This window comes from Platalea leucorodia (assembly GCF_965183815.1).
Source record: "Platalea leucorodia genome assembly, chromosome: 4".
NCBI classification, from domain to species: Eukaryota; Metazoa; Chordata; class Aves; order Pelecaniformes; family Threskiornithidae; genus Platalea; species Platalea leucorodia.
Window position 1 is genome coordinate 23,263,997 of NC_138826.1, and position 249,875 is coordinate 23,513,871.

General features: G+C 45.0%; 5 protein-coding genes across 8 annotated transcripts; 3 read left to right on the top strand and 2 right to left on the bottom strand.

Annotated features, from left to right (window-relative positions):
- Positions 1–3,337: 3,337 nt before the first annotated feature.
- On the top strand, positions 3,338–56,014 carry TM9SF3 (transmembrane 9 superfamily member 3; the record flags this gene model as incomplete). 2 transcript variants are annotated; one of them, XR_014228059.1, is made up of 16 exons in its annotated part: positions 3,338–3,550; positions 13,190–13,385; positions 21,131–21,253; positions 25,780–25,940; positions 28,728–28,805; positions 29,756–29,887; positions 30,410–30,576; positions 33,184–33,278; positions 35,205–35,335; positions 43,791–43,930; positions 45,526–45,594; positions 45,689–45,835; positions 46,266–46,349; positions 46,459–46,535; positions 51,090–51,640; positions 52,861–56,014. XR_014228059.1 is itself a non-coding variant. In XM_082310727.1 (15 exons), the coding sequence occupies 15 exons, from the start codon at positions 3,338–3,340 to the stop codon at positions 51,155–51,157; spliced, it is 1,881 nt and encodes a 626-aa protein (XP_082166853.1). In that variant the 3' UTR covers positions 51,158–52,850. The 2 variants fall into 2 exon arrangements, 1 of the variants encoding a protein (XP_082166853.1); XM_082310727.1 differs by lacking the exon at positions 52,861–56,014 and having other exon boundaries at positions 51,090–52,850.
- A 7,229-nt stretch (positions 56,015–63,243) lies between these two features.
- TLL2 (tolloid like 2) lies at positions 63,244–160,923 on the top strand (the record flags this gene model as incomplete). The annotated part of the gene is made up of 21 exons (XM_082308375.1): positions 63,244–63,394; positions 97,920–98,030; positions 120,019–120,096; positions 122,664–122,834; positions 124,942–125,059; positions 125,483–125,661; positions 125,953–126,058; positions 131,394–131,518; positions 137,225–137,340; positions 139,328–139,434; positions 142,543–142,655; positions 146,310–146,455; positions 147,423–147,618; positions 151,812–151,937; positions 153,693–153,853; positions 154,625–154,805; positions 156,144–156,269; positions 157,113–157,240; positions 158,043–158,256; positions 159,319–159,569; positions 160,789–160,923. 21 exons carry the CDS (start codon positions 63,244–63,246, stop codon positions 160,921–160,923), a joined length of 3,039 nt encoding a protein of 1,012 aa, XP_082164501.1.
- Positions 160,924–175,973: 15,050 nt separating this feature from the next.
- On the bottom strand, positions 175,974–181,925 carry LOC309588725 (cytochrome P450 2C19-like; the record flags this gene model as incomplete). Its single annotated transcript, XM_082308381.1, has 9 exons — positions 175,974–176,240; positions 176,944–177,085; positions 178,311–178,498; positions 178,922–179,063; positions 179,579–179,755; positions 180,149–180,309; positions 180,593–180,742; positions 181,238–181,400; positions 181,746–181,925. The coding sequence occupies 9 exons, from the start codon at positions 181,923–181,925 to the stop codon at positions 176,059–176,061; spliced, it is 1,485 nt and encodes a 494-aa protein (XP_082164507.1). The 3' UTR covers positions 175,974–176,058.
- Positions 181,926–186,875: 4,950 nt separating this feature from the next.
- On the top strand, positions 186,876–192,553 carry ZP4 (zona pellucida glycoprotein 4; the record flags this gene model as incomplete). The annotated part of the gene is made up of 12 exons (XM_082308760.1): positions 186,876–187,074; positions 187,423–187,544; positions 187,622–187,724; positions 188,291–188,446; positions 188,819–189,006; positions 189,182–189,279; positions 189,614–189,744; positions 189,966–190,155; positions 190,230–190,377; positions 191,758–191,836; positions 192,160–192,276; positions 192,411–192,553. The coding sequence occupies 12 exons, from the start codon at positions 186,876–186,878 to the stop codon at positions 192,551–192,553; spliced, it is 1,674 nt and encodes a 557-aa protein (XP_082164886.1).
- Positions 192,554–196,816: 4,263 nt separating this feature from the next.
- On the bottom strand, positions 196,817–227,958 carry LOC309589289 (uncharacterized protein). 3 transcript variants are annotated; one of them, XM_082309273.1, is made up of 9 exons: positions 227,774–227,958; positions 216,801–217,651; positions 209,635–209,796; positions 206,866–207,052; positions 205,693–205,847; positions 204,391–204,414; positions 202,755–202,873; positions 198,136–198,255; positions 196,817–197,635 (listed from the first exon to the last, which is right to left on the bottom strand). In XM_082309273.1, the coding sequence occupies exons 1-8, from the start codon at positions 227,820–227,822 to the stop codon at positions 198,159–198,161; spliced, it is 1,644 nt and encodes a 547-aa protein (XP_082165399.1). In that variant the 5' UTR covers positions 227,823–227,958; the 3' UTR covers positions 196,817–197,635; positions 198,136–198,158. The 3 variants fall into 3 exon arrangements, with proteins under 3 accessions (XP_082165399.1, XP_082165400.1, XP_082165401.1); XM_082309274.1 differs by lacking the exon at positions 227,774–227,958 and adding an exon at positions 227,515–227,630 and having other exon boundaries at positions 216,801–217,654; XM_082309275.1 differs by lacking the exon at positions 227,774–227,958 and adding an exon at positions 227,515–227,610.
- Positions 227,959–249,875: the final 21,917 nt, after the last annotated feature.

Genomic DNA, 249,875 nt, shown 5'->3' on the forward strand with positions numbered 1-249,875 from the left:
CCCCCCCTTCCAGGCCTTGCAATCCTTTGTGCATATTCAGGCCCCTGGGGGACAAGTATAGGGCTCTGGTTGTCCATGAGTGATGCAGATGAGAATTCTGCAAGATAACATTCAAGGTAGAGAATTAAGCATCATTACCTGGTTTTCAAGCCATTCCCCCTCTTCCAGCCTTGAGAGCCACATAGATAACATCTGTATTAGGTCATCCCTCAGGTACAGGTAGGACATGTAAGCTCCCATTAATCTGTAAGCGAGCAGGTGACAGAGTTGTAGCTCCTTTCTGTTGCAGGGTGGCAGTGCCAATGTGCAGAGCTGCAGGAGTGACAGACAGCAACTGTGACTCAGCCAGCACTGAGTGAAGGTGGAGAAGCCCCTGCTGCTCTCAGGGGTATAGGCATAAGCTAAATATCATCTGCACATTAAACTCATAGGGCGTGACTCCAAGCGCAGTTCATATAGCCTCTCCTTTTGATGATAGAGGGGTGCAGGTGTTGTGCTGCAGGCCTGTAGCTACAAAGGTGACCTTTTTTTATTTTTCTTTTTTAAAGGACCTCAGTGCCTTCTCCAGTGACTCTGACACTACAGGCGCTCACTGAGAGTTTGCTCTTTGTTCACAGTAGCCAGGGGAATGCAGAGGTGGGAGGTGCCTTCCTGTGCTCTGCCTGGAACAGAACAAAGTTCCCAGCACTATTCGGTTGAATTAGAAGCAGGGAAGGAGGTTTTGGTGCTGAAATGAGGAAAATGGTAGCATGGATAGGTGAAGGAAGCAGGGATAAAAGAAATAAACTAAAAGAGGAAGTTCAACAGCTTGATTGTCTTCAGCTGTCACGCATGCTTTGGTTTGCACGTAGCTCCCTGGTTTTGCTTAAAAGTTCCCCATCTCCTTAGTGCTGGCTGCAGCTGTGCTCCAGAGCTTGGAGCTGTGATGTGTTAAGAGGAATTAATCTGCTTCCATATCTGCCAGGCACAACATAAGGTAGGATGTGGGGAAAACTAACAAGGCAGGAAGGGAAGAGCAAAATATGAAAGTGTGTCATGCAGAAGATTTCCTTTTAAAGCTGTTCGACCAAAGCAGCCCAGGGATACGCCTTCCCCAGCTAATTTTTAATTCTGCGCCCCCTGCATGCGATAGCCAAATGTCTTCCATGGAAGGGGTTTATCTGAACAGTATCTGCGTGTTTGCACAATCCTAATAACATGGCTTCAAACTGCATTTTTATTGCTAGTACTGCAGTGAGATGGTTTATATCTGAATTGCTGAGAAGTAGCTCATAAGTAGCCTTTCAGTCCCTCTCCCATTTGCAGCTTAGATCCTTCCTTAGTCTGACCTGACCTATTGTACAAAACCAAATGCTAGTGGGGCTCTGGTTTGGAGGAGAGGTGAGCTGGGACAGGTGGGGCTGAGTAATATTATAAATGCAGTCTGTGCAGGCCCCTTCTGCCCTGCGTAAGGGGGGGAAATTGAGATGCAACTGTAGGCATTCCCTTCTCACTTTCTCTTTGTAACTTCTCCTGGATCAGTTAGAGATCTCACTGATCAGCAACCACAGCAAAACTATCACCCTGTCAAGGAGAAAAGGAACAGCACTAAAATGGCTTCAATGTTACATGCAGGTAAACAACTGAGATGCAGGCATGACTTTCATGTTTCTTGCAGGCCAGCAGAGGTGCATCTTCTTAACTGCCAAAACGTGTGTTCCACATTGGTTTGGTTTCATTTAGTTGCTTTAATCCTCTTATGGCTCAGTGTGTGGAGTCCTTGTATGGGTAGACTCCAGTTGTGCTGGTGAGCATGCGGTGGGTATTGCTTCCACCCAAGACGAGAATTGCACTGAAACTGAACCTCTGAAGAGACCGGAGAAGAAAACTGCGTGCAACCAGATTGTTGGTTACTCAAGAATATATTTGGCGGGGAGAGCGGGAATGAAGCGTGTTTCTGTTGAATGTTAGAGCTCAAGGATGGAACAGATAATAAAATTGCTGGTAAAAAGTAAATGGCCTGGCCACCTATAGGGGCATCAACCAATCCACCAAGTGCAAGTGGCAGCTGGCTGGCCCAAGGAAAGTGTTTGCTCTTTGCACAGTGTGCCTCACAAAACCCACTGCAGCAGATGGCTCTGGCTGGCCCTGTTGTTGACTGAGAGACTTAAGTACTGAATAAACTGAAGATGCTGAAGCCTCCTCTCTCTGTCTCCCAAGGGTAAGCTACTCTGTTTTGGACTGAGATGCAAGAACTAGAAAGAAACATATGGTGGTATCAAAGCTGTCGAGGTTTTTCTTTTTTCTTTTTTTTTTTTTTTTAATATAAACAGGGGGTTTGAATGGGTTTTGACAAGTATCTCTCTCTACAGGGACCTTGCTTCTACTGAAATAGGCAGGAGATTGCAAACGTACTGTCTGGAAAAGGCTTCATATAAATGTAGCTTGCTAAAATATGTTCAGGGAAGGGAGACTGAATGTGTAAGGCCACAAGGGGAAAAGCTTTTAGTGTAGATATGGTGGTGGGAGGTAAACAGGGAAATCTGTTTCTGCATCGTTCCTACAACGCATGGATGGCATGTGACAGCACGGAGCAGCTCCTGCACTCAGCTGATGTCCTTCGCCGTCTTTGTTGGCTTGTGCAATATTTGAGAAGATGCTGTAGCTTTTTTGTTTTTTTAAATATTATGCCTGATAACCTCTGAAAATTGTTTCTGTATTTGTTCAGTTCAAAAATTGTCTGATCGATGAACGCTTAATACCGTGAGCTTTTTGGCTTGGGGGTTTTACTTGGTTTGGGTTTTTTTTCGCTTCGGACTCGCAGCCTGAGCTGGCCCAAGCCCGCGGGCGGGGCTGCAGGCCGCACCCCAGCCGCCACCGGCCCCGGCCCCGGCCCCCGGCTGCGGCTGCCGCAGCTTCGCCGCCTCGGCTCCTGCCCCGCTGCGGCGCTCGGCGCTGCTGCCTTCGCCGCGCCGCCTGCTTGGGCAAGCGGCGGAGAAAAGGGGACCGCTTATTTTTGAGGGCACTTGCGCACAGCCCTGCGTCACGTCGTTCTCAAATGATGCTAGATTATTTCCTTGACCAAAATGATTTTATCAATTAAAAAGTAGCTGAGCCTCAAGGCGCCCGTGCCGAAGGCCGTCGGGTCTTCAACGCCCGCGCTGCGCGGGCAGGGCGGGTCCCGGCTGCCCTCCCGTTGCTTCCGCAGCCCCCGCTCCGCCCGCAGGCACCGGCCCGCCGCCCTCCGCGGGGGCAGCGCCGGGGGCGAGGCCGGGCCCCTCCCGCCCCGCGCGGCGGCCCGGCGCTCGGCTTGGCCCTGCCGGCCGCCGTAGGCGCCGCGCTTCCGGCGTGCGGCCGGATGACGTGGCCGGGCGGAGCGGAAGTGGCGTCGCAGGTCGGCGTTGGCGGCGGGGCGCGGGCCGGCTCCGCGGCGGGGCCTGCTGCGTGCGCGGGGACGCCGAGGCCCGAGATGGCGGCGCCCGGGCTGCAGCTCTGCGCGGCCGCCGCGCTGCTCCTCCTCCTCCTCCTCTGCCTGCCGCTGCGCGCCCGCGCCGACGAGCACGAGCACACGGTGAGGCGGGGCCCGGCCTCCCCTGGGGGCGCCGCGGCGCTCGGGCCGCAGCCCCGGCCTCCCTCCCTCCCTCCCCGCCCGCCGCCCAGGGTCGGCGGCGCCCGCAGCGGCCCGGAGAGCGCGGCCCGGCGGGCGGGGCGGGGCGGGGAGCGACGGGCCGCGGCCTGGGGGGAGCGGGCGCGGCGGGTGGCGGCGGCGGCCCTCGCAGCAAGCGGGTGGCTGCCGCCCCGTGGGGCTTCCTTCTTGGCTTCGTCGCCGCTCGGGTTATTTCGAGCCGAGTTTATGGGGGATCGGGTCCTGTTCTGTGTAATTCGGTGCGAACGGGGCCCCGGGGTGCTCGGGAAAGGGCTACCGGAGTCTTCTGATCCGGTTTGGACATCCCTGCGCTAGCCGCTGGCGTGGCAGGCGTGCGGCCGGGGGCCGTGGCGCTGGGCTGACTGCCGCCGGTCCCACCTGTTCCTGGAGCAGATAAACGCCTCGGCAGGTACGCCTGCTTTGTTTAGAGAGGGCTGCCGTGCTGTTTGACTTGCACTCTGCGGGAGCAGTCCTTTCTTCCGGGAGGATGTTTGCTTCAGGACAACAGTACAAGCCGAGCGCGGTTCGGCAGTGACAGCCCTGTGGGCGCACGCTGCGGAGGGACAGCTCGCTTCTGGGAGAGGGAGCTGTATGGCGGGGCGAGGCTGAGCAGTAAGGGCGGGACGGGGGCTCTCAGACTTGGAGCACTGACGTGGACCCCTAAGGAGAAAGGGTGCCTAAAGTACTGCTGGCTTGAGCGCTCACCCGTTGGTATGAGGATAGTTTTTTCTAAAGTGCTTGCGATATCACCCAAAAAGAATCTCTAGGAAGTAAGTACCACTGCTTCATCAGTTTCTGATTTCGCATCGGAGTGTTGTTTCCCATGGCTTTAGGCGTGGGAGGGTGGAAGTCTGAGCTGAGATGTGATTTTGGAATGAGACTTTGCTGAAAACCATCCCTGTTTCCTCTAAAGTGGAGTGGGTTAGAGTGTGGCTGTAATTAAACATGCTGGCTGTCTGTCAGAACTTTTGTGCTCTTGAGTAGCCTGGCTGGTGAACACTTGCTCAGTGTCTTAACGTAGCTTTCTGTCGGTGTGGTATGATAAGCTTAATAGGTGTTTTTAATAAAACAAATAACGTTGATAGTTTTTGTATAAGCAATAGTTAATTAGTTGCCTAATTCCATGCATTTATGAGACTTGAAAACTGTTTAGGATTGTCTTTATTTTTTAAAAGCTAATGGGATTTATCAGTGCTGCAGTTAATGACAGAAAAGTCAAGCTAATATTGAGTACATTCAAGGAGCAGATATTCTTTGAACTAGCTTAGGTCCCAGTTTTGTTGCTGATCCTGTGTTTTAGGGTTGGGTTTCTGCTGAGGTGAGATGGTTTTCAGCATAGCACTGTGTTTATTTTAAATGATGTTTGACTTGAGGGATTCCTAATTATTCATTTAATATTGGTAGTCTTCTGGGGGAAAAAAGTGTTTCAAAAAGCTGTCATTGAATTTATTGATTTTTGAGCTCTCCCTTCAAAAGTGAATTCTTCTGATGGTTTTTAGGTCTTCTGAATGATTACCTAAACAATTACTAATGGAAATCACAAATTCCTTTTGAAGTCTTGTAATTTTTTCATCTATATTACTCAACTCTTCAAGATTATAACTCTGTCTCTTGGTTTAGTATTCTAGTTCACGTGATGTCCAGTTTAGTAATGTCACATGATAGGTTAGGAATAGTTGATGTGGGATGACAGGTACCTTTTTTTGGAAGGCTGTCTCCTTGCTTAGATATTTTGATACTTTAATATTGTACAGGAGATTGGAGTGGAAGCATTATTAGCAGGAATGAAACATGAACAGGGTTTTGTAGTAGGACACTGATTTTGAGATTAAGAACCTGATGGAAATGTTCCCTAAATACTGCATTTTAATGAATTTCACTTTTGAATATGATTGCAGTTGGAAGATTAATCTTTCTACAGCCAAAGTGCTTTATTACATTTTGGAGGCTTTGGTTGCTGTTGGGGAAGTGGAGGAGAAATAGTAGTATACTGATTCAGGACTTAGTGAAAATTTACATTTTGAAGTTACCAACTTTAAGACTTGAGTCCCATTGGTAGGAATACACACCATTATGTGCTGCCATTTACTTATTAATGCTTTAGTGTCCGACTTCTTGCGCCCAAGCACTTGGTCATATCTGTGTGAGGGTATGTCATTACACCTCGCCACAATTTGCTTTTAACTGCTGATGTGCAGGGCCTTGTCTGTATTGAGCCTGCTGTACATTTAGAAGTACTGACTTAAGTATTTAATGCTCTGTGTTGGCAGGTTAATTTTTTAATTCCTTTACTGCTGCTACAACATACAATAGTATACAATATTTATAAAAGAATACACATGTGTGCTATAATATGTATTTTTGTATTAATATAAATTGGCTGTTCATGTTTTATATGTGTCCTTTATTTTATAACTGTAGGACTGCATAAGCAAATATTATAAAAGGTAATTGTGAGAGGACTCCGCATGAAGCTCTAGGACTGAGTATTAGTGTTTCTGGAGATACTAGGTATGGATAGCTTCATTGGATCAACAGCTAAATCCTTTATCTTAAATTAGTCTTTAAAAATGGTCTCTGCATTTCTTTAGGGGAAGAATAGTATAAATATAATTACAAGTAAAGACTTGGGTATTTAAAATCAATAGTAAGTGAAGGGAAATTGGGATTTGACACAGCATTTAGAATCTTCATTATCAAAAGACAGTGCAGCAGTGTAACTTCAGACCACAACAGAACGATTTATCAGAAACTAACTGAAAATTTGTCTGCTGATTCTTTAACTTATTTCCATGCTTCAGAGTGTGTCTTGTACCTGCTTTTTGCTTGTATTCTGATAATTGCACCATTTTTTGACAGTTGGCCTTTTACTTGTGGAGGTGACAGTATAGATGAGATATTGGTGGCCTCATCATAATATATGCTGATCCTGCAGAAGCAGGGTTGGTGGGCTCCTGCCTGGCCTTTGCTTTCACGTCTTCTGTTGCTAGACTTGTTGGAGTTGATGATAAAATAGACAAACTGTAAAAATATTCTGAAATACCCTGGGTTTTTTTGTTGCGGGGAAATGGACTAGGGAGTAGGTAGCATTTTAATTATAATGTTGCTTCGATTTAATTGTCGGTGCTCCGTAAGCATGGAAATACATGACAAACATTGAAAAAATAAACAAAACCCAGCCTGTACTGCATAGCAAAATTCCTAATTTATAGTGATTGAGAAAAGCATTTTTGTTTGACTTTTAACCTGATGAAGCATGCTAAAGCCCGGAGACTGTAAAGCTTGTTTAAAATTAATACATAAAATTATGGAATTTGTATAGTATCTGTAAATTGTCATTTAGAGAAACACGGTAGAAAACACTTCCGTGCATGTAAAATACCTCTTTGCATACAAAGTTGTGTGCAGAGGAGTAGCCTGATTCCTTTTTGAAGTTCTCGTGGTTCCATTTTGAAGAGGTGAAATAAACGTCACAGAAGCAGGACGTGGTGTACCTGAGCAACCTTGTACATCTAGGAAGTATAACAGTAAAAGGACTGCTTGTGCAATAGTTCAGACTGTGCTGCCGGTGCAGTTGTAGCCACGTTTTGGTGAGGCCTAAAATTCAGAGAGAAATGAAGAGATGTTAACAGAAATAACCTGCTCTATCCGAAGGAGAGCGTGAGGCTGAAATCCAGAGTTTAATAGACTATGGATGTGAGCTGCAAAAATTGCGCATTGTCACAGTGCTTGTTAGATAGAATATCTGCAAGATACTGGGGACTAGAAGCCTGCAATATTACTCGCCAGTTGAGTCTTACTTGCTGCCTATCTTATTTCTTGTCCTGCTTCTGCAGCTTTGCTCTGCCAGTAAGAGATAATCTTGATCCTTTTTTCCCCCTGAAATATGTGCTGGTGTTTAAGGAACTGCATTCTGGAAATCCTTGCTCCAAACTTTTAACTTGAGAAAAGGAGTAACGTTGCATACTTTCTGAAAGAAACAATCTTGATTTGAATATATTTTGCTGAATCATCACATAAGATTTGGTAGTTGTAATCCTCTCTGTGCCTCCATCATTTTTTTGCGAAGTTTTTCATGGTTTACAAATATCAACAACATGCCAGTCTCATATCCTTTTCTACAGCCTTTCATATACTGCCTTAATATGGCCTTAATTGTTTTATAGAATAGTTTGTTTCTGTGGCTACCATGCTAATTTCTACGGTTATGCAAAGAGAACATTAAGTTGCGTTCCACATTACAAGTGCCCTATTGGGTAACAGGAAAGAAAGATGCATATACTGTGCTGAAGATAGTCTCAGTATAGTCTCTGTGCTTGGATAGGTTTTAAACCATACAGATGTATGGAAATTGTCTTCGTGTTAAGCCTCAAAGTGGCACACAGACTCGAGTTTTCAGTAGTTGTATTACCACGGAAAAAGTCCACGCTTGGCCAGGTCAAACTGTGCAAGCTTCGTGCCAGTGTAATGTTCTGCAGGGGACTAGAATGGTAGTGTTGCCTTGTTGCCGGTGTGGATGGGTTTAACGTGATTTTAGCTTACACATGCACAACATCTCTATAGCCCAGTGCTCTGAACAGGCACTGTGACCATATTGTGCTGCTTTGGAACAGATGTCCCCAGCTGTGATGAGGGTTGTAGCTGATACATGGTAGCGCTTGAGGTGCAGATTGCTCCTCCACCACCTGGGTGGCAATTATGGAAAAAAGTTTCTGAAGGTTTACCTCCCATTAATCAGATTTTACCAGCATATGGTAGGTAACTTGCATTGATGCTGAAACTTGTTCAGGCTGCCGCTGTGTTTTCGCACAGTTGAAATAGATCATCATATACTCCATAGAATAACTGAAATTACTGAGCTGATATTAAGCGTAGTGCAGAAAAAGATGCAAAGCCAAGCTTGCTATGCTTACAGAATGAGTACTACATTTTTCATAAATTATACTAAGTAAAAGGTATTTAAAATTGTGGTTTGTAGTCTTCTCTCATATTTGGAAGTAGTGAACTCTCTAAATTCTGGCACCATTGCTAAGTTGCTAAATGGTTGTGCCTGTGAATTTTATTAGGATCTCTGAGCTATATGCAGTATATTGTCCCTTTGTATGAACCAAAACGAGAAGAGCTTGCTGAGGTATGCCAGGGTAGAGATTGCAGCATCTTATTTGTTGACCTTTTCTGCCTTGTCAGTAACTATGTTCGTAATAGGACACTGGTGTCCATCTTTTGGCGTGTGAAAAGCTGCCTTTCCACCATCTAATTCTGTGCAAACAAGTCAGGAAAGGGAAGGAAGAACAAAAAAGAATTTCTGAAATAGCAGTACTTCAGTACAGCAAAATAAGTCCTTCATGTTAGGAAGTCCTTCATGTTTGGCACTTGTTTTCATAAGGGATAAAGATAAAATTGCATTGATGCATAAGTGTAACTCTAGATATTAGATTTATGTCACTCAAATTATCTGGAGTCTACTCTGCAAATCATCAGTTTTACTTCAAATTATCTTACCATTTGACATGTTACTTCATTACTACTTGCCCCTGTTGCAAGCCTCAGTAGTTTAGATACAGCTGTAATAAGAGTATGTTTCTTTTCTAAAAGTCCTATGGCAGTGATGGGTCAAATAGTCACTGAGGACCTTTATCATATGTGGAATGAGAGCAAGAAGTTTTTATTTAGATCTTTTACAATGACAGCTATTCTTGGTGAATTTAACTCGTCACTCATGTGATGTGGATATTCTTGCACATTGTAGCCAACTTCCTCTTTTGTTTGTTCCACACCTGTATTGATAGGAGTTCTTGATACTTTTTTTCATGTTTTCTGGTATCTGGAGGAATCTCAGTGAGTCAGAGTACTTTGATGATTATGTAGCAGAAGATAAGGAACGTATCACACTTACAGTTGGTTATGCAAGTTTTATATTGCTGTATAACAATTTTTGAAAGAGACTGTTGGACTCTTCGCATCCTGTCTTATTCTGTGTTGGTTTTGACTCTGAGTTATTGCTGACTTGCCTGCTAAGGTTAACAGAAGGCAATAGGATTTTGATTTGCTCTGTTGTGTTCAGAAGCTACAGCTGAACAATTGCTCATCAGCCAGTATCAGAACAGTAAAAATAAGAATTCAGGGTTCTTCTTTTTTGTCATTTTTTCTGCTGTGTCTAAGGCTGATCAGTTCCTGATGAAATGAGAATAGTTTCTTGAATATGTTCTTTCTGCCAAGAATGAAAGGTGGTGCTATGGAGCTGAAATTTTCTTCCTGTTTTCTATGGCTGTGCATTCTCCACAGTTTGCAGGAGACTCCACGTACACTGAAAGAGGGTATAAAAGAGCATGACGGTAGTTGAAACTAGTGCAAGACTGACGATGAATGTGTTGACCAAAATCTGACTGGTACTGATACAGCGCACCTGAGTGCTTTGGCTCCCTTGGAACCAGGGCTTTCTTTTGCTCTCTCTCTTGTAGTGTGATGTTTTTGCTGGAAGGTATGTTGTATGTTAGCCTTCTCTGAACCTAGAAATCCTCATACAGAGGTGACAGAAGAGTCCTACAAGATACTCAAGTTCTTTGTCTTGCCTAAATAAGAATTGTTTTCCTGTATGTGTGTTGACACTGTTAGTTGTTATAGATGCTTTGATATTGTGAAGGCAATAATGAAGAAAAAAAAAAAAACAACCACCAACCAAAAAAAAACCCCAAAACCCAAACGACCACAAGCTTTGAACTTTTTGATAGCACTGAATTCTTGCCACCAAATTACCCTACCACTAGGGTAAGATTATAAGGATGAGATATTTTGTGACAGGGAAATGTGTTTAAATGTGAAAGCTCATCTTTATAATTGAGAATGAGCAAAACCCAACAAATGTAGGGAGAAGAAAATCTGAGTTTCTACTAGACATCACCACCACTCTCAAATGCAGGCTGAAGTTGCTTAGGCTGGGTTTCTTACTACAGCCCTCTCAATTTGGGAGGGCACTGGGAGCACCTGATGGATTGCAAATTGCTATAACTAGGGACTTGCTGATTGTGAGTGAGGTGTAGCTTGGGATGGCTGAGGTGCTGTGTTCATTTATGTAGCAGTCCTGAACAGCTTTCTCTTGTGCTGTTCTGGGATGGTTGTGAGAATGGAGGAAGTAATAAATGTAGACTGAATTCTTTGCTTATGTTTGGTTTGGTTCCTCTTCTCTCCAGAGCAGACTGATGGCATCCTGGAGGCAGTGTGGGAGAGCCTTGCAGGCCCTGAAGGAGGTCTAAGCATCATGCGGATAAGAGACAAAGACCAAATTTGTTATTGTAGATGTTGTAATTACAACGTAGTTACATTATTAGATCAGAAAATGTAATAAGATTTTGAATAATATGTTCTTAAGAAGTTGGTTTCTGTCACTTGAACGTGATCTGGTATAGTTCTAAAAATGCAGAGGTCCCAACTCTGTATGCAGCAGGTCAGAAACAAGAAGCTAAGTAAAGCAGTGGTCAATGCTTGCTGTATTCAGGTACTGTCAAATATGAATTCACAGACCTAAGGATGTTGTCATATTCTATTACTGAAAGTTGTACGTAGACATAGCTCGGTTCACATGTGAAGCGGTTGCGTTACAAGGAATAATGCTAAACTGGGCTCTTGACAAGTTAAGACCATTTTGAGAAAGGGCTGAAAATATGTTCTGCAGCTGTTAGAGGAAGAAACAGAAGACGTGCTAGGCATAACAGACTAGAAAGAGACATGGAGCAACTTGTCCTTTGCTACATTGGCGAGAGCTAGAGGCAGTATCATAGTGCAGATTCTCCACCCTCTGCTTCTGCTGCCGAGGGGGCTGGAACTGTGATTTTTCTTTCTTTCTTCCTTCTTTCCCAACTTACTTTGAAGTTGGACAACTGTGCTGCCCTGGTATAACCTTCCTGGTTGCTGGCAGAGAGGAGGAATGTCTACCTTCTCTTGCTGTGTTGTTTGCTCTTTCTTTGCTCTGTCGTTGACATTCTTTACCTGTCAGAATTGTACTGAAGTATGTGCTCTGCAAATGGGCAGGTTTGTGAAATTGATAAGTGTTTGGTCTCTGCTGCAGCTCAGAATGAAATTAGTAAGATATTTAAAGTTTCTTGTTGGAGATCACTTGCATAAGAGTCTGGAATGACCCTCGTGCATCTTTGTAAACAAAAAAGGTGAGGCTTGTAATTGAGATGACATGTTAGTACAAAGGGATTAAATTGTTTTTCAGAGCATGTTTGTTTAAATCCTCGAATTTAACTTTTAAACACCTCATCTGAAGAATTCATTGCGTTCCACGTGTAGCTAATTATTTCTGAGTTAACCTGTCAGTATGACTGGTTATTCAGAATAAATGGAGCTGAAGAACCTTTGTTCATTTGTTAAAAAGGGAGATGCAGAACTGTATTCAGTATTTCAGCTGTGCTCTATGAAATAGTTACAGCTAATGAACACTTGACTTTTTTTTCCTCTCCAATGTGTTCTGTGTTTGCATATTGGTCTTAAAATAGTACTGTATTCTTCTGTACTTTAAAAAAAATCAGAATCTATATGGTGATTGTGCTTGCAGGTGTGTACAATTACAAGTGGGGTTTTTTCCTGCCTTAAAAGTTAGGTCACTGTCCCTCCTAATCTGTTGAAATTGTAGTAGGTGAAGGAGTTGTGTTCGGTGAGAGGCTTTGTAGTAACCAGCAAACCTGATACCTCATCCAGATGCATTCAGATATAATGCAAGTAATAATTTCAAATCACTTAATTCTCCTGAATTTATGCAGTATCTGAATACTGATAGATGAATGGCTTTAAGGACTTTTTTGTTGTTGAAAAGTTACAAGGGCTTGAAAAAAATTACTGGCTCCTAGCCAAGGAATAAGCTTTACTGGCTTACAGTAGCTGTGGAAAGTGAAGGGTGGATGTTCCCACAAAGAATTTCATGGCAGCCACCAGACTCCTTGCTATTCTGTTTTTTTCACTGTGAGAATGTTGGAAATACATCAAAATACAGTTCTTTTGTCTGACTTAATTTTGTCTCTTGGCTACTGTAAGTGTGCCACAGTTTAATTTTAGTGCTTTCTGTGAGGCGTTGAGCTCTTCTGGGAATTTTGAATATAATTTATACCATTACAAAAACGAAAAAGAGTTGCATTTTAGGAAAATACAGTATATCTGTCACCATGGGTAGATTGTCTGATTTATTTGCTGAGATCTTGTTTAACAAGATGTTCGTCTGATATTTCCTTTCTTATTTTTGAGACTTCGGCTTTTCTCCACTTCTGCTCTCTGCATCTTCTGCTTCTCTATTAAATTTGTGTGAATCCCCCTCTTCTGCTACTTCAGTGACAGGCTCTAAGAAACTGTATGATCAACTAAGCCTTTTTTTTTTTGTGGGAAAGCAGGCTGGAAATCTTATCCTAGAATCCCTGCCACCCAAAAGACAAAAATACTTGACTGTCTTTAAATGTAACTGTTGCCTGTGATTGAATAATCCTGCCTTGCTAGTTAATATGAATGAGAGTGTTTCTTGAATATTTTTATTCTGCTGGGCTTCTCATCTAACTCAATAACTTTATCTTTCAGTACCAAGATAAAGAGGAAGTTGTTTTATGGATGAATACAGTAGGACCCTACCACAATCGCCAAGAAACATACAAATACTTCTCTCTTCCTTTCTGCGTGGGATCAAAAAAAAGCATCGGCCATTACCATGAAACCCTAGGAGAAGCACTTCAAGGAGTTGAATTGGAATTTAGTGGTCTTGACATCAAATTTAAAGGTAAGCAATTGAAAGTGCATGTAGTCACTTAAAAAAAACCACAAACCCTTAAAACTTGGGTTTTTTTAATTCAAAGAACTGAAAGTTTGCTGCTGCTAGCAACAGAGTGTATTTCATATTGTTGCTTGAAACACCCTACAAGGTTGTCTACTACTGTCGGCTTTTCAGTTTACAGTAAAGTTTTCATCTGTGTGCCGTTTAAGGAAGATGCTTGCAGGAGATACGTGCTTCTGAAGTAACTGATTACATTTTATAAAGTAAAACTTAAGCTTTCTGTGTATGAATGATTAAAAGTATATTTACTGGAATTAATATTCTGGAATTGTCAATTCAGAAGATATAATTTTTTCCTGTGATGTTGAATACTTGCAGACTCTCTGCAGTTGGACAGGAGTAGCAAGGGCTCAACATCTCAGAGTTCTACCTTAACACAAAGTTAATTATTGTATCCTTCTGGTTACTGTCTAGTTTAAAATACCTTTGACAAATACCTTTATATTATTGGCTCTAACTCATCATATGCCAGTCAGGATAGAGCTGGTCTGGTTTTTTTTCTGTTGTTTCCTGCCCTCTCCCTCTTTCCATACTATTCCAGAGATGACATTTAACTTCTTTTGCAAATATGTTTCTTGGTGTTAGGGGCTGAGTTTTCTATTGCATAATTTCTCTCTGTGTGTTCTTTGGTACCCAGAGTCCTTTCAGGTTGTCTGTATTGAATTTTAACACTTATATATTTAAACCAATTTGAGTTTCTGTGTATATGTATTTTTTTCCCTTGAGGGCTACACTTCATTGCATCACCAGTGCTTAACTGGATGGAGAACTTAAGCATAGTATCTCTTGTCTGAGCATTTGCAATCAGATGGGACTTAAGTTTCTGTAAGTCACAAAAGTTTTATCTGAAACTGGACATCTGCAAAATAAGAGGCTTGATTATGTTTTTGTTATAAGTAGGACAAGTGGAATAAAAGTTTGTTAAAACCATAAATTCTTCATAAATTTTTAAGTTGCATAAGGGATAGCATCTCTGCATTAAAGGAATTTGGAGTTGAATCTTTCCTTTAAGAAGGGAACTGTACCTGCACAAACACTGGAAAACAGTCCTATTACTCATTTGCAAGACTTGCAAATTTTGAAAATTTTATTCAATATGGGGGAAATAGTTTTCCTGTCAAACCTCCATAGCATATGCTCAGGAACACAAAATGGAAAGGACAGAGAAGGCAACTGGCAGCAATTCAATATAGCTGTGAAGTTTAAGTAAAACTTCTATCATCAGAATATGATAAATATTTATTTTTATAGACCGTTATACATGTAATTTTTACTTTAATTTTTCCTCAAATAACATGAGATCGATGAAACTTTCAGTTTATCTTTTGTCTCCTCTCGTGAGCACTTCATAGTCTGTAGTCAGGTGTAGGTTAGCTTTCCACAGTATTTTCTGCCATTTCTGAGGGAAAATCTGCAGAAGCAGAGCATTGGACAAATCCATTCTTCTGTGAATACACTCTCAAATACTTCTGTAAAATACTTTAATAATGGAGAAATTAATGAGTTTCAGTTTTGGTAATTCTTTAACACTTAGAAAAAAGGTACTTAACATATGTTTTCCTAAACAAAAATAAGTACAACATGGGTAACATTGAACCTCCAGCTCCTCAATACATAGAAACTGGTACCATTCCCATTTGGTTGAGAGAAGTCTTAGAATTCAAAACTACAGGGAGCCACAGTCATCCCAGACTAACACAAATTCAGAATGGTGGAAAAGTGCTGTGGGTTTTGTACCTTGTGATTGTTTTCGTTTTGATTATGTCCCTGCCAGATTAGTTTATCTGTTCTCTTCCATAGTTCTTCAGAACAGGTAAACCTGTTTTCCTTAAGTCTTGTTTTGCTTTCAGGTTAGGAGTTCTAAATTCTGATTCACAACTACTTGCGCTGATGTTTTGACATGGAAAGCTTTGGATTTTCTCTAGTATTATTTATTGCAATTTCTTCAGGGTTTTAAGGTCTGATCTTCCGCTCATACTATTTTTTCAGGTGTCTTTTCACACATCTAATTGCTTTACCAGTGCATACTAGGTATATAGTTGCTATATTGGGGTATATTCTTCCAGACAGACTGGGCCTGATATTGTTCAAAAGAAGCTTTGAGTGGATATGGAAGAGTAGAGATTTCAAAAAGAATCAGGTGGTTATGGCTTGTAAGTATAAGTGATTGATGTGATAGTACGTTTCCCAGCAGGTGGGGAACTCCTCTCCATCCATGTCCTTTGTTGCTTTTAAAAAAACTATTAGTATTAACACACTGGCGCTCTGTGTAGGTTGCTAATCTGTATTGGACCTGCAGTGAATTTAATTCCGAACCAAAGTGGCTGCAGGTCAGATGTTTTCTATAAAGCAGATGGTGCATGGTGGCTGGTTGATGACTAAGTATGTGTACGTGATCTGGGAAGCTGTCCATGTGCACTTCTAGTTTTTTCCACTTACAATCTGTGTTCTCTGGATAAAAGATGAAGACAATAATCTCCTTGCTGTTAGCTGGCGTCCAGCAGCTTCTGTATCAGGAGGTGCTTTCGTATTTGTAGCAGTGGATCCATGAAGTGAAATCTGAATGGGAGTCAACTCTATTTTACTATATTTAATCTGCTATTAAAAGTATTAAAATAGCCTATTTTCCAAATTTCAGAGTAGCAAGTATAAATTAATTGTAGCAATAGTTATTAGTACTTATTTAATATAAAATCATGCAAAATTTGTTGGAATTCAAATCCTCTTGATATACAGGTTTTTAAAGTAAAAACCCAGAACAGAGGATTGCTATCTGAGATTCATTTTCACAGGCTTAAAAGCTGTCATAAACCCAGTTCAATTTATATCCAATGCATGTAGGAAAATTTATATTTCATAGACTGGTATAAAGAATTCTTTTCCAATTTGGTTGTTGAAATGTGATGGTAGCTCAGTTTTTTGGTGACTCTTTAGTACTGGGTCTTGTTCTTGGCTGAAGTGGTGTTCACTTTTTTTTTTTTAAATACTTGCAAATGGATTATGTCAGTGAAATGTGAAATTTGAAATTTTTTTTTTGTAACGGATAAATTTTATCTCATTGTTGTGATTGATCCATCCTTCCGCCTCTGCCAGTGGTCCAGAAGTGGCTGCAATGAAATTGAAACACAGTTGTTGGTGATTTGTGGGTTTTTTTTCTTAACAAATAGAAGCTTATGTTTTGGCATCAATAGATTCATATGTTCTTAAGTAAAAGATAAGGCTTCAAGGAGTGTTGAGTATCTAACATGTACAGCTGAAATAATTAAGAGCTGCTCAAGTACCTTTCAATAATCATTTAGATGCTTGAATATGCATCTGAATACCTAACCATAGGGACCTGCTTTTCAAAATGTTGGCGTGACCATCTGAAAGACTTGTATAGATTTTCTTCATGAATATGTGAATCAGATATAAGTTCTGAGTTAGCAGGTAGTCCTGGTTTTCCTCATGTGTGTTTAGAATTATGGCAAGATTAACAATTACAGGTATTTTTCCTCTTTAAATAATTTTGTAAGAGTTTACAAAATTAAATTAGATTTGGATTTTATACTTCCAGGTGTTTATCCTCTGGAGTGAGTAAAGGGAAATTAGAATTGTTCTAATAAATTAGCTTCTGCAATAAAATCAATTCTCTTCTTCTCAACATAGTTGGAGTGGACAGCAGTAGCAGGTAAGTGTGAAACTGCATGTTGTTCATCATGTTCGAAGAATTATTTAGGCTGCAGCTGTCAGTAACTGAAGTACTGTAGACTGTGTGAGTAAAACTGTCCGTCGAAGCAGTGGACCTTGCCTGTATTTTTGAAATAGAATAAGAAAGTTACGTCTCTGCAGAAATGTTTTCTGCTGAGAATGGAGGTTTGCACTTGAATGCTCGTAGTGGTGACTCGTGGGGCAAATCTACAGTGTATTCAAGAATCCATGAAGTAGTGTTTCTTCTTGTATTTAAAAATGTGTCGTGTGAAAGGACACCTGCAACCATACAGGACAGCGGGATTTCCCTTTTTTTACAAATATGGAAAATGTCGTTCTTATATCACAGGTCTCCAATCTGTATAAATATCTTTCTGAAGAAAGTAATGAATTATTAACGTACACTTATAATATGACCTTAGGTTTTCAGTTGAGTTAATTCTCAAGCTAAATCTAGAGTAATAATGCTTTTTAGGTAATATGTCAAGTTCTTTATTCAAGCTTTTGAATTGACATCCTCTACGTTACACCTGAGACTTAGTGAATTATTGAATGTATTGAACATTGGCACCATAACGATTTCAATTAGAAAATTAGTTTTTGACATTGCCCTACAATACCAATTAGAGAAGATGAATTTAAAGGGGGAAATTATTTTTTTACCATACTTGAATTTTGCGCTTATTTAGGAATGTTATTAAATGACCATGCTTCTAAGTGAGAACTGCTTGCCCAAAACTTCCTTCTACAACACCTCTAGAAAATATGACAGCCATTCAGGATGATGTTCAGTGTTGTACTAGGAGATGGTCAGATATAATGAGGTTTTATATGGTTTATATGTTTGATTAAAACCCAGTTGATCTGACTGCTCATAGGAAATTTGAGATCTGGCATAAGCGCACCTGCTTTTGTAATGAGTCTTGCTTTCGTGCTCTTTTAAAATTTGCTTAATGTGCTATTGACATTGCTGAAGCTATATTATATAGCAGATGTTACCTCTTTGACATCCCTGATGTAGACGCAACACAGAACATACCTCTAACTACACACTCCTCTTGGATATACACACAACCATGACTTGGGTAAGAACTATCTAACATACCCAAAACTTCAGGTCTGATAAAGCTGTAACGAAGTAGACTTCAGCTTCCCCAGCCACTGAATACTCTTCTAAGCTACTTTCATTTAATCATTTAACACAGTGGACCTAAGCTTAACCATCTAATCCTGTCCTGTAACTAATCAACAGCTTCACCATTCTCAGTGGCTGGAGAAAGGAGCACTTGTCTTCATTCCTCTTGCCTGCATTCAGTTGTTTTAGGGGGCGGTGAGAACAACTGTACTGTGTAGTATGGCTGAGGGTAAAATCATATACCATATGAAAAGTCACACCTATGTTTTGCAAGAGTTGAATGAGGTTGTTTCTAATGATTCTACTGGGTTTTTGTGTGTGCGCACTGGAGTAACTCGTAAGGTAGTTGATCCAGAGCTGATTGTAGTATCACTGTGATGTCTTTTGGCATTCTGAATACCGGGAGTAAAATCCATAAAAATGGATGAAGACATTTTTTTGGTGGCATGCTGCTACCTGCAGCCTGGTCAGATGTCAGTGCAGTCATTTAATTTCAAATATTTCAAAGTCATCTTTTTTTTTCCTTTTTTTTTTTTTTTTTTTACAGCAGCAAAAGCCACCGTTTACATCCTAGAGTATTAGGTGCAGAATGGCTCATTTCAGTTAGTTTAAAAAAAAAAAAACCAAAAAAAAAGTGGTAAATTCCAGGGGTCTGAAAGCACATAGAGTAACTTGGTATTAGATTACAGTCTAATACCAAATTTGTCTTGGTTAATAACTGCAAACAAAGGCTGCTGTATTCAGGCTGTAAAATAGGAAAGATCTCCAAAAAGAGCACTTGTAGTTCATGTGATTTTTATTTCAGTAGTAGCACTTGCTCCCATCCCCGTGTTGTCCTTCAGTTGTTCTGCTACCGCTGTGTGTGTGAGTGAACCAGTCAGGAGAGAGCCACCTAAAACCAGCCTGGCCCCCATGGCACTTGCCCAGGTCAGGCTTCTGTGCTCTGGCACTAGGTAATGCTTCATTTAACAGCCTCTACCAGTTTTCTCTTTTACCCTTGTTCTAATTTGCATATATGTTCATTTGACCTCTGTGTGTTGAACAATCCTTTGTGAGTTAAAAAATTTGACATTAGAAAGGTATTATCCTTTATTTGAGTATAGTATGAAACTGCTAGAGAGTGACGATAAATTGCCAAGTATTTTGGAAAGAATTAATCCCTACTTAGCAACAAATCCAGAAGACAGGGATTCTGATTTTTTTTTTCCCTTTTAATTAATGTCAAGATGACTCAAAAAATCTGTTAAAGTGAAAAAGTGCCAAGCAGAGGCATTTTTTTGGGGGAACATAGCCCAAAAAGTATAGGATCCAGCTCAGTAGAGGCATAAATGCAAACTGAGGCCTGGATTTGTAAATCTGTGTTTCAGCTGTGGTGCCAACTTTAATGGTTTCCCTCTCCTGAATGTACCAGTATGGGTCCTGAAGATGTAATCCATGGTCTAAAAGTCTTCTTGGGACAGTTGTTGACTTGAATGGTTTTGTTTTTCTCTTTTTTCCCAGCAAAAGGTTTATTGCCTAGGAAGTCAGTCTGAAAAATGTTTTGTTTTTTTTTCAGTGAGAAAATGAAGCTTAGAGTGCTTTCTTTAGGTCTTGTAAGAAACAAAAGCAGAAAATACTAACGTTTTCATAAGAAATAGGAGAAAGAGATGCATCCATTCCAGAATAGCCAGGGGCACTGTTTTCTCCAGGGCTAGAGGAAATCACTGCAACTATGCAGGACTGCTGTTAGCTGGTTTCTTACTGTCTTGCTTCACCAGGCTTTGCTTCAGTTTTGCTTGACCAGACATACGGTGCATATTTTATTTTGACAAATTGTCGTTATCAGAGAAATAATGTTTTGCATTGGAATTATTCTACTTGCTGATGCTTTTTCTGTGCAGGTGATTTGATTTTCTTTTTAAGGCTGATACTGCAGTTAGTGTATAGGAGAAAGTAAGCTGAATTTTGATACAGATTAGAGCTGTACTTGGGGCACAAATTAATTTTATCTACTAGAAATGGGTTCTCAATTCCAGTGATGACAAAAAGAGGAGGGAGGGGGAGCTGGAATTATTTACGTTTGCTTTGTTTCACTATTTGCAGAGTGAAAACATTCACTAAGAAGTGAATGGGGTTTTTGGTCTCTAAATCTGTTGCTGCCTGAATTCTTGTAAATATGAGCCCTTTTGTCTTGTTTCACTTGAAAATATTAAGGAAGGAAATTGGGATGTGAAAGAATGGCTGCTGACTACATTACTTATGAGTTGTAGATGGGGAAAAATAGCTTTCTGGCTTGAAGAGGTGGATTTATTTTATTTCCAAATGCAGCCTTTTGTGCATTCTTTGCGTTATTCCTATTTTTGTTTTCTGTCCTTGTTCTTTACCTTTATCCTGATTGCATTGTTTCTTCCTTTATGGTAGTTTCTTGAAAATTGCTGAGAACTTTAAAAAGTTCTAGTTTTTACAAACAGTATTCCTAGTCAGTGAGCCTGGTTATACTAAAATAGAGAGATAATATCGTATGTAGATTCAGGTATTTGTTAATACTTTCATACCTCTTTTTAAAGAGGTCTCATGAAATATCCAGGTAAAGCTTCCATCAGCAAATGGATCTTCATGTAGTGTGGGTGAAGTAGCAAAAGGATACTTTGAAACCTTTCCTTATACAGTCTGCGGGAAGCTTCTGCACCTGGAAGGGTAGAATTACAAATCCAATCATGTAATTGCTGTAATGGTTCCTTTTTAAACGTCCTTTTTTGTTACCTACTTGAGGATAGCCAGGAAGGGTTAAAGACTCCAGCAATTTCCATCCTTCCATTTGCTTGGTTTGCCTTCACTTTGAGCCATCTCATTAATAAATCATTAACTGTGCTTTAATTTTTTGCAGACGATGTAATGCAGGCTACTTACTGTGAAATTGACTTGGACAAAGGCAGAAGAGATGCATTTGTGTATGCTATCAAAAATCACTATTGGTACCAGATGTATATTGATGACTTGCCGATATGGGGTGAGTGATATTATGCATAAACAACTTGATTACAACTACAGGAGTCCTGTGCTAGTGGGTTTCATGGAGTAATTTAATGACTAAGCTTCATTACAAGAATCTCACAAGTATGTAGAACTTATGTAACCAAATAATACAAATAAGTTGAAGGATTATTGCATTGAAAGAACAGTTGGATGGCTTATACTAGTGAACTACAAAAACAATGAAAAGCTCTTTTGTTTCCCAAGCACTGATGTAATAATACCAAGTTCTTAGGGTTCAGTTCTTTTAAATGTTCAAATAAGTGGTAATTAGATAGGTCAGATATAAGATCCATGTTAATGTGTTCATGAATAACAATTTTTGTAAAACTCTTTCAATGTTTTAGCTTTATTTTGCTGGTTCTTGTGTTTATTAATAATGCAAGAGTTGTTTGATTTACTTTTATGGTAATTAAGTGGATTTTAAACAGTTTTGCATGTGCAGTCTGTGGTTATATGAAGTAGTTTTATTTGTTCTTAAACAGTTCTTAGAATTGCTCTTGCTGAGTGTTATTAATCTGGGCTTAGATGTACTTGTGTCTTGAATCAAAATTTGTGTCTCCTTATTGCCATTGTTTCCTAAGCTCTCTGTTTTTGTCACTCCCTTGTAACCTGTGATCACATACCTAGTAAAGAGTGCTCTGCAGATTGCATTTTGCACTGATAGCAATCAGCCAAACTCCCCAAGCCCTAATCTCCCTGTTGTAGATGTAAACTGAAGGGAAAGGAAAAGCACCACAAAATACTTTGCTAAGGTAAGGTCTTTGTTGCCTGTGTTCTGAGAAAGAGGTAAAAAAAGGCCAAAATAAACAGAACTCCACAACACCTACAAAAGTACATTTCAAGCCACATGACAGAAGTTCATTGATAGATAGTATGCTGAATAATGTTACCCATCATTCATTCATTCTGCCAGAGGCTGGTTTTTTAGCTCTTTCTTATAATTTTAATTGTTTTTAGAAAGTAGCTAGCTGTTGAAACATGAACCCCAGCCAGAAATGTTAGTGTTTTATTTATTTATTATTTATCTGTTAGTCAGGAAGGCTCTTGCATTTTTTCATGTATCTGTTTGTAAGAGATAACATTATAATGCCTGACAGGAGAAGTACTCATATATTCCCTTAATTCTTTTCAGCTGATTTGCTTAGTGTGTGTAACAGCTCTGCGGCAGGGCTTGGAGTAGGCCCTAATTAATCTGTGTGGCCTTTACTATTCTTTTTGCACAATTGCTGGTAGGCTTTTTAAAACCATCCATGAGTGACAGTTGTTGCTACAATATTTTTTTATGCTTTTGGCCTTTCAGCAAAAGATCAAGGAATGATTTTCCTAGACTAGCGGCAGCTGTGTGGGCTTTAGGCTGTCCAAGGATGATGGATGCTAAGCTGACTTCTTTGGAATCCTGTGTGGCTAGTGAGTCTTCGAGACTCTTTTTTAGGACTGATTTTTCTGATCTTATTTGGGATTTTTTTTTCTCAGCTCAAATACTGAAGAACAAATATACTTACTACATCTTCTACACACTGACTAAATTTTGTGCTCTCAGCTGAAAAATCTGTTTTACTATGATTCGAGTGTTTTTAATGTTATTCAGCAGTAGGCTTTGTATGCACAAGAAGTCATTCCTAATGCTACAGCTAACAAACATGCAGAATATAGGTATCGTCTTTGTATGACATTAAGAAGCTGGTTTTGATAGTTGTTTGGAACCAGGACCTCAAGTTGTGAAAATTAATAGATGACTGCAGCATCGTAAGTACTGGTGATATTATGCAAGGATATAATCTGACATCAGGTGTGAAAGGAAGCGGTGCCGAAGATTTTGGTCTATGTCTCCTGAGGGCTAGGTAAAACTAGCAGGACTGCAGATTGGTCAGTCAATATTAGCCTGGCTTTTATTCCAAAAAATTAATTGGTTCTTGATGGGAGGCTGAGAAAGGACTGGGTGCACCTGAACTGATCAGAAGTGTTTATCTGCAGGTCAGAACAAGTCTTTCTGACCTTTGGCTTCCAAGTACAGTTTAGAAAACTGTGAATATAGCTTATCTGCATAAATTCTCGTTTTGATGGGTCTCTGTTCAGCAATAGGAATATTCCAGACTGAGTGCTGCCTAAAACTTAAAGCTCTGAGACTTGCTGCTCACTGAACAGTTTTTATTATAAATATTTCTGTTATGAATATGGCATGAGTGATACTGTACACATGGCTCCTCCAGCTTGTTGGTGTCTTCGACTGTGTTGTATAGACTTGCGTAGTACCACATAATGTGGTGGCAGAGATACTAAGAAAACTAGTATCTTTTGCTTGATTGAGTGTCATTGCATAGTTGTTAATTTCAGTAACTGTAATGAAAAACATTAGGACTACTTAAAATACATGGGAGTGAGAACTTTAGTAATTATGATGGCATCTCTGAAATACTGTGAATACTGAGAAGTTTTTTTTGTTTTATTAAGATAGTGTCCAGAACTGGTTACCTTCAGCTTGCATTAAAAATATCTTGTCCTGAAGTGGCTTTTTTGTTACTATGTGAAGGCTATCATGTTGATCCACTTCATTTGGATTACCTTTCCTGAGAACCCTACTAGCCAGCATGTGTTGTATGTACTGTGTCACCCAATCCACTATTTTTTTCATTGTTGATTTGTGTCTTGTAGCCGGATTAAACCAAAATTTTGTTCCCTAAATGTAAATGGCTAGAGGTGGGGTTTTTTTTGGTGCTAACAAGAGAAAGTAAATATTCTCTGAAGAGTTTAAAAGAAAAGGATTCAGATGGTACTAATGTTTGCTGAGAATTCTAGGCAACTTCTGTTTAATTCTGTTCTTAAAGCAGACCACTCACTTCTCTGGGCTTATCCAGATGGATTTGTGGCACACCTCCTGTCTCCTGGCAAACTTTAGTTAAGTTCATGTTTTATGTTCTTCGTGGTTTTCCACCTTGGCAAGGCTTACTGATGTCAAAGTCATATGCACAACCGTTAATATTTGAAATTCTCCTTAGGAAGTTCTCAAAATATCCAGTAAGGAGTACTCTATTTTCAGTAAAGACTAGGCATAAAATAACTTTTCTTAACTGCTGATAACTAAAGGTAATGACTTCAAACTGCTGTTTGAGGGCTTTGGAAGGTTTACACTTTTTTTTCTGGCCTGAAAAAGGGAGCCAGATATTTTTAAGTGCATTCAGGTAAAATGATTCCATTTTCTATTTTTTCCTGAATTGCTGCCCCACAGTGAGGTGGCTAGGCTTGACTGTCTTTGTTTCAGGACATCTGCCAAAGTATACGGAGCACTGTGTTAGTTCACTCCTTCAGGTAGTGATTGATCAGAATGTCCTTTAAGTAGTTTAGAGGTCTGTATTGTTACGGGTTTGGATACTACCATGGGAACAGATGGTATGCCAGGTGCTAGGCTGTATGGCATAGGCACAAACTGGCACGTTTCATGTGGATGGCATATACAAGGCAATCCTGACGGATGAGCATGAGTAAAAAACATGACAGAAAAATCCCACCTTGACAATTAAAAGCACAGGTAATGCACACGTGCCATTCCTTCATATACCTGCTGCTTCATGATAACCTGTTCCATATCCTTCACCTACTTGTTCTCCCACTCCCCCCCACCTTTGTATATCTTGAGTGCTGCTTTTATTGTGGCTTTCCATCTTGTGTACAATCTTTGATAGGATGGTCTTGACATTAAAGATGACGCTTGTAGCCTGTGGACTTGGTGACTGCTAGACTTGACTTCTTTTTTTTCCCCCCAGCATAGTACATTCTCTGGAATTTTTCTGTAGTAGATTAGATATTTTGCAGTAACTTACTGAAAAGTAAGAACTTAATCATGGCTAATATTGAGTTCAGTTGAGTTCTTATGCTCCGGGAGCATCTCAGCAGCTTTCTATGTTGGAGGTAAAAAAAATCTTCAAGTAAATGATAACTTTCTGAATTTTTCAGTGAAAGTAACAGAGAGAGTAGTCAAAAGCTATCATTCTTGGCAAGCATTGGAAGCTTGTGTGCAAATAAGAGCATAAAGTATGTTTTGGGGAGTCAACTAATGAGGAATGCAGAATGAAAGTAAAATTTTTAAGAGGAAGAAAAAGGAGTGAAGTGATAGATGGGAGAAGGGAAAATAAAGAGGTCTTGGTTAAGTTCTGTTCACAGAAATTAAATCTGTATTCAGCTAGTTGTTTATCTGGTAAGAATTCCAAATAAAACTAGAGGAACTGTTGTTGTGTCTTCTGTTTCTTCTGCAGTGTTTGTAGCTGCATGCTTTTTTCTTTTAATGCCATTACAAACTGCTTCTTGGAGATACCTGTGGATTGAAGGTGTAATCCAGGTATTACGGTTGAAAAGAAAAGCATAAGGTCTGCTGTGTTCTCTTTACTGTAGTTATGTTGCTTTTTTAGCTGGCAAAACTTTTGTAATGCGTATTTTTAAAAAAATAATTACAGAATATTTGAAAAGCATACCTGTAATAGATGCTTACACTTGTTTCCTATGCAGGTATTGTTGGAGAAGCAGATGAAAATGGAGAAGATTATTATCTTTGGACTTACAAAAAACTTGAAATCGGTTACAATGGAAATAGAATTGTAGATGTCAATCTGACTAGTGAAGGAAAGGTGAAATTGGTACCAAACACAAAAATCCAGATGTCATATTCAGTAAGTAATTTGGTGATGCATCTGTAATAAATTCTACATGGTGAAATAGCTCAAAAATAGATACTTGTATACCTACAACTATGTATTGATACATCAGGCTATATTAGAGGAAGATGCATCTTCAGTCCTTCAAATTTTTTTCTTCATTACTGAAAAACCTTGATGGGTTTGTTAAGAATGATGATTTTTGAAACACTTCAAAGAACCTGAAACTTCTATAATCTGCAGAAAAGTGTTTTGGTGGGAAAAGATGTCCCAAAAGGTATGGAGACTAGAAGTATAGAGGACTTCCCAGTAGGTACACATTTTCTTAAGGTTTGGAGCTCTGACATTTGCATTGTAGATTTGAACTGGATTCTGAGCTAGGACCAAAACCCACTGTAAACCTTCATACTTTGCAAGCAGTTAGTATCAAAGCTTATTTTGTTTTTGCAATTCCAGTAGAAATTTGTCTTATTTATATAACCGTATTAGTAAGGTTTTCTCTAAGCTCTCTGCTATTATATTAAATTGCTATGATAAAAGGTAATGAATAAACAGTTTGCTGATCTGAGATAACAATTTATTTCAGTTTCCCTCCTTATTTATTTGATGTTACTTAAATCTGTAATGGTTCACTTCTCATGTTCACCACATTTGTATACTGAAGCTAGTTCTTAATAATACATTGCTTTTCTACAATGTGTTAGCAGTAGGTGTCAGCATAAGATTTTATTTCAGGGGATATTCTTACCACTATTACATTTGTATTGTGCTGAATAACTTCTACAGTTTGAAGTGCAGATAATTGGTTTTTATATGTGCTTTCTAGAATTATGTTTACACTACTCTCCCTATTTCTACTGCAAAATTGGTGATAGAAATACTGAAATTCCACCAGCATTATGAAGTCCTTGCTCTGTGAATTTTGAGGTGGACAGCACTGAGTAGCTGCCAGTAAGGAAAGTAACATTAGATGTTCCCTTAAAATACTTTTAGTGTACAGAACTCAAGACTTACCTATCCAATTCTGTTGGCACCATTGGGCAATTGCTGGCCTGGGGGGTGTGTGGTGGTTAATTCACAGGTTGTCTCCATGGATTTGTTCTTAAGCAGTGCTTCTTAGTGGCAGATGCTCTAATGAGAAGTGTATCTGCTTAAAACATTGTTGAAAACTGTTAATCTTTTGAGCTACTAATCTTGAACAAGGTTGTAATTTGAACTGAAGAACATCAATATCATACCTCAAAGTGAGTAATACTTGAGTCTTGGGTTTTTTAATCTATTTTAGGACTGTGGTGAGTGATAGGGATATTCAATCTACATTTGTATGCTTTCTTCTGTATTGAATAAGAGAACAGCTGTGGAAAGGATAGTTCCTTATGTATTTTAAAAAGATATGCTCAAGGGGGCTGCATTTGTTTCAAGATGACTAAAAATCCTGATATGTCCTAATCTTGGCATGCTTTTGAAAAAAATTTAGTGTAGATTTGTGTTTAATTTCTGAAATTGCATTTAAAAGTTAAAATGAAAAAAATTTTGCAAAAATTCTGAAAAATACTTTGTGCTACCATATTAGCACCATGTAGTTCATTAGTACAATTAAATCTTCCAAATCCAAAGCAGTGCTCTGTGCAGCTAGTGGAGTAACTGATAGCAGTAATATGCTGCTACCCTGTGATAGTATGGCCATAAATGCATACTTTTCTAGCTGGTTTCAGAGTTATTTATTGTCAATTGAAGTGTTAGATTGCAGAATCCTGGGGTCTTACAGATTTTAGATTGCAGCTTTTAAAATTTTAATGTCTGTCCTTTAGGGTCCAGCTTGATCCCTTTTATCCAGTTCCCTTCCAGCCAGCTTGTATCTCAGTTTATGCCTTTTTCTTTCCTATTGGCATCTGCTTTAAAGCTGCTCTTATATCTTCTCATTTCCCTCACTTCTGCTAGACTGCATCTTTTTTCTTGGGCACTGTACTCGGAGAATTTAGGTACAGATGATTTCACTGAACACCAGTCTCAGTACATGGCAGAAAAACGGCTGCCGTTGGGGGAGCAGAAGTAGAGGGCGTTGTCATTGCTCGATGAACACTAGTAATGTTCTCCACAAGCCTCTCTTCATACAACGCAGCACATGGAAATGTTGAGAAAAGGGAGTGTGCTGTCAGCAAAAAAAAAAAAAAAAAAAAAAAAAAAATCTTTGGAAAAATTCCACTACTTTCTAGCACATCATTCTTGAACATATTTAAACATGCTTTCTTTCTGTAAGCTTTGTTCTGAAATCTTGGGCAAATTTTGGATGATTTTTCAAAGGTATTCCCTCATTGTTTTGTGAGTATCTACTGTGGGGGAAGAAAACATCATCATTGAACTATTCATTTGACAAAACTGAAAAATAGGGTCATTTGATGGACTTTGGTTATGGCACCTTCAGTATGAATATCTTTATGAGCTCCTTCTATAATCATGAAAAGGGTTTGTTGTATTTGACAACTAGAAGTTTGCATCTTTGGTTAGTCTCGCAGAGATAGTAAGAGCTGAAGCACTGCAAGACTGATTCTTCCTTGTTCTTAAACATAAGCATAGACAAGATTAGATCCCTGAGGCAAGGTGGCTGATGTTCATTCTATGTCTGACCTGTGGATATCAGCCTTTAAGAACATCAGTCCATTGTTTTTGCCAAAACTTAGATTCATGTTGAAGAAAACATCTGAAGTGGATGACTTTTAAAACGTGTTTGGGGTTTCTGCATGTGAGTATAGCTGAACATATTATAATGAGCTTTTCAAGTGTAAATTTTTCTCTCTTTAGGTGAAATGGAAGAAATCAGATGTGAAGTTTGAAGACCGATTTGACAAGTATCTTGACCCATCTTTCTTTCAGCACAGAGTATGTATTGTTCTAAGACAACCTTAACAAAATATCCCTTCAAAATGGTTGCTTTAGTTCAGAAGATGTCACGGAATTTTTGGATGACGTCTTTGAATTTTTGGATGTCCCAGATGAAACAGGCAGGTCTAGGACTTACAGGTTTTAGGTGATAGTTCTGTTGCTCAAATAGGATGGCTTCAGTTTTTTAGAGTGCTTCAGTAAATGTGCAGGCAAGCTTCAAGCCTGCAGCAAATACAAGGCAGTTCAAGAAAATATATTCACGTGATCGGAAGCAATGAAGTTTCAGGGACACAACTGTACGACTTGTAAGCTGAATAACTGCAATTGTCATATATACATTTTTTACTAAGGTAAGTGCAAAGCAAAAAGCATTAGCCTAAACCAGTTGGCGATATCAGTTGTGATGGTTTAAACCCATGGTTGTAATCTCCTTCAGGCTAGTATACTGAGCTATACTAGTTTCTGAAATTAGAGGTTTTGGATTATGTTTGGAGCTCAGTGAAAACAAGAAGATGTGCTTGTCAGATGCATAATAATGTTGCTGCACATTTTGGTCCTGTGCGAAGTAATGGTTCCTTTGGCTTTTTGACTGTGAGTGTCTCTTTTACTACTTAAACTTCTTCTCTAGGAAGGCAGCAGTACATCGCGTTGCCTTGCCTTTACCAATGGAGCACGCACAGCCAGTTCTTCGAACTTTGCTGGTGCTTAACTAAGCTGTGATAACTTCGTCATGAGCAAGCTTGACTGTTGAAAAGCTTTATGTATGCTGTTTCACAGGCCAGTTTTAGTGGGACTTTCTACAAATGGAGTGTTACTTACAATATGGGTTTATTGTTACTTAGCTAGGGCTGACAAGCTGTCCTGCTAGGCAACCATTTTTCCTTATTGGAACAAATTTGAAACACATTTACAGTTCTAAACCTTAGGGATGTGTTTTCTTTTTGTAGATTCACTGGTTTTCAATTTTCAATTCTTTTATGATGGTGATCTTTCTGGTTGGCCTAGTGTCTATGATATTAATGAGAACTTTGCGAAAAGATTATGCAAGATACAGCAAGGAGGAAGAAATGGATGATATGGTAAGATCTGCATTCATGCTTTTTTAATTTTTTTTTTTTTAAGGCTCATTGTTTTCTCTTTGTACATTCATTGTGCTAGCAGCTCTGAATGGCTTTCTTCACTTGGACAGAAAACTGCCTTGTGTGTGTCTTGAAAGCGTTACTGGTTTTCTTTATAACATGCTCCTAGGTTGCAACCCAGAATTCTGTCTGTAGTCACTGTGTTAATGTTCATATCCGCACTTAGGTTAAACAAGGTCCATTCTGAGTGTGCAATAGAAGCCTGTGTATACTCCTAAGCACTTCAGAGGATTTTAGGGACAGGGAGGGAATCTGGTAGATTTTACTGCATCATCAGGTAGTAGTTTTTGTTGTCTTCATAAGCATCTGAAAAGTAAACTTTTCTCCTAGATTTGATACATTCAGGAGAGAAGACGTACTTGAAGTTGCTTTAATAAATGAAACCTTTAATTTATGCCTAGCTTATGTGTTTGTCATTAATTGTTATGACTAGACTTACAATTTTTTTGTTGTTGTTCCTAGGACAGAGATCTAGGTGATGAGTACGGGTGGAAGCAGGTCCATGGAGATGTTTTTAGACCATCCAGTCATCCTCTAATATTTTCATCGCTTATTGGTTCTGGTTGTCAAATTTTTGCTGTCTCTCTTATAGTCATTGTTGTTGCAATGATAGAAGATTTATACACAGAGTAAGTATAATTGTGCCATGCCTTCTGCATATAAATGCTTAAATATACAAAATAATTACAAAAATGAATGTTCTAACTGGCCTGGAAAAAAGTGTTTGAGACTCTCTAGTCATTAGATCAGATGTAGTATTCAGAAGGGCTCTTTCAAGTTGTAATGAAACTTTGTCCTACCCTTATCATGTGAGTTGATCTCCTTTAGTTTTACTTTTTTAATGCTTGCTTTTACATGATTTATTATGAAACTAGTTTGTTGTTCTGCAGCATCACGGGTAATTCTGTGGGAAATAAATGTTAAAAGGTACATATTTCACTCTTGGTTTCATCTGGAGTGACAAGATATTACTATATTTTTTATCTTGTTTTCCCTGCTGTGTCCTGTAAAGACTGAAGCAGGAGTGTGCTGTGTTGTGAATAGTCCTATTTACTGCTGACAATGCATTAAGCCAGTCCACAAATCTTCTCAGGAATGGAGATTTAATTTCTTAAGTTCTGTCGAACAGATACTGCTCAGCCTGTGTTGCATGTAAAACCTCCAGCAATAGGTGGGCTGTGGTCCTGACTGGAGAGAATTCATTTAAAACAAACAAATAGTACTCTGGTTTCAGTTGAACACACCACTTATGGTTCACCTAGTTCTCTTCCTTTACCTTTCACTGGTTTGAGATTTTCTGGTGTCCTGGATGAACTTAATCTGTTTCTGCAGTGATAGTATTTTGGATACTGGGGAGAATTTTTTTTTTTAAACAAGTGCTTTGTTTTAAGCAATGACTAAAATATCAAATCTCTATTCTGTTTTGCCTTGAATATCACTTGTAACTATTGATTTTAACAAGTTGTAATACTTCTAACGTGCCACTAGAGAGAACTCTTGGTTTTGATTTTAGCTGCCTTTTAAAAAGCCACTCTGTAGTACCAGTACCATGGCATATTTTCATTTTTATATGGTGTTATTCCCCCTGTGTGCCTTATGGTTACATTTCTGGATAGACTTACATACACATTTTTAATTGTACAGCATGTCAGCCCTTTAAGGGAGGGAATTAAACCATTTCAGAATGTTTGTGCACTGTAGGGATGCTGTAAGTTAGTAATGGCAATTGTAAAATGTGTCAGAACGGTAATTTTTAAAAATATATGTGCACTTAGTCTTTTATTGCAATAGGCCTTTATATCACTTTCAAAGTGAATTTAATTCTGGGTCTGTAACAGAACAATTGACCAAATCTGGTGCAGAGAATTCTTATGTTTAGGAAAACAGTGATGTGAGTGAAAAAGGCTGTAAACCAGAATTATGAGAATTATTGCCTGTCAGTATTCTTCAGGTCTGTTAAAACTCTTAAGGATCATGCAGCTGATGCCAACTAAAAGTCTCTCAGTGAAATTTGGTCGTGTCAGCTATTCATTTATTTATACAGGTTTGTGTTTTGAGAAGCTTTTCCATTAGAATATTTGAAACACAAGTGAATAAGCTTGAGAATAGGAAATTTTTGATACAATTTTAGATGAACATCTGCTGGTCATTTTACAGGTAGCCTGGATTTACATGTGTCACTTCAAACTATGCATGGTCTTCTGGGGTTTTGCATGTGTATATGAATTGGCTTAAGTTAGGAGAAGTGTTAGAATTGGTTTCTGTCTAACCAGTAGCTTTCTAAAATGGAATTATTGCTTACTTTTTTTAAGAAGCAAATGTTAGCATAACACTCCTTTAGTGTGTGTGACCAGCAGGTATATTTGCTCAGTTCAGTCCATGCAGTCATGGAAGCTGGTTGTACTAAGGATTACTGCTTTGAGTAGGGCAGGCATCCAGTAATGGTTCATCAAAAGCCAAGATGCCAGTAGTCTAGAATCTCTCAGAACAACTAATTTGAAGACAGTATAGGAACTGGCTGAAAACCTTCTACTGCTTTTCGCTATCGAAGAGTAGCAGAGGGACATGGGGAAACAGCTCTATTCATGAATAACATTTATATCTTGCTATTCTTAGACATGATTTTTTAAAAATATATTTGGAGATGGCTTTTGTGATTTAAAATTATTAGCTTTGCCTGTAAAATTTCAGAAAAATTATGCCAAAATGAGTACTCCAACATTTAATGAGGTGATAATTTAAAAATTACTAAACTCTTCTGACTGGACTACTTCATGCTGATTTGTGGCTTCATTATAGTATTTATAGTTTCTAAATCAGGTCTTCTAATTTTCTGTAAGATGATCACTTTCGATATTACAAGTTAATTTCTGAAGGGTGGCAGAAACATCATTCACAATCTTAGCATATTTTTGTTAATGCTGGCCTTTATATTAAGCAAAGAGTACCTTTTATCTGCAAAAGTTGAATGTTACACTTAGTGTATGTCACGTAAACAGTCCAGTTCTTTATACACAAGGTACACACATCCAATTGAATTAGAATTGTCCAGAAGCTTTGGATACAAACAGTTCTCATTCTTAGGCAGATTTTACAATTTAAGCGGTTTTAAATTTTTACATTACCTAAAAATACAAAATAACCGCTTCTATTAAATGTACATATTTTACTGTAATCTTTTGCTCTAATACTGTTTGTTTTTCTATTTCATTTACCAAAAAAATCACTTCTTGTAGGAGAGGATCAATGCTTAGTACAGCTATATTTGTTTATGCTGCAACATCGCCAGTAAATGGATATTTTGGAGGAAGCCTTTATGCTAGACAAGGAGGTAAATTGTTTTCATGTTTCAGCATTTTCATTACATTGTTAAATGGAGAAGTTGTTATTTTCTGATTTGCACCAATATAGAAGTGTCCTTGTGGAGTTAGGTCATTCAGTTGGAATCCATTAAATTCTTAATAAACAGAAAATGTTTTGAGTATATTTAACTTTCATATTATTTCCTATTCAGTATTGGCTGCATTTTCTAACTAAAGATAGCTGAAGTCTTTGGTTAATTTAAAAGTAATAGGAGCTAAAGAACTGTTAACAGTTGTATCTTATTAATGGATTGTTATACTCTTGTATATAATCGTTTCGCTCATGACATCTAGAGTATAATAGTCTCCCCCTTTTCTGTAACATGCTGTTAAACAGCTCATGTCATCTTTTCCAGATGACTCCTACATAGCCCTCCTCTGTAGGTACCAAGAGGACTATGTTTACTAACACAGAAAGAATGGGTATACAGTACTTACTACACCAGTAATTGTGGATGGGGAAAACTGTTTATAGCATCTTTTAAAGAAGGTTATTCTACTTTTCGGTATGAGCTCTGCTTTATACTTCAGAATTTCAAAATGACTATCTGTAGAGAGCAGAAACCCAATAAAATTGACATAACAGATTTGGACAGGCTATCTTCAAGTGCCTCCCCACTATGCCTCTGAGTTATGACCAAATACCTCCTTGCAGTCCACTAGCATAATCCATTCCCTATGCTGCAATAAAAGAGTAATCAATATCTATTATCTTCTATAGTGCTTTAGGAAAGATAATTCTGGTAAGTTCGCAAAAGAAAATTTGTATCTTTTTAGCACGACATACTTGTTAGTTCTCAGTCTCAAGTGCACCCTACTCTGAGTTTGGATGTTAGATTTTTTTTTTTTTTTTTTTTTTTTTTCATGTGGCTTGTGTATAGACCTAGTGATCTGTAGAAAAACAGATCTAGGTAAATTAGGGTTGCTGTTCTAAAATGTACTGTGCTGTATAGTTGAGCCAGATTTGCATTTTTTTCTACAGATCAAACATGTATCAAACCATGAAATGCTGATTATGTTGGCCCATGGTGAAAATACATATGATGGTCCTGAAAAGCATATGCTAGTTTTCTGACTGTTTTTTATGTAGTGCATATTACAGATGCATCTATGGTGTATTATATTTAAATATAGACAGTATTTAAGAGCACAGAAAGTAAAGGGAATATAGACAGTGAAAATTCTTAAGGTATGACCCAAGAGGGTTTTTTTGAGCTCTAAATGTACTAATAACTGCTAACAAGTGTTGCTGTTCCCTTTATGCCTGGGGTTTAGAAATCGCTCTCCTTCTACCTTTTCTGCTGTTGAAGATGTCTGAGTTCAATTTTGCTGTATATTAAATGTTGTGGCATTTTGCTTTATACCAGGGATAGCCAGTTCCTTAATGCATCCTGAATGTGTGGAGTCAGCTTAGTTGGGTCAAGATAACCCAGAGCAGGTGCTGCCTGAAAGCAGCTGTAGTGCTGAGTTGTCCCAGGAGCAGTGCTGAGCTCTCAGGGTGTGAGCAGGCTCTACACAGGGCCAGCTCTGCTATCTCTGTCTCTACTAATCTACGGCTTACATATACACTTACGTTTCATACCCCGGTTTCTTTGGCCAACTTAGTCAGCATATGCTCTTCTTCAGCTGAAATGTTCTCACGCTGTATCCCTTTTCCTGTCTTTTCACCTGGCCTAATAAATGGATTAATGTGTTGCATCTTGTGAATTGCCAGGAGTCAAATGAAACTTAGTTGACTCTTGGCTCTTTTATTGATGAAGTATGTTGTTACTTAATTCTTTCACCTTTTTGGGGGAGAAGTCGTCAAAAACCTAAATTCTGGAGAGCTTGCTGATAACTTTTTAAACAAAATACGGTGTATATCACCCGTCCCATTGGAATGTCCCTTCTTACAGGAAGGCGATGGATAAAGCAGATGTTCATTGGAGCCTTCCTTATTCCAGCAATGGTGTGTGGAACTGCCTTCTTCATTAACTTCATTGCCATCTATTATCATGCTTCAAGAGCTATACCCTTTGGAACCATGGTGAGTCATTTTAACTGTAGACACAGGAAAACTACCTTTTAGTCTAAATTCAATTGTGAGTCATAGCTTTAGCTTCCTAGTTAGAAATTTATTCTGGGAGGGTTTTAAGGTGCTTCAAGTATAATTTGTTTTAATCACAATAGCAACAGCTGCTGGATGCCGACGACAGTCTTCTCTCTGCTTAAAATGGCACTTCTGTTTTGTATTCAAGCTTAGTGTTATAACAACATGGGAAGTGAGCAGCTTTAATTTTCTTCTAGATGGCCAATGCAAACTGGTGATAAGGTAAAATGCAATACAAAAGGATTCCAAGTGAAAGCTACTTCCAAATCATTGCAGTCAAGCATAAAAAATATCAGCCAACAACATGAGATGAGATGTCCTGAGGAGATCTGGCTTTATGAAAAGGAATAACTGTTTTCACTTTGTGAAGTGGTATTTAGTATCCAGTTATGGTCTTGTGTCTGTGTATTTACCATGTCACTTGAAAAACAATGCTGGTTGGATTACTTGTCTCATTTAATCATGATGACTCTTCTTGTTTCTTGTGGCTTTTGTCAGGATTTTGTTTGTTGTCATGTCCCTTTCAAGTAACCTCAAATAACCCTGTGAATACAATGTAGGAAATAATCACTTGACACTTTGGCAGAATTTCTGTTTAAACTTGCAAGGGGTATTATTTGAGAGCAGAATTTTTTTGAAATATACACCATAAAATTGCTTTTTCTAATTTTATGCAGTAGGACTGGTAACTTAAAAAATATCTTGATACAGGAAGGCTTGTTTTCTTTTCAGTACCTGTAGCAAATCTTGGGATTTAACCTTTTTTTTATAGGTCACTTCTTTGCATATCAGTTTTTGTGATATGTTAAATTGTTGAGTCTATTAAGAGATGCTCGAGTAGCCTTGGATTTCTTCTTAGTTTAAATTGACCACAAAACGAAGCACAGTATCACAAGTTCTGTCTTATAAATTTTATTATTTGGGATATAATCAAATTCAGTATGTGACTGAAAATACTTCTTAAGAACACATTGTTAATGAATGAATGTGGTAGGAATCATAAATGATAATAAAAAGAGAGACAATTCTCAGTTTCAGGCAAAGGCTTTCAATAATTTTCTACTCATGGAGGAGTCATTACTTTACATGTATATTGCTGGTTCTAGTTACCTCTTTGTTAGTAGTATTTTCAATGCATGTCTAAATACCAGCTCTTTACATTGAATTCGTTGTTATAAAACCACTAAATATAATATCAAGCTAAACATATTTATAAACTGTTCACTTAATTGTTCTGGTTTTCTTCTTCAAGAAATTAGACTAAAATTCTATCTTTGGATATGTTTGTATTAGTCGATCAGTGCCCCAAAGGAATATTGTATTGGTTTTTCTTTCCTAAGCTAGCAGCCATATACAAGACTGTCAGAAAAGTTTACAACATTTATCTTTGATATGTGGAAAGAGGCTCTGTTTTACTGCTGAGCAAGCATTTATGATACCACATTTCTCACTTGTATTCCCATTTAGAGGTCAGGAATGCTGAGGGAAGGGAATTCCACCTGTGCTGAAGTTTGTCTTGTAAATCTGTTCAACTGATTTGTATTTTAAGATCATGGAAACATGTACACACAAGAGCAAATGGGCATATAAATCTTCAGGGGTCGCTTATTCAGGATGTTAGGACTCTTTATAGACAGTGATTTTAATGATCTCAAGGTTTTATGAACGTGTTTGAATCATTATGACTGTGGCAATAAAACTTCAGTGGAGTTAGCAGACACTGAGTTGGAGCAGGTTATGAATCGGAAACTTCATCAGAATAAGCAATGCTCTAATGACTTCAAATCAACTAATGAAGCTGGTTTGTAGAAGGAAATGAAAATTATTTGAAATTACCATGTTATACTTCAGGCTGAAGTCCCTGGGAAGCCCTCTGGCTTTATGGATAAGATACCTTTGTGTCTTTCCACCTTTGGTTTCACTGTAGAGAAGCTTCCAGAATTCTCTAGTGCAAACTTGCTGCTGCTTTCTTGGGGAAATAAAACCTCTGCTATCTAAATGTACTAGAACACAGAAATTACTTCCTTTACTGTGGCATGTCTTGAAATCACCTTCCTTGATTTAAATTGCTGGCAAGAATTACCACCTCTTCTTGACTACTGTAAATCTGGAAAAAGCAGAAACCGAGTTGTTGAAAAAAAGTCTCCGAGCTAAAAGGTTGCTAAGACTATGCTTAAATATGACATCCTGTGCTTTGCCCGTTTTGCATTGCCGCTTCACAGTGAACCGGTAGGTAGTCTCCTCTCTGTGACTTAATTCCTCCCTCCAGGCAGATTTTTCTATGGAATGTAGGCAAGGGCAGCTGATAGTGTCAAAACCAAGACATCCAAGCTAACGCACAGTTGCTGCATCTTTGATCTACTTGGTATCTGCTCTTCTGCATTTTGACTTGAACTGCTCAAATTGATTGGGCTCTTCAGGACCTTCATACACCTCACTGTCATTGCAGTCTGTTTTGAACTTCAAAGCTTCGTTCACCTTCTATATCTCATTCCCAATGTCTGGGATCTCCTCGAAGATGTGGCAGGGACTGGGAAGATCCAAAGCTTGTTTCTGAAATCTTTCCGCAGTCTTGGGACTCTGCCTTTAGCCCTTTTGGATATATATGCAAGCCATCTACCTATACTGTGACAAACCTTCTGTAGTGAAATACACCACGAGCCTGAACAAAGGCTTAATCTCTTCCCTGGGATAGCTTTCAGCTGCCCTTCCCTTCAAAATGCAATAAAGCATGTGACAGATTTTATTCAAATATGAGAGCTTTTTAAAACTTAATGGTTTAAAGCTTTCAACTCCCTAAGCATATGAAGGAAATATAAAAGTCTACTTTTTTCTCTCATCTGTTCAACTTTATAGAAATGCAGTGGGTACTGTTCAATTCTTTGTTCTTTTGGGGCCCAAATTTGATTTTTGGGGGTATTTTGTTTATTATATCCTGTTACTGGTGAACATAGAGTTCTTCTGAAGGTGTTATACACCTTGATTTACCTTCTGTTGGTTTTTGTCAGTCTGTTTGGTGTATTTATCAATCATCTTTCTATTTTGTTGTGTTTGAATTATATGCAAAAAATGGAGCATGGAGCAATTGAAAAGAGTTTTAAATAATGGCAAGTGAAGTGACCTCTCCGTATATGTTTATGAGGAGTGTGGTGGTAGTTCTATGCAGAAATACTTAGCAAGTAATGCAGAATTTCTGGAGAGTACACCGTGACTGAATTTGAAGGGACCATCTTAATTCTGCCATTTCATAAGTTGTGACTGCTTACGTTGTTCTGTGTGTGGTACATAATTTAAAGATTTCCATTAAGGCTACTATGACTAATGTAATATTCTGACTGCAGAATCTGTGCAGCTTCTATTAAACTGTTCAAGGTGTACCATTTTTGTTTTGTTTGAGCAATAGGCTCCTGTGTGGCTAACGTTTCCAGTATGCATTTTTAATGATTTAATTAAATAAGGTTACGGACACTGAATTTCTCTTGGGATCGAGATCCTAGTGTTTGCATCTTTTATACCTTGTTTAAACTCAAAAAAGTGTTTCCTCCAACAGATAGCTTAATCCAGGCTCCAGCCATCCCTGACAGCTTTAAGTTGGTGAGAGTATTGGCTGCCACTGAAAAAGGAGGACCTGGTAGCACCAAAGATTTTCGTGCCTTGAGCCAGATTAGGAAATACACCTGGCTAAAAATAGAAAAAATTCTAGTTATACACATTCAGCAGGGTGCTTCCTCAGATTGCTTGAAAGTGACCGTGGAACCCTTGGTCAAAAAACCTCACTTTTGCTGAAGACACAGCTTAATGCTTCTGCCTAATTTTTCAACAGTTCAATTTATTACCCAAAGTAGCACCCTAGATTAACAGCTTAGTTTTAATAAAATTAATAACACTTTATTTTGAAGCTTTCTATTCTTTTCTTGTTCTGTGTAATGTTTGGGTGGATGATGTGCAGAAAACTGTTTCACTGTACAGATTCAGTAACCTTTATACGGGGCGAGAGTCTCATGACTGAGAGTGCAGTTATGGTAGCTGACAGGAAGGATCAAGCTGCTGCTTTGACAGTTAATTTTTATTGCTTTTCTCCCTTGTGCATTAAGCAGTCAAGGCACCACAGCCTGCCAGTAGCTGTTTAATATTAGATATGCTCATAAAAATTTTAATTATCACCTTTGAATGAAGTTTAATCTACAGTTGTCAGAAAATATGAAACACATGGCACTAGAACATAAATTATATCCCTCTTGACAATGTTTCCTTTCAAATAAGGAAAACTGAATCCTGCACATTCAGTCAAGGGCAGTAGAATATTCTTTCCCCATGAAAACAAAACACAAAGGCATTAGAAAGAATGCAGGCTTGGTGAGGCTGATGATCTCTTATATGACACCTAAAATCTGTGAACTAAATTAGACGCTGGTGTATAAATAAGATATTTTGTACAACAAAAATGCAACAGTCAAAATGAAATAGGTATGTTTTAATGTATTGGATTGGTAGAAAAACTCTTGTAATTTATCTTCAGTAATATGGATTATGGAGAGTGTGTGCTTGTTTGCTTGTTGGAAAACTGGGTTTGTAGATGCAGTAGATTTGCCTGTTTGCATAATTTGTGTTTTCTGAAGTGGTAGTGAAAACTGTTCTCTGAATTTGTCTTGGCTGGTGTTACTTCTCTTAAAAGGCTCACTAAGACCTAACTTTATCTCTGCCTGTCATGCAACAGCTATTATTGAGGTTTTGGTTTTTTTAGTATGTTACCAGTGACCTCTGTGGGAGGGCAGAGCATGTGTATGCGTTGATCCTGCCTTCGTTTCCTCTTACCATTTGTGATGGTGAAATGGAGGCCAATAAGCGTCTGAGCTGCTTTCGCCATTGTAGTCTCATTCTCCAAAACCTTTGAGGCAGAAATCTCATAATGTCATCTCTGTTTCAGTTAAGACACTTGTGTACCCTGGTGCCCTGTGATTGCTTCAGTTTGGATTTAAACTCTCCAGGTTTAGACATTGCCCAGCCTGCATCATCTCTCACATCCAGAGAAGACTTACTGCCAAGAATGAAGAAAGTAATTTTCAGCAAGCATAAGCCTGAGCAGGTAGACTACCTTGGAGTCAGACAGTGAGTTGAAAGCAAGAAAGAAGATGCTACTGAGGTCAGCACAGTGTGTGCCGATTTTAACCAGCACCAGTTGTGTTGGTCAGCCTACTAAGACCAGCAGGTTTCTGTCACAGGGGAGGGGTTATCTCAGAAGACAGAACATTCACATCTTTATCAACGTGGACAGCTTATCAGAGGCAGGTGGAAGTGGGAGGCATTCCTGAGCCTGCACTATGGTCCATCCTTGCTTGCGTAGTTGGGCCTCCTTTGCACTGCAAAATTATCTCAGATAATTTTTAGACTCCTGAATGGCTCCAGGAAAAAAGGAAAAAATGCACTTCAATCCAGCTGTTCTCAGAACATTGCATAGCATTAAGACAGGCAGTTCATTGTTTAACAAAACGTTGACTTTACCTAATGCTGCTTACTAGATTTCACTGAAGATGCTAGCTGTTCTGTCTGAAATCAGTTCATTTTTCAGCCAAATGGTTAATAAAATGGAAGATGTTACAACATTATCAATCATGGCTTGACTGATCTGATAATGAAACCACAAGCACTCAAATTTTCTGATGGATGCCAGTTACAAGCATACTGTGGACAGGTTGGCAGTACTTACTGAAGCCATTATTCAAGAAACCTTGGTCTGTCTCAGCTTGTTTTATGCAGATAAACATTTTAGATTCCAGATCTGCTGCTGAGTCAGTCTCCTGGGCAGCACAACAGCCAAGCCCTGCAGGAACAAGTTGGGCCTCCTCCTTGCCCACCTGATTTGAAGCCATTCAGCTCTGCAGTTGGTGTCACTGGAATGAGATGCTACTGACTGCCTTTTTTCATCTAGGAGTTTGCCAGCTAAGCAGTAGTTAGGCCTGGATGTTCCTTGCTTGGTTCCTTTTCTGAGGTTATGTTGTTTCCATGTGGATTCCCTATGGTATATGTGTTTTGCAAGATGGACAGTTACAAGCTACTAAGTTTTGTTCCAGGTGAGCTTGGAACCCAAGCTTGGACAGTTTCTTTCCACAGTAAAGCAGTGGATTCACTTTCTACCATTATCCCCAGGGAAGGGTAATTTCCAAGATCAAGAAATGAAGCTACAGACACCTTGATAACTGCACTGTAAAAGACAGCTGTGGCTGGATGAGCAATACAGATGCCCTTTCACGCTGCCTGTGTCTGAGTTTCCTGCCTCGGCCAGGTTTGAAACCTACCAGCTGGAGCGCCATGGAGGAGCGCGGACAGGGGCCACCTGACACACCTGGAGGTCCTTGTGCAGGCAGGAAGCAGAGCAAGCTCTTCTTGGAAACGGAAATGGTTTCGGTATGGTCAAGTTGGAAATCCGTTGGATCCTATCCAGGCCTTAATTCTTGAACGTCTCTTCTACCCACTGCACTTCAAACAAGCTGGGACTTTTTGGTCAGAGTTTTAGTAAATGTAGGACTCAAGATGTTCTTCTTTGATATTTCTGATACTTTTTGCCATTTTTCTCTGAAAATTCTTATCTGCTCGTTCTTTTAGACTGAGCAGTTTTCAAGTGTAGAACCTGCATCTGTTAAGTGAGTTAGCTGTATACTTCTGTAATTTATTCTTAGGCAACCTCAGTGTCCTACCTAAGACACTATGCTTGATTACCTGTGTTTTTTTCAGTAATGGAAGACAGGTGGGAGATACTAAAGATGTATTACTTGTGTAAAATCTGCTTTATTATTGGCAAGTATAAATACTATTTAGCTTTTCCTTATTTACCGTTGTAGCTTCATATTTTAGTGGCTCATGATGTAATCTTTTTAATAACCTCTCCTCAAAGATATACAAAGCAGTCTAGAGAGTGCTTCTGCTTGTTGACCACCTGTTTGGTGTACCCCTTCTTTGAAGCATGAAGGCTTGCTCCATCCAACCCCAGGCAACGTTTTCCATTCACATCTGGCCTAGGCTAGTAATGGTATGCAAGTCAGTAACAGAGGCATAACCCACTGACTTTTGTCAAATACTGCTTTAAACTCATGTGATTGACTTAATGCTAGGTTTGTATTGAGTTAATGTAGTGCAGCTCCTCATCTCAGGAAGTCTAATGGTTCTTGGCTGCTTGCAGTAGATTTCCATAGATACAACATAGGTGAACAGCCTTTATCTATCCTGGAGTAACTGCTTCTTAAACAAGTCAGTGTGTGGCTCTTAGACCTGGTCCTCTGTCCATTGTTTTGGATTAATCTGCTCCCATGGATGGGATGTCCTGATGGGGTGAAAGAGGAGTATAGCTTCTTTGCTCAGGAGGCACCAGGGTGTACACAGAGCCTCAGGCAACAGTGCTTTTAAAAGGCAGTATTTTCATATGTTTGGGTAGAGAAGGTCACAAGGTCAATACTCGGAACTATGGTTATTGCATTACAGGCAACTGTTCTGGCTTTAATTGTCAATATCAAAAAGTTAACAAACTGTCTAATGCTAATTCATTTTGTACTAAAGAGTTATGAGTAGAGAATGTCTTGCTAACACCTTAAATGTTCCCGTTTTGGAAGATAAAAATATGTTGCCTTCAAGGAATAGCAAAAGTAGAGCTACATACATATACTGGAAAAAAGATGATTCATAATAAAATTTTAGGGAGGCTCTTCCATTGGAAAGAGCTGGAACATTGGCTTGACTTCGCTGTGTTGTGCATAAACCTAATCTCTATATGTAAATAGGGCCGTTGTGCTTCTAAATGATGTATTTGTGCATACCAGTGGTCACTTGTGTCTTTGGCAGTCTGTGTTCTTAATTACCTGGTCGGTGGATAGTGGAGAAAATTGAACCCAAAATTCTGATTGGTAGCGTTCTGACATGGCTTTGCAATTCTTGTTTGGGTTTCTTTTTTGTATTGGATTAAAAATTTTGCACCTAGCAGATGTAGTTTTGTAAGCAACTGCCTAACTGCTAGATGTTAACTCCCAGGGATAGCATACTCTGCAAAAGTTTGAGAAGCTGACAAAATTTTCTGTGATGAAGTACCATGAAGATTTCCATTTAATTTCTTTGCCATGTATTGAGTATAATGATGAGATGAAAACAGTAAAAAAATCTGTAATGTTTCTGTTCTCTCAGTTGATGCAAGAAAATATACTTAATAATGTTTATTAGGAAGTTTCTCAGAAAATAAATACTTCCGTTTGATAAAATAGATGTATATTGACTAATGCTTCATACCTACGAGTATGATTCTACAGCAATAGCTACTAAGGACGAATATATACGGAGTGGGTTGGTTATCTTCTTTTGTCATCTTATACCTGGGTTTTTTAATTATTATTTTACTTTTTGCTTACAGGTGGCAGTGTGCTGTATTTGTTTCTTTGTTATTCTTCCATTGAACCTCGTTGGTACAATTCTTGGCCGAAATCTGTCAGGACAGCCTAATTTTCCATGTCGTGTCAATGCAGTGCCTCGTCCCATACCAGAGAAAAAATGGTAAAGACAAGAATGCGTGTTAACTAGGTGTATTCAATTCAGTAGATATAAAATGACTTTTCAAATGTGATCATTAAAAGGTTTTCTAGAATAACTTTTTTTATTTATATTGAGCTATGTCTAGAAGAACGCCTCTACTGACATTTCCTTGATGTGATTTTTCTGTTGAATAAAAACACCAAGTGCAGTAATGGTTTATAGTTGTAGCAGATTTTACAGTCCTGGATCACTGATTCACATTTGGCTTGAAATGCTCTTCAGTCTCTTATGTAAAATGGATGGTCCCAACCAGGTTCTTGTATGGGTATCTTGAAACATAAACCTTTCTTCTTTAGTTAATGCCTCTTACAGATTTAGGATTGAATGTGCCTTGGAGACAGAACTGTTCTGTTTAATGGTCTCCATGTACAAGCTGAGACATATTTGCAGGGTGATGGTGGGAAGAAGCTTGTAATGCTGTTCCCAATTCTGCACTTTTATTGATTGCACAGAGCCTAAAATACTTCAGGTATACGGTTTGAATTGTGAATAAACCTTTATTTTTGAAGTGAATATAAAGGGGTGGGTGCCTAGTCTCAAAAAGTAGAATTAGGTTTTTTGGAAAATCATGAATGCAGTCACTTTTTCCTATTAATTTAATTCTGAGATGGAAGCAGCAAGCTATGGAAATGGAAATATCCTCAGAGGATTTTTTTAATAGATTTTTCTTGCTTTCCCTGTTCAGAGGAATGGAACAGACAAAGCGAAGGGGGCACTGAAACGTGTACGCCCGCGATATCCAGGAAGTGCAGCACTCTTAGTCTCTTGTTAGTGGCAGGCTGTGCAGCTCAGATGCTAGGATTTGATTTATATTGTGATCTGTATCTTGGGAATCCGATGGATTTTTCTGTATCAGCATGACAGATAAAAAGAAATAAGATACTTCTGTTGAAGATGATGAAATTGCACACTGTCAACTTAGACAAGTCTCCCTATAAATAATAAAAGAAGCTGCAAATTAAATCACTGGTTACTAGCTAGATTCAGCATCATTGCAAGTACTACACTGAGGTCACCTTTAGAAAGTGACAGTATCATCTACAGGTAGCTGAGTATTCATTTTTGACCATAGGCTCATGACTCGGTATAGCATTTAAAATAAACAATGGTTCTTAATTATATAACCATTATCCTGCAACATTTTCTCTGCGCTTTTTGCTGTATTTATAGCTGTCAACAGCATTGAGTTTTCGCTGCCTTCATTCAAGGCTAGCGGATCTTACGGGACTTGACTGCTTAGGCCCTTTTTGGGCAAGAGAGATTCTTTCTGTAGCCTTTTAAGGCTGGTTAGATGCCTAACCTTATGCCTGTAGGTGATAGGCATGAGCCTTATGTTTTGTTTCAGCTTTCCCCAAGAATAACTCCTCCTTCTCTCCATACACATGACATCTTTGGGGGAATCTTCTTTCTAATATGCTGGTATGAGACCGAAATGTTCTTGTTAGCATGCCTTTTAAATAATTCTCTGTGCTGTATGAATTATCTGGTTATATGTCTTCATATGTTTGTAAATGAAAGATTAAAATTGTCCCTAAACTAATCTTAATATCTTTCAGGTTCATGGAACCAGCTGTTATTGTTTGCCTGGGTGGAATCCTCCCTTTTGGATCAATTTTTATTGAAATGTGAGTATGTCAGCTATTTGCCAAATTGATTAAAAAGTATAATAATTTAAGTTCAATTACAATATCATTTGAATATTTTCTTTACTCTCTTCAGGTACTTCATTTTTACTTCATTCTGGGCTTACAAGATCTACTATGTTTATGGCTTTATGATGTTGGTTCTGGTTATCCTCTGCATTGTAACAGTTTGTGTGACTATCGTTTGTACTTATTTCCTGCTAAATGCAGAGGATTACAGGTGGTAAGTATTGCGTTATTTGCATAGTTTACCAGATTGTGAGAGTTTTATAGAAAAGTAATGTTCTTCAGTCTAGATGGGTCTTTTCAAAGTGTCCCGTGTCCAGATTTTAGCTGTAGGGAATAAAAGCAGTTCTTGGATCCTTTCTGTAGAGGAGCTTTCTGTGCGTATGTGCATCTGTGCGTGCATGTATGTATGTATGTATGTATTAAAAAAATAAGGCACACAGGAATATGAAGGATTATCACTTGGTATCAGTGATAGCTGTTGCCATAGAAGCTTTTGTCACTTATAGCAGACAATATGTAGATTTTGTTAAATAAGTCTGTAGAACCAGTACACTTTATTTTCAGGGTAAGGTTTTAGCGCATTGTGCATCTTCTTGGGAAGCCTTTTGGTTAGATATATGATGGACATGCATGTTTACTTTCAGGCAATGGACAAGCTTTCTTTCTGCGGCATCAACTGCGATTTATGTTTACATGTACTCCTTTTACTACTACTTTTTCAAGACAAAGTAAGTGGTAGTTTTCTTGCTTGAATATCAGATTACTGTATTGCCCGATAAGTGTATTGAGAAAAACTGGGGCAAATACCTAGCGTAAATTCCTATCTTTCTTTTTCAGGATGTATGGCTTGTTTCAAACATCATTTTACTTTGGTTATATGGCAGTATTTAGCACAGCTTTGGGAATAATGTGTGGTAAGTTTCAAATATATTGGCAGTTTTCTATCAGAATTTTTCAGACTGTCATGTTTCTGATTTTAGCTCTGTGGTTTTGGTGGTGGAGCGTGTATGTCTGCAAGATCTGCTCAAAAAAGCTTACAATCTTTAAAAAGAATCTTGGAGTTCTCTGCTTATACTTGGTTCCTACCTAATATAGGAGATTTCTGTGGATTGTGTCTCCTGATAGGAAGATAATTTATGTACTGTACAAAGAATTTCACACTCAGTGCAAGCTTGAAAGACTCAATATTTGGCAAGAAATTCTGCAAAATAAATTCAAATTAAGTTGAGTCCATGCTAGCATTTTGTTTTGGAGTTTTTACTATTGCCCCAAGACAAGGAGCTAGGTACACCCGTTGAGGCATCAATGGTATCGCGATACTGATGACGCTACCATCTGTATCTTGTGGCACGTATATATCAGGGTGACCAGAATAGAAAGGACTGACACCTCAGGATAGCATTTGAGAAGTAAGTATTGGAATATTCACAGGTGAGGAGAGTGCAGAGTGCTCCTGCGTGCAGCTGGATTTCATTGCTCTTTAAGATACTGTTTTGACAGTCGTTTAGAAAAAAACAGTTCTCGGCATGGAGGTCATCTGATAAAGTCAAATATACTTATTCACCCGTTAGCTTTACTTTTATCCTTTGCTTTATGACTTTCAGAAAGTGCTACTTAGTTCTTTTGCACTTTCCTATGATGTTATTTGCTTTTTATGTGTGATCCTTTATTTAATACTTTCCTTCTTAGCAGTGAATGAATAGTCCTATAGACTCTAGTGGAAGGATTTCTTTGAGTTAGATATTTAAGACACATGATGTCTTACAGGAACTTACTTTCTGTAAAGTATACATTTCTTGATATCCCTAGAAGGTGGGTAATTTCACAATGCTTTATAAAAAGGGGAGGGAAATCATCTCTTAACTGCCGAGTACCTGTTCCCCTTTTCTCTCATACAATCTAATCTTGCTTCATCAGGTTCTTGGCACATTACAAGACTTCCCCGCTGTTCTGGTAGTCTTGCAGCCATTTTTTTTTTTCCTTTAATAGGCTTATACTTTTCAGCTCTAATCTTTTCTTTTTAAAGTGCTCAAGCTGGTATTGATTAAAATGTCTATGATGCAGAAGCCAAGCTTGCCCACCAGTTTCTGTAATTAAAATGTTTTTTAAAACATGGAAAAGGAAGATTGTCAAATGCTTTCTTGTCGTGGTAGGACACTACTAGATGGAATATTAGAGTAAAATCCAAATTTATTGAAAATCAGAAAAAACTTTCACACATTATCTCTACAGCTCTATTGAGATTTCTTTTTGTCTTTTTAACTGTGTTGGAAGAGGAGCTGTGAGATTCCTTTTTACTGAGAACCCCCATTTTCAGCATGTGGAAGGAAAAAAAAAAAAAAAATCCCCTGTCAAAAAGCATTTGTCTAGGGAACTTGCTGCCATTGAGGTCTAACAAAGACATTTGTGTTAGAGAATTGTGCAGCGTGTGTGCTGCTGACTGTATGTCTCCTGTGAAAAGTGTGTAGAGCTGTGCTTTGGATGCTCATGTGAATAGGCGTGTTCAGTATCACACAGTTGGATATGAGATGAGCTAGTTAGGGTCCAAAGCAGCCACAGGGAAACTCTGAAGGCTTGTATCATCCAACTCTGTTTTTAGTGCCTCTGGCAATGCCTAGTGAACTCAAATCCCACACATCGTGGGATTCTTTGATCCACAAAGTCTGCTGCCCTCTGCAGAGCATCTGAGTTCTGGGAGTGGACAGTAGGGAGCCCATGAGAACTTCCAAACCTTTTGAGCTCCTCGTGCTTCCCTCTTAGTGACAGAAAAGAATAAAACTTATTCTCCAACTCAGTGGATGGCTTAGGAGCTAAGTAGTATAGAAAGGCCTCTTGCACAATACCACACTTCAGCATCCAGATAAATAGTGTAAGTGTGATTGAAGGACCTTCTAAAAAGAATTCTTTGCTTGCAACGTCACAACTGTAGTAAGTGTTAATTGGTTTGAAGTAATAGATGGGAATTAATCTTTTTCTGTTTGTGGTTGCTATTCCTTGCTATTTGGGTTTTTCTCTTTATTTAAAAGCTTGTTGTTCTGCTGAAATATGCTTGCAGTCTGTTTCTACTAAACCTATAGAGGCCATAACCAAGTTAAACACCTTATTAGATGATATTTATAATAAATAAATAAAATAATTCCCTTTACTATGGATTTTTTTATTCAAATCAGCCAACTGTCCTGCATTTGTTTCAGGAGGACATTCTTTATTCATCATTGTCTAGGGTGTCCCCCTCTCCCTCTCCGCCCCATATTTTATTCAATGCCTGTGAAGTAGCCTTGAGGCTTAACCCCTGCCTTGGTATTGGCCATTAGTGGCCTGCATGGATAAGGCTCCTGTGATTCAGAATAGGTTATGATTTGTTTATGGAGTTGAGAGCTTGTGGTCTCATGTGACTGCTGCTCTCTACTCCTGCCTCTCACTTCCATCTCATGCACGCATTTTCTAGATCCCAAATGAAACACGATTAGTGCTTTGTTCTCCCAAATCTTTGTGATATCTGGCATCACATCACTAGAGAAGCCCTCAAAGAACAAGTTCCGGAATGTATCTGAGTTTAGCTACTGAAATGGGCATTGGATCTGTTGCCAGTGTCTGCTTTAACAGGCAAAACATGATGAGTCTTAAAACAGGAGTCCAGTGCTGTTATTTTGTCCATTTACTGCATAAGACAGAAGATGAGTTTCTTGACAGGCTACAGAAAAATCTGCGTGTGCTCCCATATGACTCTAAGCCCACGTCACCTCCTCTGCACAGCCCGTGCGAGGCTCTGTCAGAATGCTGTACTGGTCTCTCCTTGAACTGCCAGGCCTTCTCTGGACTCTGCTGAGTCCTCAGCACACTTAACGCTTGCAAGCAGCAACCTGATCTTGTGTGTGCTGTATTTGTTTTAATCGAACTCTACTTTGTCCAAGTTAGCGATACAAATCCCTCGTTTGCTGGCCAGTGGAATGGTTGTCATGATATTTATTCAGCTTGAAATGCTATGCAGCACAGAAGTTGACTCTAAAAGGTCTTTACTACTCCGATAGCATTGGAACGATCCATCGGGTTTGCCTTGTGCAGATTTCCTGATTAGTTTGAACGTTGGGCTTTTGGGGGTCTAAAAACCAAAATTCTGTGTGGGTTTAATGGCTGACTTCATGAATTATCTGAGCAGTCCCCAGGATTTAAAGAGCTCTCCAGGTTCTGAATAAATCTGTGGTCAGCCGTGTTACCTGCAGGTCTGTACGGCCTTAATTTCTAAAGGCAAAACAACTTTATATTTTTATTGAAAAATGAAGTTTTGGCAGAAATTTTTTAGAGTTGGTTAGGTTTTTGTATTTAACACATCTTATGGAAGTCTGGTGCATCCCAGATCACTGAAAATGTTTCACGCTTTGTTCTGGGCTTTTCTTCATTACTTCAGGGAGTCCGTTCTTCACTGAGCATCCAAGTGTTTGATGTTAGGAGTTCTCTTATCTGTACTGAGTTATAGGCCCTCACTTCTCTATCCTTTTCTTCCCATGTTTTATTATCTGTTATTCTGGCAGTCTGATAGCAGTTCTCTCTAATTCTTGCTTGATTTTTCAACTTCACTTCTAACCCGAGAATTAGCCAAACTGACTTCCACAAGGCTGATTTACTGTCATTTTGCTTGGAAGAAATGAAGGAGAAGCACTGGGGTATTCCCTGTGGCAATCCTAAGACAACAGTATTTACTGAGCCTGGCAAACCTGAGGTTCTGGGTTTGACCAGGTAGGTTGCTGAATCTCTTTCTCAGAAGAGTTCTTGGTCCAGTGCATTTCTTTCACTTTTCTAGGTGTTGTTAGTCCTGCAGTATTTTGGGTTTAGCATAAACTGTTGCCCCTATCAAAAACTCAGTGACCTATTCTTTTATTACTGCTGTGACAATGCATATTCTGCTCATGACTGTTACTAATTTGAAAACCACAGGTTGCAATTTCCTTTAACTACTAACTGCTACTAGTTTAATATCTTTGTACAGACCTCCTTGGAGTTTAAGACTCCTGGGATGGGGATCTATTATTATTTGTGCCTTGTGGGAAGGAAAAAGCCATCTGCCAATAAAACACTCATCCAGAAGGCATGTAACTTATAATAAAAACCCGCCCTCCCATCCACCTTCCCTGCAGAGTGGGTGATTGTATGTTTTTTACCCTCTGTTCAGAAAAAGGGACCCGGTTATTGGCAGCAGTAGGGGGGCTGCTATATTTATCGAGGCCAAGTGAGCGTGGCCTCTTGGTAAGATGCCTTAATGGATTTAGATTGCTAGACTGGGGGAGTTCTTGCCAGACGTTCACTGGGAGCATGGATAATTAGAGTTTGAGAACAAGTATTGCAGGTAAGTAATTTTCTGTGTGCGGAGTGCATGCTTTATGTGACTTTAAGTGTGTGTGGTTTATATTGCTGGCTTATTTTGATGATCAGCTCTCTAACATATTCAACGTTTTTGCTTTATTTTGCAGGAGCTATTGGTTACATGGGAACAAGTGCCTTTGTTCGTAAAATCTACACTAATGTGAAAATTGACTAAGGAAATAAGAAAATTGAACTATGGATCAGTTCCTGTTTTCATGGGGACGAACTTGCACAACAAAAAGCGCGAGAAGAGATTTGGGTTTTAACACTGGGCACTATATGGGTCTCCATTTTGTGGATGGCTTAAAGTAACATCTATTTCATTGATCCTAGGTTCTTACTGACTGCTTTCTCCAACTGTTCACAGCAAATGCTTGGATTATATGCAGTAGGCATTACTACAGTACGTGGCTAATCTTCCCAAAAAACAAAAAACAAAAAACCTAGCTCATTAAAGATGAATAGACTAGCTCTCTTCAGTGAAGAGGACAAACGGTTTATTTAAAGCATTTGTTCCATTCAATAAAAAGAGGGAAACTTGGCTGCTAAAACTACTTGATTAGTAGTCTTCCTGGTACTTAACATTTCTAAATTATGTAAAAATGCCGTTCCAGAAAGATTACTCTTCTGATTTTTACTGCCATTGCCAGGATAGGAGGTATGTTTTATATTTTGACTCCAGGTGCTTTTTGGTTTATTTGCGATATCAACTATGCCCTACACTCATTTGTTTAAGAAATAATTTAAAAATATATAAAAAACCCATATGCATGTAATATATCAGCTATTGTTCTAGTTGGACCAACTTCCCTTTATTTATCTTTAAAGTAATATCCAGCTACATCTTAAATCCATCCAAAGAAAATACAGTCTGAAGACGGGATGTGTTCTCTGCAATGCAATTTACTGTACAGTTAGAAAGCAAAATGTTAAATGAAGAGGATTGTTTTTTAATAAACACTTTGAGGTCTAGATTAAAACAAAACCAACATTTTAACTGAATGTCTAAAGTGATTCTCCTTTTTTCCAAGTTAGTCTTGCGGGGTTTTTTTTGTTGGTTTTTTTTTGTTTGTTTTGGGTTTGAATGAAGATTTTCCTTTAGGCATTATACAAGGGGTAATAAGTGTATATAACATTAAATAATGTAACTTAGGTGTAGATCCCAAATGTATTTGGATGTACAGATTTACTACAGAGTACTTTTCTGATGATTCGGTGTAAAAATGTGTGAATTTGGGTGGCTTTTTACATCTTGCCTGCCATTGCATGAAAAGTTGGGGTTTCTTCACAATGTGTGTATGTCATGCTTTTCTGTTCTATTTCCTTTCTCAAGCTCTTACAGGAATTAAATTTGTAATTTAGAACATTTTAATTTTTGTTAATCCTATCTGGACACTTGTGTAATATCAAAAGCACAGTTGCTTTAGAGTGTTCAGAAAACTAAAATAAACTTTTCAGACAAAAATGTTCTGATTGTGAAAATAGATGAGTTTGCAATTGAAGATGTTTGAATAGGCAATACTGCTGAACGCCAGTTTCTGTATACAATATTAGTGTGGTTTTCAAATATCAAAACCCCATGCTTTGAATTTAGAATTTGCTTACAACTGTATTGTACAATACAGCTCCAAAGTGGATGACCAGCCCAAAAAGATTCTTCTTGGCTGAACTGTTTGTGGAGAAACCTGTTTTGTGATCCAGCTAGTGTACTGAGAAAAGGGGGGTAAGCGTGGACTTGAAATAAATGGGCAAATAAAGGTTAAGTCTTTCTAATATGACTGTTAATTATGCACTGTATTTAGCTAGAAGTATCCTAAATGTGTTTGTGACAGATATGAGAGCCAGTTGGCTTGATTTTTTTATTTTTTTTTTTTTTAGGCATCTACTATATAGGGATGTTTTCATCAGTGTGGCTGTCTGAAATAGAGCACCTGCCATGGAGAAGGCAACTTCCTGAATTAAAAAAATGAGCAAAGTATTTGTATTGATTAGCACTGTATTGTCTCTATATAAAAAGTACTGATAATGCAGTAGCCACAATGAGAAGCAACCGTGCTTTGGCAGGGTTGGGTTGGAGGCTGGGGGAACTGAACTGATGGGTAATAGTGAGAAGCAATGCATCCTGCTGTATATGGCTTCTGAAAAGTATTTGAGCTTTCAGTACTGATGTCCCTGCCCAATTTTAACCAATCTGTCAGAAAATTTTTGCTTCAAGTGAATGGTTGTTGGTGTCTGTAGCTGAACGCTCTGCCATTTAACAGAAGATTTTTTTTTTTCTTTCTCCAAGTACAGGGTGATTTTGAGCTTATAAACTGGATCAACAGTTAGTTTTCCTTTGTTCCAAAACGCAGAGACTTAAAGCAAAGAATGGGTTTTGTACTAGTTCTTGCTAGTGCATACAGCTGTGGGAAGCCCTCTTTTCATCCATGTTCTTCTAAATCTGAAGTGAGAAGCCATTATCTTCACACAATAAATACATTAAGTACTCTGCCGACATACAAGTTTTTTTTAAAGGGAATATTTTGATAATGGGTCTGTTTCTCTATTTAGAGCACTGCTATGTGATTAGTCTATCAGAAATGTCACTAAACCGTTTGTGAATTTCATTTAATCACTTTTTAATGCCACAGAATGGTGGGCTGCCTACTTGCTTTCTCTATCCTCTGGCATTATTAGCTTTTGCATATCCAGATAGGATTGTATAGCTCTTAAAGTGACATTGAAAAGATACTTACTGCACAGGCACTGCTTTTGTTTCTGCAAGCACGTTCCTCTGGAGAAGTACTGTGTTTAAATAATTGACATTTTTATACTTCCACCCTAGCATGTGAGTAAGTTGGGAATTTTCTTTGTTTTCCCCCTTCCTTTTGGTTTCTGAAGGAGTGCAAAATGTGACCAGTTTTCAACAGCTTGTCTTTATGATTGCTGTTTGGGGCAAGGCTATTTATTTGCCCCCCCAAAACTGTGGATATAGCTTGAACCATCTTGCTTAATAGAAATCGAAAGCTCTCTGCTTAGATGATGTAGTCCTTCCTCTTTTATGGAAGAAATAAAGATCTTACAGCCAACACTCCTCTTTCCATGATTGTTTCTTAGGAGTTTCTGGTTCTTGAAGCTTTTTGATAACTCTTCAGTTGGCCACTCAGTGCTTCTCTTCCCACTTCTGGTACAGAGGCCAGAGAATTGGGTAAATAGTTGTGTAGCAATAGCCAGTCTTGATCAAATGCTTTAGATAAATAAAATTGTAAATCTTTTCAATTGAGGCAGAGTGCATATAGAAAGCACCTCTGGTACTCCATGTATGACAAGTGGTGAATGCTGGACTGGAGATAATGGAGACTGCAAATAAACATTACATTATGCTCTTTTTTTGATGTCTGAATGTTTTGAACCAACAGTGTCTATTAATTCCTCTCCAGACTTACATTCCAAAGTGTGTAAAGGGCACACAATTAAATTGTTTTCTGTATGATGGTCTAGGTGTATTTCTTTGACAAGTTTCAGGTTAAAAAACAAAACCCCTAATACTTTTTACACTTTTGGTGCTAAAACTGGGAAAAATTGGTAGCGTATTCTTACCAATATCATTAGTGCAGAAGTAACACAATTGAGACTGTTAACATTTTGCTCTGGCTTCAGCATCAGCAGTATCTAGCCAAATCTGCCCAATGAAGTATATATACACAGCTTCACTGAAGACAGCAAAATTGCATAACTGTGAGTGCATCAGCAATTTCTCCACTGGAATGTGTCTGAAAAGCATAAGCTTAGGAAAAAAACAAGTCTCCGCTCCAGTCTGTGGACAAGGAAACTGAATAGTTGGAGCTTGAGTTGAGGGGTCCTCTTATCTTGAATTAATTCTTAACTGTGCAGCTTGTGGTTCATTTTAAGAGTCGGTTGGACCTTGTAGGTTGGAGAAGGATTCCATTTTTGGATCCCTTGGGTCTTTTCTGGCTAAATGCAGTATGGTAGCACCAGTCTTGCAATGGCTGTTAGCACTGCTGCTGTCTAAAACAAGTATCTTGTACCAGAGTTAGCACTGAAGTCACGAACGCCACTGCTGTTGTTGGACTTCTGTTGGAATAAAGGCACATTTTAAAATTTTGAAGCAGCACATTTATGGTTTGCAGTCTTCAGGAGCATCTTTTCTCAAAAAAAAAAAAAAAAAAAAAGTTTTGATGCCATTTGTTTTCCAAAGGCGGAGGTATAGAAATGAGCCTTGCAAAGGAACATTTGCTTTTTGCTAAATAGCTTCAGGGAGAAAAAGCTAATTTTCTGAGGAGACATCTGCATGCGAGTTCTACAAGTAGTTCCTCACATCTCACAGTTTTGTGCAGGAGGTGCTTTTTCAGTTGGGGGAAGGGGCTGTTACAGTATTTACTTTTATGACTAGTTCTGTGGTTCTGAAATGTTCTTCAATTTTGGGTTATGGCATGTGGAACAAAAAAAAAGAGGGGAGAACCCATGAACCTGGAAGGCTTTGTGCAGTTCCAGTAAATTCAAGCAGTTCTTGGACAGAATCACTTAAAAGGGCAGAAACTCAGTTGGGAAAAGGATAAGAAAAAGTTGGTTTATCGTTGGACTAACCTATTTCAAAGGCAAACCTCTGGAGACAAATTTGCTGTTACAGTATCATTTGCCCCCAGCCCCATATCAATTACAGCCTTTTCATTTTCATCAGCGTATTCTCCATGGTGCAAGGCTTTTGCAATAAACCAAGGATTCATCTATCCTGAGCAAGGGAGATGATGTTAATTGCTACCAGCATTTTTGGCTTGTTGATAGGTTAATTTTCTTACCAGCTCCTAGTAATACAATACAGAACAATATGTCGAATATTTCTGGAGGTTCTACCATGCTGAGGCTTCATTTCTTATGGAAAACAAACCCATGGGAACTTTCCGTACTTTCTACATGGAAGATCTTCTTCAAGACCTTGGGCTTGGAGCATTCCAAAACATAACTATACAAGTTCATACTTGTCCTTCAGCTGGCATTGCATGGCTACAGCATTCCAGAAAATAGATGCATTTTTAGAATTGGGAGTTTATGTGCAATAAACAAAATAATTTTACAGAAACGTTCTTTTTTTTTGGGGGGGGTGGGGTGGTGGTGTTCTATTACAAAATAGTCCTAACTTAGAAATAAACTCTCCTAATATTGTGAGACATGCTTAGCCGTATGATGCAGTAGTTACCTTGATAGATTCCAGTTCACCAGGAGCATAGACTTAAGCCCTGTAAACTTGAAATACTATGCTTGGTCCGGGCCAAAATGTCCAGTCTCTAGTAGTTCTGTCTAACAAGCTGACCAAACTAGAAACACGTGCTACACTTAGGCACCAGGCTGTGAAAATTTTTTCTGAAGGCTGTGCATGGCAAGCTTTTGCTTGGTTTCTGAAAAGTTTTGGGAGCTATAGTAACTAACTTGCTGAGAATCTTCCAAACATGGCTGAGAACATCATGTAATACTGAACTCAAGGAAGCCTTTGTGGCTGCTCGTTCTCATTTCCCAAAGGTTTGCCTCAGAAATTTCAGAGTTGTGTGACGTACTAAAGCACTAGACAAGGCACGGTGGTTTTCTGGGCTACTAGAGGTATAATGATCCCTTTGAGTTCATTATATGCTATTTTTTCATTCTGAATAACTACAGTCTTGGTTTAGCCATATGACTTCATTGGGCTGAGAAAAATGGATTACATTATTAGCTTAGTGTGAGGCTTTTCTTGCTTTGCTACAGAGAAGTAGCTACAAGAATGGGATGGAAATTTTCTTCTCATTTCCCTTCTAATGTCTGACCAGGAGTTGGCAGGTGAATTAGTGAACATTACTTACTCTTTGTTTTAAAGGGATCGGACAGTTTTGCAGAGATGGACACCCATTTACCTGCAAGAATTGGAGACTTTTATAATAAAATGTTGAAGAGATGCTATTAGGTTACTTCAGTTCTGCATTTGGACTCTGCAGAAGCATTTTTAGTAATTTTGAATTGCTTAGCTGAAAGTTGATTTTTTTGTTGAGAGGGGTTTTTTTCTGTTTATCTCACTACCTGAAAGAGATCAAACACCCACCTTTGTCTGAATCTGAAATGTACCACATTTTTGTATGATTATGTATAGCGAAATAAATAACAAAAAAGGAAATCACTAGTCCTGGTTTTAGCGATCTGAAGAGTGACATGTGAGACAAACCTGATATAAAGTATTGCTTGCCTAACGAAGGGAAATATCTGCATGTTCTGTGCCATAGCCAGGTGTGTGATTTGGATGAAGATGTTACTGCAGATAAATCTATGTACAGAAATCCTGTGCAGAAACTGATTGGGAAACTTCTCTAAGGCAATTCTCCATGAAGTAGCATCTCTGCTTTTTTGGCAGATTCATTAAATTTTACCCACTGTTGTGAAACAGCCTAAACTCAGGTAGCAGATCGCTATCAGGCTCCGTAAAGCAGGCCTGCAGGTGAACAGGTAAATGCAACTATCCCGTCTTTGTCTCATAGCAGAGGCTTGGAGAAATGTTTTTATTTTCCCAAGCCATCCCTTTGGGGAAAGAGAACAAAATTATTTAAGACAGATTTTTTCCTACAGCAAAAAATTCTTTGGAAAGACCAGTGGATTCACCTTCAAGAATTTTGAACTCAAGAGATGCTTTTCCAAAGGTGTTCCCATGCCCTCTTCCTTAACCTTGCAGCAGAGATCACCAAAGCCACCGGCTTTGCTCGGTGCTTTCCAAGCACAACTGACTCCTGTATGAACCCTGAAAACGGATTTTAAGTGAAGTAATGAAACATCAGTTTCACATGCCTCAGTTTGGGAACCAGTGGTCAAGCCAAAATTCATACTTCCAGATAAGACAGATTTCTCCCACAGCTTGTCTCTGACTACAGCTCAAAAGTAACTCCAGAAGTAGCTTGTTTTTCCTCACACAGTTTAAGGATTGCAGTAATGATGGGAAAATGGTGCTTTTTGAGATGGGATGACTTAAAATCCTGTCTGCTGCTACTCTGGTGAACAAAAAGGAATTTTCCAACCATCGATAGCTTCCCGAAGTGTCACTGCTTGTGTATAACAGGGCTACGTTGTTAAATGTATGTTGAGTTGTTAACGCGCAGGTGCACGTGCCTGTGACTGCAGTGCGCTATCTGTACAGTGGATTTCAGAACCCCTGGAGCACGTTTAGGCACATAGGTGTCAGCACCTTTAAAGATTTCTTTTGGGTGGGGAATCATTTAGCCTTAGGTGAGATATTTCCTGGGTGGCAATGCAATAAACTTGATAAAAAAGAATGACCCACCCCCAACCTACTGCAGGAGAGACTAAAATGGGTGATGGAAGGAAGAGAGAGCAGGGGTCAATATTCATTTTATCACCTGGATTTCTCAATGACAGCGGTCAAGCTGGTGAAGAAGGGATGTCCTAAGAGAGGTCAGCTCTAGGAGTGATAAGGGGAGTCGAGAGCAACAGACTGGTAGGTAAAACCAGATGGAGAAAATGGGCCAGAGGAGATGGGGAAAGTGAACAGGCTTCATCAGGGTGGGAAGACTGTAAAGGCACTAAGAGAGTAAATGAGCCTTTGATAGAGTGTCATGAAGCAGCAGGAGGGTGACGGCTCTGCAGAGCGCCCAGTGTTGCCTGTAGGAAGCAATGCACGGCACGTCGGGCTAAACCTGCAGCAGGGGTTGGTTCCTACTGAAAAGGAAGCAATGAAAAAAGTCTAAGCAGAACTGAGGAGTACTGGAAATGCAGAGGAAAGAGAATGCTTTGGGCTGAGAGAGTACTCCAGCTCTCCAGGGCTCCATCTGCCCTTGTGGTGACATACATGGAGGAAGAAATACCTTAGCGTGTTTGGGGAGCTAAGACCAGGAAATGAAATCTCTGCTTGTAAACCTGGAGACAGCTGCGGAATCCAGAGCAAGACAGGCTCCAAAGGACTGGTGCCTCAGTCACTTTGTGAGAAGATTTGATGGACCCAAGTGTTGGCAAAAGAGAAGCAGGAGGTCTTGTGGAAAAACTAACAAACCTGTGTGTTTTGTTTTGGCCTCGGGATGTGTTGTGTGCAGGGATATTCCATCAGCGCTAGTAGCTGCCACATAGCTTTGCTCATGGATGCTGTGCAGAAAGAGCTGTGTGCATTCTTGCTCAGCGAGGCTTGAAAAGATACTCGATTTTGTTTGCATGTGTTGGCAGGGGGGGATTCTCCAAAGGACAAGGCTGCCTTTGACAGTGATGGATATAGATTGTTTTCTTTTGAGATAGTTAACTGTTGGTGTCACGAGTTGTGCTGCTGGTGTGAAACTTTGCTGACTGTTTTACCAGCTCTGATGAAAAAGATACTTTCACAGGGCTTTTTATGTGCACTGATGAGGTACCTGCAAATCAAGATGACAGGAACTGATCTTCTAAACACTGAGAAGCAGTCATTACTCTGTGTGCACTTGCTTTGGCTGCTGGTGGCAAAATGCTATAATTGTTACTGAGAGCCATTTCTAGAAGGGTCAAGCAGTTCTCATGTTAGGGAAGGGACTTCCAGAAAGAGTCTGCTGTAGTGGGAGAACTTTTCTGTTTGTGTATGGATAATAGTAACAGACTCCTCTGAACTCCCTTACGGGCCCATTCTAATTGCACAATTAAGGATCCACATTTTATTTTGCTCTTTTCCTCTTCCTCCTTCAAAGCGGTAGGATGTCCTCTTGTATGTCCATCCATGTCTATTAGAGAGCTTCTATACGCAGAAGAGGTTGGGCTCCCCAGCACAGGTTGCCATCCTGGAAGAGGTTAGGAACAGTTTCCATGTGGTCAAAAAACTCTTCTTAGTGGGTGACAGCCCAAATCTCCGTGCTGCTGACAAGGGCAGTGCTTGCTCTGCTGATCTATGATGCTGGTGAGGAAAGCTGTGGACCCACCCTTGCAAGCATTCGAGCCTTTATTTTCCAGCTTCCCATACCCTCAGGAAGTGGTGCTGCCAGGACCTTCTCTACAGATGAGAGAGAAAGGATCACCTAGTGCTCTTACCCTATAGGAATCGTGAATTCTTCTGAAGCACAGAAGGGGATCAGCCTTGCCTTTTAAAATAACCACTAGGCTCTGCTCTTTGTCTGACAAAGACAGTAGCAGCCTAATGCAGAACAAGTAAAAGTTGTTAGTGTTAGTGAATATTTGTCTATGCTCCTTTTAAAAAACCTACGGTGATGGAAATGCCCTTGGTTCTTCATGGCAATCTGCTCTAGGGCTTCCCTGTTTTACTGCTAGAAAGCTTGCCTGAAACCGAAATCTTCCTTGGTGCAGCTGATGCTTATTCTTCCTTTACATACTTGAAGAGGGCTACTGTCTTCCTCTGTCCTCCGTGCAGGTCTCAGCTCAGGTCTTCCAGAGTTGTACCTAAAGCCCCTGGTAATCTTCTGCTAAGATGGTGAGAGCAAGAGCAGCAGCAAGATGCTTCGATGCATATGAGGCCTTGAGTGCTAGACTGGTTTCCAAAATCACCATTCCTTTCTTTGTTTCTGTTCAGGACACTCATCAACGGATGGGTCAGCTGCATTTCAAATCCTCATGAGTTTGATGAGAACATGTACTCATTTAGGGCTCCTGTTCAAAGTGCCCTTATTCTCCAGGCTTGATCTCAACAGGTGGATTTGGTGTTCCAGCCCCAGTTTGGTGACCATCAATGAGGAGTGAAGGGCGGAGAGTTCGGAATGAGCATCCTCAGGGAAAGCAAATGGCCAGGCAGCTGTGGTGTTATCTGGCATTAGCAGTAAGTCCTATCACAACCTTGACTCATCCATTGAAATGTGTTCTTGTTATTCCTGTTTTCGCCTCATTTTGCCAAGATTGGTACAGCAAAAGGGTGTTTCACTCTTCCAGTGAAAATCTGAGACATTTCCCATGCGTGTTTTCTCTGCCTACGCTATGAGTGATGGCCCCTGGAGTAGCTTGGGATTTTCCCTCATGGGTGACCCAGACTCCCCCACCCTGTCCTTCAGGTTTCTCATCTGATCCTCTGGGACCTGCTTGGAAGCACGAACTGGAGAAAATGCAGTGTGTCTTCTGCTCAGCTATTGCCAGAACCACTGATGTTAAAGGCTGAATGCAGGTCTTGGGTGTTAGCATGGATGAGCTGCTGCATTTATTGGGGCCAAGGAAATAAATGGTCAGCTTGCTCCATCTCATATCGCAGTTCAAAAGACAACAAGAGAGATTCCGAGGTGTTGGTGGATACCTGACTGCCATCACCTTGATTACAGCCCCCAGGAAATGCAGATTAGTCAGAAAAACGTTGGTGTTAGAAGTTTTCCTCAGGGTGTTTCTTGTGCAGAGGCTACGATCACGTCCATCATGTGCACAAAAACGTCTCATGCTATAAAGATTTTTAGAGTGCCCTTACTGTAATGCCTTGTACCTTGCTGGTAGTTGTTTACATGACATCTGTTTTTTATCTTTCTTGACCTCTCCCGCTGGGCGGCTATGTGGGCTATGTCTCCTCAGTGCCGTGTGTTACAGAAGACAGGCAGAGAACCTGATGCTTGGGGTGGAAAGTGGGCAGCTCGTGCCAGCCTCTCCTTCCCGCGGGAGGGAGTCCCCCCCACGCTCCCCAGCCAGCTGTTTGTCTTTCTTACCCGATGGGCTTTTCACCAGTTGTAGAAAAATCCAGTGCGTTCGATCAGCGGAGCTTTTGACCATGGTCTTCATGCCAGGGTTTGATGCAGCCTTTTTGGCCTCCGTGAAGGTTTGGAGAGGATGTTAATTTCCTGACTTTATCTTTTATGGGAAGCCAATATTAAGTGAGGGGTAGAGGAGGGAGGCAGGAACGGTTTGCTGTAGCCTGCGTTGCTGCTGAGGAGATGCCTGAATCATGTCGTACTTTTTTATGCTCAGGTATCATTCATTGCTGTAGACTAGAAGAGAAGTGACAAATTTATGGACAGCCGATGGCAAGCCATCATCTGCCTGAGTGAAGGGAGGGTTTGGAGCCAGTGCTGTAATGGGAAACACTGCTCGAAGATCCTGCTGTGGGAGCTTGGAAGTACGCAGTTGAAGGAGCAGAGTTATGGCACAGGGAGATTGTGGTATGCACGTTCACCCCAGGAACCCCCCACTGAGCTTGTACACTTGTCAGCTCTCCTCTGCTCACCGCTATAGCATCTGTACTGTCTTTGCATAATGCTGCATCTGTTGAGTGGCATGAGGATAGGTGAGTAACCCGTTAACTATTGCTGCAGCCTCGGACCATAACGTCTTGTCCAAGCAGCAGCTGTGTATGCAGTGCTGAATTCAGACTGAAGCACCTGGCCCCTGCAAGATGACTCTTAAGACTCTTCAGGATCCAGTGAGGTGGCTGGGCTTTGGGCATCTGCCATTTCCCTGCGGGGTCACTGTAAATAGCAGAGATATCCCACCTGGGCAGATTACCTCCACCACAACCCAGCAGCCCTGAAGAGCGATGCTTTCCAAAGTGTTACCCCATGCTCTGCTGTTAAAGATGTCTGAGATAACGCACAACCTCGGGCAGCTGTGGTCCACCAGCTCAGATACCACGGTGTAGATTTGGATGCAGCTGAGCATCTCGCACATGATCTATCCGCCTTATTTCCCAAGTATATGGATCATCCCAAAGCCCAAATTTCCAGTAAAACAGCCCAGTTGCCCCTGAAAGCTGCTGTAATGCGCTTAAAAAGTGGGTGAGAGGGATAAACGCACACCCTGACATTTTGTCCCATCTTTCTTAGTTTCTCCCATTCTTTAGTTTGGTTGGGGTTTTTTGCCCCATCTTTCTCCACCCATGGTCTTGCAACTCCGCTTACGCAGGGATTTTTAAGGCTGCGATGCGCAGCGTTGTTTCTCCCGGCAGCGGATGAGCTGTTTCTCTTCGGCTGCCCCTGAAGTGATGATTATTTCAAGGGAAAAGAATAATAGGAATAGGAATTATAATATTAATACATTTTATTATTTGTGTTTATTTTATAAGTTGAGGTTTTGCCACCCAAGTGCGGCAACAGAGAGAGGGAACGGGTTTTCCCGCCCACGACGGACCCCGCAGCCCCCCCCCCCGGACCGGGGCGCGGGTCCCCCCGGGACCCCCGGTCCGGGCGGGGCTGCGGGGGTCCGTCGTGGGCGGGGCAGAGGCGCGGGCGCAGACGTGATTGGCTGGCCTTGCCTTGAGTGACGGCGGCGGCGCTCCCCGCCCGCCTCCGGCGGCGGCGGCGGGGCTGCTGTCGCCGTGCAGTGCCCGCAGCCCGGGCAGCCGTGGCCGCCCGCTCCGCCGCTATGGGCCGCGGGGCCGTCCCGCTCCGCCGCTTGCTGCTATCGCTGCTACTTCTGCCTGCCGCGGGGACGGGCGGAGGGGGAGCCGCCTTAACGGTGGGGGAACCGGAGACGGCGGAGGAGCTGATGGAGTACCGCGACCCTTGCAAAGCCGGTAGGGGAGCGGGCGGGCTGCAACTCCGGGAGAAGTTTGCAAGCACGGCGGTGGCGGACAGGTGTCCCTGCGAAGTGCTCCTCGGTACCCCGGTGCCGCCCGGCGGGACCGGCCCCGGGCTCAGCTGCCCGCGGCGGGAACCCCCCGGCCGGGAGCCGCCTCGGCGTCCCGCTGCCCTCCCAAACCCCGGCGGGCACCCGGCGAGCTCCCCCGCTGCTCCCCCTCCCGCCGGACCGGGGGGTTCTGGTTGCCCCCCAGCCTGCGCCCCCGCCGCCCCCGTTACCGGCGGGTCGCAGCCCCGGGTAGGAGGCCACGGCTGGGGTTTTTAAAAAATTATCCCCCGCTCCCCCCATCCCTTCGCCCACCCATCTGTGATCCGCCCCTCCCACGCCAGAGCTCCCCTGCAAAGCCAGGGAAATGCCCAGCGGTGCTTTGCGTTTTGGTGGTGGGTTTTTTGGTCCCGTCCCGTCCCCCGTCCCCCCCCCCCCCCCAGCTTTTTCTATGCATTTTTGCAGCCTGTTGGCAGCTGTTTCAACTTGTCCCGGGGTCTGTCCGGCCCAAAGTTGCGGTGGGTGTCCCGGAGAGGCCGGAGCACGCCGGCCTTCGCGGGCGGCCTCCCTGCCTGCGCCTGTGGGTGCCGGTGCAGGGGCTCCCCGGGGCTCCCCGGCGGGCAGGGAGCCGGTGCCGCCAGCCCGGGCACCAGCCGAGCCTCCCGGTGCATCCAGGTACTTTCTAGTCACCTGTGCGCAAGTTACCGCGTCCTCTCCAGGAAGCCTCCAGCTGCTCCCTCCATCCCTTTTTCAGAGTTTTTCGTTCCCGTGTTAGACTGCACTCAGTTGTTTCTGAGCTTGTTGTAACCCTTTTTAACCATTTGATTTCTTCAAGAGCTTCTGTCATCCCTAATACCTTAATTCGAAGGGAATATGAACCCAGGTTTTCTCTTTGGAAAGTGGGGTGGTACTCTTGATGTGCCTGTTACTCCTTTTGGTTCCAGCTATCAGCGAATGTTGTGGTCTTGTGAATTGCTTCTCTGCCGGGAAATTGGCAATCGATACCTTGTTAGTCTTGTTCCATTTACAGATAACTTTGTGCAAAGTCCTATTTTCTTAATACTGTAGGAGTGGAAAAAAGGAAGGAGTTTCTTTGTGTGTGGTGTTCTTGGTCTTTCTTTTGAGTTGGGGCTTTGCCCCCCGCATGCTCTCCGAGCTGTTCCTCAGTGTCCCTTGGTGATAGCTTCCCTTGTTATCAGCTCTCTCCTGACTGCTTTTAGGGGACTTGTAGCTGTATCTGCTCGCATAGACGAGCTCCGTCAAGGCAACGTCTATCAGAGTCCCTCTGTCTTCTGTAGCAAGTTCTTTAACTGGCCTTGTACACAGGCTGTGTTGTGAGTGGTGGATTTTATTCCAAAATTCAACTCAGTCCTCTTCGCAGAGTATTTTTTGCACAAAACATTCCCTTGATCTGCAAGTAATTTGTGATTTGATATGTGGTTTGGTGGTGTTCTTAAAATTCTTTTTAATCAGTATGGGACTCAGCCCACCCAAACAGGCTTTACTGTATTTGTGTCTACTTCTAAGTGGTAATGAATTAATCTCTCTCTCTTTCCAGTGAAACTAGGTGTTAGTGATACGGCTATGTTTCAGACCTGGAGAGCAGCAGGTACAGTGCTTTGGCCTTCCCGTCTGAAAATATATTATCCTTGCTTTCTCCTCAAAAGTATGGCATCGTCTCCAGTGTGGCTCACTTGCAGTTGGGACTGTTGGGTATTACTGTCAGGTCAAGTACATGGAGGATGAGGAATCTCCTATAGGGACCACACAGAGAACATTTACTTTAATTGACTTACCTACATCAGACAGGGAACTGGTGGCAGAAAAGGGAAAAAAAAAAATTAATTTCCCAACCTGTCGCTTACCTGCCTTTGCTGTAAGACACTTTCTTTCTCCTGCAGTCCCCCATCTTCCAGGCTCTCTACCTCTCACTGCTGCACATACGCAGAGAAGTGCCTGGACCGCAAACGGCAGCCTCCCTTCGTTGTACATCCTCACCTCCTCTCCTGGTGGACAGAAACACCTTATGTGTGTTATTCCTGTCAATTCAATTCAGCCAGGATCAATTGCAGAAATGATCTTTATATTGTGACTCCTCAGGGTTTGCCTCTAATACTTTTCCAATGTCTTCCTTCCAATAGAGAAGAAGGAGTGAACAAGGCCTCTGGAGGTCACACAGTCCTTTTCTGGAGCCCAGGGCCAGGCTCGTGTTTCTGACAGTGCTGGCACACGTCTGTCTGTGGTGGAGGCTGCCAGGCAGCCTAGCCCGGCATTGCTTTGGCTTTCCTGTTGTCTGACCTGAGGCTCCAGTACTGCAGTTTAAGTCTGCTTTTCTCCCCCAGTCTGCGTGGGTGTGGAGGACAGGACGGTGCCTTCTGCTTTGCTGCAGCCTTTTTCACCAGTGAGCACTGTTACCGGCTTTCTCATGTTTCAGTCTTCTTTTCTATGGACCATATGACTCTGACCCTTTCAGTCTGTCCTGACTGACTGCTTTCTGGCTCTCTGATCCAGTTACTCTCCATGTGGGCTGTATCAACCTGAAGTGCAGAGCACTTAGGCTACAAGACGCTCCTCACATGCCATGTACCTATCTCTGTGTGCTGAACGGCTCCAGTTTTTAAAGTCAGCCCCAAAACAGAGCAAGCGAGACTTTTACCATGTGGACCTGTGTTAGACCAGGCCTCTCCTCCTCCCCCTGCCTTGCATTCGCAGCCTTCTTCCTCTTCCAGTGCTAGACCATTAATAGAGCTAAGGAGGTGTTCACTGCTGAAAACGCCATCCCAAAGGGTCAGTCCAGCCAAGGTTAACGACTGAAGAGATCCATTTCTCTAAGTGAGATGAGGTGAAGACACCTCTAATGGAGTTGTCCCTCCAAGATGGGCTATGTCAGGGCTGTTGTCTAATGCCTATATAGGAAGTCTATCGCACTCTCTTCTTGATGTGCTATAGCAGTGGCAAGTCGTCTTAACCTCATTGGGCCTGAGTTTCTCCACTGGTGGGACAGTGTCAATATTTGTCTAAAAGCATGGCTGGCAAGAGGGCAGTGATTGCAGACCTGCTGTGAAAAGCTTGGGTGCCTGGTATGTTTTGCAAGGGAAAGTTTTTGATGGTCTGTGGAAACAGAGCTGGCACTGTGGGGCTTGCAGTGATGTTTCCATTGCTGCTGTAGGCACGGGCTCCTGTGCACAGTCTTGTGGCTACAGATTGTATGCAGGCTCTTAGCCCATTGTGAAGACAAACTGCTGCTCCACTTACGTGTCTTCCAAAGCTGTTAAAACTGTAGTGCTTTACTTCTTTTTTGCTGCAGGCTAATGGCTGTGACCCAGAGGCCGTAATGGATTTAGATCTGGCAGGTTACAAAATGAAAGCTTGCCAATTCCTCATCCTTGCAGCTCGTGCCCTGAGGTTCAGTGCAGACTGTCGATGGTTGATCTGCTAGACTGGGAGTGAAAAGGCTGGCACATGCTCCTCTCTGTTGCATTAGCTAAGGGCGTAATAATCTCCAGCAGCAACGCAGAATGAACAGCACAGGGCAGTAACCTCCTAAATCACTGCAACTACCGAGCTACTGCCATAAACATGCGTCCAGTTACCAGGGCTCAGCTGATGGGCCATCACTCCACTGCTGCTCAGCCTCTTAACTCCAGCCATCCAGGATTTCCTTTTCTTTTCCTAATCTGTGGCTGCTTTCCTGCCTTTTTGATAGGGTAGGAAGAGAGGGCAAAACGCCTTAATGGCTGATAAAGGGGCAGTTGAGGCAGGGCTGCAGCGTTGGTTTGAGTTTCCAGGGGAGGTGACAGTGCTGACTCTGCTGGGTGGGTTTTGCTGAGTGTTGCGGCAGGTCACTGGAGCTTGTCAAAGGGAACAGTGCAAAGGTTCCTGCCCAGATCTGCTCTGTTATAGATGGAAAAATGTTGTAAGCCTGACATGTGCTTCAGATAGATCTGCTGCTCAGAGGGTCTGACTAAAGATACCCAGGCCAGGGTGCAGGTCTGAGTGAGGCTTCCTGACAGACAGACAGCAGGAGGAACTATGGATGCCTGGTAAACAAAACAAGCACATCCTTCTGGGGCTCCTCAGGCAAACTGGAACCAAAGGAATTAAATAGGCTGTAATTTGTTCTGGTAGTTATTTTGGTGCAAGCTTATATGAACTTTAATTTGAGGTGAAGAGCAGAATCTCTGAGGTTCAAAGTGACCTCTGGAGATGGTATACTCCAACTTAAGTCAGCAAGGGGAGGTGGGAGACATAAATAGGAAGGAGAGCTGGGCACTGAATAATTTGTTCCCTGGATATTTACAGGGTTGATGATCCGTTCCCTCCAGCAGCAAGCCTGTGATGAGGCTCTTTTCCACTTGCCAAATCAGCAGGTGAGGAGAAAAAGCTGCAGTTTGGTCTCAGCAGTTTCATCTCAGCGCCTTGGTGCCTGGGTACTTTGGCTCCTAGTGTGGTGCCTCCTGCCCTTCGTGAGCCGGAGGTGCAGTGTTGCTTCCCAAGGCCTGGCATCTCCCTCGGTAGCTCATCTTCCAGATGGGGTCCTCTGAGGGTGTCCTGTGTTGGAGTTCCCTGTTCCTTGGCGCCGTTCTGTCTGCTCTGGCTAGGCCGTTTATTCTCATGTGACATGTCCTGTCTATAGGCTGACCAAGTCCGGACATGGGCCAACCTGCAAATCTTGACTCCCAGGCCAAACAGTCAATGCAGTGTTGCTCTGTGCAGATGTGTGTGTTAGGAGACAGGCAGACCTGCCTGCCTAGCCATGTGCTCCTGGGCCAGATGCCTAAAGTTTCTAGGGCTCCTGCTGCCTGTGCATGCCTCGAGTACCCTTCAGGAGGGTTTGCGTTGCTGAGGAGAACTTGCATATAGGCACAAATGAGCCTTGTGTGCAAGTTCAGCTTCCTTCCATGAGGCTTTGATCAGAGAGATGGCTTTTGCTCTGGGCCGTTGCTTGCAGAGCTCCTGAGCAGGGAGACCTGGCGTGAGGGAGCTGTGAAATGGGTGTGGGGCTCTGGCAGGGAGATGGCACCAGCAAAGTGAGTTAGTCCCAAGGGATTTTGTGGACTGCTGGGAGTGTGAGCTCAGAAGGGGAAGAACTGAGGCAAGGGGTGTGAGGGGGGCCTGTTAGGGAACTTCGCAGTAGTCCCATCTTCCCTGTTTCTTTATCACTAGAAGAGTTGTTAGAGAAGCAGTTTGGCAATGATAGAGCTGATTTCCTGCTGAACCACTGCTCCTTCAAGGGCGGATGCTGTTTGCCCAGTCACAGGGTACCACTGTGCATCCCTGTTCCTGCTCCACCTGCTGATTTGATCCACCAGCTTCTAAATGCTCCACACTAGAGGTCTTACCCTGAGTGCTGTCCTGAAGCTCTGACAGAGATATGTAACTTGTGCTTTGCTGTCATTCGTTCCTTCTCTCCCTCTGTATAGGCACAGTGCCTTTTGTTCTGGAGGCAGTGAATTTCCTTTGGGTTGTGGTGCAAACATCTGAAGTCGTGTGCAGACATTTCTGCAGGAAGCTGAGGAATTTGCTGTTAGGAACCGAAAGCCTTGGGGGGAGTAATCAAATGAGAAAGGGGAGACAGGATCTGTAAAGTCCGGGTCACTTGAATATTGCTTGGGTTTCGAGTGGGATGCAGATGCTCTTTTCTCTGTTGGATGCACAGATCCATCATGTTAGTTGTAGAGGAAGAAGAAAGCTCTCACAAGTCATTCTCCTTACATTTTTTCCCTGGTAGGTTGCAGGAAGGGTTAAATGCTCTAGGAGGAAGTTGACTGAGACTTTTTGGGTGGTCTGGGAAAGAATGAGAGAACAGACTATTCAGTCTTTAATTTACCTGTTTTGGGGAGGTGACAGCAGTTACAGAATGGAAAACAGGTGGGCGAAGACTACTGGAGATATTCTGTCTTTATACACGTTCAGTGATGCAGCCGTTTGCCATTGGGGAGGCTGTATTTTGCAGTGAGGTAGAGCTGTGGCAGAAGCTTCCTCCTCAAAGGGAAGGTTTAAGGTGGCTTTTATTATAATCCTAGCCAAGCACAAGCTAATGGCTGTGGCTTAAAGAAAAAGGAGCACTTGAGATCCAGGTCTGAAGTTCTTCCAGTGTTTAGCTGTCTACTTGGGATCTGATGAAAGCACACTTGATCTTTGACACTTCTTGGGGTGTGTTGGATCTGCTTGTCCTGTGTGAGATGTAGCACTCAGTGCTATACCAATACCTTGGGATTTGGCAATGGACAAGAGAAGGGATGGGCAAACTTAGGATGGGGGGCTTTTATTTCCTTAAAGAAGGCTTGTAGGGTGGGGAAGAGGTGTTTGGAGTTGTTGTGGATACTTCTCTGCAAAGACCTTGTAGAGCTTTTCTTGAACTTTGTAGTCTGGGTGCAGTTCACAGCTGTATGCCCTTGACCATAGCCTGCACAGGTTTGATCAATGAAGACAGTTTGTTCCTCAGGTGTTTTGTGGCATAAGATTAGTAAGTCACAGAGTCCCAGGCAAAGGCATTTAGAAACTGTGCTGCACATCTTCCAGGCTTCAAAAGTCCACAAAGCCGAGGAGGACTTTGGTTTGAGGCACTTTCCACTTGTGTAATTATATTCTACTTTCACAGTCGTGCTTGGCGTTTTAGTTCTCCTCCTGTCCTAATCTCCTGTGTAGTGTGTCTATGCCTTGCTGGACGGCTAACCCAAGAACTAGCTGCATTTTACTGGTAAGCCCCCTCTTTCTCACTGCTAAAACTGTGCTAAAAAGGTTGTGGCTGTGGGGTACCTTGTCTCCTCTCCCAAGCCAGCAGTAACTCATGCTGGTCTCCCAGTGGTTTGTAGGTTCTTCCATCCTCGCTCAGCTGAACAGACACACCGGTGCTATGGTGTGTGTTTACCTGTCGTGTTGCATGTGATGAACCAGTTCTGTGCAACGGGCCATTTGCTGTAATAGGTGGGCCACTGTGCCCATCTCCCCTTGCCCTGGAGAAACCAGAGGGAAATGGTGCAGCCGGCTTCTGTGAATCAGAGCCCAGAGCTGTCTGTGCCAAGGAGATAGTGCTGGGGTAGGGGAGAACACTGACCCGACGAGGAGGTCTGTATGCTCTTTTTGGAGATGGGCAACCTTGGAAGGAAGGGGGCACCTCTGACACTGAATGACCTGGTTGTCCTGGATCACGAGTATTGCAGGTACAAACCTGCAACAAAACTGCTTTCAACTAGTGCTGAAATGTGCTTTCACTGCTCAGAAAGAATGGATGATTGAGTAGAAACTGGCTGTTGTTTTGATTCAGCTATTAGGTCTTCTGCCTTTTTTTCCCCCCTCCTTTGTTGTAGTTGAGCTCCCAGAAATGCTGATCTCCAAGGGCGCGTGTACTTTGATGTTCAGATCCACTCTAGCACTTCCTGAACAGGAAGGTTCCCTGTCAATAGAAACTGCTTAAATGTACAAGGAAGCCCTTGATTAAAGAACTCTCAATGATTGATTGCTCTTTCTTGGCCAGTTTGTGTCAGCCCAGCTTGGAATGGAGAGAAATGTTTAACTGCGTGTTGAGAAGGAAGCCCAGCCACTGGTAAATCACCCTCTGGTTTGACTGATATAAATTGTCAGAGACCTGCAGCTGCTGCCGGTCCATGAATCAGCTCAGCTTTAGACCCGAACGGAAATTCACATCCTCTCAAGTCATTTTGTATTCGTGCAAATGTCAGCACCCAAGGAAAAAGCATCTGTTTAACCTCCCCATCCACAAACCCCAAAACTATTTGCAGAGCAAACTGTATTTATCTCCTCCTGTGGAGAGTTAGTGTTGGAGTATGGTGGAGTCCCTTTGGTTATTAGAAGCTGGTTGATATGGTCCTGGAGGGTGCTGAGAATTACTTTTCTCCAGTCCTCATGTCATAGCTGTGGGTGTTGCCTGTCTCCCACGCCTCGTCAGTGCGACTTTGAACTTAGATAGCATTGCCTGCAAATAGCATTGCCTAATCAGCAGTGTTTTCATTTGCTCTGAACTTTGGCAAAATTAGCTGTTTTCCTTGGTATTTTGCGTGCTGAATTTCAGGTGAGACCTGCCGGGGGTTGCTCATTCATTTCTGTGAGCAGAGTTTGGAGAAAAGGGATTTGTTTACAAACTGCGCCCTGCCTCCCGCTACTACTGGCTGTACCTGACAGAAGGGCCTGGCCCTGCTCCAGGGGCAGGTGTCTGTTGTGGAAGTAGAGGACTGTCCACACTGATGTGTGTGTTGACAGGATGCTGTGTGATGAAGGTATTGGTTCACTAAGGCATTGGTTTTGCTTTGAAATTCCCCAGATATAAAAACACTAAGATGCACTGGGCTTGCAAAGTCAAAACTCCCCCTTGCAGAAATTCCAGCATTAGGTCTACTTTGGAGCTTGTGATGTAGCTCCTTGGGCATGAAGGTAGACTCGAATGATGTGAACTGGAACTCTGCCTCTCTCTGAGAGGCAGCTGGCCTGTGCAACATGTCTACCCTGAGACTGCATCAAATAGGGATAACAAAGGGGACTTTTGGCTTCATTGTCCACGTCTCTGTTGCAGAAGTTGACGGGTGGGTAGCAAATGAGGCAACTGCTGCAGGAGAGGCTTGGATAGCTACGTGGCAGAGGTATTTGAGCTGTACTGGAGTCAAGAGGCCACAGACTGAGAAAAAGCTGTTAGTAAATGATCCTGGCAGGCAGTGGGGGAACCTAGTACAGTGACCTACAAGTTAGGTGGCCTTGAAAAGGTTGGAAGTCATGCAGCTGCATTTCCCTTGCTGAGAATCTTGGGCCAAAGTAAGGCTATTCCTTGGGTGGCCTATTGTCAGTAGCTCAAGCTAGATGTGGACAGGGGAGTGATAAGATAGCACGGGTCTGCACTTCTTTTATGGAGCCTGTCAGTTGAGCTTCAGTCAGAAGAAACTGCAGTTCAAAGTTATATGCACCTGGCTTTGAATGTGTGTGATACTCTAGAGGTCTAGTTCAGGCTTCTGTAGCCACCAGATCTTGTACCCTGCCATTGTCCAGACACTCCTCTGTTGGTTTGTCTGCTGCCTCTGCGTTCCCGACAAGAGTGAGGCGCAGGTCTTTACCTAAAAGTGACTTTTGAGCTCTTGGCCCAGTGGCCAAAACTTCTTTCTCAGTTATTTGCACAGTGTGACTTCTTGTGCAGGCTGTTTTTGTGGTCCTATTGCAGTTACTCAGAGACTTACAGACCAGTTTGTTTTGTCCCTGCTGGCACCACTGACCTGGGAAGGCAGAGATGCTCCGATTCTTGGGGCTGACCCTTCAGGGTGGCTGGGGTGGCCTGTTGGGCTGTTTTTGCAGTGGAGAGAAGCCTGTTATTTGCTGTGCTGTTGATGTTGGAAGTGTATTTTGCTGTGAGCTGCAGCTGGCCCGTGTATCAAGCTGCTGATGTGTTGTGCAGTTGACCACTGCCTGGATTTAATCTCTAACCTTTGATTGTTCTTGAAAGCATGTTCTAGGGATTGCATTCCCACCCACACTGCTCCTGTGACCCCTTCCATTTCCTGGGTGTCTAAGTACAGAACAGAAAAGATTCATTAACCTGGCAAGTAACCTCTTTTTATGGGGGAAGTGATTTTCCGTCACGCTCTGTTAGATCCTATTGATTTCTGGTTTTCCCCTCTTTGGCCTCTTCTGCCATATATTCTCTTCTTTGTCATGCTTCAGTAAGAAGGTGATATGTGATACGCGTTTTTTTTTTTTTTTTTTTTTTTCCTCTCCTGTTTCCTGGGCAGAGAGTGGGATCTCCTAAGGCCATTGCTCGAGTGCCCAAGTCCCTGCCTTTTCTTGGAAAGCTTTGTTGTCAAGGTAAATGGCTGGTTAGTAATGGGATGTTGACATGAGGAGTAAAACTTCCTGGCTGCCCTCTTTTTTGTCTTGACATTGAGAAGAGCATTCTGTGTTCTTTTGCCCTCTTTGCCCATTGTACAGTCCCTCATCTCCTGGCGGAGGTGAGTTTGCCATGGGGTTTGCAATCATGCGTGAAATGGAGACCCTCAAATCATCAAGTGTGCCAGCTCCTGTCCTCCTGGGTGGTGTCAGCAGCTGGATCCCCGTGCTTTGTGGTGCCTGCGTATTTCATAGCTACACCTCTGCTTGGTGTGAAATGGAAGGAGCGGCCAGGTTTGGGCTGTCCCACTGGCTCATCGTTATGGAGGCAGATTGTGGCAAGTGTGAGGGGAAGAGGCATGTCCTTGGAGCTGGGTGAGCGGGCATGAGGGTGTCCCCTGTTTCAGGAGGAACAGGACATTCTGTGCAAAATTCCACACAGGGAATGGGAAAAGTGTTTAAGTGTTTTCTTCCCCACTAGTTCCCTTCCTCCTGTGCACATTTGTGTATTCCTCCCTCTGGACAGTCATCTTTATGCTAATGCAGCTATTGCAAAGAAAATATTACGAAGGTAAATGCTAAATACATGCTCTCTGAGCAGGATACCTCAGTTTTGAGAAGGCTGTTGCAGTTTACTAATGTATTTGATTTTTAGACAGAGCCTTTCTGTGATTCAAGGCAGATATTTCACTAGTTGGAGAAATAGTTTTCCTTCCAAAAGTACACTTTCAGCTTTTGTATTAATTTCTCAACTTTCATGGTTCTTGCTAAATTCCTCTTCTTTGTGTATGAATATTTTCTGGTAGTCCTGTGTGGAAGTATTGCAATTGAAGCATCAAAGACTTTAAAATCTAAGGGAGCATTGTTGTTTCTTTTAGACTTTCGTATTGTTACAAGAAGCCGCATTCTGAAGAGGCGGTTGGCCTTTGCACTGCCTGTCCTTTTGCTGCTCAGGTTCAGCTGGTCAGAATGAGGAGCTCTGCCCAAGGGGAGAAATAAAGCTTGCTGTGGCAAGGTTTGGCATCTAGGTTGTCCTAAAGGAAGATGCATGAAGAACAGATCCTATTATTTTACAAATATTAGGCTGCACTTTCCCTAAAATAGGCGATTAAACCCTGAGGAGTCAGTGAAGGGGTACGAGCTCTGTTTGCAGACGAAGCAGACTGACCCACGGTGATGTGGAGTGGAGAGATGTGCTCCTAGCTCTCAGCAAAACAGCCTGGCTGTTTGGTGCCAGGCTGTTTGCAGGCTTGCTTTCATGGTTCAGTACATTATGTGGGAGAAGGGGGAAAAGCTAATGGGAAGTTTTTGTAGGGAAAGAGGGTGATACTTTGGTGAGTGGAACACACCAGGAAACTCCTGAAGACCTTACCGGATCGTAGTCTTTGCTTTTAGTTGTGAGCAGAAGTGGGGAAACAAACCAACAAGCTCAAGAGTCTTAATATGCATTTGACTCAGCATTTAAAGTTGTTTTCCTCGTATTGCTTTCAAGGCTTTGAACTTTCAGTTTCTATGTTGTGGGTTTGTTTGTTTGTTTGTTTAAGTTTCCTCATGTCCTTCATTAACCCCAAAGACTCCTAACATACCCTGGAAGGGGGAACAGTAATCTGTACATGTTAGTACAATTGGTATTAGAGACTTTGGAAGGTCTTGTAGCAAAACTGGGAAAGCTGGCAATGTTGCTATCAGCAGAAGGCACCATCAAAGGATCAACTGGATGTGGGGCTGGCTAGGGAGGTTTGGGACTCTTTAAAATGTGCTTTGGAAGGATGTTTGCTATCTGGTGTGAATGCTGGGCTGGAGCTTAGTGACCTCTCCCTGCAGGACTGTCTGCAGAATGCCAAAATGCCCTTTCAGTCAATATGAAGGCTCAAGGCGTTGTGTTTAGGGGCGTACAGGTCTTCCTTCCGTGTAAGGAGTGGACCTTTTCTCTGCTCCATGATGCTACTATGTGATGCAGGCAGCTGCTGCTTCCTCGAGGGCTGGCCTGAGGATGCTGTTGTCCTCTGGAGAGAGAAACTCTGTAATAAGCCATGTCCTGGAGAGGCTGGAGGTGAGGGATGGGGTTGTGTTGCAGGTAGTGCCTCTTCTCTCATTCTTCTGCTGGCGGTGAGGCAGAGAGGGTGACAGATACCTCAGAAGTCCTACGCATCCTGGGGCTCTTGTTACTCATTATCAAAAACCTGCCAGCAATGTCTGTTACACTATCACAAGCCAAGGTCCTGGCGTTGTCTCCATCCCCCTGCCTTGCCCCGAATTTTGCTAACATGCATGAATGCAGAGTCCTGAAATTCAGGTTCATGGTTCCAAAGTTCATGGTCTTGAGAATAAACAAAAAACTATTGTGGTGGCTGAGAGCTGGGTACCCCCTTAACCCAGAATCATGAATATTTATCATGCTGGATTACAAAAGAACATAGAGACTATATTGTATTTCCTATAACTTTATTTCCATGGCATCTTTTCTTGGCGGGTCACTTTAATGTAAGCTTTGCTTATTTAGTTGCACACTTTAAGCCGATTAACTTCTTACTAATAAAATGTGTGTTGACTCCCTTTGTCCCAGCTCCTGTTTGTTTGTACCTACACTCCTATGACAAAGAGTCACAGAGAACTGCTTTAAGCTCTGCTAAATCCCCCTGCTGGAAGCTTTGAACGAGCTGAATGTGTCTGGGGGTGATTTCAGCCTTTCATTTTCTCTCTCGCCCTCTCGCTGCCTCGAAGTTGGGCCCTGCAAAGCAAGCTCTTCTGAACACCACCTCCATTTCTGAAACCATTCGTGGTGCTCTGGGGTTTGGCAGGAACAATCCAGCCTGTTATTGTCGCTCTCCAAGCTGGGTCAGAATAAAACTACTAGTGAGGGGAATCGGAGAAGCTTTCCAGCCATGAAGACTGATCTGTGGCTCTGCATGTTCAATAGTTCCCAGCTGGTAACCACATTATTCCCTCTCTGCTTACATACCTTGCCCTGTCATTCAATGCCCAACATGCTGCATGTTTTACTGTGACTTCTCTCTAGGAACATCCCAGAGAGATGATTACATCCTGCCATTAAAATGCTCTATAAAAATTCTCCTTTTCCACCAAAGGCAGTTCAGACCAGAATTTTAAAGTTAGTTGGGAGCCTAAAGGTATGGATAAGCACTTGGAAAATACTTTCTAAAGGCCTTTTATAAATCTGCTCCTTTGTGTTTGGAGCTTTGCTAAAGCTAAAATGATCCCTTAGAAATGTGCTGTTATGGATGGCTGATCTGCCTCCAAACAAACTCAGTAGCCTGTTTCCTTTGGGCCAGCAGCAAATGCCAAGGGAGGTATAGAAAAGCAGGGCAGAACAGAGTGATATGTCCAAAAAGGCTCCCTGACTGTAGTAGACTCCACAGTCCCTGAGCCAGAGGTGGTTCATTGTCTTTAATGATCTCGGATAGATTTGTCTTCCATCTGCTTTCTTTTTGAACCTGCGTAGGCTTTCAGCATCCGTAGCCTCCTGGGATGAGAAGTGCCAGAGCTCAACTGCAGCATCCCTTTACTCTTTTCTTATCCACATGTGAGTCAGTGCATCAGGTGTTGCAGCTGGTTTAGTTAGTGTTGCCTACCAGTTTCCATTCTTGTCTTCTTTTAGACCAAAGCTTTCCATATGTTGTCTCTGTCTTGGGGGATTCAGAGAAACCCAGCTGTTTTTAATAGCAGAAAATACTTATCCTTTGCTATTGCAAGAAAATCCTTTCTTGAAGAACTCCAAGCTCGTGCTGGCTGGGGAAAAGGAGGGGAAATATTAAGGGCAGTAGTAGCCATGCTCCACACCCCAGGGAAATTGCTTCTCTGCAATGTCTCTGCAGCACGTTTTGCAGGTGAGTGTTGGACCACTCAATTGTTTGAGGGACAATTTTGAATGTGCCCATTAATTCATTTGCAGTGGAAAGGCATGACCAGAGGAGGTGCATGCCATTGCTCCTGAATGGCTGTCCTCTCCAGGGAAGTGTCTAACAAATCGGGGGGGGGGGGGGGGGTGTGATGGAAGGAAGGACAGTGTAGGAACCCAGCGGTAATGTACTCGCCACTGTAGTATCTGGACATCTTCTAATACTGGAAGTTTGAAACTTCTATTACTTTGCTAGAGTTTTTAGTCAGTTTTGTGGCTGAAGGCATGGTTTCAAAAAGCACCTTGTGTTTGTGATGGCCCTGATTTCAGAGAAGGACGTTGTACCTTTACTGCTAGACCCCTGAGAAGGATGATAAACAAGTTGTCCTTTACCCAGCATCAGCTAGGCATTTGGCTGCTGTGATAGGGGTGTATGGTAGACATAGACTGGTAGCTCTCTGTTGTGGCATCTACACATGGCTGCTGGTGGTGTTCACCACATGGACAGTCAGTGGGTGAACCAGTGAGGTTATGAAGAATAAAAAAGAGAATCCTTGTAGAGTCAGTAGCAGATCTCCAGTAGTGCTCATTCAGCTGTGTTGGACAGGGTGGAGAGGTAGAGCTGTATAAGAATAAACATGCATCCTCTATCCATGTCCACAGAAGGAAATATGAAGGCGGTGCTGTGGGTGAGTTGGTTCCGTGGCTTGCCCCGAATGCAGAGCATGCCATTCCTGAAGCTTTGATTATATGAGCTTTTAACTGGCTTTCACCTAGTTTGGGATTCTGTTTAGGAGCTAGGGGTGACTAGGGAAAAAGCGACTTTTAAGAGCGATTGATAGGAGCACTTCCTAGCTTCTGAAAATTCACAACCTGTCCTCATTCTGATGGCACCTGGAAAGCACACTGTGACAGTGCATGTCCTTTGGGTAGTTTATACGCAGTACTCTCTGCTGATGGCAGAAGCATGTCTATTTGGTGCAGTGCATTGTTTTTTTCTCTTGGGGGAATATTTTGGGTTTTATTTATCACTTCTAGATCTGTGAAGTTCCTTGAGCTGTCTTCCCCAAACTTCCCGATGGCTATTTGCCCTGCATCTAGGACTAGTGGAGCAGATAAGGTTTCATGTGAATCGTGATTGATTTTGCAACATCTAGTATGTGGTTGTAAAAGGGCCTATGAGCAATAAGCCCAGAGAAATATATTGATGTGTTCCCCCTTTCCCTTGCTCTCCGACCCATTGTGCCACTTTCTGTCACTGATCTTGTGACCTTTCATGTGCAGTCAGACCTGGTGAGGAGACAAAACCAGCCTTAGCATGTGAAGCCATCACCACCCACGGAAATACTGGTTCCTCATCTGATAATACCCAGTTCCTTCGTGACAGCTGTGCCATTCCTGCAGTAGGGGCACCTTTGAAAGGACACAGTGAACTATACTCATCCTGCCTAGCCAGCATTAAATAAAAACAAAGTATGAATCTCTGTGCTGGATGCAAGCTTTTTCTTTGTGGTGCTGACAGTATCTTTTTGTTGCTGCAGTTCCTGCTAGGGAAACAAAAAATTTAAGGATCTTTAGTGTTCTCAATTTCCTCCTGGCTGAGTAAAATAAAAATTGGATTAACATGTTTGTATATGTCCTGGTTTTGGCTGGGATAGAGTTAATTTTCTTCCTAGTAGCTGGTATAGTGCTGTGTTTTGGATTTAGGATGAGAATAATGTTGATAACACGCTGATGTTTTAGTTGTTGCTAAGTAGTGCTTATACTAAGTCAAGGACTTTCAGCTTCCCATGCTCTGCCAGGTGCACAAGAAGCTGGGAGGGAGCACAGCCAGGACAGCTGACCCCAACTGGCCAAGGGGCTGTTCCATACCGTATGGCGTCATGCTCAGTATATAAACTGGGGGAGTTGGCTGGCGGGGGGACACACCGCTGCTTAGGGACTGGCCGGGCATTGGTTGGCAGGTGGTGAGCAATTGCATCATGCATCACTTGCTTTGTATATTCTTTTATTAGTAGTATTTTACTTTATTTTATTTCAATTATTAAACTGTTCTTATCTCAACCCATGAGTTTTCTCATTTTTACTCTTCCGATTCTCTCCCCCATCCCACCAGGGGTGGGTGGTGGTGAGCGAGCAGCTGCGTGGTGCTTAGTTGCCAGCTGGGACTGAACCATGACAGCGTCACCTCTCTGTCAGCATCATAGTTCAACAGTCTCCATTGTGTTGATGTATCTCCGGAGTGGTGTGTGTACTGCACGACTGCTGAGTGTGGAGTATTTGAGTGTGTCTGATGAAGACAGATGCAGGGCAGTAATGTCCCAATAAATGAATGAAACATGGACATGGGGCTACTTGTATATTTGAGTGAGGAGAAGAAATTGTCATGTGTTGGTTGCTTTCTTTGAGGTATCGTACATTAGGAACTGAGTTACATTTTCTGGACTACCTTAAATATTACATTTCTAAACTTCCTCAGACTTCTAGACCCTGGTAATACCCGTTTTACCAGTGGATTTGCCTGCTCTCAGCTCTTCAGTGTCTGATGGTGAAGGAGCTTTATCCTCTCTTGCAGGTGCATGAAGAGTGGGAGAAGGTTTGCTCCCCACTATGCTGCAGGTCTGTGCAAAATCTGGAGGGGAATCAGAGGAGTACAGCTTGAAGACCTCCATGCTAGGCAATGCTGCTTAATGGTGGTTTTAATCTTGTGCAAGGTTAATATTAAAGTACAGGTGTGTACCATGCAGAGAAGCACTGGCATTTGATGGGTTAAAAGTTGTGGTGTTGATGTGGCTGCAGAGGGATAACTGACAGGAGTGGGAACAGATCTGCTGCTGCTGGGTTGTTAGAATAGCTCAATAGCTGGAAACTTTTTTTGATGGGGGCAGCCCTTCTGGAAAGTGCTTGCATTTTAATTTCCACTGATCAGAGCTGGCACGGGAATCCTGCTCCCCGGGAGAGCAAGCCGGGCGCAGATCTCCCTGCTCATCCTTTCTGCTAATGGTAGGAGGGAAAGGGGTTTGCTACAGCTCCCTCAGGCTCTCCTGCTGAGCTAATCCCCTCTCCCTGGCATCTTCTGGAGGAGCAGGAGGCGTTGAAAACCAGCAGATGCTGGAGCAAATGCCTGGGCACCAAGTCCTCTTTCTGACCCAGCACAAGTATCCTTCTGCAATAAATGAGCCACTTCCCTCTTCTGGTACCTTCCTGTTTCCAGCGGTGCTGGTTACCCTGCTTTCTGCCGATGCCCAGGGGTGCTCACGGCAAGGCCTGGCTTACTGCTGTGGGAAACGAACCAGTTTCTACTTTGCAGTTCTTTGGGCTGGAGTTTTTCCTGACATTGGTCTGCTTGGGGCTGCGAAGTGTTTTCAGAGTCTGAGCCAAAAAAGGGCTTCGCTGCCTCAGAGCTAGGCTAATGCAGGGAGACCTTACTGGCACTGTTAAATCCTGGCAACAGCCTCAAAGCAGCTCTGTCCCCTCTCCCCTTTGCTCCTGCTTTTGTCAAACTGCAACCTCCCACTTCAAAGACAGGCACGCTCCTGACACAAGACTGTTTGCTATACAGAGGGCACAAACAGCTTGTCAGGGGAAGAAGTTGTCTTCATTCCCTGTGTAAACTCATTTTATTAAGGCTGGGAAATGTCAAAATCGAAGTTGCTTTTGCACCTTCAATCCAGCCCTGCTTATGCGTTGTGATAGTCGCTGATTATATGACTGCATTACGCTGCTCCTGGAATAGATCCAGCTGTGGGGTGAAGGGGACTAATGATGACAGGGATCCTTTCTTTTGCAGAGCCAGGGAGGTGCACATTGAGCAAGGATGAAAAAAAACCTCTGTCTTTTAGACAGCTGAGTGGCACCATGGCAGAGCGTGTGCCGATGCTCTGCATCAGCATTCCTACGTGGTCCTGAGGGGGACAGTCTTCCCTCCCATCTTCTTTCTTCTCCCAGTATCGGTGAGCTGTGGAAAGTGAGCAGAATCGGGGACTGAGCTGGTTGAGAACAAACTGGCTGTAGCTAATCTTCACTGAGAGACCCTCCAGTCTCCATCAAGTTGTAGAAGATTTTATGTATTAGTGATCAAATGTGGCTGGAAAGCACTAAGAATGAGTTAGCAGTTTATGGAGGTGTGGAAGGTAGACCATATTTGCCTATGCATAAAGCATAAGCCTTGTTGAATGTCGTCTTCTGCTGGATACCTTAAGCGAGTCTTGTTGCATGAGGGGACAGAGCTCAGTTAGGCTCGCCTCTCTTTCTGGTTTTCCCTAGGAGGTGAAGGATTAATGATGCCTCCTTCAACTTACTTAACACCGTGGTTTTATGCTGACTCCTCACATCTGCTGTGATGTGATACAATGCTGAATGCCATGAAGGGCCTTTAAATGGCAAATAGCTTCCACCTGAGATCCTCCTGACTTCAGAGCCTTTGATTCCAGTCTGGAGCTGGGTCTACTAGCAATTATATTTTGTATGAATTCCACCACCTTGACTTTGGAGATGGCCGGTGTGTTGATTTTCCTTCTATAACCAATCTCCAGTGTACTGATTTCTGTTCATGAGGGGAGGCTTGTGTTCTGCAGCGATCTCCCCAAAAGCTACATCTTACCGTGAGGAGACAGACTGCGGCGGAGCGCCTGGGTATGTTCCTAGCACTCTCTGAGGGCAGCCTGCCATTACTGTAGCCTTATATTTGCATGTGCTTCAGGCTTCCTGCAGAGTCCAGGGCATGAAATAACTCCTGTAATTTGGACCCACGGGAAGAGGTTGAACTGGAGAGGACCCTGCACTACCAGTGGAGGAGGCAGAGGCGGCTCCTGTTAGCATGCTGAATTGCACAGCATTTTCATTCATTCCAGCTGTTTAACGGGATTACGTGAAGAGTGGCTTCTGCCTGCAGGCACTTAGTGCCTATGGAAATCTGCAGCTGTCTGGATCGGTTATGTGCAAATCCGATGCCTCCCCTTTATGCATAGGAATTTATGAATGACGGAAACCATGTGAATCAATTGCATGAGTAATTTTTCATGTGCTTCACCGTACGTCAGATTCGAGGGGGACTTTTGGTTAACTGTGTCTGTGGTCCCTGACGGCTTCCCCAAAGAGGAAGGAGATGCTTCAGGATGGCCACTAGGTGTAGGAGTAGGATAGCTTTGGTGAATGTGAATCTCCTTGCCTTGGGCCATGGGAAACAGTCCAGTGTGCCAGTGGACGTGGAGCTGAACACCTTTGTCTTCTGCTTGGTCCGACTGCCCTTTCTGTAGCATGACTGCCTTGTGAAGTGACAAGGACTTGAAGCCCTTCAGCCTCGAGAGAGGGAAGGTAACTCCAGCACCTTGGTGCTGGCCACCAGCAGATGGTCTATCTAATGGTGGAGCACTGGGCTGGGGAGCTGGGACATCCAGCTCTACCTTGGATTCTGTGACCAAAAAAAATTGCTTCACTTCTTCAGGACAGGCTGAGAAACATATCTTTGGATGGCTCTTTGGGACGTCTCTTTGGTGCTTGCTTCAGCAAGCTTTGTCTAAAGAGGTGAGGTGGGTTTTACTGTGCAAGGCCTGTTCCAGTAGGCACAGATTCTGCACTCCGCTTTCTTGGGGTACAAGTATAACGTGCAATAATTACTGATAAGGAAAATAGTGGCATCGACGTACTTTCCCCTTTGAATTTTTAAATCCTTCTAGTAGCCTCCTCTGCATTTCCAAATAAATATATTTATTGTCTGCTTCCCTGACCAGATCTGCCTTTTGGAGAGCAGTACCCCTGAGTGACAGCCTTATCTGTCTATCTGCCCAATCCTCCCATCTACACAGCTACAGACCGTTAGTTTGGATATGGTCTAGCTGTAATATGGCAAATGACCTGTTGCCACACTGGAACTGAGCAGGAAGCCACAATGAGTACATTAAAAGTGAGATGCTAATTTCAGATGGCACAGCAAAATGTGGAAACATGAAATTATAGCTTACATGGAGCCCCAGAGCTTCATTTATGCTTTGAGGAGTTCTGACAGCTACAGCCTGGCACCTAAGGGTAATGTCTGGATGATGGCTAAGCAAAAAGCATGCCTATCCTATGAGTAAGTAACTTCTCTGGAACCAGGAGCGGGGATGGTTGCACTGCATGACCTGATAGATCTTCTTCACGTGTTGAGGTGTTCATTCCAGGTCTTTTCCCGAGTCTGCTCACTGTGGTCCATAAAGCATGTTGCTGCGGTGGCATCATCCTGGGAGGAGGCAGCGTTCAGACTGGTCAGCAGCATCTGACTGCAGAAAGGCCTGGGGAAGCCCAGGCAGACCTGGGAACAAAGGAGCTGTTGCTCCGAGCTGCGTGATGAAACCTTTCTCTGTGGAAGCTAGACAATCTCCCCATTTACTTGGAAGTGGCATTTGGTCACAGTTTTTTGGCAACATATGGAAAATGTTTAAATTAGCTGTATGAGCCATACGTGAAACAGATGCATATTCTTGAGCAGGCTTTTGTCACTGATGTTTGAGCGAGTGAAGGGTGCAGCTGGCTCACTTGGGAAGTGGGGAGCATGTCCTCACCCAGATGTAGTTAAGTGCTTGAAGTGAAACAGAGAACCAGAATGTTACAGGATGTATGTTGATAAAGACTTACTTCTCATGGGCACCTACTGCATAAATAAGATAAATGGATGTAATGACACTTAACCCTTCGCTGCTTTTCTGATTGCTCACTGCTGGTGCAGGATCAGTTGTGTCAACAGAAGACTATATGGTCCATGGCTGTCTTGTTTGTGTCTTCCACTTGTATGCTGGTATATCGACACACTAGTTTAAAGCTCTGAGGTCTGATCAGAGCAGAATTCTACACCTTTCTGAGTGATCTTAGTAAACAGAGAGTAATGAGATATTGTTGAAGAAAGCAGAACATTACGACTGCTGTGGCTTTTGGTTGTGAATCTTGAGAGGAATTTTGTATGGGGAGAAATTGCACCCAAAACTGATGCCTCCATAACTGGAGCTGTGACAGCCTCTTAACTTCAAATCCTTGTGGAACTCTGTATACTGGGAGGATTGTGTTGCTGCACAGTCCTAGATGCTCACTGCATTGTGTATGGCTGGGACAATAAAAAGTGGCCTTGAATATTAAGAGCATTTACTTTATACATGCAACTGCAATGGAATAGACCAAGGTGGGAGTTCCTGAGACTGCAGTGATGGTTGCTGTGGATGTTTGGGTGGCTGAGTTTAGCTGATGTGGGACAGTAACACTGAAAGACAAGAACAGAGTTTATGGCAGTGGGGTTCAGAAAAGGGTGAGGAAGCAGTGAAAGCAGAGCTCTGAGAGAACTGCTGATAGGGCTGACTGGAAAGGAAGAGGTTTTGGGGCATCAGAAGGAACCACCCAAAGGAAGGCTGTGGCAGGATGCAAATCTCTCCTTCGAAGGGCAACGCTGTGATTTTTGTGTGCCACACAGGGATGTCTGCACAGTGCAATATTCATATACGGTTGTGCTGCTGACGGTCTTGTAACGCTCGCCATCCCAAAGCAGACTTGAAGAGTGTCTGCTGGGGTGAGCTGCTTGGATCCTTTGCCAGCTGTCTCTAAAGGTGCAAATCCAGAGAGGTATTTGGACAGGCTGCTGACAAGGCTTACGAGCTGCGGAAGGGGAAGCAGGAGATCCTGTTTACTCTATACGCATGATGAGAAACGGCAATCACTGTTTTTTCGTGCTTTCTTGTAGGAGTTTAGAACAGGCAGGGAATTGCCAGAGAGGTATGGGGTGTTTTAGGGGACTCTAATTGTCTCCCTGAACCAAGTGTCGTTGCAGCAGCCTGTGCAGCACAGTTCCCATCTGGGGCATCGCTGTATCCTGCAGGTTTGTCCCCTTCTGGGAAAGCCACCTCTTTGGATGACATGGCACTAGAGGTCAGGTTTCTGTGACCAAGGTGAATTACTTGGCAAATGCCTGTTTCTGGGCAAATTGGTGGTACGGGGAGTTTCCCTGAGGTGCATAGTGCAGGTGCGAGTGACCCTTCTCAGACACTGATGGGCTGAGCCCTTCCCCAGGCTTCTGGGCACCAGCAGACACCTACAAGCACAGGCCACACCTGTGCAGAGGGGACTCCCTTTGCTGTAAGCATCAAAGGCTTCAAATGTAAAACCAATGTGTTTTCAAACTTAACAGGTGAACCAAACAGCTGTTTGTGATGACAAATGCTGATATTGTGGCTTATGGATGAACCTGGGTGAAACATCTCCTGGGATGTGTTTTGACCTCTGCTTTTTTTTTTTTGTTTGTTTGTTTTATTCATATGTTTCTTCGAACGGGTTTTGCCCGCGGTGAGCCTTAGCCGGAAACATCCTTGTCACAGGCGTTACTCTAGTAATGTTTTGCGTACTGCAGGGGGTGGAGCACTTCATTTTGCGAGGTTATTTTTAACTCCTAAATACTTGCGGCGAGGCCAGTCCAGGATGGTGGCTGGATTCTTCACAAGGAAGGGCTGCGCTCTGCTGCCAGGGTGAGCGATTTCCACTCCTCCTGCTTGGGGTGCCGCTGTAATTTTCTGTGCGTAGTATCTCCCTCTGGGGAGCGTTTGTAAAGTTTGATTTTTAGAGGGAAGAGGGAGGAAAGGAGGTAAAATCTGCTGGTGTCCTTTTGTTGTGTGTTGGTTGTTTTGTTGGCGGCATTTGTTGTTGGGAGGGGAAAAATACTTTTTTATATTTTGTCCCTTACTAACACAACATAAATGCCATGTTTCAGACTGCATCACAGCTCAGCATGTGCCTGGGACAGTGCTGGTGGCAACATGCTTCCTCCTTGGGTTCTCTCCTAAACTTGTGTTGCTGACTGCTTTGCTGTGTTGTGCTACAAGGCAGACTCACCTGTTTCCTCTGCTATCACCTCTTGCTTTTCCTTGACACTCTGATTTCACAGCTTGTGGGGGTCCCGGTCCTGTGGGGTGCTCAGCCTTTCATTGCCTGGAGTGAGCTCAGCGGTCTGTGGAGGTTCTTGCTGGTTTGCAGAGCAGGACTGTGGCATTTGCCCAGTTCCTGAAATCTCATACATGGACAATGGGGGTTTTTTTGTCTGTTCTGCTGGGCACCTATGCTCGGCTTAGGGCAAGAACCCCACTATAGTCTAGGGGTGCCTTTGGTTACATCCCATGCCCCCACCACACTATTCAATGCTGCAGCCACTCTGGCTGCTAATCTCATTCTGATCTCTTCATTGTTGTTTTTTTTGGCAACACAAATTCCCCACTCAGGCCTGAGAATTTAACATCAGCACATTTGCATGACTGATCGGATTTGTCTCGCTTCTATGACGACATTGTTTCTATGGAAAATTAATGGATTCTCACGTTGTATTTTTAATGGCTGAAACCAACCCCCTGCTACCCTCCCATCCCCGAAGCTCTCAGAGGGGAAGTCTGTAAACAGCTCAAATTAGCTATCCTCCGTAAATAGCCCCCATTTCTTTCCTGCCTGCTGTCCATTTCTTTTCTCTCTTCCAACAGTGCTGCAACACTCCTCTCCTGGTGTTGGTGGATAAAGAACAATGAGTAAAATGAGTCTATGTTTGCTTTCCTTGTCTGGCCCTTGAATAGATGTGATCTATCATGAACTGCCCCCTTTCATCCAGAACCATGTGGTTTTAAATGGTCAGCCTGCCTCAAAGTTTGCTCCAAGCAGGCCTGGGTTGTTATGTTCCTTTTCTGAGGATGCAGCTCGGCTAATAGCTCTGCTTCTGTTCATTTTTGTGATAAGCCCATTTTTCTGTGGGTGGGCAGGTGGCAGTGAATTTCCTGCCTGTCTGTTTGGGGTCACCCGTTCCCCTGCTGCATTGCTTGGGGTGAAAACAGTGAGGTTTTGACACCTAGCGTGTCAGGGAAAAGGGGCAGGTTTTGCAAAGGATCCTGCCACCTGAAGGAAGAACATCCCTCCCCAGATGATGCAGTTAAATAAACTGTAACGGTTCACTCTGTGTTGTGGACATGGCTGGTGAAATGTCCTCAGTGGGGGACAGTGCTTAGCCACTGAACCACTCCAAATGAAGCTTAGGTTTACAGCAGTTTTAATCTTAAATTTTCTTCTGCCATCTCTAAAGTTATTTTTCCTCAACTTAATTTCAAGGAATAAATCCAGGGCAAGTCCCATGGTACAAGAATTACCTAAGGAGAAGGTCTGACCTGGATTGTCTCCTCCTGGAAGACTGAAGCTGGTGGCCAGAAAGCTCAGAAAGGCTCTTGTGGGACAGCTCCTGAGGGGGGTGCAATGTTTTAGGTCAAGGTCCCCTAACCCATGGTACTGAGAAAGTAGTGTTGAACAGGGACCCGGATGCCTGAGACAGAAACTGCTGGCAGCTAGTCCCCATGCCTCTTCCTGGGGTGACACTGGGGTGAGCAGGTGATCCCTAACCATCTCTAGCCTTAAGTGGTTGACTGCTGAAAATTGTGGCCTGTGTCCCCCACAAGGTGAAGATCCTTTCAAAAAGAGCTTGTTCCATTGCTGCATAGCTGGACTGCACTTGGTTGTCCTTATTTCCCTGTCTACCCCAGACTTGGCTTGTGCACAAAAGTGTACTTGCTGCGAAAGGTCTTGCTTTCAGCCCCACAAGCCCAAGGTGAGGTCGTATCTCTCTCTGAGGGTAGATGGAGTTATTGGGGAGCTCAACTGAGTTTGGTGTTCCTACCTTCCGGTTTTAGGTCCCGATATCTGGAGGACAAGACCAGCCTGGTGCCTCAGTCAGGAGGTTGTGTTTGCAAGCAGAACAGGCTTTGCCTTAGCGCTTTGGTAATGAAGATGCACTATTACAAATGGCAGGCAGGAAACTGTGGGGACCTGATTGCTTAGTTACTTAGGACAAAAACGTTGCCAATTTTTTAGGCAAAAATGCTGAAGGTATGGAGATAAGGTAAGCTGGTTGATTTGAATTCTCATGGTGGAGGAAGAAAAGGGGGCAGGAGAGAATCTGCTCTGTGCTGGCGGAGGCTGAGCTGAAGCAACTGGCTGTGCAAAGTGTTACTTTTCTGTATGCGATTGTTGCTTGGGGCTTTGGATTATATTAGCGTGGAAAAAATGCCTCTGAGTGAAGGGCCACAAATCATAGCTGGGCCAATAGGGAGGGAAAGAGGACTATAAAACAGGAAATCAATTTAATACTCGGTGGGTGTTTGCAGCGTGCTCACCCTTCCTTCAAATTGCCAAAGGAAAGATTAATTAAAGTTATATTGAGCAGCAAAAATGATGGAGGGTGTGAGATGGGCCTTGCGTGGTACAGCTTTGTCCATAATTAATTGACAAAGGCATTCTTGGATTTCATTATCCAGAACCTTGCCATCTCCTGCTCTTAAAGGGCAGCTGAAGCAATGATGGATTTCCAAGCCAGTGTTGCTGCCTTGCAGGTTGAGCTAATGAGGAACACTTCGTAGGCATTTGGGAAAGGTGCTGCCTCTGTCAAGTAGTGCCACCGTGCTATTTATGGGTCCTGTCACTTAGGATCAGAGCACGAAATGGTTTTATCTGCTTGTGGCTTTGGTTCCTGGTTCCCCCTTCTGCCAAGGTCGGTCTCTCCTCCCAAGTAACAAGCGATAGGACTACAGGAAATGGCCTCAGGCTGCACCAGGGGAGGTTTAGGTTGGATATTAGGAAAAATTTCTTCACTGAAAGGGTAGTCAGGCACTGGAACAGGCTGTCGAGGAAACTGGTTGAGTCCCCATCCCTGGAGGTATTTAAAAGACGTGTAGATGTGGTGCTTAGGGACATGGTTTAGTGGTGGATTTGGCAGTGCTAGGTTAACGGTTGGACTTGATGATCTTAAAGGTATTTTCCAACCTAAATGATTCTATGATTCTAAGGTTGGGAGCTGTGTGCACTGCAGGGTGGAGGTGTTGGCAGGGGATGGAGATAGCTGGTGGCTACATCTCTTGTCTCTGTCTGCTGCCTTTATTTAGTCAGAATAACTTTTGAGCAGGGTGCGATGAAACTGTAAGAGGCCAGGGCTGTCTGGGCTGCTTGCTAACTGATGATCAGGGACAGAAGAGTATGTGGCTTCCCTTTCCCTGCATCATGATCCAGCTGCCATCTGTGTCCCTTGTGTACTTTTCATGAAAAGTTGCACCTGATCAGTGCTATCTTTGTGAGAGGCTTTTCCTGCTTGCACCAGCTGCTTTTCGGGGCTGTTGTGTGTTATTTTCTACTGCTTTGGAGACACCAGGGCTTTGCCTTTGTGATAGAGTTTCAGAAGCCAACTCCTGTAAGCTGAGATGCTGCCCACACTGCCAGGTTCTACCTATCTGTGACTAGAGCACTTCCTCCCAGATTTTCCCTTGAAGATCGTAATTTGGTTTGTCAAAGCTCCCCTTGAATCTAGCTGGATATGAAGCTTTCTGCTCTTGTCTATCTGAAAAGGAGCTGTGGCAGTCCTCTCTAAGGGTATTTAAACACTTTGTGGTGCAAGAAGGAGTTTCTACATACCATGCTGTTGTAAGGGGAAGGCTCTGCCATCTGCCCAGCAGGCCAAGGTCTGGTAATCCTGGAAGTTTTTCTCTGTTGATTTCCATAAGAAATTACTGAATATGCTCACTAGTGCAGGGCTGGGAGATGTAGAGCAGGCTGAAGCTTTGGATTAATTGGATACAGCAGCTCCAGTCTTTATTGACAGTATGAGCACCATGGCCATGCCTGAGTTCTGTCTGTTGTGCATTATTGCTGTGATGGCTGATAGTGCCTGGCTGTGGGATACTGCAGAAAAGAACTTTTTTTTGTTTAAAAAAATATGTGTATGAATAACAGTCTCTTGATGCAAGGCCAGCACTAGATGTTCCTAAAATCAATTGTAATTGATTAGGCCAAGAAGAGGAAAAAGTGATTGCAGCTTAGTGCAAATGCTGGGTTTGGCACTTCTAATACCAGCTAGGATGGAAGAAACAATGGCTGAGTTGGTTAAATTACATGAAGTTGGCAAATGAAGGGTTTGTTTTTTGGTTTGCTTTTTTTGTTGTTTGTTTTGTTTTGTTTGTTTGTTTTTTGGCAAGGGCATCTTGCCAGGCTATTGGCTTAAAGAGAAGATACCCGGTCTGTTCTGAGTCACCACTGGCTTTTCCCCTATGTGGCTCTGAACTTTGTTAACTTGGAGAACAAACAGACCCACCAACACTACCTCTGTTTAAAAGCAATTTCCCTGCACTCTCTTCTGGCTAGGAAGGTGTTAGCTGCTCAGCTTATGGATGTAAGTAGCTAAAGACACAAAATATACGCTTTCTCATCAGCCCTGGATGCTCTAAAAAGAGACTGTTGCTTCATAGTCCACTAGCTCAGTGCAGTAAAAGATGGGGTTTTTTTTTTCTAGCCTACCTTATATGCAGGCTGCTTCCTCAAACACTAAACAATAGCAAATGGAGAGATGTCCGGGCAAGGATGGGGGTGGCATCCAGCTGAGGGCTAGACACTAGGGTGGAGGGAAGAAATGATGAGCTGGCAGAAGCTGCAGAGAAAGAATCTCCCTTTGAAGCGGTGGCACAGGGTGGGGGCATGCTGCTTGCACTTGGGAACAAGCAGGATCTGAAAGTCCTTCCTGGCTTGTGAGAAAGGAAGGTGCTGAAATTGAGCCCCCTCCTCAGCAGAATGGAGCATTCATGGCCATGGTGGAGTTGGACAGGAGCTGGGAAGGGTACCTGTGTCCCTCAGCAGGAGGGGGACAGGGTTGCCTGGGCAGAAGGACAACCAGGTGGTGGGGGTAGGGATCAAAATACATTCATTTGGGTGTCTGTGATAGCTTCTTCCTAAAGTCTGCTGCCTGCCTACATGTAAAATGTGTCCAAGAGGCACTCTGCAGGCTGCATACAACTTTCGCAGAGAACAATTCAGAGATGCACAGCTAAAGCCCTGTCTCCTATCAGCATTGCAATGGGACATGCACAGTCATCTAGAGCAGAAAGCAGAGAGAGCAAAAATGTTAGGAAGCTCCCACAGCTCAATTTAATTTGCATGGAAACAGGAGGGGTTAAGCCAGTCCCTTGGGTTTTGCACATCGGATTGCAGGGGAGTAGCATCCTTTACCCTGTAAGGCACACTGAAGAACTGGGCAGCAAACATTCCCCTGCAGTGTTTTCCTATGAAGAGGCAGGTGTTTAACCATTTAAGAGCCCGTAGAGGGAGCTGCTTTGCTGGCTGTGGCATAGATTTCCCACTCTGTGTTCACATATGCCTTCCTGCATTGCTCATTGTACCAGGAATGGATTGATAGATCACTGGACTGCAGTGACTGCCATGTCAATGTGGAAAAGATGAAGACCTTGAGTGAGGAAGCAACCAACAGCAGGAGAGTTATGAATATTAAAAGAGAAAGATCTTTCTTCTAACCTAATTATGGCAGGCAGTATAACCCATGCCACTGAATTGTTCAGTTCTTGGTTAAAATAATGTGGCATTCAGCCAAGGGAGAGCATCTATTGGTCCTTAAAGCTGGTCATTGTGTAGGCTCACATGTATGTTCGCAGCTTTGGACAAACTCAAGTCCAAAGTATTTCTTTGTTCCTGCATCGTCACCTTCCAGAAAAGGAAATTCATTGAACATGAATCAGAATTTCTGGCCTAACTTGGTCTCCTGAAGATAACTTCCCAAGAGAGGGTGCTGTGGGAGCACTACACATGATAATTCAGGCAACTCAGGTTTCTGTGGAAGTCTGAACAGGGATTCAGACTCCGATTGCCAGACGGTTTTGATATTCTTGAAATACTTGTTGCCGTTTAGAAGTGGACCGCCGTCTTAGACATTCCTCCACAAACTGAGACTTGTTTCTGAAACAAAACATGCTCCCTGGGCAGGGGAACTCCTGCTCACTGAAAACTGAATTGCTGAGTCCCTTTCATCAGGAAACCCCACTCATGCCAGGCCGCAGCTCTGGCTCCAGACACCCGTGCTGTGTGGAGGGGTTTACCGCCAGAGCCTTCAAGCCAGCTTATCCCTGAAGCTGGTCACTGGGAAACTTCTGATCGTTCCTACTGAGGAGAAACAAACTGATCCAGATGAAAATGTAATGGCCAAATGTAGCAGTCTTGATGCTTTTCTTTTGCTCATTACTGCCACTTGTTTCCCATCCTCCTTTGGCTTGAGTGTTCGATGCTCAGGATCTGGCCCTATTTCCAAAGTGTTGGCTTGGGATTTTTTCTCTCTCTTCTTTCACTGGTTTTTGCCTTATTTTGAGGCTTTGCTTTTCGCTCTGACACAGTTGTTACTTTGCCCAAAGCAATGTGTTGAGCTTTTTCTTCAAGGTACAAATCTTTCTTAGCATACTTCAGAATACTGTTCTACTGGTTCCTGTGCCAGCAGACAGTTCAACAACAGCAGCAGACCTGTCTTCCTGTGAAGAAAGAAATATGGAGGTGCTGCGAACACACTTTGATCTGTTGATTTATTTATTTATTGTTAGACTGCAGAGTGTTAGCCCTAATGGAAGTGTGGCCAGCCCTGAAAATTAAAACTCCCAGCGTTCAGACCTGTCAGGTTGGAAAGCATCAGCAAATGCTCAAAAATAACTTGCATGTTTTTGCCAGTGCATGAATAGTCATATTGTTGTTTGCCAGGAGGTGGCAAAGGAGGTATTGCCTGCCTGTGTCTGCATAGGCCCAGGACTCCTTGCCCATAGCTCATGTTGCTAAGGTGGGACATTGGTTTTCCCTTGTACTATTTGGATGTGGTACAATCAACTCTAGAACTAGAGGAGCTGGTGCCCTAGGATCTTTCAGTAATGAAGATGATGGAGAGCAGAGATCTGGGTGAGGATAGACATTGCCCCTTACAAATACGTGTGTGATTAATCTCATGAGTGGGTTCAGAGCACATCCTTTGATTGCACTGTGAGCCACAAACAGCCAGTGTGACTCATCACTTTGGTGACACAGTTGAGCCTGTGTCAGGCAGACACAAGCAGGCTACCCGGGTTGCCTGACAGTGGCATCTGTTGATGCTCACAAAATTGGAGATGACAAGGTTAATTGTGCAAATGCTGCTTCCTTGGATATTTTGCACTGGCATGAGTAGTTGTGAGGCATCCCCACTTGGGAACCCAGCTATCATCTACACACAGAGGTTGTGAACACTGGTGAAAACTGAGTTTGAGTGGTGAGTATTGATGAAACAAGTCTGAGGGATCTACCTGGCTTCATATCGCTATTTGTTTTCCATGCTCCTTGCTGTACTGCACTGTGGGAAACCTGCTGAGCAAGAGTAAAGTCCTTCCAGCAAAACTGTGTTAAAACTATGCTGGAAGAGCTAAAATGAAGTCTGTCAGTGTGAGCTGTGCCAGCTGGCTGCAAATTCAGACAAGACCCTTGAGCTGATGACATACATTAACTTAGCGTGGCTCTGGCCCCACAGAAAGAGGGCTCCTTTGGCTCAAGTTAGAGGGCATAGCCCTTAGTCTAGGTTCAGACCCCATTCAGCACCTGAAACCTGCCATTTTTTAATAAAAGGCTCAGTTGGTGAAAGAGTCTATGTTTGAGGTGGAGCGGGATGGAGGGAGCTTTCTTGGCAGGCAGGGTATGCCTGTTTCCAAGGCCTCTTTTTCTGTGAATCTCTGTCACAGCTGATCCTGATGGGTGCCACAGGGAAAACTGCTGTGGTCTCCCATAGCGTCCAGAGGCTGACCGCTTTGCTGATCCCTGTCATCAGGGTAAATGTATCGCCTATACTGATGCCCTGGTGCAGGAATGGGGGCTTCCTGTCAAGGGGTCATGGCAGGCAAACAGGTGAAAGTTTTGCTCCAGATTGGTGGCTGGAGATCAGTTCAAACACAGACATTGGGTGACATTTCTCAAGTGTGGAGTTAAATTCGTCTTCTGCCAGCTGAAGTGGCTCTCATATACTTGTATAAACTTGGAGCTGACTGCAGCGAGGGTGATGGATACCTGTCCCCGCGTATTTGTCTTGAAGTGTTAAGAGATTGGCCTGTTTTTAACAAATCACAATATTGCATTTTGTTTTGAGATGTATTTTTAGGAACAATGTTATTCAGTTTTCTGGCTGAATACCAGAAGCTTTTCTTGGTGATTTTTTTTTTTTTTCCTATTTGTTGTCTTTGGGGAAAAAAAATAAAAAAAGAAGTAGTAGAAAGGACAAGAATTTTGTTAAAAGGCCTGGATGAAACACGCTTTTCATGAAAAAGGAATATTTTAAACTGAACACTTTTGTATTGAGTTCTCATAAGAGACAGAAAAACAATTTTTCTCCCCTGAAATCAAATTGTGCTACTCAGAACTAGGAAAAGGAGAAAACACAAGCAGCAAATGGGAGAAGGGAATTGCTTTGGGGTGTTGGGGGAAAAAAACAGGTTGGAGGTGATTTGCAGGGAAGAGTGGTGAAGATTTTAGAAAGAGGACACTTTGGGCTGTCACATTGCTTTGGAGTGGGAGCCTGCCAGAGCCCCCCCCCAAAAGTTAGGTGGAAAATGAGGACTGTGAAGGCATTGGTGGGTTTGGACTCTGTGGTTGTGTGTGAAACACCTGGAGAAACTGTTCAGCCTGTCCTCTGCCTAGAAGGAGGTGTTCTCCTTCCCAGTGCCATCTGCCATACCTTCCAGGCGTCATGGCACCTCTGTGCTCCGCACGCAATGCAGCATGTGGACTGTTTTCCTGGGGGAGAAATGTGCTGAAAATGAAGACAGCTTGCCAGGCTGCTTTTTTCATTTGGGGGCTGGATTTGTTTGTTAAACACACCCGTCCTTCCCCTTTGCCCCAACAGACAAATGCTGCCCGGTTGCATATGCTGGGAGGTGGTGAGGTTAAATGTTTGGGGTGGTTGGTGCAGGTTACTAGTCCAGTGTGGAAGCAGTCTCTCTCATATTGGCTCCATCAACCTCAATAAGAGCTGCTCTGTTCTTACTATCCAGAGCGATTAATGCATCTTCTTAACAAAAAGCTGTCACGCCGTTGCACCGAGCGTTACGAGTTTGCACCTGGCTGTACGCTGCAGAGCTCTCTGCCAAGAGAAATACTGGTTTCCAAGTTTGTTAGCCTGCTGTTTGGAGATTCTAATTTTTTTTGTTTGTTTTTGTTTTCTTTTTTGGAAATCCTCCCACATTAAATTAAAAAGGAGACCTTGGTAAAGGAAATCAGAAGGGATGCTTTGAGATGCTTTATTTGCCAGCAGTCTCTGAACTTGTGACCCTTTAAAATAAAGTACTTGGGCTTTCCTGTGGGACGGCTCCCTTGGGGTGGAAGCAAGCATCTTTCAGGCTTGCATGCCTTTAGGACAGAGCCTTTGACAGCACAGGAGAAGTTGCAGCACAGCATTCTCAGCCGGGACTTCCAGCGAGGAAAGTTGTTCAGCTGGTTCGGGACTGTGATAAATCATGGTTCCCCTGGAGCACGCTGGGACTGCAGAGAGCTGGAAATAAATGCTAGGGAAATACAGCTTTTGTAGTGGGCCACCTTTCAGGATGATGTATGACTTTGTAACAGAAAGAGATTCCTTTGCTAGGGCTGGGAGAAAACTGCCGCCTGCCATTGGGAAGGAAAATGTAACAATTCTGTTGACGTAAATCCATGCCGCAGGCTTGCCCTGGGAGCTGTGCTTTGGCATGGGCTAGCTTAGCCTGAGAAACAAACTGTGTGGTACTAATGGAAAAGAGCCACTGAGAGCCCAAGGTGGTGGCAATTAGTTTGGGGCTGAAATGGAATGATAGGTTTGGCAGGAGGGTAGCGAATGGGTATCTAGTTGGCCAGTATAATTGTGACTTGCTGAATGTGACTGGGGAGGGAATTAGATGGCATGGGATGCTGTTTGCATCTCTGCCCCTTGACTGCTACATTGTCCTGAACAAATAATTTCTCTGGATGGATAAAATGTCTTTTCTTTGAATTGCAGCTACAGGAGCATAGGTCTCTGCTTTCTTCTACTGGCCATTCCCAATCAGCTTGGGATGTTTGGCCATGCTGGTAGACTTGTTAGCTGGTGGGGATCTGACAGTATTTTAGGTTCTTCTCTGTTCATTGTGAGGGCTTGGATTGCCAAGAAGTTGAGGAGAATCCGAGTTCTGTGTTTGTGTAGTAAACAGAGGCTCTGTCCTATTTATAATTGATGTTAGTCTGTGTGTAGGTTTGTCTGCACTAACTATGGTCTATTCTGGAGCTGTTGCCGTATTTCTGTACTGTGGGGTTTGGTAGCACTGTTCAGGATACCCAACCAAAAAGCCAGAGCCAGCCTCCTTTGAGGCTGTCTCCCATTCTTCTGCTGTGGCCAGGTAACCAGGGGGAGACAGCTTTGTTCCAGGGAAAGGGGGAAGCATCTGAGTCCCCCTTCGCTCATGCCAGGGCTTTGCTCCTCGTAGCAGCTCTTGGCTGGGGCAGTTTGTGGTAGCTGGGATGTGCCCAGTAGCACGCAAAGACTTCTTGCCATTCCCATGTCCTAGAAAAGTGACACTCGTAAATGTTATTGTGCTGACTGAGGTGCTGAGATGCAGAATAGAGGAGGTAAGTGCTGCTTCAGAACGAGTGCCATGCTGTATCAGAAAAAAATTTTCTGAGTTACCCTTTCATAATTCAGTTGCCACAGATCTGATGGCAGGTTTCTGATAGTCAGGCAAAGGTCCCTGTTTCATTTGGCCTTGGCAGTAAAAGTGAGACGATGGGTAAAACCCATTGGTTTCTTAGGTCTAACATACTTTGATCAGTGATGTTGCTAGTGTAGCAATGGGATGTTTTTTCACCCCAAGTAATGTAAATGTTGTTGACTTAACAAGAGAAGAAAAAATGATTCCATCAAATCTGGTCGCTGTTGCAGAGGCTCAACATTGCTCCTTGTCTGACTTGCTGAGTTCTCTTGAACTGTACCACTGATTAATTTGGTCTGGGTTTTTTTTTTTTATTTTTTTATTTTTCATCAGCCTACGCAGGCTTCTCGTGTGAGTTTTAACAGCTCTGTTCGTAACCTGTTTGTTATCTCTGAAAGATCTGTTCTGCTTGGTCAATTGCTTCATCACCTGTGTTTATTTTGTTCAAATTCCCCAAATGGTAACTATACACCGCAGCATCAGCTGGGTTGGGATACTCCCGGGGTATAATTTTTTCCACTCAAATGATTTCCAGTCTGTTTCTCTGAGCTGTAAATGTCAAGGTATCAGTTTGTTTACCTTATTTTCATTGTTTCTGGCTGAAACTCAAGGATTTTTACAAAATTAAAAACTCTGCAAACTTACATCTGGGTAACTGAGCCACAAAGGGACAAATAACTGGTGTTTCTCCACCAAAGTGGAAATGGTAGGCTGGCTCTCAGCTTGGATTTAGACCAGTGCAGTGTGTCTGAGCACTAACTATGTGTCTGAGGTCCTGCAGGCTGACAACTGTAGCCTTTAGATACACGCTGCTGAGCTGGAGTGCTTTACTGCCGTCCTCCTGTCTTATGCAAATTGTTAGCCTGGGGATGGTGCGGATGCAACATCTCAGTCAGTATCTCAGCTGCGACTTAGTTAGCTCCTTCACACTAACTAGGGAAACACCAGTGATTGTCCCTTGTGTAGGCTTTAATGAAGGGTGAACACCACCACCGTAGTGCCTGGTTGAGAGCTAGACCTATAACAACGAGTAACACAACGAATCCCAGCTTATCATCTCCTTTTGGTGGATCTGCACAGTGGCTTAATTTAAATGCTGTCACCTGGCCTCCACTGATGTCCACTCCGTCTGTACTTTTAAAACTGCTGCTTTGTATTACCTTTTCCTGGTCCAGGGAGTAATAGCCTTTTAGGTGCGATACGGGCCACATAGGAACTGTACTTTCCTTCCAAAATAAAAACCAAACTAATTGCAGTTTGTTTCTCTCCAGCTGCCTTTTGGGGAGATATCGCTTTAGATGAAGATGATCTGAAGCTGTTTCAAATAGACAGAACTGTTGACTTAACAAAACACTCAGATGGCAACGCAAGACACACTTCAGGTAAGGGCAGCCCCGGGGTGGCGATGCCTTCTTTCCCTTGGTTTTATCCTTAGGGAGGAGGGAGTTCCCTCTCACTCATGATGCCTGTTCTCACAGCCAGGGAGATGCCTGCAGAGCTTAGTTATGTGACTGAGGGTGGGATACAACTCGGAGCTTTGTTAAATAAAAAATGAGTCACATTTGATGTAGCCAGTACTATCTTGTCTGAGGGAGAAGATTTTCAAATTTACAGCACTGGCGTCTTTCCACGAGGAACAGTCTTTCTGCTAATTTGGAAGGAAATGTGTTTGAAATAGGGACGCTCAGTTTGGCATTAGTTTTGACTCTTATTGTCCTCCCCCTTTTTCCTGCAATGTGTGATCTTAATGGAATAATGCATTTTTTTTTAAGCTGTCTACCTAGGTAAAACCCACTGCAGTCTTGCATACAGACTACCCTTGAAGTGATGTTATAATTGAAATAGGTTAACAATTGTGTTGATTTTCTGTAAAGCCAATAGATGGGGTAACATATGCTAATGTTGCCCCCCTACACAGCTCTTATGTATGCTCAGTCTTGTGCCAGACCAGAGTTGTTTTTTGACTCGGTAGCTCTGACTGGACTCCAGCTCTAACAGTCTCTGAAATGCTGTGCAACTGGTTTGGAGGGCTGCCTGCAGTATTGTTGCCTCTACTCTACTTTATCCTGGCAAGAGAGAAATTGTTGGAAGTTTGAGCTCTGAGTTGCACCAGAGGGGGCTGGAGACAGAGCAGGTCAGGACAAACTTCTTTTGTCTGTCTGCTGATATGCTGTTAGGTTAGCAAGTAGGATGAAAGGTTGGATAGAGACAGAAATCACTGAAATCACATGTTCGCCTGACCCCTGTGCATCTCAGTTCATGCTGTACCATTCATAAGGACTGCTGGCTGGTTCTGTATCCTTGTGACTGCCTAGCTTTAGTTTCATAGCAGGTGTAGGTCCTGTCCTGGGGATCAGTGCTCCAGCTTGCTGTTGGAATGAGTGTGAAAGATGTCACATCCATCTGCCAACACAGAGGCATGCTTTTGATGTTGATGTAACTGATTAAACGCATGCAGATGCTGGAATTCTGGGCAGAGGAGGGCTGTCCAGTTCTTCAGATTACGGATTGCTCCCTGGAAATGCAGTTATCCTGTGTTATCGTGTCACTTAGCCCATTCATGTCATGTTTTGGGCTGTGGCATATTCTCAGGTGATAGGTGATTACGAGTAGGTTGCCTTCAGAGCACAGGGTACCTCAGAAAATGAGGACTAAGTAAGTGGGACAGGCAGCATTCATCTCTTCCACATCCCTTTGTCAGCTCCTGAAGTTAGACGAGGAAACCACTGGGGAAGCAAAGCCAGACAGTGTTTGATGGTATTAGTTTGCAATGGTAGTTTTTTTAGTTGTCATATCTAGCACGTTTCTTGCACTAAGCACTGGTGCCAGACCCACACCATCTGGCAAATGAACTGAATTTTATAACCCACATCTGTATCATGTAATGCAGGCGCTGGTCTCTTGAAACCAAAGCTCATGTTGTGTGGTTGGATTAATCTCTTCGTGGCACCTTTTACTGACTGAGGCAAAGCTGGTGCATCATACGATGCTTTGCGTTAGGCAAATGGTGATGTCACGTCACTCACTTGGCCCTGTCCTCATCTCCGGCAGGCTTCATTCATCCTGGCTTTCAGCCCCTGGAAGTGGAAGCTGATAAATGGGCAGCCCCCATGACTGCCATGCTTTCTGCAGAGCATTCACAGAGGGATACCTGTGTTCACCTGCCCTGCGAGGGGGCTCTCTACAAGGGCAGGAAGGGTTGATTCTTCTCTTGTGGGGCTTGCTTGACACTCATGTGGATTGTAAAAGGGTGGTCTACTTCAGCATGATGTGGATTGGAACCCATTCTTCCCTGGGAGAAAGTCCTGCGCTCTGCTTTTTTATTTCTAGTGGGAAGAATGCAACCTCTGTACAGAAACAGCCTAAGACCTTTTATGAATGGGACCCCTTGAATTATAACATTTCAGAGTTTCCTAAAGCTGTTAATCGGATTAGTTGTATAGTGGAGGAAGTACTTAATACATATATGCAGACACACAGGCTCTTCGTATCTGGGAGCTGCAGTTCTGAACACGCTATTAGGCCAGGCATTCTTCTTCCCCTGTGTTGTTTCCTTGTCCCCAGAAAATGCTGTTTGGCTGGGAGGGGGGGGTGAAAATTGTGCCATTTGACACTCTTAGGCTGTTTATGGGCATACGCTCTGCTAGCTTGTGTGGAGCATCTGCAGCTGTCAGGCTCTGGAGGAAGAATGGGGTTCCTGCGTTCAGGGACATGGTCACAGGGGACGTGGTTCTTCACTGGATCCAACTGGAGGTGATCTGTTTTAGTAAAAGCTCTGCCTTGGTTTGTGAGGGTTGAGACTGTCAGATGTTTAAAGCTTTCCCATTCCAACTCCTCCTCTTCACCTTCTTCCAGTCTCCTGTGTAGAAAGATAGCTATGCCCTTCTCTAGGCCCTTGAGAGAGAGGCAGGGAATCTGATCTGAGGACAGCCTGGATTCTGCCACAGATCTCTATGCTGAGCTTAATTTCACAGCATGGATGCGTTCCAGGCTTGTTTTCTGCGTTAATTTCCTACTTGCAGAAACGCCATAATCGCTGTTCAGACCCTCAAAATTTGTGAGCCTACTTGAGAGTGGGATGTCTTTTATTTTGTTGAATCAGCACTGCCCCTGGTTTGGCTTCTGGGAGAATGGGATGCCTTGAAGTTCAGTGTTTCCAAGCATTTTCTCAGCAAATATTGGAGGTAGTGTTTCATTCCCAAATAGCATTGTCCTCCTGGTGAAGTCACAGAGCAGGGTCATGGTTCCTTCCCTCTGAGGGACGCTGGCTCAGATCTGTCTGGCTCATGTGGGATTCTCAGTTAGGGGTAGCTGTCCCCTTGGTACCTTGCTTCAGAGCTCCAGCAATGATGTCTCTCTTCGGCCTTGTCTGGATGTCTCTGTCCAGTGTGCCTGGATTATTTTGTGTGAGTGGTCACGTATAGGGAATTGGCATTACAGAGGGAATTGCATCACATGTGTTATGCACTTAAAGCCTTCTGGAGTGCAGAATATGACCTGATAGTCCTTATTGATATGAGCAGTCTCCTTTGTTCCAAAGGAGCTTCCTTTCCAAGAATTTGTCAGGGAGAGCACAGGTTGAGCAGCTGAAAACTGCAGAAGGCTTTGCAATAGCATCTTGTGTGCAAGCATCATTCTCTGATATGTTTATAGCAGTGGCGTTTTCTTCAGACCCTGTTGAGGGAAAGGCAGGCACGATGGTGGTCTACAGCTAAGTGTAACCCATTTAATCCAAGCAGGTTTTAGGTGTCTACATGTTGATCTCTGTCGACTTGGTTAAAAACTCTGAGCCATGGCTTAGTAGAGAGTATTTGCAAACAGTGCAGAGTCACTCTGAGTGAATGCCAGGAGACGTGCTCCTCTAAGAGGGCTCAGGACTACCACCTAGTTAGTTGCTCATCTGGACCCTTTTAGGATTTCCCTGAAGGTTCCAAAGTGCTTTCCTCCAACCCAATTTTAAATCATCCCAGTAATATGACATCTGTGCTCCTTTCCATAGGTCTCAGCTCTGCTTTACCTGAAGCTTAGTTTTACTCTCATCAGTGATCTGGTAAAAGAACTGTTTAAAGTTGCACAATTTGACCTTTCTTTGAGTTGAGATAAAATTTTTCTAATTTTCTAAACCAGGAGAAAAAAATGTTTGTGTTTTCCTCCCAGTAGCTGCTCTCCTTTGAACCTAGGTCCTAAGCTCAGAGAATTGCTTGTGTTTTTTTGTCTGCTGCTTCTTGTATTGTTAGAGATTCTGCAGGCCAAACTGTGCTTTCCACATCAACCATTCATCCTGCTATTACCATCTGTAATGCCAGATTAAAAATCTGCCAAAGAGGAAATTTCCTCCTCCCCCTTAAAAATGTTTTGCAGCTAGATAGGAGGAAAAACAGTAAGGGATGTTGTTACAGGAAAAGTGTTACTTTGCATTTAAATTGTTTAAGTTATCTACCTCCCTCTCTCTGTTTCTGTGGTATAAAGTTTAGATGTCATGTTTACTATGAAAATCTGTTGTTCTCATGCAGTGATGTTAAAATGGATACCCTTAGGATCTGGCCCCGTAGAGGTACAGTAATGGTTCAAAACATAATGCAATGAATCCAGTACCTGGAGATCTGCCAGTGAGCGCTATTCTCGGCAAGCCCATGCTTCACCAACTCCTAATCACTTTGATGAAAGACTTTTTTTCAAAGAGCTTACAGTTTTGAAAAGTTTCTCATAGATATTTTTTTTTTTTACCTTTAGTGAAAATATTTGCTTTTACAATATATTTTGAGTTTAGAAGAAACTTGAGACAAAGCTTTGAGGATTCCTGTGCTGCTGAGAACCCCCAGATGGCTTTGAAATGTGGGGAAGCAAGAAGGCCCTGTGTAACTGCACAGTGTTGCTTTTCTTTTGGACCCAAGTGAGTCTGCTGTTGCAAGGTGATTGCCTTTGCTTTATTGCTTTATCTGCTGAAGCGTCCGCCACAGAGGAAGAAAGACTTTTCGTGCCATGCCCATGGGAAGGATGTACCTATTTAATCCTAATGGGCTTAATTTAAGTCTTTTCAGGCAGCTTAGGGATTAAGAGGACTTTTCTGATATATTACCTCTTTTCCTGATTTTTTCTATCACAGAGGCAGTTTCTAGTCCTGAAAGACACCTCTGTGAGTGAGAAAGGCAAGTTTGTCTCTTCTGGGTTTGGCACCAGCAGATCAGAAGACACGGGAGTCTGGCTGCCCTCGCTGATGCCATGCTGCGCTGGACTTGCTGCTGAGGCACTGACTCTGCATCCCGCTGCTGCCAAGAATGCTTTTCAAGAACAGTCAAAACAGGTTTTCTTTGCCTCTGATCCTGAGAGGTTTTTAGGCTCATGGCTTGAAGGCCTTGATGAGGCTTTCACACTGCCACAAATCAGTGGCAGGAAGGATTTACAGAGCATCTTTGCTAGCTAGAGTGAGTAATACTTCAGAAAACAGTGCAGCTGGGACAGGATATGTTTGATCCCAGGGTTTCTACTGAAATCAGAGAGGAGACAGAGGCTGCCGTGAATAGCTGCAGGCTCTGGCAGCAAATTCATGCAAGTTATTCTCTGGCGAATGAGGCAAAGAGGAGTTCTGCATTAAACCTTCTTTTAATAAGAGCAGGGAGTTAGATTGTTGGCACACGCCAGCTCCACTGTTCTTGAGCGTGCTGTGGAAATGCAGGCAGCTACTCCGCTGCTTCACCAGGTCTGCATCAGGCCCACATCTGCAGCAGGCTGCTTTGCTTTTTCGTGTTTTGGGATGCCTGTGGTCAGCTTGTTTCATGGGACTCTTCCTGTTTCAGGGCTGACTCATAGATTTTTTTTTTTTTTTTTTTTAATGGTAGCATGACAACCCAGGAATCACAGATTTAAATGTACTGTGCATAAACTGCTTTGGGGTATGGAGGCAAACCTTGAAGAGATCTAGAAGGGAGCAGAAGAACGTGCAGTCCTGTGTGAGTGCATGCCTGAAAGTCTGTATGGTACAGCGAGGGTGACCACAGTGCTTTTCAAGTTACATAGCAGCTTTTCATTCACGTGTGGTGGGCTGTCAGCCCCTGAAACATGTTTCACTGTTCTCTGGTTACATTCCTGAGGCAAGGGGTTGATTCCCACGTGAGCTGGGATTGCTTGCAGGACAGGTTGCTTGAGTGCAGCTCTCCTGCTAAGAGCTGTACTGTTTAGCCTCAGGCTAGAGAATAAGACTTCTCCACTGGAATGCTTAAGGTGCTGGAAGCAGTCACAAGCAGGGCTTCTGCTGCTTCACGCTGGGAGGAGAGATTGCTCAATCTAGGGGCTGTGGCCAGTATTAGTGCTGCACATTACTTCCAAGTCCTGTTTGATGCTACTGATGTGTTTCTAGAGAAATTTAAGTTACTGCAAAATGCACTTCCAGAAAAATGCAGGTATCTTGGACCATGACTGACTGAAATTTGAGGGAAGATCTGATTTATGGATTTGAAGGAGAGATGGTTAAATTCAACTGGCTTGGCACATGCATGCCAAGCTCAGAGCTGTTTTTCGCTTGTAACTCATGTTTGGTGCTCTGCTGTAGTGGCACTTGGTTCAGGGTAGAAGGGGTGGACTTCAGCATTGCTGGATTGCTAAAATTCGTTTAGGCTTAGAGCATATCTATGGGTTTTGCTAACTTAATCTGAGCTGTGTTGGTCATAACTGGCCAGGAGAAATGCAAATAACAATGTATGTGCTGTAACATAACCCACATCTGTGAACTCTCTACAGGGGTTTGCTCTTCCACTGGGAAATCTTTAGTGAAGGTTGCTTCCTCTTATGTGGGTAGAGGAACATCTTTGTTCCAAGAGACCTGTCTGAGGGCTCTGTCCATCTGTTTGCATACCTCCTTTCAGTTTTCCACAACACGTGACGTGCACTCTAGGGATGTCTCTTTGCAGTCCCTGCAGTCTCTTAACAGGAAGAGGAGCCTCAGCCTGCTCTGTAGAAAGGTAGGTGCCAAATGCCTGATGCTTGGCCTGATGCTGAGGTTCGTTGAGCTGTGCCAAATGATTTTCCTATGACTAGTCCCAATGTTTACCTTTTTGAGTCCATTCAGCCAGGGGTTTTACCAGAGCAGACAACCATGAAATGAATTTCCTGTAGTTCTGTAGTCTGCTAAGGCAATGCAGGCGCTCCTCTTTGGAAGAATTGGGTAAGTCCTCTCGGGCTGAGAGTGCTCTTGTTCACGCTGCTTTTCTGGGTTACCCCGTTTCCCAATTCCACATTTCTGTGCATTAAGCCAGTGATCTTCTCTTTGCAGAAAAGCAGATACTGTGTTTTTTCATTCCAGCCCAGAGTTTTGCAGTCCTACTGCAACCTTCTCAGACCTGCCTGATTTTCTCCGGCGTAAAGATAATTGCCTAGAAAGCCCATGACCCTTGGCTGTTGTGGATGAACCTTCTAATTCCCCCGTAGTTGAGGCTGTCCTGCTAACAAATACTAATCTTTAGGGTTGATATTTTAACTCCAAATGCTTTTCTTTTTTGATTCCTGAGTTCCAACTTGAAGTCCTTTTTGGAAAATCTTGAGAAGGCTTTTTCTCTCTAATTGTTGATCTTAAGGGTGCCCTTTTGCTAGTCACAGGAACAGAGTCTGCCAGTTTGGTGCCTGACAGTAGGAGAGGAGAGAAGGTGATCAAGTCAAGGTGCCAAAGCATGGGAGGTGTATATGTGCATAGAGGTCGGATCTCCCTTGCAAGGTTGGAGAAGCAGCCCTGAGTCACCCTGGTCCGTGGCTGTCAGGAGTGGGGAAGTTGGCTTGTCAGGCATGTCTGCCCGTTGTCATCCTGCCACTGCTACTGGATTTGTGTGGCAGTTGGACAGTGCCTGTGGGATGATCGCACAGGCTTCAGGTCCAGAGCCCTGGGGATATGCTGCATGGCACATGTGCTGGCCCGTCCAGTGAGCTGCATTGGAGTTCACAGGCGTGAATTCTGCTCTGGAGGGCTTTGCATGTTGCAATTCCAGAAGCACAGCACAGGCCAGCTTTGTGCTTTTGGCTGGGCTGTTTAGCCCTTTCTGTACTTTACTTCCTTCAGTAAGGAAGAATTCCACTATTTGTTCAATGTGGGGGCATGAGAGAGCTGCAGAGCAGCAGCTCCTTTCTTTGCTCCTGCCCTTGTACACGCAGGGGATTCTTCTGATTTCCTTACTCCACAGGCTCCTGTGTGTTGGACATTCAGCTCTCCTGCTTTAGAGATCCCGTCATCCTTGGGTTGCCCATAGCCCCTTGCCCCTTCCCATAGTGCTGTATTCTCCTCCCTCAGGAGGCAGTTTCACCTTGCCCCTACCCAGAGAGGGTTCAGTGTGTTTGGCAGTTTCTCCTTTCCTATATTCACTGAAGGGAGTTTGTTCTTCTCCTTACTTGCCTCCTCAGACCTCTCCCTTAGGTGATACCCATAGAGAGCTGTCTCACATGCTGACAAATTCTGTCTTACTGTTCCTTTATCCCGGCTTCCCAATGTGGTTTTTGTTCCTACTTGTGCTGTATTTTGTACAGTCCCTATGTGACCTTGAAGTATGATGGGTGGGAGAGAGTGGTCCTTGGGTGCTAGATAACATTTGAGTCAACGTCAGATGTTAATGGAGGGCTGTCAGCTGCCTCCCTGGGCAGTGAGGTGCTGTTTATGATGTGCCTGAATAGCAACAAGAGGTGCTAGACTCTTTACCTGTCCCACCAAAAGGCATGCAGGCTCTGATTTTCTTCGGACTAGGGTCTTTCCAGTATGACACGTTGCTTCAAAACCAGTGGGGACCAGTGGGGCTTGCAGTGTTCCTTCACACAGTGGGCTGTGGTGTTCCAAACTTGGCCTGTGACAAACAGAGAAATGCTTCACTTGCTGCAAGAGAAATAAAGTCCATCTCTTCTCTCCCCTTTGCTTGCGATAAAGGTCCTGCAGGGCAGGGTAAAGAGAGTCCCAAGCAATAGGTGAAGATGCCATCTGGCCCTTGCCAGAGCACAACCTGAATGACACAGCCCTGCTACCTGCTCTGCGTTCCCCATGGAGTAAGATGTATTTTTTCCTCTTGTCTAGGTTCCTGATGGCAGCTCGTCACATGCACCACAAAGTTTGTTTCGTAAATGCACTGTTCCCTAAAATCAAGTTTTCTGGATGGTGGCCTCCCGCCTGTCAAAATAAGTGGTTTTATTTCTGCTGTGCAGCCAACATTCATCCTTACATAGTTTGTTTTTTTTTTTTTTAGTGATTTTATGAGCTCTGCAACGCTGCTCAAATTAATCCACACAAGCAATAAAGCTTTCTCCATTGTAACAAAAATCCCCAGCTATTTCAAACTCTGCCACTTATTCATTCCTAGTGGAAACTTTGGTGGTGTTTATCCTGTGAGTCCAATTTATATGCTGCTTTCAGAAATCAACCAGGAAGGCAATAACTCAGTGCCACTCTTGTCAAATGCTGCACATCAGAAATTAATCAGCTTGGATTTTGTTGATGAGCAATTAACTTTCTTTAAACACCCAAAGACATCTGCAGAAACTATATACACTGATGCCACGCTGCACACTGCTTCCAAACAGCCTGTTTCTATAGCTCCTTCCTATTCAACGTGGTGCCACCATCAGCTTTGGGCATAGCTGCAGATCTGGGCATAGCTGCAGCAGTGTCGCTGCACAGACAGTGCTGAATCGCTGCTGCTCCCTGCTTGACTTTGCCTGTCTTTGGCTCCCAGCCCCACTGCTTTCCCCATCCCCTAAGTTGTCTTTTAGGCACATCTCAAGCACCTGGAAGCTGGTGCTAGATGGCCTTATTAACCCTTTACGGAGCTGGGGTGCTCACCATGTAGAGCATTTATAACATCTGATTTCTGTTTGCAACTGTCTTGCTCTCCATCGCTCTTAATTAAATTTTCTTTCGCTCTTGTCTACAGCTGGTGTAACACGCTGGGAGGCTGTTCCTTTTACTGATGCCAGAAGAGTCTGAATAGTCTTTTGTGTTTAAGTGGAGGTTATTAAATAGCTTTATATTAATTAACTGTGATGCAGGGAACACATGGGCAAATGTACTTGAGGAGATCAGTTTATCCATATGGAAATTACATTGGAAGTTAAATCCATTACCCTAATTGTAAAATTCGACAGTGCTTAGCCAATAACTGCGGAATTGCCTAAATCATGCATTTGTTTCAGAGCTGGGCAAATGCCTAATTTCCTTGAATACTTGCTCAAATGAAAAATTGAATTTGCCTCAACTGCGTAGGCTGCCTTGTCGTTTCCAAGAGTGTTTTAGCAAATGAATTTGGGGGCAGAAATGGTCAGTGAAAGAGTAGGGTCTAATAAGCTCTGAGAGGAGTCATTGCAGGATGGTCACTCCACAAGGCTGGCTTGGATGCCTTGACCCTCAGGCTCTTTCCTCTCAAGCAGGGATGTTGCTGTGCCCACAAAATAAAAGTTGCTTACCCCGTTCAGTGAAATAGCTGGCAGGTCCAAGAAACAATCGGTAGCCAAAATGGGTTGATGGATAATAGCAAACAACAAATAAATTAGAAGAAGTTGTAAACTGCTTGTGGGTGATTGCGAACAGAAAGGGGTTACATTTGTGGAAGAAATGTGTTCACTTCAAGCTGCTTGTTCAGGCCTAATTTGGAAAGAAGGCTGGCGTTTGTAGCTACAGTGGACAAAAAAACCTTCGCTGCAGCTCCCCTTTTCAAATGGCAAGGACAAAGTATTTATTCAGCTGTCAAGTGGGGAAAGAAAGCAAATTAGTTTTAGGCTGAAATGCTGGACTGTGTTTGCTGCTGTAGTTCTGAGGCCAGATGGTGACTTGGACAGCCCTGGGGAACGGGTAACAAGTTTCTCCGGGGCAAAGATCAGAAGCAAAAGGAAATATTCAGATTACCTTGCTGTTCCACTTCCTAGAATGGAGAAGATAGTGTGAGATGTATAAAGCTGTGCTGGGGAGGGGATTAGCCACTCTTCTTTTTGCAGTTGATGGTATTGCTGAATCCTGGAGTCAGTTTGTGGCAGAGAGTGGGCTTGAGACCTGAATCCCCCACCGAACTGCAGCCGTCTCTGGGACGGACGGGGCAGCTGCTCTGCCAGCAGCTCTCAGTGGGCAGCTCACTGCAGTGAGGAAAGCTCCTCTGCCACTTACCCCCCCAGCTCCCCCAAGGCTTCTTTAATGACTGTAAATGATTCGGGCATCTGTTTGACCATGGGGCTGGCAGTGGCCTAAGGCTACCCAGCAGTGGCCAGTTTGGCTTGTGCTCCCCAGGCTTTTCAAGCCCCACTTGCCCCGTTGCCTCAGTGCTGGCTCATGCCTCAGTTTCCATGCTCTTGGCAGTCAGTTTGGGGTGTCCTTTAAACAAGCTGTGGTGGAGCTGGTAGGTAACCAAGCAGATGGGGTGTCTCAGCTATATCTGCTTAGGGTGCTCAACTGTCTGTTAAACATGATGCAGGCTCCTGGAGGGTAAGAAGGCACCAAAAACTCTCTAAGAAGCTCCAGGATTGGGAGTGTCCGAATATCCAGGCAGAAAGCAAGCTGGAAGAAAGGTCTCTGTACTGGCACCACACACTCTCCATGGAAGGAGTTTTAATTGCATTCAAACGTAATTTATCTTCCAGTGTAGTGTTTTCATTTTGAGTTAATTTTTATCCAGTATAAACAAGGTAGGGGGAAAACAAAAGGATTAGGAAGGCTGAGTGGGAGGAGCGGTCTGGCTGGGCTGCGGAGAGCCCCGGGCTCTGACTGGGAGCCCACAGCTGGAACGGGGCAGGGGGATGCTGCAAGGCAGCGTAGGGGGCTGTGCGTGGCCGTGCCCGAAGGGGCCCAGAGTAGTGTGAAGCTGAAGCAATTAGACTGTGCAGGTCAGAGGGAAAGGGATGTTAGCAGAGGGGGGCCGGGAGGGTTTGTACTGCCTGCTAGAACAGTAATGGGCAAACCCAAGCCAGCTCTTACAGTTTCCTTATCACCTGCAAGTTCACTTCTGTTTTTCTTTCCTTTCAAAGGAGAGACAGCGAAGGAGGAGGATTATTGTGAATTGAGAGCAATGTGATGGAGAGGCAGACACCTGTTAGAAATAGATCTTGATCCATCAGATTGACGAGAAATCAAGTGCAATGGGGTGGATTTTTTGCATCAAGTGCAAATGGTTGGTGCTACATATTACTGCTTTGACATGCTGGGAGGTGAGAAGTTGCACACTGTATGTGGGGACCTGGCCATACCACAGAGACATGCGCATGGCCAAAGTACTTGTGTACTCACTTTAGCTTTTAATTTTCACTTGCCCCAGTAAAAGCACTGTAAGCCAGGGACTTGCAGGACTCTTTCACTGGAAGAGATCGGTGACATGACACAGGTTGTAGGTAACTTTTTGCTTTCCTTTCTCTCTCATCTGTCTGTCTTTTTACCTCAGAGAACAGAGGTGGTTGTTACAGCCTGCAGGAAAAAGGCCCCTTCCAGTCTTCTCAGCCTGGAGACAAGGACGGTCCCCTTAAACATTGACTCTCAGTTGAAAGGTTGGTGGAGAGGTTGGGTCAGGTTGTCCCATTTCTTGCAATGCCTTCTTTAAAAAGAAGATGCATCACAATACAAAAGTGATGCTGCCACTTCCAGAACAGCAGGGGGTGCCCAGGAAAAACACAGGGTTTTGGGGAACGGTGCTGCCTATGCTTCTGCTCTGCCTGCTGTGCTGCTCCAAACATGGATGGCCAGCAGAAAGGCTTGGTGCATTAAGTGCTTTGCAGCTCATGTTTGTGGCAGCCCTGCATTTGCTTAGCTATGTTCACCTTCCTCTTCTCATGAACTTCCCTGGGAGGCCAATGTCCTTGCCCTGCACAAGCATTCACAGAGCTGATGTGGAGATGACACATCTGCTTGTCAAGCCTCTGGACCCTGGGACTCTCCTGAGTTATTGCAGCTAGTCAGCTTACTCTGAATATGAAAAACAGATTCCTGCAGGGAATTTGGGGTTCAGAATTCTTCTCCTCTTTAATTTATTTTTCTTTAAGTAAATTGAGGCAACTTCAGCTATTCCACTGACAGGAAATGCTGAAGGATCTATCTCAAATCATTTGCTCAGATCTCCAGGGCCTGGGGGTTTATGAAAGGTTTTTGGTATAGACCCTCCACCAGCTCTGGGAAACATCTGTTCCGCATTCTGAATCCATTTTCCCAGCAGAGCTTGTTTTAATAAAATCATCACTTTCTCTGTGGTTAGAAAATCCAGTGCAATAAAGTGTTTTTTCTATGCTAAAAAGTTCTTGACCACTGGTTAATGAGGAAGTTGAAAAGCAGCATGTAAAATCAAGTTTGACTTATCCTGTTCTTCCAGAAGCTTCTCTGATGGTCATAATATGACAGAGTTCACCAGAACTGAAGCTCTGAACAGTGACGAGCGTTTAATGTTACCTGTGCTTCTTAGTTCTGTTGATGTTTCATTGTAGTCTCTGTTTGAAATCCAGTCTCTAAGCTGTGGCATGTGACTAGCATATATATTGAATGAGACTATGAATGTGAGGTGTTTTAAGGCATAGGCAGGGGAGGTGAAATTGTTAATAATTTTAAAAATATATTTTATGATACTTTTTTCCCTTGTTTGTGTCCCAGCTCTGAAATGGCCTTTCCTCCACAGTAAGATGTAGTAGAAAAAGTCTGGCTGTGGTTCGATTCACCTGAGACCAGATAATTATGTGTACATTCATAGAATCATAGAATACCAGGTTGGAAGGGACCTCAAGGATCATCTGGTCCAACCTTTCTAGCACAATCTAGACAAGATGGCCCAGCACCATGTCCAGCTGAGTCTTAAACATGTTCAGTGTAGGGGAGTCAACCACTTCCCTGGGGAGATTATTGCAATGATTGACTGTTCTCATTGTGAAAAATTTACCTCTCGTGACCAATCAGAATCTCCCTGGGAGTAACTTGTACCCGTTACCCTTTGTCCTCACTGTGTGACTCCTTGTAAAAAGGGAGTCTCCGTCTTCTTTGTAGCTCCCCTTTAAGTACTGGTACATGGCGATGAGATCACCTCTCAGCCTCCTTTTCTCAAGGCTGAACAAACCCAGCTCTCTCAGCCTATCCTCATAGGGCAGCTTCCCAGACCCTTGATCATCTTGGTGTCCCTTCTCTGGACCCCCTCCAGCCTGTCCACATCTTTTTTGTATAACGGGGACCAGAACTGTACACAGTATTCCAGGTGTGGCCTGACAAGTGCTGAGCAGAGTGGGATAATGACTTCTTTATCTCTGCTGGTGATGCCCTTTTTGATGCAACCCAGCATCCTATTGGCCCTCTTGGCCGCAGCAGCACAGTGTTCACTCATGTTCAGCTTCCTGTCCACCAGGACCCCCCAGGTCCCTTTCCACGGAGCTGCTCTCTAGCCAGGTAGATCCCAGTCTGAGCTGCACTCCTGGATTATGTTTTCCCAGGTGCAAGACCTTACACTTGTCTTTGTTAAACTTCATAAGGTTCTTGTTAGCCCACTCTTCCAGCCTATCCAGATCTTCCTGCAGGGTGACTCTCCTTTCCAGAGTGTCTACTTCCCCACTCAGTTTGGTGTCATCTGTGAACTTCATCAGGCTACACTTGATCCCGTTATCCAGATCACTTATGAAGATATTGAATAGTGTTGGGCCCAATATCGATCCCTGGGGGACCCCACTTGTGATGAGTTGCCAGTCTGAAAAAGAGCCGTTTACCACCACCCTTTGGGTGCCACCCATCAGCCAATTCCTCACCCACTGCACAGACCACTTGTCCAGGCCATAACACATCAGTTTCTCCAGGAGGCGACCATGGGGAACCATCTTGAAGGCCTTGGAGAAGTCCAAGTAGACAACGTCAACCGCTCGCCCCATGTCAACCGAGCAGGTCACTTTATCATAGAAGGCCACCAGATTTGTCATACACGATCTGCCTTTTGTGAAGCCGTGTTGGCTTTTCCCAATCACGTGCTTCATTTGACTTGTGATGGCCCCCAGGAAGATCTGTTCAATGACTTTCCCAGGGACTGAAGTAAGACTGATGGGCCTATAATTACCCGGATCCTCCCTTGAGCCCTTCTTGTAGATAGGGGTAACATTTGCCTTCCTCCAGTCCTCTGGGACATCCCCCCCATCACCACGACTTCTCAAAGATTATAGAGAGTGGCCCTGCAATGACATCAGCCAGCTCTCTCAACACCCTCAGGTGGATGGCGTCAGGGCCCATCGATTTGTAGGGGTCAAGCTCCTGTAATAATTCACATACTAACTCCTTCACCACTGATGGTGGGTCTATGTTTGGATCCTCCTGGATTTTTGTTCCCAATGCCTGGGATCCAACAGTGTTGGTGAAGACAGAGGTGAAGAAGGTGTTGAGAACCTCTGCCTTTTCAGCATTGTTGGTGACTGATTTACCTCTACTGTTTAACAGTGGGCCTATGTTTTCCTTCTGTTTCTGCTTGCAACTTACATACCAGAAGAACCCTTTCTTGTTATTTTTGATGTCTCTGGCCAGTTCCAATTCAAGTTGAGCTTTTGCCTTTCTAACTGCATCTCTGCACACTCTAGCAATGCCCTTATAGTTCTCAGTGGACAATCTTCCACTTCTCCATCTCTGGTACGCATCTCTCTTGGTTTTAAGCAGACCCAGGAGCTCGTGGTTGAGCCAAGGGGGCCTCTTGCTCTGCTTACTTCCTTTTCTTTTATAGGGGATAAACTGATTTTGTGCTTCCCAGAGAGCATTCTTGAAGAACTCCCAGCACTCACTTGGTCCTTTATCCTCCATGGAAGCTTCCCACGGAATCCCTCCCAGCTGAGCCCTGAGTGAGGTGAAGTTTGCTCTTCTAAAATCTAGAACCTTTGTCTTGGTGCTAACCTTCAGCATGCTCAGCCAGATCCTGAACTCCACAATACTGTGATCACTGCAGCCAAGGTTGTTACTGACCGAGATATTACAAAGCAGGTTTTCTTGGTTTGTGAATAGCAGGTCCAGTAGTGCCTCCTTCCTGGTTGGCACATCTAACATTTGTAAGAGGAAAAGTCAAGTTATTCTTTGCTAAATCAGAAAAATAGGAGAACCTGCCAAAGTCCTCAGTGCTCATTGGGGACTCCTTTGTCCTCAACGGAGGTGGTGAACATAGCAGTGGTAGCTACCTTCCAAGTTCAGCTATGGAGCCCTTCCCCTGTGTGGACAGCAACCAGGGAAGGAAAAGGAGATCCAGTGAACATGAAGAGGGCCTTCACTGGTCTAGAGAGGAAAAATTACCCAGGCTTGGAACCGCTCTGAAGGTGGGAGGTTTTGATTTTAATGGGAACTTTTCCACTTTGGAAAAAAGGGACATGTTGCAAGCTTCATCCCATCCAGCTTCCCACATAGGAACATTTTGTGTTCTCAAACTGCAGTTTTTCAGAACCTACAATTCCTATTGGCAGTAGTTGGGTTTTAGACTAAAATTCTAGATAGGCATTGTCTGAAAATGAAGCTTGACTTATCTCGGGATAGACTGATGTTTCTCCTTTGCTTTCAAGTGGGTAACTCATCTGGCCCCAGAGTAGTGGTTTTAGATAAAAGCTAGAAGACAGGTGGTGTTAAAATGTTTTAGAAGTCAGCTGCCTCTCAAGCAGCTTTGAGGTCTTAGAGGGACTCAGTAGGAGGGTGGTGAGTATTTCTAGGCCTACTACATGCGTCCTGGTTCACCAGCAGACTGCTTAGCTGCTTTGTCTAGCTTTCCTCTCCTTTTTTAGACAAGAAGCCCCTCATGGTTTGTAACCAAGTGGAAGCAAGCACAAAAGGTTTATTTAGTAAAGGGATCTGACTGCCCCCTCTTTGGTGGTTCAGACTACCTGGGCTTTAAAAAAACAAAGCATAACATGCACAGCAATAAATACTTTCAACCCTAAGTTGCATCTTGTAGAAGAAAAATTTTGAGGTCCAATATATCACTACTTCTCCTAGTCATACCCTCTCTTGTGGGAAGTATGGGTACTGAATGGAGTCTGCTTCCTGCTCTTTCCTCAGGTTACACATCTTTTATCCTGTGCTGCTTGTACAAGGGAACTGCAAACAGTATACTTTTGATGGCATGCTTTGTGCGCTCTCTCTCTCTTAATATTTTGTCTTTTAGTTTGGTTCCAGCTGAACAACTTGGACTTCTTTTAACAAAATTGGATTTTCATTTTCCTCTTCTGGAAGAGTGGGAGAAACTGCTTTCTTCCCAGCGATGCCGCAGCCTGCTGCTTTCTGCTTCACTGAACCCTTACCTACCACATCAGGCTGCCTCTCTAGTTCCTGCATACAATTTAGCCACCTGCTCTTCAGCCAGGGTTGCAAGCGTGGTGGATTTATCTCCAATTTGTGGTGCGTTTCAGCTATTGGATGTTTCTTTCAGTCAGCCAGGCTCCCTTGGCAGTGCCGGCCTGTGGGAAACAGAAAAACGACTTGTTGGACAAGTGCGCTGTAGGTAGAAGATGAAATATTTCCAGACTGGGTGGAGAATCTCTTGTGTCTTCTCTGCCAGGTTTTGCACAGAATCTAAGTTATCTCGTTAGCGAGTCCTGCAGTGTCCTGCTGGGGATGTAGCTGTTAAGCAGGACAAATTGTTAGGAAGGATTGAATCACAAAAATGTGGGAGCTAAAAGAGCTTAGGAGATCTAGTACAGCTCCCTGCACAAAGGCATGATCTAACACATTCTGTATCATCCCTGGTTGTGGGAGAAGCAGACGAAGCTTAGACAGTCAGGCTAGAGAAGGGTGATGGCTGGTCTGGCACAGCAGAAGGTGGGAAGTTCTGAGGATGGAAGTGATTTTGGAGGGCTTGTTAACTGCTGGATATACATTAAAAAACAGAAAAGTCAATCCTGTTTTGCTCATCTCATTACAGTTTACTGTAAGTGGTAGACCAAGCCTGCCTTTTTATTATTGTATGGGGTTTCCACGGAGCATTGTGTCAAACTGAAAATCTCCATTCTCTTCTTCAGTGTTTCTAATGATAATAGGCTTCAATACATACACGGGCATTTCATGCTCTGGAGCAGTAATGCTGGAATCCATTCCGCTCTTGGAGGTGACAGAATAGTCCAACAGAGAGGTACAACTTCAGGGACGTGTTGAGGGGGCAACAGGACCTGCACATTGCCTGAAACCTATGTGCAGGTGCTTCTAGATGCCAGGTGCATTTCTTGGCTTCCTTATTTATTGATTATGGCATGTCAGTTACTTATCTTTGTTTTGCTAGGATCATGCATTAGCGTTCTCTTGGGAAGAATCAGAAGAGAGGACTAAATGTCTGTCAAGTCACTTTAATCTTTGGGATATGTTTAGATATCATAAGGATAGGAAATGTCTAAAAGCTCAAGTGAATTGGAACAGGATCTTCCAAAACTCTCATGTATGATTCAAAAACACCCTTGTGGGAGAGAAGGGTATGGGTGCTCCCTGTCTGTACTAGTGAGGTTAGTAGTGTTTGAAAATATCCGATGTATCTGCACACCCATATCTGGCCTTTGTGTAGTGCTTTCCCTTTTCATCAGCTACAATGAGACAAAATATGCAAAGATGTTGTAGATTTCATTAGTCACACTAGTTTATTCAAACATCGCCTTTGCATAAGAAACCAAGGCTTGCACTGATCTCTGGGAAAGAATGTGCTCACAGCTTGGAAAAGCAGTCTGCGCAAATGACACTGCAGCACAGCAGAGGTCAGCAGCTCGGGTGCAGGAGAGGGGGCCCGGCTGTAGGGTTTGGTGCCATCATTTGCAATTCAATCCCATACAGTTCCCTCTTAGGGGAACAATTCACTAAATGCAGAGTTGTTCTTTTTTCCTAATTCACCATATAATTCACCTCCCAAGTTCAATTAAGAAGCAATCTGTTTGTGACTGGAAGCAAGCTGCATTTATTTAGAAATACAAAATTATCCTTTGCTTCAGCAAAGACCACATGCCTTAATAATTCTGGTGGTGAATGGCTGGTTGGGCTTTCCTTTAAATGGAATAGGATATTGTGTGAAGAATAGCATACTTTGGGGGAGTGAGAAGTCCTGGGGATGTAAAATTTAACTGAGAAGAGGAACTTTTGTTGAGCTTGGGCTTAAGGAAGTGACGAGGACTGGGCATGAAAGAAAACAAAGGGAAATCTTAGGATGGGACATTGAGGCTGGAAAAGAGTGATAGAGTTCAGAGCAATCCATCTTGTTGAATCAGACTTGTTCCTGTTCACACATCTAGTGGCTTTTGTCCAGTCAAGCTCTGTTAAATTATGGCACTTCCTTTGGGAGACAATCCCGTGATTTAGTGCCTGTCTTGGACCAGGAAGCTTTAACCTATAGTCAGCTGAGAGTCTGAGTATTTTACTTTCTTCTGGTTCATTTTATTGCTGTCTTTCATCATCCCTTTCCTGATATTCTAATTAGTTACAGCAGTATAAAGTTAGAATTTGGTACCATCCTCTCAGCCCTCCTCCAAGGTGTCAGAGATGTACCTTTTCCCCTGTCCTTGCCCCCTTGGAGGGGCTGGAGAAGGGTTTGCAAGAAGCCAGCTCCAGAGCAAAAAGAAGAGTTTTCCAGCTGGCAAAGCAAGACTGGTTCAAGGGCTGGAAGATGTCCAGCTTTCTTGAAAGTGGGACATCTCTCTTGAAGTGTCCACATGGCATCCAGCAGCACTGTATGACTAACAGTATCTCCCTTTCTTCAAATGGTGGTTGATCATGCTATTCCTGCTTTACCTTACCACCAAGATTGTAGAAACTTACTCTTGCTAATACCTCTGCAGAGATCAGCTCATTCAGCCTCCCTTCTGCTCACAGGGGAACCATGACAGCAAGATGGGGAAAGAGGAAGGGGGACAACAGTGGTGGTATCAGCACCACCTTTTTAAGGCTGTGAGTGTAGCCCCAAAGCACGTTTTATTTATCTGTTATACATCTTGCTGTCTCACGTGTTGTGCTTTCTCACCCTAGGTGCTATTTTTGAGTTCTCCCTCCTACTACAGTCACCATGGAGAGCTTTCCTGCCAAAAAGATGCTGGGTTGGTTTTCCATGTTGAATCTATGACTGTTCAGTGGCTTGCTGCCCAGGTTTCTATACTCTGTATAGTTGCTCTCTGGCTTCTGTGGTGTTCCCAAGTTTGACCTTGCAAAATGGAAAGCCCAAGAAACCTGGAAGACAGACAGCTATAGAAAGAAGACCTTTGTTCTTCTCTCTTCCCCCTCCCCCATTTTCCAACAACTTTTCTGTCCCTTTCACTGCATTTTTCTTGTACTGTCCCTGTCCTGAAGGTCATCTTGCTGCTCGATGATCTCCTAGTGCTGCCTCCCTCCCCACACTCAGCAGCTGCTGGTACTACATAGAATGCAAGTCTCAAGACATTATGATTGTTGGTCAACCTGCATTTAAGAGGTGGCCAATATTTGAAAGCTATCCCAGGAACTTTAAATGCTTCCTGGACAATTGCATTTGGCATAGCTCAGGGTACCAATGTAGCGAGAGGCTGGAGCAGGTATGCTGAAACAGTGTGAAACATCCCAAGTCCCTTCCTTGTAGAATTCTGGTTTAAACTGTGAAGATTTGCACCTATTGAAATGTCCAGATGCTGATTTTTTAGAAATTTGTATGTATTTTTTTGCAAAAGGGCAAGAGACATCTAAACAAGCCTTGAGAGGCTTTGAGGTACACAGTTTGGTGCACCTCACGTTGGAGATTCCATCCTTTCCCCCCACTCCCCTTGGTGGGACAATCAGCATATCCCTGGCTAGATTTTATGGTAGGGTGCAAAATCATTAAGTACTCTGAACTTTTTATTCATTTAGACATTTTTAAGAAACTGAAAAATACCACAGAAAACAAATATTGTGAAAATATCTCTGCTTCTTCACCCATTTTGAAATATTTAGCTGTCTGAGGTTTTTTGGGGGGGGTGGGGTGGTTTTGTTTTTTGGTTTGGTTTTTTTTTTTTTTTTTTTTTTTTTTTTGCTTTGCTGGCTAGTATTGGGGGAGTTAGTTAAGAAACAGGCATTTTAGGGGAAGTTGAAGGTGATGGTGGTGGGAAGAAAGATTAGAAAATATTTTGCGAACAGAAAAATATAGTTACAGAATCAAGACAAAAGATCCGTAATTCAGGGTCTTTCCAGTGCTCTAAAACCTGCTTTGATTAAAGCAGTTATCCATGAGCTGCCTGTGAGCATTCAGAACTTCCCTGTGTCTGGTACCTTGCTAGCCCAGTAGCCAAGTGAATATGAATTGGAACTCGGTCCTTCTCCTGTGTTACCTGGTTGTGATTCTCTCTTTGTGCTGCTAATGGGAGGGTTGTCTGTAGACCTTAGGATTGTAGGTACCAGGGTGGACGTAACAGTGCTTACAGAAATCAGACTTCAGTGGTAACATTGTGTAAGGGAGAGAGATCTCAATTTGCTTCCTGCAGCACAGGTGAGTTTGCACAGTTGGTATTTTCCTTTAAAGTGAGCAGAACTATTCTGAAGTCCTCTGAAACAGAAGTGTGAACAAGTTATTGTTTATTTTACATCAGTTTCTGGCACTGGGTAACATTTTAAATCTTTTTCTGTGGCAGAATACTTCCCTCCAGTATTGAGGGAAGATCCTATTTCTATGTCATACATCAGAAAAACTAAAATCAAGTACTGGGCTATTGCTAAATATCACGGTAACTTAATGGTCAAAAGACCAGTAGGGGCTATAGACAGGACTCTCTATCTCTGTTCGCTAGCAATGTGACTTTCCTGGGGAGCTCGGATCTCTCCCTGAGCCTTCATCTTATGATAGAGGATTCTGGATGCACTGGGCCCCCTCAGCCCTCTTGGTGTGCCGGACAGCCTAACCTGGTGGAGCCGCTTCTGCAGCCCCTGCGCCCTGCTGCCTGCAATGCTCTGTTATAGCATGCTGGTGGGGAGAGGAGGCAGCAGTGCTGTGTGGAGGAGAGGGCTAGGCACAGAGAAGGGCTTTTCTTTTCAGGTGACGCTGAATTCAGGCCAGATGTATAAGAGTTGATAGAGCTTGTTGGTCTGAATGTGGGTGATTCTTTGCCTTGACAGCATACCTTTTTTAATTCGAGAATTAATAGTAGTACTTACAAGGAGGATGGTAGCAATAGTATAGCTCCTGTTCTCAGTAAATCTCTGTGGAACTAGCCTTCTCTAGAAGGGACTTTCTGCCTATTCAGTATATGGAGAAACCAAGGCACAGGATGGTAATGAGTTGCAAGGTGTCACTGTAAGCTAGAAACAACTCTAGGAAAAGAGCCCAGCTTTATCAGGCTCTTAGTCCTTGTTCCTTGTACAGGGAAAGCAGACAGCTTCTGTGGCTGCAGACCCACAAATGGCATCACTGACAGCTGCTGTCCGTCCCGTGTCAGAGCTCTGCCAGCCTACTCACCATGAGATGTGTCTCTGCTCTTTTTCCTTTGCAGGAGGCCTGGGAGAACAGTCTCTTGTGTCAAATGAGAATGCCACTTCGACCGATCGTAGTAACAAAGCAGTTAAAAAGGGTAATGTGGTACCCCACCCAGACCTTTGGGTATCTTTTATTTACTTTTTTATCCCCTGTAAAACCACATTTTGTCCTGTGTACATGTGTGTGCCTCCATGCCTAGGAGCCCAGCCTTGCCCAGGCCTCTGCATTTGTTGCTGTTGGTGGACTCTCTGCAAGGGTGGGTTTGCTTTGTATAGTGTGGTGGGTTGACAGCGGCCAGCAGCCAAGCACCCACACAGCTGTCACTATCCCCCTTCTCCAGGATAGGTGAGAGAGCAGAAAGAGCAAAAGTGAGAAAACTCATTGGTTGAGATAAAGACAGTTTAATAAGTGAAAGAAAGAGGAAAAAACCAAACAAACTCAAGTGATATAAAGGCAATTGCTCACCCCCATTCACAAGCAGACTGATGGCCAGCCAGTTTCTGAGCAATGGCTACCTTGGAAGACAAAACCCCACAGTTTTTAATTGCTGAGCATGATGACATATGGTATGGGATATCCATTTGGCCGATTTGGGTCAGCTGTCCCAGCTGCATCTTCTCCCGGCTTCTTGCCTATCCCATGTCTGCTTGCTTGGGGAGTGGAGAGGGCTCAGCAGAGTGAGAAAAAGAAAGCCTTGATACTGTGCAAGCACTGTTCAGCAATAGCCTGAACATTGGTGTGTGTTATCAACAGTGTTTTAGTCGCAAATCCAAAACATTGTACCTTATGGGCTGCTATGAGGAAAGTTAACTCCATCCCAGCCAGACCCAGTACATACAGGTAGCCATGACTGTCACTGGGACAGCAAAACCACTTTACTCCAAGGCAGAGAGTGTAATGCTAGCTAGCTGCTCCTTGCTGTAGGGATGTTTCAGCTAAACCCGTTTAAGCTTCTGTTCCCCTGAAGCAGGGCTATCACCCAGGCCAAGCTTTGCCGTTGGCTTCTTCCACTCATGTAAGTCAGGTATTGCTTACAGGATCAGTCCAGACCTCTGATCTTTGGGCATTTCCACAGGGTTGCCCTGCTCTATACAAGATGATTGCAACCCACTGTGTGCAGGAGGGACTACTGTTTCCCCCTTACAAATAGAGGCACTGAGACAGAAAGACCATGCAGCAGGTCAGTCCATGGGGGGATGTTCACACTCATGGCTGCTGTGTTCATAGCCTAGTGCTATATTCCCTCGCTGGAAATTCCCTCATGTCTCCTGAGCTGCTGGCAGGCCTGAGGCAGTGGAGCAGTGGGCAAGAGCACTTGAGGAGGGTGCTTCTGCTTACAAAGCTGTGTTGGTGCTTCTGTCTGCCTGTTTCCACTTAGAGATGGGCTGGTGCTGCTGTTGGCGTAAAGCTGAGCTGTCTCTGCTGGCCCGATGAGGCTGGGAGACCCCTGAGTAAGTTTTAGAGAGCAGCAGGGGCTGTTTCATGGCACTTGCAGATGTAGAGTGCTGCCTGGGCTGTGGACAGTGTAAGGAGCCTCCCACCCATAGCTGGTGTATAGAAACCTCTGAGTGTTGTTCATCGGGGGGGGGGGAGGCAGGATTTTAGAAAGGATCTCTGTTGTCCCAGGCTTAGCAATAGTACTAGTCAGTAAGAGAGGTTATGTCCAGGTAGACTAAGCATTAGAAACGCTGCACAGCAAACAGGGAGCGAACAGGTAGGAAGCTCTGAATGGAGGATATTTTCTGCTGGATCAGACCCCCACCACATTAAAAGTGCAACCTGTGTAGATGTAACCAGTATCTGAGCAGAGCTGCAGCAGCACAGATGCAGGGCGAGGTACAGGTCCTGCCTAGAAGCCTATGTGAATCCTCAGACAGGTTTTATGGCCAGCACCAAGCACCACACAGCCAGGGCTCCTCTGCCTTTTTAGCAAGAAATGAGACGTGTTCTGTTTTCCCTTTTGTATTTTTGCTCCTTTTCATTAAAATTAAGAGATACAACATGGATGGAGATTTGTGCTAAATATAGAATGCCTCAGCTTTTCCACCGTGGGCATCCCTCCTCCGGCAGAGACTGTCCAATCTGTATATGTTTCCAAACCACCCAAGACCTAGCATGTGAAAACAAACACTTCTATGTAATACTTTTCAGCTTTGAGTATAGGTTTCAGTCTAAGGGGCCTATCCTCTTCTCCTAAGGCCAACTCGAATGATTAGTTGTTGCTGTTGTGAAGCTAGCCCTGCCAGAACAAACCTTTCTCTGCAGATCTGGATGAGCAGAGCAGGTTGAGAATATACAGTGATGTCTGGGATCATTTGACCTCCCTCCTCGCATTCCCCTTGTTTGAGTACTGTGTCCCCAAGAAGTTGCTGTTGGAAAGAGCGGGTAGCTAGAGACGGGGGGGGGGTTCCCTTTATATTCTTCTGGGAGAATAGGTTTGGCATAGTGCATAGGGAGGCTCCAAGGCAAGAAGGGCCAGGTTGCTACGGATTAACTGTCTCTAAGTCCAAAACAAATCACTGGCAAATCTGGCTATGGCTTCTGGTTTGGATTAACATCTTGCTTTTTCTGTTTTTCTTTTTCTGAAGCTCCAGGGTATTACCTGAGGGCTGCACGTGGAACTAAAGAGGATTTAAACAGTGTTGCCACTCTGTCTTGCAGACGGCAGGCAGAACACAACGCTTGCGAGGAGACCGAAGAGGAAGGAATATAAAGATGAGTCTGGGATGGATACACATTCCTCTCCCAGAGTGCGCAGGGCAACCACATCCAGGGCTGAGAGGATCTGGCCAGGGGGGGTCATCCCCTATGTGATCGGAGGAAATTTCACTGGTCAGTAGTGAAAACGTTGCTCCCTGTTTGCTCAGGGGTGAGTGTCTCAAAATGCGTGGGAGATCTCGGGAGCAGAGTTTTCCCACAAATGTTTCACGTCCTTGGGAGCCTCTCTCCTGAGGCAGGGTGGGCATGTGGTTGCACAAGGAATTGTGCACTGTGGAAGCCTGAGACTGAAGTGTGCAGTAAGATTGTTCTCTTGGAGTCCAAGAAATAATTGGGTGACTTGGTCACTTTTCTTGATTGCTTCAGGGGCCAGCACCTGTGAGCTGTGCTCATACCCTGTGTTTCCAGAAAGGGATCCTCTCTGCTGTTGGAAGAGCAGGAGCAGAAGTACAGTGGGTTGCTTTCTGAATCCTCACTCAGAGAACTTTCCCTCTGCACTCTGCTTTCTGACCTGCTGTTTTCTGGGAACCAAACTTCAGGGTCTCCTCTAGCTGTGTGAGGGAGAGGGAACAGTGAGCTGAGTCCTATAGTGGATGAGGAGCTCTCCAGAGGATCTTTATAGCATATCTGGGGCACTGTCCAAACTAAGATGTCTCTTGGGGTGCAGCAAATCTCCTGCAAGTCTCTCATGTGAAGCAGACGGACAACTTGCTCTCATGCCGCCTCTCTGTAGCTCAGTGGTTCCCCATAGGATTGGTTTCCTTGACTCATGGATGAAAAATGCTCTGTGCCTCACTGGAGCCAGCTCCTTCCTGTCTCCCCTAGGCTGCCTCCACCATCTCCCACTTAGATGCAGCAGAACTTATTCCTTGAGCTCCTGTGATGTACTTTGTCCCAGCAGCAAAGGGCAGTTTGGGAACCACTCCACAGGGTGCATTTGCCTCCCCAGTCCTGCCCCTCCTGCCAGTTTGGGGTGATCCTCGAGACCTATTTAACATGTTCACCCAGGCCCTGTCTCATACTGGCACCCACACTGCTGCCAGGTGTTTGTGAAGCCCCAGCCGGAAGGGTCTGTTCACCTTCTACAAAAGGAGGGGTTCATGCAACCTGGCAGGATATTGAGTAGCCTGCTAGCCACAACTGTCCCCCTACTTTTGTCAGAGAACAGCCATCCCCATCCCTCAGGGTCTGATGAGAAAGTCTTCTCTGTGTTGTGTGTGTCCCTCTGCCCTAACCAGTCCAGAGTAGGTAATGCCATGCTTCCATTTGGGTGACTGTGTAAGAAGCAGCTCTCACCATAGCACAGTTCTCTCTTGTGGTCAGCTTGGTGTTTTGGCTCAGGTTAATCCCACCTTGGCACTCCTGTCTGTATTCCTTGTGCCTTTCTGATGTAGTTTGGGCCTTCCCCCCTCTTTAGTCCCTCTTGAGAGTGGGAGCTTGCTCTGCAGCTCTGTGTGTGCAGAGGCTATGCTGGATAGGCAGTGTAGGGAGGCTTCCTGGCCATGTACTGCTCTGGGTCATCACTTCCCAGCTGTCTGTGTGACTGTTCTGGATGCTGCTGAGTGACCACTGGAAGTATCCCCTCCCTGGGGAGGGAAGGTCCCGTGGCTGTCTTCTTGCTAGTGTGCAACAGGCATAATAGCCTACTTCTCAGGTGTCTCTCTGTGCAAGTCCTGAGCTGTCCCTCAGTTCAAGCACAGAGCAGCAGTGTATCTCTATATCTTCTTACACTGCCCTGAGACTGCCTCTAGCTCCTATACAGTTCTTGCTTCTAATTTTAAATACCTGGTAACAGTTTTGCCTTAGTTTTGAGGAGCATCTGTAGCACTCATGAGATTCCTGGGACTTGAAAGCTGTGTGTGGTCATGTTATGTTGCAGCATGAGAGCAAATTTGGCACACCACTGAGTGGTGTGCCAAATCCAGCAGCTCTGCTGGGATGACCTCTACCTAGTGAGGTGACATTTCTCATATGCAGAATTATTGATGTGCTTAACCAAGTTTGCTACCTGTTTGATTAGAGCAATTAGTTCATCAAATGGAAGGAGGGAAAAGTATGATACAGTAAGTTAGCGGTATAGTAGGAAGTGGGTCCCAGATTCCTAGAGGAATAAGATTGACTGTTGGAGAGATTGACTGTTCCCCTCTCCAGATGAAGTCCATTAGAAATTTTCCTGAAAGCCAGGCCTTCACTGTTTGCTCTTCTTGGATTTCTTCTTCAGGAACCCAAAGAGCTATCTTTAAGCAAGCGATGAGGCACTGGGAGAAGCACACTTGTGTGACGTTTGTGGAGAGAACTGATGAAGAGAGTTTCATTGTGTTCACGTACAGAACGTGCGGGTAAGCAATACACACATTCCCTGCAGCTGTCTGTGTTGCAAACATCCCTTTCATTGATAGGTGGCTTTGTAAGTCTAGCTCTGGTCAGAATAAACCAATGGCTACATTGGGGAATCTGTCACAGAGATCCATCCTTACTCCCTGTAAGGTTTGCCAGGATAATGTAGTATTTGCTCAGAAAGAGGTGCTAAGCCTTTCTGGATTCTTTTTCCTGGGATAACACTTAAGTGTATGTATGCATTTTTATCGATATACACTTATGTGTTTTCTTTATACATACACACACACATAAATGTAAGTACACATAGTGTATGCAACTGCTGGCCTGTCCTGGACCCTGCCAGATGCCATGTCCTGTAGCTATATCTCAGACTTCCCCAATTCATTGATGTGCTGCGTGGGTTTGTGGGTTTTCTTTTCCAGATGCTGCTCATATGTGGGTCGCCGAGGAGGAGGCCCTCAGGCTATATCCATTGGGAAGAACTGTGACAAGTTTGGTATTGTGGCTCATGAGCTGGGTCATGTAGTGGGTTTCTGGCATGAGCACACACGGCCTGACAGGGACCAGCATGTCACGATCATCAGAGAGAACATACAACAAGGTAAAATAGCACTGCAGGTTATTCCACGTGGCTTTTGGGTGGGTGGAAACCTTTCTTGCTGAACTTGTGGAAAACCCTAGTGGTCTGTGAGCTGGGATGGAGAAGAAGAAAAATTATTAATCCTTGCCTAGAATAAGAGTCAAAATAGTTGGGTGAATAGACATTTCGGATGTCCAGCTGGAATTGTTGGAACACAGGAGTATATCGCTTTCATTCTAGGCACCCAGAGGTGGAAGGCTTTTTTTTTTTCCTAAGTGATTTAGTTTTTTGCCTTTGTGTTTGACATCACAGGTCAGGAGTACAACTTTTTAAAGATGGAAGCTGGGGAAGTGAACTCACTGGGAGAGACCTATGACTTCGACAGCATCATGCACTATGCTAGGAACACATTCTCCAGGTGATAAATCCAAGGTTAAATGTCCTTAGGACTATTTTCAGTAGTTGTGATTAGCTCTGTGGGATACATGGAGTCTAGAAGGAGACCTGTGATCTATTGCAGAGATATGTGGCAGTTGCAGTGAGTTCAACTGCATTATAAAGCTTGGAAAATATTTGAAAAAGCAAGCGGGGTGAAGAGAAGTATGGTGGACTCCTGTTTTCCTCTCCCCACTATATTCACCCAGTTCTGACAATCTCAGAGACCTTCCAAAGCCATGTTAGCATGTTTTGCAACCTTCCCAGACAGCCTGTATGTATGTGTGTATGTATCTGCCCACCTTCAAGGGGGTAAAGCTAAAAACACCTTTGAATCTCTTGGTTGTCCAGCTCATGCTTTGGAGTCACAATATTGCCTTCTGAATCCCTAGCAACTTTGCCAAGGGAGAATTTAAACTCTAAAACATGATCTTTAATTGCTTGGCTATTTTTTTAACCATTTATGCATGTGCTTTAGATCATGGCCTCTGCAGCTCTGTGATTCTATGTGACTGGGTTCTTCATAGAGAATTTTTCAGTCCTGGTCCTGTCCCAATTAACTGGCCAATTTCTGTGTAGGCTGTTTGCCCTTGACTCCCATCTCATCCCTCCAGATGGAGCCCATTTTGTGATCAGACATGTCTACTGGATAGAGAGGTGAAATGACCATAGTTATTTATGTCCTGGATTTGGAATGAGAGCTACTGGATGACCAGCTCCATTCTGCTGCATTATTTGAAGTTTTTTCCATAAATCCCACTACTGCTCCTTCCCAAGAGCTTTCCTTCACTACATACCATGACTAAGGGGATGGGAGGCAGAGCACAAATATTCACACTCTGGAGAACTTTTTGCTGCAAAAATTAAATGTGTCTTTGGGGCTTTTTAAATTTTCTTGCTCCCCAGTTATAGGGAATTGCCAAGCCTTTTGTGCTTTTGTTTCTGAAACTTCACGTCAACCAGGGGAAAATTATCAAACTAGCTGAAATGTTGCTTGTTCTGGCAGGGGGAGATGGTGGCTGGGCAAGGGTGCTTTGCAGCCTTCAGAGATTTCTTTGGATCAGATACCCAAAGCAAACAATTTTTCTTGCCTTGAGGCATCTGCTGGACCCTTCCAGCATTTGCTAGACTCTAAATGGTTAGAATTGTCTTGCACAAAAGCAGGATTAAGTTATTACCGCCATTTATATTGTGGATGCCTTTGAGTCTGTGTCTCTTGAAAACCAGGGTCCTTCAGAACACTGCTGGGCCAAAAAGGGATAAAAATGGCAAGAGTCCTTCTAAATTTAAATTGGTGCTTAATAGGATTTTTAAGTCTGTTTTCTTTAAGCCCTTTGTCTCCGTGACCCACCCTCACCCTGGTAGCAGTCTTTGTGCAGTAATTGAACTGAGCACTGAGTGCTTCTGTGGGCTGATTGTGCTCTCACCGTAAATAGGCAGTGCTGGGAACAGGCTTTTACTTTACCAAGACCTGTCTTGACATCTGCTCCCCTAAGGGAACGATGCTTACTTTGACCAATCAGTAGAGATTTGTGAGTATATGCACGTCTCCTTCCCACCTTACTGAGGTTTGCGGCTGCTGGACGATTGCAACCAAAACTGATGAAAGCATAGAGCCCATGAAGATATTAAGTTCCAGCAAGTTGCATTAAGATCGGTGGCTAGGAATGGGAGATAGCCCCTGCGTGATGCTGCTAAGGGAACAGCTGTAATGGGTGTGTTAATGCATTAGCATACCCCAGAAAGTCCACATAGGAAAAAGATGGTCTGAGCACCCCACCAGTGGAGATGGGGCATGTAAGTGAGGAGGAGGTGAAGGACACAGAGCCGTGTCTGTGACTCATTGTCTTGAAGCAACTCTTAGTGGCACTTAGCACAACCTTGTTGGTTATGACTCCTGTGAATATTGATGATAGCAAATCATATGGTGTTTGCCATGGTCAAATGCTGCTGCAGATCCTAGGCCCTTTTTATTCTAAACTTTATACCTAGAACAGAAAGGGACAGTTTTTCTGAGATGCAATGAGTCCTAGCAGTGGAAATTGTTTCCAGTGCTGCTTTTGAAAATTGCTGCAGGAGTCACTGCTCATTTTCAGTTCACAGCGAAACATGTTTCTCATTTGCGTCTGTGGCTAATAGGAATAGGCGTACGGCACAAGAGGCTGTAATGACAGCAGTAACAAGTTTTTACCATGGGAACTTCTCTTCTTGTCTATGTCAGAAAGTTGCCTGTTTTGCAGAGTATGGCTGCAGGCTTTTATTTCCTGGTGGATTCCTTACAGACATGGCAGCAAATTAAACTGAATATTGCTGTCTCATTAAACAATTTCTTTTACTGCTGTCAAGACCCATAAATGGCAGCTTAGCAATAAGAAAGTTTAAACCTCCACAGAGCCCTAGGCAAACAGTGGGTTACCTTAATTCAGTAAGCCTCTTTTTAGTAGACATGGCAGCACAGCCTGGAGTTACAAAGTGTGACCTCTGCAAAGCTCCCATTTGAATCAGGATGCACATAGCACTGCCTGCATGTCAAGGGGCATCTTCTTGATCTATTGGCAACACACCATCCTAATCCTGCACAAGACATATACACACAACATCCTCCACAGGTTTCACTGTATGAAGTAGGGTTATGTTGTCTCTCCTCTGCAGATGGGGATATAAATACAGAGTTGGGACAAAATATAGCTACCTGCAGCTGAGTGCTTAACCTGCCTTGAACATTTGCTTCCTTAAGTGGTGTTTAAAGCACCTGTATCTATTGCCCTCAGATGGGATGGTGAATATTCAGCATTTCTCAAGATCAGTTGATAATTTCATAATGTTTATGTAACACTTTACACATTCAGGATACTGCTAATGACTCTTAATAGCATCTCTGCTTAAACTCTGTCATTCTTAGCTAGTAGCAATGGTGGGTTGTTGTGCTTGACTTACCACTGCATTGCACAGCTAATGCATCCTCTGCCTGTACCTGGACAGCAGGAGAATGGGGCATCTGGAATTCCTGGGTTCTTTTCCTACCTCTGGGAGGAGAGGTTCGGTATCTTATTCAAGAACGGTTCTGGTTTTAGAGTGCCTGAGCTCCTCTGTTTAATGATGTCTGCTTGGTATTTATTAATTTGTGAGCCAAAGTATCAGTGCTCTTAGAGATGCTCACCACAAGCGCAACTTAACATCAGAAAGTGTTGTTAAGCAGATGGGGTTTGGGTGGACAGCATGGGGCTGCTGGGACCTGTGTGGTTTAGGCCAGAAAGATTCTCTGTTGTTCTCCGTTCCTTTGACTGTAAAATGAGAGGAACTATACTTACTGCCTCCTATTTGGGGTCATATTCAGCAATGCATGTGAAGGAAGCACAAAATTCAGTTGGTGGAAGAAGCAGAACCAGAAATCTTACTGGCCCAACCTAGGGTACAGCCTTCTGGAAGAAAATGTGTTTGGCAGGTAATAAGGGATCACAAGTTAATTTGAAGCTGTGGGTTGTTTGCATTGTGTGAGCAATACCTAGGTGTATGCTATGTGCAGGAGGCTGGGGGCTGTGAGTACGTAGTCGTGAGTGCTGGAATGGGAAAAAGAATCAAAAGTTTGAGTGCACAAGTGGTGGTTTCCTCTATTAAACTTTGTCATTCTTCCCTGGTTGAGCCTGGAGATCTACAGAAAGCATTTCACTGGCCACAGAAGTATGTCCCTGCCAAATGCTGAGTTCTTCTGTGAACTCCTGAGGAGGCTTGAAAACGTACTGCGAGCAAACCGGAGGCTTGAAAACGTACTGCGAGCAAACCGACCTGTTCCTCTGTTCATGGTGTTCCTGGAATTGGAGGATTTATTTTTGATACACAAACTTAAATAAATTCAGCCCGAGGCATGCAGCTGGCATGTAGAATGCCAGCCTGAATTTGTCAATCAAAATTTGATAGGCTCACCTCAGAGCTTGTAAGCACTGATTTTAGTGCTGATCAGGAATTTTCCTACCACTGAAAAAAACCCAACATCCCCCATGCTAGAACTGATTCTAGTTTTTAAAACAGATTAAATTCCTTCCCCTCTATTTCTTCCTTCAGTTTGAATATTTACAAAAGAATTTTCCTGCACAAAATGTGTTTAATAGAATGATGTTTTCTGTTCAAGAACATTGGCTGCAGCTCTGGACAGCTGTGATCCAAATACTCTGTTTGCAGTATTTATTTAAAATTAAACCAATAAAAAAAAAAAACCTCTCAAACTCCTTTCCAAGGCTCTCACGCAGCTGAGCAGCCCAATGAACAGAATTACTTGTGTAATTAGATTAGTAATTAGTAATTACTTGTGTAAGTTAGAGCTTAACTCATACTTGAAGACTCTTGTATCAGGACTAGGCAGGACTAAAATTATTGCTTCTGCCCTGATTTCCCATCGGACTCTATGGACAGTTCTATCCTGTCCTTCAGAAAGAGAAGTGTGCCTCACTGAGCTGGTGCTGAACTTTCAAGCTTGCTGTTAGCCTTGGCACCTCCAAGCCTGTTAGGCATTCAGGGGTGCAGTGAAATGGTTCCTGTGGACTGGAAAGCCTGGCTGTGAGAGCTTGGACTTTATTAACCTGGAGTTCAGGTTTCTGATTCCTCCCTCCCACTTTAGCCCTGCAGTCCTAATGCTGCCTTGGGGTCTCTCTTGCATGCAAGCCCTTGCTTGGATGCATGGGCTTTGTGTTTTGATGGAAGTGAGGCCCAAGCTTAAATCCTTTACTGGACTGAGTTCAGAAGTGCAGTAGAGAGCTCCTGAGTATGACGTACCACATGGAAGAAATAATAGTGAGGAAAAAGAGGCAGAGACGAGTGGAGTTATTAGCTTGGAAACTTGTGCGGAACAAAGGTAGAGCACTTGATCTTTTTCTCTTGTCTGTGGCAATGGCAGTCACTGCCAGCCCAGCCCCATCTGCTACTGAACAAACTCCCCTTCCCTCTGCTCCTTTGGCTTAAGGGTCCGATCTGTGCTTCTGCTGAGCCAGATGTGCCATGAGCCTTCTGCAAGAATATTTCATGGCCTTTTCTGATTTATGGCAAGAAATGTGTCTATACTCAAACAGAGGCAGCAGCAATCTTGACATATCAAAAGAGGAATTTACTGACTTGGCAGACTTGCCTGCACATTTGGAAGCTATCTGCTGTAGTGAGAAGGCCACCTCAAGACAAGCAGTTATCACAATCTGCATTACTCTTGCTTGTTAGTGTGGGATATATGGTCAAGGGGATGGTTGTGGGAGGCCTGCCAGGATGACTTTCTGTGCATCGTGTCACTCTCCCTACTTCACTGCTCTTTGTCTCTCTGTTCTTCCCTTTAGAGGGGTTTTCCTCGACACCATCCTTCCCCGTCGTGATGATAACGGGGTCCGGCCAACTATTGGTCAGCGTATTCGCCTGAGTCAGGGAGACATCGCTCAGGCGAGGAAGTTGTACAAATGCCCAGGTAAATATGGCTTGTGGAGATGGCTTCAGCTTTATTGTAGACACATGGTTTATCTGGAAGGCTTTGGAGTTCAAGAGCACCTTAACGATGCCTTTGATGAAAGAGACTCGGGAAATGTAGACCATCAAATGTTTCAGGCTGGAGCTGTGGAAGAACTGAACTTGCCTAACATGTGTCTCCTATTAGTACTTTGCCAGTATTCCTGTTTGGTTTAAGGCTTCAGGTTGGTCCAGTGTAGACTCTGTTCATAGAAAATGAAATCGATGTACAAGACCACGGACAGAGTGGGGACTAGGAGTTAGCAAAGTGGCAGAGGGATATCTGGTAGACTGGTGTCTCTACATATCAACCATCAGACTTCTGTTGAGTTATTTATATAGTTGTCGTCCCAGAGATGAGCCTTAAGGAAACCTTCAGTGTATCTCTGTGATTATGTGTGATGCACTGAGGCTTTGGCGATAACATGGAAGAAAGCTCAGAGACGCTGATTTGTGAAACAACTGGGTGCTGGAAGCTGGTGCTTTGGGCTGTTTAGGGGATGGCTGTATCCCTCTTTCTGCTGCAAAAGGGTTGATAGACTGGGAACAGCTTTGATAGAGAACCCATCTACGTATGTGTGACATACTGAAGACCAATAGCCTGGGTCCTGCTTTATGTGGGGTCTGCAAAGATTGGCAAAAAGAGCATTGGGGTCACAGATATGAATGGGAGACTAAATTTGCCTATCAAAACAAAAGGATCCTTTTAAGGTGGAGATGTTAGTGAAAGTTTATGCAACAGTTTTAGCTGAACAGGTTAACAGAGAAAACCAGATTTCAGAGAAGCAATCTGTCGGATTTAAGGACAGGTTGAATGTGAGGATGTAAAGAGAGGCTTCAAGCAAAGATGGCACCCGGTCTAGTGCCTGTGGCATGGAGTGCAGTGACTGAGAAGGGAGATAGCAAGGGAGGTGTGATGCTCGGAGGTAGAAAATTTAACAAACTCTGTTGAATTTCTGCAGGTAATGACACCTCCATGAGAAGATATTGGAGAATGAGAGAGTTGCCCTAATTTTGCAGAATGACTCTGTAACATTTGTAATAATGCAGGGAAGAAAAAAAGGACTTTTGCAGGCATGGCCCAGGAGTTTATCTAAATGGGTTGGTCTGGCCAGCATATTGGTCCAGTTGAGAGTGGCTTTGACTGATCATAAACCTAATATGATCATAAATGATTAATCCTCTTGGAATAAGCATATCACAGAGAGAGGGGAGAAGGTGTGGAGGAGGGATAAGTTTTACCAGTACACAGGGTTGCATGTTAAGTGAGTGGCTGGCTAGCACTGCTCTGTGAACCATTCATGAGGCCATGGAAAATGGTCAATAGCTGGTGTGCAAATCTGCTGCTTCTCTGTATCCAGCTACAGGTCATTGAGTATGAGTTCATAAGGGTCTAGAATAAATTCTGAGGGCTTCAGGGTCTGTGATGTTTGGGGATCACAGCTTACCTTATAACCTATATATATATAAAGTGGTATAACTTTCTTAGGTGTGCTAGTTCTAATTAACTTTTTTTTCTTTTTACCACTCATAGTTTTCTCTAATTTGCTTTTGGTTGAACAAGATGTAGGTCTTGGAAAATTATCTCATAGGTCAGTTTAGGGATTGGTTTGTTTGAATACTAAAAAAAAAAAAAATTAGGGATGTTTTGCACCATGTTTTTTGATTGAGTCAGACTTAATCCAAGCAGGCTTTTCATTCCCATAGCTGGAAGCATCGACTACAGATTCAGATTTCTCGAGGCAAGCTGAAAAGCTGCTTTGACCTGAGGTTAAAGTCAAACTAAAAGCTACAAAGCAACTTTCTTTAAAATGAGGACCCTTCTGAGCCTCAAGTTTTCTACTTGCAAAGTAGAACTTTTCTACTTTTTAGGTTTTTTTCCACAAAGCTTTAACAGAGGTTATTGCAGTTCAGAACATATTTGGCAGCAGAACGAATAGAGCGTTAAGCCTACTAAACACATTTTGTTTGAATGTCTATTGGTTTGGGTTTTTTTTTTTTTTTTTTTTTGCATCAAAATTTATACACAGGTTGCATTTGAAGGGAAGGGGTATGGTATATTTAATGACAGTAACGTCTTCAGCTGCCATTTGAATCTGTAGCTTGAAAAGTTCTCTTCCTCTGCAAAATGCAAAGCACAGAAGTTCAAAACCAAAGGACTTAAGTTGTACATTCAAGCAGGGTCTGAATGAGACTTTAGGTTGAGGACAACTTTGTTCAGTAGTCAAGCTGAGGATTTTACGTAAAATGCAGCAACATAATCCAGAAGTTGAATGGCAGATGGTTTCCCTTCTAGAAAGAGAGTCTCCATCTAAGAATGTCTGAGAAAATCCCCCCAAAAAAGAGCTAGCATGGTGGAGGATGAGTTACAAGCACATACTGGTATGAGCCAGAATGACTGCTGTGTCTATTGTAAGAAACAGGGTTTTCCAACTCATTAGACTGGAGCTCTTGTGGCTGCTACAGTTAGGGCTGGCTTAGCTTTTCCATTCTAAAACCCTGCTGTTTTAAATTGCTCTTAATTCTCCAAAGCTTATACCTGCTGGGTTAAAGTTAGTGCCAAGCCAGGTGAAACCAAATGAAATTCGCTGAAGGAATTTCTGGAAGGCAAGATGCATTCTGCTACATAGTAGTAAATGCTAGATTTGATATGGCTGCATGGTTGAGGATTTGATGAGTGTAGTCACTACAAAAGACTTTAAAACAGCACGTCCTGCTGTCTTGTGCTGTGCTAAAGGAAACAGGCCTGTGTGGCTGTGCTAACTGTGCAGGAATGGTTAAACTATACATTGAGAATGGTCCTGCATTATATCATCCCATCCGATTCTCTGTACATTTTCAAAAATGTAGTGTACGAGTAACCAGCTGATGAGCAGTAAGTACCTGTCACTCAACTACTTCATTTACAAATGACTTCTGAAGCATTCACCTTTTCTACTTCGCTTTTCGCCTCTGTTCCTTTCTAGCTGCTTATGTGTGCAACAGCCTCTTCACCATGGGCAAAAAACACCTCAGCTCAGTTTCTTGGATCCCAGAAATACCAAACACTAATCTTATTGGACCTGTTGGCTTCTTTGCTACTAAGTGGAGCACAGTTGTATTGCTTTTTGGTGTGCTCTGCAAGAGATTGTGCTCTACTCACAAATATGCGTTGCTCATTATGATTGTGCTTCCCCTTGCACGTGTGAGCAATCGCTCTCCACTGCGCTGAAAGGCCAGCCTCTCCCAGTGCGTCTGGAGAGTTTCCTCTGCAAGGTTTGGATAGTTAGCTAGGTCTCCATTCATGATGTTTTAGCAGAGTAGTGTTTGGTAGTAGATACGTGAGTACCTGTTCCATAATTACGCAGTCTTGCCAGGAACTGTGTAATTACACTTAGGAGAATTAAGTCTGGGCTGTCAGAAACCTTCACTGTGGTTCAGCTGAGAGCAGTAATCCTCTTTGTCCTGTGTCATTATGGTCATGTAGTATGTGTTCCCAGTGATTTAGAGCTCTCTCTATCATTTCATGTTTGTTTAAATAGATTTTTGAGCAGAGAAAAAGAACATTTATTTATCTTGGTGAGTTATGGATTGGAATCCCTCTTTATTGGGACACCTTGTCAGATGTTGGCATTCCTAGAGCCATCCTAAGGTGGTGGCGACTCCAGGCCATACGTTGACCAGTGGTGGTGCCAGAGGATCAGCTGAAGAATGGCTTGCTGTCCTCAGAAAATAAGCATGGCTGGGACTCAGCTTCTTTGACATGTTTATCTGCTGGGGCAGCATGCATTTCCTGGTTGAGGGTCCTAGGAGCATCCTGGGAGCTGGAATTATCCTAACAGATTGTCACACAGATAACAAAGCAAGGTATCTTTGCAAGAGGTAGAAAGGAAGAAAGTGTATTTATTCTGCAAACAGAAATCCAGATTTCTTCTCCAATTCATGCAGGTCATCACTTTTTACAAGCATCTCTCTCTGCCCACCTGAAGAATACAGATAGCATCGCCTGCCAAACATTTTGGGAGAGGTGGGAGGATATTAGCTATTTCTGCAGAATTGAAACTAAAACTTGCTGTGCAATGCTCCTTTGTAGTTGCATAATGGTAGGGGGAGTTCTCAGGGCTCAAAACTGCTTGAGAAGGAAGGAGCAATGTAGAGGTTTTGACCTTTCATTTATTTTCTTCATTCCTCTGGGGCAGATGTGTGCGTTTACCTGCCTGTTTTGCTCAGTGGTGCTTTTTTCTAGTAGTTTAAAATACTTTTGGCTTTCCTGACAGGAATCACTGACAGATCCCATGCTGACCTGTGCCTTGAAATATGTGCAACTTGTTCCTAGGAGTGACTCCACCTTCCAGAGCACCCCTACGAGCTGTTTGGTTGGGCAAAACCCCTTTTTGTGTCCCCACCTATTGTTCGTCTAGTCTGATCTGTCAAGCTGTGGATCAAACTACTTCAGAGAAATTGAGAAATTTTGGCCTAGGTGACTCCCTCTCCCCCTTTTTGAAGATATTAAACTTTTTGAATGGGACCAGTCTCTTTTCACCTCCAACTTCCGACCCGCCCATCTAAATGTAATCTTGGCTGAAAAATTAGTGAGTTTGTGATAGCATCAGGCAGAGGAACATCCCCTAGCATTTCCATGAGAAAGGGAGCCAGATGTTTGGCCTTGTCGCATCTTTGAAAGCACTGCTGCTTAATGAGGGATTTTTGGGAGCTGCCTTACCGTCACTGAGGAAACCAAGTTGCAGGTCAAGGGCAGCTTTATAACATCAGTGCATTATGAAATTGGAAAAACAACAGGAAAGCAGGCAAGCCAAGGTCCCTGCTCCTTGCGATAGGTATTTACATATGTCTAGTGAGCACTCTGAAGGAAATGGGAGATTTGATATTTGTGATCCTCCCACCTAGCCAGTCAGCTGCTCTGCAGATGTAGATGGTCACTCCTTGTTCCAGCTCAGTCTTTCTGGCTCAGAGAGCAGGAACTACAGTAGTCGCAGCTTTCCCAGATGTTGGAAGCTGTGGTTCCCTATAGGAGCATATGTGCGTGCATATTGCTTCCCAAAAGTCACTCTGGGATCTACATTTCATCAACAGCAGCAGGCCACAAAAACGGGAAGGTGGAGAGCAGAGAGAGCTGCAGTGCAGTGTGACAGCAGGGTAGGTGCTGGACAGCCAAAGCATGAGGGCAGTGGGGCTTGCCCTGCTTTTGTTAGGATGTTTTAACCCAAAAAAAAGACACTTAACAATGGTAACTAAGGAAAACTTCATTGAGCAGCTTGTAATGAAAACAGATTCGCTGGCAGCAGTCTTGGGGTTGCGAGGTGGGGGTAATATTTTGCATTTGATTAGTGGATGAGATATTCCTTAGTAGGGTTGAAACCTGAAAGTGCTGGCATGTGGAAGGCAGATGAAGGAAGAAGGGTGGCTCTTTAAAAGCTGTTTCCTCTGTATGCTTGCACTGATCATCTTCTACCCTGGTAATTCTGACAAATTTCACATTACCCCTTTGGAAAGGTCTCAGGTGGTCAAGGACCTTTGGCCAATACCATGAATGAACATCCTTAGAGTACCAGCCACCAACCTGCACACAGCAGCCATGAGCAGACATTTTGGTAGACCCTGATGTCTTTCAGAGAGTCACTCCTTGTTGCTGTTTTGGTTTTTTTTTTTCCCCCCTCCTCTCCCGCAGCTTGTGGAGAGACCTTGCAGGACTCAACAGGGAATTTCTCAGCCCCTGGCTTTCCAAATGGCTACCCCTCCTATTCCCACTGTGTCTGGAGGATTTCGGTGACCCCAGGGGAGAAGGTAGGTGCCACACCAGCACAAGGTGTACTCTGTGCTTTCTTTGCCTGTGGTTTTGCCTGTGATGACAATGTTAGCAGCTGCCAAAAGATCTCTGCATGCCTGGAGTGCAGGGATGGAGCCTGAAAAGGCTTCTGAGCACCATTGCTGTCCTCCCAGAGATGGGGTCAGGAATACCTGATCCTGAGGAGAGAAAAGGTAATGCTGAAGCAGAGCCCCCTCATAGGTCTGGGCTGCTTGTTGATCTCTGATCGATCCTTCCTCTCGATTCGAGGCTGAACCCTGTATGGACATTTTCTGCGACTCACTAGCTCCGGCTGAGCTCACCTTTCAAAGCTAGGTGCTAGTCAGATGAGTTAGATAAAATGTGCCAGCAAGCTGGGGTCCCGAAGGGAGCCGAGGAGCTGTGAGTGACATAAGTGGCCTGCCCCTGTCACGCAGGCATAATGTCCCTGTCAGGGGACTCCTGCTCCCTGCCTTGAAACGCCGAGCCCTGCTGCGCATCAGTTGCCTACCCTGTCCACTTTCTTCCCAGCTCCTTTTGTTTTATTGATCTTCTGTGGAAATGAAATCTTTCCTTAATCCACTAACACCAGCCCTTCAAGCCTTTCATGCCGTACCAGGCTGCAAGAATGCGCAGCCCGGCTTGGGACCTCCTTGGCAGAGTGGCTGCGCTGAGGACCACCTTCGAGACGCCCTTAAGACTCGGACTCAATCAAAGAAGAGCTTGCTCATTTTGCAGCAGCCGTCTTGTTCTGAGACCCGGTTCTGACACCTGCAATCCCAGTCCCATGCAGTGCTGAGCTCCTGCCATTAGCTGCAGGGAGATCTTCACCAGGGGCAGAGGTGCCAAGAACCGTCCAGGTTTTGAAACTACGGCACTAGGAGTTTTGTGGTGTAAATCTTACTGTAGAATCTCCCTTTGTCTCTCAGCCTCTTCAGAAGAGTTGTATTGGGTAGGACCCAACATCTAAATGCTGAACCGCTAATGTTAAAAAACAAAAAAACAAACAAAAAAAAAACCCAAAAAACCAAAAACAAACAAAAAAACCAAAACATCAAGCTCAGATTAAATGCTTCAATTTATCTGTTTGATCAAATGCAGCAATACCAGAAGTAGCATCATGGCACTGGGGCATTAGCTTAGAACAGATATTGGGCGTGTAGTATTCATCTGCATAGAAACAGATGAATCTCCTTTTGCTGTCCAAAGTCAGAAAACAAATGTGAACAAAGTAAGCAACATCATTACAGACTGCACTCTGCACATCCAGACAGAGCTTTAGGAGAGAATATCAATTTTAATCTAATGACATTTCTGTGGCAGACTATAGATGTAAATTAATACATGGGTCAAATCTTGCAAGGACAAAAATGCCACAAGTACACCCCATTGGTGACTTCCATAGGTGTAGAGCAAGGCCTGTAATCCATGTTACAGAGGAAGGAGATCAAAGGGATATAATTGTAATGATAAGCTCTGCTTGTTAAAGCCACTGAACACAATTGCATCGTGGTGATGGTGTGAGTGCAATTGTCAGAATGTGGAAACTTGTCAGCAAAATTAGCTATTTCTTACAAGTGTCGTTTATATAAGGTATAGACCCCAAACATCTGTGCTTTGGGGCAATGTGTTTCTCTATGACGTTCACCTTAATCAAAAGCAAAGATTCAATTTTTAATTTTAAAAAACCCAAACTGGGCTTTTTTAAAGTAGCATTTTAATAACTGAGGAGCAGTGACTGTGAATTACAGAATGGGTAGTAAAGTGCTGTCTGCTGTCATGTACTTTCATGGTTTCATTAAAATACCTTGAGAAGCCTTTCTTTTTTAAGGAAAGCTGATTAAAAAATCCAACTGACTGTCCAACTGTCTTTTCCTGCATACTCACTTAGGCAGCACTGTAGCAGAGGTAAAGCATATCATCTGTAGGGTCTTCTCTTTAAAGTAGCTCCCTTCCCAAAGAGAAGTGTGTACTCTCTCCTTTCAGATCATGTTAAACTTCACATCAATGGACCTATTTAAAAGTCGCCTTTGCTGGTATGATTATGTGGAGGTGCGCGATGGCTACTGGAGGAAGGCTCCATTACTGGGTGAGTAGCTGTTTTATTTCAATTGCATTTCATGTGTTCTTCCTGGTGCTTAGGGGTGGGGGGAAGCAAACAGAAACAAACCTTCCTTTACCTGGAAGGAGCCTTCGTCCAGCCAGTGCACTGACATTCATGTCTCTATCCAGAGATGTTGGTGTGCTGTGTTCACACCAAATGATCCATGCTCCAAGCCTTTTGGTAGCAAAGACTTTATTCCTTCCTTTTCTAGCTTGAGAAGTGAGGCAGAGAGGGAAGTGAGCCAGGGGCATGGCTGGGACTAAAAATGTGGTCTCTGGAGTTTTATTATTGCTGTTTCCTAGGACCGGGGTGGAACTGTCAGGCAGACAGAATGAAGCAGCCATACAGCTCCTGGCCCAAGCTCCTGCCATTATTTCTCAAGTATTTGTGTTTACAAATACACAGTAGTCTGTACTTTGAGCCTCTGTGCTTCTAGCAGGGAACTTGCTAGACCATGTGTAGAAGGTCAAACTGTGCAAGGGCTCTACTCTGCTCCTGCTCCCAAAGATCTCAAGGAAGTGCAGCTCCTCTGTGTCCTCCCTATTCCTCTGCCTCCTGGTATCATAACTGCAAGTGTTCTGTCAGCCTGAGTGGGCAGTCAGGAGTCCCACCTGCTTTGCCACTGGCTCTGATGCTGACTCCATCCCCTAACCTTGGTGTCCCAACATGTAAAATGCTGCACTGCCAACAGCCCCTCCTGCCTGAAGGGAAAGAAGCAATCAGGTTGTGTAGCATCACCAGCTGTGTTAGAGGTGCTGTGCCCCATGCTGCAGCACAGGACTGGGCTAGTCGGTGTGGGGTCAGTGGGCTTAGGGAGGTCTGGGTGCTCGCCTTGGCCCCACTGGACATCCCAGCCCTGGTACCAGGTGAGGTGCTGAGGCTGAAGCTGTGCTGGTCTCCAGAGGCTTCTGCGGGCCTGCCTCTCAGCGCAGAGCTGGCAGCTGGTTTTACTGCTTCCTGCCTGTTTTGGGGTTGGCAGCATTTATTGCTGTTTTCTGCTGCACATGCGTCAGGTAACATTGCTCCAGCAGCTGCAACTTAGCTCCTCATTATTTATTTTTTCTGCCGAGTAATTTAAAGGTATTTCAGAAGCCAAGCACTTCCCCGCCCCCTAGTGCAGGTGGACTCGCGAGCGTTTCCATCTGGAAGGAGACACTGTGGCCACTGCTCCCGCAAGGGGTTGAGCCCATGAAATTAGCTCGGAAGAGGCAGACAGACGGCAATTCAGCAGGGGGCGGGGAGGGGGATTAGTGTGAATTGTGAAAGCACGGGCTTCTTGTAGAGAGAAAAAAATACATGTGCGCTGCATATTTTCCCAGGGAAGTGTGTGAAAACCCAGCCTTTAAATGGTGTATAACTTTTTATGAATGGGCCCTTTATCACACTCTGAGGAGTTTGCTCATTCTCGTTCCTCATCTGCGTTTCCTCTCCTTGACACCCTTGTTAAACTCCAAGTCTAAATCCAGGAGGCAGTTGCTCAGTGACCCTAGAGGAAGGAGCTTTGCAGTGCTGATGGTGTTTGTTAGCATCCCTTTTGGGAGTGGAGATGGGAGATGCTATTGGTATGCTGCAGGGCTGTCACGCTGCCCCAACAGCACTGGGCAACTTGGGGGCACAGGGGCTCAGGATTAAGTAGCTGAGTAAAGCTGGGGTCCAAGATAATATTTGGATGAGTGACTCGCAAGAGAAAAAAGTTGGCGGTGAGACTGCCATTGAAGAGAAATAAAGTTTGCAACTCACCTTCTGATTTGCATTGACTGGCCTGTAACAAAGGCATAGCTCTTGCATCCTTGAAGGTCATAGCCTTCCCGAGGCTGTCAAGTGGTGAAGGTGGGGCAGGCAGAGCCAAAAGTGGCAGTAGCTGAGTGTGGGCAGCTGACTAAGCAGGAGGCCCCTAGGCTTTTAATGCGCAGGATTCATGCCAGCCACTCTGCACTCCATACATAGGGAAAGCAACAGCCTTCTCTGCCTGCCAGCCAACAAGCCTTGAACTGTCTGTCTCCTTATTCAGTGTAGGGAACCACCAGTGCGGCCTGCTAATGGGAACTAAGGTGCTGTCTTGCAGGTAAGGCATTAACCAGGTTTTTAGCCAGTGGAGGTTGTTGAAAGAAGCCTTTGCCTGATGTTGCAAGGCCAGGATCCCTATCACCGTTGTCCTGACTGAGTTCAACCTGAGGAACCACTCTGCGCCTCTGTCAAATTCCCACTGGGGATTCAGTTGGAGAGGGTGCCGAGGCCACGTTGAATTCAGTATATAGCCCTGCTGGTGTCAGCTGAAGTGAAAAACCACATTTGCACTGAGTGCTCTCAATGCATACTTGGTGCTTGCTCTGTTTCTGTGAGGAGCTTCTGGCTGGAACAGGTAGAGGAGCACCAAATTAGGGTTGTTGAGGTTGTTTGGGCTGCAGGTGCCATCTGCAGCTATTCTGTTTCAGGATTCATCCTTGCTGGCAAGATTCGAGTATTTACCAGTGCTGGTGCATGCCAGAGAGCTCAGAGCTGGGTGAACCATGGAGTAAAAAGGCTCTTGGTCTCTTTCTCTTGAAAGAGATTGAATGACTGCAGAGGCTTAACTGGGAAGAGGTGAGAGCAGAGGATAAGATAACGGTTGTTTTCTCATCAGCATGGCCACATCCCACTCTCAGTTTGACGTGGACAATTTGCTCTTGGGTGCAAAATGCTGAAGAAGTGTCTGGGGTCTAGCAGGTGGAAAAGACGTACCCTAATGTAGCATCTCTTGAAGGACAGGGGATGGTTCCCCACCCTTGCAGCTCATTTGCCCAATTATGTGATCAAAACAAGAGCCCTTTTGAATTTACCAGGGCTATAGAAGCTGCATCTCTGACTACTGGATTCTGCTCCAAGCTGAAGAAAACCTTTATTAATTTAATAATTGAAGAGAATATGAATTAATGGGGGGGAGGGGGGGAACAGAAACTCATTCAAAAGCACAAGTGGTGGGACTGAAAGGGTGTTTTACACAAGCACAGCTCCTTTAACCACAGACTCTTTGCTTCCTGGAGCCACAGGTGCCTGCTACGCTGTGCTGCCCGTCAGCCAGGAGATCTTGATCATCTCTTTCCTGCCTTCTAGGTAGATTTTGTGGCGACAAGATCCCTGAACCAGTAATCTCCACAGACAGCAGGCTGTGGATCGAGTTCCGGAGCAGCAGCAACATCCTGGGCAAAGGCTTCTTTGTGGTCTATGAAGGTACAGCCTTTCGCTAGAAGTCTGTCGCATCGCACGGAGCAGCCGGGACAGGATGCAGGGGTTTATGGGATCAGTAGGAGTTCTGCTTCACCGTGTGGCTACACACAGCCCCTGCTCTTATATTTATGGGAATTGGCAGATTTTGCAGGCTGTTTCAGGAGACAAGGCATGGATCTTCCAACTAGATCATCACATTTTTGGGGGGGCGACAGGATGGCAGCGCAGAGCAACAGCTTCCGTTTATAGGCCAGGTTCTATTTGCCCTAACCAGCCCCTGCAAGCAGCAGTGCTGGGTGTAGCAGGAGTTCCTTCCAGTAATTTAACAGGCAAAGTTCTGTTTTGGATCATATATTTTTATATCACTTAATGCAGCTTATTTTGTTGTTGTGTTTTTGTTTTTTTTCTCAAATGCAAAGATTGTTCTTTGCTTTCTTCCTTGTATGTTTTACTTACAGAAGATCAGAAATTAGTGTGTCAGATCTTCTGCATGTCAGGTACTTTGGAAACTTGCATGGCACTGAGATGCTGAAACCACTTCAGAGGAGGAGCAATACTACCAAAGTCACTAACAAATCAGTAACATCCCTTCTCCATATATGCGTTTTTTTGGGTTTTTTTTTACAATAATGTTTCTAATATGTATCAAAATCCTTCACTGTTCTCTGGGCAACAGGCATTTTCTTAGAAGTACTAGTGTTGTCAACAGTACTGAGGTTGACTGTATTGGTACCGACGTTGCATCATCTTCTTTCTACAGCCACAGGAACAAGCATGACACTGGAAGCCCAGTGCCCAAGTGTCCAATATACTCATGAATAATGATACTAACAGAGGGAAGTGGAAAAAACACGGGACTGTTGGGAAAGTGCAAATAAAGCATATGAGGATTTCACAACAGTGTGGGGCTAACAAATCTGTTTCACAGGAGAAATATCTGGTTTCTGCAGGAATCATTGCCCCAGAGACAGAGGTAGCTTGCTTGATATTTTTTTCTTTTTATGTCTCTCCTGAGAAGCAGCTGTTGCCTGGACCATGTGGTTTGTAACACCCCTTTTATGGTAGCTTGCTGAAATTAGAAGTGATCAAACTAGTGTGTCTCTAATAGACTGTTTTATTTTGGCTTATTGCTTTGGTGGGCTAGTCAGCTTAATTCTTACAGTGTGTTATTCCCAGTGATATCTGCTCCAACTTTAAAAGAAAGAGAAAAAAAAAAAACAAAACAAGCTGAGGAATGTTTTTGGGAAGCAACTTCTCTGTTCTTCATCATGCATGTTAATATAGCATCATGCGTCATATTGCTAAATGAAAGAAAAAAAATTTTACATTGGCTACATGCCAAAGTCAGTTTGAAAAACTTTCTTTTCTCTTGATAATTTTCCTTATTTCCTGTTGATTAATAAGTGACCCCTAAAGGTTCAGTAAACATGAGCAATAATTGCTTCACTTGACTTTTGAGGAGAGCAAATGAAAGTGGAATGTGCATCTAGTGGTCAAACTTTGCATCCCTCTGACTGTTCATATTTTCCTGCCTCTTCAAGGCTCTGGCTTTTTACGTAACCCTTTCCTGCAAGAAACTTCCCATTGGAAAGGTATGAAACCTATTGCTAAGCCTGAGAGCCAGCACATAGTATGACTGGTGGAAGCCAGCTTGTACCACACAAACAGTGATGGCCCATTGTATAGTTCTTTTCTTAGCTCAGCTTCCTCTTGTCAGAGCAGCAGGTAGTGAGATTATCTCCATCTCTCTCCATAATTTATTTGCTGAAATGGGAGAGTTTCCAAAAGTCTTCCTTAATCCCTGTTTCCCTCTGATGCAAGCTCTGGTAATGGCTTGTTTCTTTCCTCTGTTGTCAGGTATCTTGCTAAGCTGTTTTGTGACTTCTGTGTCTAGGCAATAAGGGTAATTTTTATTTCCAGGAGGGATTGCCCTTAAATGTTTCATTTCTATTCAATTTTTGTCCAAAAGCTCTCTGTGTTGCTGTTAGTTCCTCTTTTTCTTTTGAACTCTTCTCCCTCACATACTAAAAAGCCAAAGTGGGTTTTACCACTGCTTCTCTGTCCTCTGCTTTAGTGAGTGCGTGTAATTGCTCATGCATCTGAACTTTGCTGGGAGCTCTCTGGGTGAGGACGGATTTTGGGGTTTGAATTCCACTAGGTCTTGGCCCTAAAGTTTTCAGCAGATGAGAGGGAAGAGGCAGAAGCATGTAGCCACATGATGGGAGAGTTACTTGATACTAAATGACAGTTAATGTAGTGAAAGTGTCCTCATAGTTCAATCATATTGTTCCTTTTCTTTTATGAGATTCAAGATGGGAAGATGCTGGCGGTTTTGCCCTACAGCACTGCTGGCAGCCCCAGATTTGTCATTGTTACTGCCTTCTCAGGCTCTATCAGCAGATGTTCTTTCCATTTTGCAGTAAAGCTCTTCCAGTATACTTAGCTGCTCAACTGAATTTCCATGTGAACCAATGCAGTGGATAGAGAAAATACTGTTTGCTGGCTGACAGTTTTATGGCTGTTAAAAGAAATTGTCAGTTCTCTGCTCTTGTAGTCCTCTTTCTGTTAGGTGCGGGAGACAGTTCTCTAAAGGGTCCCTCAGAGGTTCTCTCTAGCACCACTTGTAGCTCTGAATATGTGAACTCAAACTACAATCTAAATTGTGGTCTGTGAATTCTGGGTGCAACTATTTGGTGGTGCCTTAGCACTGATTCTTTAAAAAAGAAGTTAGCGGTGCAGTAGTGAAACAGTGCTTTTAACTAGGTCGCAGTTAAGCATTAGCAGCTTACAAGGCAAACCCAAGACAATGTTACCCAATGCAAGCAATTTCCAGGACACTATAGGGAGACCCACATCTGAATTGCTGATGCAGCGCGTTCTGGGGAGACCCCAAGTGTGAAGACAGTTGATGTCTTGCAACTGTCATTGCAGTGCTATCTCTCTTGTACCTACTGTCAGTGCTTTTTGTTTGATTGATTTTAAACGCAGCCAAAACATTCATATGCCTTCTTTAGACATGTGTGTCTTGCATCATGGGGTAACACAGGTTTTAGCCTGTAATCTTACTTTCATTTGTTACGTAGTCTTGCAGATAATTATGCCAAACTGCTATTGTCTTTGAGTTCTCTGCTAGTTTTGTATTAAACTAGATTTTCCATTAAATTTTCTGTTCTTGGTCTTTAAACTTACTCATTCTTACATTTAGCACAAAACTTAATTTTTCATGCACAGCAGTCAGCCTGATGGTCTCCTGGTGAACAGCTCAACTCATGCTTGTTAATATTGCCATCGTGTGGCTGGATTAGATTTGCAACATTTTTTTATTTGGAGTTTTTTTGCCAACTTTTCTTGGTCCTTAGTGCTGGTAGCAGGTTTTAAGCAGTTATGAAGGTGACCAGGAGTGTGAAACACACAAATCCATAAAAATTCTCTGTACCAGTGAGTTCACCTTCTAAGGATGTTGACACAGCAAGATGGGAGACACTGTCACTAAGACAAAATGTTAGATTTGTAAGAACTTCCATGACTTGTGTGTTGCCTTTGCAGCACAAGCAGTACTGATACAGATGTGAATGAGGGAGAAGGCTATGTATGTAGCAGGCTTTACTTAAGGAAAAACCTGCAATCTCGTGGTTTTGCTGTTTGTTTTTTATGAAGCTATTTGTGGTGGAGAAATTCACAAAGATGCTGGCCAGATTCAGTCTCCCAATTACCCAGATGACTACAGACCTTCCAAAGAGTGCATCTGGAAGATCACAGTTTCTGAGGGCTTTCATATAGGAATCACATTCCAAGCCTTTGAGGTGAGAAATGTCATTGTATATTATATTACAGATATTATTTTGCCTCTGTAGATAATTTAAAATTAAGAAGGAAGTGATGTAAATATAATAATAATAATAATAATAATAAATTTCTTTTGAATGCTTTAGAACATAATTTCTCCTCACCAGAAGTTTGCTCAGAGATTTTGAAGCCAAGTTTTAAATATGAGTTTTCAAAACCTGTTACTCTAGACAGAAGGAATTAGAAGGGGCACAAAATTGCTGATGAAGTTAAGTAGGGACTCATGAGTCCTTAAATTTTCACTCTGGTCAAATGAAATTGTATGGTCACAATCCAGGCAAAAACTTCTGTTGGTGTCATTTGGACTTGTCAGGTTGCAGGATGTTTGTGACTCTCCAGAGAAACATCATGTTCGCAGATGGCAGACAGGCTTTGAAGAGCTCAGGAAAGGTTTTCTCCTACTGGTTATAGGGTGTCTTACACTCTTAGCCATGTGCCCAATGATCTGTTTCTGACTACTGATGTATAAGTCACAGACAGGAGTGGGCAGGACCTGGGTTGGTACCTAAATCCTGTCTAGCCCATAGGCTCCTGTGGCTTGTGCACACTTAGTATGCTTATCCTGGAAAGGGCTGACACCACTACCTCCTGTCTGTGACCCCACAGCTATTCCTTGAACCTTTTTGTTTGTTCTGCTCTGTTCCTTATAGCTTCTCATGGAAAAGCAGCTTGTAGATAGTCAGGGACCAGGTTTCACCAGAGGGTAGCCGTGAAATAGCAGTAGAACTGAGATGTGCCTGGGCTTGAATCCAATTTCAACTGCAGGATTGTTCAGTGGCAGCCATGAGGCAAGTGCTTAGTTGTGACCAGTTGTCTGGGATGCTCCTTTGGAAGCTGATCTGTGGCCAAAGTTTAACTGGTTAGCTAGCCTGACTCAGAGCACTCACTAGTGAGCTACAGGCTCACACCCTTTTCCCATTGCAGATTGAGTGGCACGACGCATGTTCTTATGACTACCTGGAGATCCGAGATGGCCTCACTGAATATAGCCCACTGATTGGTCACTTCTGTGGCTACGAGAAGCCAGAAGATATCAAATCCAGCTCAAATAAAGTATGGATGAAGTTTGCGTCTGATGCAACCATCAATAAAGCAGGCTTTGCAGCAAATTTCTTTAAAGGTATGTGATCTAGTACCTCTCAAGGTCAAAGCTGGGGACCATTCATGCCTTAACTTACTGCCATCCCAAAGTGATCAGTTACCATTGTATCTACTTGTAGTTAAGAGCTGTTAGACAATATCAAGTTTATATACAAATTTCTTTGAGAGTCTAGAGGGGTTTGATGCTGAGGCATGAACACCACCTCCCTGATTAAGACAGAAAGAAAGCTTACTGGGCCAGTACCAGGACAGGCAGTAACACCTTGTGTTGCACAGCTGGACAGAATACGACCTCCATTTATCCATGCCAGGGGACACTGACGTTTTCAAAGAAGGTACTAGTACTGTACAAAGAGTGTTAAAAACAACTCTCTGCTTAAGTTCTATTCCAAAAGAAACTTCAGGAGGGAGAGTAAATTTGATTGCAAGTAGAATCCCAGGGAAAATTTTGGAGTGCTTTAGGAGACAAGCATGTTCCTAAACTGAGATCCTCTTCAGGAAGATGCGAATGAAGACTAAAATTCTTAAGAGCTGAACTCAAGCCACGGTCCTTTCCCAGCATCCTAGTGACTTGATAGAGGCAAGAACCAAATAACTAACCACTTGAGAAAATACCTGCAGAGCTGCTGTGAGGTAAATAGTTTCTCTTAGGTTCAGTGACAGCTGTACAGAATAATAGCTGCAATGCCAATATTTGGATTGCATAAATCCTTTATTTATTTCTACTTTAACTTCTGTCATGCATTAAAGGTGTCATGGTCCATTTGGATCTCTCAAATTACAGGACAATGAGCTCTGTGAATTAAACTTTATTTCATGAACTCATTAAGAAATACAACAAACAAACACGGCAGGGCTCAATCCCCTTTGCTCAGACTAGTCTGTCACATGAATTCACTTATTCACCATTGAAGTCATAAAGTTTCATAACTTATAACCCGTAATTCTTAATCCATGCACTTATGCACAAAAAAAGAATTAGTTAAATAAAGTTTAGTTCACAGAGTGCATTGTCCTGCAAATTTGAGAGAACCAAACAGACCGTGACAAAGGGTGATTGCAAGATCACTGGCAAATACTGTGATGTTTAATTCCAGTCCCTGAACAACTCTCACAGTGCCTAGACTTCCTTGTTTAAATTTCTCAGATTCCATAAAGACACAGAGAATACTTCTTCCTAAAGACACTTTGGCTTCTTTCAGGAGCTGATAGTGCAGGCTGACTGTGGCAGAGATATCTTCTAGGCATTAGCACTACATGGAGACTTCTTGGCCTGCAGCAAGTCATTCTGTAGAATCCGAGGTTCTCCTGCAAGTTTGTAAGGGCAGAAAGTTGCGCACCTGAACCTGGGATGCTTTCTTTGTGATACAGATAGTCAGAAATAAATGTATTTCTTTTTTATGTAAAAAAAATGCATAAGCATGCACTGCTAGTACAATTGCAGACACAGGTGTTGTCTGTGGAGTTTTTGCTGGCAGACTAGATCTTGCAGTGTCTGCTCAGACTTCACATGTTTGAACCAGAAGCTGTGTAGCTTGTGGATGGTTAGGGAGTTGTTAAGTCCATGCCAGTAAGCCCAGCTGAGGCACAAAGTGTATTTGCTTGGACGAAGCACCACAGTGGCCATAGCTACACAACTTCTAGCCAGCTTTCATTATGGACAGAGTTGATGTCAGTTTGCAAAAGCTGGGTAGACATACCTGCAGGCTACATGTGGAGTTTCAAGCTGGACTCTGAAGTCTGCAGCCTTTACCTCCATATCCAGAGGGATTGTGACTACCAGCCACTCCATGAACAAAGTAAATGAACGAATTAGATGGCTCTGCAGGCACTCTTCAGACTACCACCCGCAGCTGATTGAGTAATGGGTTAGCTTTGCCTTAATGAATTATGAAAGGAATAGAGCTTCAGTTACATGTCTTACAACATTGAAAGAAAATAACTCAGCTTAAAAGAAACCAGAGTTAAGGAGGGAACTGAATATTATGCTTTGTGAGAACTGGCAGTGGTAACTTCTAACTTTTCAGAGAAAATAAACCTGCAAACAGCTCAGAGAGTGTAAGACAGCTCAGAGAGGGCAAGTCATTGGTCTCATAGAATCATAGAATCGTTAAGGTTGGAAAAGACCCTTAAGATCATTGAGTTGAACTGTTAACCTGTCACTGCCAAGAGACAATGTCAGGAAGATATGAAGAGCAATTACCTCATGTCCATCCCATCACGTATATCTCAAGGGAAAGCTCTAGGATTATTCTTTATTACTTATCTTCATTTTGGTAACAAATCGTTTGTATCACTGAAGCCTATTTTATTGAAGTGTTAGTAGTGATGCGCTGTCTTGCACTCACATTATTGTACCTTTCTTCTTCATGGCAAACGTTAGAGGAAAGACAATACTTTGCAAAATATACCTGCCCATAGTCAGAAGATGTCCCTCCCATGGTAAAGGCTGATCACAGGGGAGTTGATGATCGTAGGAGTTACGCCCTTGACAGAAAAGAGAGGCTGCGCTTTAACAGCCAGATTAGAAGCTATTGAACTTGTACCCAAGCATAGAGCAGCAAAGAAATACTCTACTTTCTTCATAATAAATCCACAAACAGCAACCAGAAAATAAAATGCTTGGACAGGAGCTGTTGCAGTGGGGGGTTCCTGACTATGGGAAGGCTTTGCAGGAAGACAGTGTTATCAATAGAATAGAATATTTCAGTTGGAAGGGACCTACAATGATCATCTAGTCAAGACTGTTCCCATTTGATCTACATAGCAGTAACTGTTACTGGAGTGTTATATTGGGTGTAGGTGTCAAGGCGTTGGCACTGGGAGGCTGCAGGGGCTGCCCCATGCCAGACAGATGGTTGAAGCTGGCTCTGCAGTGGACCCACCACAGGACACAGCTGAGCCCATCAGCTGAGCTGGTGGTGCCTCTGTGAAACCATGTTTAAGAAAGGTCAGAAATGATGGGGAGAGAGAGGAGGAGGGAACAAAAAGTGCAAAACAGCAGAGGTAACACCGAGGTCAGAGGAGGTGAAGGTGCTTCATGGCAGATCAGATATTCCCTGCAGGCCATGGAGGACCCATGCTGGAGCAGGGGGCAAGTATGAGAAGGAAAGAGCAGCAGAGTCATGTACTGACTGTAGCTCCCCATCCCCTCCTGCCTTTGCATGCTCGTGGCTTTGATGAAGGGACTGAGTGTAAGCTGTGGTGATACAAGGCAGGGGGAGAGGAGTCTGGAGTGAAGTTGAGCCTGGGAAAGGGGGGTGGAAAGGTGTTTTCCCTAAGTTCCCTAAGTTTTCCCCAAATGCTTTATCATTTGTTTCTTTTTTTTTTTTCAGTTTTTGTTTCCCAATACCCAAATCAGTACTCAAATATTTATATTAATTGGCAATAAATTAACTTAAATTCCCCAAAGTTGAGTCTGGTTTGCCCACAACAGTAATTGGTGGGTAATTTCCCTGTCTCAACCCAGGAGCTTTCTCGCTCCTGTTCTTCCTATTTTCTCCCCCATTCCACTGGAGTGGGGGGCCGGGGAGTGAGCAAGCAGCTGGGTGTGAGTGTGGCTGCTAGCTGAGGCCAACCCATAACAACCATGTTAATAAAACCATGTTAATAAATTAAGGGATGCACATGGAATCAGGGGTCAGGGTGAGAAGCCAGTACCTCTGGCTATCCATATATTAAAATGTCAGTTCAGGTTATTGGGATGTGATTGGAAGAACCTGGCTTCAAAGTCTAGAGTAGCAAGACTTCATGTGTCTATGAAAAGGAAGACCTACTTGCATCTCCTCCCAGCTCCTTTGCTGCACTCCATTTAGTGGGTTATGGCCTCCTGCAGCTCCAGTACTGTGGGCACCATAATGGGCTGGTTCCTGGTAGCTCAAGTCACTCAAGGGCATGAGGAATTTAAAAAACAAAACAAAGCAAAAAAACAGGGGCAAATGAGAACAAAATGCAGTGAAGTCTTTACAGGAGAGCATATTGTCCTGCTCCTGTCTAGGAAAGGCACTCTTGACTAGTAACAGTAATTATAATCCTTTATGGTTTTGGTGGTAGGAGTGCTTTAACACTTGTCAGGTTCGCTGCAGTGCCCGCTCCGTGGGCTCGGCTCATCAGCTAGTGCTCTGGTCCTTCCGTCCAGAAGTGTTGCATGAGGAATATGATGGGGTTTGGGTGGTCAGGGAAGCGTAACTTGTTCTGGTTTTCTCCTGACAGAGATGGATGAATGTTCTCTGCCGGACAATGGTGGGTGTGAGCAGCACTGTGAGAACACACTGGGCAGTTATAAATGCACCTGTGAGCCTGGCTATGAGTTGACAGCTGATAAAAAAAGCTGTGAAGGTGAGTAACCTACAGATTGAGGCATCTATCTATAGGATGGGTACTACAGCTAATAATGAAATTGAACAATCTTGGAGATGATTCTCCTTGCCCCTACATCCTCTTTGTTTCTGTTTTTCTTACCCCACCTGAAAAAAATTATTTTTGTCAACATTTTTCATGAAAAACAAGTTTTGGTTGGAAAAAGTGAAAATACTCTGATTCTCTACTGCTAAACATCTCTAAAACCAGTTGTTCTTCATGCCCAGAGATCCCTGTTCAGACCAGATCTCCCATGGTGCAGCATAAGGGAGGGTGGGCATTACAACCTAACTGTTGAATGGCCCAAAAGTATTTCAATCTAAGGCTGAATTTATTATTTTTTTAAAGAAATTTCTTTTGTAGAATAAAATATTAATGTTTTGCCTGCATGCAAAACAGACATTCTCCATACTGAGGAGTCATTTCCCTTCTTCTGTTATGGGGGAAAAAAAACCATGTCTTTGATAGAAACTGTTTCTTTCGGCTTTCTATTTATACAGTTAATCTCTTGCAACAAGTGTTTGCTCCCACCAACAATACAGCTGTTGGTGTGGTGAGAATCCACCCATTGTTCTTGTCTCGTAGCTCTGCCTTTCAGCTGAGATGCGTAGGGAGCTCCACACACTGTGAGTGGTGCTCTCAAAGTCACCCGGTTTGCCCTGACTTCTGCTTTTATTAAACTGTTTGGGGAAGGCTGCTGTCGACTTGGTGAGGGCAGAGTTAGGTGCATGGTGCAAAAGGCGTTAGGAAGTTTTACTTTATTTGTTTAAATAATTTCTTGCAATTTTGAGCAAGCCAGTTGGTATAACTTGGCAAGCATTTTTTGAACTTCACTCTTAACTTCCTATTTTAAACTTCCTTTGTGGGCAATACAGGAAGGATAGTCTTTGAAATTGTAGTGATGCACATCACAGTAAATTGCTTTTGTTTCTCCAAACGCACTTGCTTGCTACACTTTTTGTATTGAAGCTGCTCCCTTGGGTTAGTTCTCTTAATGCAAAATGATGCTGGGAACAAGATGCAGGAAGCTTTTATCCCTGTGGGTTTTGAAGATGTGGCCGTGTCTCATTACTCCCAAGAAACAGCAAGAAAAAAATTGCTTCATTGCAAATAGAATTTTGCAGCAAAAGAGCAAACTGAGGTTGATTCCTTTGAGGTAAAAGCCATGCCCTCCCACAAGAGGATGAAGATGAGATGTCCTAAATTTTTAAAGAAAATGGGATAATAGAGCCAAGTCTTTGGCTTTGTCTTCAACTTTCTCTAGAGAAGATGTAGTCCACATGTAATAAGCCACTGAAGAGTTGACAGGGGTGTCTTCCCTAGGATTCTGTTACCTTCTAATTATTCCATTACTGATAAACTTGAAATAATAAGGTTTGTAGGACTGAGTGTGCGTGAATTTACCAAGCTGGCCTTTATCATGTATGTATTGTGCAAGTCAAGTCAACAGATCCACAGTAAGCCCAAGACTATGGAGGAAAAAGCAGATCAATCTTACATGGTTTAAGTGGCTCTCGGGGCCATAGCCTGGCTGTGTGTGTTTCACTGGTGATTTATAGCAGGTGAGGTTTCTGTCTTCTTTGCAGCTCCCACCATTTTAAACCTGTTCTGGAGGCTGGGATTCGAAATGTGCCACGAACCAGGATCTGATTCATTTCATAGTTAACAGTGTGGCCCAATCTGTGTGTCTGAACAGAACCAAGTAAAACTTGTGTTCATTTATTGCCTCTCCAGCTGCCTGTGGGGGCTTCATCACCAAGCTCAATGGGACCATTACTAGCCCTGGATGGCCCAAGGAATATCCTACTAACAAAAACTGCGTCTGGCAGGTGGTAGCTCCAGCCCAGTACCGGATCTCTCTGCAGTTCGAAGTGTTTGAGCTGGAAGGCAATGATGTACGTAACCAGTCCCTGCATCTCAGAGGTGTGACTATTGGCTAACTCAGAACTGGATAAATCCTTGGGGTACAAGGAAGAGGAGACTGTCTTACTGGCGGAGCTTCTGGTTGTTTCCCCGCCCTTGATATAATAAGCCAATAACAGTGATTGTTCTCCTTAAAGTCCAGATCTGCTTTCTCTATGGAGTGGAAGGATTAAAGCTGTTCTGTTATAAACGGGCTTCTTTTCTCTACCAGTTTTGCATAATTGTAGGTGTTTTCCATCCCTAATAGGTGTCACATCCCCCCCTTTCCCAGAGTTGCCTTTGCAGGAAAATAATTGGAAATGAACAATTAAGTAGAGTTCTTCAAGGGTAAACAAAACAACCAGTAAAAGAGTCTGTCCTCTGCCCTGCCAAGGGCAGGGTGGAATTTGAACACAGCATTCAGGTCTCACTTTCCCCACTGTAAATGGGAGCAGTGGCTCTTCCTTAAATCAGCAGGCTGCTGAAGTTCATTCAACACTGTCACGCTCTTGGGTAAGGTGGGAGTAATTATTTTAGCTGAATTAAACTGAACCTTTGCTATTCTGATAAACACACCCATGCTTTAAGACCAGGGCATCCAGGGAAGGGGGTGAGAACACTGACAGAGGAGAATTTGGGGAAATTAGGAGTGTATTTGAGTATAAGGCTGTTTCTGTTCCCTCTCAGTCAAGCCTCTGTTCCCTTCCTCTGAAATCCTCTATTCCAAGTCCATGGACCTGAGAAATCTCCTTGTCTCTTGACAGGTCTGTAAATATGACTATGTTGAGGTTCGTAGTGGGTTGGCTTCTGACTCCAAGCTGCATGGCAAATTCTGTGGCTCAGAGAAGCCTGAAGTAATCACATCCTATGGCAACAACATGAGACTGGAGTTCAAATCAGACAACACGGTCTCCAAGAAAGGCTTTAAAGTTCACTACTTCTCTGGTACGTGGCTGTATTCTTTTACTTGCTTAGCTGTCTCCTCTGACTGAACCTCTTGGTTTTGGTGAATTTTCTTCAACCTCCTGTCAAATCAGGCAGAGCCCGACATGGTTAGTTACATCTAAAAAGCATGTTTGCTCTGTGCTGTGTCACCTTTCATCTTGGTTTCTCAGTGCAGTGTATGGTCCGGTATCATTGCGTGGCATCATCAAGATGCATGGATTCTGTCAATGCCTCCAGTCCTTCCATGGCAGGAAGCAATGGGGAACCTGATCCTGAAAGTTATTTCTGTCCCTGGCATCGTTAGAGAATAGCTTTTTCCTCTGAAACTAGGAGAGTTACAGAAAACTTCTGTAAATTTTCTATAGCAATCCTTCCCATCAAAGCAGTGCATGCTAGTGGAAGTTTCTAATCCTCTGTTCTGAATCCTTCATAGCTCTTGGTGTCAGCGATGCACCTTGTTAGCAGGCCGTTCCAGAGGTTAACTGTACATTGTATGGAAGTGGAAAGTCAGTTCCATTCTGTGTTTTCAGCAGAGATTAAGGAATATTATTATTTTTGAGAAAGATTATCAGGCAAAATGACCTTGAATTAAGACAGTTGCAGAGTAGAATCGGGGCTAGGGGTTTGGCTTATTAAATCTAACAAGAGGAAGGGTGAAGTGGGATACGTTTTATCTAGAAATACTTTTAGGAGTGAGGACACAGATGAGGTTAATGAGGTCCAGGGAAAGCATTGGCCCAAGAAAAAGTAGAGATAAACTGCTTTTAAATTAAATTGGACTGGAAACTGGGAGCAGATCCTATACTCAGAACAGTGAGATTCAGGAATGCATAGTCCTGAATACAGGAGTGAAAATCCACTTGGACATATTTCAGCTTCAGAGGGCAGCTCTTACCTTAGATCCTCTTCTCCTCCTGGCTGCTTGTGCTCTTGGACAGAGATATTTAAAGATGGAGGCTCCTCAGAGCATGTAGGAACTTGAAAATATAAAGAGTGGCCAGTGGATGTTTTTCATCTAGGTTGGTGAATTTATGTGATATTTTTCCTGGACCCTATTCTAAAATAATGAGACGTTGCTATAGGTTTCTTTTAGATAGGAGTCTTTAATCATTCAAAACCTACATTATATAATAAAACAAATTTGTGATGCATTTTATGGAATGAAAGACAATTGAAGAGAATTGTATCTGGGCTAAAAAGCTGACTGGACTAATCCAGCAGCAGAGGTTGGAGGTTTGCACTGGTATCTGCCTGTCTGGGTATTGGTCTCCCAGCTGGTAGCTGCGGTAGTGTGTTTCTCAATGGCAACTCCGTGTTTGTCGGTTTGATCCTGCCCAGACAAAGACGAATGCTCCAAAGACAATGGTGGTTGCCAGCACGAATGTATCAACACCTTTGGGAGCTACATATGCCAGTGCAGAAATGGCTTCATGCTGCATGAAAATGGCCACGATTGTAAAGAAGGTAAGGTCCCCACTCCCTGCCCTCAGGAAAGACAAGGTGTCTCAAACACGGTTTGAGCCAGGGTGCCTCCTGCCTAGTGTTGGAAGGGTGTTTGTACCGTGTACCATGCTGGGGAACTGAAAAAGCCCCAGCTAGCTGAAAAACTACCTAGGAAAAGGAAGAAGAGGGCTTGTTTTCAGCTGGATCTGTTCCCCAGTCTGGCCCTCCATATGGCCATGGGGTTGGACAGGGTGGGGGACAAGAAGCTGGGCTAGTGAAAGGAGCAGCTGTGGGACATCACCATTAGACTAGTCACTGCTGCTTCATTTAATTATTGGGTTGAGTCAGAAGAGACAGGCTGAGCTGATGTAATCATTTACTGCTGCCAAAAATACCTCTCTTCCTTTACCCTCACCAGTGCTGTGTGCTGCTGTGGCCTTTCTGCGTGTTGTCTCTGGTCCTTGTCTGATCTCTCCGTGGGCTGATTCAGCTTTCCAAGTCAGTAAAACAAACAACTCAAGTCTGAGACAGCACCAGTGTCAAGATGGTGGAGGGGTTGGAGACCATGTCACTGGGAGCAGGGCGGACAAGATGGAGCAGCAGTAGAATATGTTTGGGAGTGAGAAGGTGAATGAGGTTAATGAGGCCCAGGGGAATAAGATGGTCCATTTCACCAGCTGCCAAGTTATCTCAAAAAAGTATAGGCCTTTCTGAGGACAAACCCACCAGAACTATGCAGTAATCTTAAAAGATACTGTTCAGTGACTGAAGCCTTCCCTGTTTCTGCCTTGTTGAGGGTCTTGATGGGCAAGGAGGAGCATGTGGGACGTTAATGCCTCCATTTTATGATCTCCCCCTCTCAAGCTGGTTGCGAACACAAGCTGAGTGGTGCAGAGGGAACGATGAGCAGTCCAAACTGGCCTGACAAGTACCCCAGCCGAAAAGAGTGCACCTGGGACATCTCTGCAACGCCTGGCCACCGAGTGAAAGTGGTGAGTAACCAGTGAGTGGGAGTGCGAGGGGAGAAGCGGGCTGGATTGTGAGCAGCTGAAGTGACTTTCCCTGGCCACTGTGTGAGTGGGAGGTTGATCCCCATAGGTTCTGTGTGGGGTGCTTGGAGGAGGGTCTCCCGGGAGGCTTGCCCCTGGCCTGTAAAAGGGCAGAAGGTCTCAGAGGGACATGAGACAGGGGTGGAGGCAGCTTGGAGTGGATTCCAGAAGATGACAACTGTGGAGCATTGCTCCCTCTGTTACCAGAAGGTATAACATGCCCTCCTGCCCCTACCCCTCCTTGTGAGCCACTCTGTTAGGACCATATCTGCATAAGGTTGTGGCAGGGCCAGTCCCCAGCCTCTCTGAGGGAGAAGCATCAGGCCGATTTTACAACGTGGCCTGATCCATATGGCAGGACATGCCCAAAACTGCAGATGGCCCATGCACCAGGGGAAATAATGCCTGTGCTCCATGGAAGTAATATTGAAGAACTGCCCATTCAGTGTGCTAGACAGAGTTGCCAGCAGGAAAAATAAGAGTGTATAAGGCTTGCAGGTGAAAACTATTGTCATGCACCCATGTGAGGCAGCAAAGCTAAGGCTACACAGCACTTTCATATCAACTTCTGAGCTTTGCCACCTTGAGATCACTCTTGTCTGAAAGAACACTATTCTATTTTAGTTTGTGGGAGGAGTGGGACAGAAATACCATTTGACCTGTTTCACTTGGCATTTCATCCTCTGCTAAATTGCATATGCAGATTTACAAATGTCTGTCTTAATTCTCCTTATTCTTGCTGTAGACCTTCAATGAGTTTGAGATTGAACAGCACCAAGAATGTGCCTATGACCACTTAGAAATGTATGATGGGCCCAACAGCAAGTCACCTATCCTTGGTCGCTTCTGTGGCAGCAAGAAACCAGACCCTGTAGTGGCTTCTACCAACAAGATGTTCCTCAGGTTTTACTCTGATGCTTCTGTGCAAAGAAAAGGTTTCCAGGCAAAGCACAGCACAGGTAAGCTGGTTGCCTGCCAATACGCCAGTGCGATAAGATGACATCAAGTCTCACTGCATTTTTTTATCAGGCAAAACCAGACACACTTTTCTCCCAAATAAGCTTAGCCTGAATTTTAAGTGGTTGTATATTGTGCTAACCAGTTCCCAGACCATTGTTGGCACCATACCATAAATGCCAGCTTCCTTATCAGCTCAGAGGTCTCTTGATGTCAGACGTTCCTGCTCATGTTCTTTTGTTTAAATTGGAGGTGTTTCATTGAGCAGCAACCCCTTCTGTTCCTCATCAACCTTCAGAAAAGGAGGTGATGCAACTTAGCCTGTGTATTGGCCCACACACAGAACAGGCCCATATTAGGTTGATTGTGGTGGAAGCAGAGATGTGCTGTGGACAGACACAGCTTTATCCTCTTATCTGTGGCAACCCAGAAGTGAACCTGTTGTACCAAGGTTCACTTTTTTGAAACCCCTGCCACTGTAAACAGGTGAACCGTGGTTTGAATGGCAGTGCATGAGAGACTGGTGAAGAGGTGTCTTCCTGATTTGGTGCAGTTTCCCTACAGCCAAGCACACGCATTTTGCACAAGCCCAGGGCCACTGTTGCGCATTGTGCAGGCAGAAAAGGATTGTTTTGGTCCCCAGTTTTTTAATGTGCTTCAGCTTCCTGCTGGCAAAATACTTTGGGTCAGAATTTCAGCTATAGGACAAGTGCAAAGAACATGTTAAGTCTTCCTTTAAGCAATTGCTTTCTAAAATAATACATTTTTCCAGAGTATAATGTGGCAGGAACCCTATCCTGCTGGTTTTAACAGGTTGCCTCTTTCTATGCATGTTCTGTACCAAAAGAACCAAGCTTCTCTACACTATGTGGGTCATTGGATTCATGGATGACTGGAGAATTCACTGGTTTATGGTAGTTTGGTGCAGTGGTTAATTACCTTCCCTGTTGTACATGCACTTCGAGCTGGAGGTCTTCTCTCAGCTGGCCCAAAAGTGGGATAGTGAGTCTTTGTTATGAGGTAAGGCCTTTGAGACAATGTTTTGTGCCCTTTTCTTCCTCCAGAGTGTGGCGGGCTCTTAAAGGCTGAAGTACAAACTAAGGAGCTATATTCTCATGCTCAGTTTGGGGACAACAACTACCCAGGTCAAACCAACTGTGAATGGGTGATTGTAGCTGAAGATGGTTATGGGGTGGAGCTGATATTCCAGACATTTGAGGTCGAGGAGGAGGCCGACTGTGGGTATGACTACATGGAGATTTATGATGGTTACGACAGCACTGCACCCCGCCTGGGACGCTTCTGTGGCTCAGGGGTAAGCCGTGGTGGTGGGGATTTCATAGGCATAACTGGAGGTAGCGAGGAAGGGTACTCTCATGCCCTTTTAGGACAGGGGCAGCTCTCACAAACTGGTGATTAGAATGCCTTGTGTTGTCTGGGTTTTGCTGCTTCTCCTGTTGCTAGAGATCACAGCCATTTTATCTGATGCACAGATTTGGTCTGAAAACCTTGCCAACTGACTTTCCCTTGTTAGCCCAGGGCCATGTGCAGGAGCACGGGACTGCTGCACTGCTGTGCCCCAGCCCTGCCACAAAAGCGTTGTGTAAATGGGAAACAACTTCCAAAGACCAGTTTCATCCCCAGTCACTTCCTGCTTGAAGCCAAGTCACGTTGGGGCCATACTATGGCATGGGTGAAGGGTGGAGGGACTTGCAGAGCTGCTTGTTGACTCCAGGGTGGTATGCTGTCTCCTAAACTGTTATGTGTCCCCATTAACAGGAGTGACTCTGTTAGCATGAGCAATGGTGTGTGGTATTTAAAATCAGAGGGTCTATGCTTGATTTCTCTAGGACTTCAGCAATGAAATGGAGAAAGTTCTTACCGAATTTAAAAAGAGACAACCGGGGAGAAGGTGTGTGGAAGCAGTCCTTGTAAACTGGGGAAATGGTCTGGAAAATAAACAAAGGCATAGCAGCTTGGTGTGAAGAAGTTCAGGGCAGCAGGGTAGTAATCTACCTACCTGCACACTGACAAATGGAGAATGGCTGGGAAAGTGTTGGTCCTACAGAGCAGCACAGGGAGGTTGTAGCAGGTCACAACAGTGGGGGAGATAACCAGAGTTATCATGTAAGATAAGTGGCTAAGTTATTTTGCTGCTAATGAACCTTGGGAGAGCCTAAGCTGCCAAACAGGGTCCAGTTTGGATTGTCATTTCCTGATAAGATAAGGACAAATTAGAGCAAACTCAGAAGAATTGGAACAAGATATCCAGGGAGTCCTGTGAAAAAACAACTGGAAGAACTAGGATTGTAGAGCGGACTGGCATCAGTCTTCAAACATGAAAGGCAAGCACGCAAAGAGCAGGGGAATATGCTCAGGAAGTCAGAGTAGAGCAGGAGGTACAGAGCGCTCAGTCTTCGTGTTTACTGGCTACTCTGTCTTCACTATGAGCTTACACTCTAGCATCATAGCACAGACAGTTATTTAGCCTGCAGAATTGACCACTCTGTGCTGTCTTCTTTCCTTTTCTGCAGCCTCTGGAAGAAATCTACTCTGCAGGGGACTCCATCATGATTCGATTCCATACAGACGACACCATCAACAAGAAAGGCTTTCATGCCCAATACATAAGTACCAAATTTCAGGATGCGTTGCACATGAGAAAGTAGTCTGACTGCTCCTCACAGATATTCCCCATCTGAAGACTGAGACATTTAACTGTGATCTTTGTCTTTTTTTTTTAAAGCTTCTGTGCACCTGGCCAAAAGCAGTGTACAGTATTTTCTGTAACTAAAACTAAATCCATTCTCAAAGGTTTGCCTCTGCAATTATTAGCATGACCCTTTCTTGTTAACATACCCAGGACCAAAAATTGTCTTCTAATCATACCTGCCAGGGCACAAACATTGTATTTTGCACAGCTTGCCATGGGGCTGAGTGAAGACTGAGCTTGAATTGAGAAAAGCCTTCATCTCTTGCGTATCCTGTTTCTAGGTGACGTTTCCCAAGCATCCTGTACACATGAGCTGTCTGAACACATTTTCTGGAGCAGGTGATGTGGACAGTCACCCAGCAGGATTTTCTCAAAGGACTTTGGGAGCCGCCCACTCTCCCCTACCAGCCCAAAATACTCTGTGCAATAAGTGAACAACCAGATGGCTGGAACTCCATCACTCCTCCTGTCCCGTCTATTTATTGTCTTGGTTATTGTGGGTTGAGAGCTAGGCAGGGGCACAGGGACAGTCTCTTTAGGGCTGCTGGCTACTTGGATCACGGTGAACGAGAAGGGCCCAGTGCCTGATTAGCAGTAATTTTCATGGTATATGTTGAATGGGAGTGCTTTGATGTAGCGGCCAAGGGAAAGGTGGTGGTTGACAGGGAAGTGCTGTGGTGAGATGCAAGGCATGACTGTGTGATGGTGACAAAGCTTAGCAACTGGAGTGCTGACAGTGTGCTCCAGTTGCACCACTAGGCAAGGCAGCTCGGAGGGCCGTGGCAGCAGTCCAGGCCTTAAATAAGGAATCTCTCCTCCTCACTCCACCCATCTGCTTTCTCAGCCTTCTTTATGCTGCTTCATTTCCTTAGGACCGCTTCCCTGTGAGCCCTGCCTTTTCGCAGCTGAGCTGCTCTCCCCAGGGCTCCCCACTGCAACCTAGGAGTGCTCTGCAACATCAGCTAGCCGGAGCATCTCACCGAAGGAAACACTGGGCCAGAGATAGTCAGGGTGTCCCTGAGGCAGAGGGACACAGGACATGCTACAGATCAGCTCTGGTGAGCTCTGGAAGCCTGTCAGACATGTGCAAGCTCCAGGCATGGAACTAGGAGTGGAAGAGCCCTGCTGATTTCTGCTTCCTCGCTGTTCCTCGCTGGTCCGTGGCCCAGTCTCTTACCTTCATGGCAGGGGTGCAAGCGAGATGGTGACTTAAGCACTTTGAGCTATAAGGCTCAGACATGCTCTGTGTTGCAGTTATTTATGTACACGGAAGCTACCAAGCCACAGGCTTGCAGAATTAACAGGTAGTTTGGCACTTGTTTGGGAAAAAGTAGGGGGAAACTGTGCTTTTGGGAGAACCACTGTAATTGAGCTGTTGATATGGGAAGAAAAAAAAAGACTTTATTCTGAATGATATTTCATTAAGGCACTCATGGGCAATTATGAGCTAAAAGCTGAGGTATGTTAGCTTTAATAAAGTATTTATAATCCAAGGATTACTATGTTTACATAACCAATATACTGTCAGGCTCTGGGGTGACACCTCCTCTCTGGTGTATGACTGTGGAGAAGCGTGGGGCCAGCGCCACTGTCAGGCACCAACGACATTCCTGGAGATGAGGGCATTTCCAGATGGATAATAAGTAGACCCAACCCCCTCCAGAAGTCCTTGAACAGGATGTGGTCCAAGTATTGTGAATACTAGGAGAAGCAAATGCATGAAAATATTTTCCTGCTTAGAACAAGAAAAATAAAGTAATTTATACACACACACACACAAGATTATATGTATATAAAATGTGCATGTAGAAGACCAGTAGTCAAAGCCTTAATAAGTGTCATGTGAACAATACTGTACTGTCGACTATAGCTTTATTGCAGGCTGTATAAAACCATGTTATTTCTGGGTTGGTTTGTTTGTTTGTTTGTTTTTAGCTCTGTTTTGTTCCTCTTTTCAAATTTTGTGGCCTTTTTACAGGCAAGACCTCTGATCTCAAGCTGTTTGACCACGCAGGTCTGGGGAAGTGAGCTCTGCTAGATGGGGTCTGCATTTGTACTTCTCATCCTTGCCCCTGTTCAAGCAAAATCGCAGTGACTCAGGTGTAGAAATAAAAGCGTGACACTGATCCCTGTGAAACAGAAGGAAAGTTTCAGGTGTCAAGCAGCGGTTCAGGTTTCCTGGCTCTCTAATGGAAGCAATGACTCTGGAGAGAAGTGACTGTAGCAGCTTCCCATGTACTTTAACATCTCTGTTCCATGTTCTGGTAATTTCCCATCTTCCCCAGCCTGGTTCATTGCAGATGCTTGCAATGTGGTTTGACGGATCTACTACACTTGTTAGCATTCATGCAGGTGTCTCTTGTGACAGTGTGCTCACAACTGTTGTACTGTGCATTTCAACCAATGATCTATGTAGAATATTTCTGCTGTACTGACTGGGCTTAACAGTCAATAATTCTAAGTGTGTGAAAGTTTCTTAAGAAAAAAGAAAAAAATGTCAGACCCTCTGAGGTGTGTATATGTATTCTGGTCTTTGTGTGCTTTTACATTTCACTAATTAAAATAATTTTTTAAGAGGGGGAGGAGAGGAGGGTGTGGGGGCAATCACAAATGTACCTGTGCCCAGAACGAGTCTCTGCATTCATTAGACTGTGAATTCAGTTGCACGTTCTGTTGTATGCATGCATTTACCACTTCCTCAAGGGGAGGAAATTTCTTAATACATTCCTTGTTCTGCCAACTGTTGTTTGTGTCTACTGCTAATACCGGGTGGGATTTACTTTCTGCAGGAAGTGAATTTCCCTGGAGCCTTTAGCTTTGTCTTGGCTTTTGCAGTCAAGAGACCATTTAGGAAGTGGGGCAGAGGAACAAGTTGGTCAGCCAAAGGGGCTACATCATTGTGCTTCATGTTTTGCACTCATGCTTTAGTGGGCTGAGATGCAGATCTGCAGCGATAAACATTAGGGTTCAGGGAATTAGTCCATAAGTGGGCTTCAAAAGAGGAGGCTCATTTACTACACTACAGGCTATGGCCTTCAGCAGCAGGTCCCAAAGACCCTGGGATATGAAACTCCTGTGCAAAGGACAGCAGGATGAGCGTGAAGCAGATGTTTCTTACTGCAAAGTTGTGGTCTACAATCTCACTGTGGCAGCAAAATGCTCAGTAGCTGGGCAGCGCCGAAAATGCTTTTCTTCGTCTTTCTGTCCTCTGCTTGATGTCTACCCTGCTTGCTAAGGATCATGTCGGTGTTCTTTCCCAAATGTGTAACCAGTTCATGCATATCCCACCACCCAGAACATTTCCTGTTGTGTGTGTCACAGCCACTCAAACGTTTGTGGTGACTGGATTTCCTCCCAGCTGCTCCCAAAGGCAAAGCAGTAACAGAGATGAAGTAGGAATAAGAATCCACATGCAGCCTCTTGCACCAGAGTATCATGGCATGGTATGACCCTGGAATGAGCCTGGAGGCTGACAGTCGAGTCACCAGGTGGACATTGTTTCCCATTTTAGAAGGCACAGGAAGCCTTCAGTCACACACAGAGTTACAGTCCAAAATGGTGTTGAAACATTAAAAATGATGCAGCCCAATTGAAGTGGGAAATAGAAGTAAAGTAGAAGGTGGAATATGAACTGTAGTCACAGCCGTTAGAGAAACACACAGACATTTGCAATCGCAGCAAGATAGGTTCTTACTGTGTGCACTATCTATCCATTTTATATGTAAAGATCTTTTGCAGGCTTATATCTTCCCTTCTGTTTGACTAGCATGTTCCCTTAATGTCTCTTTCCACACTGATTGCCTGCCACCAGTGCTGTGTGACATGGCCGGTCCTCGTTTTCTCTGCTTATTTCTAGAAACAGGACTTAATTTTGCAGAAGGTGCTAAGGACCATCCAGTCACCATGTGTGAAATGCTGAAGGGAATATGCATTGTCTGTGAGGAGATTCTTTGTCTTTTAAAAATATGAGTAGCCAGTGGTACAGCACACTTCAGACACAGAACGATGCCTCAGACCAGGCAGGCTCGTTGGTCTCAGCATCAAGCCAGCAGAAATCCTCTACTTTGTCCTGGTGTTTCCAGTGAACGTCTTCTGGCAGATGAGGTGCAAGCCCTAGAAAGCAAAAGTAGGATTCCCCTCAGGCTGGCCTGGGGTACATATTAAACATGCTCTTGGAGCCAACAGCAGTTTTATTTGCTATGGGGCAGACAGAGGAGGTGGAGTCCCTGGTGCCCTGAAGCTCAGCTTCCCAGGCACGTGCCAGACCCTGCCCCTGTCAGGGACCTGGCTCTAGCAGGTGTGCTGGGACCCAGCCAGGTTGTCTGAGTCAGCCTGAGAGAAATGCCATCGTCTCTTCCTCTTTGCAGGTCCACAGTTCAGTTTTTAACAGGAAGAGAAACTCATCCTAAAAGGAGCGCTAACCCTGGCATCGGGCAGTCTGCTGTTAACGCACGCAGGGATTTCTCGGGGAGAAGAGGAAAATGGTGAGTGGGAGTCATCCTGTTGAGTCTTGTTTGGATGGAAGTAGCAGGGGGAAGTCAGAGTACAGGAGAGGTGAGGCCACGGGACTGCTTAGCTGTTGGATGATAAGCTCCCTGGGAGCGTTTAACCCGCCTGTTCTCTGCCCCAACCAGATCAATCAAGCTGGCCCCTTCATTAGCGCTGCTTTTCCTTACGGTGCGACCAGCGGTTTCAGACATCTGCTTGGGTTTTAGCATCTACCCCAGCTTTTCTGTCCTGGAGGTATCACCTGGTCTTAGGGTGGCTGGAGCAAAGAGGAGGCTTGTGCCCCAGATCATGCAGCGGACGCTTCTTGAGGGGATTTCCTGTCCTGGGAGATAGGACCGGCTGAAACTCACACTGTTTAGAAATGGCCAAGTGAGAGGGGCTGGGAGCAAAACCTGCTTCCTTCGAGCAGCTAGCTGGCTCTGAGACTAAAGCCACATTCTCTCTGAAATTCAATATTTAATTAATTCCATGAGCATTCACTGAAAACATGATCTCAAAGCATCTTGGATTGACAGCAGAGCTAGGGGAGTGCAGCACAAAGTTACTTGTTAACGTCATACAAACAGAAATAGATTAGTGACTTTGGTCTCTCTCACCTTTGTTGATCTTTCACTTCCCCATATTGGTCCCCTTTGTCTCTCTTCCACAGCCCTGCCCGGTGAATAGCACATAGCTTGTCCCGGCTCCATCCAGGAGCTGGCCACGTGTTACCCCTGGAGCTGTATAGGCTCCAGAAGAGGAGATGGTCCCTGCCCAGGAGCAAGCACAGTTTGAGCAAGTGTGAGAACAGCTGGGGGGTGGGGGGGGAGTATTATCCATATGCTGGAGAGTTGATGGAGGTGGAAGCATCTGTGATAAATCTGAGAGGTAAATCCAGAGCATCTGATTGCTGGATGTGTGTGTTAACTGCATTCATCCATCTCCTCTCTGCTCCCTTCAGTGAGAAGCTCTCTGTACAGAGCCACAGGGGTCCAGTAATGCTGATTTTGCCTAGGGAAGAGGCCTGTCTCCTTGTGGTCTCTCCATCAGTTTCCAGGACTGTAGGCTGCTATGAGTTACTGAGTGGCAAGAAGGGAGAGGTTGCAGCAGTTATTTTTACCTCAGCTGCAGTATAAGGCTTTCTCTCACCCGAGATGGGCTCTTGGCAGACAGTAGCTGCTGTAGTTAATGCTGCTGGGAAATCTACCTGACTCACATCAGGGTCACTGGCACTCATAGCCCTGTAAACATCACTCTGCAGTAAAGGCAATCTATGAGCAAAAGCAGGGGCAAAGCAAGCATAGAAAGATATCACAATATTGAATTACATTCACTTTACACTTACTTAGAAATTTTAGGGCAGTGGTCAGGAGTTTTAATCAAGAGGATTAGAGGTGTCCTCTTCTTTCTTCTTTGAACTAAATAAATTGGAAGTCAATAGTAATTTTCACATAAAGGACAGCCTTGTCTCTCCTGACATGGCTAGCATACACGCTTGCATACTGATCCATTTTTGTAAGTGACTTGAGACAATGGCTTTAAGCCATTGTACAATTGAGAGAAACAGCCTATTTCTCAGTGTCTTGCTAGATTTTTCTGTATTTCCTTGCTAGCAAGTTAGACACTTTGGTTTCCAAATACAACAGTCTTAGTAAGATACCCTGAATCCTGCATTTTGTAAGTAAAGGCAGCTCGCAGCAGAGCACAAAGGCCCAGTACCCTGCAAGTCATCTGTTAGAGATTTAAGTGCAGAACCAGCCTTTTTCTTTAAATAAGGGCTTACTTCATACAGTCTGTCTGCTAGTGTCCCACCTTAAGAAACTAAGTATTTAACCCTGGTCTGGAACTGTGATTGAATAAGCTAGGAAAAACATTTCTACTCAAATCAAGGGCTACCCGTGAGGTTATGACCTATTCCTAGCTGGCAACTTAAATTTGTAAATAGTCAGTTGCACACACAAATATAGTTTCACAAATAACTTCAGCACAGAAAGGTGACCATATGTAAATGTGCTCTTTATGTGGCTCCTTCTATTCAGACTTTCATTTAACCTGCATGAACAGTCCTGGAAATGATAATGAAGTCCATTAAGTGCACTACCTTTAACTAAGAAGGAGGAAATAAAATAAATTTACAGCTTCAGAGAAGAGGCAGATATGAAAATCCAAAACAAACATCAACAGGTCAGCTGTTCACAAAGGTGTGTTTCAGTGATGAAGTTCAAGGAAGGCAGAGCAGAAAATTTGGGTGAGAAATGTTTCTGCTATATTTCATTCCTATCTGGCAGCCTGGGTACAGCAATACCTGGACCTCTAAGGAGTTTGAAGGAGAACGTTTTCACTGGGTGGCCGATTGCTAGCTGTGTCTACATGCTCAGAGGCATTTCCCAACATCTGTGGTCCCCTAAGCTAAGCTGTTCAAAGGTTACACTTCCATTACAATGTCCACAGCTTGCATATAAAGGCCACACTTGTCAACAAGCCTCCAGCTGGAGTCTGTAATGGGAGGATGACTTCCGAATATTTCAATAACTCATCCCCTCTTTGACTTTGCTGTAGATTATGGTCCTCAACACCCAGTGCCCCTGTCCTAGTTTTGGCTGGGAGAGTTAAATCACAACAGCCCCACTCCTGGGCTGCAGGACTGAGACTGAGCCAAGTCTCTCACAGCTTGCTTGCATTGAGCCTTCCTTCTCCATCACCTGCAGTATCCAGGCTTTTATCAGCAAGCTTTCACTGCATTGACCTCCCTGTTCTGAAGTAACCAGGCCCTACTCAGTGCACGGCCGCAGAACTTCCCGCAGTCAGAAAAAGGACAACTTTCTGCCAGCTCTACTGGCTTTTTGTGGATGCAGAGTGAAGCTCTCCTTCAGTCTTTTCCTGTCACCTTCCAGAGCACCAGAGCTTAAGTTCCAAGGGAGACCTCAGCAGCTTTGCTCTTTCACTCCAGTTTATTTAATTCTTACCTGTTTCTGGAACTGGCTGGGGTTCAGGAATAACACTGCACCTAAGTGTCTTAAGAGAGCTGTTTCATACAGATATGCATACTACTTGCCCCTGGATTATAGGGGAGGAGAGGCCCCTGCACTGCTTGTCCTGATAACCCCCCTCGGGAGCTAAGCCTCTCCACAGTACCATTCCCAACACTGTCACTAGCACCCATCCCTACAGGCAGCCTCACCTGCCCACAGACCTCACCATGTAATGGATCCAGTATTGTATCCAGCAGCAGAGCTGCATCAGCAAGAGAGATTAAGAACAGCTTTCAACCATCTCCAAGCCTCTTTCTGCATTCCTCCCAGATGGCGGAGTCTCTATATCCTGACAGACAGACAGCACATCTAGAATCATAGAATCGTTAAGGTTGGAAAAGACCCTTAAGATTATCGAGTCCAACCGTTAACCTAGCACTGCCAAGTCCACCACTAAACCATGTCCCTAAGCACCACGTCTACCTGTCTTTTAAATACCTCCAGGGATGGAGACTCAACCACTTCCCTGGGCAGCCTGTTCCAGTGCCTGACCACCCTTTCGGTGAAGAAGTTTCTCCTAATATCCAACCCAAACCTCCCCTGGCGCAGCTTGAGGCCTTTTCCTCTCGTTCTATCACTCGTTACTAGGGAGAAGAGACCGACCCCCACCTCACTACAACCTCCTTTCAGGTAGTTGTAGAGAGCAATAAGGTCTCCCCTCAGCCTCCTCTTCTCCAGACTAAACAACCCCAGCTCCCTCAGCCACTCCTCATAAGACTTGTGCTCTAGACCCTTCACCAGCTTCATTGCCCTCCTCTGGACACGCTCCAGCACCTCGATGTCCTTCTTGTAGTGAGGGGCCCAAAACTGAACACAGCACTGGAGGTGCGGCCTCACCAGTGCCGAGTACAGGGGCGCTATCACCTCCCTCATCTAGCAGAGATTCTTCTGAATACTTCCCTTTTTGTGTGTGGAAACAATTTAGTCAGGAAGGAGTTAATGTGTTTCTATCATTTCCAGCTGTCCTTGAATCAATGGGAGCAGGCACATGTGATTAGTTTGGGGTTCAAAGGCTGCAGGTGCAAGTCCTTGCTACTTTATAAGCTGCCACTGTACTTCAGTTCCCAAGCCATAGCGGGGTTAAACAGCCTTACCCTTTCTCACTGGGGAGCTGTCAGGGTAAATGCATTGGTACAAACAATTCATGCAAACCAGTTCATGTTACCTCATATCACTTTCTTCAGTAGCATGGCATGTTTGTTTTTTTTCTCTGGAGTAACTAGCATGCCTTCCCTGTTCATCTCAAATGAGTATATTCTCATGCCATCATTTCCAGTCACTTCAGAAGCACCCCTCCCTACTCCCACACCTGGCCAGGGGCAGCTCCCAGTTGCTAATACTCAGTTCTGGTTTTCTTCTTTTTTTTTTTTTTATTTCTTTGCAGGAGACAACATCATATTTCTCACCATTGTACAACACAACAGTAAATTCAGTAAGTACACTGCATGGGATGAAGATCAACTGACTACTCACCGTCATGTTATCTGTAGGAGCTGGGGGGTGGGATTCTGGATGAGAAATTGCTGCTTTTATGGGTGAGTGTTGATGCGGATCTTCTGACAGACTGTCCTGATGCCGCTGACATTATATTGTAGCAGAAAAGACAGGTGAGATGCTTAAACTACGCAGATTTCTGCATTTGTGCCTGTTTTCTTTCAAAGGCTGCAGGTGCAAGTCCTTGCTATTTTACAAGCTGCCACTGTACTTCAGTTCCCAAGCCATAGTGGGGTTAAACAGCCTTACCCTTTCTCACTGGGGAGCTGTCAGGGTAAATGCATTAAATGATAAGGCCCTGACTACTCAGAGGCCCTCTACGGTACAAACAATTCAGGCAAACCAGTTCATGTTACCTCATATCACTTTCTTCAGTAGCATGGCATGTTTGTTTTTTTTCTCTGGAGTAACTAGCATGCCTTCCCTGTTCATCTCAAATGAGTATATTCTCATGCCATCATTTCCAGTCACTTCAGAAGCACCCCTCCCTACTCCCACACCTGGCCAGGGGCAGCTCCCAGTTGCTAATACTCAGTTCTGGTTTTCTTCTTTTTTTTTTTTTTATTTCTTTGCAGGAGACAACATCATATTTCTCACCATTGTACAACACAACAGTAAATTCAGTAAGTACACTGCATGGGATGAAGATCAACTGACTACTCACCGTCATGTTATCTGTAGGAGCTGGGGGGTGGGATTCTGGATGAGAAATTGCTGCTTTTATGGGTGAGTGTTGATGCAGATCTTCTGACAGACTGTCCTGATGCCGCTGACATTATATTGTAGCAGAAAAGACAGGTGAGATGCTTAAACTACGCAGATTTCTGCATTTGTGCCTGTTTTCTTGTTTATTTAGAAATTAGTAAATCCAGTGAGAGGTGAGTTTGCTAGGCCTGTAATGCAGCTGAACTTTCTTCCTGCTCCTTTCACCAAAGGGAATGTGACTGTCATTTCAGATTTCATTTCTGTTTTCTGCTGGTGACAGAGGGGTTAAAGAGAGGAGCAGGCCATTAGCCATCACAGCCGTTACCACAGGGTCCTTTACATGTCCTGCCACTCAGTTAAGATACACGTCACTGCTAATTCTTTGCTAAAAGACACGGCGTTCCTCTCTCTTCCCCCAAAAAGCTGGGGCAAAGATCTGGGCTTTCTAATCCTGCCTTCCCACTTGCTGTACTGTGAGATATAGTCTCTGTCCTGACACACAGACCCTTTCTGGTTTTGCATCTTCCCAGCCAGGGATCAATTGTGTTTTGCTGCTGAATTATAGGCATTGAGGACAATTAGTCCAGCCACAACCTGCCTTAGAATGAGGAAGGGCAATTTTTCTGGCTGCTGAGTTACTGAAAGATGGATGTAGATGTGAGTATCGATCATGGTTGTTCCTGGCTAAGCATCTGTTAGCTGCAGGGGCCAGAGGAGACCTGGCTGACCTGAGGCCTTTGAGGAGGCACATACAGCTCTTGAGCTCTGGCCTGTACCCAGAGGCTGCTCCCCGCGGCTGCTCTGGATGCTGGGTCCTTTGGCTCTCACCTGGAGCAATGTCAGCTTGAGATGGTGGGTCAGTCTGGCAGAGGGGATAACAAGTGAGGCACTTGCCGTCATCACTGCCTGTGTGATGGACTTCTTTCTTGCTGGAGCTGCCTTGTCATATGGAGCTGGGTGTGACATGTTGCAATGGCTAGAAAAAGCCACATGGTTTTGGTTTGGGGTACACCAGGTTTGCCAGTGCCCTGCACCGCATGCCTTGCATCTGTGAGCCAAGGCACTGATTGATCCTCCAGGTGAGGCCATGCAGGCAGCTGCCTCTAGCATTGTGGCAAGGACAGAGAGCAGACTTGCAAAAGCACATCTTTTCTTGGGGCTTCCCACTCCCCTTTGCTTTTCATTCTGAATCCAGATTTCTCTGCCATATATTTGTGCTTATCTCTTGTGTGTGCTTTTTTCCAGCCTCAAGCCCCTTTTTGAGGAAAAACATATATTCCTTCCATTCAGTCAGAGCCATTGTTGGAAGGACCAGAGTTTGGGTTCTTGCTTATGACTGGGAAGTACAGGCCATGACCTCAGGGTGCAGCTGGGTGCTCCATGTGTTTCTGACCACATGCTGTTGTTGAAGTCTTGCAACGGCTCACTTCACCTCTCTCCCTGCTTGCTTTGTATGAAACACTTTTTTGTAAATGTTCTATAACCATCTTATTTCTAGACTTCTGCATATACATCTGGAAGCACAGCTGTCCAGGCAGATTGTTCTTCTGGGGTAAGAGTTATTTATTTAATCCGATTGATTGTGTGGAACTTTCCCTCTGAAATCAAATCTCTGCTTCCCCTGTCCATCTCTGTGCGCAGGGCTGGATGCCACTGTTTTGATCTGGGGCTCCAGTTTTGCTTCTCGCATTGGCTTTTCTCAATGTTGTATGGTAGCCACTCGCTCAGCACAGAGTTAAAGGATCCCACTGCATGCATTTGTCCTGACTGTCTGTCTTTGTTTAGTATGAGCCCTGGGTGGTTGGAGTAGCCGCAGGGATACCCAGCTTCCTGGTCTTGGTCCTTGCAATCATCTTGGCGGTGGTCTGTGTTCTCCAGTGGAAGAACTACAGCTGGAATCAGGTGACTACCTTCCATCTCCTGGGTGCTTTGCTACCTCCCAGCCTAGACCTCCACATCAGAAAACTGATTCAACACATTCTGAAGCTCTCAGGAAGTTCAGGACCATGTCCCTAGGCACTGAGACTGTCTCTGCTCTGTCTCTCAAAGGCTGGACCTCAGCTTAGGAGTTGCAGGTTCATAAAGATAAAAGAGATATTCATGGAAAATACTGAAGAGGCACCTCCAAGTGGTCTATTAACTAGCAGGAAATGAAAAAAAAATCTATCAATCACCACTGTTCTTCAGTGGATTTCTCTGTCATTTCCCACAGGAAATTATTCATTTAGGGATCCTCTCACTCCAAAATGGTGTTACTTAGCTCCAGAAATGCTGCCAAGGTGTTTCATAGTATGTATAGCTTGGTCAGTGTTTTTTCTGTGTTCCAGCCCATGGGGTGGGTGGGTCTTCACACCTTGCCTACCTCCTCACTGCTGGGGTAGGGTCAAGAGTTTCTGTAGCACCACGCTTCCTTCCTCTGAGGTGAAAAAGCACCTGCACCACCAAAGAGACAGTCAACCTGCCCATGGAGGAACAAAGACATGAAGCACTCTGGCAGCCAAACATTGACAGTTCTACCTAAAAGGGCCCTTTCCTTCCCATGCCACTTTACAGATGTTTTTAACCAGCTCTAGTACTTGCATGGATCTTTATGTTTCCTTACATCAGAAAGAAAGGTGTAACAGTACTGAGGGAGTACATTTCCCTGTAGTTGTTGTTGGTAAACATCTTCCCCCTGCCCCGCCCCCCCCCGATGTAAATGTGGAAGTGAGGGCTTTCCCCTGTGTTCAAGGACCAGAAAACTTTTGGATGTTCTAGTAAAGGCAACGCTCAGGCTTTGAGGTTTCCCCTCTGCCAGGTCATTCTCATGGGCAGGCATCAAGTGGACTTTATAATTGTTCCAAATGAAAGAGAGTTTTGGCATCCAGCTTAGAATATGTTGGATATGATCCTTGATATTATCCCCTGTGTGGTTATTTATCCTCTGAGTATGTCCTGAGAACATATTCTCACTGCCCTGTGCTTCTTATGCAGTTGTTTGTGAATAGTAGATAGATGTTGTTTGCCACTGTTTCGTTCATTGCTTCAGACGAATCAACATCCTGATGGTCAGGAAGAATATGAATATGAATCATCCCCTCCCAGACCTCCAGACGTAAGTCATCTATTAACTGATTCTCAACATAGCACACACGCTGCTGAGTGAGTTAACTAAATGCAGGACTGGCTTTAAGGGTAGTCCTAGACTAATAGAGAGTTCACGGTAAGCTCTCTCGCCATGCTTGCCTGGGGCTCCTGCTGTTTCTGGTTGCATGTCTGTCCATTTGATGCAATCCCAGATGAGAGGCCAGCAATGGTTTGCCATTGGTTTAGAGCACACAGACATTAGACCTGCATCCTGCATGGGCAAAAATGGAGGGAGAAGGAGGGATGAACCTGAGATGTGAACAAATGTGACATTTTCTTCAAAATACTGCCAAACATTTCCAAAAAGAGAGGCAGGAATTCTTGCATACTGTATTCTCTGCAGTACTCACAAGGTCTCTGAGTACCTTGTGACAATCATCACAGAAATTATATTTTGCTTCTAGGACTTTTATATGACCATGATGCAGGGGACAACAAATGTCTATGTAAATGAACATCCAGACAAACACCGCAAACCAGACATCCAAACACAACCAAAGCCCATGAGGATGAAGAAGGCCAGAAGAGAGCCATCTGTGGTGGAACCCATTTATGAAAACGATCCGCCCTATCACTGAAAGAAAAGCACCAAATAGTCGCTGGGACCAGAAATAACAGACACAATCCTTTTCCTGGACACCAGGGGTCACACGGTTGCAGTTTATGAACAAGACAGATTTCTCTTTGTGCATACATGAAATTCTATGGAGGACAGGACAAAGAGACTTTGGATGGGGAAAGAACTTGTTTGCAATGATGCCTCTGAGATGTGGAAGCAAAAAGAGTTTCCCCTGAAATACCCAGGCTCTCTGGGAGAGATGGTTTTGCTATCCTCCTAAATTTAAGTTAATTAATTTTAATAAAGAACATGTACATCCTTGCAGTGATACTGATGGTAGAAAAGAACAGCCAGAGAGTTGGCTGGAGTCCTTATCACTCAGGTGCCTGAGCTCCTCGCAACAGTCTGCAAAGACAGGGGTGCACTCTTCATTTGGCAGGAGGAGTCCAGACCATAAAGTGAGATGAAGTGATAATGCCCAAGAAAACTGGAAGAATGCAACTCCAGCTGCAGAACAGCCCTCGTGATGGCAACTTCCCCGAGTTCTCAACTGTTCCTTACCTGCAATGGTCTCTCACTCACGCTGTTCTCTCCTCGGTACCTTGGCATTTCAGTTAGGATGTGGGGTGGGAGTGTGATTCAGGCAGGAGGCACCAACCAGAGAAATAATCTCCTCAGCAGCCCCATCTTGATTCATGTGGGGGTGCTGGGTGGCCACAATGACAGGTGGGTTTGTGCTGGCAACTGCCTTGGGGAGAGCAGGAGGCCTGGGGGAGATGGTGGGAGAAGGACAGAGGAGCCATAGGGAAGGTGCTCCCAGCTTGTGGAAAGGCTGGGCCGTAGAGTGCCCGAGAAATGAGAGGAGCAGCCAGAGGTCCCACCAAGGGGATGAAGGCAGCCAGAGTTTCAGCCTCTGAACTGGGGTGGGGAGCGCTCTCCTCCAGGAGGGATGCTGCAGCCATCCTTCGTCCAGCTGTGGGCAGCAGGACTGACAGCCCCAAGAACAGCAGACAGAGCTGCTGATAGCCCCCAGGCCACAGTACCCCCTTCCCCTCCCATACCGTGAGCCTTCCCAAATTGTGTCGTGCTGCAAATGGCCATGGGTTCCTTTCAGGCAGCAGCAGTGGGTCCAGTGGCTGAAGCAGGCAGAACCCTTGCCCCAAGAGGGACAGTCCTTCCTGCAGGGCGCTGGCCACAGGCGCTGCAGACCTACTCTGCAGTGTGGCAGCAGATGTGGGTGCTGCCCTAACCCGAAGAAAATAACGGCTCAAATCCTCATAAATAGATTTTTCTTTATTGGGTCATTAACATACATACATGCAGCGCTGTCCATCTGCAAAGCACGCTGCTCTTGGTGGGACATGTGCTGCAGGAGAAGCAGGTCGTGGGCAGCCATGGGAGCCATGTTTGTGAGAAAGTCATCTGTTTGATGCGGCCAGTGCGCTCAATGAACCCGTGGACAGAGTGTCAGTGCAACAGGCTGTAATGTCACCCAGGGCCTCCCTGTGATGTGGTGGAGCGGTTCTGGGAGGCTTTGAAGGTGTCTACTCTGTGCACGCACCTGTGTTTGGGCTGCCTTCCTGGAGGCCTTGGGAAGGTGGGCCAATGCTCCTGCTGTTGGTTTTAGTAAGGGAGATGTAAAGGAGCAGCCAGGCTCAGGACACTGTGGAGAGTGGTTTTGTACTTTTCAGCGGGGGAGAGCACAGAGCTGGTAGACAGGAGGTACGTTGCCTGTCCCACTCAGTGTTGGGGTTATGTTGAGTTCCTGGGGGTTGACGACAGGCTTCAAGGTAAAGTTCTGCAAGATGGTGGCCATGAATAAGAATATCTCCATGCGTGCCAGGCCCTCTCCAGGGCATATTCGCTTCCCTAGAAGTGAAAACAGCAAATAGTGCTCAACAGGTGTTGCTGAGTAGACCAGAGTTTGTACTAAGCAGATGTGCTGCACAGCTTTATTTACCAGATACAGCCACAGCAGTGAGATGACTGTCAGGATTACTAAGGACATTTGCAAGCGAAGAGTTGCTTGGAGAAAGACCCTTGGCAGTTTGGTTGGGTGTGTGAAGGAAGACCAGGAGCAGGAGAACTCTTAAACACGGAGGGGGCATCACAGGAGGCAAGATGAGAGAGAGCAAGGCAACGTAAAGCACGGGTGAGAAAGCAGAGGGTTCGGGCTATTGGTAGATGAGTGGTTGCATGTAGCCTGAGAGGTACTTAAGAGGTGCTGGGGAAAAGTGGAGCTACCACAGAAAGACAGGTTGGTTAAGGATGTCTTTGGTGGTTGTGTAGGAAGGTGACAGGTATTTTAGAAAGTGCCAATGGGTCCCATTCATGTCATTACATCAGCAACTCCTAGTAGGAGGTTTGAGAAGCCACCAGGCCCAAACAAGATGGGAGAGGCAGCTGGAGAAGGGAGCAGCAGGGAGGAGTTATCCAGAGAGCAATGAGCCCCAAGGAAGCACCAGTGGGACCGTGCTGGGAAGAGGAAGTGTGTTACAGGGAAAGGCAGGGTGGTCCCCAGAGGAGGAGGAGGTCAACAGAGGGAGGAAGAGAGAGAAAGCCTGTGCTTTACCTGCTGAGAAGGGCATGAAGAACTCACTCTTCCTAAAGGTGCCATTCTCGTTCAAGAAATGTCCAGGGTTGAACTCATTTGGATTTGGAAACTCTTTACTGTCATGGAGGACAGAACTGAGGATTGGAAAGATTGTGGTGCCCTGAGGTAACACAAGGAGAAGAGAAGGACATGAAGGGGAGGCGAGTTAGGTCACTTAATCCAACTGCCTGCCAAGTTAAAACTGGGCTTCCCATCACAGCCCTACCTGTGCCTTTGGTTTCCCTTTGGGGACCCTTCCTTTGGGGATGCGGCTTTAGGGAGACCCTGCCAGATGTCACAGCAGGTACCGTTGTTGGCTGCCCTTCCTGAACGCTCCCTCTCACTTTCAGACCATTTATCCTCACCTTGCTGTGTTCATCTGGGGACACACCACCTAATTCTTCCACTTTCTTAGTGTTTCACAATAACGAACTTGTAGATGCACTATGTTCCTTCTTTTCTGCAAGCCCCGAAAAGCAAAAGCACACAAGGTCGTGGAAATGAAGCTCTCTTCCCCTCTCCTGACAAATTTTTCCTGCCACCATCCTCTTCCTTCCCTCTTCCTGACCAGCCATTGGCGGGGGGGGGGGGGGGGGGGGGGGGGGGGGGGGGGGGGCGATAAATGATCCAGCAGTGATGACACAAGAGCCCTCTGCTGGAAGCTGAGCAGTTCCCTGGGTCCTGCCTTTTGATTTTACACAGACAGCTGAAAATCAAAACCCCAACAGCCCATGTGCTGCTCTTCCCCTGCTGAACACAGTCACCCAGAAGAGCAATGAGCATCACCGCCACGGGCTGGGCCAGGCCAGGCCATGGGTTGCTCTAGCCCATCAGCCTGCCTCTGCCAGTGGCCAGCAGTGACTGCCTCAAGAAGTGTGTAAGAACAGGGCAAACAGTTTTTGCCTGTTCCCTTGAATGCAGACATATCCTCCAGCACTTTGTGGCTCAGGGGCTTTCTGTGCTCAATAACCACTGATTGACTTTGCTTCCAACCATGTGCACAGGCTCTCCTGGATGGTGGTGAGCAGTTCCATGGCTTTGCTGCCTTTTGTGTGAGGAGTCACTGCTCTATTTTTTTGTGAATGCACTGTGTTTCTGCAGATAGGTAAAGCTGCAGAGCAAGTGAGCAAAGATGTTGGGCAGAGCTACTGTTCCAGTCTTAGCCCGTGGAGTGGCAACAAGGGATTGCAAGTGAGCTATAGGAGCCTGAGGATAAAACCTTCATGAAGGGCTGGGTGACAATGAGGTCAGGCCACAGCATTTCTAGCTTCTGGCTTGTAACTGACAGCCTAAGAGCAAACATACTGCCACCTTGTTGTTGAACTTGAGGGAGCTTGCCCACTAACCTTGGGAATAACGTACTCTCTGAAGCAGGTGTCTTTGGTCACAGTGTGAGGGAGACTCAGGGGGACGAGGGCGATGAACCGCTGAATTTCATGGACCACTGCATCTGTGTAGGGCATCTGGGTCCGGTCAGCCACACAAGGTCTTCGTGATCGTCCTACTACCCAGTCAATCTCTTCTTGAACTTTCTCTGTCATGAAAGGCACAAACCATAAAATGGGTGAATAAACCAAAACCTACCTAAACAGGTTTCCCTAAACTGTCCACAAATCACAGATGACAGGAGCATGGATGTTGGTTTTGGTGTTGACTACAACACAGCTCTACTGTGGCGCATGCAAAGAATGTCCTTGTGACTTGGCTAAATAGGAGTACTGGGAGATAAAGATGTAGACACAGTCAAGTCCCTGGCTGTGAGGGGAGTGCATCTGATGATGATGCCAGTGAAGCTGAGGGATCTCTAATGGCCACCCCAGGGAATGACAGTGCAAGGACTTTGCCCTTTTGGGTAAAATATGAGAGAGAGAGGAGAAAAGTTGGGAGAAGGATGTGGTGTTAGACATGCACCCAGCCCAGCGGAACAGCTAGAGAAGAAGAGGTCACAGACTGGTACCTTGTATCTTTGGGTATTTGAGAAGAAGCAGAAGCCCATATCTTATGGTGGTGCTAGTTGTCTCAGTTCCGGCAGTGAACAAGTCGAAGGTTGTGGTTATCAGGTTCTTCATGTGGAAATTGGAATTGGGATGCTCTTTCTCCTAGGGAGAAGGCTGCGGTGTTTCTCTGGCTGAGTTAAGTGGCCTTTCTTGTGTGATCCCAGGCCTTCCTTTTCACCGAGAGCTGTTGCATTTCTCTGCTAAGGTGCAGCAGCCATCTGGGACAGTGCAATGCTATCTTTGTGCAGTAAGCTCAACCCCAGAGCAACATTCTTTCAAGCTGTGCGCTGAATGGTACAGAGCTGCCTGTTTGCCCTTGCTGCACCAACTGCTTTCCAGTGAAAGAACTGCAAGACCAGGCTGCAAATGTCCCTGTGTTTTGGTGAGAGCAGATGAAGGTCTTGCTGTCTAAGCAGCTGCAGGTAGTGGCTGGTGAGTGTGCAGACCCAGAGCTATAAGCTCTAGCACAGACAATATCTGGGGTAATGTTGGTGTCTTCCCACTGCACAGCCCAGCTGCCTGGGAAGGGGTCATCCCATCTGTGCTACTTAGGAGAGGGAAGGGGCTCAGCGTAGGTGTGTTTGGGGGTGAGCTGGGGCTGTATGCTGTCTCCTTACCTCCTGCATTTTGCTGAGGAAGCAGTCGATGAAATCCTGAGGGGAGCTGGGATCTAGTGAGGCTTGGTGCATCTTTACCTCCTCTGACACAAAGGCTTTTAGAGCATCAAATTCGCTGAATATTTTGTTGTGTGGGCCAGGCAAGTAATCCAGGACCTTTGAAAACATCTGGTAGAGCTGTAAGGAAAGAAAAAGGAAGGTTCCTAGCATGACCATTGCCCCATCCTTTGATATTAGCAAAAAGTCTAGGAAGGCTGCAACCCTCTCAACTGAGCCAAGCAGAAGGGCTATGAGGCTGGGCAGTCTGACAGGGCAGTAGGGGCTTGCTTAGTAGTAGTAGGAACCTTAGAGGTGGAGAAGAAGCGTGTTCAGGACTAGGGGGAAGCTGCATTTAGCTGGCAAAGCCAGCTCCATTGGTGAGGGTGCTTCTTGCTCTTGAATGAATTCCCTCCTGTGCAGCAGAGCATTGACGGGGTCCCAGTTAGAAGACTGAAATGGGACTTCATTGGGAGGGAGGCCAACTGCTCCCCTGCGAGCATGTTGCCACTGTGAAATGGCTATGGAATGTACCTGTCCCCAGAGGGAGTTAATCATCTCAAAGATGTTGTTCATGTTGTTCATCAGGGCCAGGAACTTCTTGTCTTTATAGTCATACCGTTGCCCAAAGACAATGGAGCATATGACATTGGAAACAGCACAGCTCAGCATGAAGGTTGGGTCAAAAGGTGCTCCTGTGATTTCAGAAAAGTTACAAACCATAAAAAATCCCCAAAACTATGGCTACTTAGGGCTACTGTGGGTAACCTGAGCTCTGGTTGTCAGTGGAAATACCAGATCACAGTGGTCCTCCAAAAAGTACAGTACGTGATCATGGAATTATTTGCTGCTTTGTAATGTGGGGTAGCTGGTACATGGACCAAACACATGTGAACTTCAATTCTATGCTAAAGACATGGGCTCCCTTAATACAGTCCTTTTTTTTCAAACATAAGCTATATTAAAAATGGACCATACCCTTTGTTTTGTTGATCTCTTCCAGCAAGTATCCAGTTTCCTCCTGGATCCTCTCTTCAATGGTCCTCTTCCCCATTCCAAAGCTGCGCAGAGTGCTGAGAGCAAAACGCCGGACTTGTAACCACTCCTCATTGTTGCTAAAAATAATTCCTGCAGAGGAAGAAAGAAGAGGGAAGACCTGGCTTGGGCGTGCTGGGTGTGAGATGAACAGAGGCTTACGGTAACAATGAATCCTGTCCCTGGGAGACCACTGACCTGGTAGTGTCATACAGTACTGTGGTTTGGAGGCAATCTCTGGAGGTCTTGTAGTCCAGCTGCCTGCTTTTGGCCTTTTCCACCACATACCCAACCTCCTTGTGAACAATTCATCACTCATATCTGCACATAATTTCCCTTGCTGCAGCTGGTGGCTGTTGCCGTTTGCCCTTTCACTGCTCACCACCGAGATCAATCCGGCTCCCTTTCCCTGCTGCCATCTTGGGGTGGTGGAAGCCAGCAATTACAGCCTACTCTGCCTTCCCTTCTCCAGGTGGGACCCACCCACTCCCCGCAGTCTTCCCTCATTCATGGTACACTCCAGCTCTAATCTCCCAAATGCACCCTCAGCCCTTCCCTTCTCAGAAGGAGCTTGATCAGCAAAGATACCTAATCCATTGTTAGCCCGGTCTCCTATTGGCATGTGTCCTCTGGCAGCAAACTCGTCTGCGCGATCAATCAAGGCTTCTTTCACCACATCATGTCCGTGCAGCACCACTACTGGGTCAGAGCCCAGGTGCACTGTGAACACTGGTCCATACTCTTCACTGAGCTGTCAAAATGCAAGGGAGAACACAGCCATGGAGCAGATAGGAAGGAGGAGTTGAAAAGTGGCCTTGCTGCTGCATCCCACTGCAGGCAGTGCAGCCTCAGAGCCCAGCAACGTCAAGATTTGGTCCTCTCATGATAAATGCGGGTGTGGAGAGGGTTCCCAGCTATCAGGCCCTGAACAACAATGGCAACAGCAGTAAGGGGGAGCAGCTGAGATCCCCATGACTTTTCTGCTCCTCTGGGATTGTCATTCATCAAGCCATGGCCACAGGTTGTCCCCATGCACAGGTCCCACACATTTCTCGACCACAGAAGAAAGTAAGAGAGAAGAAGAAAGTGACCTTACCTTCTGGAGGGTTTTGGCCAAGTTCTTTGGTTTCACCTGCAGCACATTACCCAGCACGGGAAGGGGAGCTGGTCCTGGAGGCATCTTCCCCTTTCCAGACCTCCCTCTCCATGTTGCAAAGGAGAGCAGGCAAGCAATGCAAACCAGGAGGACAACAGTGGCTGCTGCCAGGAGCCCCATTTCCTTCTGCGGCTCAGGAGGGAGTGACTCTGGCTGCCGGAGCCCGAGTTTATATACTGAAGGGCTGTGTAGCTATGTTAGCACAACAGCATGTTTTGGATCACGTGGCTGAGTTAGCCAATGTTACTAGTCAATCATTTGTTAGACTGCCCTGTGTTATGAAACTAGGACTTCTCTCAGTGTTAACTGGGCATTGAAGACACGCCTTATCTCAAACAGCTGCAGAGGCCAACAGAGGTTAAGAAATGTATAATGTGCTCATAAAACTTGTTTTGTTTTGCCTAAAGTTCATTGTTAAAGAGATCACACTAAGGGTACACTCTTCTACTGAGGCGCTCCCAGAAATTCACTGTCACAAGAGCATCTTCCAAGTATTTCAGTGTCATTTGGATTTTCTGTTCTTTGGTATTGATTGTTCCTGAAGTCTTCCTGACATTATCAGTGGAGTTTGCACTGCGTGTGATGTGCCAAAAAACATACTGACATGCTCTCCTCAGTGCACAGCAATTGCCTCAGTCTCTTGCCCTTAGAGGTGTCTGGCCTCACAAGAAAGGAAAGTATAAAATACCCATCTAGCAAGGGTAGAAAGGTCTCCAGACATCACAATAGAAAAGAAAGGACTTGCTGGGAGAGATAAGATAAAGACATAAGAAAAGGGGACTAGACCTTGGGATTCTGACCTCTTCAAGGTCTCCTAGAGGAGAGAAAGAGTGAGAGAAGCTGGTAGAGAAGAGAGAAATCAAGAACTTGAGTCTCTGGGGGAATGGCTTCCCAAGCTGACAAAGCTGCACTTGTGAGAGGCTGGGTATAGGTCAGCGCAACCCGGCAACTAGTCCTTGCACTTGCAATGACTAAAGCAGCCCACCCAACCTACTGCTGGAAGCTGGCATGCACAAGTTCTTGTTTTGTTGATGTTTGACTCCGATATGAGGAACTGCTCCCCTGGAAGGGCCAGAGGTGCTCTGGGAGGCTGCAGAGCATGTCTGATGTGTTGTGAGGACTTCAAAAATTGCTGGAGGCTTCCTACCCAAGATTACTCCAGGGGCTCCATACCTGCGAGGTCCCAACAGCAGTGGCAATGGCAGGTAGAAAGGACCCTCAGGGCTGTGGCACTGCCTGCGCTCTTGCTCAGTCTGGCCGTATCCTTCTGTCTCTCCTGAGCTGTGACACTTTCTCAGGAAGACAGATCTCATCCAACTGAGCAGAAGGTGTTGCGAGGATATGGTATGTAGGACTTGGTGGGAATTAGCAGGGGGCCTCGGTGAACTGGGTGCTCGGTTGGAGTGTGCTAGGTTTGCTGTGCAGCAGTGCATTAACGTGAGTTTCCCCTACACTCAGAGGTGCTAGTGAAGCTCTCCATCCCTTGCAAAAGTTTCTGTAGCTTCCCAATGAGTTCTTAAGTCATCCTTGCTTTCTCACATAGGTGCAATAATTTGCTAGTTCATCTTTTAAAATCTCATTTCACTTCTGAAAGACCCGTACTTGATACTTTGGTGTAAAAACTGAATTGCCCACCAGTCTGGGCTAGTTGCTGATCTGCTGGCCTAAACTCCTGCATCAGCTCAGATGTTGCCAGGGCAGTTCATGGAAGTTCATGTAGCTCTAGCGACTTCCACCTGGTAAAAGCAGAGTTCATGGGAGTCTGCACTGCTACATGAGGTCTCTCTGCTGCCAGCATTCATGACCTTACCACCATCCCTGTAAAGTTCCCTCATTCCTGAGGACAAGGGCTCACTTCTCAGCTCTGCCTCACAGTTTGCGACATTGGGCAAAAGCCCTGGAACTATGAATACGTTCAAGATTTCTCATTTTTATCACGATAAAATTGTTATATTCCAAATATTCCCACCACCCTGGCAGACACACTGGGGATTTACAAGGGAGGAAAACTTCTAAGACTAGTCACTCAGACCTTTCCCTGTGGGAAACCATGGGCCTTTTCATGCCACAGTAATGTCCAAGGGTTTTCTGAGTACTTCCTTCTTTTCGCAGACGCTAAGAGTAGGCAGGGCTGGTCTATCCTCTCCGTCAATGTGAAAGTCCAGGAAGGCCAGGCTGAAATCCCCTTCTCTCCATCTTCCCCAGGAACTTTGGTTTTAAGTTCATTGGAGGTACGTGCTAGGGATATTCAAAGAAAAGGCCTTTGAATAGCTTTTTCTTTGAAAGTTATAGCTTTGCCTCTTTTTTTCTAAAATAAAGCACAAGCTTGAAAAACTGTCATCATCATGTAGAATCTCCTGCAGGCTTGCTGCCTGCACCTTCTCTTTTTGGACCTCGGTTGCCACACCTGCCCATTGTGCAGCTAGCACCCCTCATCCCCGGGATGCTTGGTGCAGATATCCCTGCTGTCTGCAAATGCTGTTGAGCTTCTGTGGAGGAGTGTTTTGACTGAGTCACTCCTCCATGCACTGCCATTTTGTACCACGTACAGTGCACGGTACAGGCCAGACACACAGTGATCTCGTCGGAAGCAGTCCCACAATGCACAGGGCATTTTGTACTCCTCTTCCCAGCACTTCTTGGTGGTGGTATTTAATACCTTCTTTTCTTCCCACAGGTCTCTAGAGAGCTTTCTACAGCCAGGGCATCTCCTACACTGCTGTTATGTCTGCCTCAGTCTCCCAGGCTCAAAATTGTTAGGAGGAGAGGATTTTGCTGATGGACATCTGAGGAAGAATTTAGCTTGCTGGAGTTATGATCAGCTTCAGGCTGGTGGCCCACAGAGACGTTTGGCTCACCTGCCTTCATCCTCTGCATGTCATGTTTGTGGTGGTCTTGGGTGCTAGCTAAATTGGTGCTTACAGCTGGGTCATTGTAATGCATGAGAACTATGAAATGGATGAGGAAGAGATTTGCAAGGAGAGACCTGCCTGTTTCCTCTCAGCCAGGCTGCTTTCCACTGCCTATAACAACTTCTTCCAAACAAAGCATTTAATTTCCATGAATTTCAGGCTTATTTCACTTGCCTCCCATCTCTACATCATCCAACACGGCTGTCCAGTGTGTGTGTAGAAATTAGGAAAAGGCACTTACCTGAAACTGTTCTCAGCATGGGTATTGCTTGGTGGATCTACAGCACTCCCGGTGTTGTTTCACATAGAGTTATTCTTCAAGTACATGTAGACATTTTTCCTGTCAGCATAAACAAAGTATTGGTGGGTTAAAGTGTAATGAAAACTATCTATAGCTCCAAAGTACTTTGTTTATTGTTAGTGTTTACCCAATTATCAGCAGGTAACGCAGTCCAATGGTGCATTCAGCAGTCACACAGTGGCTGTGAGATTTGGGCAAGATGTCTTGGCACAATGCTCAGCTTCTACAGAGATGAAGCCTCCCTTCCTGCCAAAGTCCAAATGTTTTCCCCGGGTACCTCTCTGCCGTGGCTGCCTAGTGGGACCAGCACATTTGGTTCATGAGTGCTGCTCAAACAGCAGCCACGCAGACAGCCTGTCGAGATCCATTTGCTTGAGTCCCTGCTGTGCAGAGCAGCTGAAAAAGTCTTGTACTTTGTGGAACAGTCCTCCTGGTTGGTGCATGAAATAAGCAGTGTGCAGGGTAGGCACAATGGCTTTCTTCACCCAGCTGCCCAGCTGGGATCACGCCATCCTGTACAGCTGTAGAGGAAAGATAGATAGGCTATGGGCTAAGGTGGAAGAGCAGCGGAAACTCCTCCGTTGGACTCAGCTACTACCCATGCCTGTTGACGAAGGCTGCCTGGAGGGGCGAGTGTGCTGCCTGCTGCGTGGTGCTGTGCAGACATCTGGGAGCTGGAGGGTCTGCTGAGAGCGGAAGCGTGGGTGACTGCCAGTGGAAGTGCATTATTAAGGGTCAAGATTAGAAATCCTACTCATCTAACCCACACACCGTGCTGGGATGTGTGTGATGATCTAGTCCCAAAAAAATAAGCAGATTACAAAAGAACATGATGGCACAGCCTATGCCAGTGCTCCTGCTGCAAAAAGTGGGGCGCAAAAAGGCATGCACAAACTATATGTGCAACACCTCTGCAAAAGTGTAAAGACATTCACACCTCAATTGCATGAATGCAGAAACATCTGTATGGAATGATGGACAATAAGGCTTTTACTCAGTGTGGGTGCTGTAGCCTGATGTATGGCTAGGGAGAAGGCTCTACATAAGACACGTTGCAGTCACAAGCAGGCAATGGGTGCTGGCAGGCAGAGCTTTCTCTGGGATCACAGAGGATCCCCTTACCTGTGTTTCAGGCCCATCTTAGGGGCTCACCTGTCAGCTTTTGGGGGTGAGGGTCACACAGAGCATATGCTCCTGCCACCTAGCAGCCAGGCCTGGAACAGTCCTGCAGCTACCACCATACAACCACACTGCAAACAGGGCTGTAGTCCACAGCCAGGAGTGTTTAACGGGAATCACCTCCTTTTAGGTGTGCAAAGCCTCCTGAGCTCTATAGTTTTCCACAGACTTCATGTGGAGGGCTATTTCTGTGCTTATATATCTACACCCTGTGTTGGGCATTTGAAGCAGTGGCACCTTTAAAAAAGCAAGAGAGTGTTGTCAGTCAGCTTCTTGCTCTTATGCCATGTAATGAGCAATTAGAGCAGTAGTAGGGTACATAGGGAAAAGCAGGCAGATCTCCTGGATGGGCCAGTGGTGGGAAAAATTCAGGGTGACAAAAAAGGGTTTGAAGACCCTCCTGGGGCTCTACAGTAAATTGCACAGATGAGCTCCTCTCAGCTTAGTGATACGAATACAGACCCATCTCTTGACATAAGCCCAGCTCCCACCCTGTGGTTTTCTTCAAAGGGTGCAAGCACACTGTGATGAGTTCAGAGCCAGGTGAGGGCAATGGAAGGTGTTAAACTCCTGGGCTGGGTCCACCTGGACACTTCAGGAATTTCTGATCCCAGCTGGCTCCACAATTTAAAAGGGCTAGGCAGTAAACTGCTTTATGGTCCTTAGCAAGAGAGCAGGATGGGTGTTGCAGGACAGTCTAGGACTGCATTTGGAGCTGTGCTTTTCTGGGGGTTTCTTGGTCCTTTTGTGTTGGTTGTGGGGGCTCAGGGTAGTGTTTTTTCTGATCCCACCCTGCTGGCTTGTGGCCAGGAAAGCTTGGAGCTCACCTTACCTCCAGGCTGGGAAGGGAATGCTTCCTTTGTGCTGACTACTTGGGGTAAGTGACAGTGGTGTCAAGAGGCTTTTTTACTGCTGTGTCTTTGCACAGTGCAGAGGTATGCCTGGAATGAGGAGAAAGGGGTAGGTTTTGATGTGAAGTGTGTCTAACAGCTTCAGTGCCTTTTGTGTAACCAGGGGCCTATTCATATGATCCAGCAGTCAAGGGTTTCTGTGGAATGCTGTGCCTGGATCTAGATGGCCTTGGCTGGATTCCCCCACACACCCCTGCTGGCCTGGTCCCTAATACTGGCTAGGGCCTTGTTTCCTACAGAAAGGTAGGATCGTAGTGGACCCTGTCTTCACTGTGGGATACTGAAGCCCCTGCTGCTGTCTTCTCTTTCCCTAGATACTGAGGGGAAGGCACATGTTCTGCAGAATGACTCTGACTGTGGGGTCTTGGTATCTGAGACTCCAGATGGCTCCAAGAAAGTATCAGTCTCATATACTGGCTGTTATGTCTTTGAATGGGTGAGTGACCTTAGGGGTTCTGCTGGGACTGTGGCTACCGCTGCTCTGCCTGCCTTGATTGGTGTGACTCTCCCCAGGATGGCAATTACCTCATGCTGGTTGGGCTTGAAGGAACAGATGCTGCTGGACAGAAGGCTCTTCATGAAGAGAAGCTGCTCAGGTGTCCTGTGGACCTTCCTGGTAAGACTCTGACAGGTCCTTAGGAATCCCTGCTTATATCTTGTGGCGATGAGTGCCCTTGCTTTTGGATGGCTGTTCTTAGCCTGTGGGCTGGGAAAGGGGACTTATTGCAGTGCGGAAGACCCCCTGGAGAAGGGTTTGGATACAGGAGCCACCAACTTGCTGGGGATTTTTGCCTCCTTTGCAGGGTCATCAGGTGAATGTTCCTTGTGTCTCTTAGCCATATTCTGACTGCATGAGCCCCTGCAAGTTCAGGGATTGAGCCAGTGACTAGGTACGATGACTTTGCTAACTACCAGAGTTGATCCAGAACACTTCATCTTGACAGATCCCATGCATTCCAGTCTCCTATACATGGCTTCAGGGGGAATCTGTGTTCCAGGGAAATGCAGGTCCCTTCTGAGCAGGCTTCTGTGCCAGCTCCAGGCCATGTGTTTGACCCTCACCTGAGTCTAAATTCCCTTGATTTGTATGCAGAGTCACATGGACACCTTCCACCAGTGTCCTCTGTGTCTTCGTCCCCCTGCTCTTGTGCTTTAGCTGCAAACTCCTGTTGTTTCTTCTAGCCCTGGATGCTCCAAGCAGTAGTGTCTGCTCTGCTGTCCTCAGCCAAGACCGGCTGCCATGTGCCTCCTTGCCTATCAGCCAGGGAGACTGTGAAGTGCGAGGCTGTTGCTACGACCCTAGGGACAGGGTGAAGCCTTGTTACTTTGGTAACACAGGTAAGTGTGAGCAACTGTCCTCCCCTCCTCTTGAAAGAGCTGCAAACTGGGATTCCTCACTTCTCTGGCAGAGCAGGATTGGTGTGTACCAGTCCTGCAGATGGCTTAGGGCTCTGTTTTGGCTGTCAAGAATACTCTGGCCCATTGAAGTGTCCAGCCCTTTAATGTGTATTGCAACAGACCTGGGTTTATGGCCAGAATCAGTGTTGCTGTTGGAGCTGGTTGCACTTGTCTTGCTGTGCTTAGCACTTGCTTTGGGTGTTACAGGCAGAACTTGCAGGACTTGCTGGCCTTGTCTTTGCTGTGATGTTTGAGCCTCCTCTCCATCCCTTTTCTCTCTGAGCTCAAGACCAATTGTATCTTTTCCTCCAGTGACAGCTCATTGCACACCAGATGGCCAGTTTTCCATTGCCATCTCTCGGGATGTGACCCTGCCACCTGTTATCCTGGACTCAGTGCAACTGGCCAGTGGACACAGCACTGGCTGTGTCCCTGTTGTGAAAAACAATGCCTTTCTTGTGTACCAGTTCCCACTCTCTGCCTGTGGCACCACCTTTCAGGTAAGAGCTGCAGCTGGCACTAGGCTGGAGTAGCAGGAGCTTGCAGACCTGGGACAACTTGATGTGGCTTTGGCTACTTAATGAGCACCTCACAGACTTACAGAGGCCAAATGCTGTTCTGGCATTAATCCAGCGTGACTTTACTGCAGCAACAGTGCCTGGTCTGTCATTCCAGGTGACTGGAGACCAGGCCATATATGAGAATGAGTTGGTGGCATCCAGGGATGTGAAGACTGGGAGCCTTGGCACTGTCACTAGGGATAGCACTTTCAGGTAATACCGTGGGGATGGTATTGCTGGGTGTCACTGTGTTCAATGTCACTAGGGAAATTCCTGCTTGTCACAAGCTCTGAATTCACAACAGGGCGCTGGAGTAGGCTAAGGACAGGTATGTCTCTAGTTAGTGGGAATAAAGCTGGTGCTGCTCAGTGACACTCTGTAGACTCAAATCTGAACTCTGAAGAGAATTTCAAGTACTTGTTAAAAGGAATTGTTGGAGGAAAGATTGTGACTAATTAAAGCAGATATTATGTTGCCATCTTGGAGAAAGGAGATATTGGAGTGACCTTTCTTATCTGCATGATTTGGGGTTTTCCTGTCCCACCAGGTTACATGTCCGCTGTAGTTACGCCATCACTGGGAGCTTCATTCCCTTGAGTGTTCAGGTCTTCACATTGCCACCACTCCCTGCTGTGTCCCAGCCAGGTCCTCTGTCCTTGGAGCTGCGTGTTGCCTCAGGTATGAGGGGTTTGCAGGACTTGCTCAGGCCTCTTGGTGCAGGGCTCTGGCCTCTGCCGAGTAATAAGGGAGTGTTGATGGGTGAACCCAGCACTGCTTTTCCCCTGGCTTCTTCCCTGCTATGGTAGGAACTTATTGACATGGCTATAAAGGATGCTTTCAGGTTGCCTTTTTCTGTTTGTTCCTACTCTAAAGTGATTCTTGGGTTTCTTCTGTCCCAGACGGAAGCTATACTTACTACTATACTGACAGTGACTATCCTGTTGTGAAGACTCTGAGAGACCCTGTTTATGCAGAAGTCAGGATCCTACAGCGAACAGACCCAGACCTGGTTTTGATTCTGCACCACTGCTGGGCCACACCAAGTATCAATCCCCAGCAACAGCTGCAGTGGCCTGTTTTGGTGGATGGGTAAGTGACTTGTAAATAGCTTTGGATCAGGGGAATGACTTGCACTTTTTTCACTGCTGGCCTCCCCTTCTCAGGTGCCCTTATGCAGGGGACAACTATCAGACACAGCTGGTACCTCTGAGTCTTGCCTCAGGACTACTGTTCCCTTCTCATTACCAGCGTTTCACCCTCTACACATTCACCTTTGTGGACTCCACTTCCCAAGAAATGCTCTCTGGGCTGGTAAGATCCTGTCCTGGTTGCGTAGCTTCCTATTGAAAACAAGTAACATGTGTGAGCAATAAGAACCATTTCAAAACTATGAGACTCTTGGCCTTGCCGGGGGGAGGGGGGGGGGGGGGGCAGGGGGCAGCGGCAGCTAAAGACTAGGAAAATCCCTTCCTGGAACAGGAGGGGAGAGGTTGATGCAAGAAACTCTTTATTCCCTAAGATCAATGTGGTAGAGGTAAGATGCATCACTGGAAGTCTGTGACAGAAAATGAGACTACTGAAAGGGTAGGTCTGCTTGAGCAAGTACTAGCTTGCCACCCACACTGTTCTGTTGAACTAACTTTGGGTGTGTGCTCTAACTATGCTAATTAATATTCTCTAAACTAAATTTCTTGGCCGAAATGACTTGGAAATAGCTTTTGGTACCTGGAAAGCATCTGGGCTCTGAATCTCATGGCTTCTGAGCAGTTAAGTCACATGAAGTTCACCATGCCTTGTACTGTTTGCTCAGTGCTCCTGGGATCAGTACTCAAAACTGGTCCCAGCTGTACTTAGCAGTGGTCACAGTGTAGTGGTACTTGGATAGATGTGTCCCAGGTGTCAGGGAGAAGTGCTGTAATGCCAGATCTGACCAAGTTTGAAGATGTATGGTAAAGGTATCAAAGCTGCCTTGCAGCAGAGAGCTCCAAGGCTACAGCCTGTATGTGAAGCAAGCCAAAGCAATCTTTCTGCCTTCTCCCTTCTGTGACCAGGTCCACTGGGTCTGGCTGGGATGGAGTTCACTTTCCTCATAGCAGCCCATATGGTGCTGTGTTTTTGGATTTGTGGCTAAAACAGTGTTGATAGCTAGAACATTGGTGTGTTATTTGCTGAATAGTTCTTGCACAGCATCAAGGCTTTTTTTTCCTTGCTCTGCTGTTTCTCATCCCAAGTGAGGAGGCGTGGGGTTGGCTAGATGCTGGTAGGCAGCACAGCTGGGATAGCTGACCCAAATTGGCCAAAGGGATATTCCATGCTGTATGATGTCATGCTCAGCAATAAACACTGGAGGATTTTGTCTTCCAATGTAGCTGATGCTCAGAGGCTGGCTGGGCATCAGTCTGCTTGTGGCAGTGGGGTGGATGATTCTCCTTTGCATCACTTGTGCTTTGATTTTCTTCTTCCCTCTCCCCCTCTCCTTCACTTATCAAACTGTCTTTATCTCTCCAGCCATGGGTTTTCTTGCTTTTGCTCTTCCTATTCTCTCCCCACCCTGCTGGGGCAGGGTAGGGGGAGTGAGGAAGTCTCTGTGTGGGTGCTTAGCTGCTGGCCAGGGTCAATGCACCACACCAGGATATTGCCTGTCTACAGATACTGCCTGAGTGATTCCAGGCTGTGTCCCGTTCTTTCTAGGTGTACCTGCACTGCAGTGCTTCCGTGTGCCACCAGTCTGTACAGGAGTCCTGCACCACTACTTGTCCTGCTAGAGCCAGTAAGCATCCTAGCTTTTCTGCTTCCCCGTTCAAAGTTCCAACAAGGGTCTAGCCTTGGTAGGAGGACACGTAGGCTGTGCACTAGTTGCCTCGAGCCATGGACAGCTTGACAAGGCATCTCCTGCTCCTTTCCACTGAGGAAGGGCCCTTGCCCTTATGCCAAAAAGGCAGAGGTCTTCATAGGCTCTTAATTCTGTGTTGACTCACATGGAAGGCTTGGCCTTCAGAGCTTCTCCTGTGTTGAGAAGGTGACCTGGACTAAGTTTGCTGATCCTCAGGGTACTACATCTTCTCACCTAAAAACCTTCATGTTCCTCTGTAGGGGGTAAAAGGAGTGCTGAGCATCCTCTTCAGGACAGTGCCTCCCATGTCTCCAGCAAAGGCCCTGTAATTTTCCTCCAGGATGAGCTAAGATGGGACACAGCCAAGGATGGCCTTGGTAAGTGTGCCAGCTCAGCATAGCCAGGCTGGGAAAGGGGGTGGTCTAAGTCTTTCCTGCAGAAAGACTGAGCCCCTAAGGCATTCCTGTGCCTTGCTCTGGGAGTGTTAACTGGGGCCTCTCTCCCCCCACAGGAGCAGCTGTACATGCTGCAGCCCCCTGGGCTCTGGGGTTTGCTGCTGTGGCAACTGGGGCAGCTCTGTGCATGGTGCTTGTGGCTGCTGTGCTGTGGCAAAGGAAGGAGCCTGTAACACATGAAATCAATGTATTGCAATAAAGTGGCTGTCAAACCCACTTGGTCTGTGGGACTCCTTCTCCCTGGTCCAGAGCACATGGAGTTGAACAGGAATGTGTCATGGGGACACTGGCTGTAAGCCTTTGTTTGCAAGACAAAAATTATCCTGATGGCTGTGAGAGAGCTTTCCAAATGCTGTTTCTCTGAATCCATCTCTCTTATTCGCTATTATTCTGCTCTGGGATTACTGTTAACTGTCTGCGGCTGTCAAGAGGGAGCCCTTGTCATGGCCTGGGCTGCTGGGAAGCTGCAGACCGAGACAGAAGTGATGCTGGGTGGTGTCTGTATTTCTGTCAGTGGCTAAGGTGGCCTTCAAATGTACTTATCTTGGCTCCTCTCAAACACTGAGTAGAAGTGCAGCAAAACTAATTAAAAGCAAATCCTGCAGCTGCTTCTCCTTTGGGGATGCAGAGCTGGTATTTGACTGTGCAGAGGAGCTGGGAATTGCCTGCTCGCCCCTGACCTCACTGGGTAAGTCAGGGCTGTGATCACGTGGCAGGACTCAGAGGCAGGGATGGCAAAGCACTATGCAAATGGACCTTCCTTATGATGCTGTACTTGAACCTACCTCTCTTGCTCTGGAAACAAAAGGGCAGGTAGGATTTTTTTCTTTCTGGAGAATGAGAACAGGGAAACTTCATTATGACTGAAAAAATCAAAGGGCCTAAGTGGTTTGAACTTCAGGAAAAAATTAAAACTTGATTTAAAGATTAATCTTAAACCTTCATGCAAGAGCAGACAGTTGGGAGTCTTCGAAGCTCTCGGATCAAAGCTAATTTGACACCACTGTTGGCATAACAGTGCCACAGATGAGCTGCTTTGAGGTGAGGAAACTTCCTGTTCTGAGCACCAGGAGCAGTTCAGTGTGGTGCGGTCAGTCACAGCAGCTGAGCAGGATCATTCTTGGCTTCATGAGGTCCTGGGCAAAAAAACAGCCCAGCAAACCTCTCCTGATGGAGGAGGGGGAAAGGGGCTTCACCACCCCCCCTTCCTGCCCACGCTGGGGGAACTCTGGTGCTTGCACTCACACTGAGTCCCCTTATAGCTGATGGGGTAGTCCTTGAGCAAGTATGCTTGAGGGGAAGGAAATTTTTTTTCTTTTTTTCCCCACAGGCTTGATTAGAAATTCCCTCCCTTGAAAGACAGGGGAGTAGTCTTAATCATATTGCTTAGGGGCCTTTAAAGGGGAAGAGCAGCTCTTGCATACATGGAAACAAAGAACTGAACAGTATCATGCTTGAGGTAGCAGATATTGTTCTATTTAATTGGCTTCTGCCAATACTGTGTGATTGGAAGGTGTTAACAGGTGGTAGCGACTGCTTTTTAATTCGTTTCTTGCCTCCAACAAGAAATTTCAGGAATAATCTTACAATATTTTTATTTTTCTAGCAGAACTGCTCTTCCCTGCTACTTCCAGGAAAACAAGTGCTCTTAGTCTTGCCTGCTTTTAAAATCTAATTGGAAGAAGAGAAGATAAGATTCCTTCAAGTTGTATGGTGGGAGAGTGAAGGAGATCACAGGCTGGAGAAATCATCAACTGGAGATAGGTCAAATAGCCTCCTCCTTTAGGGAGTGCCTTTTGCAACTACCTGGCCTTGGGACAGGTGGAGCTCTGTCTGGCAAAGCAGAAGTTAAACTCATAATGTGCCTTATGACAAGTCTTTAGCAGCTGTCTGTAATGTTAATTGGGCCATCAGAGGAGTAATAGAGACCACACCTTTTCAGTACACCAGGCAGGGTGCTCTGGCACTGCTCTTAACTGTGTGTGCCAGCCAAGGTGTAAACACCTTCCTGGCTGCCGCTGGAGTCTTCCCATGCCTCAGTAAGGCAGACAGAAATATTTGCTTAGAGAGCTTAGATGCCTGTGCGGAGGCTGAAGGTGCTAGGAGAGGAGAGTCCCTGCCCAGCTGCTCCCTGCTGCCCTCCACGGGGTTGCTGAACCATCCCAAAGTGGCAGGGAGCTCTGGGGATCAGGTAGATTCTGTGGCAGCGACCATCCCTTCTGGTGCAGAGCTGGATCTTGCTGTAATGGACCTGCTGCTTAGTGTAGGGTGCATGCAGTGATAAGTGCAGGTAGGTGAGTGCAGAATGAACTTAATTCCCTTATCCGCTCTGTGGGAAGTCTTCTGTGCTTGAGGCTTGCTATTCGGTCTCTAGCAGGAGGGGAAGGGCACAAGCAGCAGCGGGATGCGAGTTGTCAGTGTGAAGCACTGGCACAGGGTGAAAGCCAGGCAGCACGGTGGCTTCCTCCTCTGGTGCATTGTCCCCCTCTTCCTAGCCTGTTCTCCTTCTCCACCCGGGTGTTAGGGGCTTTCATTGCTCCTTTGTTCTGCAACTTTCTGGCAAAAGTGTACTCTTTTTCCTTCTACCTTCACAGTACCTTTTGAGTTAACTGCATGTGACTTGTGCCAGCACCCTCTTCAGCTTCACTGCATGCTGCTTGGTTATACAGCTGGACTAAAGGTGTTGTGGGTTGCTGTAGACATTGGCTTAGACTCCTGCAGGTGAAGGAAAGCTGTTCTGTCCAGGAGGGTGCTGTGGGCTGTGAATGAAGGAGGAGCTGAGGAGAAGCAGCCCTGAGGCCAGCCAGCACATGTCCCTTAAGGCTGTTGTGCAGCGCTGCTAATGAAAACAGATTTTCAGAAAGAAACTCCTGACGCTGAGCATCAGCACACTTTGTCCCCAGTGCCTTCACCCTTCCCTCTGGAAGTGGGGTGTGCTGCTCTGCTGTGTCTGCCCACTCTGTGGCTTTGGAAGCAAAGCCCAGCAACAGCCCCTAATACAGGGCTGCTCAAAATGAACATCTATGCTCAGCCATATCTGAACTTTCCAAAGGCTGTCCTTGCCCTCTGGATCTTTGAGAACAGCACCAGCCTCAAAAGAACAAACTTGCTCCTTTTCCAGAGCTAAGGAAGTTCTTTAAAAGCTTGGAGGTAACAATTTCTTTCTTGACCAGACCTTAACTGTGTGGAAGTTGCTATATTCAACCCAGGTGTTCATTAATAAATACCTGAAAACAATTATCATAATAGCGATGCTTTTATTAAATTTCTTATGCTTGTATTACAATGCATCTTGGAGTGGAGAACTATACAGTATGTTACACATTATAAATATATTTTCTGAAAATACATGAATATATTTCATATAATGCTGTAATAAAAAAAGAGTTGCTAGTTCATTTTAGTTAAAAACAAACACCACCCCCACCCCCCAAAAAAACCCAACAAACCTATGCTGTGAATGGAGGTGGTAGTGGTGGGGAATACCAGTTCATGATGCTATGTCTTAAAACACTTTAAATTCAGTTTGCACTGATTCACATTCCTTACAGTCTCTGTACAGCTGGAGGGATAATGGAGGGTGTAAGTTAACACAGGATTTTAGTCCCCTGTACTTCTGGAGATATACAGACTATTCACAGAATAGAGAACCAGGTCTGGGCTGCTGCCTTCACTCACCCCTGCAAACTACAGCTGCTCTGGGAGAGCATGGCTGGGATGCTTTGAATCTCAGAAGAGATCCTGCTCTGGTTTTGAGGACTCCAAGGGCTCCAGCTGATCTGGGTGAACAAGGGGGAAGCATCTGTTACTGAAAGGCTAAGCCTGCTGAAGTTGATCCATTCCTGCTAGCTTCTCAAATCTTGGTTCGTAGGCAACTTTGGGTAGGGGAAGGACGCTTAAACAGTAATTGCTTGACTTGCAATTATATTGTAATTTAGGGGGTAGAATAATCTTTTAACAGGAGGCAAAGTTGGTTTATTTAAATCTTTACTCCATGTGCATTAAGTATTGTGCTAGTACCAATAAGACCTGGTCTGCAGAGACTACTGCAATGATAGGACCTTCAGAAGCATGTGCTGCCTGTCCCTTGAGTCTGGAATCAGTGGACATGCTGCAAGAAGGCAGCCACAAAACACAGCCATAGCGTTGCGCAGTTGGTAACGTGGCCCAAGAAGGCAGCCACCAAACACAGCCATAGCGTCACGCAGTTGGTAATGTGGCCCAAAAGAGCAGCAGCTTATAAAGGATGTATGTATTTGAATAACTTTTCCTTTCAGCTCTGCTCTCCCTCTTGCCTTTTCCCAGCAGAGAGAGCACAGGCTGAGTCATACAACAGCATAACCACCCTACCTGCAGCCTCAGGCCCCCACCTGCACAGCCAGAGGACTTAACTTGTAACTTAAAAGTAGGAATTCAAGCCTGGATCCCCCGTTTCCCCCCCCCCCCCCCCAAAAGACTGATAGCACAAGGGCTGGGCTGCCTGGTGAAGCTGAGGTGTTGCCTTGGATGCACCCTCCAAGTCTCTCGAAAGGCTGATTCCTGCGGTGCCCCTCACTCTGGTCTCTGCAATGAGCCTGCGTGATGCCAACTTCTGTATAGGGTAGCACTGGAGTTGAGGGGCCTCTGCAGAAGGAGCAGACCCACAGGATTAGAAGCTAGTGGTGGATTCAAGAATGGCCTCGTAGGAAGTCTTGGTTTTAAAGCCTTGGTTTTCCTGTTGGATTCCAGTAAAATGGCACAGCTGGCCAGATGCTGCTCTGAAGGGAGGAGCTGTGTTGGGGAGCAGAGACTGCAATTCAACCCCCCCAGAGGGACGAGGCTGTCCTTCCAACAGCCACTTCTGCACCAGGCAAGGAGTCCCTGGCACTCTTCTAGATGCTTCTGTGTCCCATAAAACCTACATTTATTTCAGCTGGAGAAGGTCCCTAGAAAGCAATGATAATTTAAAAGCTTCAGTGTTTCAGGTAATTCTGTTCCTAACCCAGAGAGGAGGAACAATTTCCAAATCTTACTTAAAAGTCTCTGTTGGTTATGTTGCTAAGATGCTAACAGCAATTTTCATCTATGGCTTGACTTTTGTAAGTATACTTCAGATTCAGGAGCAAAGCCGTGCATAGCTGAGGATGCATCTGTCCACAGACCCTTCTCAACCTCCCCCTTCCCTCTTTCCCTTCCAATGCTCAAATCGGAGTTGCTCTGTTGACAACTGTAGGATGCAGGTTGCACAAAGTAACCCTGCAGTTCTTGGTTTTGTGTCCATTGGTGTTCCCACTTTGCCTTTCTGAAACAGAAACACACAGTGAATGTGAGAGATTAGAAGTTTCTCTGCATTTAACCCATGGGCTGAGTTGGGAAGGTGCAAGATGAGGCTGAGCCTGGTTCTCTTTTAGTCTTGATTATGGGCAGATTGTCTCTTTCCCAAGGCATCTAGTTGCTTATTATTTGGCAGTCTTTTGGCTGACTGCAAATAAATTAATTTGCTCTTGTACTTTTTGTAAAAAGGCTGCGTGATGTAGCCTATATGACTACAGATGCCTCTGAACTGTGGGTTTAAAAAAAAAAAAAAAAAAAAAGTGGGGTACTATTAAAATGAAGGCATATGGGCCAGTCCTCAGCTGGCATAAATCCATATAATTTGAATGTCAAAAATCTGACCTGTTCCTGTCTTTGCATGTTGGAGCATGTTTGGATGAAGGAACAGGACTGTCTAATTTCTGTGCTGAGAAGAGGCAAAAAAATCCCCAACCCACAAAGACACACATGCTGCTTTACTTATTTTACCTTGTTCCATTTGACTCGGGTTATCAGAAAGGCCATATGTTTTCATTCTTTGTATTTTGCCCCAGAACGATCATGGAGTTCCTCTCAGTTTTCCTCAGCTCTGAAGACATAATATCTGGCCTTAACAAATGGAAAAATACAATTAAAGTTGACAGCGGTCAGAACGCATGGCTGTGTTTTTAGCATTAATATGCTGTGCATATGTACCCAACATCCAAGCTGCACCTAAAGCAGCTTCCCCCTTTCCAGTTTGAAATTCCAAAACAGATGCTGTCCAAATATTTGTGGCAGCATCCAAAAAAAGAAGCTACAAAATGTAGCACTTGGCATGGAGTCACAATGTAATGGATGGGCACAAACATAATTTTGTTGAGAGCAACCAGTATTTTCTGCCTAGCTGGAAGAGAGGGGGAGAGACTGGTGGGTGAATGTCACAGGGAAGTTAAAAATTCTGGCCTGAAGTAGTAAGTAGGAAATGAGACATTTTGAAGAACAACACTAAGCTAGCTGCTGTAGACTGTCTCCAGCTTAATTTTTTGTTCGTTATTTATTACATACGATTGAAATAAGTGTAATGCATCCTGTTTGGTTGTAATGGCTTAGTTAGCTCAGGCATCCAGGACTTATGAAAGACAGACCTTTTGGAACACTTTAAAAATAGCTGCTGTTTAAGAAATAAAAGCTGTAGTTTTGGGTTTTTTTAATGCAATATTTCAAAGCTATTTACAGAAAATAAATAGCTAATAGCTATTTATTTCAAATAATAGTAATAATAGCTATTTACTTCAAATCTTTGATTTGAAAAATTTTTCAACTTGAAGTCCTGGCTGATGTGGTGCAGACTCTTTATTTTGCCAGCTACTAATCTGTTTTCTTTTTAATCTAAATGTTGTATGATTTTTTGTTTTGTTCAGGTCTTAATTCTTTTACAATGGAATGATCAAATTTCTGCCTTGATATGATTCTTTAATTCTTTGGCTGCTTCTCAACCCTGAGTGCAGACATCTCCCTTGGTAGCAATTTCCCATGTGAAGAGCAGCGTTCAGACCTGGGTCTGAGGCTCTAGGGCCCTTTTCAGCCTTTGCTATACAATATTGAAGATGGGGTTTTGTAATGTTAGAACTGCACTGTCCTTCCTAACTTACTTCACCCTAACCACAAAGTAGTCATCATACAGTAGCAAGTTTTTGGTGGCTGTCAAACTGAAACTAGCATTCAAACTTTTACTGCCATGAAAGATATCGTAATTTGAGGTTAGCTCATTCCCACACAGCTGTATTAAAGCTGCAACTCCCATAGATGCACAGGTGGGTGTGTCCGCACAGGAATGCCAGGCTGGGATTGCCCAAACCTTCCCAAATTAGATCCTGCCCTGGAAAGGGGTTGGGGATAGCATCAGAAAAGCTCCTGAGCTTTCATTGAGATGGCTGCCTCTTTATCTCTGCCAGGGCTGGAACAACTGCTGGGCCAGTCTGCTTCCCGGCAGCAGTCATGGCAAGTAGCAGGAGACTGTATGTCTTGTCTGTTTGTCTTCAAAGGGAGCTAGGGAAAGTAAGGAAAAACGATATAAAGGTGCTAATGTGCTCCTCCTTGGCCCTGGATTTTTGGGGATCATCTGTAACACCATTCTAGCCAGAGTCAACTTCACACATTTTATAATGTCAGATGGAGTGACAACATACAGGCTATAAATCGATCAAGGTAGTCTCCTGCAGAATTTGCAGCCCAGCTTTCAGAGGCCAGGCTGGATTCTCTCCTTACTGTTCAAAGCAGCATCAGACTGTAATTGTTTAACAAGGGCAAGTATTTGACTGTATGATGCTCCACTACCATTTGAGAACAGTTTTCTGTCACTAGAACCAGTCACAGTGGAAAGGCAAAAAGTTCTTGTCTTGGGGGTCATTTGAGCTGGAAGTAAGTTCCTTGCTCTTTGTGGAGGGATCATTCTGCAGTGATTTGGGGATGAGATCTACTTTTCCTGCCATAGGTCGGATCCAGATCCACGATCAAGTCATTCATCAACCTGTTCTGGTCCTTTGCACAAAATAGACATTGCTTTGTGGGAGTAAACGTACTAGCAGGAAAAAGAAAATGAAATGAAAACCTGAGCCTGTTTAGAACAATGTATGACAAACCACCGAGTCTTGTGCCAGTATGTTTACCTTGGCAGGCCTGCCTCTCTCCCGCTGCAAGAACCAAGTTTTTTCTCTACTATGAGAATTCTTTTGTGGATGTTAAAAAAAAAAAAAAAGACAGAAAATGAAAACAAAACAACCACCCTGGAGCAGATCATTCATCATATGCAGAGTGGGAGCATGAAAGGGGATTTGCTTTGACCTAGTTACAAAAACAAAAACAAAGAGACTTTCTCTAATTGCCCAAATGACTCAAGTGGGACTGGGTGTCAAAAGCAACAAATCTCTGCTTCCTTCAGAGCTGTATGTTAATACAGGGTACCAGGCTCCAACCTGTTCCAGTTCAAGACCTTGGGAGATGTCTCTGAGCCCAAGGAAGCCTGGGAAGCAAAAGCCAGCCAATTCCATATGCCTGCATGTACAAACAGGACCAGGAGCCAGGACAAACATGTTTCATAAATTATAACAAAGACAGTGGCTTTAAATGCTGAAAGTATCAGGGCTTCAATGTTAGCTTTGCCAGGAGCTGCAGACAAGTGAGACTTTCGTGCTTTACTGTTCTGGTACTGCTGTAGGAATGGCCTGGCTTTCTGTCCAGCAGTATTTGCAGGGCTGTCATTGATCCACTAAGCATAGCTTTTTATTTCAAAGGAGCCTGAGAGCAACTACGTACCCAAAATGCCACAGGAGCAAGGTGCCCAGCTTTTCAAGGTACCAGTGAAAAGCCCAGTGGCAGTGCATTGCTATTGTAGCGTGGGGGGTAAAAAGAGCAAGAGCAAATACAGATAGGGCTGGGGAATAAGAGCTAGGAAGCAGGAGAAGAGGAAATGGAGGGAGATAAGGGGCATGAGCAGAGGCAAGAGTTTTATATAGATATATGGGAGAAGAAAGTTAGTGAAAGAAAAGAGATGGCCATTCATCAGCTACAGAAAGCAGCCTGGAAAAATTGGCATACAAGATCTCTGAGGCTGCCCAGTTACAGCCGGGTAAAAAATCATCCATTTGGCATCTTGTTGTACAGCATTTCCATGACAGTAGTGGTTGCCCAGTATACATGTGAAAGTAGCAAAAGCTATTTCTGTTAGGAGTTATCGGGCTGGGCCTTCCTTGGAAGTACATCGATTTAGCCAGCTGAGGACCTAGCCTGCAATTCGCATGCAGCGAGCGCTGGCAGTGTCCTCAGCGCTGCAGAGAAAGGGCCAAGCAGGAGCTTACAGAGACAGGACTTTTCTGAAGCCCAGATAAAGTCCTGGTTCTATTCAGGTTTAGCGGGAAGGTTCACACGAGTTTGTATTTTTTCCCCAGCTGGTTCACCATCTATTTTAGATGGAACTGTTTGATCTCTTTCTGCTTTGTGTTTCTTTCAGTTTCCCAAACAATAGGAGGAAGCTTGCCTGTTACATGTGCTTGGGCCCCAACCAAGCTTTTCCCAGCTGGAAAAATCACTGCATGAACTACAGAGGGGTTTTTTCCAGCTGTAATTACAAGATTCCCAGTTCCCTTATGCATTTTGTAAGGTAGGTACAGGCTGTCTAAGGGGAACAATGGGACATTCCTGAGTGCTTAAACAACTGCGGTTTCCCCACCATCACCCCCCCTAAAACCTGAGGAAGGCTTAAGCACATTTGAGCTGTTCCGCTCAAGGTTACTGAGACCTCAGCTGAAAAAACACAGAGTGGTGCACAGTGTAATGCTCCTGCTTTGGTGAGTAGGATACCCAGGCTCTTCCTGTTATCTGATTATATACACAGACACCCCAAATTCACCAAACCAGCTGGGAGGACTTGGCAAGCGCACAGGGAATATCTGTGCAAGGGGTAGCTGGCAGCACAGTCGTCGCCTCAGATAGACACACACCACACAGTATAGCTCAGAGGCCAGGCTGTAACTAGCCTGGTAGACAAACTTGCCCAAGGGACCCGCATGGATCTCTTAATAGAAATGAGATGTCATGCTTGACTCAAATGCTCATCTACAGCAACAAGCAGGTCCCACCCATGAGCACACGCTCAGTAAACTTCATCTCCCCTTCCTCTGACAGGAAACCTTGCCGCTGATCCTGACTGTCCCATCCCATCACACATCAGATGCAATATGGGTTACTGTTCCACTGGATGAAAGGTGTGAAGGTGGATAGAGGGAGAGCATCGACCTCCACTGTAATGCTTAGGAGGGAGCAGAAAGACAAATAATTAGGCTACAGAATGGCTCTGGCTAATTGCCAACATCCCCTTGCCCTGTTGGGGTTAAGCATCTTCTTTTAGGGACCCTAATGTTTCCATTATTCTCACACAGGTAACATTATCCAGTTGGGATCTTAGAGCACTTGGGCACTAAGGAAGCAAACGGCTGTGCTGGCCAGGACCACCATATGCAATGGAGAGAAGGTAAGGAGGGGTCTTCTCTGGCCAGCAACAACCAGAGGTAAATCTCCCACCGCCTCCTCCCAATACTAAGTGAAAATCTCTCACAGCTCTGCCTTACCTGTACAACTGTGGGCAGGACCTCTTCAGAGCAGCAGAGGACAGCCCCAGCTTGTTCTGGTTTCTCAGCCGTGTCTTCCTCATAAGATCTCTCATTCTCCCCCAAGCATGGCTCTCACCCTAGGGAGCAAAAAGAAACCACAGCTTGAAGGACCAGAGACTAGTTGCTGGCAGACCTCATCCGGCCAACATATCATACTTTGGGGTACTCCAGGGTGGTAGGAAGAGGGGAGCTTCTTTATTTTGGACAGGTAAGAGTCAGGTCCCACAAAAGAATTTTTAACACCCTGCAGTGATGCCCAGTGGCCAGCCTGTACCTGTATAGGACACAATGAGACAGGATGGATCAGCTGTCAGCAATACCATCCTTTTTGTATTTTGTTTGGTAACATTTCCGTGTCTAGAACCCTGCTGTTCTTTCTGACTTAAGGTTTCAGAGAGGGAGGGCACTTCACTGGTGACTGCTGAGTAGCTGCCTAAAGGCACGTTTTACCTTATTGTTACACTGTACTAAAGGGAAAGATAGGTTTGGTTTCCTACCTACTCACATGCACCCAGGGGGGCCCTTACAACAAAAACAACCGAAAAAAGCAGCTCGACTCCCTTCTCCTTTCTGTTGGGCCAGGTGCATTGGTATCAGCTCTTTTCAAGGTGGTGACTTTTGTGGACCATGAATTAGAAGAGATCAAGTCTTTGTTTCCCTGTCACGTCCGCAAGCCACGGCTATTGGGCACTTACATTTGAAATGCTAATAGAGATTATCAGGAGGTCAGGGAGTCTCATGAGGCCCTCCCTAATGTTTGTTCTCTCTGGGCTGAGCTCATCTGGACTCATGAACTGAAAGGGAGCCACGCATCAAAAAATTTCATGTTTTGTTGCTACATTGTTTTAAATTTCCTAAAGTAATGGCTGGAAAACCTTGGGAACAGAAGAAAAAAGATCATGCCCCAGGACTAGTGCAATGGGGAGAAACGATTCCCGTTTCAGTTTAGTTCTCAAACCATTGTCACGTTCAGGGCATTGTTCCGAGGTGCCTTCCCACTGTGCCACCAGCAGAGCCATTGCTCCATGAGCTGTGGCCACCTTGGGAGCACAACCTGGCGGCTGCCCAGCCGCACACACCAGCCCAGGCAGAGCCTATTGCGGTAATTCTTCTTGGGGCTCTGCTAAGTTTTCAGTTCAAAACTTGAGATGAGGTCATGGGCTCAGCTGAAAACGGCAACACCGATTTCTGTGCTATTGAGTTAATTGCCTATAAGTGAGACTGTTTACTCATGGAAATATCAAACCTTTGTGTTTACTACTAGGATTAATGTATGCTGTGGAAGGGTTTTGGAGGCCTCAGCAGTTAGTCCCTCATTGTGCTGGTCTTGTCCCAGAAAAGCAAGCACTGCTAATATGACAGAAAGACTGAGCAGTTGCCTGTTTCTGAAGGCTAGCTCGCTGTTGCCTGCAATGGGGGTGGGAGAACAACGCACCACATGCAGTAAGTCATAATACATGTGTGGCCATTACTTTGATAGTAAACATCGGGGGTCAGCAAGCCTCTTTTGTTCATGTATAATGTTGTGCACTACAGGGGCTCGGTCCATGGTAATGCAGGTACAAGTTAAATATTCTGCAAAGGCAGTACGTACCGAGCTGTTCTTGACGTCCAGACCCTAAAAACAAAAGGCAAATACATTGATAAATAACAAGACAGCAAGACCATCTCACAGTGCTGGGAACAGACTGTTCTCAGCTCTGCCCTGGAGTCCACCCATAGCCCTGGTAAAGTCCTTTATCTCTTTACGATTCAGTCCCTCACGTGTGTGATAATCCCTTCTTTCCTCCTCCACCTCTCGCCTGTCTTTTTTATTTAGACTGCCAGTTCATGTGTATAGCACCCAGTAGCCTGGGAACTAGTGTAGCAGGATTCTCATACAGTACCTGCAATGTAGAAGTAAATGGGGTATTTCATGCTCAGGGTACAAAATGCAGTATGAAGTGGCAATACTAAGGTGTGGTGTAACAAGAGCATGAGGATTCAGTTTAAAGAACGTGGATCTTGATTCTGCAGTCCTGTGAAGCCATCAGGGCTTCCCCTGTGCTTAAAATAATGCTCATACTCCAGAAGTTGGCTGGACACAAGCCAGAGCATGGAGCACCTTTCAGGATTCAGCCTTGATTTATTTTCTGAAGTTCATTGAAGTGTTTGCAACCTATTAGCAACTTTGGGGTGGAAATTTCATGACAAGGTCCTTCCCATGAGAGACCTATTCCTTCCTCTTTCCTGTCAGGCTGGGAATACTCTGATTAGAGCCTCTGCCCTGGCATTTCAGCACTTCTGATCCCCACCGGAACCTGAAAGTGCTGAGGCAGCCACAAACAATGGGAAAGAAAGGGAGAGGAAAAGCATAAAAGCATTCATCCCGGCTTCCTTGGACTTCAGTGATCCAGGCTCCCTTGGACTTTAGTGACATGGCTTCCCTGAAACACGCTCTGGGGACTGGAGCTAATTACACTGATGTGTTGCCAGTCTGGTAATAAGTGTTGCCGGGTAAGGATTGACCCACTAAAATTTTTATATGTGGTAATGAATGTGTGCTTGGTTTAATCTTACTAGCAACGGTAGTGAAGATACCTACGACAGAGTTCACGTGTTGAGTTATCTGGAGTTAGCAAGGGCTAAAGCCCATGCTGCTGTCTGCAGTGCTCCTCACCCCTGCACCAGTGCTCTGTTTGTGCCTTTCTTGGCATAAAGACACAGCCATTGTCTTTATTTAAGGCTGGGAGCAGAGAGGCACAGACCGCCCTGGCCCTCACTGCCCCAGCCCCGTTCAGGAGCAGACTGGGTTGGCTTGTTCTCCCACCACCCCACTCTGATCTGCCTGAGCAGAACTTCTCCCTCCTTCTCCCACAGGTCCCACTCGGAATCTGGCTCCAAGCTTATCACTCACCTTTCTTACTGCAGGGTCCTTTGACGGAAAAGCCTGTCCCTCAGCCATACTACCAGCTTCTCTGAACTCATTCTCCTTGTTGTTCCTATTGTTTGACGACTTCCTGAGCCCCGCCATCGGCTGGCTGTTTCCTGATTCCGGGTATCTCTCACTTCCTGCAATGAAATGCAAGGACTTGCTCACATTTCTCAGCAGTGTCCTGCTAGGACGGCCTCTGGGCAGTGCTGCCAGCAAGCTGTGACTCCAGATGGGATGAGAACCCTAAGGACTTAATGATGGGATGAGACCCCATGTGTCTTCATGCTACACTGCAGTGGAAAGAAGGTAAATGCTCCAATAAAGTGTCTGACCATGGCAGGACTTTCTAATGGCTTCCTCATGGTCTTATTTTCCTTCCAGGCCTGCTCTGAAACTGCCAGGAAAGAGCATTTTGGAGCCTCAGCACTGGAGATCCCAAAGGCCATTTACACTCTGACTCAATCCTGCTAGGAGGCATGTTGATGTTCTGCATTTCACCAGGTATTAGAGGCAGGCTGAAGTCCAAGGTTTGAAATAAACTAATCAATCAGCCTCGCTTAGTGGGCTGGTTCACATCTAACATTGGATCCAGACTTTTCAGCTGGCTTTATCATCAGTAGGCTGAGCCCAGTCTTTCTCAGCTTTCTGGAAAAGTTGGTCACTGGATCCAAGCTTTGCAGCTGGGGCTTATTTCCACTTGGTCTATAGAATAAGTCATCCTCCAGGAATGTGTTCTGTGCCTGCTTGAGAGGGTAGGAGACTAACAACAGGCATAAGGCTTTCCATCTTAGATCAAGTCCTACCTTGTCTGGGAGGATTTTAAAGCCACATGGAGAGGCTCCACTAATGGACCCATTCAGGCATGCTAAGTTTCCAAAAGAGAGACCCATTTTATAATGATTTGTCATAATCTTTGTAGCCACAGCTGCAGAGCAAAAAGTCCTGCTTCACACATGTGAAGCAGCAAGTGTTAAAATCCTAGGTGTAGACAAAGCATTTTTAAAATGCATCTCTTAGCTTTCCAGCTAAGGATTAGTTCCACTAACAACTTGCTCTGTTCCCATCTGTCTTTCCTAGGGAAAAGGAAGTTGCTGGTCAGCTTATTTCATCAACTGGTGGCAAGCAGGAGGGCAGGTTAGAGGTATTTGAACTCACCATTGCACCTGCTCAGCTTTTCAGTGTTTGCTCCTATTTCTGGGATGATGGAAAGATCAGAAGGGTTTCCAGTCTGAACCAAGAGGCTGTGAGGTCTGCTCCTCCCGGCAAAAAGCATCTTCATGTCTTGGTACGAGTTGAGGAAGACACTGGCAGCTCCACAGGAGCAATGCTGCAGAAGGTACTCCTACACCAGACAAAAAGAAAGTATGCAGACTCTCAGGCTGCAACGGCCCAAGGTAAGAGAGTGGTGCAATGGTACAGACAAATTGCAATCATTCCAGCCCAGGGATTCCCAGCCTTGTCCTGAAACCCATCAGAACCCAGACAAATTATTTAATTCTCTAAAAGGCTGAGCAGCCTGGAGTTGGTAATATTGATTTTTCATGGGTTTATTGGTGTTTAACTTAAATTGCCTGATACTCAGCATCTTTTGGGTTTGTTTCCCCAAAGGAACTGAATAAAAGTTTCTAAGCACAGAGCTGCTCAGCTAAGGCATTTGTGTAAATAAACAGATCTATTATAACAGCGACTCGCATTTTGAGATAATGTTATTTGTTTTGGAATGTGCACAGACACCAGTATCTTGTATTTTTATTGATGGGATGCCATAGTTTGCTTGCATGTTACCAGTCAGATTCACTGCTTGTGGTACTTCAGCTAGTGTACTTCTGCTGTAGCTGGTGTGGTGGGAAAGGGAGATTTTCCACCTTGCACAACCATGTTGCATAAGAGTTTAGTAGGGCAGGGAGCAAGGAGAGCTTTATCCAGCTGAAGTGGAAAGGAAACCAAACTGTTTATTGGCGTTGGAACCAGGGCAGGCCAACACCAGTTTAGCGCCTGTGGAGGACCCCCAAGCAATTGACAGTTTTAATGTAACATCTCATCTGGTTATGTTGCCACAGCAGCATGGCACTTTGCATTACCTATACCTTTGGGAGGTGCTTTGAAAATCTGATGAAAGATGTTGCTTTTGGCCCACGGCATTAAAGATTTCCTTGTAAAGCAAAGGATGTGGAGTAACGGTGTTCCCTTTGTGTCCCAGGATCAAAATGTCATCAGTCTCTGTGGTGATGACTGTACAGCTCTCAAGAACAGCATTGGGAGCACTGGCTATCTACAATCCTCATGACCAGCTCTTAATACCACACTAACCCATCTCTGCTCTGGGGCTTGTGTCTTCCCTAGCCGTGTCTGGGGCATGGAAACCTTTCCATGCTGATAGTCTGCATGGAGAGTGAAAGTGGTTTCGGAAGTAGCTGTAGGACACCCTCCAAAATGCGATGTGGTCAGAAGCCTCCATGTCTCATGGCAAATGGGGGAAGTAGCGTTCCTCTTCTACACAGAGGAGCTGCGACTCTGAAGAGGAAAAGCACAGAGAGCTGCTCAGATATAGGAGATGCAGGCACCACAGAGATACCCAAGAGAGAGCACCCAGTTTTGTAGAGCACGTTGCAAGTGCTGAATGTTACATCCGGGGGTTCAGTTTCCCCCTGAACGGTATGGGACAAATACGGCTGAGAAGGCACTGCTGAGAGATCTTGGAAAATACCAAAAAGATCAAAGTTTCAAATATTTAAATGAAAGCACGGTGCCTTTTATTTCAGTGGGAGCTGGGGAGGAGGGGGCACATAAACCAGATGAGGATTTGACCCTGAATTTGCAGCTTGGAAGAGTTACTTTAAGCAATGACTCACAGTTGTAAAGCTTCAGGAAATGTGTTAACAATTCCCAGGCTCTATGTAGGAGGCTGCATTCCTCTGAGCGTGAGAGATGGGTACATGGAAATGACGGGCTACTCTGTTCTGCAACCTGACTCACAACTTGGCTTTGCCTCTGAGGAGGAGTCAGTCACCTACTGCAGATCCAGTCCCAGCAGGTGGGAAAACAGCACTGGGGGAGGAATGATGCTGTTGGGAGAATAAAAGACTCGCCACAGCATGGCTGGGAAGAAATAGCTGAGTGTGACAAACCCCTTCTATTCCTTTGGGGAGTGATAAGATAAATAGAAAGGGAGGGGAGAAAAAAAGCTGGAAACCTGGTGTGATGGCCAAAGAAAAAGAACTGAGAAGCAGAGATGGGGTGGAGCTGAACAAAATATGCAGGGGCTAAAAAATGCTGTTTAGGAGGATGCTGAAATGATTTGCAAATTTCAGTCAAATTCCCCAGCTAGCTCTGGCTGATAAAAAAAGACAAATGGGAACACTGAGATGGTTTATGTCAGAGATTCTTCATTTGGCAGCTCAAAAGCTCAAGAATGGAAAGAGAGCATGGAGTTGGGTTAGCAGTACCACTGCTGCTCTTTTCCATTGTGTCTGTTTTGTGGGAAATTCTGGGATTTTGACAGTTTGAAACCAGAATGAAAAGAAAGAGCTTTTAATTCAAAACACAATTGCTAAGGAGGTCCATGGAAATGTTTTGTTTTGATAGCATTGACAGGGGAGGATGTGTTCTTGGTAAGTTTTCAACTCTAGAGAAGTAAAAGTTACTGACTTCGAGCTGGCCACCTCATGAGGTGAGAGGGATGCTTTTTAACTCAATAGAAGCAAGCACATCTGGGAAAAAAAGTTGAATAAGAAGAGAAACCCAAGCCCACTCTAAGGGAAGCTGAGCCCACTGTGGTGGGCGAGGGCTCCCTGAAGACCAGAGCACCCACCCCAGGTGAGTGTGGGGTCAAGTAAATTAGCATCTTCCCTCACACAGACTTGGAACTTTCCGTCTGGGCCTTGAGTATATCATTTAATGGAAGATACTGTGGTGTCTGCTTACCTCTTTTATCTGGCTCATCTTCTGCTCTTTCTGCAAGCTGCACACTTGCTTTTGGAGACGCAGGTTGTGCTCCTGCAGCTGCCCAATCTTCTCAATCAGTTGGCAAATGTGTTCCAGGTATCCCAGACCAGACCCCAGGGCTTTGCTGTTACCTTGGTTCACCTGCAATGACAATGCATCTTGGACCGTGGAGTAACAGCAGAGCAATCCTTACTAGCAGTTGGGAGCCCAGCATGCTCCTTACAGTTGTGTGGGCCGTGGTAAAGATACTCAGGCTTCATCTTGCAAGAGGCTTTGGTTATATCCAGATCTGAGCTACAGCATTGCTTGCTGACAGCTCTTTTCTGGATTAGTCAGCAAGATGCTCCATCAGGGGGACTCTTCTGACTGATCACAGGCTGATGCGGAGGAAAACCTCATGACAGCCTGTTTCTAGTTCCATTTCCTAGGCTAATTTTTGTCTTTTACTGGCCACAGGACCCTTACAAACAAAAATAGTTCTACTGCATGGTATAGATGGTTGGGGTTAGTATGGCTCACTTAGCCCATAGTCCTCAGTGCAAGTCACACTTATAGGTACTGAGGCTGAGCTTGGCTTCTACCTAAAGGCACATATCTGCAGGTTGCAGTGATTTGCTGCTTTGCGATCAGCTTGGGGGTACATTTTGTCTGCCTTTGGCAATCTGCAACCATTATAGCACAGCTGAACTCAGACCCTCCTCACTGGTGGATCAGTGAAAGGGACATGTGCCTGAACCAAGCTGCCAAAGTGAAAGAACATCTTTCCACTGGTCTTTAGCGGATCCCAGCTTACATCCCTGCTGCTACTTTCTCAGTCATTAAGAGATGCCTGAAGAAAGTCTGCAGGATCAAGCTTGCTGTCTGGCTATGGCAGGATATTCTGTACCACTGATCTCTCCACACCCAGGACCTGCAGAGTCTCACTGCTGCTCAGCCAAGGGCAATGCCGGAGACAGACAGTAATCCTGTGGCAGAGGAAAGGCAACGGTGCTTCCCAGGCTCCCGCTCTGCACCTCACTGTTTCTGGCCCCAGGACTTCCCCATGCACGGCAAGTGTCCTCTCCTGTGCCGCAAGCGGACTCTGCCGAACGTGCTGCTAACAAATACATGCAGAGGCTCACTTCCACCTTGGCGCTGCCTGCTGATGTGCATGTGATATCAGTAAGTAAAATAAGCCTCGATCTTTACAAAAGCAGTGCTCTAAGTTTATCTTACTTCAAAAAATAATTTCCCTCTACAAAAGCAGGAAGCTTACTCTGTCTCCTTTCCCACAACAATCTACATTTTTGGGGAAATGCCAGCCTTGGGACTCTTCCTGTCTTTTCATTATGTCAGAAAGCTCATGGTGTGTTCAAAAATAATCAACATTAGAATTTACTTCTTTTTAAACAAATGATGATACAATGTTATTTATAAACAGGTATTATTATGTCCAGATGCTTTTGTGTCTGAGGTTGGGACAGAGGTCACATGAAATCATATGAAAAACTGTAATGACTCGAAGCCAACCAGTCATTCACATTCATGATTTTTATTCTCCTTTTGGGCAGAGCCTGCAGAAGTGGTGGCAAGACAAAGGTTACTCAGCCATAAAACTGAGTCCTTAGCGTGTCTGTGCAGTGGGAAGGAATGCAGCCCCAGGACCCACAGGGAGACCAAAGCCTATGTGGTGCCTGCTGAGAAAAGCTTGAATCAAATGCACTATAATTCACGTATCTGAAAGCAGCTAGGGATTTTGGGGTGCCCAGCTTCAGAAGCATGATTTTCAGAAAGTACATGAGTATTAGCTTCTGAAAATCTGAGTTTTTTTAAGCTGTCCCAAAATAGGTAGTCAAAAGTTCCTCACTCTCCTTGAAAATGTAGGCTTTCTGCCACTCTGTACCATCTTTTTGCACATGTAACAGCTCCCCTTTTCTGCCAGTTCGCTGCTGCAGTGACTGATGGTATGTCTATATTGCCCTATGGAGGCAGTGAGCCAAATCCAACCCCTTTTATAGCTGTAGAAACACAAGGGAAGACTACAAGGGACAGAGGAGCTCTTGGAAAAGCAGATAAAGCAAAACATTTGGCTGTAACCTCAGGATTGGGGAGAGAGCATGAAGCATTTGACTGTCACCTCTTTCAGGCAGGGAGCCTCTCTTTGTTCCATATTTGTCCAGTGCTTAAGACTGTAAGGTCCTGCTTCGTGTTCACTAGGTTTATAAGGCAAAAAGGGCAGGGGAGGAGAAGAGAAGATGGCCCTGATTTCCAGTGCCCTGTGCCTGGAGCTGAAGGCACTTGAAAGCAAAGGTGTTTTTTGGGCAGGCATGGAGAAAATCTGGCTTTTAGCAGAAGTTAGAGAGAACTTCCAACTCCTGAGAATAAATACAGGTCCCCAGAAAATGAGAGAGGGAAATGGTGTAGAGCAGTTGCTCCACATCTTGGGGCAAGGTGGATTTACCCCTGTAGAGGACCAGACTGAAGGCTGGACTCAATATGCTGGAGGCCCCTGTTTCACAGCCATCCTTCAGAAGCTGCTCAGGGCAGGCAGTTTGGGCTATTTAATAGGAAATTAATTTGCATTTTATTGAAGTGATCCCAGTAAGCGCAAATGAGCAAAAGGCAAATCAGGCAGAGCCTGCAGTGCCTGCCCATCCCTGCAGGGCCAGCCGCCTCTGTGGTCAGCATGCAAGGGTAAAAGCTTTTAAGGGGGATGCTTCACCTTGCTTGCCCTGCCACAAGACCCATTAGCATCAGGATTGCTCAGATATGGCAGGCGTTCAATACAGAAAATTTGTGTAATTTAGCTGGCTGCCCCTAAAACGATTGCTCAGAGAGGGCCTTTCTAGGGACCCTTCCAGCACTTTCTTTTCCGTAGTCTGATAATACCTAAACAGCCCTCGGTATCTTCTGGTCATGCCAAGTGCAGTGTAGAACCTGCTCTGTCACATTCTGGTCTAAATATTTTCCTCTCAGCACCTGTGAGAGAGTTTTATGCTAGCAGTGGAGGGTGAGGAACCATAGGAAAACTGAAGACATTTTCCAGGATGAGTCTCTTCCAGTCTCTGTCCTCCCCGTTGAAGCTTCCCAAAACATTCACCTAACGGGACTGAAGTTTTTCCCATTCCCCATAAGGAGATTGTCAAATAGTATTGGAACAAAAGCCATGTGCCCATTTTTGAGTTGATGAAACCTATGAAGAAGGAAAAACATCTCACCTACTTTTTTGAAGGTGAAGATGCAGGGGATCAAGCAGACAAAATACAGGATAAGCATCTGCACTGGGAACTTTGGCTTATCTAGAGCCCTCCAGTCAATATTGTGACTGGTATAAAAATCACATTTTTCTTCTGAAGCCACCAGAGCTGCAGAGGTGGGAGCCTGTCCCTCTGTCTCTGTGTATGTGTAACATCGTGCTCACCGCAGCATCTGAGCACTACAAAGGTTTGAAGTTCAGTGAGAGCTGCAAGAAAGACAGTTGTTTTCAAGCCTCTTGTCTAATTGAGGTATAGTCAAAATCTGCATTTCTGATCATCTAATCAGCACTTTATCCTGCCTCATTTCAGCTATTATCTGTTACTTTGATGTGTGCGATGGGCTTTTCTTCAATTGGGCTCAATGGAAAACTGTCCTGGGCTGGACCTGGCAGCAGGAGCCAAAGCTGATGGGCAGGACGAGCTTGTGGGCGAAGCTCTTCTTCATTCGGACGAGTTCGCTGATGTTTCTTGCAGTGACTTAGGTTTCTGCGCTTCAGGCAATGCTCTTCACTTGTGGATAGTTTTGAGTTATACCATGCTCCATCCTCCCATAAATCCCTCACTGCCCACTCCCACTGCATTAGCATGGCCAGTACAGAGGCAGTACGGTCACTGCACCGACCGCCAAGGAACGTAATTACAAACCTCCCACCATGGGCTTGGAGCAACTGATTAGTGACGCCGCAGGCTGAGCGGGAAGCATTTGTCACTGGCAGCTGACAGCACCAAAAGGCTTGTGAATAACAGGAAAGAGAGGGATCGTGCTGTATATTTCTGACGGCTCCACCCTGCTCTCCAGGAGGGGCTGTGCTTGCTGATAGCTTCTGGTTTCCTCCGAGCAGCACGCACAGGCTATGGGGCTGACCATCACAGGTTGCCCTATTCTCCCCTTGAATCATACCACTCTCTGCAGAGAAATATTTTGACTGCTTTGCCCCAGGATAATTAGCACTGTGTGAATTATGGGGTTTTTTCATTTAATGATGACAATGTTCCCACCGTCTCTCCTTTTCTAGGGGTATGGGCTGACTGTAAATGTAAACTTTATGGACTGTGAGGAAGTGTTTGCAAAGCAAAAGCATCAAAAGCTATGTATCTTCAAACTGACCCCAAACATTTAATCTGTCTTAAAAGGAAATGCTTTTATTTAGGCTTCAAAGTTCGTTCACTTGTTGTTTGACAGCTCCCACTTTCTTTCATCTTTCTAAACGTAGGCAAATTTCAAAACAACGACAGTTCAAAACAAAAGATCAGAAAGCTTTGTTTAAGAAATGCCAGACTGAAATGATTTGATGTATATTTTCAGCCAAAGCCATTCACCAAATGAATCCAAACGGTCAAAACATTTGGTCATTTCCAGTCTCTCTTTTTCAGCATTTTCCTTCCTGTTCTCTTGGAAGTGGCCTCAGCAGTGAGGGAGGCCGGGAGGACATCAAGGCACATCCTCATCCAGCGAATGAATCCTTGCTGGGCTCTGGTGTGCTGGCAAGCACAGTGCCGTTGGCAATGCCACAGCCATCTGGGCTGGGGAATCTCAACTGCTCTCCTCTTACTTGAAAGTTATATTCCCAAAACCAGCAAAAGAACTGAGGAAGTTGCTGTCACCTATAATTAAACAATGCTCTCACACGGCATTAAATAGAGATACAAGAGTACGTATACTGGCTTATATCAACATGAACTTAATGCAGCAGGAATTGATTCAATGGAACAATTTGGTTTGCCATCTTCTTTGCCAAGCAGAGTGGGAATACCCTGTACTGGCCTGCTATCTTTCAGACAACATTGATTGCCTTTCCAGGAGTATCTGAGTCCCTGAGACAACATCAGGCCAGATAAGAGACTGGTTCCTAAGTACCATGTTGTATTTTGGACAGGTTACAGGCAAATGTGAAAACCACAGAGTAAGCCTGGAGCAGAGCCTCAGCTGGGGTGAACCAAGATGCATCGGTCAGCTCTATGGGCAGATGATCAGCTGGACATTGTTTCTGAGTGGGTCTCACTCTGTCCTGCCTCTTGCATGACAGGAGGACAGGTCAACCTTCTGCAGGTTTGGCGAGGGCAGAAGGCTCTGCAGCTGCAGGAGCTGCACTGCCCTGTGCTCCGAGGCACACAGCACAGCAGCAGCCGCAGGGCTGCACAAGCAGCCGCGGGCATTTCTTGCCTCAGTCAGCTTGGGTGCTACCTGGCATCCCAGCAGTGTGAAGAGTGCTGCTCTTGAGATACAGCAGCCTGGAGGTGCTCTGTGAAGAGGGGCAAACTTCCCCAGCATCTAGGTCACAGCTGTATTTATACAGCTCGAAAAACAAACAAAGAAAAGTGCTCTGGGGCACAGAGCTTTAGCACTCAGCCAGTGAGGATATTAAAAAGGAGGGGAGATAAGCCACCAAGAGCTTCATTTCCTCTTCAGCTTCTTTCTAATTTATTCTCTTGTTTATTTAAATGCTCTGCTTTGGGAAACAGGCTCCATTTCACAAAGGTTTTAAAGGAATTTCATGGGCAGCCAGAGCTGTCAGACAAGACCAAGCTGGCTGCAAACCCTGTGACAGAGAATTTAGGTAACTTTTTATAAAGTCTCCTTGTGGTCAAACTCTCCTGCTTCAGTCCTTTTTTGAACTCCATCAAAAGGCCAGGTCACTGTTTAGGAACTGTGCAAAATAGACATCTGTCTTCTGCCGTGTGTGAGACAGCTCTGGGGACGAAGAGGCTGCTCAGCTGGATTGTGTGTTGCTTGCAGTGCCTTGATATGCAATGTTAAGAGAGATGGGCCATCTCTGACCTTCCTCACTGCTCGGAAGGATTTGGCATGCTGGAGAGGAAGGCCATTGCCTGGTGGTTCAGGGCCCAGGCAGAGAGGTCATGGTGAAACTATATGCACAGCACACAGCACTTCTCACTTGGCTTCCTCCCACCCATCTCCCATTCCAGTTCATCACTATTACCACAATGAACACACCGAGAAGAAATCCCTGTTATGCACCGTTTGATGTTTTTGGTGTGTCTGTGTGACCGTCTTCACCTAATCTGCCCTTCTCCTTTCCCTTTGCTCATAGGGCTCTTTGGTCTGTCTCTCTGTCAAGAATCAGCTCCCCGGTTAGATCTTTCCTTTGCTGGTTCATGGAAGCCACCACAGCGGGCAGGCAAGGCAGTGATCTGTCTGCGTGTCATCAGCATGGGGCTTCAGGCAAAGCACTGGGGTGAGTGCTTGCCAGCATCCGCTATGGGAGAAGGTGCACAGAAGGGCTTTTTATTCTCCTGTCAGTGGCACAGTGGAAAGGCACAAAGGGGAAAAGAGGGAGTCTGGAGTGGGACAAGCTGCTGAAATTATGTCTTTGCAGTTTGGTCTATCACAGCTGTGCTGGTGAGTTCAAATGGGATCTTCATCTCCAGCCCAGGAAAGATTTGAATTTGTGCGTTAGCTCCCTACTCACTCATAGAGAGAGCTGGCTCAAGAGGGCAGGACAGGCCTCAACAGGAATGAACTACCCCTTAGACAAGTTGTTTCCAAATTTCAGTGCCCCAGCAGCAGCCCAGCTGTTCCCAGGAACAGGAATAACCTGACCTTGAAAAAGACACTATGTTCTGATCCCCATCCCATGTATCAGACGATGATGACTAACTTCACTAACTTCACATTTTAAGACCAGAATCAAGTCCATCCTCTAATCTAGGGCTTTTTGAAGCATCAGATCTCCATGAGCCATTAGTCACCCTTACCCAGACCGGATATATGTGAATTACTTCAGAATTTCACTGCTATGAAAAGAGCTCTTAAAAATCAATTACCATGATTTTCAGGGGAGATTTTCTAACTCACTCAGATGTGTCCTAGTTCGTGACAAACAATAGGACTCAAACACTGACTGAGGTATTTGGACAGCTCTAAGATTCAGTTTAGGTGTTTCTTACCTCACTCAGTCTACAGCATTCATCCATGTATTCATCCAGACTGTCACTTGTGGGGTACTTCTTCAGCTGATGTCCATGGATCTGAAGGTCTTGCATGCTGCCAAAGTTCTCTGGGAAATTGTCGGCAATTGTCTTTGGCTCTTCTATGGGACCTGGGGTGGGAAGAGTGCTTTCCCTGGGAAGGTCCGTCTCTGGGGTAGGTTCCTTTTCCAGAGATTGCCTTTCGTTCTGGTCAAAATGTTCATCAGGACTTTCTTCCTGAGGGACACTGAAGTCTTCAAGGGAAGCTGTAGGACCCTGCACAGCATCTGCCTCCTGGCTGCAGTACTCAGCTTGCTTTTCGCTCTCTGGATCTTGGTGGCTGACTTTTCTGGCACGCTCTTTACATGTTCTCATTATCAGATGGTCAATTTCTGGAGAAGAAGAGGTGCTAAGCACGCCTGAGTCACAAAATGAGTCTCTGCTGTGAAGCACAAAGCTCTTCTCTGAACCCGTTGGCGTTGATGGAGAATTAGCCCCGCTTGGCAATTCAACCCCTGAGTCCTCAGATTCAAATTTGGAGAATCTGTGAAGTCGGCACTTGGACTCGAAGGCGCTGAGGTCAGGCAGTGTGGCTACATAGTCTGTGCTTGTCGGGCCATCTGCATAGTCTGGATCTGCTGGTGCAGCCACTGCATTTGGGTTTCCCTGGCAGTTCAGTGGGAGGCTGGTCCCAGGGAGATGGGACTCTTCTGTGCAGGCTGTGTCAGCTGGAGCCTCTGGGATTAAACCTGGGTTTTGAATTCCTTCATTGCTCAGTATCTTCATATGTGTTAGCACGACTTTGTCCTCAGCAGGTGGGCTCTTCTTACCTGCTTAAAAGAGAACATGAAGGTCACAACAGGCTACAAAACTCTGTATCATGCATCCCCTGAGGGATGTGAAATGTAAAACTGTCTATAGTAAGGTGGTAGAGGGGGGCAGCCCTAATTTATTTTTCTTGAGCTATGTGAAGCTTTCTTGTAGGCTTTGCTACAACAGAGGTGTTGTGTTTCATAGACCTGGAGTCCTTCGGGGGGAGTCATAAATGCACACAGAGTCCTGATTTAGTAGATAGGTAGAAAACACCACATGTAGCCAGATAACATTTTAGCGATTACCTGTATACAGCAGAGAAGTGCATGTTCTTTCAGCATGCTAGACATTAAATTAAGACAAAAGTATTTCCTCTGATTCAATGTATTCTGAACCAGCAGAAAAAGGGTAAAATGAAATCTGTCTTTCTGCGGACTTAAGTCAATTTGGGGTTGCAAAAAGCAATTTGCAAACTGTTTGGTATTCTCTGCACACATACAGGTGACGAAAAGCAAGTACTGATAGGAAAAGCAAACGAGGCACTGTAGATCTCTTTCACTCCCTGTATGGTTTTAGCTATGAAGTCATTTCTTTAAATGAACCCTTACCTTCTTTGTGAAAAGAAAGGACATGGAGGCAGCTGTGTTCATGAGCTTTTTGCACATGGACAAAGGAGACTTGTTTTCACAATTATTTCACACAGTAACGTGGTAGAACAGTCTCTGGATGAAAGGCTGATCTACAGAAGTTGTAGATCTGCCCCCAGGTTTTCTTACTGTGTTTCTGAATCTAATATTTCACAGTGCAGACTTCTGATTCACACTGGGATGAGAGCCAGTGTGAAAGCTCTGCATCCATCCTTTAGCAAACTGCAAATCTCAGCTCCAAATCTATCTGTTCATGGATTTGGGACCAGGAATTGCTGCAGTACAAAACTCTAGTTTCTCTGGTATCTTTTCCCTTATTAGTGCCTGACCCAGAGCACCTCAGAGGGCTACAATGCACACACTTTTCAGGATATCTTACTTCCTACTTCATTTCCTTTCATTCCCCTCTCTTTCTTACTTCCTTCCTTTTCACCTGACATCAAACCAGCAGCTGCCTCACAAACTCGCTCCTGGTAACGTAACTATTCCTAGGTAAGCAGAGAAGGCTGGGACCCCTCGCTAGCGGTAGAGTGGGGAGAGCTCTACTGTGCAGCCCTCCTTCAGAGTAACCCAGAAAACTCCCCGTTTCAGAAATAACCTGTTTTCCAGCCTTCCCTCCTCCAGCTTGCTTTCCACAATGTCCACAGACAAGGGAGACTTTTACTCATTGAGGCCAAGCTAGCTATTACATGAATCATTTTCTATTTTATTTAAATTCCTTCTATTTGATCTTGAGGATTTCTTGGGATAGCACTGAAATATGCCCTTTGCTGTCCATAGGCAGCCATAGGTTTAATATTTTACACTGGATTTTCAAAAGGGCTGACAGTGATAAATTATCCCATCTGATGGGCTTTTTATGGCATTTCGGTACATAGTGCTTATAGCCCCTTATAGAAGATCTTGTTTATCATATACAGAATTGCAACTGCCTCCCTTGGGAGGATTCACAGCCGTTTCTCCACTGTAAAGAGCCACATTTGGGACAGTCAGTGCCAGACCGTCAGCAATGCAACCCAAGTACATTGCTGTGGTGGGGGACAAGAGAAAGACATTGCCCACAGAAATGCCACAGGAAAGCTCAGCAGGAGCTGTCTGTGCTGGGCTGGGTAACAACCCTTCCACTTTTGGGATGAGCATGATGGACCCTGAACTGTGGACAAGGAATAGGGAGACTGGTTTTTGCAGCTTCACGCACATCAAAACACCACCTATAAGAGCAAGCTCAGTGCCAAGCCTTGGAAGGAGGAGGTGGAGCTGAGTTGTTCTTGATTTGGAGTGAAGAGGACCTACCTGCTCAGCTACAAACACTTCTCGGCAGTGAGAGACAAAGCATTGTATCTGCATGAAAAATTCTGATGGCATCACCATCCCAGATGGCACAACAAAACCACTGAGAGTCAGGAGGAGAGGAGTTGCATTGCCGCACTTTCTTTTTAAGAACAAATCATACAGCTGTCACTCTGACCAGGAATTACCATATGCAATGGTAGTCCCTTCCCACAGACTCTGATTGCCATCACTTATTAATCACGCCATGCTTTGATTGGAGATTCTCTCACTGTCTTTCAATCTGTCCCTTTTTTTCTTGCTTAACCAGTTTCACTGTGGCCTACACAAATATTTCTTTGTCTGAAATCAGGAAGCAGCATATTAAAATAAGGTCTTGCTGCCTACAGAAGGAGATGTCATATGCTTTAATTCATATTTTTTATGGCTACAAAAGCTACAATGTGTACCAGAAAGTTTGGCTGGGGTAGAAAAAAATAAAGAAGGAGATGAAATCTCTGACCCCCTGCGTGAGGGTCCCCTCGATGCCAACAGCTCCAGTGCTGAGAAAGGTCTGTGCTGTGGACAACATGGTCCTTTGCTCTCCCCATCCTGTGGTCACTAGCCACATCGAATGGTTTCACAACAATTTCTTGTTTATCTCTTCTAGGTTGCAAACCATTGGTCTCGGCACTGGCAGGTCCTAGTACCACAGTGTTTGAACATTTCTGATTTATCCTCCCAGCCCCTTGCGATGATGCAAAACGTTATCACCCCTACTACCATAAGTTCAGACTGGATGCAAAGGATGGCAGGATTTTGCAACACACTTAGGCACCTCATTCTCATTCATTCAATGATACTTTCCCATGGTCAATGAGGTCACCTATGCTACAGCGGAGAGATCTCCCATGATTGAGGCACTGACCTGAAACTCAAGTTTTTCTTGCTGCACCTCACTGAGGGAATAGTCTCTTCTTCCTCCCTGTTAACTGGGTTATGGAAACTAAACTATAGGGCTTCCAACAAGCAGATTGTTTCTGCTACAGATCTTGAAAGAGGCATACAAAAATGCTCAGCTCTTTCAAGCACATTGCCAACAAACACCAGAATGGTGCAATTAAAGCTCATCTGTGCAATCACAAAATAAAAAAAGTGAGCCAGACCCTCAGCTGCTATAAATTAGCTCATTACCAGGGCCCCTAACAGAGTTGTGTCAGCTAATTCTGGCTGAGGAGTTGGCCTGTAAGTGCTTTGTATAACAATACCAGGGGCCCAGAGCAAAGCAGGGAAGATGGACTCCTGCCTGGTACTGGAGGGAGTATGCTGCAAGGGTATGGTTACAACACTGCGTGGAGGCTTCTGAAAGGAGGTGTGAAGAACTTCAGAGAGCTTAACGGCGGCATTAAGGTTGGTAAGATGTATTTACTTGTGCTGGAGGCCAGCCAGGTTTGACACTGCTGCTCCTGGGAAATCAGCCAAGATTGCTGTTGTTGGTTTTTGTTTCCTTTCCCCTGGATTGGTTTTCCACACCCCTTCTGGGCTGGGGGGTAAGGTACCGAAAGATGCTACTTTCAGACAGCTGGCTGGGACACTGGTATGGCAGCAGGGGGGGGAATGGAGTTGTGTGTGCACGCTTAGGAATCAGTATGGCTTCCTGCAGCATCTCTGGCAATGCATGCCTAGGCCAAACATTGTCTTAGGTTAACTTGTGCTACTTGCCTAGTAGCCCTCTCAAATGGTTATATGGCTCTATAATCACACTAGAGATAAACAGTGTTCCCTGGGTTGTAATATAACCCTGTAACTGATGGTGTAACCTTGGGCAAGTTGCTGGACTTCCCGTGTCTGAACAGTTGGGGAATAAGACTGCTTCCCATTTAATGGGGAGGTGGTAACAGTGAACTAGCTAATATCTGAAAGTAATTAGTAGGGAGTGAAAGGAATTGATGTGTCCCAGCTAAGTCTCTAGAACTTTGCTTTGCTTTGCTTCATTTCCAAATTGCTTTCTAGGATGCTTCTCTGTCGCCAGCAGCCTAGCAGAGAAACTTAAATCCTTCAAAGCTGAATACACTCCCATCAGCTGCTGTCCCAAGGCTTTGCTTTCCTTTAAGTTTTAAGTCCGAGTGTATTTTTCCTGTTACACAATAACTAGCAGCTGCCAGGGCACAGCCTAGTGCATTAATATAGAGATTTCTGACCTGAGGGAGGAGGGTGGATATCTAAACGTGAAATTGCTTTCAAGAAGTTTCTTTATCCCAAGTAAGTTGCATGCAAGAGATGCACTCCAACAACTGCCCAGGCAAAACTCCCAGTCCTGCCCAGGCCCAATTCCTGCAAAAGCTCCCACCTTTCTAGTAAACTAAGCCAAAGTCTTTATTCAAATCCCTATGCTCCAAAGCATTGAAATCCAGGTCCAATTTTTTCTTTTTTGCATCTATGCATGTGGCTCACAGCCACGATTCACTGGCAATTCCTTCAGTGCCAGCCCTGTTAAGCTCTGCTGCGTCCCTGAGAGGGCTCTTTGGCCTCTGATGCACTGACTCAAGTGTCATAGCACGTGATCTTCTGATGCATCTGTACTGGTGGTGGGAAGTGGCCAGGCTGGCAGTGAGATGAGTGCTGCTAGTGGCAGTACAGAGCTATACAATACAGCGCTGCCCTGTGCTGCTCTCCTCCCTTCTGGTCTGTGTCCACCCATCTTCTCAAAATGTTCATCCTCATTTGTAGGCTGCTTGGCATGGGAAGAGTCTCTGTTAAAGATGTGCACAATGACTGGCACAACTGGAGCCAAACCTTTGCTTGTCTCCATCTGCTGTTGTGTTACAAATGATAGCAGCATTAGAGCCATCACAACCCTCTGCTTGTCCCCAGAGCTGCTGCAAGGTTCATGTGCATAGTGAACCCATCCATGGTTGGTGGTGCTGGCAGAGTTGCAGTCTGAGTTGTACAGGGAGAGGCACAAAGTGAGCAGTCCAGAGACTGCTCCCCACTCATATCTACCACAAGACATTAAACTCCTTCTAGATTTAAATCCAGAAGACCAGAACTTTCCAACTGTAGTGTGCCACAAGAACAAAGTACCAGAAACAAAGGGCATCGCCAATGACTTGGGTTGCTGGAGTAGCAGAGATTTGGCACAGCTGCCCTGCAAAGGAAGACCAAAGTCAAACCCCATCATTCCTACCAGTCTGCTTAGCCCTGAGCACAGGAGCGAGATACACGTGTGAAGCCCCAGAAAAGGTTCTTCAGCATCCCGTAAAGGACCTGCACAGCCTGCCTAGTAACTCCTTTCTAGCTCCAGCTGTGCCAAGGATTAAATCCTCTGCCATGCAGGACAGGTTCTGTGATGGGGCTGTGGCCTCCAAGTAACAGACTGAGAGATGCTCATCAGCTTTTGAAGAATCATTAGGCAGCAGTGACCAGTGAGCTGGAGTCAAACTCATGACCTAGAAATCAAAGGCTGCCTCTCCTATTCAGTCCTTGCATTCCCTCATTTTCCTTCCTTCCTGTACAAAACGTCTCCCTTTAGTCCTCTCACTGTGACACATTCTCTAACACCCCTGGCAGTACAGCTCAGGTGGTATTTCCCTTTCACTGCGAAGAGGGGATTTTTTTTCTCTCACCAGTGATGAGGTCTTGATTTCCCAGCATTTAAGAGAAAAGGGGTCACTTCCTTTCTGAAACAATAGGCATTTTTTGCTGCTTACTCTTCCCCCATATGTGCTGAGGGGTGGGGCTGGGTGGTGGGGCTGTGCTGGCACCTCCTTCGCAGCACTAGCCCACCAGCTGGCCCCGACCCAGAGCACACAGGAGCTGTGTTACTTTCCTAGCTGGGCAATGGCTGTCCCTTGCGTAGCCCTGTGGGCACAGGGAGTCATTGCAAGGACAGGACCCCAATACTTAGAAGAATTGGTTTACTCTTATGCTGCCAAAAAACCCCAAACAAAACAACCCAAGAAACAAACAAGCCCCACTTAAAAAAACCCAGCAACCGCTACCAGTCGACCCTCTAGGAGGGAAATCTATCTCCAAAGAGCTTTGCCGTGGACTTCCATGGGGCGAGGATCTCCCTGCTTCCTGGTGCTTTACAGGCCTGTTGAAGACCTGATGCCAGTCCTGCCAGATGGCAGATGGCAGGGGTGCTGCTTGGCACCGAGTTTCTGCAGGCAATCTGCCTTCCCAACACCTTTCAAGCAAAGCTAGTCTGTGGGCATGCTGCTGTATCTTGGGCTGCCCAATCTGAGCAAGGGCTTCTCCTAAACAATTAGGACAATCATGAGCCTAAGAATTTCTATGGGGAGCGTATGGAAAGGTCTTGTGTCTTCAGTGTACCTGTTACAACCTCTATCTACAATGGCAGAAACTTGTGAAGGCTTGAAAATCACTGTGATAGAAATACCTTTTTTACTGTAATTGTGACTGAAAAATCCACGTTTGCAGAGGAACACACTCCCATGTGGTAACTGAATATTTGCATGATAGACCCAATTCTCAAAATTTCAATTTATCCAATTGGGGAACTGAAATGTCTGTGGATTTCATGGGAGTATATATACACTTTGATTTGCTTGAAATGTTGAATGCAAAGGAATAATTACAACAAAGCTGAGATCTCGGACAGTCCTTGAACAAAAAGCACAAAGTTCTTGAATCATTTGGCTCCAAGGTGCTCTCCAGTCTCACTGTTAGTTAAGTGTGTGAAGTGCCTCCGGATGATAGTTTGGTAATATAATGTGACCAGAAATGTTACAGATTCCCCCATAGCTGCAGCTGTTAACGATAAATCCATATAAAATAGATGCTGAGAGAAAGATAACAGGGTTCAAGGACTCTGACTGAAGAGGCATTCATTGCTTTAATATGTATGTTTTAGAAGAGGAGGAGATAATTATAGCTCTTTTCAGGCATTTGAGGAGGAATGAGAGGGAGATTGATTGTTTACTGATGGATATAGTTGGGTGAAATAAAGAGGAAATGGATTTCCAAGTAGAGAGGCCACTTGACATTTTTACAGCTTGCTTCTATTCATTCCAAGTGACCTGTGAAGTTTTTGAAACAGAGCAACAGGTCTGATGGATTAGTGACCTCTGGCAGAAAGTCCCGGGGCACAGCAGGTCCCCGCAGACCACCTGGTTTACTGGAGTTACTTGTGTAGGCTGGCAGTCACCAGTTTTTAGACCAACACTTGACTTTGCACATAGCGCCAGCTGAAGAGCGTCTCCCACTCGTTATGGCATTTACCCTGCAACTTATTTCTTTGGATATAGAGCCCAGTGGGAAAACCAGGCCAAGGATAACTTTGGTGCACAAGGATCTGTGCCCAAGTTCTCCCTACTCTGCAATGTAACCGCTCCTGGGGTGGGGGGGAAGGCTCAGCTCCCACAGTCACCTATGGTGCTTATTTGTGAGACTTTGTCAGGGAGATGACAGCTCTCACTAAAGACCTGCAAATCCTTCTCCTTGGAAATTCCTGTGTGCTCCTTCAGGAGAAAGGTTCAAAACCTTAAATACAGGAAATGATGCTTTCATAAGCAGCACTGTATAACAGCAAATTTGGCATGCAGCTCACTAATGTGTCCGAGCAGAAAATGAAAACAATGGAAACAAATACACCACACCTTGGCAAAAACTGTCAAATTTGGGAGATCTTTCCTTGCCCATCTGATTTGCAGGCTGCCTCATATTGCAAAGGAGTATTCAGCCAGAAAGGAACTAGGAGATAGGAGGCCCTTTGCAAGGATGGAACTTGCCCCCCAGGGATGACAGGTATGTAGTAATTCAGGTTTTATTGCCTATAATAAGCTTGGATAAACAACTGTTCAATAGCCCCACAGACCAAAGCCATTAAGACCCCAGTGCTTCAACTGAAGCTAAAGGAACTCATGAATCGTATCAGAAAGGTCACTGTTAACCCATTCTTCATGTGCAGTCATTGCTGTCCCTAGGCAAAACCCCAGAGAGCTTCTGTTCAAATGAGGTAGCAGTGGGCAGGTGTAACCATACTCTTTGGTATGTCTGAAATCTTTTATGGTTCCAATGAGAGTGCTGACAATTTTTGGGTTTGTTGCTCTTTCTGGGGCCACACAAGGACCGTGGTGAGATGACAAGGAGGAGGTGGTGGTGATGCAGGGCTCTGTAGCTGCAGTAAACTGAACTTGCTGATACAAGAGGTTCTGCCACCCTGATACTTCTGCTCTAACAGCTCCCCCTAAGGAGGGGGGAAAGGTTCAACCTATACCCCTGTTATTGAGCTGCACTCAAAAAAAAAAAAAAAAAAGTTTTGTTCAGTTTATATTCTCTATCTTAAGCTGCATTTGGAGATGCAACTTTGAAGTCCCTGCCGCAAAGCTTGCAAGAAACAGCATATTCTCAGCTCTTTCTGAGTAGACATGGGGTCCAAACCAGGACACAAATAATATTTGGTGCCTCTTCCCAGACGAGGTGATTAGGGAGCACTGTCCTTGTTTCTTATTTGGAGAAATTCTAGCTGAATCTCTTTTTTTGATTCTCAGTGCTCTGTGTGATGAGTCTGTTCCCCCACCAAAGCTTCCACCTACTCCTACAATAATACTGCTGTGTCTGGGTGATGAGGGACACTTCCATGTGGAAGAGCAAGCTTCCTTTCCCCTCCTAACCCTGCCGTCAGGCTTGCACTATATAGCTTGGGGGGAACAAGTTCATGGTCTAATTACATCCAGGGGGAAAAAAAAAAAAGAGCAGTTTCCACCATCCTGTAAAATGGCATCTCTTCAAACACTCTCCACATCTTGTGGTGATGCAGGAGTGCTGTTGCAGCAGCACTGCTCTAGAGCCCTTTGTATTGTCGGTTAAAAATGCAGTCTCCAGACCAAAGCCAGGCAGAGCAATGAGCTTCAGCAGCCCTTGCTAGCACAGTGCCCAGCAGTTACCGGCTCGGGCACCTCAGAGAGGCTCCAGCTCACACCGAGCTCTGAGTAGTTGCCCCGAGCAGGAGCGCTGGGAAGCGCAATCCCAGCAGCGAGTGCCTGAGCAGATGCCCACGAACGTGGCAGCTCTGGTGACTCTGCAGGAGCTCCTGCACTGCAGCAGTCCAAGGAGGCGGGAGTTCAGCATACAGGTGGGAAGTCAGGACCCCAGGAGGCATAACCACTCCAACGCTGTGTTTTGCAACATCTTTACCATCCTGCTGTTGCACAGTGCAATGCACTTAAACTCTGGCAAACCCTGTTTGTAGCCACCTCCATGCCAAGCAAACCAACCCAGTGCAGTGATGTTAATGGAGACAGAAACTGCAGATCTCTCTTTACAGCTGGTACAAGCCAAGCTGAACGGTAAGCAGGGATGCTAAGGGGGTTCTGCTACCTGGGGCTTGTGATCTCAAAGCCTGCAGCACTGGCTAAGGAATAAAACACACCAGACCCATTGTGCCTGAAAAAGGCAGTCTGAGACCGCATCATTTGTTTTGACAACAGACTTACAAAGTTACAAGTGATCTGCTGCAGGTCCGTAGTTGCCGTTCCTGCCTGGGTCACCTCATCTGCACAGAGCAGGAGGCAGCAAATAAAACCTCTCAAACTCGGGATAATCCCTGTTGGATGGGGACGTAGCAGCCTGGGAAGCGATCCGATCTCCACTGCCAGCGCAGCGGCGGGCTGAGGGCAGCCCCGATCCGCCTCACGTCGGTGCAAAACCCCAGCCGTACCGGCGGGACGGGTGCGCCCGGCCGCCCAGGTGCCCGTCCCCGGTGCTCGCCCTTACTGCTCCCCTCCGAAGCAGTTCGCCCTCCTTCCCGCACAGACCGCTCCGACTCACAGCGCTCCCGCTTCTCTCCCAAGCCATTCCACCCTTACAGATGCAAAATAAGCCCGTTTTCAGAGGAAAACAAATCGGTTCCTAAAGCGCGATCCTTCCCCCCGGCAGCCCCGGGGCAGGAGCTGACCGGCCGGAGGCTGAAGCGAGGAGGGGGCTTATCGCAGCCTTACCTGCGTGGGGGCAGAGGCAGCCGGAGAGCAGGGAGCGCAGCATGGGGCCGGGGCCGGGGCCGGGGCGGCAGCGGGGCGGTGCGGGCAGCCCGTCCGGCGGGGCCCGGGAGCGGGGCGGGCCGGGCTGGGCTTGCCCTAAGTACGCGGCCGCCGAGGGGAAGGAAGGGGGTGGCGGAGGAGCGGGTTCGGGGAGGTGTGCCGGCAGCCGCCGGCTGGCCCCGGGCGGGCCGGGGCAGCCCCGGGGGGCGGCGGGACTCACCTCTCCTCCAGGGCGCGCCCAGGGTGAAGCTGCGGTGCCAGCTGAACATCCCGGCAGCGGCCGCCCTCAGGGGCGGGCGGGGGACGGGGACGGGGGTGCCATCGCCGCCGGCCCTCCCCGGGCTGATGCGCGTCCCCGGTGGGCGAGCGGGGCCCGGGCTAGGGCATGGCGGGGCGGCGGGCAGCAGGCAGGGCTGCCGGCGCGGAGGCTGCGGGGCGGCGAGCGGGCGCCCGGCCAGCAGTGACTTATAAAGGGAGCAGCCCAGAGGAATGCATCTCCTTTGGCTGATAAGCCGAGATGACTGGAGGGGTTTGAACTACCTTTGCAACCCCCAGAGGAGAGAGGAGGAGAAAGGAAAAACAGGGTCGGGAGAGAAGAAAAAGAAAAATATTTCGGCACTTGCATAATGTCAATAAACAACCCCCCTCTCAAGTGGCAGGGAAGGAAAGGCTGGAATGTTTTGGGTGGGGAGGAGAGAGAGTAGAGTGGGTTTCGTGGGCTTTTTTCTTTTCAGTTTTTTTCTTTCTCTATTTAAATCGCATGTTATGTGTTCGTAATGTAAAACTGCCTCGGTTGTAGCTGGGGCTGCAGGCTATGGGTAAGAGGGGTGAGGGGGAAGCGGCAGGACTGTCCCGAATGCGAGCTCCCATGGGCAGGTTTGTGGTGCCACCCCACTGGAGTGAACTTTAAACACGCAGGCCAGGCGCGAAGAGCTCTGGCATGCCCTGGGCATGGCTGCGCTCACCGGAGTGCTGCCTTGGGAAACTCCTAGGCTAGGTTTAAGCAATACAAGCTCCCTACAACCAACAGCCCCATAACCTATACGGGGCCTCTGCTTGCTAAGAGAGCACCAGCTCCTGCATTACTCTCCCATCCAGACTTCTGCTGACTCTGGCACCGTCAGGAGAAAATGTGCTGCTCCACCGGTTAAACCGGCCTAATTCTGTGGACTTCAGCTGCCCACAGGATCAGCGGCCCCAAGGAGACCACAGAGAGCCAGTGGGTGCTACAGCCCTGCTACAAATGCCATGAGAAAGCCAGGCGGGAGGGGAGCTGTCAGGGGAGATCCAGTCCAGCTGCCCTCTCACTCTGCTCCCCCCAGGTGCTGATCCTCCTGTGCCTCTGCAACAAACACCACAGGCCAGATATCCACTGAAACGAATTGTCTTTTTGCTGTAGCAGTCACTGGAGTTTGCTGATTGGCACCAGACACAATTTAAAGACAGGTTATTTAATTGCCCCCTTTCCCTTACCACATTGCTCTTGTGTTTAGTTATTATTTTATTGCTCCCAAACTCTTGTCATCCAGCAGAAGGCATCCTTCTTCCCCAGGCTGGGAGATTCATTATACTGCTCCCCCCTTGCCTCCCACTGCCATGGGATAGTGTGTTTGTGGGCTGCACCCAATTTCCCGTGGCACTCCAGGCACTTATCGTGCACCCAGCCCCTGCTCCTGGTTTTCTGGGAAAGCCAAAGAGGGTTGTGTCCAGGGCTGGTGAGAAGGAAAGGCCATAAATTCTGTTGGGGAAGAAGGTCCCTATTTCTTGCACTGAGACAGTCCCAGGCCAGGGAGATGTGCACCACTGTGGTTACTACTGTGTGCTTGGCACGCAATGTGCTGCCATGCTCTATCCATGCTACCGGCCTGGGCTCACTGTCTCAGCTCCCAGCTTCAGTGGGCAGACTTGAATTATTATCGCAGTGGAAGGGTAATTTACAGGTGCCTTAGCATGAATTCAGTAGCATTGTTAGCAGCCACAGGAATTTTAGGGACAAAGCATTACCCTCTCACCTCCAGCTCTGCTGTTCATATACTGTTGCACACTCCTTTCTTCCTGCCATAGAGTTCCATTGTTTTGTACACTGCTGAACACACTCGTATAATATCCAGAGGCTTATTTTTTTAAATAAGTAGTTTGGAGAAGGAAAAAATGCTACCATGCTGATGTCTGTATATAGCTGCTACTCAAAGTGCTCTGAAATGTCTCTACTTTGCAGTGAGCAAAATGTTTGATGCTGTCAGAAGACTAGGTTCCTAAGGAGAGTCTCAAGCTGGCCGTTTCTAAGCTCAGTTTACCCCCTTGTGTTCAACAAATGCTTGGGGCCAACAGAAATGACTGTGTTGCTAAAATATAATAAATAAAAGAATCCAGTGACAGTAAGCTTTTTGAACAAGAATAAAACATCTGCTGGCATGTGCACAAGCCAAGCACTCCAGCCCTGAGCTAGGGAAAAATGTGGAAAGAAAATGGCTGGCAATGAGTGCAAGATTTTAATGCTCTGGCTACTCTTACAAGAGAGTGTATTTGTGTGCATGTAACTGATAATTAATATTGGAAGTGCCCTGTGTTGACACAATATGTGACAGTGTTCAGAGTCTAGAGGGCCCCACAAAGCTGTTGTTAGGTGTTGTATGTGGTTAGTTTTGTCTACACTTGAAAAATTAATAACTGTGTTTTATGTACTTATTTTTTCAACTCAGGTTCATTGGCTATATTAGCATCAAAATGTTTTTACACTTGAATAGCTTAGCACTGGATCAGGAAAAAGCTACAGCATGCTTAGGACTTTTATTCCAGTGTAAATGCACCTACCTGAAGGGAGATTTTACCATTTTGTGGTTGTAGTATTAACAGCAGTGAAACCTCCCAAAGGGCAGACAGCATCAAAACCAGCCCACAAGCAAGAAATGAAAGCCGTGCCTGGTTTTGGTGTCCAAACTTGAAGCAAGTGCAGAAAAGAGAAACTGATTATTAATGTGCTTTTGTCTAAACCTTGTGAACACCCTGGACATGGGAAAGGTCATACCCCTCTGTACAAAAATACATTGAGTCCAGTTGCTACCGTAGTCCAGCAAGAAAGGAACGATGCTCCTATCCTGCAGCTCCATCCCTTGTCAGGCAGCAAGAGCATTGCCAGGTCTCACTATTTAACTGGGAGTTTTGAGACAGGCTGGCTCCCTTTCCTTAAAGTCCAGCCTGTTAGTAAGGGCAGCGTGGGGTGCCAGGGTCGAGCTGTATGTTGCTGTGCTGGGGGCAGAGCACAGGGATGGGGAGGAACAGCCAGGAGGGGAAAAGGACCTGCCTCAGCCGCAGGGACAGCCTGGTCCGAGGACTGGGGCCACCTTACCAGGCACCTCGTGAGGATGCTGTGGTTCATGGCACACGCTGCATCTGCCCTTTCCCTCCGGCTGCCAGGCTTTGTGCCAGGGCTCCTTCCCACCCACTCGTGTGCTGAGTGTGTGGGATGGGCTCTCTGAATTGCAACCAGGCAGGAAATTCCCTCTCGAGCTGCGGAGGATGTAACGGGAAGAGGAAAAACCTCTTAGTCAGCATCAGCTTCATTTCTGATGGATGCATCAATTTCCTCAGCCATTAAGAAAACTCTCCACCCAAAGAAGTCCTCGAGTGTGGAAAGCTGTTGTGTCTCTGGATCCCCGGGGCATACAGCTGCATCCTATCTTTCTTGTCACCTTTGTGAGACTTGGGGCTGCTGGGAAGCGACTTCAGAGCAGAAGGCACTTCCCTACCATGGGGAACCCAGGCACGAGCTCGCAGGGAGCCGCTCAGCCTTTGCACCAAGGAGGGTGGGTGAGGGTGTGTGGCAAGGTCTGTTTATAGTGCAGTTCCTAGATTAGGCACCTGGAAAGCAAGAGAGATATATTTAATGGTGACTCTTAAAACTACGGGCCATTGTGCTGTTCCTCCATGCCCCAGTTACTACTGTGCACTACAGGGGTTGAAATCACCCCCAAATCTCCCACGAAAGTGATTCCTACAGTGTCCATTGAGATGCTCTCCGGTTGCAAAGGAGGATGCCTGTCAAAAGTGATCTTTGCTTCAAGAAACTCACTAAGAGCCAGTTTTTGCAGTAGCAGGACAGAGCCCTGAGCATGTGCAGCCCTGCATGGGTGAGCTCTCCTGGCTGGGGCAGGTGTTCCTCTGCTGTTTGGCTTTAGGCAAGTCCCCTGTGCAAATAACTTCATCTCCTTTTGCTGCAGCTTGTCTGGCAGAACAGGATTTTTGTCAGTAGTTTCAGGACCCATCTTCTTTAAGTTGTGCAGCCCCCAAATCACAGGATTTCTCAATCATGTAAAAGGCCCCCTCCACCTGGCGTGAAGTATTCGTGGTGAAGAAAAACACATTCCAATAGCATTGTCACTGTGGTTTCACACTGAAGCACACAATGAAATAACTGTCAACCTTTCATCATATGTATATATTAGACCTCATTTTCCATCCCGTTCCCTGACCCCCTTAGTTAAAGGCCAGATCTGGACAGGTTGCTCGACTACCTCCAGGTTTGGTTTGTACACCTGCAGTGTGGCACAAAAGGACCCTGTGCAATGCAATCACCACCTCGACTTGAATACATTTTCTTTCATTCTGGTACAAGCAAGGTGTTGGGATGTAGCTGACAGAGAGACATCGGATCCGTGTGACAGCCTGGGAAAAAGGGGGGATATAACGTTGTGCTATGGAGGGGCTCCCCATCAGCAGAGAAGGGACAGAGAGGGGATGATCTGTGCAGCAGCCATCAGGGTTGGCTTGGACTTGTCCCTGATGGGTGACTGTAAGGGGTTGCTCTTTGTCTTAGGTTTTAGCTGCCCGATCAGCCATGCCAGCGGTGCTGTATTGATCTCGTTTAAGTGAGGACTGGCAGCACCTCCCATGTGAGGGTGTGCAGTGCTGCCCCAGGGGTACCCTGGTGCCATGGGGCTGGCTGCCCAGCAGAGCCCCACGCTGGGCCGTGCGCCAGCATGCATGGCTTGGGGAGCCCACACTGCCTCAGACAGCAGCCCCTCACACAAGAGCTGGGTCAAGGGCCAAAAAAAAAAAAAGAGGGGGGGGTTCTCAAAGGAAATGCATATTTGCATTCTTGTAAACAGAAGTTTCCAGAAGACTCCAGTTTCCTGTGAAACAGTTGTGCTGCTAACGTGGCAATGGCCTGCACGTGTATAGCTGGTCCAGGTGAAGGTTTGGGGTCAGGAAAGAGGAAGTCGTTTTACTGCAATGCTCTTACGATGCAAAAAATAGCTTGCTGGGGTAGTGAGCAGCTCTTGAGTCTGTTAGCCGTAACGTGTTAACGCCTGCAAATCTTGTGTCTTGCTCCAGACACTTGTTTAGATACATTGCAGTTTTTGCGCTTTCTTTGGGGAATCTGACAAATGCAGTAAATACTCAAAATGAGCAAAGCCTGTCTGTACAAGCAATGCCCCTCTGCATCTTCTTTGCCTCTCACATGGACACTGCTGCCCTGAGTTGTTCCTCAACCACAGAGGAAGGGAGACAGCTGCCACCCAGCTCAGCACCTACTGCCACGATTCTGCTTGCTGGTGTATCCACCAGCCTTTCCAGAGCAGACAAGGCTCAATGCCGGGCCCGTTTTGGATCCTGGACCAAGTATGTGGTCCCTGCTCCTCCCTGCTGTGAAAGGAACCCTGGTGAGCTAGGTGGGAAGCAGCTGCCCAGCACTGTGCCCCAGGGAGCCGGGCCCAGTGGCTTGCCAGGCATATCACTTCCTTGTGTGCACGATGGAAACACCTTTGTGCTCACCGAGTTGGGCTGACGGGACCTTTGACTTTAAAAGCTGTTGCAACGTGCTTAGACTCAGGATGCTGCTCTCTAACTCTCTGGAGACAGCACAGTCCCCCTTGCTCTCCTGTGGATTGCCTGCCCTGAGGGTCCACACCTTTCCCAGCCACGGGACAAGCTGGCATACCTTGTCACCACCTTCCAAAGGCAGGCTGAGATGCGCTGCGCTGCACTGGCTTTCTGGGTTATGGCACAACCCAAACCCTCCATTTTCCTCCCGTGATGCTGCAGGCTGGCCAGTGGCACGCAGGCACAGAGGGGTCCCCATCAGCTCTTCCTTCCCCGGCACACCTGCACCCCTCTCCGCCAGTAGTTTTGGGTCAGGTGCCTGAGTCGGCAGGCGCTGGGGCTCAGCAAGGAGAGAAGGGTGCCTGGCTCAGGATGGGACAGGCAGCAGAGTGGTGGTGGGCACCTTGGGGCCACACGCTGGTGGGGCAGCCAGGCGCTAGTGGAGGAGCAGAGGGGAGCGATGCTGGGGAGCTGGGTGAGGGGCAGGAAAAGCGGCAGAGGTGCTTGAGGAGCAGCGGCAGCCCCTCGGGAAGGAAGGAAGGAAAGGCGGAGGCTGAGCTGGGTCGGGGAGAGAGGCGCCTTGTTTTTCTGCTGGGACCTTGGTGTCCTTGGGGTACCAGGGGCTGCTTCAGTGGCCCCGACAAAGGGCAAGTCACAGCCAGGGGCACTCTGCTCCTGGGCTCTGCCGGGGGCATTGCCCTCCTCCAAGGGTGGGGGACACAGCCCACTTTTGCTGCACTGCCTTTACTTCTATGATTCTTTAATTTATCTTTGTGATGGAGGGCAGCATCTCCTCCAGCTCAGCAGCCCTCAGCTCAGTCTCTCTGTGGGACAGTCCTGGCAGGTGCTACGGGGTTACTGTGAGGAGCACTCTGGCAACCTCCTGTCCCATTTCACCTACCAGCATCCTCCTGCTTCATGCCAAGCAGTGGGCAGCACCCCTCCCCAGAGCCCTGCTATCACGGGAGCTGCCTCGGGGCCAGCCTTGTCCTTCCTCTCACCGCCTCACAGGTAATGCCAGAACAGATGGATGGGGAGTTGTAGGGTGATCACAGCCCCAGGAGCAGACAACAGGTGAGGGTGTCTGCCTTGAGGAGCTGTGCCTGCTGCCACCTGGCTCTTGTCCTCCCTGGGGGCTGTGAGCCTCTGCCCAGCAGTGAGCCCAGTCTCAGCCATCCATCTAGCTCATGGCATCCCCCAGTGCTGGGCCAAGCTTTCTCCCCACTCCCACAGGTCCTTTCACAAAGACCATCCTACAGGAGTGAGTGGCACTGTGTCCAACCTCGCATCTGTGTGTGCAGGCACCAGCCTGAAAATTCAGCGATGGGGCAGGGTAAGGTGAAGGTCAGGGCACGGCAGCATAGCACAGCAGGGCTGGGTGCATGGCAGCAGGAGCTCTTCCCCTCTGCAAATCCCTGGCTGAGCACACTGGAAGAGCTGCATAGTTTCATGCTCTGCTTTGTCGAGGGGAGACTGGTAAAACTAGATGGGAATCCAGGGGACCGTGACAGAAAAGATCAGAGGGCGTGAGGGAAGGGTCAGGGAGTTTCCCACCATGAAATCGGGGGAAAAGGTGACAAGGAGGAACGCAGAAGAGCGGTTTTGTTGACCTGGGCCTCCCTTTCCACCCTCCAAGGTGTTTGCAGCCCTGTAAAGCTCCATCCAGGCCTGGCCTTGGCCTGTTTCTCTATCCCCATCACAAGTCTGCCCGGTGCAGAACGAAGCGTACCCTCTGCCCTTGCTCGGTCTGCTGTCGGGAGGCAGCCAGGCTGGGCAGGATCTGCCAGGCACACACCAACACCGTGTCGTGAGCCAGAGCTGGGGAATGAGAGTATCCAGAGCATCCCTCTGCTTGTTTGTTTCTTTGCTTTTTATCCCTGGAGAATCCCAATGTCTGTGAAAGTGCTGCTTAAACCTTGCAATTCACAGGGCTGAGGGTTTGGCAATCTCTGCCTCATTTGCCTTGTTGCAAATGCTGCATCATTGTAAATGCTGCAATTGCTTTAGTTTTGAAATGCTCACTCTCAGTTTAGAGCAATCTGTTTCAGTGGAGTGCAAGAGCAGACTTAGATGTGACTTGCTAAATACATCACCAGAGTTTAAAGCAGTACAAATAGCAATTAATGAGATCCTGGGCAATTTGCATTGCTTTCCCCTGAATATATGTGCACACATCAGTAGAACTAAATATTTTTCTTGTGTAGCAGTTTAATTAGAACTTATTAAAGTAAACATGTCCTGAAGGTTTGAATATGATAGCAGCATTGCATTACAAATGTAATTTTGATTAAATAATGGCTTCTTTGCTTGAACAGGATAACTATCCACCCGAAACACAGAGGTGAAACTTTAGTTAATAATAAAACTCCCACCAACTTCAATAGAGCTATATTTCACCTTAATTGTACTCATAATTATGCTTTCACAGTTTGATTACAGAATTGACTGTTTCCCGCTTGGTGGGGGTATACATTGTTTTACACCTCCTACGACAAAAAAATGGGAACTGAGGACAGTTGACATGCAGTACATGAACCTTGGCTCAGGAATGAGGTGATTTGCCCCATCCAGTGAAATGATGGAGCTCCCTTGTCCCTGGATGCGACAGGAGCACTGCCACATGGGCTTTCACTAAAGATGATACCGTAACATTAGCCTGATCAGTGGTTGCCAGTTCCTGTGGATCTGGCTACTCCAGTATTCAGGAGAAGTAACTGAGGCCAGCTGTGAATAGGTTTAAATATGCTGCACGAGACCTAACCTCTACTGGAAAAGTTTACAGGGGCTTCCCAGGCTGAAAAAGGTTGAAAACAACTGTCCTTGATGAGAAGATAGTACTCAGTAGCCAAGGAGCTGTCTGGATAACCCCGGGACATACTTCACAAATAGCATCTGTTTCTGCAAACCTGCTATTTAAAAAATCTCTTGCTGAAGCCAAATCAATGCTCTTTCATTTGTGTACAGCTCTGATATCCAGTTCTTGGGTGTGTATTTCCTCTGGACATCCCGGAGGATATCTCTGGCTCCACTGTTTGTGAACTGAAGTTGGTAACGTGACTGTGGACCTTACGCCATGGTCTGTGTACATGACTGTGTGCAAGCAGCAGGTGTGTGCTGCTGCTTGGCCCCACATCTGGCGCCTCCTTCATGCAGTGGAAAGAGCACAGGAGCTCAGGTTTGACACCAGCTTTGAGGTGCTCTGCCTCCTCAGCACGTCAGTTCAGTGCTCTGTGCTTTTCCCTTCCCTACCTAAAAAAAGAAGGTAAAGCCAATCTCCATTGTAAAGCTCTGTGGGCATTAAAGCTGTGAGTCTGTATTAAACTGGGTGTTTCCATGAGCAATGAGTGACCACAGCTGTCCAGAGTAACAAAAGCAAGTTCGTCATAAAGAGGCATTTTTGCCCCTCCGAACTAACCCCAAAGCAGCGCTCTTCTAGGTCCAGATGCAAAATGCCAGTGATATGTTCATATCCCATCTGTTCAGGTCTAATCTAAGCCCACTGAAGAAAATTAAATATTACCAAGGACTTCTAGGGTTTGGGACCAGGACCTTTGTGACTTTTCTCTTAGCAGTGCTACTTGTGCTTTTATCTATAAAACTCTGCTTCTCTTTGTATGCTTGTTTAGTGTGGGATGAATGGAGACAGTTTGCTGGTTTACTGCAGACTTCCCTGTGCTTACTAATTTAAGACTGCCATTCAGACTGAAATTTCCAGGTTGGCTCATGATGAATCCGTAGTCTATATGCAGCGCTTGAGAGATATTTCCGTATCCTGAAATAACAGGAGGCTTGTGATACATCACTTCATGACTCTGCGGTGCTCCGCAACTCACAGGATGGAGGACAGATGTCACCAAATTGTTGTACACTGAAACAGTCGCTGCGCAATTGAACTGATGAGTTAAGACACACAGCTTTCCATGCCAGGTAAAAATAATGGGCATGTGTATTTTCAGTGGATTGGTGTAAGGAGAGCTTTCTTTGGTGCCTTCCACAGAGTTCCTGGCAGTGCTCTTAACAAAAAAAAAAGAGTGTGAGAGCGAATCCTGACCTCCAGATGACCCAGCTTTGAATCTGGGTGATTTGCACTCCGACAGCACAATTTGCTTGCTCCTGAGTTAGTTTTAATGTGAAGGAACAAGCAAAGACACAATAAAATATTGTCCCAAGTTTGCAAACTGAATCAATCAAGCTCCAGTCTGTCAAAATCAGCAGTAGGTGGGGGCCAAACTTACCCTTGCCCCGATAACCCGTGTTCGTGAAGGCTGAGAAGGCGGCAGGAAACAAGGGAAGGGCTGCAAAGGGCTGCAGAGCAGATTTCAGGTAAGCTTGGCTGCCAGGGAGGCACCGAACTAGAGTCTGATTTTTCAGCAAAGTTTCCACATCTAACTGTTTCAGGGATATTTAAAGTCATGTTTTCAAAGCACACCATTACAGAGAGCCCTCTGGGAAGAGCTGGCTGATCATTTTAGTGCCCAAAAATGCAGGGTAAGCTGTTCTGAAAATCTGGCTGTTTGTGGCTGCTGAACTCTTTTAAAAGCCAAGCCCTTTTTTCATATAAACACCAAACTGCCTGATGTCAAGTCAGGTTTGTAAGATAAGATAAGAGTGCTTCAGTGAGGAATAAATGGAGGAGAGTTTATGGAAACTGAGTTATGGTAAATAGAGAGCATCAAGAAGAAAGGGGTTTTATGTGGTGCTGTGCATAGCAGAGGTGGATAGAGAGTGTATATATATTTTTCAGAGCTGTGGGAGAAGACGACAAGTGGGAGGCCAGGGGTTCCCCACCCCTGTCATTGCAGCGGCCAGGAACCCCACGCCACAGGTCTGAGCAAGCGGATCTGGAAGCCAGTGGGGTGCAGCAGCACGGGATCAGCGTTTCAGAGGCAAGCTCAGAGGGCGATGAGAGGAATGGAGGGAATGTGATAAGACCGGGGGAGGATTTGGTGAGAGAAGGGGAAGGAATGAGCAGGGGAAAGGAGGGTGTGTGGGGAGGCCAGGAGTGCCCCTTTCCACTGTCTCCCAGGTTCCCCATACTGGAGGCAGGTTTAGGTCCCTCAGCTGAAACACCAGGGAACTGCTGTACTGAGGTGTGTCCCCGTTCCTCTTATGGATGAAGCAGATCCCCTGACTAGTGTCCCTTCAGCCATCCCTGATGGCAGGTACAGGGGACAGTGTGCTGCCAGCAGCCACTCATCCTGGCCACCAGCAACCTCAGAAATAGCAAGCCTTTGTTGTCATTGTCCTTGTGTTTATAGATGACTTGGCCCAAGCAAAGATGAAAGCCAGTGGAAATCCATAAGTTGCTGTGGATGTTCCTGTGAAGACAGTAGATGTCCGCAGGTTCATACCTTAGAGACTTTTTTTATTAACAGAGAGCTCTTGCTTTTTGAAAAGGTGGGCCAGTGTAATTCCACAACACAGTAAAAAGCTCAGGGGATCGCACGTGGTTACTCTGCCAGCCCCCGGGAAGCTGCTGAGCTGCGCTGTGTGGCCACAGTGCTGCTGGGTGCTGAAGGCAGAGCAGCCATAGCAGTGCACCGCCGCTCCCCGTCAGATCTGGTGTAATGTGTCTGGCTCCAGCACTAACCCAAGTGTCTGTACATTCTTATCAGCAAGCCTTGCAGGTAGCGTTACGTGTTTTTCCACTTGAAATAGAAATATTCCTTAACTCTGAACCTCCCTGGTCTCTCTCTTCATATGCTAGTCTCTCTTGGTGGCAATAGATTGATATATTTATATTTAACCTTTCTGGCTATATAAATTCATGCCTGCAATGGCTCACAACTGTTAGAATTTTAAAAAACGACAATTAGAGAAAATCCATCATGATGCAAATGTACAAGTGAGTTTGTAACTTACTTGCTATCCCCACACATGAGAGCTAATGACCTGGCAGTTCTGAGGTATGAACATAACCCAAGCCCTATATCTGAACACCTGTACCCTTACAGAGATTTAACACAAATTTGGATTGGGTAGCTCACAAACACTTTGAGAAGGCTCTAGGAGAAACAGAGGCGATCTTTAAAGCAATGGGTGGAGGAAGACAGTGGGATATAAGACAGACAAAGCTAGACAAGCTAGACAGCTCTAGTTAACATCTGATTGTGATTTTTTTTTTAGGGGATCCTTTGGCATAGATCCTGAACTTTTTGGATCATCGATCAGTTTTAACTCTCAGTTTCTTGCAAGCCATCATACATTTAGCTGAAAGCACTAGAAGGATGGTGCTCTGCAGATTTTCCGGCCTCCCAGAGCAGACCAGACTTCACTGCTGGCACAGAAAATACTATGTGGAAAGAACTGTGGTGAAGAAAAGATTTTGCAATGTCAGCAGTACCCAAAGGGAGGACGAGGTGGAGCTCTCAATGAGTAATGTGAGGTTTGGTACCAGCAGGTCTAAATATCTCAGATAAAAGTTGTGATTTCATCCTGGTATTTTGGTGAAGATCTGGCCTACCAAGTGTGCTGTGGCCACTCTGTTTTCCCCTCGCAAAAAAGGAGCAGTCTTCCCTCCCTTGCTATCAGGGTGCTGGCCTCCTGCAAGGGAGAGTGTTACATCCCTGTTTTCACTCCATCCTACCAGCCAGCCGACGGGCCTCCTGATCTTTCCAGTTTTGCTTCCCAGGTGGGAACCTGTATTGCGTGGGCACATCTTGGGCAACCTCTGCCTCTTCAAAACCCTCCTCCTTTTCCCCAAAGCAGATGCTGCTTTCCCACCATCACACACACTAGCCATGCTCTCTGCTATGAAGCGCACTAACACGGGATTAAGTCAATGTAAGGCGTGTCGCCAAATGTCACACCTGCCTGAGAGGCAGGCAGCTGAATTCTGTTTGTGCTGCAGCAAAGGGGATATTTTGACCTCATGGTCAGACGATGTGCTGGTGAAAAAGATGTGTGATTGGTGCGCTGTCATTTTGAGTTGGAGGAAAACATGGCGAGGAGCCTGCATTAATCAGTATTAAACCACACTTGGCAGATGCTGACTCCTCCACCGAGTATCTGTTGCTAGAGGGCATGAAAATATACCTGTTGAGTTGGATGGGTGAGGTGCCAAGATAGTACTAGGGAGCAAGGTTTACACTGAGATGGTGCAGAAACCAGCATGATGTTCTTGGGTGAAAAATCACTTAAAAGCAAGCAGTGGTGTCCATGAATTACATCTCCCTTTTTACCCTTTTCACTTGGGCACTGAAGTCAGCTGGTATTAAAGAGAAAATGGTTGGACTGCTCTAGGCAGGGAAATGCAACTGTGATTGCTGACGACTGTCTGAGAGTTCTGGGAAGAAATATCCCAGCATATGGAAGTGGCAATGTGTTTCTACTGGTGTTTCACCAGTAGATCTTGTGTTTTGCAGCGGAAGTCTCTACGGTTATTTCCACTTTTCTGTGGGAAATACAGAGTTCAGGTACCTGAGGCACAGGGAAGAGAGGGGAGTCGGGCATTGTAGGAAATCTGTATAAAGTGTTACCCTCTTTAGGGACACACGATAATTAAAGCAAACATACAGAGAGCCTTTGGCTGGCATGAGGTCTCAATAAACTAAAACCAAGCTACCTGCAATTCATTGCCTTGATTTTGTGACAGTCATTTGAGTATAAGAGCAAGTCCTGTACAGGGATGGGTATTTTTTTCCCCATTTACCTCTTTCCAGCAGGTGAAAACTGGAGTTTCCTATAAAAAATGCAGGATACTAGTATAGCTGGCAACAGCAATAACTCCCGTGGGCTCTCAGGTTGGCATTCATCTGCTAGCAACCTCTGCCTCAGACAGTCTTGAGGGCATATTCAATGTTCATATTCATGTTCTCGTGGGCATCAGGGGAAATGAAGTGTCACTTCAGCTTCTTTCCCCACAAATCTTTGGTTTTCCCACCACCACCCTCCAGCACTGAACACAATAGTTCATTAAACCTAAATTGATGCCTTCAGTATTACTGGAATACAAGTAAAGAAAATTTCAACACAGCATTAAAAATATGTCACCTTCACTGTGGCATTGTACGGGAACTGACATGACTTCTTATTTTGTTTGCCCATGGAAGGGAACTGTCATTTTCATTGCTAAAATATTTGTCCATTGGATGGAAATAATTACAAATGGAACAAAACAAAATGTTTTTATTAAATACAGGGCTGGTCTTGTTTTTTCCAGTAAATGTTTGATGTTTTCAATTCTCTTCCCCCTCTCCTGGGGATAATATAATGGACAGTTATAGATCACCTTCCATCTCAGAAGATCCCAGATTGCGTAGGGATTGCTTCCTTTGCCACTGAAATGCTGCTACCCATGGGGCAAGCACCATTGAAAAATGTATCCCCATGGGGATCCGTAGTGAGGGTGAGTCATCTTCTGCAGAGCAGGGGAGTTTTCAGGAGACAGATTCCAATTCATAATTTGTGCCAAACCCAGGGGTTAACACTGAAGTGTCAGATCTGGCTACCCCATGGCTGAGGAATGAAAACCAGCAGCTGTCTGAATTCCAGGGATGGTGCTGGGAATAGCTGCAATGAAACAAAGTCCCACCAACTTTGATCTTGGATCTCCTGCACAGGATTAAACTGAGTTTGGGCCTGAGGCACAGGCATTTGGGGAAGCAGCAGGGGGAATTTTCTATGTTTTCATGGGAGTTTACCGAGTACATGATGATAAAGTGAAGATAACTCTCTTTTATCATCATGATCAATTTCTTTTAACTGCGAGTGCTTCGAGGCCCCTGCAGGATCACAGCGAGGACATCGGCACACTTGCGGTGCTCCCTGCATGGTGCTGCTTTGTTTGGGTTGAAGAGGTGACGCTTTGCCCTGGATCAACCTTGTAAATAAGAATGGAGCAAGAAAAGATTTGTTTGTGCAGATCCAAACACTTTCCTCATTCCTCGCGCTTTCTCCCAAGTTTGATGTGATCGGTTCATATACCTGCCACTTCCCTGGGATATCAGCAGCTGCCAGAACCCCCTCTGGCTGCTGTCAGTCTGGCTCAAGACACCTTTGCAGGAGTGGCTCCAAGAGAAGAGAGTCCTGCCCATACAGATACAGCATTCGATCTCCACTGTTGTCAGAGCGAGGAATCATATTTCCCTCACCCCTGCCCTCTGGGTAAGAAAAGGCAAACATATCATAAAGGTACCATAATAAGTCTGCTAGAGATGTCTTTGCAGCCTCTTTCTCCTCCCCAAACTGGAATGTGCCTAAGCTCCTTATGGTCTGCTTATTTCTTTTTTCTGGCAGCCCTTGGGGAAGGCACCTAATACCTTTTTACAAACATTATTTATGGACTCGGAACGCCAGGAACGTGTCTTTACAAATAGTCTGTACAATATGTCCTGAGCCCTCCTGTCTGGCACCTAATTTTGTCAGTCCACAATGCTCATATTTCTTTGGCTTTTTGCTGTAAGCCAGATTTACTGATCCTGGGTTGTTTCCATGTGAGCAGAGTACTGTAATGACCGATGAGCTGCACTCGAATGACTTGCACGGTAGCATCCCAATTGTTCACAGTTCTGGGTGATTCCTGCTTAGGCCCTAGGGTCAATGTTTAGTGTTTCAGGAAAAGAGAAAGGTCAGTGCTAGCCCCGCAGTACCTGCGTTACATTGCACAGCACCCTAGGATGCTACAGGGTGAGCTCGCTTGATCTATAGTGGACCATCTCTTACTTAGCACCATTCCCTTCTGCGAGGCCTGTATTAATTAGGTGTATCTATAGGTTCAAGTGGAAGCCCTGCTTATGTACCCAGCACTATGGTTAAAGAGCAGGTTCGTACCAAAGAGGCAGCTGTAGATATACTTTTTATCAAAACCACCAAAAAACCTTCCTTTGGATGAAAACCACTGGCTTTGTTAGTATTTCTGCCTTTTCAGGATCAAGACCACAACATAAAATCTGCTGAGAGAAGATTGGTGGGTTTTACTTCTTCTCTTACCTAAAAGAAAGAGGGAAAGGCTGCACCTTTATAATGCTTCCTATTCCCTGTGAATCTGGAACACTTCATAAATGAGGTGGATCTTGGTCTCAGTGTAACAGGATTAAAGGAAATGTCTCACTCCCAGTCAAGAGTTTGAGACAAAACGGAAAACAGTGTATCCAGCTCAAACCATAGGGCAGGAACTGATCTGAGAGAGAATTTCGGCTGGGTGCAAATATTAACATCTCTATTATTCAGTGAATACTATGTGACCCTTAATGACTGTAGTTGCATGAAAAGTCCAGTTTTACATTTAAATCCAAGCGCAATATCTCCACCAGCACAGGACCTGTAGCTATCCTGTGTTGTTTCCACATGTAGTCTGTACCATAATGCCTTCTGTGACTTGGGGGTTAAAAAAGAAGAGCATCACTAGGCTACCACTTATCATGGCTTGTTTTCTGCTAATCCCTTACGTTGAGTCATTCGTTCTTGGGCTGTGCAGCCTGACTGGATCACAGCAGAAGCTTTCATGAACAGCAGACACTAGAGGTGCAGAAAATCTCAGGTGAAATCCTGGGAATTTTGACAGAAATTTGGCGAGGAGAGGATATGCGCTGACATGGCAAAATATTCAGTGGGTTCATTGAGGCTGGGATTCCCTCCAGTTACCCCTGGATGTTTTGCTGGCCATCTCAGCCCCTCTCCAAGGCCTCACCTACAGCTACTCCTGAACCACTGCACCCCTAGGCTTGTCTGCAAGGAAGGCTCTGTCTTCTAGACCAGTGTTTTCTGAACGCTGACAGAAAGGATGGGACTTGCTGACTTCAGACAAGATGCCAAAGCATGCAGAGGAGACTCTACTGTAAACAATCTCTTAAAATTAATTTTAAAAGGAGAAAGGGATGAGGGGAGGAAAAACAAAATACTCAGAGATGCTGACTTGCCATCTACAGTCATCCTCCCTTGCTGGTGATTAATCATCTCCCCCTTCAAGCCCAACAGACCAGCTACACACATTCCTCATTCTCTTTATTGCTGGAAAGAAATTTGATATTTGGCATGCCTTTTGTAGGATTCAAAATACCTTTGTGCTGTGGTGAGTGTGAGGGAAGGGAGTTTCGCTTCGCAGCAGATATGCTAAAAGCATGTATTACGGGCTGGGCTCTCCACCCCAGCCAGGTTGCAGGGAGCCATTTGTGGCTGCCTGATCCCACAGCTCTGGCACATGGTGGACTTACCAGGCTGGAGACTCTGGGTCTGTGTATGTTGCTGCCTGTTGCTGGAGATCAATATGCTCTTGCAGAGTTCAAGTCCCTTCTGAGTCATCAAGGGGGAATCAGAAGTATGGAGGAATCAGAAGAAATGGGATTTCAAATGAGACAGTAACTTCCCTTTACTGTCTGCATGCTGTGAACTAAGTGAATGTTGGGTCCTATATTACAAAACATAAATAAATCACATTAGTAAGTACAGTTGCAGGCAAACTATGTACAATGTAGATTCCCCTGAAGACAATGTAAGCCTAGTAAAGAAGGTGTTGGCTAAGCCCTGGGAAAAGGTTCTTAATGGCACTGACAGGTCCCTTTCTACCACGGCTGTGGTTCAAGAGGCCTTCAAGGCAGCAATGTGAATGGAAATCTGGCCCTCCTTACTGCTGGGGTTAAACCATGGTCTTACTAATGACGCAGCATTTCCTGATATTTGTAATGACAAATGCATAAAGAAAATTTGCCCGGTGATAAAGCTTGTAGCTAGCCCAGTTCTGAAGGAGTTACAAAAAGACAAGACTGATCACCTCATGCAAACCAGCTGTCATGCAATGCGGCTGAATCACAGTGATCAAAAGCCACAAAAGAGGGAGCTGATTTACTACCCATGGACAGAGTTTCATGAACATCGTGGTGCTTGGACCACTCTCACATGTCGTCAGTGCTGGAGTTTGCCTGTACACATGTGTCTCCCCGCTCTCTGCTCTCAACCTGTAGTAAGATCTCAACATGAATGTTTGGTACATTGAGCTCACAGATGTTTGTGTTCCCCCTTTGCCTGCCAGCAAAACTTTCACAGGAGTTTTCCTTTAGTGTGACTTAGAGATCATTGTCTCATGTGGCACTCAAAAATGTCATCATTCCTGGTTGGAGTTGACTCCGATCATGAGGAGAAACAGGGAGTTGGCATGTTCAAATGTAGGCGAGGACTCTCTCGCCTGTGGGTTGCTGTGCAGCACGCGCAAAGCTGCACCCTGTGATCAGCTTTTCCAGATTCCCTTAGAAACAGTCTGTGAACTCCCAGCATCCAGTGGGTCACAGGCTGCAGTCAGTCGGGCTGTGACCCCCAGGCTTCACTGGCAGATTTGCAAGAGTGCCGGGCAGGTAGCAAGCTGCAGCACAGCAGGATTTCTGTGCTCTCCCTCTCTGCCTCACCCGTAACATGTGGTTTAGGGACCAGGAGCTTTGTCCAATGGGGTTGGATGCCTTCCAGGGTTTGGAGCCACCTTGCCCACCTGGGGTGCCTGGAAATGATGCCGTAAGCTCTGATCCTCATACATGTTCATGTCAAGTGAGAGCAGCCTGTAGTTTTGGGGCAGAAGGTTATCAGGATGACTGCTGTTTCTCATCGTGCATGAAGTTGGTGCCTGTGTGAATGCACAGCCACAAATCATTGCAAAGAGCCAAGCAGCTACGGGCAGAGAAACTAGGAGAGGATTTTGTTACGGTTACCCAAATGTAAGCCAGGAAACACACTGCTGACAGAACTTATGCTTGAAAGATTTGGACCAGGTGATGAGCTGGATAAAACTGTAATTTCGTAGTGGTGTCGTATTCTCAGTTATGAGTCTCTGTAACATCCAGCCCTAATCATAGTGAAAAAACACAAGCAATCTTTTAAGCAATGCATGAATACAAGTTGCGTATTCAAACGCCAGGCTACGAGCTCACTGTAACTGTCAGACTAATGTAGTGATTTTTTCATCACTTTTTCAGCCACTCTTTAAGGAAGGATCCTGGCCCCCAAGAAAACTGCTTACGTGCTGAAGCATAACATCACGCTATCAATCCTTTTCCCTGACAACCCTAATCCTGCTCTGTCTTGTCTGGGCTGCATGCTGCAGCAGGAGCTAGAAAACTGAGAGCTGTAGGCTGAAAAACCTTGGGATGTTGATGTACAGAATGGTGGGTGGTGTTATTTAGATGTCTTTGTAAACAAATAAATATGGCTGATTAAAGCTGGATGGCCATAGAGGTTTCTGCCTCCCTCTGTACACCCCACCCTTTTCTTGGCAGTTACGGGGATTTCAGGCTATTGAAAAGGCCAGCTTGGAAATGGGTGTTTCGGGAGCTACTTCACATGTGGTTCAGCTCCTGCTGATGGAGACATAGCAAATCTGGAGGAAGGCTGCATCACTGTAGCATGATATTCTCATTATTTGGTGAGATGTTTCAGTCCAGCCATCAGCAAATGTCATTCCTAGTACCCTGCAGCTCTGACTGCCATCTCAGAGGAGAACTTGATTGCTTACTAACACAGAGGGCTGGCACACAAACATGCTCCTACTTCACTGATCAACACATCTTACCTTATATATTTCAGGCCCACAAGCTACATAATTAAACTTGAAGGCAACAGCAGTTTCGTGGAGACTCTGCAGCCATCTAGCGTTTTTGTACATATAGCATTGGTTACCTGCCGAGACACCAGATCGCTTCAGTGCTTTTTTCCTACATATCTCCCAGCTGGATGTTTAAGTTACAGGAGATTTAGTTAAACTTGCCAATCCACTAATCTTGATGATCTCTGAAATTTCTGACCACCTGAAGATTGTGCTTGTGGATGGAGGAAAGAATCCTGCTACTGCATTTCTTTTAGCCGTAAGCAAGTATGGGTGCTACTATCAGGAAGAGAAACCAGGGTGTCCATGGCTGCTACTGCTGCGTTTCAGCAGTCATTGATTCTTAAGCAAAAAAAAAAAAAGGAAAAAAGAAAAAAATAAATTTGAATTTGAAGATCAGTGAGCAAACTTCAGCGATGCCACTGCTATCTGCCACAGTGCTTTGGAGGCTTTTTTATTTGCTTAGGAACAGGAAAGCCTTGTACATATATTGTGAACAAGTAAGACAAGGGCAAAATAGCCTGAACCTGTATGTCTCACTTTTCTCATCTAGAGAAAACCATCTTATTTCAAAGTCCCAGCTTCCTCTTCCAGACAGGGCAATTAGTACAAGGAACTACTTTTACAGTTTGTAGTAAATTAGGTAGGCAACCTGTGGAGGCAAGGAGCATGATGAAACAACACGCATTCTTGTATTGCATACCAGAGTGACAAGTAAATCTCAGAGGTGACAACCCAGGGTTACTGCGTCTTAGCAGCAGCCGCTTGGCCAACCTGAGAACAGAACCGTCTTTGTTTACAATCTGCATTTTTCTAACTCTTATCTGCTGTCTTGCACTGTAATTTCCCCCAGCCCCCTCTGTGCCACTAGGTTCATCTTTCTCCGCACCTTGCATTATGCTGTATAAGTGTCCAGGTGTGTTATGAGGGACTTTGATCTTCTGAAACAAAAGGTGATGGACTGCTGACTTTCTGCACTGCAGTAACAAGTCGCCAACTACTGAGGTAAAAGAAATTGCTTCTGGATAGAAGTTACACGTTACAACGTCTGTTCTTGGGCTAAGCAGTGAGTGGAGATGTATGCCATGGAGACACATCATTTTCTGGATCCTGCTACACCTATGGAAGGTGTTACCAGCTCCCTAAGAATCTACCCCATCAACAATTTACATAAACACTGCCTTATTCCCTCATTACCTCAGACCATTAATACCAAATACTGAAGTCTCGAGAGCAATTGGAGAGGAGCAGTGACGAGCAGCACCTACTCATTCCACAGTAATAGCTGGATCTGGAGGAGGATGTTTGTCGGCATCGCCTTACTCACGTGTGCTAAGCCAGCATAAGTGCCCTTGTCTGCAAGACTGGACATGAATCTTTTGCACACTCCCCTTCCAAGTGTCTGTCTGTCTGTGGGATGATAAAAACAGACCATGGTATGTGTCCAACAGGCTCCAGCCACAACTGAGTGATCTGGTAGCATTTACCTGGAATATTTTTTTAAAAGGCATGTTTTACAAAGTCTTTCACTCCATCGAGTTCTGTGAGTATTGGATATCTGTATGTCACCAGAGAGATGTCTAATTAATTGCTCTTCTGTCATTTATTTCTGATGACTTTTACCAATAGACAGGGAAAGTAATATTCCAGCCCTAAATTACACAGAAACACCCTGCACACAAAGGCAAATACTCCCCTAGAAGCTAAAACAGAGCCGCTCCCCTGTTGCAGGGCATAGCAGGATCCCCTGGCCAGGGGTGGATGCAGCCCCGGCAGCAGTGGTGGGAGGGAGGGTGAGGATTGCTACACAAAGGCACAGTCTCTCCCTGCAAAAATGAACGGCAATCGTGATGCTGAGCCGTCCCCCATGAGCCACAACTCCACTACCCACCAGCAAACCGCCTCCTCCCCAAACAGCTTAGAGACAGGGTGTTGGGCAGGGCAGGAAATGGCTGAAACAAAATTGTCTGATTTAAGTGGTAATCTGAGGTAAGGTGGTGTATGTCTCACTGTCTCACAATTCTAAAAATGGCTTTAATGATATTACAAAATAATATGTATGGATATAGCAGTGAGATGGAACATTTGTATTCTATTACGTGTTTTAGTGAGAGGCTTGTTTTCTTTGGGTAAGAGATATAAATTGTGCTCCTTACAATTTCTGGGCAGGACAGATCTTGTGGTGTTTTCTAAAAGAAGCAGAGATGTTAATGTTTATATCCCAGCCAAAATCTTCACACTTTCATTTGCCACAGTGCTCCTGAAGTTCTAGTTACACCTTCATCCCTGCTTTCTGCCTGCGACTGGTGTTGAGAGCCACTGAAGCCACCACCACATTCCAGCTTGGATGCATTTCGGTTGTCATCTAGGTGATTATTCTACTCTAACGATATAGTTTGGAAAGCACTTTAGGTCTCACAGAATGAAAGGCGCCTTGGAAAATGAAGTTTTTCTTTGTTTATTCACTGTGATGTCTTGAGAATAGTTGGAAGTGAAACAGAAGCTTGAAAGGCTGCATTCAATTGCCACAATGCCAATAAAATAACTTTATTAGGGGTTAATAACATTCCTCCCTGCTAACGTTCCCTCACATCGGTGCAGAACCATCTCGAGTTAGCCTCCCAACTATGGCTTGCAAAACAGAATCACTTTTCCATAAACCGCGTTACAACATCCAGAATCAGCCGCTAAGGCTTTGGGAATGGGAAGAATGCCATCCACCTCAGTTATTGCTAGACTTGTTTGTTCTTCTGCTTCTTCGTTCCTCCCCTCTCCCTTCCCAGGTCTCTTTTTAGAACCAGGAGCTCTGGTCCGCATGTGTGTGGAGCGAGTTTAAAATAGTGATCCATTTGACAGTCAGGTGGAAGAAATTACTAGCACGGCATTTTTTTATGGATCTGAGGTGATGAGATAAGCCCAAAGTTATTTTGGCAGCTTGTGTTACTGTGTTCCGAACACTAGAAACATTTAATGT

Excerpts from the sequence above, each read along its gene's own strand:
- LOC309589289 (XM_082309273.1), bottom strand. The coding sequence starts at position 227,822 with ATGTTCAGCTGGCACCGCAGCTTCACCCTGGGCGCGCCCTGGAGGAGA. Across the intron at positions 209,797-216,800 it reads AATGCTGTAGACTGAGTGAG|GTGAACCAAGGTAACAGCAA; the intron begins GTAAGAAACACC and ends TTGTCATTGCAG. Across the intron at positions 198,256-202,754 it reads TCCTGCCCACAGTTGTACAG|GCCAGATATTATGTCTTCAG; the intron begins GTAAGGCAGAGC and ends CCATTTGTTAAG.